Below are 270,242 nucleotides of genomic sequence, written 5' to 3' on the forward strand. Positions count from 1 at the left end.
CATGTTAGTTATTGTCGTGTCCAAGAAGCCGCAATCTATCAACATATAAAAACAGTTATTCCTGGAGGTAAACCCTGTAATGGAAAATAGCGCCCAAATGGGCAAAACAACACTTTTTCACCATTTTGAAACAGCAAAAGATTTAATAAACAGTGATCAAAAAGTGGTACAGTCCCCAAAAAGGTAACAATGTAAACGTCATCATGTCCCACAAAAAAGGATACCTTATAAAGGTCCATAAGCCTAGGTATCATTTGGGGTGCAGAGTGCAAGCCGTATAAAATGTGTCCACAAGAAGATGGCGCAAATGCATTTTTTTCTACAATTTCATTGCATTTAGACTTTTTTCCAGCTCACTAGTGCCCTGCATGGAATATTTAACCCCTTACCGATGGGTGCATGGAGAAGGCTTATGGCCGGTAAGTCCCATGGCCGGTAAGTCTTTGCTGCATATTGCAGCAAAGACTTACCGGTAACACTAGCACCAATCGCGGGTGTTATCCCTGAGATCGCTGCCAGCAAAGTTGATTGATTAAAGTACCCTAGGGAGTTTGAAAAATAGTAAAAATAAAAAAGGAAAAAAAATTATAATAAAAAAACCCTAAAAGTTTAAATCACCCCCCTTTCCCTAGAACAGATATACATATAAATAAACAGTAAAAATCATAAACACATTAGTTATCGCCACATCTGAAAATGCCCTATTTATCAAAATATAATAATGTTTTTTCACTGCGTTTAACCCCGTAACAGAAAATAGCACCAAAAGTCAAAATGGCAAAGTCACTTTTTTGCCATTTTGAAAAGTGTAAAAAATGCAATAAAAAGTGATCAAAAGGTTGTACAGTCCTAAAAATGGTAGCAGTGAAAACATCATGCAAAGTCACACAAAATAACACCACCCACAGCTCTGTACCCCAAAGTATGAAAACATTATTAGCGCCAGAAGGCAAAATTTAAAAAAAAAAATTTTGTACTGGAGGTTTTAATTTTTGTACATGTATGAAAACATTATAAAATATATAGAAATTTGGTATCCCCATGATCATACCGACCCAAAAAATAAAGTAGACATGTCATTAGCCGTAAAATCCAAGCCTATTTTCACTGCATTTGGAATTTTTTCCTGCTTCCCAGTACACAGCATGGAATATTAAATACTGTCACTATGAAGTGCAATTTGTTAAACACAAAAAATAAGCCATAACACAGTTATAGATTTTTGAAGGTGGGGAGTGAAAAACAGAAATGAAAAAACCAAAAAGGGCCAGGACGTTTCATGCTCTTTCTAGGAAGTATAATTTGTTAGACAGAAAACAAGCCCTCTACATAAACAGAAACAGCTCCTTAAACATAAAAATAAGTTATGGATTTTTAAAGATGGTGAGTGAAAACTGCAAATGCAGAAAAACAAAAACAAAAATGGTGTGGTCCTTAAGGGGTTATTCATATGAACATGGCTTTTTCACAATCTGTGTAGTTGCCATATTTCACAAAAATAAACACTGGTTTTGGTATGTGAAAGTGCCACCACACGGTCTATGATTCACAGATGCGCATGTGTGCAGCCCTTTTTAGACATGCCTTGTAAATTTTGTGCAGAATATCAATTTTTGTTTCTGCAAAAATAATCACGATTCCTGGCCTATTTAAACTGAGGTCTGTATTATGAGGCTTTCCAGGTGTTGTGTCGTGTACTGTGATGTTCTGCAGCGGCAGAGTCATGTAGTACTACGAGGCACTAATAATACAATGTATTATCATATTCTGCAACTGATGAGGAGCGTATGATTAGGTTCTGCAGAAGCTCAGTTTTATTAATTAAAGGTTTGCCCTTTGTTTAACAAGTACATTTTTCAGGGGCCCCCATCACCTTTATTGCCCAGGGGCCCCCGACAACCTTAATCCGGCCCTGGTCACTAGAGCTCTATAGGAACTTGCCACTACCTGTATTTGTGAAAAATGTGGTGACAGGTTCCCTATTAAGGCTAAATCTGGAGCATTTGCAACTTTTACCTAATGTGTAGGGTGTTGAAAATCAGCTGTGCCCTTAGAATCTACACCGCCTTTTAGATGATTTTTGGCAATTTTCATAAGTTGGCTTCCATGATAAAGTTAAACATGAAAAATATGTTTGTCAGCACTGTACTGAATGCATGGCAGAGGTTCCACCTTATAGTTTTTACTGATTTGGGTAGAAGCGATGCATAAAGAGTAAATTTAGCAGTGCAGAATTCTGATAAATTGATTTTAATATCACAAATTCTATATAACTGTAGCACCCAGTAACATGCTGCCCCCTGCTGTTATCTTACTATATAACATGTTAGATGGTGGAAGTCTTTCTTGTTGTTTGCTTTCGTGCCTAAAAAGCTATTTAGTGCGGGAATGTGTTATAGCCCTCTATTAAGTCACATTTGTTTGCTTTGGGTAAAAAGTTACAATACCCATAAACGTACATACTGTACTCCCACACACAACTGACTCACACTTCTACCTTTTAACTCCACAACCTTTTACCATGCAAAACTATTTACATTAGTTTCTTTGTATATGACGAACATTAAGACATAAAACATTTTTTTCAAATTTATAAAGAAAAATACATTTTTATTTAACTTTTTATTTTCTATTATATTCCCTTAAGCTGTTTAACCCTGCAATATCCTCTCCTTATTTCCTTCCCACCTTGAAAAAGGCATGACTTTTTTTTTCCATATTCCATATTTCCATTTATTTATTTAAGCCTCCTGATATATTTGCCAATACCAAAGGGGTGATGTGCTAGTGCTTGATAAATCTCACGATACGACTTATAGGTTGTAACATGTTACAATTATATATGAATGCAGAAAAAAAAGATAGATATGTATTTGCTCCACAAAAAAGCATAAATAAAAAAGCTTCTTCAGAAAACAATGGGGCACATTTACTAAGGGTCCGAATCGCGTTTTTCCTACGGGTTTCCCGAATTTTGCCAATTTGCGCCGAATCGCCCTGGGATTTTGGCGCACACAATCGGATTGTGGCGCATAGGCGCCGGCTTTCACGTGACAGAAATGGGGGGGGAGGCTGAGTGGCCGTCGGAAAACCTGACGGATTCGGAAAAACTGCAGAATTTTAAAAGAACATTGTGTCACAAGAGTATCGCTCACATACATCGGAAAAAAACAGGTGAACTCCGGCGGACCTTGGCGCAGCAGCGTCACCTGGTGGACATTGGGCGCACGACCTTAGTGAATCGCCAGAAGACCCGAATCCTCGACAGAGAATGCGCCGCTGGATCGCGACAGGACCGGGTAAGTAAATGTGCCCCAATATCTATCGAGAACTCACAGTTAAAACACACCCTTGGATCCTCCCTTGGACCTGAGCTGTACTGATGTCTGGACACTAATTCTAAACTGAAGCAAGTAAACATGCACGTGCTATATAACAAATTCTTTCATCAATAACAATAACAACACACAGATCAGGGACCACGTGCCAAGTAATAAAGAATAATATCACCAGTAAATAGATGGAGAGGGGATGGTTTTCCCATGCGTATCCCACCAAACCTTGCGACATTCACAGGGGTGACTTGAAGATAGCAGCTTGCAGAACAAAATATACTTACCATGGAGATGAAGCAGGAGCTAGAGTTGAGATAAGAGTTAGAGCCACGAATGGCTGGCTGGGGCTTGGAAAGCGGCAAGTATCTTGTACACCTTCACTCAAAGTATCACAGAAAGTTTTTTTGAAGCTTCTTGTTGAACATGTAACAATTTTTCGTCTGAAACATGTCAGCATGTTTCACTAAACAATTTTTTTTCTATTTTGTACATCATGGAATAAAAGTTTCAAAGTAGTTTATTTGGTCACACTGGTGGACTTGGAATGGACTAGTGCTTTCTCCTGCTACTGCTCATCTGACCCTAACACCTAGGGTCGGGAAGTAAGAGTTCTCTTTACGGAGACTGCCAATTAAGGCCTCCAAGTAGGAGTGTGGAGTATTATAGCCATGGATTCTCCACTAGGGGGATTCTGGAAAAATATGCAAAGTTTTCCAGGATGGGATAAGGAAAACCACGCATATTTTAGTTACCTTGTAACACCCTTATAAGCCTCTCACCCAGCCAAACCAGTTCCTTACGCTGTACTGAGGAGACCCAATCGGGTCGAAACATTGCTGTCTACAGTTGGGAGTCTGTTCCTTCTGGAATAGATATACTGGTTTGGTTTTAATCCCACATAATGTCATAAGGCCTCTTGTAGGTCATGCTTAATGTGAAGGGAGCTGCCTTACAAGGTTGCTAAAAGAGCTGTGGTTTTCCTTATTCCATCCTGGAAAACTTTGCATATTTTTCCAGAATCCACCAGTGGCTATAAGACTCCAAATGCCTACACGGTGGCCTTAATTAGCAGTATTCATAAGGAGAACTCTTACTACCCAACCCTTGTCACAAGCCTCTCACCCAGCCAAACCAGTTCCCTACACTGTACTGAGGAGAACAATCAGGTAGAAACAGTGCTGTCTACAGTTGGGAATCTGTTCCTTCTGGAATAAATATACTGGTTTGGTTTTAATCCTGCATCATGTCATTAGCCCTCTTGTAGGTCATGGTTGAAGTCAAGGGAGCTGCCTTACAAGGTAACTAAAAGAGGTGTGGTTTTCCTTATTCCATCCTGGAAAACTTTGCATATTTTCCCAGAATCCCCCAGTGGCTATAAGACTCCACATGCCTACACGGTGGCCTTAATTGGCAGTATCCATAAGGAGAACTCTTACTTTCTGACCCTAGTCACAAACCTCTCACCCAGCCAAACCAGTTCCCTATGCTGTACTGAGGAGACCCAACCAGGTAGAAACAGTGCTGTCTACAGTTGGGAGTCTGTTCTTTCTGGAATAGATATACTGGTTTGGCTTTAATCTCGCATCATGTCATAAGGCCTCTTGTAAATCATGCTTGATGTCAAGGGAGCTACCTTACAAGGTAGCTAAGATAGGCATGGTTTTCCTTATCCCATCTTGGAAACCTTTGCAGGAAAACCTAGGGGCACATTTATTAATTAACGCCAGCATAAATCCAGACGGCCAGGAGTGCAGCACAGTGATGGTCTGACAAGGCGTATAGGAGGTAGAGGTTGCAAATCCCGGCATTTGCACAGTTTCCAGCCTCTGTTTACAGGCCTATAAGCTGTGATAAATGTGACCCCTGATGTTTATTGCTTGAATGCTTCTGAATCTTTGGTGAGCTGTATACATTTATTGCCTGTGTTTCGCAATCAAGTCATGGATACATTACCTTCTGATTAAGGTATATCTTTATGTAGATTTTGTACCATATTTTGTCTGGTATTTGTCTGAGTATTGATTCTGAACTTTGGTCTATTCTGTCCCTCCTCCTCTGTCTTGTTACATCTTGAACTATCTCCTAGTGACCATTCTAGGTTCTCTATGTGACTGCACTTCATCAACTGCTAGTCTGTCTGAAAATCTGGATGCATCTAATTTGGAGGTTAATTGTGAAATGGGGAGACCTTGCACCCTAGTCATGCCAAAGCCAACACCAGTTGTGACATTGTGACTCAAGAATATAAAATAATTTGACTTTAAAATATGACTTAAAATCATTCAAGTAGTAGTGGCACATCACAGCACATCAAGCTAAACATTAATAATACATTTTGTGTTTCTTATCTGTGGCCTCTCCTGTACAGTAAGACATAAACCATTTATATTACTAGCTGTGAAAGGTAGGGTAAATCCTGACAGATCAGGAAATCTTTACAGAAGGTAAATCCTATAAAGTTTTAAACGCCTACATATTTACTGTGGTTGAAATGTAAGTGAGGTTTATTGCTGGGATATGTTGCCCTTAAGAAAGTTCACCATTTAAATTTACAAGTCATGAAACAAAAGTCACACTTCACTGCATGTATATCAATATTTTCTAAGAACTATTATAAATACTTATGGTAAATAAATAATTTGACATATGATTCACTACAGCATTAGAGTTTATCAAGACAAAATGGCAAGACCTACAGTATTTTCAACAAAATTCATGAGTGGAATGTATTGGTCCATATTACATGAAAGACTTCAATAATTATTTAATGGTTTATCGCTGTTTCGCCAAGCTGTGGTACAGCAAGTTACAAAATGTAGCACATCTACCTTTTTCTTATATATCCATGTGATATTACTGGGAAACTTTCACTTGTATTAATTAACAAATAAATAAATATGGCAAATGGCATTTCAACCTATTGCTTTATATAGGGGACTATAGACACCATAGACGTAGAATGTAGTGGTAACACTTTTATCAGATGAAAAAAACTTCTGTTAGAAATGCTGAAATTTCTTATGCAATATACTTAAGGAAACATAGGGGGACATGTATCTTTATTTATGCTAATTAAATTTTGTTGTTGATGCGGCTTTTCATTGCAACATTTGCTGTTGTTTTTCAAGTCCATCTTTGTCTGCACCTTGTGCAATGGGCCCTATGTTTCTTTATTTTCCAGATGTTCCATGCAACTTTTCACTCATGTATCACTTCTTTTGCTTATATTTGTGCCTTTTTAGCCGCAAATCTGCACCTGGTCGAGGGCGCGTGCAAAGGAAGGATTTTTTTTATGGACCCTGTTTTAACATGCAAATTGGAATTATTTCACATGCACAAAATTTAACATTTTGCACATTAACGTGTTTTTTCATGAATTTTTGCATTTCCATTATTTTTTTTAATTTATTAGTTACTTCGAAGGGTGAGGTCACATGTGGCATTTTGGTCGCATTTTGAAACACAACCTTCCCTCTTCTCCTATAACATCTGCAAAGAGTTTGTATGTTCTCTCCATGCTGAGGAGATGTGATGTAAATGTGATGTTAACACCAAGATAACTCATGAGGTAACAATGCGTTAACATAGCACTTACGATGCATTTTGAAACTCAAATGTTAACAGTAATGTAATTAGGCAAATCACCTTTCTTCGGCTGTTGTAATGTGTTTCAAAATGCAATGAAAATGTAGCCAAAACGTGACATGTGACCACACCCTTAACACCACGTGTGACCGCAGCCTCATATATCGTCATCTCCGTGGGTTGTGACTAGAGTGCTTAAAAATGCAGGACGCGGCTCCAAATCCAAAATTTACAGTAGTGTCCACTCCTGTATGTAACCCCCTCACATGGCTTGTGTCTGTGGGGATTTGAGACATTTGCAACAAAAAGTCATGATCATACATAAGGAGCAAAAAGAGCTGCCAAATGCCTCAATTATACACAAAAGAAAAAAAAAACTATGGTACATGTCCCCCTAATATATCCTTAAAAACTTACCAAAATTGTAACCGTGTTCTGTTGCATTTTAAAATATAATGCATGTAATTTGATACATAAAATGTCTTAGAACAAAACCTAACTTTTAAATAATAAGATATCATTTTATTTCAAATATTTCATCCTGAAGCAAATTCCTTGTATAGTCAGATAAGGTAGCATAACGAAAGTATGTCAGGGATCATTTAGAAATATAGAAAGATGTGACGTGATAATTGTAAATGTGACAAGATTATTATATTAGAACAGTGCTGTTTTTTCACATACATGGTTCCGTGATTTTCGCGGATGCCTTACTAAGCCATCGTTTTCAATGGGTGTTTCCAAACCAATGTTAAAACTTCAATTTTATTTGCATACGCACAGACAAAACGGAGACAAAACACAACGGATGCATAATGGACTTGTAATACAAACGCCAATGTGAAAGAGCCCCTAATCCTAATGGGCATAAGTCATAAGCCAGAACTAGGAAAATTTAACCAAACAAATTAAGTAAGAATTACACTTGAATGTTTGAAAAACTTTAAATTCAGGAGAAAGATGCAGATGCCATCACTCTTTGCTGCCAAGTACCTTATATTAAGTTTTATTATTTATAAGATAATGTGCCATTTGTTGACAATTTGTCTTTATTTGCAGACCATAGCTGCAGTATATTTACCTAGGGCTGTTATTCAATATCCAGACACAGAGCCACCTGTCTTTCTAAGGCTTTTCTATTTGGTTGCCAGACAGGAGGTGGATGTTAGGTGGACAGTACCATGTCCATACTAAATGTCTTTTTCTTTATTGTACCTTATTATATTTTTTAATTCTGCTACTTTATTAGGTTTAGTGTTTATGGCGGCTTTAGTACTTGTACCTTAGCTGTGCAGATTCCGTATTCAAGAGAGTGAGAAAGATTAATAGAAATTGTAGTCTAATAAAGGATAAATTAGAGATGTGGAAATATGGAAAAATCATATATATATATATAAAATCAAATATTCAATGTTTGCTTCAGTTTTATAATTTTCTATGACAGTTTTCCCACCTTATTTAATAGATGCCGACTTTAATGCTCAATATGACCATCAATTTCTTTTTTGTTCAAAAGGTTTTAATTTTTTTAATCTATCAAAGCACAATAAAACTTATAAAATGTTGGTATTCCCTTGATTGTACCGTACCAAAGAATAAAGAGAAAGTTGAAAAAATTAATGGAGTAATATATATCATGGCACCTGAAAGCTAAAATCAAAATCTACCCTACAAAAGCTAAATATCGCTCCTTTCCTTCTGCTCCCGCCATATGCCCAAATAGCAGGTTACATCCACATGTTCTCATTCTCAGAAAAAATGGCTACATTATGAGAAATTGTCTTCACACAGGAACATTTATTTTTAATAACATCCAATTGAAGAAATGTTTATAAATGGCAAATGAATTAAGTTAAATGAAAATGCCTAGATGGGAATACCCCTTTAATTTTGTTTTTTGTTTTAATTTCTGTAAAATATGTCAAAGGTTAACAAGCTTGCTATGTTCTGTTTTAAATAGTTTGATGGGTTAAGTTAATAGAATGGGGTGATTTATGGTTGGTTTCCAATAATACAATTTAAAAACCCCTATAGAATTAAAGAAGTCAATAAAATAATTCATTGTAAAAGTTTCTTGAAAAAATTTCTAGCATCGTAATAAAATAGAGAACGCTTATAAAATGAAGCCAACACAGACATAATAAATGTTAGTAACTAATTTGTGTAGTAAGACCATAAGTTTGAAAAACATTTTGAATTTTGAAAATAGCTAATTTTTTCAAAATTTTTGCCAAATTCACCTTTTTCATAAATAAATACAAAATACATCAACCAGAGTTCTCCATTAACTTGAAGTACAACATTTCTCAATACAAATTAGGTAAATTAAATCGGTATAAAGTTATTACCGGATAAAGTGACATATGGCAGTTTGGAAAAATAGGGTTTAGTCATCAAGGCACAAATGAGCTTGGTCCCTATGGGGTTAAATGCCAGCATTCAAATGCAACTTTAATAGCTGTCCATCTGCGTCATGTCTCCCTTCCTTTACCATGTGCATATACAGATGACATTTAATGTATTGAAAGTTGGGAGACTCCATACACATAACATTCCTGCCCCATAAACATTTAAATGCCAGGAGCACACGGGAATTGCCGTTCAGACTCTACATTGTATATATACTTATGCCTGAGATATAATTATTTGTTTTCTATTCACAATGACCCTGATGCAGTAGAGAATAATAGAAACCAGATGATATTATATTGCTGCACACTTGTGAGCTCGATAAGAGATAAGTGTGCATGTAAAATGACTTGTAAATCTCAGCTAATGATATGAGGGGTTTATTTTTCAGTGATATGAGAGTCATAAACCCCACTTTTACAGCACTACTGATAAGAAAAGTTTCATAACTGCAGAGGTAGAAAACCGCACCTAGCAGGGCGGGGGCTTTGGATAGCACAGATTTTAGAAGTTGACTTGGAACCGGTATAGAAGCTTTAGGTTTGAACACTCACAAATATCACCCACACTTAGTTTTTCTCAATGATCTTTATCAACCTTTGTTGTTGATGTAGTTATGGAGTTATTCTGACCACCATAATAGGGGTCGGGAAGGATTTTTCCCTGCTTTGGGCCAATTGGCATCAGCCTTGAAGGGTTTTTGCCTTTTTCTGGAATATCGTGGTATAATTATTGGTTAGACTGATGTCTTTTTCTAACCTTTTTTGCCATGATACTATGAACCTTCATGAGATGGAGCCAGTTTGTAACTTGCTGTTCATGTCAGCAAATCAAGGGCGGACTCAATGTTAAAAGGCTGAAACATCGGCTATAATAGCAATCCTTGCCCCCGTGTGCATAAAAGAATATTTCCATTCTGACACATGGGAAACATTTTATATGCTTTATGTGATTTTGCTGTTGTGGCAGAGCCGCAGGCTTAGTCTTTTATAGAAACAGCAATGGTTATTCACTTTTATTTCACATGAACACTACAGGCTATGCTAATAAAACACACCTTTTAGAAACTTTTGTTTTCCATAAATCGTGTGCAACAGTAAAGGAATAAATTTAATGATATCATTGTATTGTCTTTATTGTCCAGTTCATATCCTTTAGGCACAGTGCAGCACACCCATATCATGTTAGTGTAGATTTTCGTTTTTCTATGATTTTGCTGTTGTATGATTAGTTGTTTACTTTAATGGGAGGCATATTGGTGGATAACAACAGCAATAGCCAATATTTTGGGGGGAGTTATAAATATTATAATATCTTTCATTTAGAGCTCAAAGCAGTTATGGAAGTATATCTTTTCGTCTTTTATTACTTTTGCCCAATAAAGGAACTGTTTTATTAAGCAAGCAAACTTTATTGATTCATAAAGCATACATATAAGCATAAAATGAGACAACATTCAGGAAATAACATTGTATAGAAAAGGTTCATACATGCAATAAGAAATTCCCTTCAAGTGTGGAAAAAAGTCTTCAGTTATTACCTTCAGTTATTTTGAGCCAAAACCAGGTATGGATAAACACACAGAAGGCTTGAAATTTTTCTGTGTTTGACCACTCCTGGTTTTGGGTCACAATAATTGAAGACATTAATTGACGACCTTTAAGGGGTTGTTCGACTTTGATAAAAACTATAGAGGTGGTTTGGGTGGCTGTTTAAAACAATAAATCTGTAGATCTTTTATTAAAATATATAATATAAAACATAACAAAAACACAAAACATAAAACAAAACATTATGTACAATATATACAAAATATTTACAACAACTCACCTGCTGGTCCAGCCTCATTCACACCTAGCCAACATAAGATATCATTAACATATATGAACATAAACACACCCTCCACCCTCTAATAACAGACCACCCCACACAAATAACACATCCTACACCCAAAAACATTTTTTTACACATTTAAAAATATTTTTTTTACACATTTTAATTTGTTTGCATTAAGAAGTCCAGACCAGTGTCCAATCCAGTGTCAAATATCAATTCCAAAATCCCACCACCATCACCCCCCTCCCAACCTAACACTATATCCCAGACCACACTATATACAATATATAGATACAATATAAACACTATTTACAACATGATGAAAATATAACACAATCATATAAACCAACCACATAAAGCCCAGGTTTGGCACCTGCAAGCCCTACATCACTACATGCTCAGAACACAAAACAAAAATCTACTGTGCAGCATCAGCCCAACAACAGGAGAGGAGATGACAGACTAAGGGACACTAAAGGAGAACCCCCTCCCAAGGAGAGAGGCCCTCCCTGTGCCCGGCCTCTCATACTCCAGAGAGCGCACCTTCACCAGGTCACCCAGAATGTTCCTAACCACCTCATCCACCGGGAGGATTTTACGATGCGTCGAAACTAAGCACTGTGCGTTCCACGTGTGGTACCTGACCACTAGACTGACTAGAAATAACGTGCAGCGGTCCCGGCCACCCAGGCTTTGAATGCTCCATAGGCCCACTCCGCATAGGAGAGACCGGCCAACCCAGGCCAATGGATGGAAGCGCCCACCCGGTTGTACACCTCTGTGTTAAAGGGACAATGAAGCAGAAAGTGGTCCATGCTCTCCAGCAGGCCACCGCACTCCTCCCAAGGACAACCTGTACTGTAAATCTGTACTTTCCTCTGTGCACCACCATTCATTGGAGCCGCGCGCCCGTTTATTTACAGCGGCATGGCACCTACATCTCTGACTGGTTCTGCCCACCTGCCATGCACAGCTGTCCCCTGTCCCAACACCTGCTGGATGGCTGTAAGGGCACCATGAAAGGAAATCCTTTCTTAACTATTTGCAGTGCAGCATTCATTTTCTTGGATTATTATAAGAAATAAAAGCACTTTGATTAGTTTCCAGGAACAATGAAGCAGCTTTTTTTAACAGTATTATAAATCTCCGCTCTTATGCTTCTTTTTCCTAATTGAAATTGTAAAAAATAAAATTTAATTTGTCAAAAAAAACGCTGGCACTAAGTGACCAAGTCATAGCCATAGCAGAAACGCCCCACTGCATGGCCTGGCACAACCCCTCCTGCGCCGGGAAATGCGACCTAATGTTTCCTATTGTGACATACACCTTTGCATATCAAACTATGAATGTATTCCCTGAATTGCCTCTCTGATTAAATACAGTGCATGGACACATGTAGGGGAGCGGTCATTTATATTTTAATTTTTTTTTCTTTTAACCTTTTTTTCATTTGCAGATTTGGCCAAAAGTTGCAACTTTTCCACTCACCAAGCAAAGTTTGCTGTGCCAGAGTTTCCCAGTGTTTTGCCTGATATAAAACCGAATAAAACAAAAAAAGGACACACAAATGTCCCGACTAGAGTTGCATTCACATGCGGTATGCCGCTGTGTGCTGGAGAGGAGGAGGAGGTAGCACCTCCATAAGAAATAGCGGTGCACTGCCACACACCAGGAAAAAAATAGAGCATGTTCTATCGCTTCCTGGTGTGCGGCACCGTACCGCTGATGTGCCGCTATTGCCATCTATGGGGACGTATATGCGGCCGCAGATTTGTGGCTGCATGTACGTCCCCGCAGACGGCCATGTGAATGAACCCTAAGGCCAAATGCATACGACCGTATAAAAACGGCCGTATATACAGCCGGAATAGGGCCCCATGCATTCCAATAGGCAATACGGCCATCCATGTACATGGCCGTATTGTCCACCATACCGTACTGTAAGCAAGCCGTATAAAAATATAGAGCATGTCCTATTTTCCACCATATTTCTGTTCTGTACTCCCCATAGAAGTCAATGGGAAGGTATAAAATAGGGCTGTGCACCGTATGCTGCCGTATATACATGCAGTATCCAGAACCGGTGGGAGGTGCATTCTATCAGCTGGCCAATAGCCAACCATCATTTGCCAGCCCACGTCTTGTATTTATGGACAGAATACAGCCATATATACAGAACAGGAAAGACTATATCGTCATGTGCATGAGGCCTGAAGATAAACTCTTCAAATAGTCATTTTTCAATTAATAAGTGTTAAAACAAAAGGCACAGCAAGCCAAAACTATAATCCTACGAAGTTCATCCAGAGGAATACAATGGAAACCCTGTTTCCACAAATATCATTCTCATTTTCAAACTCCAGTGCACTCCAGTACCAACCCAATTGGTGCAATATTTGCGGAAATATACTGTACATCTTTAAGTGACATCCTGGAATATGAACCTTGAATATATGTGATTACTGTCCAGTATCTCGGCTATGGTTAATAACTGTGTATCAGCAGTGGTGAATGTTCACATTCTTGTTTTATGCATGTGGTTAAACCAGGCGATAAGATTAATAATTTTATTACACAGCCCATCATTTTCTTATCATGCCAAGTTTATCATGTCTTCTATTTCGATGTGCAAGAGGTAAGCATATAATTAAATACTGTTACAACAATTTGTGCCCACTCTTCTCAAAAATTAGAGAATACATATTTAGAAACACAGAAAAGTAGTAAAAATGTCCTCAATCAAGAAACCTCTAATAATCAATAAATGCAGCATATATGGGACAAAAATAGAGGATTAAAGTGCTAAAATGTAACTTTTATTTAGGAAAATCATAAAAATCTAACACTCCGGTGCAAAAGTCAATAAAAAGTACACAAAAAGAGAACCAAAAAGTCTATGAATTGGTTACTTAGCGGAAATGTATGTCTACAGTGACAAGAAGAGCATAGACATCAATCTATGGTCATCTCCTACCATGATTCAGATGTCTTCAGCTCAATAGGGTGAGTTACAGGGGCACCCGGAACTATCCTGTCCCTAAGAGAACCCCTTTGACTCCCGCCCCCACAAGAGCAGTCCACATCTGTCCTTATCACAAAACTGTCGCATGCCCCCTGTTAGCGCCACCTTCCCTGACGCGTTTCGTCACCTGACTCTTCAGAGGGATAAATGCTGATAACTGCCGTCCCATGACCTGGAACTGCGGTCAGCCAGGAACTGAGCGGAGGTGCGCAAACGCGAATAAAGCAGGGATGATCACGTGGACGCGTCTCCATGGAGATGCATGATGCGTCCAGCCCCTAGTGGACGCAATGTACCATTGTGTAATATAGCAGTGTCAGAGCGGCAGGTAATGAGCTAGACAAACAGACATATTATCGTTTAAGGGGAACCGGTAAACGTGTGTCAAAACTTGGGAAAGGGGAAAAAAGAGGAAAAACATGATACTTAAGGCGATATAGGTGTATCAGCCATGGTCAAAAGGACTAAGGTCTGCTAGGCAGCGTGGTAGGGAGCACTAGGGTGAATAAATGAATGACATGGCCAGCGTCATAGCGTTGTGTGGCATATGTATATAAATATAAATATATATTATGTATATTATGCTGCCATTCTGAATATTCATTGTTTGGATTCTTTAGTTTTCTCTGTGTGGTTACCAGTGCGTACTTCCGTCCTGTAGAGGTCATGTCTTATTGGCGTGTGATCAATGGGGTCAGTCATTAATATGTATACAGATGCATTATAGCTAATAGAGGGTGCATAGTATCTATCTATATTTATTACAGGTTGCCCAGTATGAATTAAAAGGGGGAACTGCATGAATTAATTCATTATGAGGGTACTGTATACATATAAATTAGAGGGTTCGGTACATATGTAAAATCATGTGGGATACTGTATATATGCATATAGGGACTGGAAAATGGTCCTGGTGCGTGTTTCTATGCGAAGCTCAGTTCTAGAACTCTGCTTGTTTTGAATTCAATGCTGGTGCTGTATTTATATACAAAGCTTTGTTCTGATGAAGTATATATGTAAATCTCTATTATAATAAATATATATATATATATATATATATATTATAATTCATGACAGACACAGTATTATAATTTGAAAGATACTGTACATTTTAATTAAAGGGGGGCACTGTATATGTTAGAATTAATTTGGGAGGAGAAATGTCTAAGATAACTTAGTGGGATAGCGCTGCATACACTATAGTCCATACATAAATTCATATCTCTCCTATTTTTTATTCGGTGGGGGGGGGGGCTTTTTATTCTAAAATTGGGGTGCATTGTATATATTTTAATGACCCTGGGGGGCATTAAAATGCTCTTTACCTTAGGGGGGCATGTTCTTTACCTTAGTGGGGGGAGGGGGGGTCTGGGCACCTCTTTTCTTATTCTTCTCCACATTCATTTTCTATAGAAATAAAGTGTTTAAAATTATGTAAATGAGCCAGAGGCGCTCCAGCCTATATCACTGAAGCGCCTCTTTGCTCTGGCTGCTCATAAATTACGCATACTACACAATTAAAATTCCCTGTTGGGACCGTCTTCAAGCGCTGCAGACTTCCAGTGACATTGTCCAGCTGTCTGCAATTCTTGCACATGTGCAGTAACCTTCCTTTGCCGTGGACTAAGGTGCTTTGGGATTTTCTTGCGTCGCCGCATTGGTCTCCAGCTCGCTGGGCAAGGAAAGTGCATGTGAAAGACTTGCCTTCAGCACTAGCCGTCGGTCCGAACAGTGGATTTTGATTTAGGAGCATGCTAAATTTATGAACGGCTAGAGCCAGAAGGCGCTCCTGTGATGTAGGTCGGAGCACCTCTGGCTCATATACATATTTTTATAAAGTTAATTCTCTACAAGCTGAAGGTTGAGAAGAATGAGAAAAGAGGTGCCCAAACCACCCTAAGATAACGAGCACTGAGGACAGTCTACCATCAGTAAATCTATATCAAACATATATAAATATATATATACAAATATATAAGGACAAAGATGTATTACTATTATTTTACTTCCTGGTAGCGCTGTCAGGAATATAAGTCACTGCTATGTTACAAAACGTAGTCAGCATTAATAAATAAATGTGCCAGTCTGTGCCCAAAGGTCGTAGTGGTCATTGTATGGGTGGAGACACTGTAATAATCATCGCTGAGAAAGCAGATAAAGTTATGACGCACAAGAAGATCCCAGGGAATACCTTTAGTACAGTTGTATAATGATTAAAGATTATGCATATCATGCAAGCAATAAATGTTACCGGAGTTCATTTAGCGACAAGTTGCTCAATCTGACCGAATAAGTTACTAGAAAATTCTAAAAGTGTAATTTGATACTTTGAGTCATTTTCTTCGGAGACTTGCATCCTTTTAAATTTCCCAGATCTTACTATAGATTTTTCCTGCAGACTTATGTATTTCTTAAAGCTCTAAGATTCACATAATGAACTACATCTACCATAAGGTCCAAGAATTGTAAACCATGCACACCCCCATACTAGTGTGTGCCCCCTCTGTCATTTTCTGCTTTTCTTTTAGCTTCTTAGGACCTTGTATTACAAAGAAAGGTTGTAAAAATGATGCAAATTAACCTGAGGGGCTCTGGCTCCATAGATATCAATGGGGCCCGGAGCCCCTCAGGATCTTTTACATAATGGGGCAGATTTATCAAGCTGCCTAAAATCAGAATATTTCTAGTTGCCCATGCCAACCAATCACAGCTCAACTTTGATTTTACCAGTGCTCATGAATATTTTAAAGGGAAGATGTGATTAGATGGCATGGGCAACTAGAAATATTCTGAATTGATAAATCTGCCCCATTGTTTAAAGCCTTTATTTCTTTAAAACTAGGGCATAAGAAGCTACAAAAAGAGAAGATCCTGCAAGTGGGTGCACACAGCAGCATGTAAGTGTGCTTGGTGTTCAATCCTTCATACTGGCGGTAGATATCCTTTAAAGAAAAACTCAAGTTGAACATTTACAATGTAGCTATGGAAAAGCTGTATTTGCACTATAGTGATCCTTTCTTAGACTATTCAAAACTACTTTTTCTTTCCTTTTATAAATACAACTATGTACAGAAATTAGAATACATAAATAAAATACCTGTCAACTCCGGCGAGCACTAGAGCTAGCTGTGTCATAGCACAAAAATAGTTTTTTGGCAGTCTATGATTTAAAGAGGATCTGTCACACTGAAATAAAGTAAGCAGCTCCTAGTGCTGAAAGATACGCAGCAGTGTTACACTGTTGGCATTATCGGAAACCTCCAATATCACTAACTAACACTGCTGCGCGGTACACTACAAACGCAGGACCGCTCTCAAAGCGGTCTGGTGTATTCATGAGGGGGCGGTCCGAGGCGCTGCCTCTTCCTCGGACCGCCCCACTCACTCCATAGGCCGGCGGTGACTTCCTTGCCTCATGCAGCGGTCACCGCCCCCCCCCGCCCTCAATCCCGCCCCCTCATGAATACGCCATGTTTGTTAGCGTTAATGGAGATTTCCGATAACGCTAACATTATTACACTGCTGCGTTTGTTTTAAGGGTGACAGGTCGTCTTTAAAGAAAAAAAAATATTGTAATAAAACTTCAAATATGTTGATAAGTTTTACAGTTTTTTCTACAGTTTTCCATGCATCAGTTGGTGAATATTTTACAACTTTTAATCCCTACAACCTACAGCAAATCCTTTTTATTACTGTTGGTGAATCACTTCAGATCCATTTTAAACTATCTGTTAACTGAGCAATTTACTAAATCTAATTTGAAATCATGATTTTCTTTGTCACAAAGAAAACTTAAGGTAGAATTATACAGATGAACCATTTATCTTTATAATTGAACACAGATAACAATGAATCCAATGTAAAAATTATAATCTTTATTTATATAGTGCCATCATATTCCGTAACATTGTACAAATCATAAGGGACATATAGAGATATAATATTACATCACAGAGTACAAACAGTCATATAAAAACAGGAGTGAGGGCCCTGCTGTCTATGAGGATGAGGGGGTGACACAGGAGGTATAAAAGCTTGTATAATGGTCCAGTCATTCTTTATAAGGCAATGGAATAATAATAATTTAATTAATAAAAATTCAGCTTGAAGCTACTTGAAGCAGCCATCTGCCTGAGATCTCATCCATGATATAGATAAATAATTTATTTATTTCCAAAGAATGTCAAATCTTAACACAACTTCACCCTGATATTTACACTTGTTATATAACAATAGGAATTTAAAGGTAATCTACTGTTAAAAACAAGGGACGCTTATTCATAGTGTCAGGCTTTGTCATAATAATCTTGATTTGATGGTAATCTTCCTATACTTGTTATCCGTGGTATCCTACCTTCCAAAATCAACTTTAACCCCTTAACGCTCTGCGCTGTAGCTCTACGGCGCAGAGGTGCCCGGGGTGTATGAAGAGGGCTCACGGGCTGAGTGAGCATTTGATAAGCTCTGTGCAGCGCTGCGTAATCTGTGTGCGCTACATAAATAAAGAATTATTATTATTAATAAAATCATGGAGAGCAAGCATCACAAGCAAGAAAGTCACCATCTGTCCCTTAAATAGAAACCAGTTGGTCAAAATAAGAGTGAGATTTTCCATATATCAAGTATCATGTGAACACCATGAGCTATCAAAAATTAGGGGCAACTTACTTGTTAATGTGTGTGAGACCAGGAGCGTTCCACAGGAGGGTTTCTAAGGGGACATCTGTATATGCTGTCACTTTCTATGCCTGTCTCCAAACCATCCTGGTTACCTGGTAGAAGCTGAGGACCAGACCAGGAGGGGGGATCTAATAGGTGTCAAAGAGAGGGTGGACTCTGTTTGTTCTGGGGAGTCACATCATAACCAGGGACAAAGAAATCATAACTGACCTGCAGGTAGAGCCATACCTGCTGATGCCTTAAATATCTGCCCGTGCCCCATATAAATGGAATCACTAGAGAGTCCAATGATGAATAAAAGAATTTGGGTATGAGAGTAAAAATGTGTATCATAATATATAAACATTTAATCTAAATCATTATTTTGATAGGATTTATACCTCCTGCTACTGAGAATGGTAGTTTAACCCAAACTTCAAATTTAGATTTGAGTAAGGAAAGCATATGTACATAATAGATATATATGTCTTTAGTTTTATGAGACACATAATGGACCGAATGCTAGAAGACTACAGACAACAAGCACACAAGACTCAAGTGTAGGGTGAAAATTACAAGAATAATTATACAAAGTAAAGTGCTCACCTTGCTAAAATCTTTAGTTTTGAGCATGTAATAGACTTATTCACTGAAGAGCAGCATGCAGTGGAGGAATACCACGGGCTAGATGTCCATGGGAGACGTCCATAGGTAGAGGATAGTGAGGATCATACAAGAGCACTAAATCCACATGGGCTGCGCATCTTCAGAAACTTCAGCTAATTTATTGATAAGATCAGTAGGTAAAACAATGCGTTTTGGCACAAATAGGTCCAAAGCTAGGACCTACTCTGAATTTGTGAGGCCACATCATGGCCCCAATATGGTTGGGTTCATGAGGCCTAAAGAATAACCAAACATAGAAAAAAACCCATACATATGGTTTCTCCTTAATGGGCTTGATGGGGACGTGAAGGGGGTCACGGGCTGGCATGCGGAGGGCTCGGTCGCCATGGAGTGGGCCGGCGTATGGCATTACTGTCCTCCAACTGCACACTCACTGCAGCCGCTGGATTTTCACATGTGAAATTTCACCGGCTGCGTTTATTTCTATGCCAGGCAGGGCCTGATGTAGAGATAAATGCTGCGCGGGACCCTGGCGGATACGTCAAGGGGCCAAAGCCTCTTGATGTATCGGTCTGCACAAGAGCAGTGGCGGGGCTATCACAATTGCTGGCATATGATAAATAACCCCCTATGTCTTTTTGTTTGCACTTTGACACAGGAAGGGAACATTGACCAGTTTTCACCTACTTTTTATGGGAGGCTTGGCAATTAGGTAGGCACAGGTGGGAAGGGGCTTTTAGCCTTAAGGCTCACTGTCCTTCCAGTCCATCTGGGACGTTCCCTTACTGCAGTATAACAAATATGCAATACTACAGGAGTAAAAGAGTAAACCCTACCTCAGAAGCGGGCATTAAGATAGGTGTGTCTTCAGGGAGTGTTAAAATGAACAATATAGGCTATAGCCCGATGGTAATGAATTCCTGAGCAGGGAGCAGCAAGTGACAAGATGAAACCAAGGAATGAGTAAAGAATAATAAAACTTAGAAACTGATCTGCCTGGGAGACATTGGCATGGCCATAGTGTGGGTCTTGATGTAGATGCCAACTGATGCATTTGATGTTTAGTAGAATTTAAACTAGGATGCCAAAAAACACTGTCAATGTGCGGCTCATATGACACACCCTTCTTTAGGTGATAAGATCATGAAAATACTAAATTTATTTCTTTAAAAAATTAGCACTTAAAAATCACTATATTTTCATACTTTTTTTTTTAAGACAAGCTATGGTTTTAATTTGGATGTTTTCTCCTGATTGAAAGCCATGGCAATCTTATTGAAGCTCTTGGCTGTCTGAATAAGCAATTGGTGCCCCTGATGACATTGAAAGGTGCCAGCACTGTATAAATGAGTATACATGAGAGGTGTCCTCAGTATACTAGTATACTACAGCAGGCAACTGTCCTGTATAAGAACACCTCACTTATAACCACGTTAAAAGGTTAAAGGAACAAATTCCATTCAATACATTGCTCCATGGTAGTAGAATTGTCCCATCTGCATAATTAACTTACCTATTGTATATGAAGTGATAAAATCATCGGAGAATGATCCTTTCCATATAAAAAGCCAGTAAGTATAGAAAATGTATTTAATCCCTACCCTGGATGTGCAACCAATACTTGTTTATTGGTCATTTTAGCGGCAACAGGCTAAAATTCCCCTAGTTTCATGCAAACTTTCAGAATATTTATGTCTCAAAACTCCTTCGAAGTGAATAAAGCACATGTTGCAAATAAGTACATGTTCTCAATAATGTTTCAAAGCCTAGATCAAAAGAATAATAAAAAACACTTTCTTCTTGGTCCTTGGTCACAGGGAAAAGGGAAACATTGCATCCAAAGACCCCCAATTCAGAGCACCTTGGTCAAGGTAAGTAAGGCTTCCTACCAGGAATGTACACTTACATAGGCCTGTGTGATCAGAGTGTGAGATCCGCTCACATGCATATGACTATAGAAAATCACTGCTTGAGTTGCATACTTGAGCAGGATTTGCACCTGCTCTATCCTTTGCGGCTTGGGAAGACGGCGGCCATGGAAATAACAGCCAACTATATGAACCCATCGAAATACAGAAAACAATGGCAAGCACATGTCCCTGTTATACGTTTGTGTGCAGGAGGCCTTAGTTTTATTATTTTATTGTTTTTGGGAACTTTTTGATAAGATGCATAACATATAATATACTGTACTCATAATGGGCAGCATAGTTCTCTATACCAAGGGATAAAAAAAATAAATAAATATATATATATGTATATATTAATATATATATATGCTAATTATATGCTTCCTTGGAGTTTGTATATATATATATATATATATATATATATATATATGGTACATATAAATATTTGTGTGCTGTGCGTTGTAAAACGGCATATTCCTTTTATGGAATTTTGTCATAAAAACAGCTTTTTTCTGCTGCAGTGAGACTAAATTTATTTTTTCATTTGAGGAATGATTTCTAACATTAATAATCCTGTGCTTTAATATTTGACAATGTTATTATACAATAAAATACCTAAACAAAGAAAATGGTTACAGCATTAATTATTGAAGAACACTGTTAGTAGAGAACTGCTGTGTGATCATAATATATGATACTGCACTATATACTATACTATCTGCAATAGTATATAAAATCTGCCTTGAGACAGTTTCCAAATGTAAAATCATTAGGAATGTAGGACAATGTAGGAAGCATTGTCCAAGTTTCATATTGACATCAATATATTACTCTGAACTTCAGGAAAAAATGATTTAGTGGAGCTGCCGTGATTCACTAAGATTGTGCGTCCAATTTCCTGCATGTGTTGCTTCCCTGCTGAGGTCCGCCGGAGATCACCTCCTTCTTCCCCGTGCATGTGAGTGCTGATCTTGCGACACAATTTGTATTTTAACTGGTTCACGACCGCCTGTCGTGTATTCACGGCGGCGGTCGTGTTCCGCTGTATGGAGAGGGCTCACTGGCTGAGCCCTTTCCATAGCCAGTAAGTCTTTGCTGCATATTGCACCAAAGGCTTACCGGTAACTGCTAGCACCGATCGCGGGTGTTATCATTGCGATCGCTGCTGGCACAGCTGCCGGCAGCCTCCTAAAGACGGCGGCGCGTGGGAGCCGCCATCTTGCCTAGGAATCGTCGCTCCCCGTGACGTCATCGGGGAGTGGCCATCCGTCTCCATGATAGCCTCTGGTCTTCCAAGGACCCAAGGCTATTTAGTTTTAACCCCTTCGTTGTGCTGATAGTACATTCTAATGAGTGAGGAGGAAACTCCCCATTTACTGCCATACTGTAGTATGGCAGTATATGATAGGATCGATCAGACAACCTAGGGTTAAAGTACTCTAGGGAGTCTGAAAAATAGTAAAAATAATTTAAAAAAAGTAAAAAAAAGAATTATAATAAAAAAACCTAAAAATTCAAATCCCCCCCCTTTCCCTAGAACTGACATAAATATAAATAAACACTAAAAATCATAAACACATTAGGTATCTACACCTCCGAAAATGCCCAATCTATCAAAATATATGAACGGGTTTTCAATGCGTTTAACCCCGTAACGGAAAATAGCACCCAAAATCGAAAATGGTGCTTTTTTGCCATTTTGAAAAATATAAAAAAAATATATAAAAAGTGATCAAAAGGTCGTACAGCCCTAGAAATGATATCATTGAAAATATTATCAAATGCAGCAAACAATGACCTCACTCAGCTCCATACAACAAGGTATAAAAAAGTTATTAGCGCCAGAAGATGGCAAAATAAAAAAAAAATTTGTACAGGAGGTTTTAATTTTTGTAAATGTATGAAAACATTATAAAACCTATACAAATTTGGTATCCCCGTAATCGTACCAACCCAAAGAATAAAGTAGACATGTCATTTGGGGCACTCAGTGAAAGCCATAATATCCAAGCCCACAAGAAAATGGCGCAAATGCGTTTTTTCACCATTTCACTGCATTTGGAATTTTTTTTCCTGCTTCCGAGTACATGGCATGGAATATTTAATACCATCACTATGAGGTGCAATTTGTTACGCAGAAAACAACCCGTCGCACAGCTCTTTACATGTAAAAATAAAAAAAATATAGATTTTTGAAGGTGGGGAGTAAAAAATCGACATGAAAAAAACAGCCCACCGTGTTTTTGGCAAAAAATTTGGGAAGCCCGACAGAATCGCGGTCCGTGGACCCTTAGTAAATGTGCCCCAATGTGGTCAGAAATGGTGTAAGGTCTCAAGCACATTGCTTAGCATTTGTTAAGGCAGAAGGAAAGAAGTGAATGATGGAAAGAGAATAAAAGCTTTAAATATGTTAAAAGTTTAAAAGGTTCAAGAGTGAAATGTTGTACAAAACATGAAATATCATATTGAGAGAAGTAGTTAAATAAAGAGTTACAAAAATAGATTTTACTAAGAAACTAACAACCAATAAGAGTAAATTGAAAGAATATTTTCAATGGATACAAAGAAATACAGACTAGACCCTATACTCTTTTGTATATGATTAACTTATATAATAGATGCAGAAAAAAAAAGCTGATCGTGGTAGATCCCACTGCTTGTTCCAATGGATCAGTTTGTAAAGCTATTTTAACCATTGGTGGTTTCCAATTATGTTTCTGGGTATCTGTAGTCACCCAGACCTCAAGTCCTTTTAACTGAAGCCAAATTGAGATTAAGGAAACCCTTTATAGAAAAAAGAAACAGAACTTTTGGGGACACTTATGGATTAAGTTTTTTTTAAAATTTTTTTTATTTGGATGAAAAATGAACTTAACATGATTGTTTTCATCACTACGGTATTCATAGCAACGTCAACATTTCTTTACAAACAAGATAAATTTAATTTAATACTAAAGGATACCCCAATGACACAAATGAGAAAAATGATATAAAATACTGTGGGAGAGATACAAAGTGTTAGATCTATCTTTCTAACCGTATGAGGCATATACTTTTAAAAGGTAAGAATAAAATAAAATTTTAAAATTCATATCCATAGGGTCTAAATAATTGGGTAGAAGTTATAAATAGGATATAAGAAGATGGAGAAACCAATATTGCCAATGACTGTTGGTTATAGCTAATGGAAACTACTAGCTGCTAAAAAAATAAGAACATTGAAAATGACTAAATACATTCAGGAAAGAAAGAGAAAGAAAAGACGTACGAATCAAATGTGAACATCCAGACATTCAGGATAAGATTAAGGGTATCACGAGGTGGATCTGAAAATTGATCTCAGACTGCAAAATGTTGTAAAATGTGGCATTGTTCTGTTTAGTACTAACAAGCAAGCTAGAAATGTATCTCCAGCTTACAAATATACATACAAAATAAAATAATGCAAATCCGACAAACTTTTTAAATCTTAGAATTAAATATTGTTTTGAAGAATGAAAAGTTATACAAATTTCCAATACACTTTCTCTATCAATTCCTCACAGTGTCCGAGATCTCTGCTTGCTGTGCTTCTATGAAAAGCTTCTACGTTTATTTACAGTGGACAGAAATCTGACCACGGTCACACAGGTGCACGGCTCGTTATATCACACAGCTCTGATTTATCTATGTGATATAACGATCTGTGTGACCATGGTCAGATTTCTGTCCACTGGAAATAAACAATGAAGCTTTCTATAGCAGGACAGCAAGCAGAGATCTAGAAAACGGTGAGGAATTCATGCAGAAAGTATATTGAAAAATTATATTATCATACAAACAATAACATTAAGTTGCTGAAGTGGGAATACCCCTCTAATATAACTTTACAGGAATAATACATGGTCATACTACCCAACCAGTTTAATCCATGAAAAAGAATAAACTATAATTTCAATGCAAACTGTTTACAAGAAACAGTTGATGAGAAATGACAGATAATGTTAATAATGTTACCTATTCATGCACGTTAGATAAGTGACAATTGCTAAGCTCAGTCCTATAATGATCCCAAGAATGAGCCAGTCCATAGGTCTCTGCTTGTTACTGTCATGGGAAGTACAAAAATCTGAGTGTTTATACACATATTGAGATACTTCTAGGTATCTAGACTGTATGTTGAAGAACGTCTTCCATTACCTAAAATAAGTAACATTGATTTGATTGATGGTATCCACTGATGACTTGTCTACACAAAGATAAATTACAATGGTTCCTAACGAATGAAAGGAAGTGAAAATATTTGATAAATATAATTCATAAAGCAAATAATATCCAAAACACACTATCACCATGAGAACCAGTGCAGTGCAAACAGACGGAGATACATTCCTTGAGATGTTCATGCATTTCCTACATCCATAAATGATTTTATGGCCACCTCCTCCCATTCCATGCACCTTTTAAATCACTGAAGACTTTAGACTTTCTTCTTACCTGCAAGTGTGGACTGGAGGAAGATTCACCATGCTGCTTGAATGACAGTGGAATAATATTAATAATGGGGAACTTCTGGAAGTTCAGACTTTATCTGTTTAATTTATTTATTCTACAAAGTTTAGGGTAAGTATTATTTAAGATAATGATACTACGGTAATATACTAATCAATTACAAAGGCACATAGGGCATTTCTCTATAGCCAGGTGAATACATTCAAGGCTGAGATTCATGCTTAGATCAGATCTTTTTTGTTAAGGCTTTTATTGTTGCATTTGTGATCTGTTTTCATTGATACTTGATTAATTTTAATAGGAGAGCAAAGTAACCATTGCTGTGTATATGGTTAGAGAAACCCATTTTGTGCTGCGTTTTGCAAGCTATATTGTAATGTTAATAGAGGTATAGTTATTAATGAGAGTTGAATGACAGATGATCTATTAATCAATATATGATTCTACTGTAATATCTGTTATATACCATTGGTAACCTCTTAACTGTACCCTGTGGTTTCCTGCAATTTTGACTTTTCTAGCTGTAGCTTTATAGATCTCTTTTCCTAAGTTATTCCACTATCTTTTACAGGTTTTCCTTGTGCCACCTCTGCCACTGAAAGGTGTTGGCTGTCATATTTTAATAGGCAATAAAGTATCTGGCACTGGCGGTATATGACTTTGTGCCATTTGTCTTACCTGTATCCATCTACTATATCCACAAGTTTAAAAAGCAAGACCTGTCTTGAAGACATTAGATATTTTCCAGGCCACCCCTTTTTATTCCGATGACCTTTGTATTTTATATAGTTCCAACACCCAAACCACACACTCATCAGCTTTTTCAGTTGTCTCAGGGCATTAGGATCCATAGATAGGGCCAAAAATAGAAGTTTTCATGCATTTTCTAACATTTACTGGTGGATATTGATCTGCTATGGTTTTGGGCAGAAAATCTGATAAGTCCCCTGATAAACCCCCCACCAATCACATAGGAATGCGATAAAAATAGAGAAAAAACTGCGGCACTCACCCGGAAAACGGTATCTTCTTTATTTCATGTGAAGTAAAATTACATTCGGCAAAAATGGGGTAGAGAGGAAAGCAGGGATACATACAAAGGCGACAGCCGTTTCGCGCTGTCCGGCGCTTTCTCTAGCCTCACCGTTTTCCGGGTGAGTGCCGCTGTTTTTTCTCTATTTTTATCACATTACTGATGTCTCTTTCTACGAACGCTGAGCACCACCCAAATTTGTCTTTCACCAAGTCAACTCTGAATAAGCGGTTATTCCAGGAAGGTACAGATAGTGCCCCTTTTTCTTCATATCTTCGTACTGAATTGAATGACATAGGGATGACTGATCCTAAGGTTAACTTTAATACCTCAAATCACATTAAGTAGCTGTCACTTATTTGCCAAGCGGCTATTTCTCCTGATCCCCATACACATGTATACTTGGAGTGGCCTGGTATCTTTGAGTACTGAATGAGCAGAAGGGAATGCGCCACTGCCAGACACGGCTTAATTGTATAGAAAGAGTATGCTCCGCTCACCCACAGGAGTGCTATGCCAGGGGTAATCCCACAACCATTGCTCATTTGAAGCACAAAAGCATAGGGATCAATCAACACATCTATGATCCATGAGCAATGATTTACTGTTAAATTCCCCATTGTATAAAAGTTGATGTGGTACAAAATTAATCTATATTTGCTGATTATTACCCTTAATAGACTAACAGCTATTACTGTTTTATATTATCTTATTAATGATGAGTCAGTAAAAAAACTTAACCCAGCCTTTTCATATGTATGATGAGGATTATTATTACTTGGGTTTGATTCTCTGTACCCTCATATGATCGGCTGGTGGAATGGACTGCGATTGAGTTTATCCAGACACTGGTTTATAATTCAGAATACCAGAACAGCAAAGCAGCACCATCCATTAATCCAATCCAGTTAGTGAATGTTAGAGATGACCAGCATCAGACTATCACTGATCTAATATTAATGGCATATCATGAGGATTTACTTGGAAAACCCTGCCAATTCTAGCTTTCAGTCCATTCCAATGTGAATGTCAGAGACCAGACATAAATCATATTGACTATAATTATGATTGCAAAATTGAAAATGACTCTTAAATTAAGTAATCCTTGTTTTATTCAGACAGAAAAGTTTATAAAAGTTTATGACAGTTCATCTGTTGCTGTATAAGTCGTTCCAAGCATTGGCTATTTCTTTATTAATGTTCTGTGGCATGTTCATTGTCACGATTTAGTAAGGATCTCTTTAAATGAAGTTTGGATCTTTCATTTATTGATTACCTCTTATCAAATTCTTCCGTTGCTAGAAGTGATAAGAATTTTATAAAATATAATTTGGATTAAGATCCAGGAAATTGGTAAATATGTGGAAATGAAAAGACTGGACTGAAACATGATGTGTCAGATACTACATAGTACAATATCATTTATCATTATCTAATGTTGCAACTAGCTATAATGAAAGGCAAAGTTCACTACAGTTGTCATAAGACATTGACCTCTACCATCCCTCTTGTTCATGACAACCACTTGTAGTCATCCAAACAGATAAACAGTCTTGAGACTAAAGAGATTAGCTAATCTATGTCACACCATATGTGTTATTGCATGTTGCACGTCTGAAGATCAATTGAACAAGTTGTCCTTTTTTATCCAATCTGTATTTTTAATATTTACGTTTTCTCAATATGACTGGTCATTTAAAGAACATCTACCATCAGATAACCTGATGGTAGATATTTAAACTTACCTCCCTGTCCTATCCCGAACAGAAATAACCTTCTTTTTTCATGTTTTAGAATGCCATGGTTTTCTAGAAAAACAGCTCTATTAACTATGCAAATGAGCCTGACGCACTCTGCCTTCCTCTGCTATTTTCACACTATGCACAGTCATAGCAGAATTTAGTGAGTCGATGCTATGATTGCGCATAGTGTGACATCACTGAGCCTCTTAGAATTGCATATAGCTATGCGAAAATTAATTATTGGCGGAGCCATGAGGCTTTGGCAGAGCGCCACAGGCTCATTTGCATAGTTAATAAAGCTAATCAGGTCATTCTAAAACATGAAAAAAAGAAGATTATTGGATGGGATGGAGAGATGAGTATAAATACAGTTTAAGTGCCATACCACACATATCATATGTATGTGGATGGTGTTGTTTCTAAAAGAAAGCTGTCATGATTTTCTAATCCTTTAAAGAAAGTCTACTCCTAAACCATCCACAGGTGAAAACAACACTTTATATATGGCTGACATATTTCCTTGTCTACCTTTGAGATGTAATTTTAGTAAAGATTCCTTCTTTATCTCTATGCAAATGAACTTCTTGATATGACCATGATTACATGTGTATCCATTTACTTTTGCTACTCAGAACTACCAAACACTTTCCCTTTCACAATGATAAACATCCTATGTTTAAATAATGTATATAAGACAAAATAACATTGGAAAGCAACTCTCTACACCTCAATGCATAATGTATTTTCCAAAAGGAAAAGACTCCCAACTGTGGACTGCGCTGTTTTGATTGGGCACATTTACTAAGAAAGACGGAAACTTCACTAAAAGTGCTCTGCTCGTGTATAATGCTGGGTGCGGCAGATTCATTAAGAACATGCACCAGAAATCATGAATCTGTCACTTCCCTACACTGGCCCGACAGAGTTCACCAACTTTCTTGTGATGCACCTTTAATATGATTTGCATGTTAAATACGGTGCTTGATGGACCGAGCGCCGGAACACTCTCTAATTTGTGTTGCATGTAAGCCAGCGCAGCTGCACCACAAGGGGGTCGCGTGCAACACCTACAAACACTTCTTAACCCCTAGGCGCACCACGACGTTATACTACGTCCCCGGGGCTAGATGCTTAGCGCACCGGGACGTAGTATAACGTCCAGCTTCTGGGACCGGCTCACGAACGGAGCCGGTACCAGAAGCAGCGGCTGTCAGCTGTCTATCACAGCTGACACCGCGCTGTAACACCCGCGATCGGATCCGCCTCCGATCGCGGGTGTTAACCCCTTACACGCCGCGGTCAAGCATGACCGCGGCGTGTAAGGGTGTTCCTGCTGTGGATCGGATCCCCCGTGCCGCTTACCGGGGGATCCGATCCACTTCTGGGCAGCTCCGAGGACTGGCATGTGCCCCGGAGCTGCCCGGTCTCCATGGCAATCAGACCCCTTCCGGGTCTGACTGCAAACTGTCTGAGCATGCGCAAGCTTGCTCAGACAGTTTACACTGCTCTACAATAAAATAGTATTGTAGAGCAGTGTATTGGACTTAAACCAGTGATCAGAGCATCACTGGTTTAAGTTCAAGTATGTATAAGTAAAAAAAATTCAAAAACAGTTAACACTACACATTATAATAAATAAAAAATAAATACATAAAATATAAGCCCCTAAAATGTCACTTTCCCATAAAAAACTTAATAAAGTATAAAAAACATAAAAACACAAAACCCCCCCGCATATTTGGTATTGCCGCCTCCGTAACAATCTGTATAATAAAACAGAATCGTTACTGGACCCGCACGGTAAACGCCGGAGGAAAAAAACGCAAAAAACGCTCCGAAAAAAGATAATTTTTAATTAATACCCTATAAAAAATGCTCTAAAAAGTGATTTAAAAAATTTTATGCACTCTAAAATAAGCCCACTAAAAAGAACAACTGTTCTCGCAAAAAATAAGCCCCTAACAAGATTTGTCAGCCAAAAAATAAAAAAGTTATGCATATAAAAAGATGGTGATGCTAAAATGAATAAGATTTTCTCCAAATTAGTTTTTATTCAGTACAATTGAATAAAATACACAAAACCCCCACATATTTGGTATTCTTGCGTTCGTAACAATCTGTATAATAAAACAGAATTGTTATTAGATCCGCAAAGTGAACCCCGTAAAAAACAACCTAAAAAAACTCTCTCTGAAAAAGATGATTTTTTTATTAATGCCCTTTAAAAATGCTCTAAAAAAGTGATTTTAAAAAGTTACGCAATCTAAAATAAGACCACTAAAAAGAGCTATCATTCTTGCAAAAAATAAGCCCTTAAACAGATTTGTTAGGTGAAAAATAAAAAAGTTATACATATGAAAGACGGTGATGCTAAAATTAACAACAATTTTGCCAAATTACTTTTTATTCAGTAAAAATGGTAAAAAATAAAAAATATATATAAATGAAGTATTTTCATAATCGTGGCGACCCATAGAATAAAAATAATATACTATTTTTATGGTATGGTTAACGGCCAAAAAAAAAAACACATAAAAATGTTCCTAAAAATTGATGATTTTCATTTCCTCCACCAACAAAGAGTTAATTAAATCTCACCAATTAGCTGTAGATGCCCCAAAATTACATACCAGAAAAGTGCATCTCATGTGGCAAAAGAAATAAGCCCCTATAGGTCCACATTAAAAAAAAGAAAAAAAATTATAGCCTGTACAATGTGACATAGCAAATCTGATTTGTATGGCGCCTCCTTCTCTTCTATGCCCGGCCGTGCGCCCATACAGCAGGTTACCAGCACATATGGGGTATCCGTGTACTCGGGAGAAATTGGGTATCAAACTTTGTGGAGCCTTTTTTAATTTAATCCATTTTAAATGTTTAATTTTTTACCCAAAATGAGTGTATTGTGAAAAAATATTACAATTTGCAGACTCCACCTCCGTTTTGTTTTAACCCCTATAAAACACGTAAAGGGTTAACAAACTTCTTAAAAGTAGTTTTTCATACGTTGAGGGGTGTAGTTTCCACAATGGGGTAATTTATGAGTCTCGCTATTATTTAGGCCTCTCAGTGTCAATTAGAAGTTGAGCAGGTCCATCTAAGTACGGGTTTTGGCGATTTTACAAAAAATGTGAAAAATGGCACCCAAATTCTGAGCCTCATAACATTCTAGTAAAATATGTGGAATCTTAAAAAACCATGCCAACATAAAGCAGACATTTGGGAAATGTAAGTTATGAATTTATTTGGGTGCTTTGACTTTCTGCATCAAAAGTAGAGAATTTAGAACGTTGAAAATAAAGAATTTTTCTAAATTTTTGCCAAATTTTGTTTTTTTTCATAACTAAATGCAAAAGATTTCATCCAAATTTTTAAACTAATTTGAAGTACAATGTGTCACGAGAAAACAATCTCAAAATCCCCTGGATATCTCATAGCGTTCCCACGCTATAACCACTTATAGTGACACAGGCCAGATTTGAAAAATGGGGCCGCGTCCTTTAGGCCAAAAGATGCTGAGTCCCCTAGGGGTTAAATATCTGTGCAAGCCGTTTTCCCCTACAAGAACATGCAAAGTCAAACAGAAGATCGGGGAAAAGCCCTTAATGAATGTGCCCCAATGTCTTTTCAGCTCATCAGCACAGTATAAGGAACTAGTTTAGTTAGGCAAAGAGCTATAGAAGTAGGTCAGAGGAGAAAATAAACTCTTTGTGCAAATTTTGTCTTTGCTCTTTTGTGGTGAAAGAAAGTGTGCTTTTCAATATAGCTCTGAGGCAAAGTTTTATGCATAAGTATTATAAAATAAGTATATCACAGACTTAACATAAAAAAGATGAAACACTAAGTGCTGATATTATATATATTTACTTTTGGCAGCTTTTTTGCCAAATTATCTTGGAGTGTCTCATTCATATAAGTGGAGCTTACAAAAATCAATTGGGCAGATTTACTTACCTGGTCCTGTCGCGATCCAGCGGCGCGTTCTCTGTGGAGGATTCGGGTCTTCCGGCGATTCACTAAGGTAGTGCGCCCAATGTCCATCAGGTGTCGCTGCTGCGCTGAAGTCCGTCGGAGTTCACTGCAGTTCACGATCCATTGCTGGATGCAGGTAAGCGCTTGTCAAGCGACCCTTTTTTTAAAAAAAATACGGCGGTTTTTCCGAATCCGTCGGGTTCTGCCGGCCACACCCCCCAATTTCCGTTGCGTGCATGCCAGGACTGATGCGCCAGAATCCGATCACGTGCGCCAAAAACCCTTGGCAATTCAGGGAAAATCGGAGCAAAACGGTAATATTCGGGTAACCCAACAGAAAAACGCGAATCGGGCCCTTAGTAAATGACCACCAATGTGTTTGCTTTGAAAATTACATGGAGCTGCAATTCCAAATCTGTTATATTTGTAAGAATAATCTGGTAATAGCTAATCTGGCTAATCTGATAATATGGTAATAGCGAAATTAATAGATAATAAGTAAAGTTACATATATTTTGCATCAGGTTGTATGTTGACATGCTGTATGTAGCTTTTTCGGTCAGATCTTCTCTATAGTCCATGAATATGTACAGTATACTGAAACTGTGGGATTTGCGAAGCTACAGACAACTTTGTCATTTACATTATGTGTGTTCTCTTTTTAGTGCAAATCAAAGGGATGTATCAAATGACTGGGATGCCAATGCAGGTATGTTACATGTAGATTTCACTTCTCACAGTTATATTTCAAAAATTAAAGAGATTGTAATATAAACAGATAATAATCTGATTGGTGGGAGTCCAACTGCTGGGACCTTCATTGATTACAGAAATGGGAAACCTATTCTCACGATGGAAATTGATGGGACCACAGCTCAAGCATGCCTCCTGTCTCTCCTTTCAATATTATAGGAGCAGCTCATAAATAGTGAATAGAATGCCAGAGATACCTGACCAATGTGTTCAGCGATTTCCAAAACTCCCTTAGCATTCAATAGAGTGACAGGATACATGAGCCACTTTATTCTCATAAACAGTGGGGTGCCAGCAGACATATCCACTATTATTCAATTGTTATACCATGTCCTTTGGAAAAATTGTACCTGGTAAGACCCTTTTAAGTATCTGTTATAAGATGAGGCTATTAGATATCAGCTAATATCATTCACTGTTTGAAGTTTGCAGTTTGTGACAGATTTCTAGAACATGACGACATTCTCATTCAATTTCCTCATTGAAACAAGATTTGTATTCACCACATGGCAGTAACTGGTGGACTTCGACTTGTAATCATCTTTGCTTAATTTCAATCAAATTGAAACTTTGCCCTTAGGTAGCAAATATGTAACTATGTTTTCCATAAGCTCTTGTATTTTATTTTTTTTTGTAATAGTAGTTTGACACGACACAGGTTAATTGATAAGTGTGGTATGTGCCGCAATGGGAATTTTTCCTGATAAGAACATTACACTGGATGTTCAAATATGAGAACTAAGTATGCTACAAAAAAAAAACCATTGTATTATAAGCATTCTATTTTATTTCTCAATATTATATTTTTGCATTTTAATAATAACAATCAAGATTATATCAAAATACAAATGAAAAAAGGTAACTTTACTTACACAAGAACATACTTCCATCAGTATGTCAGCCCAAAAAAGAGATGTGTCAAATGACCAATAGATTCACAAAACAAACTATATTAAATGTATAAAAAGTGGGAAAAAAACCCATTAAAAATTCAATGGGGAACCATCTTAAATAAACCAAATCCCCTGTTTTCGTAGCATAATTCTGTTATTGTCTTTGTGGCGCGGCGCACGCATGTTGTTGGATGGGCATTTATATTGTTATGATTTGAATATACGACATGAGTTTCTTGTATAAATAGCATCTATAAACTTTATATACAGCTATGAGTTAAATATTTGTAATAATGGAAATTTCACACTCCTCCTCGGCTAAACATTTTGGCAAAATGTTAGTGTGATATGCATACACCACGTACAAAGCTGAAAAGTATAAACCCTTTTCATGAAAGCAATGAAATGCCCTTACCCAAAAACGATAACAGACTAATGCTACACACCCAGCTCTTTGTGGAGCAGCGGATCCTAGATATAATAGTTATTTAAAGAACTGTAAATAGACAAACGTATGCTCATTGTACTGTGCCCTGGCCACAAAAAAGGTAGAACATGCTGTATTTTCTATGGAGAAGGAAGGGGTGAGCAGCGCTCACCTCTCCTCCTCTCCGACTTGCCCGATGTGTGCCCACCCTGGCCATAGCCATGTGGGCAAACGTTCGTGTAAATGCAGCCTAAATGTCCCTGGTTTATCATGCTCAATTTTGATTTTATTAAAGAATTTTACTGTATAGTTAAAATAGAGTAAATTTCCCTAGATGTCTGTGGCACAAGCCCAGATTTTGACTTTGACTCTACCTCTTCTTTCACTGTTGCTCATATTCCATATGGGGGTGGGGGGGGTTGGTTGGAATAGCTTCTTTTTAGTGATGAGTGGATCCAGTTGGATTTGGGTGCAGCTAGTTTGAACCTAGAACAGAAGATGCTGCTGGCATTTAAATTCTGCGCTGCCATTTTTCCTAGGATTGTTGCTCCTTGTGACATCATTGGGGAGCAACAATCCTAGGAAAAGTGGTGCTGCGCATGTGCCACCGGCATTTAGATGTTGTTGGTGGCTTGTCTACTGCACTTAAAGCGTTAACACCCACAACTGGTACTCAGCAGCCCATGCAGTGGCTGGGTGAGCCAAACCCAAACTTCTGGCTGGAGTCATCATGATTGGGATCCTCTCATCATTACAAGATATCACAGTATTTACTCTGATTTATAGAGTGAAAGTAACCAGTAATTTAACTTACATGTAACCTTATTTATTATAAACAGGTGATAGCTAAAATTTCAAACTTAAAAGGCAATTCTGTTTTTTCATTATTACAGAATACAAAACTACAAAAAAATCCCCATATGGTCATGTCAACAGACAGACAAAAATGTTTTCCTAAATGGGCTAATATGTTTTTTTACTGCATTTCTTAATGTGTCTAATGCTGATTATCTGAATTTTTCTGCAGATTATTTGACATACTGCAATTTTAATGATAATGCAAAACCCTTCTGTGACTGGAAACAAAACTATGGAGATGATGAAGGAGACTGGATCAGAGCCAAATTGAGCACTCCCACAGTGGGCACAGGCCCGGAAGGAGACTTTCCTGATGGATGTAAGATTATATCTATGGTTTACAGATATACAATGGTCATGAACTGTAAACTGGTTTTTGGAAGAAAATTCCATATTTACATTGTATGTTTCTGGAATAATTTTTATGGTGTGAGAATTAGGTTGGTTTTCCATGTAGAGACTATTGTTGAAATATTGCCATGATTCCCACAAACGTACTGTAAAAATTGTCACAAAACCTCAGCAAAACCAATTTATTTCTGCACATTAATTATACCAACGTGTAAAGTACTAGCAAATAATGGGATGGGGAGGCCAAGCTGTGGCTAATGATTATTAATGCATATTCAGTAATATGTAACCTGACCCAAAGCTTAAAGCATTCCCATAGTTCTAACATCTGTCCCTACAATAGTTTTACTTATTTATGTCCCCCGCCAACGAAACTAATTACTTTTTTCCCTTTCAGCTGGGTATTACATCTACCAAGAAGCAACTAACTTAATCCTGGGCGATAAAATCCGTCTTGATAGCAGACTTCTTGCCATTAACAGTGATGTATGTATAGATTTCTGGTATCACATGCTTGGTTCAGAAGATGAGAATCAACTCAACGTCATTGTTCAGGATGACACTGCTGCAAACATTGTCTGGCAAACAAAGGGACAACAAGGTTCCGACTGGTTGTATGGTTCAGTCACTTTTCCAGTATCAAGGGAAACTGATATCCAGGTAAAGCAATTTATTATTGGAAATATCCTGTAAATCCTGTATTGAAAAAAATTGTCTTGTTTGCAAGAGCAGTTTATAAAATTCTGCCATCTAGTGGGTTTTTTGACTAACTGCTAGTTGAGCTGATGCAATAGAGAGATACTGTAGACATGTATACAGTATCAATCTCTCTATCTATATCACTATCTATTTATCTATCTATCATCTATCTATCTATCTATCTATCTATCTATCTATCTATCATGTTATGTTATATTTGATCATATCAATGTTTTGTTATAATTTTTTTTTAAGAACAAATATGCATTTTTATAGCACATACACAGTTTAAAAAGGTTGTAATTTTTCTTGGGCTGTAAAAACTATTAATATGTGAAATGGTAATATGTGTAAATGTTAATATTAATATATGAAATATTAATAATATGAAACTAAATAGCAAAAGTACTCTACATGTACAATGCTGTCAAGATAGCTGTAGCCTAACTCTAAAGTTGATTCTAATATAAACCGGTAGCCTCTATTTTTTCCTGGGTACATGCCAGTTCACTAGTATTACATAATTTAAAGATTGTAAGGACAGCATTGCTGGCATCAGTTAAAGACTTTGGAGAAAAAAAAATCATTAAACCCCAAACCAGATGAAACCTACTGTATATGGCATATGAAGATACTGCAATAGAATGTTTTGTCCTTTCATGTGCAGTCCTAGGATAGTTATTGACTGTGTGACATATTTGGGGTAGCTGCATGAGCTGCATACTTTTTAATACGTCATTTCACAATTACTATGAAACATTTTGACTCACCCTTAGACTCCTATTTTGGCCAATGTTATTCTGCAATTATTCCTCTACAGACAAAGGGGCAGATTTATAAAAAGTGTCCTAAGGTTAGACAGTGCAGAGTTAGACTAGACAGTCTTATTCTGCACCTGATTCATATAAGCATCTAATGCTGGATGATAAATCTGTCCCAGTATAAGACTGTCTAGTCGTACTCTGCCCCTCCTATTAGTTGGCTTACTTTACTCCAGAAAATTAGGACACAATTCAGCAGTTTTATACCATGAGGCCACACTCCTTTTGTCGTGCTAGTCGTAGGAGAGCCAGAAAACTGTCTAAAACCCTTTATAAATGTGGTGCAGACAGTTTTTTAGTGCAAAGTACTACATAATTCTGTCATGGACAGAGTAATAAATCTCCCTCAGAGTGTTTGGAAAAATCCAGAAAAGCTAGAGTTTAAATAAGTTTTTCATATGTATGTTTTTGAACTTTGTTGGTAAAAGAAAGCTACCATTGCTGTTGTTTGTTTATTCTATGACCATAAAAATAAAAGCTGAATGTGAAACTTTTGGATTTTAGGTCACCTTTGAAGCTATTCGAGGTGTGACAGAATTTGGAGACACAGCCATTGATAATATTGGCGTGAAGAGAGGACCATGCGGTAGGTATCATTGTCTAATAAATTCTCATACAACTAGATCATGTATTACAATCTAAATATACTGATGGCAGAAACATACATCCAATGGTCTAATTCAAACTGATAATGTGCTTAGAGTGACTCTGGAAAAATGAGTATTAGGAATTACTGAAAAAAATGAAAATAATAGTCAAGAACTTCTCAACACACCTGGCAACAATCTGAAGTAATGTACAGTAACTAGAGATGAGCGAACATGCTCGTCCGAGCTTGATGCTCGGTCGAGCATTAGGGTACTCGAAACTGCTCGTTACTCGGACGAATACTTCGCCCGCTCGAGAAAATGGCAGCTCCCGCCGTTTTGCTTTTTGGCGGCCAGAAACAGAGCCAATCACAAGCCAGGAGACTCTGCACTCCACCCAGCATGACGTGGTACCCTTACACGTCGATAGCAGTGGTTGGCTGGCCAGATCAGGTGACCCTGGGATAGACTAGCCGCTGGCCGCGCTGCTCGGATCATTCTGTCTCTGGATGCCGCTAGGGAGAGAGCTGCTGCTGCTCAGGGAAAGCGTTAGGGTGTTCTATTAGCTTACTGTTAGGCAGGAGTGATTCTCAAAGAACCCAACAGCCCTTCTTAGGGCTACAATAACGTTCTACTTTTTTTATTTTAATTTGCATCTTTTACCATTTTGTGAGGAATTAGCAGGGGGACTTGCTACCGTTGTGTTTAGCTCTTAGTGGCACACATATCCATAGCAAAGACCGAAGTGGGAAAATTCAGTAGGGGTTGGATTTCTATTAGGCAATAACTCAGTGTCATCTCATCTGGCATAGTAGTGTGCTTCCTTTGATACTTGGCTAGAAAATAGCCATAGGAGAATACAAACAGCTTCTTGAAGCCTACAGTAGCGTTCTATATATTTGATTTCTGGTTGATCTGCTGGTGGCTGTAGTTTCTGCAGTGCATGTACTTGCCAATTCTGAGCAATTTGTAGTGAGACTTGCGACCGCTGTGTTCTGCGCTTAGTGGCGCACATATCCATAGCAAAGGCTGAAGTGGCAAAATTCAGTAGGGGTTGGATTTCTATTAGGCAATAACTCAGTGTCATCTCATCTGGCATAGTACTGTGCTTCCTTTGATACTTGGCTAGAAAATAGCCATAGGAGAATACAAACAGCTTCTTGAAGCCTACAGTAGCGTTCTATATATTTGATTTCTGGTTGATCTGCTGGTGGCTGTAGTTTCTGCAGTGCATGTACTTGCCAATTCTGAGCAATTTGTAGTGAGACTTGCGACCGCTGTGTTCTGCGCTTAGTGGCGCACATATCCATAGCAAAGGCTGAAGTGGCAAAATTAAGTAGGGGTTGGATTTCTATTAGGCAATAACTCAGTGTCATCTCATCTGGCATAGTACTGTGCTTCCTTTGATACTTGGCTAGAAAATAGCCATAGGAGAATACAAACAGCTTCTTGAAGCCTACAGTAGCGTTCTATATATTTGATTTCTGGTTGATCTGCTGGTGGCTGTAGTTTCTGCAGTGCATGTACTTGCCAATTCTGAGCAATTTGTAGTGAGACTTGCGACCGCTGTGTTCTGCGCTTAGTGGCGCACATATCCATAGCAAAGGCCGAAGTGGCAAAATTCAGTAGGGGTTGGATTTCTATTAGGCAATAACTCAGTGTCATCTCATCCGGCATAGTACTGTGCTTCCTTTGATACTTGGCTAGAAAATAGCCATAGGAGAATACAAACAGCTTCTTGATCTTGAAGCCTACAGTAGCGTTCTATATATTTGATTTCTGGTTGATCTGCTGGTGGCTGTAGTTTCTGCAGTGCATGTACTTGCCAATTCTGAGCAATTTGTAGTGGGACTTGCGACCGCTGTGTTCTGCGCTTAGTGGCGCACATATCCATAGCAAAGGCCGAAGTGGCAAAATTCAGTAGGGGTTGGATTTCTATTAGGCAATAACTCAGTGTCATCTCATCTGGCATAGTACTGTGCTTCCTTTGATACTTGGCTAGAAAATAGCCATAGCAATAGGATAGCATTGTTTGGTTTTAAAAACTCAAAAAAAAACAAAAAACACAAAAAAAAAAAAAAAAACACAAAAAAAAACAAAAAAAAGTAAAAAAAAAAATAAAGTTATAACTCTCATTTTAAAAATGTTTAACCCGAGGGCTAGGGGTAGAGGACGAGGGCGGGGACGTGGGCGTCCAACTACTGCAGGGGTCAGAGGCCGTGGTCCTGGGCGGGGTGAGACACCACCTGCTGATGAGGGAGCAGGGGAACGCCGCAGAGCTACACTCCCTAGGTTCATGTCTGAAGTTACTGGGACTCGTGGTAGAGCACTGTTGAGGCCAGAACAGTGCGAACAGGTGATGTCGTGGATTGCTGACAATGCTTCGAGCAATTTGTCCACCACCAGTCAGTCTTCCACGCAGTCCACCCATGTCACCGAAATCGCCACTCCTCCAGCTCCTGCACCTCAGCCTCCTCCCCCCCAGTCTGCCCCCTCCCAGGAAAATTTGGCATTTGAACCGGCATACTCTGAGGAACTGTTTTCTGGACCCTTCCCACAGTCACAAACCACTTGTCCGGTTGCTGCTGAGCAATTTTCCGATGCCCAGGTTTTCCACCAGTCACAGTCTGTGGGTGATGATGACCTTCTTGACGTAGTGGAAGTGTGTAAAGAGGTGTCCGACGATGAGGAGACACGGTTGTCAGACAGTGGGGAAGTTGTTGTCAGGGCAGGAAGTCCGAGGGGGGAGCAGACTGAGGGATCGGAGGATGATGAGGTGACAGACCCAAGCTGGGTTGAGAGGCCGGGTGAACACAGTGCTTCTGAGACGGAGGAGAGTCCTCGACCTGAACAGGTTGGAAGAGGCAGTGGTGGGGCCAGACGGAGAGGCAGGGCCAGAGCTGGTGCATCAGCGCCACTGTCAACTAGTGAAGCTCCCGTGGTGAGGGCTCTTGCGGCGAGGGCTAGATCTTCAGAAGTGTGGAGGTTCTTTAAGGAAACACCGGATGACCGACGGACTGTGGTGTGCAACATTTGCCAAACCAGGCTCAGCAGGGGTTCCACCACTACTAGCTTAACTACCACCAGTATGCGCAGGCATATGAATGCTAAGCACCCCACTCAGTGGCAACAAGCCCGTTCACCTCCGGCCGTGCACACCACTGCTCCTTCCCCTGTGTCAGCTGCTAGTCAGCCCCCTGCCCAGGACCCTGCCACAAAAACCCCATCGTCGCCTCCACGATCCTCCACAGCATCCACCAGCGTTCAGCTCTCCATACCCCAGACGCTGGAGCGGAAACGCAAATATAGTGCAACCCACCCGCACGCCCAAGCCCTTAATGTGCACATCTCCAGATTGCTTAGCCTGGAGATGCTGCCCTATAGGCTAGTAGAGACCGAGGCCTTTCGCAACCTCATGGCGGCGGCCGCCCCTCGGTATTCGGTCCCCAGCCGCCACTACTTTTCCCGATGTGCCGTCCCAGCCCTGCACCAGCACGTGTCAGACAACATCATCCGTGCCCTGACCAACGCCGTTTCTGACAAGGTCCACCTGACCACGGACACGTGGACGAGTGCTGCCGGGCAGGGCCACTATATATCGCTGACGGCACATTGGGTTAACTTGGTGGAGGCTGGGACCGAGTCTGACCCTGGGGCTGCTCATATACTGCCGACGCCGAGGATTGCGGGGCCTACCTCGGTCCAGGTGTTTCAGGCCTACTATGCCTCCTCCTCCTCCCACCCCTCCTCCACCTCCTCCTCCGAACTACCATCCGTGGGCACGGCGCCATCAGTCGGTAGCTCTAGGCACAGCAGCAGTGCCGTCGCTAAGCGACAGCAGGCGGTGCTCAAACTGCTGAGCCTAGGCGACAAAAGGCACACCGCCCAAGAGCTATTACAGGGCATCACGGCGCAGACTGATCTGTGGCTGGCACCGCTGAACCTCAAGCCGGGAATGGTTGTGTGTGACAACGGCCGTAACCTGGTGGCGGCTCTGCAACTCGGCAGACTGACACATGTGCCATGCCTGGCCCATGTGTTAAATCTGATAGTGCAGCGTTTCCTCAAGACATACCCCAATCTGTCTGATTTGCTCACGAAGGTGCGCCGCATCTGTGCGCATTTCAGGAAGTCCAGCCCAGATGCTGCCACTCTCAGGGCAGCGCAGCGCCGCCTCCAACTGCCCGCTCACCGACTGTTGTGCGACGTGCCCACGAGGTGGAATTCAACACTGACCATGTTATCCAGAGTTTACCAGCAGCGCAGAGCGATTGTAGACTGCCAGATGTCAACTTCCACCAGAACTGGTAGTCAGGTCAGTCAGCTTCCTCAAGTCTACAATGAGGAGTGGACGTGGATGTCTGATATCTGTCAGGTGCTGAGTAACTTTGAGGAGTCAACACAGATGGTCAGTGGCGATGCCGCCATCATCAGCCTCACCATCCCGCTGCTTGGCCTGTTGAAAAACTCTCTGGTCAGCATGAAGTCGGAAGCTTTGCGCTCGTCACAAGAGACGGGGGAAGAATATTCCCTTGTTGATAGCCAAAGCACCCTGAGGTCTGTTTCTCAGCGCATATCGGAGGAGGTGGAGGTGGAGGAGGATGAGGAGGAAGAGGAGGAGAATGTTGGCGAGACACAAGAGGGGACCATTGTTGAGTCCTTCACTGTTCAGCGTGTATGGGCAGAAGAAGAGGAGTTGGAGGAGTTGGAGGAGGAGGAAATGGACAGTCAGGCCAGTGAGGGGAGTGAATTCTTACGCGTTGGTACTCTGGCGCATATGGCAGATTTCATGCTAGGCTGCCTATCCCGTGACCCTCGCGTTCAAAGAATTTATTCCAGCACCGATTACTGGGTGTTCACTCTCCTGGACCCACGGTACAAGCAAAATCTTCCCACTCTCATCCCTGGAGAGGAAAGGAGTGTGAGAATGCATGAATACCAGCAGGCCCTGGTGCACAAGCTGAAACAGTATTTCCCTTCTGACAGCGCTAGCGGCAGAGTGCGTAGTTCTGCGGGACAAGTAGCGAGGGAGAGTAGGCGAGCAGGCAGCTTGTCCAGCACTGGCAAGGGTACGCTTTACAAGGCTTTTGCCAGCTTTATGTCACCCCAGCAAGACACTGTCACCTGTCCCCAGTCTCGGCAGAGTAGGGCTGATCTTTACAGAAAGATGGTGAGGGAGTACGTAGCTGACCATACCATCGTCCTAAATGATCACACAGCTCCCTACAACTACTGGGTTTCAAAGCTGGACATGTGGCACGAACTGGCGCTGTACGCCTTGGAGGTTCTTGCCTGCCCTGCCGCTAGCGTCTTGTCCGAGCGGGTTTTCAGTGCAGCTGGTGGCATCATCACCGATAAGCGTACACGCCTGTCGACTGACAGCGCTGACAGGCTGACGCTTATTAAAATGAATAAAGGCTGGATTTCTCAGAATTTCCAATCTCCACCAGGTGAAGGAAGCTCAACCTGAATAATTGATCCACTCCTCCTCCTCCTCCTCATTTTCCTCCTTCTCCTCCTCTTTGTACAGTAAAGCAGAGGAAACTGGCTATTTTTTGACAGGGCCCACTGGCTCTTGCTATAGTACTTCATGCATTTAATTTTTCTGGAGGGCCACCTACCCGGTCCTCTGTTTGAAACAATTTTTGTGAGTGCCACATACAGGCACTCAATCTATTCCATTTTACTGCAGGGCCACCTACCTGCTCCTCTGGTTTGAACAATTTTTGGGACTGCCACATACAGGCACTCAATCTATTCCATTTTACTGGAGGGCCACCTACCTGCTCCTCTGGTTTGAAACATTTTTGGGACTGCCACATACAGGCACTCAATCTATTCCATTTTACTGCAGGGCCACCTACCTGCTCCTCTGGTTTGAACAATTTTTGGGACTGCCACATACAGGCACTCAATCTATTCCATTTTACTGCAGGGCCACCTACCTGCTCCTCTGGTTTGAAACATTTTTGGGACTGCCACATACAGGCACTCAATCTATTCCATTTTACTGCAGGGCCACCTACCTGCTCCTCTGGTTTGAACAATTTTTGGGACTGCCACATACAGGCACTCAATCTATTCCATTTTACTGCAGGGCCACCTACCTGCTCCTCTGGTTTGAACAATTTTTGGGACTGCCACATACAGGCACTCAATCTATTCCATTTTACTGGAGGGCCACCTACCTGCTCCTCTGGTTTGAACAATTTTTGGGACTGCCACATACAGGCACTCAATCTATTCCATTTTACTGGAGGGCCACCTACCTGCTCCTCTGGTTTGAAACATTTTTGGGACTGCCACATACAGGCACTCAATCTATTCCATTTTACTGCAGGGCCACCTACCTGCTCCTCTGGTTTGAACAATTTTTGGGACTGCCACATACAGGCACTCAATCTATTCCATTTTACTGCAGGGCCACCTACCTGCTCCTCTGGTTTGAACAATTTTTGGGACTGCCACATACAGGCACTCAATCTATTCCATTTTACTGGAGGGCCACCTACCTGCTCCTCTGGTTTGAAACATTTTTGGGACTGCCACATACAGGCACTCAATCTATCCCATTTTACTGGAGGGCCACCTACCTGCTCCTCTGGTTTGAAAAATGTTTGGGACTGCCACATACAGGCACTATCCAAATTAAATTGTCTCCATAGCAGCCTCCACACGTTGTCTCCATTGCTACCTCCAAAAGTCGTCCATATAGCTGCCTCCATACATCGTCCCTTTATCAAACGAGGTGTGTCAGGCAGAAATTTGGGTTGTTTTCATGGATTCCACATCAAAGTTGTTAACTTTGTCGCCACCCTGCTGTGTTATCCACAAAATATACTGGCAAACTTTTACCATTTAGGGATATTATTTCAGCGCTTCTTGCGCATCTGTTTACATTCCCCTCACCCGGCATATCCTAAACTTATAAGAACGCTACTACACTTGATCTTATACAAAAGGTTCTTAGAAGTGCTGTTTGGGGAGTAGCCTAGAGACAGGGGCTTGGATTGGCGAAAGCTCGCCTGGCAGCGGAACGCCAGCTCCATGCGCATCATGCGCTTCTTGCGCATCTGTTTACATTCCCCTCACCCGCCATATCCCAAACTTATGAGAACGCTACTACACTTAACTTGGTGCAGGCTGGGACCGAGTCTGACCCTGGGGCTGGTCATATACTGCCGACGCAGAGAATTGCGGGGCCTACCTCGGTCCAGGTCTCAAAGGCCTACTATACCTCCTCCCACCCCTCCTCCACCTCCTCCTCCTCCGAATTACCATCCGTGGGCATGGCGCCATCAGTCGGTAGCTCTAGGCACAGCAGCAGTGCCGTCGCTAAGCGACAGCAGGCGGTGCTGAAACTGCTGAGCCTAGGCGATAAAAGGCACACCGCCCAAGAGCTATTACAGGGCATTCCACATCAAAGTTGTTAACTTTGTCGCCACCCTGCTGTGTAATCCCCAAAATATACTTGCAAACTTTTACCATTTAGGGATATTATTTCAGCGCTTCTTGCGCATCTGTTTACATTCCCCTCACCCGGCATATCCTAAACTTATAAGAACGCTACTACACTTGATCTTATACAAAAGGTTCTTAGAAGTGCTGTTTGGGGAGTAGCCTAGAGACAGGGGCTTGGATTGGCGAAAGCTCGCCTGGCAGCGGAGCGCCAGCTCCATGCCAAGATCCAACTAACATAGTTTTAACTGCAGCACCTTTAATCTACTACTAGTTCACTGCCTCCATACATCGTCCCCTTATCAAACGAGCTGTGTCAGGCAGAATTTTGGGTTGTTTTCATGGCTTCCATGTTAACTTTGTCGCCACCCTGCTGTGTAATTCACAAAATATACTGGCAAACTTTTATCATGTACCGATATTATTTGAGCGCTTCTTGCTCACCTCCTTTGGTTCCTCTCTGCCACCCATTGGTTTGAAGCCTGAGTCCATTTAGGGTATGTCGCCATGACACTCTCTAGCCTGCTGCCGCTGCCTCTGCATGCCGTCCCCTATAGTGTCAGGGTCAATTATTGGATGTTTTAGATGCTATCTAGCTTCATTCTGTCACTCTGTCATGGCCATGCTGTTGCCCATAATTTTGGCATAATGGTGCGATTATGCAGCCTCAGAGGCATCCATGCATGCTGCCCCTGCTGTTTCCTGTCCATTTCCGTGGTGTTTCCATCCTTTTCTGAGGTTCCCAGGTGTTTGGCCAAGCTTCCCTGTGCAGAGCCTTGGTCCCCTTGAAAAATGCTCGAGTCTCCCATTGACTTCAATGGGGTTCGTTATTCGAGACGAGCACTCGAGCATCGGGAAAAGTTCGTCTCGAATAACGAGTACCCGAGCATTTTAGTGTTCGCTCATCTCTAACAGTAACTTATCGGAACAAAGTTCTTTCCCTTCCACTCACTTTGGCTCTTATGACCCCCTGCTAGACCACTTCTCTGCCGCAAAAAATAAATCCTTTTATTTTTGCAAATTTCCTTCTCGTTAGCAAAGTGGACAGAGGCCCGCAGAGGTGTTAGATAACATATAAGAAGAGGGGGCAGTGAGTCTGCTCCCAGACAGTAGAATGTCATTGCTTCAAAGAGTAAAAAAAAAAAAAAAATCACAAACACGGTGGGATTAAATTAGGTATTGAGAAGAAAACAAATGGGGCTTAAAATAATTTATGCAATGTATTTTTTATTTCATTTTCTTTAAAATAGGAACAAAAACTACAGAAGTACCAAAATCAACTATTACAATTAAACCAACTTCTCCCACTACATCAAAACCAACCTTTCCCCCAGAAATATCAGGTATGTGAAGTGTTGCATGGGGTCTATTCACATGTAGATGGCAGAGATTTGAGGTACTTGTTCCAATTATTTCTTTATCTTTCACACTAAAACCATGTACTTATCTGCAGGAGGAACATGTAGCGGGTATGGTGATCCACATTATTTTACATTTGATGGTTATGCTCACACCTTCATGGGAAACTGCACTTACACGCTGACAAAACTTTGTGAAGTTAATAGCAGTTTGCCCTACTTCAATGTAGAAGTTGATCATGAGTATCGAGGAGGTCTCACACATGTGTCCTATGTAAAAGAAGTCACAGTGTATGTTCACACCTACAAAATCAGCCTTGGAAAACAGAAGGTGGTAAAGGTAAGTTGGCTACTACATTACATTTGTCTTTTGAACTCACCAGTAGTTTTGAGTGGACTACTCCACCCTGTTAAAGAGAACCTGTCATGCAAAATAACCCCCCTAAACTAAATATATTTTCAAAACTGCCATTAGAGAGCATTGCCTCTATCCCTTCATTGTCCCTCTACATGCCTGTAAACCTAAGCAATGAGGTCCTAAAGCTGTATGCAAATGACCTGTGAGATGTCCATTGAGTCATTAGCATATTCAAGCTGTCCACCTTATTCATGAATGGGAGGCACAGCCACACCCCCAGTGCTTGACTGACAGCCTGTATAATGGTGTGAGGCTGTGTAATGATGGGCTTCCTGGTGCTGGCGCTCCCTGCAGCCTGTGTGTGTATAGGAGAGATACAACAGCTCCAGGCAGCCCTGTGTAGGGGAAAACATGTCAGGTACTTGTGCAGCTGATGTCTGTGTATTAGGAAGACAGAGCATGTCAGCAGATGCAGCACACACACCAACAATGCTTTACTATACAGTACACGCAGACATGAGCAGGGGGAGGAGAGGGGAGGGGTAACAGGGGTGCCATCACTGCCTCTGACCATGCGACCAGCCTCATTTACATAATAAAGAAAATATTATTTTTGCAATGATTAATGTATGAATGACTAGATAAAGGCTGGGATGGATCCTTGTGAGCTGCTCCAACAGGTAGTAGTGACAGGACAAGTGACACAGACCTGATGACAGGTGTCCTTTAACTATTAAAATACTGCTGGCAAAGTTGCTTCAGCACTAACCTTACACTATCATTGCTCCCCGATGACATCTGTAGCGATGACCCTCCCCAAAATGGCATTCACAAAAATTGGCAGCTGCATTTTAATATTTAACATCCATGATCGTTGACCTTATCTATTGCGGGTGTTACTGGTTGGGAGCCTCTATTTAGGTACCTGAACAGGATTTTAAGATTCAGGTTTGGCCAAATCTGAAAGGGTCCACTCGTAACTACTCACAAGGGATTATATATCTTCTGCTTTTGTAATATAATCCAATCTATTCAGCAATGAACAAATCAGATGAACAGAAAACAAAAGCAGACAGCTCTATTCTTAGTGAACTGGCTGAACCGAGTTGTTGCAGCTTGCCCCTCTCTATTTAATGATTATGAACTACTCTGCAGTAAACTGATCTAACCCTACACCGAGAACGGAGCTGTCGGCTTTCTCTTGCAATCCCTGTTTATCAGCTGCTGAGAAGGGCAGACCAATTGAGGGGATGGATGTTGAACCCCCAATAACCCGATATTGAGGTGATAGCTTCTAATGCCCTATTAATGTGAATGAACATAACATTATGGCTAGGAAAATACATAGTTATTTATAAACTATTTTGTTTGTTCTACATAGGTGAATGGACTGGTCCAGCTGCTCCCTCTGAGTTTATCTCCCGACGTGTACATTGGCTATAGTGGCCAGTATGTTGCTTTATCTGTAGCTTTTGGCCTTAGAGTGAAATATGATGGTGATCACAGAGTTGAAGTAACTTTATCCAGAGCATACCAAAATAAAGTTTGTGGAATTTGTGCCAATTATAATTTAGCAAAAGATGATGACAATCTCAACCCTGATGGAGAAAGTGAGGTCGACTCTGTAAGCTATGGAAACAGCTGGCAAGTTGGCAATGATTCCAGGTAAGTTGTTAGAATATTCTTTAAATAATATTGTGAATAAAAAATTTGGAAAAGATTTCCATTTACTTTAAAAAGAATGAAAGTTAAATTTTAGCCATGAAGCCCTCTGTGTTATATACTGTATATAATTTAAGGCCATTTGCTGTGTGTATATCATATAATTTGTATAAGATTTTATTGTTTTATCTCAACAGTTGTTCACCAGCCATTGATGTTCGACCTTTATGTTCACTCGAGGAAATTGCCATTATTCAGAGCAGTGCCACTTGTGGCATGATACTTCCCTTTGATGGTGTTTTCCAACATTGCTTTGCGTTGGTAGATCCTAGGAAATACTTCGAGAACTGTTTCCATGACATGTGTGAACTTCATCTAGACCCAGAGATTCTCTGTTATCATCTTCAAGCATATACCGATGCCTGTCAAGCTGCTGGAGCAACTGTTCTTCCATGGAGAAACTCAACTTTTTGCCGTAAGTAAGGTTGGGCTACAAACTATTTTTAATTTTTTTCCTTTTATAATGTAGTAATATCAAAAAGATGAATAAAGACTTAGAGAAACAGAATTTGTCACTTACATTTTTTTTGTTAGATATTGTAAAATAACTTCTATTACAAAGATTTGAAGATAAAGTACCTGAATACAATAAAAACACAAAACAGAAAATGAAATATTTAGACTCATGGACTAATTAGTTGAGAGCATTTTGTACATAACAAGCAAATGCAACAATTTTAAATCTTTTCTATTTTACAGCTTTGATGTGCCCTCCAAACAGTCACTTTGAGCAATGCAGCACTGCTTGCCCAGCCACTTGTGTCAACCCAGCAACACCATCCTCCTGCTCCCTTCCCTGTACTGAAGGATGTATTTGTGATGCAGGATACGTCCTTTATCATGATAAGTGTGTTCCAAGAGACCAGTGTGGATGTTGGGAAAATGGAAAACATTACCCTGTAGGCTCTGAATTCTGGACTGATGATTCATGTGCTACAAAATGTACCTGTCCCTCAGCAGGAGGAAAGATAGTCTGTAACTCTGCCTCATGTCCATCTGGAAAATACTGTGGCGTGGAAAATGGACTTCCAGGCTGCTATGATGTCACTTATGGTGAATGCACAATCTATGGGGACCCACATTATAACACCTTTGATAAAGAAGTACACCACTTTATGGGTATATGTACCTATACCCTAGCCAAAACATGCAACTATACTGAATCTCTGCCTTATTTTAATGTTGAAGCTAAAAACGAGCATCGGGGGAACCCAACAGTGTCTTGGATAAAAAGTGTCACAGTAGAGGTTTACAACTATAAAATAACAATGGTGAAAAATGAGCGCAGTAGAGTTTTGGTAAGTCTACAATATGAAGAATTTTAAAATATTTTGGCCAAATTTAAGTCTAAAACTCTCCTCAAATTCCCTTTTTTTTAGGTCAATGGTATCTGGACAAATCTACCTGTAGCACTGATTAATAGTGGGAACTCATCCACAAGTTCAGAGTCTGTGCATGTCTCAAGCAGCGGTAGATATATTGTTATAGAAACTGATTTTTACTTAAGAGTTTCTTATGATACTGATCATACAGTATCTGTGATGGTGCCAACTTACTACTATAATATGACCTGTGGAATGTGTGGAAATTTCAACGGCATCCGTCATGATGACTTCTTGATGCCCAATGGGCAGTTGGCACAGAACTCTAATCAGCTGGGAGAAAGCTGGAAGGCAGAAGATGATGATCCATTATGTAATACAGTTGTCCCTACACCACCACCACTTTGTCAACCCGAAAAAGAGGAACTTTATGGAAGTGAAGATTTCTGTGGCTTGTTAAAAAATAAAGATGGACCATTCCAGGCCTGCATATCAGTAATCAATCCCGACCGCTTTTTTGACAGCTGTGTGTATGATCTGTGTGTACTTGGAGATGAGACTTTATGTTCAGCAATAGAGGCTTATGCTGATGCCTGTCAAAGAGCTGGCGTTGCCATTGTTTGGCGAAACTCTTCTTTCTGTCGTACGTATGGTCATAAAAATCCTTTTTTCCTTGAAATCTTATTCTTAAGGTTGTTTTACATATATGTCACACTTTTTCTAAAGTGCTTTCTATGTCATCCTTTACTAAATTGTTACTTTTGTCAAACATCCATTATTTAAACGTGTTCCTATATTTCATTCATCCTTAGCCATTGAATGTCCTGGAAACAGTCACTATAATCCATGTACCAGTGCTTGTCCAGCCACATGCTTGGATCAGAATGCACCAAACAACTGCAATAAGCCGTGTACTGATGGCTGTGAGTGTGATCCGGGCTTTGTACTGAGTGGAAGCACCTGTGTTCCTGTCAGTGACTGTGGATGCAGCTATGAAGGCAAATACTATCCGGTCAGTATTTTGGTTGTTTCATTTGTCTGCATTGCTACTTATTATAGTAAACTCTTTTATTATATTATGATTATCAGGTATAGAGCACCATACATTCAAATAGGGACTCACTGTTTTTCATTAAGATGAGAACAAATTGAAGTATAGAACACACAAAACGATGTTATTGGGTGCTGCAGAGAATCCTAAACAGACAGGTTTTCAGGTTACCTTTCAAGGCTTAGAAGGGGGGGGGGGGTGTAGGGAGGCCTCCTGAGGACACCAATACAGTAGAATGAAGGAGGGAAAATTTGCATCTTTGTAGCTTCTTTCCAGTGTCATTCTGTACACAGAGAATCATGGGGCCAGCAAGAGGTCCTCCGAAATTAATTGGGCCCTGTCTACACATTCTCCCTCTTCCTACAGTCCCAAGTTGCCAAGTAAATATCACTTTAAAATATCACTGAAAGCAGCAAATTTTAAGTTGCTTGGAACTGCAGGAAAATTGTTTGAGTCCTGTCTGGTGTGCTGGGGCGATAGCCCGGGTGCCCACAGAAAGAGCTTGGAGTACGGCCTCTGGCACCCGTGCCATAGGTTCGCCACCACTGGTTTATATGATCCATCAGGGCATAATATCTGTAAAAGAATGAAATCTCATCTTTAGAAATTATTTCTTATCGTAATGCTGTATCCACCCCTTATTTATCTCCACACACTATTTAACCCCTTAAAGAGGACCTGACACCCAATTTATCGGCACTAGGAACACTCGGAGCTAAAGTAAGCAGCTCCTAGTGCTCAATCAAACGCCCCAGTGTTAGAGTGATATCGTTGCCGGAAACCTCCGGTAACGCTATCTAACACAGTGTAATTGTCGGACAGCTCGCAAAGCTGTCCGACGCATTCATGAGGGGGCGGGGTCGGGGCACGGCTAGGGGCAGTGACTGCCGCCTAGCGGGCGGCAGTCACTGCTGGCCTATGGAGCGAGGGGGGCGGTCCGGGGAAGAGGCAGCACCTCGGACTGCCCCCTCATGAATACATCGGACAGCTTTGCGAGCTGTCCGATGATTACACTGTACTCCACCGCAGTGTTACATAGCGTTACCGGAGGTTTCCGTTAAACGCTATCACTCTAACACTGGGGCGTTTGATCGAGCACTAGGAGCTGCTTACTTTAGTGAGCAGCTCCTAGTGCCGATAAATTGGGTGACAGGTCCTCTTTAAGGACGGAGAGTTTTTTTCTCTTTTCTCAATCAACACCTTCAAAAGTCCATAACTTTTTAAATTTTCTGTATACACATTCTGTAACACATTTTACTTCTTTCTGGTGTTATTTTTTTATTCCATATCGTGTACTGGGAAGCTGGAAAAAAAATTTCAAATGTGGAAACATTTTTAAAAATGCATTTGCGTCACTTTCTTGTGGGCTCAGTTTTTACGACTTTCACTGTGCATTCCAAATAACAACTCTGCTTCATTCTTTGGTTTGGTATGATAACGGTGATGCCAAATTTATATAGCTTTTATTGCATTTTAATACATTTTCAAAAATGAAACAAATGTGTATGATGAATGTTCTGACGCTAATAACTTTTTCATACTTTGCTGTACGGAGTGAGGAGTAATTTTTTGCAAAATGAGCTGATGTTTTCATTGCTATCATTTTGAGGACTGTGCGACATTAGATCAGTTTTTATACATTTTTTATGTGATGTAAAATGGTGTAAAAGTTGCGTTTTGGGCATTTGGGTGCCATTTATGGTTATGTGGTTCCCCATCGGTAATAACCATTTTTTGATTTTGATAGATTGGGCATTTTGGAACATGGCAATACTTATTATGTTTGTAATTTTTACTGTTTATTTTGTTTTACATCAGTTTTAGGGAAAGGGGGTGATTTGAAATTTTTATATTTTATAAATTTTCTACATTTCTTAAACTTTTTTTTTCACTATTTATTAGGCCCTCTAGGGTACTTTTACACTAGATGGCCTGATTGTTCCTACCATATACTGCAATACTACTGTATTGCAGTATATGGTGTTTTTACATAGGATTCATTACAATGAACAAAATTTATTGTTTGGTTATTACTCATTCTTGTTGTTTATTTTTATAAATTTACTATGAATTAATATGTTTAACTAATTATAATAAAATTAAGGAAAACCTACCATCATGGAACTACCTACTGTAATAAGGTAGATCTATTGGATTGCAGCCCAATCCTTTTATTACCCAATACTTTACTGCCCCAGAATTTTGTTAAATGTTTGTCTGATAAATTATCTGAAGAGACAGACTACTGGGGCGTAGAGTAGCTGCGCCAAGGAGCAGGAGCTACAGCTCCTCTTTGTCCCGGTCACCTCTTTGAATTCCACCTCATCCCGGTCACCTCTTTGAATTCCACCTCATCCTGGTCACCTCTTTGAATTCCACCTCATCCTGGTCACCTCTTTGAATTCCACCTCGTCCCGGTCACCTCTTTGAATTCCACCTCGTCCTGGTCACCTCTTAGAATTCCACCTCGTCCTGGTCACCTCTTAGAATTCCACCTTTGAATTCCATCTTTGGTATGTACCTCCTGTCTCCAGCCTCGGCTCTGAAGCAGAGCTGCTGCGCATGTGCACAACTCCGACTTCAGATGTGTGCTGAAGACAGAAGGGAAGGAGGGATTCAAAAAGGCTACTGGGGTGGGGAATAGCCATAGCTCCCGCTCCACAGCACGGCTACTCCATGCCCCAGTAGCCTCTTAAAATAATTTGCATATTTATCTGATAGAAGTTTTACAAAGTTATGGGACACTAAACTATTAGGTAAAAAGAGGATCGGGCTGCACTGGATCCACCTTATTAGGTAGATTGGTTATGATAGGTTTCTTTTTTATTCTACATTGTGCCATGTTTTTCTCTTTTTCAATTTGGTATGTACCTCCCCTTTTTCACTCTTACAAATGTACGGTTTATAGCATGTTGTGTCATTTTTAAGTATTTATCCCAAAATCTCTGCAATCTTTATTTTGGGATTTCTGTCATAAAAAATTTAAGGTGCCCTGTATTATAGAAAAATATATACCATTTTCCCACTTTATTGTGGACTTTGGTTTTACATTTAAGCCCATTTCACATTAATGCAGTTCTAGACTGCATACAATCAAGAGGATTTCTTGTGAAACCCTATATCTTACTTTTGTCAAGCCGTTTATTAACATTTGCTGAATACTCTTCCACACATTATGCTATATTATACTATATTATAATTTATGCTAAATTATATTACTCTTTACAGAAAGATGAAATGTTCTGGGAAGGAGAATGTGAGAGATACTGTCACTGTGTTGGAAACAATCAGGTGACCTGCATTGACCAATCCTGTGGACCTAATGAAATCTGCACAGTTCACAATGGTATCAAGACATGCATGCCAGCAAACACTGATATATGCCATATATATGGAGATCCTCACTACATAACTTTTGATGGCAAACTGTACCATTTCCAAGGATCTTGCAATTATACAGTTGTAGAGACCTGTGGAAACTCATCCTCTGAAAACTTCTCAATCACAACAAGGAATGAACACAGAGGAAGCCTCACCTGGACAGCAATACATTCAGTTGCAGTTAGAATCAATAACATTCATATCATTCTGGGGAAACATAGAGTTGTGGAGGTACAGTACACTTTATTATTATTCCTACTTCCGATTAACCATGCAGATTATTCATGTTAAAACTTTGTTATGCACCATTCTTCCTTTAGATAAATGGAGCCATCGTAACATTGCCTGTGAACTCAATACCTGCCATCTCCATACACCTAAGTGGTCCTTATGTAGTCCTACAAACTGATTTTGGACTTGAAGTTAAATTTAATGGAGATCATGAGCTTTTTGTTAAAGTAAACGAGAACTTTAAAGAACAACTTTGTGGTCTCTGTGGTACATATAACAGCAATAAGCTGGATGATTTTCTAACTCCTGATGGTGTAATAGTACCTGATTCCAATGCATTTGGAAAGAGCTGGCGTGTTCCTGATGATGACTGGGTGTAAGTACAGACATATGATTACATTTATTTTCTGCTTCAGTACCATAGTTACATTATTACATAACTTATATGGTTGAAAAAAGACACTTGTCCATCAAATTCAACCTAGGAAGGAAAGGGATTGGATGATGAAGGGATTTAGGCGAAACAATTCAATATCATTTTATTCCATTATATGATTTAATCAATTTATTTAATCATAAATGAACTACATTACTTTATTAATAGAATTATGGGCTTCCAAGAGTTAGCCTTGTCATCAGGACTTAGGGAGGAGCGGTCCCAAACCACAATGTTCAGTTCTGTGGCAAATATTGTGGACATTGAAAACCCAAGCCTGGGCTTCAGGGGTGTTAACCCGTTAAATTCAGCTGGCAAAGCCAGTTCATGACATGACGGGAAGCAATGATCCTAGGGAAATTGTCAGGTTTGCGCGAAGCATTTTTGGTGCTGGGGTGTTACCGGTCGGATGAGCCTGTTGAGTTCACCTTCTTCTTCCCGGTGCATGTGAACAGAACAGAATTGCGACAGAATTTCATTTTTAAATTCTGCAGTTTGCCCGAATCAGTCGGGTTGTCCGACATCCACACCCCCTGATTTGTGTCGCATGCAAGCCGGCGCCGATGCACCACAATCCGATCGCGTGCACCAAAAACCTGAAGCAATACAGGGCAAAACAGTAAAAAGTTGGGAAACCCGATGAAAATGCGCTGTTCGGACCCTTAGTAAATGTGCCCCAATATCTTTAGACTGCCATTGATAGATGTCTATTAGGCAAAGCCATAAACATGGCCTGATGCCATAGGTAGTCTTTCATTCACCTCAACCCTACCTAAAAAGTGAAGCTCTCAAACAGCTAAATATTAAAAAAAATTGTTGGTGTCATAAAAAGGTGCCTCAATCAATTTTTATTTACACAAAGTTGTTAACACAGAACAGCAAATTGGTTTTTTTACCAATTATTAAAATTCTTTAAAAACATAGAATTTTAAATGGGTAGTTTTCTTTTCACTGTATGTACTTAAAATAGATTCCAACTACATGCATATTTTGTCATGCATGTAACATATTTCACATAGTTGCATTAAGGGAGAAATAAAAAGTGTATGGTTTTTGAAATACAGAGATGGAAAAGCTAATCAACTCTCTGGAGGACATTTATCAGGGTTTGTACACCCTGTATAAACCCTGAAATATTTATAATTCCTAGCAAACCACCTGGAATAGCGATTATTTTCCCCTTTACTTCACAGTGGGTATGGATGGGTGTGAAGGGGGCACACCCAGTGGCAGATCAGGCCAATGTGTGGTGTTTTCTGTCCTGCACCTATGCACTTGCTATATCCTGATATAGCCTGGGAGGGCTCAGGTAATAGAACTCTTCTACGCCAGGCAGAGCCTCATTATTTATCTGCTATGGCGGAGGGGGGATTTCATCATACGCTGGCGCTAGGTGCTAATAAATTCTTCCCTCTACAATTAAAGCATCACATAGTAAAATGTTTGCATTTAAAGAAAATTTGCTATTTTTTGCCCTAAATCACACAGCTGTGTTGTTTTGTAGCTGTGAAGATGATGTTGTTGATCCTCCTCCCTGTGATCCTCAATTAGCAATCAAATATGAAGATGTATGCAGGGTCATCCTGATGGGCAGTGGTCCATTCAAGAGCTGCCATTCCCTCATTCCACCACAGTTATATTTTGAGAACTGTGTGTATGATCTCTGTGCCACTGGAGGAAATCAAGATCAATTCTGCAATGCTTTAGCGGCATATGCTGCGGCCTGTGAGAGTGCAGGGGTGAATGTAGGAGACTGGAGTGAAAACACAGTGTGTAGTAAGTGATATTATCTTTTTCATCGTTTACACACTCGGAACAGCTTACATTTCTCTTGTATATGTTTAGCAGATGTATACCTATTTATCTAATGTACAAATTTGTTTCATATACTGTACCTGTAATTTTTTTAATAGATACAGGACAGTGTTCCTTCTTCCCCTTACTTTGACTATCATCTTATCACCTTCCACTTTAGTCTGCATTTCACTTGAATTTTCTCTTGCTAACAAGATGGACAGAAGTTCAGTAAAGTGTCAAATTACTTAGTTCTAAGCAGAAGGGTGATTGGAGCTAAGGGTGAATTGCGTATTTGCAAACAGAAACAGCAAAGAGTAAGATGTTTTGGATTAGATTAAAAGTCACATATCCAGAATTTTCATGGACACACAATCTACTACTGTTTCGACATTGTTTCATAATAGTGAGGAACACTTTAAAGACACCTTACTGTTTGCTAGTGTTTTAGTCTTTCCTAGGAACATTGGCCCACATTTATCAAACACAGTGCAGTTGCCTGTGAAGTGTACATGATGCGCCAGATTAAGGTATTGTGACTAGTGCCCTCAACACTGCTCGGGAAGTCTGCACCATTTTGTTTTGCCGCACTTTGTTCATGCTGTAGAATTGTGGCGCAGACACAATCGTGGCACACCTCAGACAGAATTGTGATGCACAGTCCCACTAAGCACTAATACACCCCATTAGGTGCACATTTTTATGTCTCAGTTCTGTGATACACAAGTGTCACAGATACTCTATAAATGCATGTGCAAGCAGTTTGCATGTTCTTTGTAGTGTAATATAAGACTAATGTAACTAAAGTTTCAAAACATGTTTAATATTGTGTAGGGAATATCATTAGTAATACTTTGTTAACATGAATGAATTTTGCTTATTTTTATTGAAATCCAGTATTGCCCTGAGTGAGCACTGATGACGAACATCTGTACACAGCCTGTACACACAGTTTACAATGTGCAGATATATATTCTTAGCCAGCCTCTTCTTTTCCATCACTTCTAAAGGACTTATTGTAGAATAACTAGTAGCAATCGATTATATTTTTATACATCTGTAAGCCCTAATACCTATAACGCTGATCCCCTCTGCCTTCTCAGCATCTATTCAATGAACTATTATGTGCCAGAAAGGGAGACGGGTATAGAGCTGTAAAAATCAGTCTGTCAAAGCTAATCACTACAGCTCCAATCTGCTCAGCCTGCCTGCACATAATAGGGCTCTAAGAAGCTTTCAGGAAGGCAGAGGGGATGTAAGTTTTAGAGACTAATGCTTACAGACATAAAAAATTGAAAGGTAGCTTAATTTTTCTAAAATACACGGACTAGCAAAAGGGTATCAATGTTTTCAACAACTTGAATTTCCTGCTATGTTATTTCGCCAGAGAAATAGAGAAATATTTAGAGAAATAATTATAGAAATATTTATTCTGTCAAAGTAGATAAAGACAGACAGGGTAAATGGGCTCCATAAACAGGATTTGAGGTCCACAGGGTTCCAAACAGGTTCAGGGTACACAGCTATCCAGACAGGTTCAGGTTATAAAGGGTTCTGACTCAGGCTAGGGGTACACATGCCTATGGCTCAGGGGGGCACAGCAGGGGGTTTCCAGGGACAGCTGTTTCGCGATGTCTGGCGCTGTCTCAAGCTTTCTCTATGGCTCAGGCTAGGGGTAAACAGGCCACAGTTTACAATGGTTATCAGGGTAACCAGATCGGGTTACAGATTATAAGGGTTTCAGATTTGGTATAGGTAACAGGCAGAAGAACCACAGTTCACAGCAGTACCAGAGTCAGGTATCGGTAATAGGCAGGCTATGAAGTCTAGCAGCCCGAATCCATACAGAGCATCTTGACACTGACGGCTCTAATGAAGATATTAAAGTCAAGGTTTTTTCACCTCTTTTGGCAACCATTTTAGACTAGTGTAATACACATCATATGGACATCTGACATCTCACTATTAAGAACCATGTAAGCCACCTCCAATGCCAAGTTTGTTGTGCCAGAATAGATATTGTTATGAGCCTCCTTGTTGACTCCAATGTCCACCTCTTGGCTTTGGAATAGATGGATGGACTTTATTTCGCAGTCTTCCAACTTTCACAGCACTCACTACATGAGGTATTCCCATCTGGGCATAAACATTTAATTTATCAGCCACATATATACATACATTTCTTTAAAAAATATTGATAAATATTTACCTGTGTGACAATAATTTCCCAAAAATTTAGCCATATGGTCCCGCCAAAGAAACAAATTGTTTTTGCATATGAATGCCCGACATCCTTCCTGTGGTAATGAACACTGAATCCAGGTAGTTGGGTGCCTTAATAGCGCCTTCCTGGTCAGTGCTGGAAGTTCATGGTCGTGATCTCATTTCAAAGGACAACATGACTACATATACGGGAAATTATCTCCACACTTGTATATTTTTAATAACATACAATAAATGTTAATATATGGCAATTGGGATGATTTCTTCAATGTGGTTTTTTATTTTATTTAAACAGATACAAAAACAACAGAAATTCCAAAATCAACCATTAAACCCTCTTCTCCAACCACCTCAAAACCAACCTCTGCTCCAGAAATATCAGGTATGTGTAGAGTTGCATGGGTTTTATTCACTTATTGAAAGTAAATTAAAGGCTTAAAGAGACACTCCAATCAAAACAGATGAATTATACCTTGTGCAAGGTCTGAAGGGAAGAGCATGACTCTAGGCTCTTGCAAGGTTCTAGGAATACAATGAAAATAAGTCATACTCCTGCCTTCAGACAATGCACCATGCGTTATTCAATGCAATAGATTGGACTGGGGAGTAGTCGTTGTATCTTTCATGCTATATCCATGTACATTTCTGCAGGAGGAACATGTAGCGGGTATGGTGATCCACATTATTTTACATTTGATGGTTATGCTCACACCTTCATGGGAAACTGCACTTACACACTGACCAAACTTTGTGAAGTTAATAGCAGTTTGCCCTACTTCAACGTAGAAGTTGATCATGAGTATCGAGGAGGTCTCACACATGTGTCCTATGTCAAAGAAGTCACAGTGTATGTTCACACCTACAAAATCAGCCTTGGAAAACAGAAGGTGGTAAAGGTAAGTTGGCTTCTACATTACATTTGTCTTTTGAACTCACCAGTAGTTTTGAGTGGACTCCTCCACCCTATTCCATGTCCTGTTATTCCCCTATCTGTCTATTGGACCTGAACTGATGTTGAGTGGATCACCCTTTACTGCTTCATTTTGCATAATGGGACTTCTGGAGCTAACTGACAGTTTAAAGGGGTTGTCCACTTTCAGTAAATAATTGATATTGTTTGTGTAAGGAAAGGTTATACAATTTCCAATATACTTTTTGTATCAATTCCTCATGGTTTTCTAGATCTCTGCTTGCTGTCATTCTATAGAAAGCTTCTCTATTTACTTCCAGTGGATAGAATCTGTCCATGCTGATGTGATGGAGGTGCAGGTGCGGGAGCCATTATTATCACACAAATCCTATTACTCGCTGTGCTAATAATGGCTCATGCACCTGCATGTCCATCACATCACCATGGGCAGATTCTATCCATTGGAAGTAAATAGAGAAGCTTTCTATAGAAGCAAAGCAAGCAGAGATCTAGAAAACTGTGATGAATTGATACAGAAAGCATATTGAAACTGTATAGCTTTTCAAGTCAGTAAAAATATCAATTATTTACTGAAAGTGGTCAATCCCTTTAACTTAGATTCTCATCAGCAGCTCAATAGCTAAAATCTCACAACTGTGTTACAATGCCAAAGTCTGTATGTAGACCTGTTATAAATTTTCTGGATTTTGCCATCCTAGCGTAATATACTGTCTTCTTACACAGTCTGGCACTGTGTATCTATGAATCTGCATGTATTTTACAGTATATTTATCTTCAGTAAAGTATTTAACTCAGACAGCTGAATTTTTTTTGTTAATGTTTTTAACCTCTACATAGGTGAATGGACTGGTCCAGCTGCTCCCTCTGAGTTTATCTCCAGATGTGTACATTGGCTATAGTGGCCAGTATGTTGCTATAACTGCAGCTTTTGGCCTTAGAGTAAAATATGATGGTGATCACAGAGTTGAAGTTACTTTATCCAAAGAATACCAAAATAAAGTTTGTGGAATTTGTGCCAATTATAATTTAGCAAAAGATGATGACAATCTCAACCCTAATGGCCAAAAGGAGGTAGACTCTGTAAGCTATGGAAACAGCTGGCAGGTTGGCAGTAATACCAGGTAAGCGGTTAGCATTTTCTTGCATTAATATTGTCAATTAAAATATAGTGTTATGTAGTTTTACCCATTATAAGCAGTTTACATAAAAGAAGGCAAATAATTGTGTATTCAAGTTCCTTAAAAAGTTGAGCACAAACGTTTTAAAAACATGTCAAAATAAAATTCCGCCATTTACATCTTTACATAAAAATGATATGGAAAATATAAACTGCTTGGTATATCCAAATAAAAAAAAGTATATCCTATACAGTGAATGATGTAATAGAACACAAATACCACCCTAAAATGCAGTATTTTCCTCTATCCCCCTAAAAAAATGGAGTAAAAGTTTATCCTTTAATTATATATATATATAGCATTTAAAGATTGTCCCGCAAAAAAATGATTTATTACACAGCTCTATTGACTGATATTTTAAATGTAGGGTTTTAGAGTTTGTTGTGCACAACGTTTTTCTAAAGTTTTTAAATACTGTTTGATGTATTCCTACTGTCCTTCTAAATGAAAGTAACATGTCAAATTAAACACCATAAAATTTAAAGAATAAAGAATTACAGTACAGGTGGTCCCCTCCTTTAAAACACCCAACTTACTGACGACCCCTAGTTCCAAACGGACCTCTGGATGTTGGTTAATTTACTGTACTTTAGTCCAAGGCTACAATAAAAAGCTATAACAATTATCAAAGGTGTCTGCAATGAAGCTTTATTGTTAATCCTGGTTCTGATGACAATCCAACATTTTTAAAATCCAATTGTCACAGAGACAAAAATTTTTTTGCTGGGGTTACAATTATAAAATATACAGTTCTGACTTACAAACAAATTCAACTTAAGACCAAACCTAGAGAACTTATCTTGTATGTAACCCGGGGACTGCCTGTATGTTAGTATTGCTTTTCTGCCATTTCACAAAACTAATATAGACAAACAATCAAAAGATCCCATCACAAAACCTCTCTCCAGAAAAATAAACCTCCATATGGATAGGTTGACAAAAAAGATATAATGTAATGAATAAATAATACATTGGACTCTGTCTATTAAAATAAGCATGTCAACATTTTCTACTGATCTAATATCTTTTATGATAATTTCTAACTAAGGGTCAATTACTAATTGTTTACTCAGTCAATTCAGTAATAGCTGCCTCTTCTGCTTTGGAAGATGGGGTACTTGGAGGATGCACTCTGCCCTCGCTGCTTGGAAAAAAGACAGGATGGGTGGCACATGTTTTGGTCCTGAAGATTTGGAATATTTATGGAAGTAGGCTTAGGACCTGATATACAGCTTGTATAAGATGAGGATCCCTCATGAGCCTAATATATGTTTACTAAGTAGTATTGATGGTTACAGGAGAATCAGAATGAACGCTTTGCGGTGGCTACATTCTTATACCAAGTCCGGAAGAGTATAGCCAGACATTTGCTAGATGAAGATCCGCTGGGGATGGGAGAAGTGGTACTAATAGGACCATCTGGATGGACAGAAAAGTATACCACATAAGAGGGAGCCTTAAAAAATTTGAAAAGCATTGGTCTAAATGGGTGGAATCTCAGGGACTAGCAATGAAAGAACTGCAGAGAGGTTTGTTAGTTCTGAAACCGGTGTTGCGAGAGAGTGTGCTGAGAGTGTGGGGAGTGTAATAGATTTTATTGTTCTTATTGGGGACAGAACTCAAGGGCAATGGAAATGTGGAATGGATATAGGGAACAGCAGGCCAGGGGATGAGGGGGAGGTGTGGTAGGAGTCTGGGGGTAGGGGTGGGTATTGTATTTTTATAAGTTCATAGTGGTGTTGGCAATGATACGTATGCTGTTTTCTTATCTGCATTTATTATGTCAATTAAAATAAATGTTACCTGATTGAAAAAAACTGTTTGCTTTTTATGTTCATAAAGCAGATTTCTTGGCTATGAGGACATCCTAACTAATAATTATAATCTCAATCTATATAGTGCCATTATATTTTGTAGCGCTTTATACATCACATGGGACTTATACATAGTTTAGTGAGTGGAAGACTGATTAGTAGGGAGTTACAGTAGTCGAGTCGAGAGAGGGAATCAGAGCAACGATTAGCATTTTAGAGGTTTCAATTAATATGTGGTGCAATGGAGAGGTCAGCGACCAGAACAAACCCAGGAGCATCTAATATCAATACTGTGCAAAAAAGTTGACATTTAATGTAAAAAAAAAAGTTGCATTTTTTTTTATACTTTTGAATGTTTAAACATGAAGCCCTCTATGTTATATACTGTATATAATTGCTGGGCACAATGTTGTGTATGTCATATCATTTGTAAAAAAATTCATTTTTTATCTCTCCAGTTGTTCACCAGCCATTGATGTTCGACCTTTATGTTCACTTGAGGAAATCGGCATAATACAGAGCAATGCCTCTTGCGGCATGATACTTCCCTTTGATGGTGTTTTCCAACATTGCTTTGCATTGGTAGATCCTAGGAAATACTTTGAGAACTGTTTCCATGACATGTGTGAACTTCATCTAGACCCAGAGATTCTCTGTTATCATCTTCAAGCATATACAGATGCCTGTCAAGCTGCTGGAGCAACTGTTCTTCCATGGAGAAACTCAACTTTTTGCCGTATGTAGAATTGTTTTGTTTGGGCTAGAAACTTTACTTCAATGTCGTTCTGTAATAATAGGAGGGTTGTTCCTGATACCTTTAAATTTAAGTGATTTACATTTCTTTATAACACAAAGGTTAAGAAATATTCTCCTACAAAGTTATGTGATATTAAATAAAGATAAAATAAACATAGCAATAACTCCATATGATCAATATAATCTATACTGCAAACATTTGCTATATAATAAAGCATTACATCTTATTTACAGCTTTGATGTGCCCTCCAAACAGTCACTTTGAGCAATGCAGCACTGCTTGCCCAGCAACTTGTGTCAACCCAGCAACACCATCCTCCTGCTCCCTTCCCTGTACTGAAGGATGTATTTGTGATGCAGGATACGTCCTTTATCATGATAAGTGTGTTCCAAGAGACCAGTGTGGATGTTGGGAAAATGGAAAACATTACCCTGTAGGCTCTGAATTCTGGACTGATGATTCATGTGCTACAAAATGTACCTGTCCCTCAGCAGGAGGAAAGATAGTCTGTAACTCTGCCTCATGTCCATCTGGAAAATACTGTGGCGTGGAAAATGGACTTCCAGGCTGCTATGATGTCACTTATGGTGAATGCACAATCTATGGGGACCCACATTATAACACCTTTGATAAAGAAGTACACCACTTTATGGGTATATGTACCTATACCCTTGCCAAAACATGCAACTATACTGAATCTCTGCCTTATTTTAATGTTGAAGCTAAAAACGAGCATCGGGGGAACCCAACAGTGTCTTGGATAAAAAGTGTCACAGTAGAGGTTTACAACTATAAAATAACAATTGAGAAAAATGAGCGCAGTAGAGTTTTGGTAAGTCTACAATATGAAGAATTTATATTTATATATGAAAATAATTTAGCTGGTTTGATCTAATGATGTCTAATTTTTTTTAGGTCAATGGTATCTGGACAAATCTACCAGTAGTGTTGATAAATAATGGGAACTCATCCACAAGTTCAGAGTCTGTGCATGTCTCAAGCAGCGGTAGATATATTGTGGTAGAAACCGATTTTTACTTGAGAGTCTCTTACGATACTGATCATACAGTATCTGTGATGGTGCCAACTTACTACAAAAATATGACCTGTGGAATGTGTGGAAATTTCAATGGCATCCGTCATGATGACTTTTTGATGCCCAATGGGCAGTTGGCACAGAACTCTAATCAGCTGGGAGAAAGCTGGAAGGCGGAAGATGATGATCCATTATGTCAACCGGATGTTCCTCCACCACCACCACCACCTCCATGTTCACTTGAAAATGAGGAACTTTATGGAAGTAATGCCTTTTGTGGCTTGATAAGAAATAAAGATGGACCATTCAAGGAGTGCCACTCAGTAATTGATCCTGACATCTTCTTTGACAGCTGTGTGTATGATCTGTGTGTACTTGGAGATGAGACCTTATGTTCAGCAATAGAGGCTTATGCTGATGCCTGTCAAAGAGCAGGTGTTCCCATCGTTTGGAGAAACTCTTCTTTCTGTCGTATGTATTCTTTCATCTTTTAAAAAAAGAGAAAGACTTACATTAAACATTTTATCAAACTGAAATGTATAATTTATCTTTCTCAGCTATCCCATGTCCTGGAAACAGTCACTATAATCCATGTACCAGTGCTTGTCCAGCCACATGCGTGGATCAGAATGCACCAAACAACTGCAATAAGCCGTGTACTGATGGCTGTGAGTGTGATCCGGGCTTTGTACTGAGTGGAAGCACTTGTGTTAATGTCAGCGACTGTGGGTGCTATTATGATGGAAAGTACTATCAGGTCAGTAATATACTTTTCAAATCAAAAATAGCCCAAACATCAGAAATGTACAGTGAATGACCATAATTTGCATCCAAATATGTATGTAAAACTAATATAATACTTTTTAGTATGTCAAATATTCATATAATGGCTTGTACAATCCAAAGGGCATTTTTTGAGTAGAAGTATCCATTTATTGAAAGAATTTTTATTTAAAATATTACTGAATTTATTTACTCCAATTTCTTATCCTGCAGAAAAATGAAGTTTTCTGGACAGGGGAATGTGTAAGTCTCTGCACTTGTGAAGGGAACAACCTTGTAAATTGTGTTGCTCAGACTTGTCCCCCTAATGAGGTATGCCAGGTCCTGAATGGAGTGAAGACCTGTGTTCCCAAGATCACTACTACAACTACTACAACCACAACCAAACTGCCACCTACACCAGGTATCTCAGAATTATTTCCTGTTACCTTCTTTTAATTCTAACCTCAAAAAAATCCTTGTGGTGAAGATTGTGATAATACTGGACAGTGGCATCTTTACTTATAATTCTCACGTATTTGCATTTTGCGTCCAGTGCTTACAGAAGTTGTTTTCTTCTCTATTCAGATACCTGTGATTTGGATTGTTCTTTTGATGTTAATCTATGTAACTGGAAGCAATCAGTGAATGATAATATGGACTGGATACGCTGGAGAGGTCCTACTCCATCTTCACTTACGGGACCTTCTTATGACCACACCACTGGAAGTAAGCAAATAATGTTAAGTTAACATTTATCTTGATAATTACTGTTGCAAACATTCTAGGAAATTATATTAAAACTTTTTTTTAGAGAAAATAGAAAAATATATGTAAAAATAAATATAAAAATATATTTATTTATATACTATATATACTTAAGTATAAGCCGGCCCAAATATAAGCCAAGGCTCCTAATTTTTCCACAAAAAACTAAGAAATTCTATTGACTTGAGTAAACCTTGGATGGGAAATGCATTTGTCATAGCCTCCACCCAGTATATAACTATTCAGCCCCCTTCCCCCATGTATGTAGCCAGCCCCAGTATATAGCCAGCAAGCCCCCTGCCCCTCAGTGTATAGCTATTCAGCCCCCTCCCTCAGTATATAATCAGCCAGCCCCCTAATCCCACTATATAGCTAGCCATTCCCTTGTACCCCAGGATAAAGCTATCCAGTTTCCAGCCCCCCAGTATAAAGCCATCCAGCCCATGCCCCCTAGTGCATAGCCAGCTAGCCCCCTGTCCCCGAGTATATAGCCTGCTATCCCCCAGTATATAGCCATGCCCTGCCACAGTATTAGTAGTAGTCATCTAGCCCCCACTATATAGCTAGCCCTCAGTATATAGTCAGGCAGCTCCCAATATATAGCCAGCCTGCCCCCAGTAAATAGTTAGCCAGCCTACCCACAGTATATAGCCAGCCAGCCGCAGTATGCCCAGCACATAAAAAAGAAAGTCAATACTCACCTTTCTAGCACCCCCACAGGTCTTCTCTTCTCACTTCCGGCAGGTCCGTGCAACTTTGCGGCGCACAGTCTTTGATGTCTGCTGCCATCATACTGTGTTTGCTGGCAGCCAGGAGTATCAGAAAGGTGAGTATTGACTTTCTTTTTTTATCTTGCGTTTAAGCCGAGTTTGAGTTTTTCAGCACATTTTTTTCTGCTGAAAAACTTGGCTTATACTCAAGTATATATGGTATATATAAAATAGATCTGATATCTCAGTGAGATACATTGTGTCAGAGATCCAAGCAGATATATATAAATGTGTTATTTGCATGAACATATGATGTTAATTTGATTGCAAACAGCAAAATAATAATAATATATTTTTCAGATGGATACTATGTGTACATTGATGGACGTTTCTCAAATAACGGAAATATTGCACGGTTGGAAAGCCCTGAAAACTGTTTCACTGGAAAGCACTGCTTGCGCTTCTGGTACCACATGTATGGAGTTGCAGATTATATGCAGTTGAGGGTTTCTGTATTAAGACCAGATGGCTTGGAAGTCATGTTTGATGTGATGGGCAATAAAGGAGATGTATGGCGTTTGGAAGAAATTTTCCTGCCAGACAGTGATATCATCAAGGTAATGAGATGTTATTTGAAATAATAAGTTATTATTTCATTTTTTGTATACAAGATTGTCATCATCTTTACGACATTTTGAACTGATAAAATTGTGTTTACAGATTTTTATTGAAGGTTTTAGAGGGGAGGATTTCCGCAGTGATGTGGCTATTGACGACATCTCTCTTGTGCCAGGTTATTGTACAGGTAAATATAGATGTCAGAATACTAATTAAAATTCCTTTCCTAATATTTCTTTAATTTGTGTCATGTATATGCATTTACCACTAACTAAAGTTAAGAGATTTTACATTGTTACAAGTATGGAGGAGATTTATGTAGTAAATATGTATATACTTTATTTTATATTAATCTATTTTTATTTCATAACACGTCAACTTATTCTCCACAGGACCATCAACTACCACCACCACTACCACAACTTCTCCTCCACCAACTACCAGTCAGCCATTAGGTCCACCAGGTAGAGTAAAGAAATGGCATTTAATTTACTTTGTGTCTTTATAAGGACACCCACTTGTAGTTTTCTGTGAATTGCAGTCTGGCAAGGGCTTTACAGGTGAATCACAATATTTTGTTTCATTGGTTTTATAAGAAACTATAGTAAAGTATTGTTTTTCACATAGCGTGAGCTCAGCAAAGCGGTAGATATACATGCACATAGAGGAGGGAGAGCTATTGAAGTGTTTCGGAACTAATCCTTAGTCTTGGCTTGAAACTGGTCAATGGCTCTTCATTCTTCCCATGCACATGGTTTTTAAAGTTTTTCATTAAAAGTTAGATTTTAATTTTGCATTCATTTTATGCATCAACGCTGGAGTCATCCTTTTTCCATATATCCATATAAAAAGATACTGCATTACATCCTGCTACATACATATAGCATATACAAATATACAGTGGCATGGCCGGCGCCAGCACCCGGCTTACCCGGGCAAGTGCCGGGGCCCCAGAGCTTCCAGAGGGGCCCATGGCACACGCTGGCCCGATCACATAACTCAATTACATCGGCTTCCTTGTGCCGCCAATGTAATTGAGAGCCGGAGTGCTGGCGCGGGTGGCGGAGGCGGCGCCGAAAGCGGGACCCTCGGAGGACTCATCAAGTGACAGGCAGAGCGTCTCTGTGCAGGACGCTGGCCGGCGACATCATGACCTCACGCCGCCAGCGTCCCTGCTGCCGCACAGAAGACGCTGCCCTGAGGATCGCGTCCCCTGAAGAGGTGAAGAGGAGAAGAGAAGAGGAGCGCGGGATAGAGCCCTGGACATGCACGAGGTGAGATAAAGTTTATTATTTTTCTACTGCCCACTATATGGTGCCTAACTAATAGAGCCTGGCTGTAACAGGTAAAAAGGAGCTGTATATTACATTGAGGGGCTGTATATTAATCTGAGGAGCTGTATATTACATTGAGGGGCTGTATATTACATTGAGGGGCTGTATATTACATTGAGGGGCTGTACATTAATCTGAGGAGCTGTATATTACATTGAGGGGCTGTATATTACATTGAGGGGCTGTATATTACATTGAGGGGCTGTATATTAATCTGAGGAGCTGTATATTACATTGAGGGGCTGTATATTACATTGAGGGGCTGTATATTACATTGAGGGGCTGTATATTAATCTGAGGAGCTGTATATTACATTGAGGGTCTGTATATTAATCTGAGGAGCTGTATATTACATTGAGGGTCTGTATATTACATTGAGGGTCTGTATATTAATCTGAGGAGCTGTATATTACATTGAGGGGCTGTATATTACATTGAGGGGCTGTATATTAATCTGAGGAGCTGTATATTACATTGAGGGGCTGTATATTACATTGAGGGGCTGTATATTAATCTGAGGAGCTGTATATTACATTGAGGGGCTGTATATTAACCCATTAAGGATGAGGTGTTTTTACATTCATTTTTCGCTTCACATCTTCTAAAATCTTTAAGGTTTTCATTTCCCGTTGTACAGAGCCGTGTGAGAGCTTTATTCTGCATAACAAACTTTACTTCTCAGTGACGCTGTTTATTATTCCTGCCGTGTACTGGGAAGCTGGAAAACATTCCAAATGTGGGGAGATTGGCGAAAAAACACATTTGTTTGACGTTATTGTGGGCTGTTTTTTCCATATAGGTTTTGTTGCATTTTAATACATTTCCGAAAAATGAAAACTTTTTCATACTATGGTGTAAGAGCTGTGTGTGGTATAATTTTTTGTGAGATGAGCTGACGTTTTCATTGCTACCATTTTGAGGACCGCAACTTTTTGATTACTTTTTATAAAATAAATTTATGTGATGTAAAATGGTGTAAAATGGTGAGAAGCTGTGATGCCTGTTAATGTAATTTTTACTGTTTATTTAATTGTCTATCAGTTGTAGGGAAAGAGGGATGAATCTTATTGAATTTAGTTTTTTTAGACCCTCTAGGGTAATTTAACCCTGGATGGCCTGATCGCTCCTGCCATATACTGCAATACTACTATATTGCAGTCTATGCCATTTTTACATAGGATTCGTTACAATGTGTACATGTACGTGTAAAGCGCTAAGAGGTTAATTAATTTAATTCTATATTTTTTCAATGCCGCCACATGAGTTTACTGCTAAGGGGCCCACTGAGGCTCTGTCGCCCAGGGGCCCACTGAATCCTGGAGCCGGCCCTGTACAGTGGCGTAACAACCACCTAAGCAGCCGTAGCGGTTGCTACGGGGCCCGTGAGGTTAAGGGGCCCGGGGATGCAGGGACTCTGTGTGTCCTTGTAGTGTCGGTGCCTGCCGGATTGTGTCCCCGGGCCCCTACCTCTGTGTCCACTCCTAAACCCGCCGCCTCCGTGAGCCGGCCGCCTGCCCCCTGGCACAGATGACCGACCGCCCCCTGGCACAAGTGACCTCCCCCCATCCCCCTGGATGCTGGAGCCGACCGCTGACAGAGCGGACGGATGCCCCTCCTCTCCACTCGTCCAGTCTACAGCGCCCCCCCTTCCCCCCGGCAAAACAATTAACCGTCCAACTCACCAAACAAGAACCCGCCCGCACAATCCCCCGCGTGGCCGAACAAGCTGCCGCCCGTCTCCAATCCCTCCCTCACGCACCCCCCCCCGCGCGGCCGAACAAGCAAATGCCGCCCGCGCGGCAGAATCGGCACCCGCCTGACTCCCATCAAGCCCCCCCCCCACGCCTGCGAGCGAGCGAGCCAGCGAACAAGCACCCGTCAACCCCCCCCCGGCCCGCAGACGAACCTGTCCGATCACCGACCTACCCGCCAGAACACCCACCTGAACACCCGTCTCAAGCCACGGCTGGGTGGCCACCCATACAGCCCCAAAACATCCGAAAAGGTAAGTATATACATGTATTTATCTGTGTGTATATATGCATATACTATGTATATGTATATATACTGTGTATATATGTATATATTGTGTATTATTGTATATATGCATATACTGTGTATATATGTATATCTGTGTATATATGCATATATTGTGTATATGTGTATATCTGTGTATATATGCATATACTGTGTATATATGTATATCTGTGTATATATGTATATACTGTGTATATATGTATATCTGTGTATATATGCATATACTGTGTATATATGTATATCTGTGTATATATGCATATATTGTGTATATGTGTATATCTGTGTATATATGCATATATTGTGTATATGTGTATATATTGTGTATATGTGTATATACTGTGTATTATTGTATATATACATATATTGTGTATTATTGTATATATTGTATATTATTGTATATATGTGTATACTGTGTATAATCACGAAAACAGGCAGCATTCAAAAACGTCCAGCATTAGGTGAAAAAAATGTTCTTTTTTATTCCATATTCAAAAAGTACAACAAAGTACAGCGACTTTTTGGCTCGCTAGGAGCCTTTTTCAAACATGGAATAAAGAAGAACATTTTTTTCACCTAATACTGAACGTCTTGGAGTAGTGCTGCCTGTATTCGTGATTGTATATTGTGTGTGCTGTTTGTATTTTCCTTGAGTATATACTGTGTATATATATGTACATACTGTGTATATGTGTATATATGCATCTACTGTATTTCTACACACACATATTTATATAAACATATATATGTGCACATTTAAATATATGCACATATATGATGTGTGTGTTTTTGTATATGCTGTGTATATGGTATGTATGTATATGCTCTATATACTGAATGTCTGTGTGCATTTCCCGTATGTGTGTATATATGCTGTATGTGTGTATATTCTGTATGTATATGCCACATGTGTGTATATGGCGTATTTATACCGCATGTATGTGTATATATGGTCAGTGTATACGGTGTGTTTCATATATATATATATATATATATATAATGTGTATGCAGTATGTGTGATGTATATATACAGTATGTGTGTATATACTTTATGAGTTTGTATATATAGTGTAACAGTGCATAAATGTGTGTGTATAAGTGTATACTTGTATGTATATAGGGGCGAGTATATGAGTGTAGAAATTTATGTGTGTGTGTATATAAGTATATAAATGTATGTATATATGAGTGTAGAAATGTGTTTAATTGTATAAACATGTCTGTATAAGAGTACATTCACAAGAACGTGTGAGGGTCGTATATCTGGCTGCAAATTTGCTGCCGGATATACTTCCCCCATATGTGTCTATAGCACCTGGGCTCGGTACAGTGAGCACAACGAGTACTCACTGTTTCGAGCTGTGGCCACAAAGGAAAGAGAGCGTATCTATGGCTGTAAGAATGGCTATGTGGCTCTATTCTCTATGGAGAGGGGAGAGGTGAGACGTGATCACCTCTTCTCCTCTCCAGCGCGCCAGATATGTGCCTGCCACGCTATAGCCGGCCGCGCACACGTTTATGTGAATGCAGCCTAAATATGTATATATTTTGGGGGTGGAAGGGGGGCCCAATGTAGAAATCTGCTATGGGGCCCAGCTTCTTCTAGTTACGCCCATGCAAATATACATACAGTAAATAGACATCATACATGCATACAATATACAAACACTATACATCATACACATACAGCATATACAAACATACATTCAGTATATAAAGCATATATACACATATACAGCAAACACACATACCTTTATGTATTATATATAGCATATAAACACTTACAGTGAACAGCATATACACAACATATACATACATACAGCATATACACATACATGCATTTGTACACTCATACACACTCATTGGGGGTCATTTACTAAGGGCCCGATCCGCGTTTTCCCGACGTGTTACCCGAATATTTCCGATTTGCGCCGATTTCCCCTGAATAGCCCCGGGATTTTGGCGCACACGATCAGATTGTGGCGGATCGGCGGTGGCATGCACGCAACGGAAATCGGGGGGCGTGGCCGAACGAAAACCCGACGGATTTGGAAAAGCCGCCAAAAAAGTGTTGCGGAGATCGCACTTACCTTCACTCAGCCCGGCTCGGTGTATTCCAGTGCGTTCCGGGGAACTTCAGTGCAGCAGCGCCACCTGGTGGACGTCGGAGGAACTACCTTAATAAATCCCGGCCGGACCCGAATCCAGCGCAGAGACCGCGCCGCTGGATCGCGAATGGACCGGGTAAGTAAATCTGCCCCAATGTGTTTATAATGGTGCACATGCTCCAATATTTAGTGTGGTAGGTCAGGAGGCCAGGCCCCCTGATACTGTGCTGCAGTTTTCACTTGCACCTAAAAAGTCTCATGCAAGTGGTTTGCGCTTGATGTTCAAAGCCAAACAGAATTGTATTAACACAACAAGTAATAATATGCTGACGGTTCATAATAATAATCTCATTAAGGTTTTAGTCTAGGTGGTTATATAGTTTTATTATATAGTGCTAAAATATTTAGATATGATAATTCTAATTAGGGTACATTCAGATGGCCGTCTGGGGGAATGAATAGGCGGCCGCATATACGTCCCCATAGACGGCAATGGCGGCCTGGCAGTACGCTGCCACACATGTGTGGCACTGTTCTTTGCCGTACACAGGGAAAAAAGATAGAGCATGTTCTATCTTTCCCCGTGTGCGGCCATGTCCGCGCTTTTCTCTACAGAGGGTTCACCCCTATGTTTTTGATTTTGGAATAATTGTAATGTAATATTAATATATGCAGGATAGTATAAAATGTGATGAAGCATAGTAATTGTATTTTACCTTTAAAATTACCTGCAATAAACTAGTAAATGTAATAAAACCTCATATATTTTTTACAGGATCATGTGAGGTGAATGGAGATCCTCATTATTACACCTTTGATAACCAGGTTCATCACTTTATGGGTACATGTACCTACACTTTATCCAAGCTCTGTGAACATGATGGACACCTGGTTGATTTCAATGTGGAAGCAGCTAATGAGTATAGAGGAGGAAATACTAGAGTGTCCTATGTCAAGTATGTGAATATAGATGTCCATGGATACAGGATCACACTGGAGAAAAACAGAGTTGTCATGGTAAGATTCTAGATGTAAACGGTTTGGGGATTACCAAACATCCTAAAAGGTCTTCAGGAATTTATGCAGCCGTGTGCATGATAAAAGTATATAAAGACTGATCACTGGGTGGTGAATAGCTGAGAAGACTGCTAATAAGCAATAAAAAGAATGATAATAAATTCAAATGCCTTCAGATATATCATGCTTTATAGGGAATCAATGTAAAGAAAATTAAAGAAAGTATATACATTACATCGATACAAAGAAAATTAGAGCAGATCTCTTCAGAAAAAACTAAGCCCCATTGACCAAAAACTGTAAAGATCTTGCAGAGGGACTTCAATGTTAATAAAATAAATCTTTTTTTGAGATTATAATATTTAGACTTACATTTTCTTTGCTTATTTAAAACAATACAGGTAGATGGAAACATTGTGAACTTACCAAAAACACTAGAACCGGGTATAAACATATTCCTGAGTGGACATGATGTTCTGGTCACAACAGCATTCGGACTCCATGTGAGATTTGATGGCAACCATAGGGTGGTGGTAACTATTCCACATGAATATGCAGATAAAGTGTGTGGACTCTGTGGTAATTTCAATGGAAATAAAACAGATGACTTCCTAAATCCAGATGGAGAATTGGAGCCAGACTCCAACAGCCTTGGTAACAGTTGGCAAGTTGACAATGACACGAGGTTAGGAATTAATTTTTGTAGTTTTACATGTTTATTTTCTATATTTATTGTTACTTTAAACTTTAGTCTCTGTTGATTAATTGTTTAGGTCTAGATGATGTTGTGGTACTTTTATTGTAGAATTTTATTGCTTATAGTTAAAATAAATTCCTAATGACACAATCTTTTTCTATAAGATGCACAACCGGACCAGAAATAAATCCTAATTGTACAGATGATGAGAAAGATACAATTGCCAGTAACAGCTTCTGTGGAATTATCACGGATAAGAACGGTCCCTTCAAGAATTGTCATGGTGTGGTAGATCCTCTGGTATATTTCAACAATTGTGCATATGACTTGTGTGAATTGAATCTGGATCCCGGGATCCTATGTGACAGCCTTCAGTCTTACGTACAAGCTTGTCAATCACATGGAATCCAGATAAGCCCTTGGAGAAATGAAACTTTCTGTCGTAAGTGCCAATAATGTTTAAATTGATTGATTGATTGATTACATACTCTAAATTTATATTGTTAAGCTTTCTTAAAAGTCACTGTATAAAAAAAGGGAACAAAAATGGTCTTGTAGAGTCATACTAGAATAAAGGCGGTACTGTGTACAGCAATAAATAAGCTTGACTATAGGTGCATCTGTTTGCTTCTTTCTATTCACTATTTACATTTATTCATCACCTATATTTTTTACAGCCCTAAAGTGTCCAGAAAACAGCCACTATGAGCTCTGTGACACTGCCTGTCCATCTACGTGTGTCAATCCAGCTTCGCCATCCAGATGTTCTCTTCCATGCACTGAGGGTTGCTTTTGTGATCCAGGCTATGTCCTCTATGACAAAAGGTGTGTCCCAAGTAGCCAGTGTGGTTGCTGGGAAGATGGGAAACATTACCCTGTAGACTCAGAATTCTGGACAGATGACACATGTACAAAGAAATGCAGATGTCCCTCAGCAGGAGGCAGTTTAATCTGTGAATCTGCTTCATGTCCGGATGGAAAATATTGTGGTATAGAAAATGGAAAACCTGGCTGTCACGATCTTTCCTTTGGTAACTGTGTCGTTTATGGGGATCCACATTACAACACCTTTGATAAAAATGCTCATCACTTCATGGGAATATGTACCTACACCATCTCCAAGCTCTGCAGCAATATTACTTCCCTTCCATATTTCAATATAGAAGGAAAGAATGAACACCGTGGGAATCCAACAGTTTCTTGGATACAGAGAGTCATGGTTGAAGTGTATGACTATAAAATAACAATTGTGAAAAATGAACCCAGTAGAGTATTGGTAAGTGATAAAGAAACCTCTAAATTATCTTGTTATTGCTTACTTACCTTGATTTTATTCTAACAAAACTGAATGTACTTTTCCTTTAAGGTAAATGGCATCTGGACAAATCTGCCTGTAAACCTGGTGAATGGATCCCTAGTGGTTACAAGAAGTGGTAGATATGTTATTTTGGAGACTGATTTCCACCTCACAGTTTCCTATGACACTGATCATACAGTTGATGTGAAAGTACCAACCACTTACTATAATCAGACATGTGGAATGTGTGGAAACCTTAATAATGACCCAAGGGATGACTTCTTTATGCCTAATGGCCAGTTGGCACAGAACTCAAATCAGCTGGGAGAAAGCTGGAAGGTGGAAGATGATGATCCATTATGTCAACCAGATGTTCCTCCACCACCACCGCCACCTCCATGTTCACCTGAAAATGAGGAATTATATGGAAGTGATGCTTTTTGTGGCTTGTTGAAAGATAAAGATGGACCATTCAAGGAGTGCCACTCAGTAATCAATCCTGACCGCTTCCTGGACAGCTGTGTGTATGATCTGTGTGTCCTTGGAGATGGCACCTTATGTAAAGCATTAGAGGCTTATGCTGATGCCTGTCAAAGAGCTGGTGTCATCATTGTTTGGCGAAACTCTTCTTTTTGCCGTATGTATTTATTTTTTAGCTTTCAAAACTAGAATCTGATTGTTTAAACAGTATAATACTTAAATATAAATACAATGATTGATAAAAATATGGTTGGATAGACAGAGAGAGGCTTAAATATAAAAAAAAATATTTTAAATGTAATTTCTTTCAATTTCTCAGCTATCCCATGTCCTGGAAACAGTCACTATAATCCATGTACCAGCGCTTGTCCAGCCACATGCGTGGATCAGAATGCACCAAACAACTGCAATAAGCCGTGTACTGATGGCTGTGAGTGTGATCCGGGCTTTGTACTGAGTGGAAGCACTTGTGTTAATGTCAGCGACTGTGGGTGCTATTATGAGGGAAAGTACTATCAGGTCAGTAATATACTTTTTATGTAAGTTAGAAAACTTGTCCTGCTTACAATTTTGTAGAGTGACTGTTTTATAATATATATCGTTTATTGACACTCCTTCAGAAAAATGAAGTTTTCTGGTCAGGGGAATGTGTAAGTCTCTGCACTTGTGAAGGGAACAACCTTGTGAATTGTGTTGCTCAGACTTGTCCCCCTAATGAGGTATGCCAGGTCCTGAATGGAGTGAAGACCTGTGTTCCCAAGATCACTACTACAACTACTACAACCACAACCAAGCTCCCACCTACACCAGGTAACTTTATCTAAGGGTTATTTCCTGTAGAACTTTATATAATCAAATTCTAACATTCAAAAATATCCCTTGAAATGGTGAGGATTGTCACAAGACATTCTTTACTTATATTTCTCATCTATTTGCATTTTTCATGTTTTATTTCTTTAAGTCTAGTGTTTATTGAATGTTTTTCTTCTCTATTCAGATACCTGTGATTTGGATTGCTCTTTTGATGTTAATCTATGTAACTGGAAGCAATCAGTGAACGATGATATGGATTGGATACGCTGGAGAGGTCCTACTCCATCTTCACTTACGGGACCTTCTTATGACCACACCACTGGAAGTAAGCAGAAATTGTTAAGTTATAAAATTGTTATTATGAAATTATTGCAAATATTCTAGGAAATATATGTTGAAGCTGAAAAAGAAAATTTAGAGGCCTACAATGAAATACTGTATTTTTATAATAAGACATTTCTAGGCATGAGACACATCTAGATTTAATAAAATAGAAAAAAGGGATGTAAAAAAATATAGAAATATTTTAGCTTTATAGAAATATAGATAGGTAGAATCATCTGCCTCTATAAGATATCCCAGTGCTGTGTCATGAAAATACCTTAAATTAGGTAGGGCAGTAGACTTCATTCCTTTGACCTTCAGAGTCGATCACTAAACACCTAGTCCTCATTTTATTTTTTTCAAAACTGAATTCAACAACGAATTTTGTTTGTTATTGAACTTACTTTATACCTATGTGAGTATCTTAGTGTGATACATTAATGACATATTTTTCAGATGGATACTATCTGTACATTGATGGACGTTTCTCAAATAATGGAAATATTGCACGATTGGAGAGCCCTGAAAACTGTTTCACTGGAAAGCACTGCTTGCGCTTCTGGTACCACATGTATGGAGTTGCAGATTATATGCAGTTGAGGGTTTCTGTATTAAGACCAGATGGCTTGGAAGTCATGTTTGATATGATGGGCAATAAAGGAGATGTATGGCATTTGGAAGAAATTTTCATGCCAGACAGTGATATCATCAAGGTAATGACATGTTATTTTATGACAATTTTTAATGTCTTTCCCTCTAAGCTTCTGGGAATAGGAATTAAGATTTTATTTAAAATAATAAGTTATTATTTGATTTTTTGTATACAAGATTCTCATTATCTTTACATAATTTTGAACTGATAAAATTGTGTTTACAGATTTTTATTGAAGGTTTTAGAGGGGAGGATTTCAGCAGTTAAAATGTTATTTTATTAACCCTTTTCTGATGGTGGACATAATAGTATGGCGAAAGACAGGGTAACTTGGGTGTTAACTAGAGATGAGCGAGCACTAAAATGCTCGGGTGCTCGTTATTCGAGACGAACTTTTCCTGATGCTCGAGTGCTCGTCTCGAATAACGAACCCCATTGAAGTCAATGGGAGACTCGAGCATTTTTCAAAGGGACCATGGTTCAGGAATGAAATGTGTTATTTAATTGAAAAAGAATGTCTTCTGATAAGTTAGCAGATGTATGCAAACATCTGCAATCTATTCTTCACTGTTCCGCGCGTATATTATCTCCCGACAAGTTATCAAGTTATGTGAAGAACAGTGAAGAATAGAATAAAAACAGTGAACACAGGATCATTTAAGTGAAAAACGCAGTGAAAAACACAGTGAAGAATAGATTACAGATGTTCGGCACATCTGCTTACTTGTCGGGAGAGGAGATACGCTGTCCCGGGATCCGCTCCTCTTCTTCCACTGAAGTCTCCCCGATGTCTCCCTGCTGCCCGATGTCTCCCTGGTGCCCGATGTCTGCCTGCTGCCCGATGTCTCCCTGGTGCCCGATGTCTCCCTGCTGCGCGCGATGTCTCCCTGCTGCGCGCGATGTCTCCCTGCTGCGCCCGATGTCTCCCTGCTGCGCCCGATGTGTCTCTGCTGCGCCCGATGTGTCTCTGCTGCGCCCGATGTGTCTCTGCTGCGCCAGATGTGTCTCTGCTGCGCCAGATGTCTCCCTGCTGTGCGATGTCTCCCTGCTGCCGTTCCGCGTGTATCTTCCGACAAGTAAGCAGATGTGCCGAACATCTGTAATCTATTCTTCACTGTGTTCTTCACTTAAATGATCCTGTGTTCACTGTTTTTATTCTATTCTTCATTGTTCTTCACTGTGTTTGTTTAATTAAATGCTCGATCTCGAGCAGGGGAAATACTCGTCCGAGCAACGAGCCGTTTCGAGTACCTTAATACTCGAACGAGCATCAAGCTCGGACGAGTATACTCGCTCATCTCTAGTGTTAACCCCTTAAACAGAACAATCATGCCTATGACCACAGCGTGTAAGGGACTTCAGATGTGGATCAGATCTGATGAGTGCCCTGAGACTGTGCAATATCCTCTGGAAGCCATGCCCTGCCTCCAGAAAGGAGCTGGTGGCAAACTAATGAGCATGTACAGCTACAAAATTGAAAGGAAAATTTAGAATTTTGAGAACTGAGATTTTTAAAAATTTGCCAAATATATATATATTTTTTTTTTAAATAATAAATGCAAAACATATCACCCAAATGTTTAAACTAATATGAAGTGCAATGTGTCATGAGGAAACAATCTCAAAATCATCGGGATATGTTAAAGCTTTCCAAGTTAAAACCACATGTGACACATGTCAGATTTGTGACAGTAAATGGGGATTAAGATGTTATTTAAAATAATATGCTTTTTGTCAAGAATTATTTTGCCATAAATGCATTTTTTTGCCATTTTGAAATTCTAAAATTGTGTTTGCAGATCTTTATTGAAGGTTTTAGAGGGGAGGATTTCCGCAGTGATGTGGCTATTGATGACATCTCTCTTGTGTCAGGTTATTGTACAGGTAAATATAGATGTCAGATTATTTATTACAAATAGGGTTCTTTCCTTATATGACTTTTATAGGTATATGCATTTACCCCACTCAAGTTATGAGGTTTTCCAATTGTATTAAAGGAAACCTACCACTTAAAAGTGGTAGTTTTACATACATATACATGGCACCAGCTCAGGGTGAGCTGGTGCCAGAGCATATTTTTGTTAGGAGAACAAAGCCCCTAACGCAGATTTATACGTTATATTAACTTATAACTCGGCGCACCGCACTTGGGCTCGGCGCACCATGCGCACGCCCATGCGTGCGCCGGATTCTGAAGTGCAGGAGAGCCGGTGACGTCACCAAGCAATTTAGCACAGCCTGTTTCCCTGTGCTAAGTTGCGCAGGCGCGCGTGTGCCGGAGAGCTCGGTGACGTCACCTGCTCTCCTGCTTTTCAGAATCCGGCGCACGCACGCATGGTGCGCCGAGCCCAAGTGCGGTGCGCCGAGTTATAAGTTAATATAACTTATAAATCTGCGTTAGGGGCTTTGTTCTCCTAACAAAAATATGCTCAGTGGTAGGTTTCCTTTAACTTATTTTGAATTAACTAGAAATAAATTGTTAAATATTACATAACATAGCAGCAAAGAAACATAGTAGAGATTTATATAGTAAATATGTAGATGCTTTATTTTATTGTTATTTTTTCATTTGCGCTTATTATGTATTTTTCATATTATATAGCAAAAGTCAAACATATGAAAGCTGTGCAGAAGTGATAATATTGCTATATTTCTATTATATAATTGTGTATTCTCCACAGGACCATCAACTACTACCACCACCACTACCACTACCACAACTCCTACAACAACAACTACTACTCCTCCAACTACCAGTCAACCATTAGGGCCTCCAGGTAGGGTTATGAACTTACATTTAATAAGGCGATCCATTTATGGTTTTCTGTGAATTGCAGTCTCTCTGTGTTTTTTAGGACAATCTTGAGAATTTATTGAATTGGTTTAGTAAGAATTTGTAGTCTTCAATGTAGCTTGAGCTTAGGTAAGCGGGAACTCTCCTGTAAATATATAATACATGTATGAAGTTACACATTATGAGGGATTCCTGCAAGGTCAAAATTACAACCAGGTCAAGTTCTTGACACTAGAAATAGGCTACTAGTTGATGTATGACACAACATTTGCTACTTACTAGTTTTCTGCATTGAGATGTAAACAGTTGCATTATTTACTCCCAGAAAGAATAATAATATATCCCCTCAGTCACTCCTCTTCAGTTTTAACACAAGTATTTATTTTTTGCCCATTCATCTGAGCTGATTCCCCTTAATACCAAATTTCAGAAAATTCTACACACTATTTAATGTGCAGATTGTCCATAATATGAATCCTATTAAGATTTTAGTTTACTTGGTTATATACTTTTCTTATTTGGACTTGATAAATGTTTCTAATTAGATACATGCAATGATTTTGTAAGCTATTTGTTTATGATGTTTCAGTGAATACAATGCACGGTAGAATAAAATGGCATGAGCCAGAACATAAAAGTGAAGCAGAAGTCATTTATGAACCATTATAATTACTTGCAATTAACTAGTAAATGTAATAAAACCTCATATATTTTTTACAGGTTCATGTGAGGTGAATGGAGATCCTCATTATTACACCTTTGATGACCAGGTTCATCACTTTATGGGTACATGTACCTACACTTTATCCAAGCTCTGTGAACATGATGGACACCTGGTTGATTTCAATGTGGAAGCAGCTAATGAGTATAGAGGAGGAAATACTAGAGTGTCCTATGTCAAATATGTGAATATAGATGTCCATGGATACAGGATCACACTGGAGAAAAACAGAGTTGTCATGGTAAGATTTTAGATGTAAACTGTTTGGGGATTGCCAAACATCCTAAAAGGTCTTCAGGAATTTATGCAGCTTTAGTGTGGAGTCTGATGACAAAGCAGGGAGACTATGATTAGAGATGAGAAAACCGCGTGACTAGGACATATTGCAGAATTGGCGGCTGAACAGCCAATCCCACAAATGGACGTCCCTTACAACTAGCCATGGCTATGATTTGCCAAGTGAATGTGAATAGAAATTATTTTTTTTTTATATTAGAATATTTAATTTCTCATTGTTTTCATTTCTTTTTTTCTTATTTCAAAATATACAGGTAGATGGAAGCCTTGTAAACTTACCAAAAACATTAGAACCGGGTATAAACATATTCCTGAGTGGACATGATGTTCTGGTCACAACAGCATTCGGACTCCATGTGAGATTTGATGGCAACCATAGAGTGGTGGTAACTATTCCACATGAATATGCAGATAAAGTGTGTGGACTCTGTGGTAATTTCAATGGAAATAAAACGGATGACTTCCTAAATCCAGATGGAGAATTAGAGCCAGACTCCAACAGCCTTGGAAACAGTTGGCAAGTTGACAATGACACGAGGTAACGTTACCTATTTCCATATTTACTTTGAAGTTTAGTCTGTTAACTCAATCATTGTTCAGGTCTAGATGGTGTTGTGGTACTTTAATTGTAGAATTTTATTGCTTATAGTTAAAATAAATTCCTAATGACACAATCTTTTTCTATAAGATGCACAACCGGACCAGAAATAAATCCTAACTGTACAGATGATGAGAAAGCTACAATTGCCAGTAACAGCTTCTGTGGAATTATCACGGATAAGAACGGTCCCTTCAAGAATTGTCATGGTGTGGTAGATCCTCTGGTATATTTCAACAATTGTGCATATGACTTGTGTGAATTGAATCTGGATCCCGGGATCCTCTGTGACAGCCTTCAGTCTTACGTACAAGCTTGTCAATCACATGGAATCCAGATAAGCCCTTGGAGAAATGAAACTTTCTGTCGTAAGTACCCATAATGTTTAAATATAAAGCTAATTACTGATATTTCTTAAAGCTCACTGAATATAAAAATGGAATGAAAGGGGTTTTGTAGGAAGTTCTGTGATAAGCGTTATGCAAATTTGCATCCTATTGTGCTAGGGGCGGGGTTGTGACTACAGGTGCGCCTGTTTGCTTCTTTCTATTCTCTATTTCCATTGACAGTGTCATTTAGTATGTAAAATAGGATTTTGAAACACAATACAACAGCTGAGGAGAGGAAATTTGTCTAATTATATTAATGTTAACATTTGCAAAACGCATTGTAAACGTGATGGTTGCATAGTGTAAACATGTGTGTTTTTTCTATGGTATCGTAATGTAAATGCATTGCATTAATATTAGGGCACATTTACTTACCCGGTCTGCGGAGTTCCCCAAAAGTGCATTGACTGACGATAATGCACTGTGCTGCCATTCACTAAGATTGTGTGCCCAATATCCTGCATGTGTCGCTTCCCCGCTCAGGTCCGCTGGAGTTCACCTTCTTCTTTTTGGTGTACATAAGTGTTTGGGCTTGCGACACAATTTGAAATTAAACCCCGTGCTCAGTCCACATCAATCGGATCGTCCAACTGCTCACCCCCGATTTCTGTTGCATGGAAGCTGGCGCAGATTTGCCAAAAAACGATCCTGTGCCACACATCCGTAGACACCGTTCACAGCCGTGCAAATCCCGAAAACATCGTAAAGTCTGATGAAAATGCGATCCACATCCCTTAGTAAATGATACAAAAAATGTTTTGTAGGCACCAATTTTAAAACAATGGCCCACATTTAGTAAATTCTCTGCACCACTTTTCTGGTGCAGTTTGTACATAAATATATGCACAAACACGATTTATAAAGCATTTGCGCCAGTGTAGTGTCATGGCTGCTTTTTGTCCACCGCAACACAAAACTGTGTTCCTTAAGGGTTGTCCCGTTGCAGATTCCCATCAGCTGCCACATTAATGTTGGAAGTCCTAATATAATTGTGGAGCACCCCCATTAAACTGAGTGCACAAAAAATAACTGGTGCACTCAGTTTATACATAATTGGCGCGTGCAGGGTGCACCAGATTATGGAAGACCATGCGCTGGTCTTTAATAATCTGGTTGCACCGATCACGGCTATTAACACTTTCATTGCCGCCGGCAAAGTCGCCGGCGGCATTTAAAAGACGCCGGCGCATGGGCACCACCATCTTTATTACGATCGTAACGCCCCCAAACGTCATTGGGGGGTAGCGATCGGTTGCCATGGTAGCCTCGGGTTTTCGTTTGACCCGAGGCTATCTGGCTTCTGCAGATTCGTTACAATGAGCCAGTGGCTCATTGTAATGAATCAGCTGCAAAAATGCCATATATTGCCATATATTGCAATATATGGTAGGAACGATCTGACCATCTAGGGTTAATGTACCCTAGATCAGTGATGGCAAACCTTTTAGAGACTGAGTGCCCAAACTACAACAAAGACCCGCTTATTTATCCCAAAGTGCCAACACAGAAATGTAATTTGTGATTTATACTCCCTTCTCTGTCACAGTTTTCATTGATACCAGCACCTGAGGACACCAATAAAGCAGAAAATAGTCACAGGTAGAGCTGTCACTTTAAAATATCTCTGTGCACAGCAAGTCCTGGGCTGTCTGGGACTGCAGGAAGATACCTGGAGTCATCTCTGGTGATGGCCTGAGTGCCCACTGGAAGGGCTCTGAGTGCCACCTCTGGCACTAGTGCCATAGGTTAGCCATCACTGCCCTAGATGGTCTAAGAATTAGTGAAAAAAAAAGAAAAAAAAAAGTTTAAAAAATTAAAAAAATTAATAAAACATTAAAAATTCAATTCACCCCCTAGATTCAATTCATTTCCCTAGAACTGATATAAAACATAATAAAAATCACAGACACATTAGGTATCGCCGCGTCCCAAAATGCCCGATCTATCAAAATATAAAAACGGTTACGGCCGGCGGTGACCTCCGAGATAAGAAAGGACGCCCAAATGTCCGAAATGCGACTCTTACACCTTTTTACATCGCATAAAAAATGATCAAAATGTCGCACAGACCTCAAAATGGTAGCAATGCAAAAGTCGGCTCATTTTGCAAAAAATCGCACCGAACCAAAGAATAAAGCTAAAGTGTTATTTTGAGCGCACAGTCAAAGTCGTAAAAACTGAGCCCACAAGAACATGACGCACATGCGTTTTTTTTCAATTTTTCAACATTTGGAATTTTTTTTCAGCTTAGCAGTACACGGCTTGTTAAAATAAATAAAAGTACGGGAAAGTAAAATTTGTTACGCGTAAAATAAGCCCTCACACAGCTCTGTACACGGAAAAATGAAAAAGTTATGGATTTTTGAAGGTGGAGAGCGAGAAATGAGCGAAAAAACCCTGCGTCCTTAAGGGGGTTAAGCGTTAATGACCTACATCAAGAATAGTTCCCCATTGTTAGGTCCTTGTAAGTCTGGCTTCTGATCCTAATCAGGTATTAGAAATGTAATCAGTATCCCAGGGAGTTCTACTTCACAAGCCTGTGATGGTTACATGGCCTATTTTTAACATAACAGGGAATATTGTTGAGCTGTAATAGCAAAAGTTTGAAGTGGAAATCGTTTATTGGAAATGGAAAAATATATCACTGTTTCAAATACAATTTACTCACCCTTCTCCTCTTAATATTGGAAGCCAACTTACTATAATTCTCAATATTTTCCCTGTTTGGTTAATATTATTGTCTATTTTTGGCGCTAATAATGATTTATCATCTATAATATTTTTTACAGCCCTAAAGTGTCCAGAAAACAGCCACTATGAGCTCTGTGACTCTGCCTGTCCATCTACGTGTGTCAATCCAGCTTCGCCATCCAGATGTTCTCTTCCATGCACTGAGGGTTGTGTTTGTGATCCAGGCTATGTCCTCTATGACAAAAGGTGTGTCCCAAGTAGCCAGTGTGGTTGCTGGGAAGATGGGAAACATTACCCCGTAGACTCAGAATTCTGGACAGATGACACATGTACAAAGAAATGCAGATGTCCCTCAGCAGGAGGCAGTTTAATCTGTGAATCTGCTTCATGTCCGGATGGAAAATATTGTGGTATAGAAAATGGAAAACCTGGCTGTCACGATCTTTCCTTTGGTAACTGTGTCGTTTATGGGGATCCACATTACAACACCTTTGATAAAAATGCTCATCACTTCATGGGAATATGTACCTACACCATCTCCAAGCTCTGCAGCAATATTACTTCCCTTCCATATTTCAATATAGAAGGAAAGAATGAACACCGTGGGAATCCAACAGTTTCTTGGATACAGAGAGTCATGGTTGAAGTGTATGACTATAAAATAACAATTGTGAAAAATGAACCCAGTAGAGTATTGGTAAGTAATGAAGGAATGTCAAAATTATCTTGTTATTGCTTACTTACCTTGGTTTTATTATAACAGAACTGAATGTATTTTTCCTTTAAGGTAAATGGCATCTGGACAAATCTGCCAGTAAACCTGGTGAATGGATCCCTAGTGGTTACAAGAAGTGGTAGATATGTTATTTTGGAGACTGATTTCCACCTCACTGTTTCCTATGACACTGATCATACAGTTGATGTGAAAGTACCAACCACTTACTATAATCAGACATGTGGAATGTGTGGAAACCTTAATAATGACCCAAGGGATGACTTCTTTATGCCTAATGGCCAGTTGGCACAGAACTCAAATCAGCTGGGAGAAAGCTGGAAGGTGGAAGATGATGATCCATTATGTCAACCAGATGTTCCTCCACCACCACCGCCACCTCCATGTTCACCTGAAAATGAGGAATTATATGGAAGTGATGCTTTTTGTGGCTTGTTGAAAGATAAAGATGGACCATTCAAGGAGTGCCACTCAGTAATCAATCCTGACCGCTTCCTGGACAGCTGTGTGTATGATCTGTGTGTCCTTGGAGATGGCACCTTATGTAAAGCATTAGAGGCTTATGCTGATGCCTGTCAAAGAGCTGGTGTCATCATTGTTTGGCGAAACTCTTCTTTTTGTCGTATGTATTTATTTTTTATTTCTCAAAATTAGAACACTAGAAGTCTTGTGGTGCTATTTATATATGAATACAAATAAAAGCTTATTTAAATATATGTAATATAATTGTAATTATATACATTGTTTTTTTCTAGCTATCCCATGTCCTGGAAACAGTCACTATAATCCATGTACTAGTGCTTGTCCAGCCACATGCGTGGATCAGAATGCACCAAACAACTGTAATAAGCCGTGTACTGATGGCTGTGAGTGTGATCAGGGCTTTGTACTGAGTGGAAGCACTTGTGTTAATGTCAGCGACTGTGGGTGCTATTATGATGGAAAGTACTATCAGGTCAGTAATATACTTTTTATGTAAGCTAAGAAACTGTTACAAAATAAATTAGATACTAGTCCTAATACACTTTGCGGTGCACAACCGATAGGGGATATGCTAAATCAGTTACTCCCTGAACACCCCATTTTCACCAGGACCAGTGAAACAAAGATCAGTCAGCAGGTAATTTGCCACCCACTCTCGTTACCTATACCCCATGAGGAGGGGATTGACCAGTTTGCAGGTTTCTTCTGTGCTAGATGTCTAGCATAGATTTCCCCCACAAGACAACAACACCCCACAGGAGTACTATTTTTTAACCTGATGGAAATGCCTGTCATGCCCATGGGAGGGCACTTGGGCTTCTTCCACCTGCGTCAAATCACTGACCGCTCATAACCCAGGATTTTTCAGAACCCCTCAATGGAAGATCATAGAGCAACAACACTGGTGCTATTGGATCTATGTAGCCTATACCTGATTGGTAAACACCATAATTTTACTTTCATAAGAAGTTATGTCTTATGGAATTTTTTTGTTAGCTAGGCCATGTTTCTGAGTAAGACTTTCACTCTGTCCCAGGTGTAAAATTTACCACCCCTCAACTTTTGAACTTCAACCCCCCTCTAGTAATTGTTGTCAGCCAGCTTATGAGTAAGATAACACTTGGGGCGGCTTTTGTCCTGTGTGTTATGGGGTACTAGTGCACATTAATAATTGAAATATGACTCCTTTCCTATATTACTATCTATTTAGTTCATCTAAAATTTCTGAAATAAAACTATTGTGGAATAATTCAACTAAATATATCCTTCTTCAGAATGTTAATTTAGGATGTTATTATTTGATTTTAATGCAATTTTCAATTCTTCAGAAAAATGAAGTTTTCTGGACAGGGGAATGTGTAAGTCTCTGCACTTGTGAAGGAAACAATCTTGTGAACTGTGTCGATCAGACTTGTCCCCCTAATGAAGTATGTCAGGTCCAGAATGGAGTAAAGACATGTGTTCCCAAGGCTACAACAACAAGTACTACTACAACCACAACCAAACTACCACCTACACCAGGTATCATTGTTACTAAGCTTTTTGCTAATGCAATTAATATATGCAATTATTTTTTTCCCTTAAACCTTTCATAGAAAAGAACTTAATTAATGAGCAGGCTTTTTGGTATTAGAAGATATTGGTCTCATTAATGCTTTATGTACACAACCGTTACTCGGACGTGATCTGGCCACAAAATCTGCAAGATCACGACTCCCATAGAAGTCTATGGCGCCCAATTACAGTGTGGTGTGCACTCACAATGACCTGGCCTGACGGCGGCCACGCAAGGTGTAGGAACATGTCATATATATCACAGTTTTGCAGCAGCAGTCGCTCAGCTTTCTTTGGAGAAGGGAAGGCAAGCACTTGTGCATTTGGCCTTAATAGGACATAAGAACTAAATATACAAGTGTCTATGTTACACAACACAGCCAGAGTGCAGCAATATGAATCCATATTCAGATGTGACTTGTGATTGAACTGCAGGAGGCTGCATTACAGGGCCACATGTATGTATACACCTATAGACTTATCAGTGCTAGATTTATCAGTGCTTCTACGCTAGTTTTCTGGAACCTAGAGCGCCAGCGTATGATAAATCTCCCTCTAAAACTCCAAACAGTCCAGTTGTAACTCCAGTCCAGGTGTAAGAATGTATCTGTACACAGATTTAGGAAAGTGCCTCCCCATGGTCTTCATGAAGCACCTTCATCGTACTTTCCACAGATAGTGGGGAACATGGAGCTTTAGCCAGAATGTCTTTTTGCTGTGACAAACATTCACAATGATGACAATATGGTTTGCCAGAGGGTGGCAATCTTTATTGCTTTTTCATAGTTCTACCTCTCTTCTCCAGGTTGATTTGATATTCTGAGTTAATTAAAGGGGTTGTCCAGTTTTCGCAAATAAATGTTATTGTTTGTATACTTTTTGTATCTAATCCTCACATTTTTCTAGATCTATTCTTGCTTTCATTCTACAGAAATTTATATTACCGTATATTCTTGATTACAAGCTGACCCGAGTATAAGCTAAGACCGCTAATTTTAACACAAACAACTGGAAATACCTATTGACTCGAGTAAAAGCCGAGGGTGGGAAATGCATTGGTCATAGCCTCCCTAGTATTTAGCCAGCAAGCCCCCTGTAGTATATAGCCAGCCAGCCCCCAGTAGTATACAGCCAGCCAGCCCCCTGTAGTATACAGCCTGCCAGCTGACAGTAGTATACAGCCTGCCAACCCCCTGTAGTATACAGCCTGCAAGCCCGTTGTTGTATATAGCCTGCCAGCCTCTGTTGTATATAGCCTGCCAGCCCTCTGTAGTATACAGTCAGCCCCCTGTAATATATAGCCTGCCAGCCCTCTGTTGTATATAGCCTGCCAGCCCTCTGTTCTATACAGCCAGCCCCCAGTAGTATAAAGCCTGCCAGCCCGTAAAAAAAATTAACTCAGTACTCACCATTCCCGCGGCCCGGGAAGCTCCGCTTACATCTTCATGTTCGTGGCAGGTCTGCGACAGCTCCGTCTGCAGCACCTCTTCTTTCTTTAGGCCGGCACAGGACCGCGACATCTCTGTGCACACGGCCCGGCCAGCGCACAACTGTGGTGTAAGCCGCTGCTGACATCACTGCTGCTGCTGACATCACAGAGTGTCGCCGGTCGGGCCTGAAGAAAGAAGAGGTGCTGCAGGCGGCCGGGCCATCAGAATGGTCAGTACTGAGTTTTTTTTTTAAATATTGAAGTATAAGCCGAGTGGGGAATTTTCAGCACAAATATTGTGCTGAAAAACTCATCTTAACTCGAGTATATATAGTATTTATTTCAAATGAATTAAAATGTGTTTGTGGTCATGTGATGTCACACAGGTGCACGGCTCGTAAGTATCAGAGTAATCAGAGGTGTGTGTTATAACACGCCGTGCGCCTGTGTGACATTACATGACAAGGAATCGGTGTTTATCCACAGAAAGTAAATCTAAATGCATGTTATGATAAAGCATCTTGTCAAACAACAGCAATAATATTTAAGTAGTTCTATAAACATATTTCAAAAATTATTGCTCTGGAAAGATTTGTATGACAAATTCTTTAATTTTTTTATAGGCATCATCAGTACAACAAGTTCATCACCTGACACTCCACTACCACCAGGTACAGTTCTCCTCACTAGACCGCTGTTATTGATTCCCCCCATTTTATGACAATATATGTATCTAAACTTCACCACAAGATGCTAAAGCTGAAGGTAACATTTCTAGAAGTGAGATTTAATATAACATTCCTTGTATGAGATGTATAAAAGAAGCAAGGTGAAAGTTTACTTGTTCTTATTTATTATTGATATTTTTGAACATGTAATTGCACGCCATCTTTATGTGATTGCATAGAAGAATCATCAACATTTTATTTAAAATGAGTAAATTCAGCTGTTTGAATAATTTACTAAATAATATATTCTGTGAGTTAGATTTTATCAGTGCTTTCACGCCAGTTTTCAGAAGCAGTGAAATAATTGCAAATTTTGTGGTTCATTTTTGACTACGCCAACTCCTTGTCCTGTGGGCATTCATGCTCCATGCCTGTACACTTTTACACAAAACAACGCTAGTTCTGGCCTGCAATATACCTGATGGCATGGCACCTCGATACATACATAAAGAGGCCTAAACCACTTGATGTATCCGATGTGACCTTCTTTAAATGTGAGTTACTTTAGCAGAATTAACCCTAACAACCTATTAATCTTTCATCAGGTTCATGTGAGGTGAATGGAGACCCGCACTATTACACCTTTGATAACCAGGTTCATCATTTCATGGGTACTTGCACCTACACTTTATCCAAACTCTGTGAAGATGATGGACATCTAACACACTTTAACGTAGAAGCAGCAAATGAGAACCGAGGGGGAAATACTAGAGTATCCTATGTCAAGTATGTGAATGTTGATGTGCATGGCTACAGAATCACACTGGAGAAGGACAGAGTTGTCATGGTAAGAGTCAAGTATTGATCCATCTGGTTAACAATATTATGATGCCTGCAGTGACACTACATTAGTATTATCTTCTATTAATTAATGTCAATTTTTTTTTCTTATCTATGTGGATACAGGTCAATGGAAACATTGTCAATTTACCTGTAGCTCTTGTACCAGGCATTAATATATTCCTGAGTGGACATGATGTTCTGGTCATGACCGATTTTGGTTTAAAAGTTAAATTTGATGGCAACCATAGAGTCGTAGTAACTATTCCAAGTGAATATGCAAACAAAGTGTGTGGACTCTGTGGAAACTTCAATGGAAATAAGACAGATGACTTCCTAAACCCAGACGGAGAACTGGAGTCCAATTCCAACAGTCTTGGTAACAGTTGGCAAGTTGACAATGACACTAGGTAAGTCCTTTCAATGTTTTGAGAATAAACATCATTACTACATTGTTTTGATACCAATGCCCTTGTGACTTATGTTGTACTGAACAAACACTTTCTTATAAATGTATTTTATCAAAGAATGCAAATATGTTTAAAAAACATTTTACAGTCCTTTATCTAACTTGTCTCGCTTATGTATTTGATAATTTTCCTGTAAGGTGTACTCCTGGTCCAGATATTCAGCCTGACTGCACAAATGATACGCAAGTCACAATTTCCAGCAACAGCTTCTGTGGAATCATCACTGACAAGAATGGTCCATTCAAAGATTGTCATGATGTTGTAGATCCAATTGTCTACTTTAATAACTGTTTTTATGACTTATGTGAATTGGATCTGGATCCTGGTTCCCTGTGTGATAATCTTCAGTCCTATGTACAGTCCTGTCAATCTAATGGAGCTGTTATACATCCATGGAGAAATGACACTTTCTGCCGTAAGTACAACATAAAACTGTTTCTTGGTCACTTGATGCTTAATCAGTGATACTATGTGGTTCATTTTTATCATGGGGCATTTTGAGATCAATTTACTTGCATTTCCTTGCCCCAAACCACTAATGACCTACTTAATGGATAGATAATTTACAGGCGATTGTCGGGATGCGACATCCAGCATCTCTGACAATCAGTGGCCTAGAAAGCAAACCCTTCCAGAGTTGATTAAGAAAGATGTTGTCTCATGGAAGAGTAGATAATTAATACTTATGAGGATAGAATTTTCATTATAGATGCAGGAAAGTTATATATCTTGTGAGATTAAAAAATGTTTAAAAAATAAAATAAATAGCAACCATTGTGCAAGCATGCCCATAATGTTGCAAATTCACAGGGCTTAATAAATGACCACCTTTTTTCTATCTCTATATTATTTTATTTATTTGATAAGTAAAGAGAATAATTTTTGACAGAGTTCATTGTAAATTTACCCATGGTATGTATAAATAAAATGAATAAAGCAGAAATGTAGCATGGAGTAAGCCTAGATTATAAAGTAATATAAAATAAATGGGCAAACCAAGAGCAATCTTTAACTTAACATTGAACATGTAGCAAACGATGAAAAAACATTGAAAATGTTGTTGGACACATGCCAGAGTAATACATTATTTTTGTCTCATTTTACAGCTCTCAAGTGTCCACCAAACAGTCATTTTGAACAATGTGGTACCGCCTGTCCAGCGACTTGTGTCAACCCAGGATCCCCATCTAATTGCAATCTACCTTGCACAGAGTCATGCATATGTGATCCTGGATATGTTCTATACAACAATAAATGTGTGCCAAGTCTCCAGTGTGGATGTTGGGAAAATGATAAATATTATCCTGTAGGATCTGAATTTTGGAAAGATGATACTTGTTCCACGAAATGCAAATGTCCTTCACCAGGCAGCAGCTTAGTCTGTAAAAGCGATTCATGTCCTGACAACCAGTACTGTTCAGTGACAAACAACAATCCGAACTGTGTTTATTACACATATGGTGCCTGTAGAGTGCACAATGACCCTCATTACGAGACATTTGATAAACAGAACCATCACTTTATGGGTCTGTGCACATACACTCTGACTAAATTATGTTCCAACTCCTCATCACTACCATACTTTAATGTGGAAGCCAAGAATGTACATAGAGGAAATCCATCAGTTTCCTATGTGCAGAGAGTGATTGTTGAAGTTTATGGCTACAGGATACAGATTGTAAACAAGGAAAAATCTCGCATTTTGGTAAGATTTATATATCTATGATTACTGTCACACTTCTTTTCTGCTACATGTCTGGTATGTATTGAATTCATGACTTACTTCATTATCAATGCCATTGCAGGTCAATGATATATGGAACACTCTTCCTGTAATATTGAATGGAGGTGCAGTGAAAGTGGATATAAGTGGTAGATATGTCGTTTTAGAAACTGATTTCAAACTTAAAGTTTCTTATGACACTGATCATTCAGTGGAAGTAAAATTACCCAACATTTTCTCTAATGAAGTCTGTGGTATGTGCGGTAACTTCAACAATCGTAGACCGGATGACTTTCTGATGCCAAATGGACAGCTTGCCCAAAATTCTGATGAATTAGGAAATAGTTGGATAGTCTATGACAAAGATGATCCGTTCTGTATAGATGGACCAACTCGGCCTCCGCCTACAATATGTCCCCCAGAGAAGGAGAACCTATATGAAAGTGATGCATTCTGCGGTTTATTAACAAGCATAGATGGTCTTTTTAGTACATGTCACTCTGTAGTTGACCCTGAGAGCTTCTTTGAAAGCTGTGTGTTCGATCTCTGCGCTTTAGATGGAGGCAAAGATGTTTTGTGCAGTGCTTTGGAAGTATATGCTGATGCCTGTCAGAAGCTAGGAGTAACCATTCCAAACTGGAGAAACACTACTCATTGTGGTATGTATTGCTGGTACAAATTGTGCTGATTTTGGAAATTATTATTTTCCTAAATAAGAAATTTATTTTAATTGTATATATTAAAATATACAGGTCATGACTGTCCAAACAATAGCCAGTATAATGAATGCATGACTGCATGTCCAGCATCCTGCGTGGATCCATATGCTCCAGAAAGATGCAACTCCCCATGTGTGGAAGGATGTGAATGTAAGGACGGTTATATCCTCAGTGGCGGTGTTTGTGTTTCTGAATCACAATGCGGATGTTGGTACAACAACCAATATTATAATGTAAGTATCAAATATAAAGCTTCCTGTTGTCTTGAAAATAATCTTTCATTTCTACAAGTTTTTTGCTATTTTACTTTACAGAAAGGGGATGAGATTGTTGATGGAAACTGTGAATTAAGATGTGAGTGTCAGGAAAACAATGTTATGGCATGTTCACCTATGTCTTGCTCAGAAGATGAAATCTGTAAGGTGCAAGATGGGTTACTGGGCTGCTACAAGCCAAGCACAGCTATCTGCCACATCTATGGAGACCCCCATTATTCTACATTTGATGGCACACTCCATCACTTCCAAGGATCTTGCAACTACACTGTGTCGGAGACCTGTGCCAATACATCACACAGCTTTAGTGTCACCACTCGCAATGAACATAGAGGAAACCCAAGCTGGACCGCTATAAATTCTGTTGCTCTGACTGTGGATGATGTGCACATCTTTATAGAGAAGAACAACATTGTGCATGTAAGTCAACCAAATTCATGAAAAGTCCACCGAGATTGTACTTTGTTAAAGACAACTGATATTGCTCTATTTCAATAGTAATAACATTGGAAAAAAGATATTTTTTTACGTGGTTGAAACGGCATAAAACATCATAATTTTTCAGTTCTAAAACTCAAGTTATTATTATTTACACATAAACTCAATATGATTCTGATAACTTGTCACCATTATCTCTTAAAAAACGTAGTTGTATTGTGTTTGACAGCCGTACAGAGTAAAAAGAATTATGTGTTATCTAGTAATTAAAATTAGTGGTGTAGGAAATATTAGTTCTTTACCAGCCACAATTTTTTCTGGGCACTAGATACCAAGATACTAAACCAAATACTGTAGAACAGACTGATAAGGTGCTTGTTGTAGTCCACACTTTACTGCATTGATGCTTTACATATTTCTATTTGAGATTTGAATATATAATTAGTGACACTGGTATTTAACACGAATAAGGCAATGCTTTTATAATACAGTTATACTTTATAATACATTTATACTATTTCCCTCTATTTATGCTTTGCAGGTTAACAGTGTTATAGTTGCTCTTCCTACAAACGTGTCCGGCATAAGTATTGTAAAAAGTGGACAGTATGTAGTAGTGAATACCAACTTTGGACTCCAGATTAAATTTAATGGTGATCATGAGCTATTTGTTATAGTGGATGAAAAATACAAAGATTTATTGTGTGGCTTATGTGGCACCTACAATGATAATCCCTTTGATGACTTTACAACACCCAATGGTAGCATTGTAACTGATGTCAATGACTTTGGAAACAGCTGGCGAGTTCCAGATGATGAATGGCCGTAAGTATTTTCTATTTAGCTATCTATCTGACCAATTATCTATTTCTCATCTGTTTTATGGTATGCAATATAGCTATAAGTGAAATGTTTTTATATCTATAGATGTGAATCTACTCCACCTCCACCATCAACTTGCCTTCCCAACATACAACAAGAGGCTGAGGCTAAATGTGAAATAATAAAGCTCCTTAATGGTACTTTTGCACAATGTCATGCTATCATACCTCCCTATCAATACTTTGAGAGTTGCGTATATGATCAATGTGCCACAGAAGGGGATGATGATTATTTCTGCAGCTCTCTAGAATCTTATGCTGCAGCATGTGAAGAATTAGGAGTATCTCTTGGTGATTGGAGAAAAGATACTAACTGTGGTAAGTGAAGAAGTAAAATTACTATTCTTTTGCTTTTATCAGACTACTTACTGAATAAATCTTTCTGTGCATCATAATATATTATTATTTTTTTAACAGTCATAACAAGTCCAACTCCCCCCACTACCACCATGCCTGTAACTAGCATCTCCTATACTAGTACTCCTAAAGACACTACAACAGCTTCAACTGTGTCAACTACACCAGGTAATTTTTACGAAAACAGAGATTATATATATATAATGTAGATTCTGATTATTTTTAATATATAACTTACAGTATTATTTTAGCCATAAATAGAATTAAAAATATCAACATTTTTTCTTACAAAAATGTGCAGGGCCTACTGATAACAGTACTTAGCGGTCATTTTAAAAGATTTGCCCAAAACGAATCAGAAAAGATTCAGATTTGATTCAGTGCCTGAAAACCTCAGATCTTTACTGATTCTATGGGGTCATGTATCTTTATTTCTGCTAGTCAAATTGTCTCTATTTTGAGACTTTTCACATGGACTTTTGCTGTAGTTTTTCAAGGACGCCTTGGCTGCAACTTGTGTGTCTTATGTATCTTTGATTTCCAGATGTTCTGTGCGACTTTTCACTTTTGTATCACTTTTTTTGCTCATGTTTGCGACTTTTAGGCGCAAATTTGCATCTGGTCCAGGGCAGGTGCAAAGGAAAAATTTTTTTCCTCTCCTCAGATTTTATAATGTGTTTCAAAACGCAACTTGTGACCGCACCCTTAACACCACGTGTGACCACTGCCTCATATGTCGTCATCTTCCAGGGTTGTGACTAGAGTGCTTAAAAATGCAGGACACAGCCTCAAATCCAAAATTCACAGTAGTGTCCACTCCTGCATATTACTCCCTTACGTGGCTTGTGTCCTCTCCTGTATATAACCCCCTCACGTGGCTTGTGTCCATGTGGATTTGAGACATTTGCAACAAAAAGTCTCAAAAAGAAGCCAAAATGTGCGCCTGCCAGGATAGGAAAAACTGAACATGCATCACAAGAAAAAGACACGATCATACATAAGGCGCAAAAAGAGCTGCCAAATATCTCAAAAATTCACCAAAGGAAAAAAAACTATGATAGATGTCCCCCTATGAAATATCAAGCAGATTTGCTCATCTCTAATTATAACTACTTCTCTATCTATTTACTTGGTTTAGATTTCTATGACAGTTTCTATGTGTTGATGACATGTAGTTAGAGATGAGCGAGCACTAAAATGCTCGGGTGCTCGTTATTCGAGACGAACTTTTCCAGATGCTCGAGTGCTCGTCTCGAATAACGAGCCCCATTGAAGTCAATGGGAGACCCGAGCATTTTTCAAAGGGACCATGGTTCAGGAATAAAATGTGTTATTTAATTGAAAAAGAATGTCTTCTGATAAGTTAGCAGATGTAAGCAAACAACTGCAATCTATTCTTCACTGTTCCGCGCGTATATTATCTCCCGACAAGTTATCAGATGTGAAGAACAGTGAAGAATAGAATAAAAACAGTGAACACAGGATCATTTAAGTGAAAAACGCAGTGAAAAACACAGTGAAGAATAGATTACAGATGTTCGGCACATCTGCTTACTTGTCGGGGTGATACGCTGTCCCGGGATCCGCTCCTCTTCTTCCACTGAAGTTTCCCCGTGCTGCCCGATGTCTCCCCGTGCTGCCCGATGTCTCCCCGTGCTGCCCGATGTCTCCCCCGTGCTGCCCGATGTCTCCCCGTGCTGCCCGATGTCTCCCCCGTGCTGCCCGATGTTTCCCCCTTGCTGCCCGATGTCTCCCCCGTGCTGCCCGATGTCTCCCCCGTGCTGCCCGATGTCTCCCCCGTGCTGCCCGATGTCTCCCCCGTGCTGCCCGATGTCTCCCCCGTGCTGCCCGATGTCTCCCCCGTGCTGCCCGATGTCTCCCCCGTGCTGCCCGATGTCTCCCCCGTGCTGCACGATGTCTCCCCCGTGCTGCCTGGTGTCTCCCCGCTGCCCGATGTCTCCCCCGTGCTGCCCGTTGTCTCCCCGTGCTGCTTGATGTCTCCCTGCTGCTTGATGTCTCCCCGCGCTGCCCGATGTCTCCCCCGTGCTGCTTGATGTCTCCCTGTTGCTTGATGTCTCCCTGCTGCCGTTCCGCGCGTATCTTCCGACAAGTAAGCAGATGTGCCGAACATCTGTAATCTATTCTTCACTGTGTTCTTCACTGTCTTTTTCACTTAAATGATCCTGTGTTCACTGTGTTCACTGTTTTTATTCTATTCTTCATTGTTCTTCACTGTGTTTTTTTAATTAGATGCTCGATCTCGAGCAGGGGAAATACTCGTCCGAGCAACGAGCCGTTTCGAGTACCTTAATACTTGAACGAGCATCAAGCTCGGACGAGTATACTTGCTCATCTCTACATGTAGTAAATAAAGTTAACTGCAAAATTCATATAACTTCCATCAGGTTTTTACAGTAGGAAAAAACATTAAAAGTTAAATGAAAGTTAATTAAGGTTAATAGAACCACTGGATTTATTTTAAAAAGTAAGTTTAATATTTATATCATATGTTATTAAAATAGACAGTAAACGCTTATCATTTTGAGTACACTGTACACATAATTTTTTTTCCTTGTAATAGATTTGTGTAATCTAGACTGTTCTTTTGATACTGGACTCTGCAATTGGAAGCAATCAAAAGCAGATGCGATGGACTGGATTCTGTGGAAAGGTCCAACACCCTCAGCTGCTACTGGCCCTTCATTTGATCACACAACAGGAAGTGAGTCATTTACATTCCAAAATTAGTTTATTCTAAGTAATTCTCACCTGTAGCAAAGAATATAACACTTCTCAGTGAAAATAGTATGAGTGAATGTATCTTTCTATTTTATTAGATGGATACTATCTGTACATTGATAGCCAACAGTCAAAAGAGGGTGACATGGCAAGGTTGGAGAGTCCTGCTGATTGTTTCACTGGATACCACTGCTTGAGATTCTGGTACCACATGTACGGAACTTCAGAATACATGGAAATCAGGGTGTCTGTTTTAAGAAAAGACGGTTTGGAATATGTGACCTACCTTGAGGGAAATTATGGAGATGTGTGGCTTTTAGAAGAAATTTTCTTGCCAGACAGTGACATCAGTCAGGTAAGAAAATGTTGTGTTTTAGTTGTTATTTTATTTAATACATTTCTTAATCCTTTTATTCCATTTCAGTTACAATACAAGCCACATTTTTTAGAAAACAGGCAACATTATAAGGAACACAAAACCTATGAAATCAGAAAAAACGGTCCAAAGTGTACCAAATAGAGACAGTTCCAAAACCACAATTGCAAATGTAACAAATGTAATATCAGCACAATAATGCAATTAACCTCGACCCGTGACTTACATTTTACATATAAGTATGTTACAGATATATACTCAAGCATGATTTTCAGGAAGCCTAATGGCATGGTGCAAGATAATAGCTAAAACAGTATATCTGTTCAAAAAAGAACAGTTTCCCAAGTGTAGACAGCATTGCTTCAATGTGGTTGTATCTCTTCAGTACTGTGCAGGGCACTGGTTTAGCTAAGTTTGAGGCCCTTGACTAGGATCGGAGACTTTGCCAAATAAGACCGCCTTGCACGCATATGAAGACTTACAGCCATTGACGTTCCACTAGGAATTTAAATATACAATTACCACGTCTGTAAATAGACTGCATACATTATAGTACACAATAGTTCTTAAAGCTATAATCAAATTGTTCATATGTTGTGTTTATAGATATTCATTGATGGAATTAGAGGAGAAGATCATCTTAGTGATGTGGCCATAGATGACATCTCTCTTACACCTGGCTATTGTGGTAAGTGATTACTTAATCCATGCCATGGTCTACTTTTAGGGAATGTCAGTAAGTTGTTTTATATATCAAATATAATGGTTCTTTGAGTTGTGTGCAATGTAAATCTGTAGCACAGTATACACTTGGATTTTTCTAATACCATATTTTTCAGACAATAAGGCGCACAAAAAATCCATTGATTTTCTCAGAAATCAAAGGTGCCCCATATAGTCCAGGGCGCCTGTATTTACAGACAACAGCTGCCTTGAACTGTGCACAGGTCTGCCACCACCTGGTCATTCATCCTTATAAGCAGGTGTACCTTAAAATCCTGTGCGCCTTATATATGAACCTAGATGTTTAAGCAGGCATTTATTGATGGTGCACCTTATAATCCTGTGCGCCTTATATATGAACCTAGACGTTTTAGCAGGCATTTATTGATGGTGCGCCTTATAATCCAGTGCGCCTTATAGTCCGAAAAATACGATAGCTTAGTTAGTAATGGGCTATTTTAGAAACAGCTTCCTAAGCATTAGTGTCCAAAAAAGTGCTAACAGATTACATTTAACCTTCTGGAGCCTTATTTAATTCAATAAATAATATACTGTTATGCCAACAATTGATACTCATTATGAAACTTGTATTTTTAGTTAAATCAACATCTACCACCACCACTACCACCACTACCACCGAAAAAACATCAACGCCATCAGGTATTCAGCAATAACATTTTGTTTAAAACACTAACATTGAATTTAAATCCAGATCCTATTACACACTTTTATTACAAAAATAATAAAATGGAAATACAGTAAATCCAATGAAAAAGGAAGGAAACTTTCTGGCAGACCGTTTTAAAAAAATAACGCAGTGCCAAAAAATTCAGTTCACTGCCCTGGCCCTGGCTCTCATGTACATTGGCTAGAGTTTGGCTTATTGGCACCATGTCCTCCTATTTCCCATGGAAAGTGTTCCACTAAGCCATCCCCAAGTAAACAGAGATATTTTTGTGTTCTGAATAAATTAAATGTGTAAACTATGAAAGACAATGTAAATTAAAACATAATTTATGTTCCTGGGTGAAGCAATATTTGAAATGATAAATATTTAAATAAATAATATTTTCTCATAAACAAAATATGTTAGGATGAAGTATTAAATGTGTGGGTTTGACAGAAAAGCTATTTACCTAGTTATAAAATAATAAGATGAAATGTTAGGCTGTGTTTACATGCTTGTTGCTCTTTTAGACACCCTTATCTCTGTTACATGTAATTACACTATATGTGAACTATACATACAGTTTGATATGTAATCTTATACTGAATTGGAGGCTCCATTAGAGCTTGCATGTTGCATGTTGCATTTTTTAAGATTTAAACATTAGACATCATGATGAAGCCCCATGGACCCTATTATAAGCCATTGGGGTCTAGACAGGGGTGATGTATCCATATTTTTTTGTGCATTTGTTGTGGTGCAAACGCTGCTTACCTTTGCGCCAAATGAACATAGGACAATGCAAAGTCGCTTTCACATAGACCCGACTTGCACCAGATTCATTAAATCTGCATAGGCATGTATTCACAATAGGACTGCATTTATGTATGGCGACTTCCCATTCAGGTGCAAGTTTTGGCTCAAATTGACTCCAGAGGCCCCCTCCCACCCACTTTATGAGCATAAGCACACTGCAAACAGATTTATCAAGGGCCAAAGCCACTTTAATAAGTCTGACAGCAGCAGAGCTCCAAAGACAGAGATAGAACTATCGCAAGAAGTTTGCCTAATGATACATTTCACCCATTTCATCAGATATGAACATGGTCCGATATTCTGCATTGTCTTGTTTGCTTTTACTAGTGGTTAGTTTTTTTTATCTTAAGCATGCTTCACTAATTTCAACCGCACATAAGGTAGTTATTATAGCTCTGGATGTGGTTATTGAGTAACTGAAAAAACGATAAGTAATATGACAATATTTTTCTTCTGTTTATTCATAGGATCCACTACATCAACACCTACTATCAGTTTATCTTCTGCTTTAACTTCCACTTCAAATATTACTACTGCTATCCCAACTACTTCTAAAACTACAACACGTATACCACCCACACCAATTGCCTCATCTACAACATCTACTACACCTACATCTACAACCACTAGTCCATCTACTCTTACATCTACATCTACAACAATTGTCTCATCCTCATCTATTACAAGTCCATCTACTCCTTCATATACAACTATTGTCCCATCAACACCTACGCCTACCACCATTAGACAATCAACAACTACACCAGCCACCCCTATTCCATCCACTTCAACATCTACTTCTAGTTCACCAACATCTAGAACTAGCATCCCATTTACATCTATATCTACCACCTTTAGTCAATCAACATCTTCCACTATTTTGCCATCTACTCCAATGTCTTCAACAACTGCTCCGTCTACTTCAAGATTTACGACTACACAATCTACTCCTGAAGTCTCTACGACTGTGTCCACAAATATATCATCAACTGTGTTTACTGTAAATCCACCATCTTCAGGTAAAAAAGTATGCCATTAAAAAAATTATAGATTTTTTCAATTTGTTGAAAAAGGGTAAAATCTAACAACTTGTAATGAGATTGAAATACATATGAAATATTTTATTGTGCGGTACAGTACCTTCTGATATCACGTCGGAATTCAGCGTTTCACTGTTTTCTAATTAAAAACTATACTATTGCTTACATGTGAAACCATACACCTTATCCATAATTGAATTGCCCTCATTTGGATTATTTTTGGACAAAACTACCAATAACTATACAAGTTAATGTTTAACAAACTTAGGAGTCAATCTTCTCTCCATTCTTTTATTAGCTAAATCTACAATCACTGCACAACCAATTGTTTCAGGCCCAACAGGTAAGAATAAATAACTCTTATAAACTATATTTAATGTTCAGTATTGTTTCTAAAATATTATATGAATCAACATATAATCACTAAGCAGTTTTACACCAATTCTTGGCATAAATACTGGCAAAAGGTTGCAATTGATGACATATAAAAAATTTATGCAAATTGTTGCCTTTTTTTGTTACCTGCCAAATTAGAAAAGTGAAAACAGAAGTAGGCAGTGTTACCAAGGATACAGAATTTTTTTGTTAATTTTATAAAGTATACAGAATATTCAGCTATTCCATTCTATTCTTTATTTTCCCAGATTCATTACAAGATTCTTCTAAATTCATAGTTTAGACATTGCTTATCAATTGACATATGTATTTTGTTTGGTGCAGATAAATGTCAAATAAACTGCACTTTCGATGATGGATACTGTGAGTGGACACAATCAAAGGCAGATCAAATGGACTGGATACGCTGGAAAGGTTCTACACCATCTGATCTCACTGGACCTTCCTCTGACCACACAACAGGAGGTAATAGACTTCTACAAATTCTAAACAAGATAATGATGCATTCACTTCTCATCACAATACTTACATTATTTCAGATGGATACTATCTGTACATTGATGGGCGATTTTCAAACGAGGGAGACATGGCAAGGTTGGAGAGTCCTGCTGATTGTTTCACTGGATATCACTGCTTGCGGTTCTGGTACCACATGTATGGAACCTCAGACTACATGGAAATCAGGGTGTCTGTTTTAAGAGAAGACGGTTTGGAATATGTGACCTACCTTGAGGGAAATTATGGAGATGTGTGGCTTTTAGAAGAGATTTTCTTGCCAGACAGTGACATCATTCAGGTAACTAATACTGTGTTTTTAATTAGTTTTAATTAATACAGTAATACAATACCCACCTATCCAAATTCCACCACATGGGAAACAGTAAACATTATTAGAACATAAAACCCTATAAAATCAAAACAACGGCCATCCCAATATGGACCAAGAAGACATAATTGCATTGTCACCCATAAAAAGTGCTGTAAATGTATTAAAAGTTATTGATACATGTAACCTAGATTTATGGGTCATCAGGCTTGTTGTCTTTTAATAGATTTGTTACTGAAATGTAGAATTGCCACCGCTGTAAATACAAAATTCCACCCCCCTTGTGCTGCATAAATTATTAGAACAACACTTCTTAAACCTTTAACTATATCATTAATATGTTGTGTTTCTAGATTTTCATTGAAGGAATAAGAGGAGAAAATCATCTTAGTGATGTGGCCATAGATGACATCTCACTGACACCTGGTTATTGCAGTAAGTAATTGGTTAATCCATGCCATGGTCTTCTTTTAGCAAATACCAGCAAGTTTTTTATATACCAAATAGTATGATTGCTGATTTCAGTATTTTCCAATGTAAATCTATAAAACATAACGGCTTCTTTAAGCAGTGCTGTTACATAGACACGTTGACAATGTGATTTCTCTGCCATAAACATGTTGTTTACGTAGCAATTCGAGTGATTGGTTCCATAAATTTCTTGAGTCTCCAATGGTACTTTAGGAACAGGGACTTTGAATCCTAAATAGCGATATCAGTGGCGTAACTAGGAGAGGCAGGGCCCCATATCAGACTTCTAAATGGGGCACTCCTTACCCCTTAAAAATATGCATATTTATATGCTCACAAATGTGAGTTACAGTTGCAGAGTACATATAAAGAGCATAATCCAGTATATATACACATCATACATTGTGTATACAGTATATACACATCACAGATACAGCATATATACATCCCAGATACAGCTTATATACGTCACATATATGTTATACAGGCAGTCCCCGGGTTACATATGTCTGTATGTTTGTTCTTAAGTTGAATTTGTATGTAAGTCGGAACTGTATATTTTATCATTGTAATCCCAGACAGAACTCTTTTGGTCTCTCTGACAATTGGATTTTAAAAATGTTGGGTTGTCCTAAGAATCAGGAATAACAATAAATCTTCATTACAGACGCCTGTGATACCTGTTATAGCTGTTTATTGTAGCCTAGGAGTAAAGCACAATAAATTACCAATATCCAGAGGTCCGTTTGTAACTAGGGGTCGTATGTAAGTCGAGTGTTCTTAAGTAGAGCACATACATACATATTATGTTGTACAATGTATATGTATATAATGGTGTACATAATGGTGTCCATTCTTTTGTCAGGTTGCATGATGCGGCCCCCTGACACTGTGGGCCCCATAGCAGCTGCTATGGTTGCTACCACTGTAGTTACGCCCCTGAGCAATATATGAACTTATTTTTACCAACTCCTGCTACTCTTTCTACTCGGAGATCTTCACAAAAGCCAGACCTTAGCCACATGCACAGAAATGATGTACTTTTTCAGAGTATAACTCTGCAGTAGCCAGGGCCACCAGAGATCATTTTGAACAAACTCCTTTATAGCCAATTTTATTTTTATGGTTGTTTCCAGAGTTAGTAATGGGATATTTGGGACACTAAGACACAGCTTCTTAAGGATCAGTGTCCAAAAATAGCCCTTGCTGGAGCCTTATTTTCTTTTTTTTTAAATATACTGTTATGTTAACAATCGATGCTCATTATGAAACGTGTTTCTTTTAGTTAAATCACCATCTACCACCACCACCACTACCACCACCACCAAAATAACTTCAACACCATCAGGTATATAGCTATAGTATTTTGTTTATAATTCTGACACTGGCCCAAATTTATCAGAAGTAGTTTAAATGGAACTATGTGCCATTTTCCTCACTAATGTGCACTCTGAACTGCTGAAGAGGTGTACACCAATTTTTTTTGGTGCACATTTAACTTAGGGGGGGGATTTATAAACGCATTTGCGCCACAATTCTGGAGGTTTTGCATTAAAAACTTTGTCTTAAATGCCTTGCACCACAATTATCAAGGCTTTTAAACCTTTTTTGGCACTTTTTCAAATTGTCCAATTAAGGGGGCATGACCGTTGGAACATGGGTGTGGCCTCAGAAAGGGGCTTGGCTTACAGAAAATCGTTCGTATGCCCAAAATTCTTCCGCACAGTCTAGACCAACTAAAAGTAGGTCTAAAGTAGGAACCGACAGTCTTACACTGCACCAGAATTCATCATCATAGTAATAAATCTGGCGCAGTCTGAGACACATTGTTAAATCCCCTCCAGAGAGTGCAACATAATTCTGCCGACTAATAAATGTATAAATCCGACTAATAAATCCAAATCAGCACCGGAACAACCTTGTGTGGCTCAGTGGACACAGCCGCGACACAAGACTAGTGCAGACAATTCATAAATACATGTGAAGCAGTTTACATGTTCTTTTGTGTGCAAAGTCAGACAGAGAACTAGTGCAAACACTTTAATAAATGTGGGCCATTGTATTTTAAATTCACATTATATTGTACACTATTATCATATGCTTTAAAAATAAAATGTACTTATAGTAAAGCCTATAATGAAGAGAGGAAAGTTTCTGTCAGACTAAAAAATATTTATACCAAAAAATGTGGAAAGTGTTCATCCCCAACTCGCCTTAGATATTTTTGTATTCAGAAGTTATTATATTTGCAACACTTTTAATTATAACATACTTTATTATCTTAGGTGAATCATCAACTACAAGCACCACAAAGTCCTCAACATCTGGTAAATAATTCTTCATTAAATAATATTTTTTACAAGCAAAAATTGTAAGTTGAAGTTCAGTTTTCACAGGAAATCTTTATCTGTTTTTTAACTGCGAGAACACATAACTGTGTCCCTAGTCCAGTGTGACCAGTGAGGAGTGGGGCAGACATATATGACATCCTGAAACGGGAAGCGACAGGAGGGAGGAGATATGAATGACATGGGAGATTTGTTTTATTTGAAATCAATGCATGGCAGAGGTGTTTCCCTAGGGTGGGGGAAGGCACAGTTTTTTTCAGAAAAAGACAGTTTTATTTTTTATAAAACACTTTGGCAATGTGTACAATTTGCTCTATGGGGACATGGGGGAGCCAGAAAAGGGGCTCCTGATGACAGGTTCCCTTTAATACTATTGCTGAAGTTCGTAGCTCCATTATATATTAATTTAACATCATATGAAATTTGATCTTATTCTGCACCCGGTTGTGTTAGAGGCCTTTGTTGCATGTAGCGCTATTTTCCCAGTAAAATAATGGAAAAGCCCTACAGACTACATTATAAGCTAAGGGCCACCTTTTCATCTTTGGCTGTATTTACCTGTTTTTGTTTTTTTTAAAGGGTGTACTTTCTTTTTCTCAACACAAAAATTTTAATATTGGGTTGGGATATAATTACATTGCCATTCATGAACTAGATGAAAGGCTAGGCCATAATTATTATCCTAATTATTCAGCACAAACAAATATGAAATATAATTTTTTTGCTGTTTATTTATAGGCTTTATCTCATCAACGCCTATTCATACTTCATCTGCTAGTACTTTAACCCATGTATCCACTTTAAACACTACTAGCACAGTATCTTTTACTAACTCATCTACTCCTACATCTACAACTACTATTTCATCCACACCAAAATCTGCCACTACTAGCCCATCTACTTCCACATCTACAAGTATCATCCCAGCCACACCCACGTCAACTAGCACTGGTCCACCCACTCCTACATCTACAACATTTATCCCATCTTTGTCTTCATCTACCACCACTAGCTCATCCACACATACATCTACTGGTACTAGTCAACCTTCTTCAACTACTAACCCACCCATTGTAACCTCTACAATGACATCTACTACTACTCCATCTACTCCTTTGTCGACAACTATTGGCCCATCTACACCTATATCTACCACCAATCTATCCACTCCTTCATCTACAACAGTTGTGTCATCTACGACCACTAGTCAATCTTCTTCTCCATCTACTATATCTAGTCAAACTCTTTCAACTCCTTCTTCTACAACTATTATTCCATCTACACTTACATCTACCACTACTATCCCACCAACCACTATTCCATCCAATTCAACATCTACTACTACACCATCTACTCCTGCATCTTCCACAAATGCCAGTACTGCAAAACCAACTGACTCTACTTCAAGCCAAGTAACTCCAACAGTGTTCACTGTAAATCCACCAACTTCAGGTAGGGGAATTATAATATAAACACAGAATTATTATTTCCAATGCATTTTTAATATGTCAAAAATATAAATTCATTGATAAACCAGGTCATAGTTTTCAACTTAAGAGGTTTGATACAAATATGGAAACTAATTCTAACAAATTTCAAAAAGTCATAATATTTATATTTTTTCATAAAATTCCTAGTGCGCCATTTATTATTTTGAATGATGTATTAGGAAGCTTATCACTTAGAATGCCGCAGAATTATTTAAAAAAGCTTCTAACACCTGGCTCAGTCATGGTGTGGTAGTTTAGGAATGTGTGATCAGACATTGGGGTGGTTTGGGGGGGTGTGGGCAGACATTGCAGTTGATTGGGGCAGTGTGGACAGACATTATGGTGGGTCAGAGTGGTGTGGGCAGTTATCGGAGTGGTATAGTGTTATAGTGGTATAGGTGGGGGTGCTGTGAAGTTACTGCAACTCTATAACCTTCTTGTAAGCTATAGAAACTAGAGAGCTATCCAGTCCTCCATGTAGCAGAGACTCCATGTTCTCTACTCCCCCATTCAGTTTCTTAGGGTGTTTCAGTAACATCAGCCGGCAGCATCACTATGTGACAGTGCCAACTGCTGGATAAGATGATAAACTGCAGTGAGACAATTTATGCAGTTTATGGAGGAGTGGTAGAAACCCCTACGTTGCGTGCCCTCTTAATAATCCAGCCCTGTCCGGAGTAGTTGCCCCATTTAAAGACCTGACATCCTCCATTTAAGGATTTGTAGTTCTATAAATCCACAATGCAAATAAATGTTTAAAGTTTGATTGATTGTGTACTGTTACATTTGATTAAATTGCCTTAATTTTGATGATTTTGGTAAATAACTGGCAATAACTGCCATTTAATGCAGTTGCAAACCTCCTTGTTAATACTTTTATATTCTTTTTCTAGCTAAATCTACAATTACTGCACAACCAGTTGTTTCAGGAACAATAGGTAAGAAAAACTAAATCTTCAAACTGAATTAAAGGTAAAACTAAACAATTTGTAGTAGAATGACAAAAAATGTGGGAAAATGCATTATATGATTATAGAGAGTGAAAGTCTTATTGCAGTGTTCTGAGAGGTAGAATTATATAACATTTGCTGTGTTTTTATTAGTTATTCCATCAACAACGGGAAGAACCCCGACTACAACAGGTAAAAAAAAAAATTATTTCCTGATCAACTTTAATGTAATTTTTATGGAGGATACTTGTACTCAAAGATTTTGAGTATGTTGTACAATAGTTTAAATGTAGCATTTTGGAGGTGCTAAAAATTAACAGAAAAAATGTATGTTTTTAATAACTACTGTGATTTGTGTACATCATGTGTCCCTTTTGTTTTGTTACATCCATTACTGTAACAATGTAATTCCATTATATATCAGATTTATACATAAAATCTAAAAATATTACATCTATCTATATATATATATATATATATATATATATATATATATATATATACACATATATATATATATATATATATATATACGTATATATATATATATATATATATATATATATATATATATATATACGTATATATATATATATATATATATAGATAGATAGATAGATAGATAGATATGTAGATATATCAAAAATTAAAATTTTTATCACAAAGAAAGTAAAATGAGCATTAATGACAAAACTTATCACTACAAATGTAATCTCTGTTTCACAGGCTTTGCCATTGGCATTGATACTTTTGTTTCGTAATTGTAAAGCTCATTGCTTTATACAGTCATGAGAAGAAGATCATAGACCATCCTTGACTTCAGCGAATAAAAAAAACATTGGGCCTTAGAAAGTAGCAATATTAGAAAAATACAAGCTCAGACACAAACAATTCCACTATAATTTTTTCTGTACTTTATTGTAGTAACTTTATCACTCTCTTACATTATTTAAGAAGTAAATAATGTACATTTGGTGTTGGTCCTGCTTTTGCAAAACAAGCAGAAATCATCACCCCACCCCATTACCCAATGTGGCATGTTTGCCAAACATCTTTACTTTTACAAACTCAAGCCACAATGCCAAAACCAAGTGATTATTTTTCTCATGACTGTTAATATATATATATATATATATATATATATATATATATATATATATATATATATATATATATACATAATCTGTATGTATATTGTTACTTTAGGCTATTTATTTTTATTTATTTGCACTTTGAGTATGCTGTGGAAAAGTGCATTGTAAATGTTTGTTGTTGTTGTTCTTGTGGTTATCTCTATATAAATATATAGTGACTCTATAATAAAACAAAGAAATATCACTGTTACATTACCGATCTATGTTACAAAATCAATTGTGCTGCATCAGAAGATTGCATGTTGTCCACACGTGCGTGTAATGCATGGTAAATATATTTGCCTTTAATTCACAATAAAAGTTATGGTCAAAGTGTTGTTTATGTTTTTGTGTTGTGTGTTCTATGTTTTTCTCTACTGTATGGATAATTTACACTAAGGCAACACAGGTATTTCTCTATTATCAACCTCTCTATTCTCTATTAACAATTCTAAAGCACAATTCTACATCAAAAAAGAATATTTTTTGGACTTACAGAGATTTCCTGTGTAGCCATAGCAAAAACATTCAATGTTTTATGAACTTGTTTTTACACACAAATAATTGGGTAATTATTTATTGCATATTGCTTGTATGACTCAATTTAAAAAATAGAAATGTTGCATTTTTTAAAATATCTTTGTTCTATTTTATAATTCACTTTGTATGTGCCTTGATTTTGTGTGTGCATGTTATAAGAACATGATATGATTAAAAATATATGTATGCTTACATACATATATGTGTAGATAGATATAGATAACCGAATAGCAATAGTTAAGGTAATAGTTCACAGTCCTCTGACCTGCATTTCCTGGGGTATTCATATTAAAATATATAGTTCAGCTAATGACAGGTGTGTAAAAATAATTGCAGTAAATGAATGAATATTTTTGGTACAACAAAATGTTCTTTAGGAATTTCACCTACTTTAACTTCCGAACCGACAGTTGGAGAAACTATTTCTATGAGCACATCTGGATCAACTTTGGAGTCTAAAACTACAACAGCATCAGAAACAACATCCGGAATTACTACTGTAACCATAGCTCCAACTCATACCATATCTGTCGGTTATGAACCTACAAGCACTTTGACATATGGTTCTTCATCAGAGGTTAAACCAACAACATTAGAAAAGGACACTATTGCAACTGGGCCACAGATTTCAAGAACAACATTTTATGCATCCTCTCAAGGAACAACAAAAGAAACAACCATAAGCAGTTCACCAGATATCTCAACTTTTTCATCAGGTCAAACAACTTCAACTGAAACATATTCAACACCTGCAATAACTCCTACTTCGCTAAAAACAGAGACTTCTGAAACAGCTGTCACTGATAAACCAAAAACCATGGAAACAACTACAGTTTCAGAGCCACCAACAGTTTCAACTTCAAAAACCACAATAGCAACATTGACAAAACAAAGCACTTCCACTGCATTGAAAACAGAGTCTACAGAAGCTACCGCTGCTACCACAGAAGGGCCAACACATACAATATCTAGGCCTGCATCAACAATAAGCTCAAGAACAACACAAACAACATTATCTGCATCGCCGACACCCTCCTCAGTAGAAACAATAAAAACCACCTTATCAGAAACAACTTTAACCACAGAACCAATAGTCCAAACTACTTCTACAGCATATACAACTTCAAGAGTAATCATTACCTCAACCAACAAAACAGAGACTTCTACTTTAGCTACAACAGTGTCTACTGGAACTACACATGTTACTACTGAAGAGCCAGCAACCGTTTCTACATCCAGCTCTACATCAACTGTTAGCTCAAATTCACCAACTGCAGTTTCACAACCAACAACAGCTTCAACTTCCGAAACCACAATAGCAACATCAACAAAAACAAGCACTTCCACGTCATTGAAAACAGAGTCTGCAGAAGCAACTGCTGTGTCCACAGAACGGCCAACTTCTAGTTCAACTATAAGCTCAAGAACAACACATACCACAGTTTCTGCATCACCAACAGCCTCCTCTCAAGAAACAACAAAAACCACATCATCAGAAACTACCTTAATCACAAAACCAATAGTCCAACCTACTTCTTCAGAATATTCAACTTCAAGAGTAATCATTACCTCAAACAACAAAACAGAGACTTCTGCTTTAGCTACAACAGAGTCTAGTGGAACCACACATGTTACTACTGAAGAGCCAGCAACCGATTTAACATCCAGATCTACATCAACTGTTAGTTCAACAACTACAGTTTCACAACCAACAACAGGTTCAACTTCAGAAACCACAAAAACAACATCAACAAAAACAAGCACTTCCACATCTTTGAAAACAGAGTCAGCAGAAGCAACTGCTGCTTCAACTGAAGGGCCAACTTCTAGTTCAGCATCAACTCTCAGCTCAAGAACAACACATACCACAGTTTCTGCATCACCAACAGCCTCCTCTCAAGAAACAACAAAAACCACATCATCAGAAACTACCTTAATCACAAAACCAATAGTCCAACCTACTTCTTCAGCATATTCAACTTCAAGAGTAATAATTACCTCAACCAACAAAACAGAGACTTCTACTTTAGCTACAACAGTGTCTAGTGGAACCATACATGTTACTACTGAAGAGCCAGCAACCGATTTTACATCCAGCTCTACATCAACTGTTAGTTCAAGTTCAACAACTACAGTTTCACAACCAACAACAGATTCATCTTCAGAAACCACAACAACATCAACAAAACCAAGCACTTCTACTTCATTGAAAACAGAGTCTACAGAAGCTACCGCTGCTACCACAGAAGGGCCAGCATCTACAATATCTAGGCCTGCATCAACAATAAGCTCAAGAACAACACAAACAACATTATCTGCATTGCCAACACCCTCCTCAGTAGAAACAACAAAAACAACCTTATCAGAAACAACTTTAACCACAGAACCAATTGTCCAAACTACTTCTTCAGCATATTCAACCTCAAGAGTAATCATTACCACAACCAACAAAACAGGGACTTCTACTTTAGCTACAACAGAGTCTAGTGGAAACACACATGTTACTACTGAAGAGCCAGCGACCGATTTAACATCCAGCTCTACATCAACTGTTAGCTCAAATTCACCAACTACAGTTTCACAACCAACAACAGTTTCAACTTCTGAAACCACAAAAACAAGCACTTCCACTGCATTGAAAACAGAGTCTGCAGAAGCAACTGCTGCATCCACAGAAGAGGCAACTTCTAGTTCAGCATCAACTATAAGCTCAAGAACAACACATACCACAGTTTCTGCATCACCAACAGCCTCCTCTCAGGAAACAACAAAAACCACATCATCAGAAACTACCTTAATCACAAAACCAATAGTTCAAGCTACTTCTTCAGCATATTCAACTTCAAAAGTAATCATTACCTCAACCAACAAAACAGAGACTTCTACTTTAGCCACAACAGAGTCTACTGGAACTACACATGTTACTACTGAAGAGCCAGCAACCGATTTTACATCAAGCTCTATATCAACTGTTAGCTCAAGTAAAACAACTTCAGTTTCACAATCAACAGCAGGTTCAACTTCAGAAACCACAACAACATCAACAAAACCAAGCACTTCTACTTCCTTGAAAACAGAGTCTACAGAAGCTACTGCTGCTACCACAGAATGGCCAACACCTACAACATCTAGGTCTGCTTCAACAATAAGCCCAAGAACAACACAAACAACATTATCTGCATTACCAACACCCTCCTCTGTAGAAACAACAAAAACAACCTTATCAGAAACAACTTTAGCCACAGAACCAATAGTCCATACTACTTCTTCAGCATATTCAACCTCAAGAGTAATCATTACCACAACCAACAAAACAGGGACTTCTACTTTAGCAGAGTCTAGTGGAAACACACATGTTACTACAGAAGAGCCAGCGACCGATTTAACATCCAGCTCTACATCAACTGTTAGCTCAAATTCACCAACTACAGTTTCACAACCAACAACAGTTTCAACTTCTGAAACCACAATAGCAACATCGACAAAAACAAGCACTTCCACTTCATTGAAAACAGAATCTGCAGAAGCAACTGCTGCGTCCACAGAAGAGGCAACTTCTAGTTCAGCATCAACTATAAGCTCAAGAACAACACATACCACAGTTTCTGCATCACCAACAGCCTCCTCTCAGGAAACAACAAAAACCACATCATCAGAAACTACCTTAATCACAAAACCAATAGTTACTACACAAGTTACTACTGAAGAGCCAGCAACCATTATTACATCCAGCTCTACATTAAATGCCTCAACCATTCTTACAGGGAGCTCTACTTCAGCTAAAACAGAGTCCACTGAAACGACGCATGTTACTACTGATGAGCCAACAACCATTTTGTCATCCAGATTTACATCAATTATTAGTTCTAGTCCACCAGCTACAGTTTCAGGACCAACAACTGGATCAGTGACAGCTATTGGTTCCACTGCAGAGACCACTGTTTCTACAACACACCCAACTTCAAGAGACACAGACTCTATTGTTACCGTATCTCTCATCACTGAAGGCAGTAGTACAAATTCAACAATATCTACATCTGAAGTACAAAGTACATACATAACAGATAAAACAAGTACTGCAGCCCATTCATCTGTAATATCTGCTGCCCCTGTTATCAGTTTGACACCTGGTAGAACATTTTTTACAACTTCAGATGTAACAGCTGCTTCAACATTGCAGACTTTAACAGATTACACATCTAAAGTAACAAGAACCACTACAGAATCTGAATCTACTTTAACTACTACACCTATTACAATGAGAAGTACAAAAACTACAGGCGCTTCAAGTGATTCTGTGTCAACAACAATCATAACATCTCCAGAGAACACACACTTCACTACCTCAGCATTAACATCTGAATCAACAGCTGCAACAATTTTAGCTTCTACAACTAAAGATCTGATTTCAACAACCTCAAGCTCAGCAACTCCTACGACAGCAGGATTAACATCTATAATTACAACTTCAGGTATGTCTTCACTTTTGGTAAAACATTCATTTTCAGTTAATTATAACTATTTTAGTTAAAGTTTACTTTTGCGGAACTTTACTGAAAAAATTGAGTAGGCAGATTGCTCCAAAAAAGTGATAAGTTATGAATGAAAGTGCTGTTTGTAAATGCTTAATACTTTTTGCCATCTGGGGCTCCCTGCCCCGAGTATATAGCCTGCCAGCCCGGCCCAAGAATATAGCTAGCCCCTTCCCCCGTATAAAGATAGTCAACCAGCCCCTAATATAAAGCCAGCCAGCCCCCAGTATATAGCCAGCCAGCCCCAGTATACAGCCATCCAGCCTGCCCCCATTACATAGCTAGTCTGCCAGCCCCTAATATATAGCTAGCCAGCTCACCTCAGTATATATCCATCCAGCTCATCCCCAGTATATAGCCAGTTTACCCACAGTATATAGTCAGCCCCTTCCCCAGTATTTAGATAGTCAGTCAGCCCCTTGTATAAAGCCAGCTAACCCCCAGTATGTAGCCAGCCAGCCTACATCCAGTATATAGTTAATCAGCCAGCCCCTAGTATATAGCCAGCCAGTCCGCCCCGGTATATAGTGATCCAGTCCACCTCCAGTATATAGCTTGTCAGCCAGCCCCTAATATAAAGCCAGCCAGCCCCCACTATATAACCAGCCAGCCCGCCCCCAGTATATAGCTAGCCAGCCCACCCCCAGTATATAGCCATCAAGCCCGCCCCAGTATCTAAAAAAGTAAACTCAATACTCACCTTTCCAATGTCCCTTGTAGGTCCTCTTCTTTCTTCCTGCGCTTTGGCAGCGGCAGGTCCATATGCACTAGCAGCGCACGCACTACGACGTCAGCTGCTTGTTGACATCATAATGTGTGCACCGGCTGAAACAAGTCCTGCTGTTGCTATGCACTCACTTTGCAGCGGCACATGGCTAATGTGCACGGCTAGCATGCATGGACCTGCCAGGGATGGAAGATAAAAGAGGAACATGGGAGGTGTTGGTAAATTGAGTACAGTTTTTTTTTGTACTTGAATATAAGCCGGGTTTGGGTTTTCCAGCACATTTTGTTGTCTTGAAAAACTCAGCTTATATTCGAGTATATATATCAAAATACACTTTTAACTTTAAATATGAATTAGACTATATTATGCCCCTGAATAAATGATAAAGGATCGCCTGAATAAAATATATACTGTGGTAACTTAAGTAACAAGCATCCAGAATCTCCAGAGCATATCCAGTGCGTGGAGGGCCAACATGCTAGAATGTCAAGATTGACACACAACAAAGACGATTTATCTAAAGGAGCTGTAAAATTTCAGTTTTTCTCTTAATAAAATATATTTTTTATAAGTTGTGTTCAGTGTAAAATTTTTATTTGCATATTATTGATATTTATATGCGATATTGCATTGATTGTATTGATATATACATTTATGTATTATGATGTTGTATTAAAGGGAATCTGTCAGGAGGATGTATTCTCATAAACAGCCATTAACCTATCTGTCTGTCCTATGGTACATTTGTCAATCATAGAGTGGTTAGGCCCGTGTGACTCTTCTCCATCCCCACTCACAATTCTGAGTCTCCCACAATGTAGAAGGACATCAATCTTGACACTGTCCTGCATAACTTTGGTGGCAACTTGTGGGCCTAAATCCTCATGACAGGTTCTGTTTAATGTGTCATTGTCTTTTCTCATACTTGATGTTGGTGTTTGGCCTTTACTGTAATGGAATGTAAATATGCATATTGTATGTAATATTCAGCCTCTTAAATGATTTCCAAAATTATAACTGCAGCATCATAATAGGAAGACAAACCATGGGTAGTTGTTTGGTTTCCTTAGCAGAATACATTTACTGACCTATAAATAAATATGAAGCACCATATTGTAGTATGAAACAACTTAAATGTGCCCAGTGCTATGCTCACCGTACATGTAGGAACAACTGCTAAGTCCTTCAAGTTCCCATGTACCAGTATCCAGGGTCCAGTCCCATGGGTAAACATTAGAGATGAGCGAACATGCTCGTCCGAGCTTGATGCTCGTTCGAGCATTAGCGTACTCGAAACTGCTCGTTGCTCGGACGAATACTTCGCCCGCTCGAGAAAATGGCAGCTCCCGCCGTTTTGCTTTTTGGCGGCCAGAAACAGAGCCAATCACAAGCCAGGAGACTCTGCACTCCACCCAGCATGACGTGGTACCCTTACACGTCGATAGCAGTGGTTGGCTGGCCAGATCAGGTGACCCTGGGATAGACTAGCCGCTGCCCGCGCTGCTCGGATCATTCTGTGTCTGGATGCCGCTAGGGAGAGAGCTGCTGCTGGTCAGGGAAAGCGTTAGGGTGTTCTATTAGCTTACTGTTAGGCAGGAGTGATTCTCCAAGAACCCAACAGCCCTTCTTAGGGCTACAATAACGTTCTACTTTTTTTTTTTTTTATTTGCATCTAGTACCATTTTGTGAGGAATTAGCAGGGGGACTTGCTACCGTTGTGTTTAGCTCTTAGTGGCACACATATCCACCTCAAACACCAAAGTGGGAAAATTTAGTAGGGGTTGGATTTCAATTAGGCACAGTCTGCCATTTTTCCTTTTTTATTTTACGTTTATTTTGTTTAATAACTCAGTGTCATCTCATCTGGCATAGTAGTGTGCTTTCATACTTGGCTAGAAAATAGCCATAGGAGAATCCAAACGGCTTACGCCTACAGTAGCGTTATATATTTGATTTCTGGTTGATCTGCTGGTGGCTGTACTTGCTGCAGTGCATCTACTAGCCAATTGTGAGCAATTTGTAGTGAGACTTGCGACCGCTGTGTTTTGCGCTTAGTGACGCACATATCCATTGCAAAGACCGAAGTGGGAAAATTTAGTAGGGGTTGGATTTCAATTAGGCACAGTCTGCCATTTGTCCTTTTTTATTTTACGTTTATTTTGTTTAATAACTCAGCGTCATCTCATCTGGCATAGTAGTGTGCTTTCATACTTGGCTAGAAAATAGCCATAGGAGAATCCAAACGGCTTACGCCTACAGTAGCGTTATATATTTGATTTCTGGTTGATCTGCTGGTGGCTGTACTTGCTGCAGTGCATCTACTAGCCAATTGTGAGCAATTTGTAGTGAGACTTGCGACCGCTGTGTTTTGCGCTTAGTGACGCACATATCCATTGCAAAGACCGAAGTGGGAAAATTTAGTAGGGGTTGGATTTCAATTAGGCACAGTCTGCCATTTGTCCTTTTTTATTTTACGTTTATTTTGTTTAATAACTCAGCGTCATCTCATCTGGCATAGTAGTGTGCTTTCATACTTGGCTAGAAAATAGCCATAGGAGAATCCAAACGGCTTACGCCTACAGTAGCGTTATATATTTGATTTCTGGTTGATCTGCTGGTGGCTGTACTTGCTGCAGTGCATCTACTAGCCAATTGTCAGCAATTTGTAGTGAGACTTGCGACCGCTGTGTTTTGCGCTTAGTGACGCACATATCCATTGCAAAGACCGAAGTGGGAAAATTTAGTAGGGGTTGGATTTCAATTAGGCACAGTCTGCCATTTGTCCTTTTTTATTTTACGTTTATTTTGTTTAATAACTCGGTGTCATCTCATCTGGCATAGTAGTGTGCTTTCATACTTGGCTAGAAAATAGCCATAGCAATAGGATAGCATTGTTTGGTTTTAAAAACTCAAAAACACAAAAAAAAAAAAAAAAAAACACAAAAAAAAGTTAAAAAAAAATTAAAGCTATAACTCTCATTTTAAAAATGTTTAACCCGAGGGCTAGGGGTAGAGGACGAGGGCGGGGACGTGGGCGTCCAACTACTGCAGGGGTCAGAGGCCGTGGTCCTGGCCGGGGTGAGACACCACCTGCTTATGAGGGAGCAGGGGAACGCCGCAGAGCTACACTCCCTAGGTTCATGTCTGAAGTTACTGGGACTCGTGGTAGAGCACTGTTGAGGCCAGAACAGTGCGAACAGGTGATGTCGTGGATTGCTGACAATGCTTCGAGCAATTTGTCCACCAGTCAGTCTTCCACGCAGTCCACCCATGTCACCGAAATCGCCACTCCTCCAGCTCCTGCACCTCAGCCTCCTCCCCCCCAGTCTGCCCCCTCCCAGGAAAATTTGGCATTTGAACCGGCATACTCTGAGGAACTGTTTTCTGGACCCTTCCCACAGTCACAAACCACTTGTCCGGTTGCTGCTGAGCAATTTTCCGATGCCCAGGTTTTCCACCAGTCACAGTCTGTGGGTGATGATGACCTTCTTGACGTAGTGGAAGTGTGTAAAGAGGTGTCCGACGATGAGGAGACACGGTTGTCAGACAGTGGGGAAGTTGTTGTCAGGGCAGGAAGTCCGAGGGGGGAGCAGACTGAGGGATCGGAGGATGATGAGGTGACAGACCCAAGCTGGGTTGAGAGGCCGGGTGAACACAGTGCTTCTGAGACGGAGGAGAGTCCTCGACCAGAACAGGTTGGAAGAGGCAGTGGTGGGGCCAGACGGAGAGGCAGGGCCAGAGCTGGTGCATCAGCGCCAAATGTGTCAACTAGTGAAGCTCCCGTGGCGAGAGCTCTTGCGGCGAGGGCTAGATCTTCAGAAGTCTGGAGGTTCTTTAAGGAAACACCGGATGACCGACGGACTGTGGTGTGCAACATTTGCCAAACCAGGCTCAGCAGGGGTTCCACCACTACTAGCTTAACTACCACCAGTATGCGCAGGCATATGAATGCTAAACACCCCACTCAGTGGCAACAAGCCCGTTCACCTCCGGCCGTGCACACCACTGCTCCTTCCCCTGTGTCAGCTGATAGTCAGCCCCCTGCCCAGGACCCTGCCACAAAAACCCCATCGTCGCCTCCACGATCCTCCACAGCATCCACCAGCGTTCAGCTCTCCATACCCCAGACGCTGGAGCGGAAACGCAAATATAGTGCAACCCACCCGCACGCCCAAGCCCTTAATGTGCACATCTCCAGATTGCTTAGCCTGGAGATGCTGCCCTATAGGCTAGTAGAGACCGAGGCCTTTCGCAACCTCATGGCGGCGGCCGCCCCTCGGTATTCGGTCCCCAGCCGCCACTACTTTTCCCGATGTGCCGTCCCAGCCCTGCACCAGCACGTGTCAGACAACATCACCCGTGCCCTGACCAACGCCGTTTCTGACAAGGTCCACCTGACCACGGACACGTGGACGAGTGCTGCCGGGCAGGGCCACTATATATCGCTGACGGCACATTGGGTTAACTTGGTGGAGGCTGGGACCGAGTCTGACCCTGCGGCTGGTCATATACTGCCGACGCCGAGGATTGCGGGGCCTACCTCGGTCCAGGTGTTTCAGGCCTACTATGCCTCCTCCTCCTCCCACCCCTCCTCCACCTCCTCCTCCGAACTACCATCCGTGGGCACGGCGCCATCAGTCGGTAGCTCTAGGCACAGCAGCAGTGCCGTTGCTAAGCGACAGCAGGCGGTGCTCAAACTGCTGAGCCTAGGCGATAAAAGGCACACCGCCCAAGAGCTATTACAGGGCATCACGACGCAGACTGATCTGTGGCTGGCACCGCTGAACCTGAAGCCAGGCATGGTTGTGTGTGACAACGGCCGTAACCTGGTGGCGGCTCTGCAACTCGGCAGACTGACACATGTGCCATGCCTGGCCCATGTGTTAAATCTGATAGTTCAGCGTTTCCTCAAGACATACCCCAATCTGTCAGATTTGCTCACGAAGATGCGCCGCATCTGTGCGCATTTCAGGAAGTCCAGCACAGATGCTGCCACTCTCAGGGCAGCGCAGCGCCGCCTCCAACTGCCCGCTCACCGACTGTTGTGCGACGTGCCCACGAGGTGGAATTCAACACTGACCATGTTATCCAGAGTTTACCAGCAGCGCCGAGCCATTGTAGACTGCCAGATGTCAACTTCCACCAGAACTGGTAGTCAGGTCAGTCAGCTTCCTCAAGTCTACAATGAGGAGTGGACGTGGATGTCTGATATCTGTCAGGTGCTGAGTAACTTTGAGGAGTCAACACAGATGGTCAGTGGCGATGCCGCCATCATCAGCCTCACCATCCCGCTGCTTGGCCTGTTGAAAAACTCTCTGATCAGCATGAAGTCGGAAGCTTTGCGCTCGTCACAAGAGACGGGGGAAGAAGATTCCCTTGTTGATAGCCAAAGCACCCTTAGGTCTGTTTTCAGCGCATATCGGAGGAGGTGGAGGTGGAGGAGGATGAGGAGGAAGAGGAGGAGAATGTTGGCGAGACACAAGAGGGGACCATTGTTGAGTCCTTTACTGTTCAGCGTGTATGGGCAGAAGAAGAGGAGTTGGAGGAGTTGGAGGAGGAGGAAATGGACAGTCAGGCCAGTGAGGGGAGTGAATTCTTACGCGTTGGTACTCTGGCGCATATGGCAGATTTCATGCTAGGCTGCCTATCCCGTGACCCTCGCGTTCAAAGAATTTATTCCAGCACCGATTACTGGGTGTTCACTCTCCTGGACCCACGGTACAAGCAAAATCTTTCCACTCTCATCCCTGCAGAGGAAAGGAGTGTGAGAATGCATGAATACCAGCAGGCCCTGGTGCACAAGCTGAAACAGTATTTCCCTTCTGACAGCGCTAGCGGCAGAGTGCGTAGTTCTGCGGGACAAGTAGCGAGGGAGAGTAGGCGAGCAGGCAGCTTGTCCAGCACTGGCAAGGGTACGCTTTACAAGGCTTTTGCCAGCTTTATGTCACCCCAGCAAGACACTGTCACCTGTCCCCAGTCTCGGCAGAGTAGGGCTGATCTTTGCAGAAAGATGGTGAGGGAGTACGTAGCTGACCATACCATCGTCCTAAATGATCACACAGCTCCCTACAACTACTGGGTTTCAAAGCTGGACATGTGGCACGAACTGGCGCTGTACGCCTTGGAGGTTCTTGCCTGCCCTGCCGCTAGCGTCTTGTCCGAGCGGGTTTTCAGTGCAGCTGGTGGCATCATCACCGATAAGCGTACACGCCTGTCGACTGACAGCGCTGACAGGCTGATGCTTATTAAGATGAATAAAGCCTGGATTTCTCATAATTTCCAATCTCCACCAGGTGAAGGAAGCTCAACCTGAATAATTGATCCACTCCTCCTCCTCCTCATTTTCCTCCTTCTCCTCCTCTTTGTACAGTAAAGCAGAGGAAACTGGCTATTTTTTGACAGGGCCCACTGGCTCTTGCTATAGTACTTTATGCATTTAATTTTTCTGGAGGGCCACCGACCCGGTCCTCTGTTTTAAACAATTTTTGGGAGTGCCACATACAGGCACTCAATCTATTCAATTTTTCTGGAGGGCCACCGACCCGTTCCTCTGTTTTAAACAATTTTTGGGAGTGCCACATACAGGCACTCAATCTATTCTATTTTTCTGGAGGGCCACCTACCTGCTCCTCTGGTTTGAAAACTTTTTGGGACTGCCACATACAGGCACTCAATCGATTCCATTTTTCTGGAGGGCCACCTACCTGCTCCTCTGGTTTGAAAACTTTTTGGGACTGCCACATACAGGCACTCAATCTATTCTATTTTTCTGGAGGGCCACCTACCTGCTCCTCTGGTTTGAAAACTTTTTGGGACTGCCACATACAGGCACTCAATCTATTCAATTTTTCTGGAGGGCCACCTACCTGCTCCTCTGGTTTGAAAACTTTTTGGGACTGCCACATACAGGCACTCAATCTATTCAATTTTTCTGGAGGGCCACCTACCTGCTCCTCTGGTTTGAAAACTTTTTGGGACTGCCACATACAGGCACTCAATCTATTCAATTTTTCTGGAGGGCCACCTACCTGCTCCTCTGGTTTGAAAACTTTTTGGGACTGCCACATACAGGCACTCAATCTATTCAATTTTTCTGGAGGGCCACCTACCTGCTCCTCTGGTTTGAAAACTTTTTGGGACTGCCACATACAGGCACTCAATCTATTCTATTTTTCTGGAGGGCCACCTACCTGCTCCTCTGGTTTGAAAAATTTTTGGGACTGCCACATACAGGCACTATCCAAATTAAATTGTCTCCATAGCAGCCTCCACACGTTGTCTCCATTGCTACCTCCAAAAGTCGTCCATGTAGCTGCCTCCATACATCGTCCCTTTATCAAACGAGGTGTGTCAGGCAGAAATTTGGGTTGTTTTCATGGATTCCACATCAAAGTTGTTAACTTTGTCGCCACCCAGCTGTGTTATCCACAAAATATACTAATAAACTTTTATCATTTACCAATATTATTTCAGCGCTTCTTGCGCATCTGTTTACATTCCCCTCACCCGCCATATCCTAAACTTATAAGAACGCTACTACACTTGATCTTATACAAAAGGTTCTTAGAAGTGCTGTTTGGGGAGTAGCCTAGAGACAGGGGCTTGGATTGGCGAAAGCTCGCCTGGCAGCGGAGCGCCAACTCCATGCCAAGATCCAACTAACATAGTTTTAACTGCAGAACCTTTAATCTACTACTAGTTCACTGCCTCCATACATGGTCCCCTTATCAAACGAGCTGTGTCAGGCAGAATTTTGGGTTGTTTTCATGGCTTCCATGTTAACTTTGTCGCCACCCTGCTGTGTAATCCACAAAATATACTGGCAAACTTTTATCATGTACCGATATTATTTGAGCGCTTCTTGCTCACCTCCTTTGGTTCCTCTCTGCCACCCATTGGTTTGAAGCCTGAGTCCATTTAGGGTATGTCGCCATGCCACTCTCTAGCCTGCTGCCGCTGCCTCTGCAGGCCGTCCCCTATAGTGTCAGGGTCAATTATTGCATGTTTTAGATGCTATCTAGCTTCATTCTGTCACTCTGTCATGGCCATGCTGTTGCCCATAATTTTGGCATAATGGTGCGATTAAGCAGCCTCAGAGGCATCCATGCATGCTGCCCCTGCTGTTTCCTGTCCATTTCCGTGGTGTTTCCATCCTTTTCTGAGGTTCCCAGGTGTTTGGCCAAGCTTCCCTGTGCAGAGCCTTGGTCCCCTTGAAAAATGCTCGAGTCTCCCATTGACTTCAATGGGGTTCGTTATTCGAGACGAGCACTCGAGCATCGGGAAAAGTTTGTCTCGAATAACGAGTACCCGAGCATTTTAGTGCTCGCTCATCTCTAGTAAACATGTAAATACATTTTTTGGGGGCGGGGAGGACCAAAATAGTGAGAATTGCATTGAGCCACAAATTAAGAAAACAAAGGTACTTCCATTTCTCACGTCCAATTGTTATAAACACATGTAATAAAAGTCACAAGTCTCTTTAGTAAGGTAGAATAGGATAAATAGATAGCATAAAGGTGAAGTGAATAAATTAAATAATTTAAATGTGAATAGACGATTACCTGGTTGAGAACAAAGGTGATTATTCACTTTAGGACCAGTGACAATGGGCCATGCTGCAGTTTTCTTGCAGACTTTGCAAGTGCCTGCACCCCATCTTGTCTCACGCAACCATTTTGTGGCGCGGCTGCTTTATTCTTCAACCACAAATTTCTGCGTTTTTGTGCTCATTTGAAAGTGTGCCAGATTTATCATGCAAAGTCCAACAGAAATGTGTTGCACGCCCTATGTTAAAGGTACACTCTGTCGGGCAGTGCAGGGAGCACCAGATTCATGGAGAACATGCGACAGAGATCCTAAATCTGGCGCCCGCCGCACTATACACAAATTGCACATAGTGCAGTTTGCACTGATTTAGTAAATGCCCAAATTTTTTGCATGTTTTCTTTTAGTTTTTTGGGGCTAGCAACATGAAACCAGCAAACGGTTGATTGTTGGTTTTCAAGCAAAACTACATCAAGAGGCCTTAGACTCTATATATATCTGGCTGGAGGCAGGGGGGCGCGGTCACTATGATATAACCCATTCCCCTCAAGTTTCACAGGGACCATGAGGTAGATTTATCACAGTTTCTACTTCAGTTTTCTAGTGTAGAAGCTGTGAATGAATTGCAAATTCTTGCACAGTACAATTTAGAATTGTGAATACGCTGCCTCCATGCCATGTAGGTGTGTAGGAGATGTTGAGGAGCGCTGCAGCCCTCCAGTGCTTGGGGGATCTGTGCCCCCCATGGTATCATTGGGAAGTGCTGATCCTCCCTTAGTTTGGTGCAGCAAATTGATTTAATTGCAACCGCTGACTTTGCCAGCAGGGTTTCGGCCAAAGCCAAACAAATCTGTCCGCTCATCACTAGTGATTATCTATTTATTATGTATTTTAATTCTCAGCACCAGGACTTTTCAGGTCTTTAATTTCCTCCTTCCACAAACCTTATTTTTTAGATCTTTCCTTTTACAAAGCTTGTAAAACTTTGTAAAACTTGTCTTTAACCTTTTCCAGGTCTTTATCCCTCTCAGGACCAAGTCTTATCTTTTAGATCTTTCCGCTTACAAAGCTATGTGAAGGCTTGTTATTTGTGGGACAAATTCTACTTTTGACTGACACAATTGTGTATTTTGTGCCATGTACTAGAAAGCTAGTAGAAAAAATGTGGTGGAAACAGCAATTTAAAACAGCTGTGCCATATTTTTATTGGCTTTGCTTTTTTAGGATTTGAACCCATGCAAAGTAATTTAAAGTACCCTTTGTCTTCTTGATTGATGGGTTGACTGGAGGAAGGGAATCCAAATTGCTGAAGTACTGTACGTTGCAATATTAAATACTTCCAATTTTGACAAGCCCTTTGTCTTCCCTAATTTTTGGTGTGACTCAGTCCTGTCCACTTTGGTTTGCTTCCACCCCCAATTTTACAAATAGACATGTAGTGCAAGACTATATTAATGACCATTATAAAAATCATCAAATAATCTTATGGTCATATTTCATGGGTGTAAAACAATTATAAAGATGATGGGGAACTTCCTGATTTATTTTTCTAATTGGATAATTTTATCCCCTTATCTAATGCCTATATTTATTACAAAATAAAAAATACAAGCCCCTGTCATGGTTTGGGAAAGCCATCTACAACTTTAATTGGTTTGTCTTCATTATTACAATCTGTTTTTACCATGAAGACAGAATACCGAAGAGCAGATCACTACAGACTCGGGTTCAGAAAAATCTTCCAAGCAGGAATCGATGTCTGAAGAAGCTTTTTCATACATGAAAGTGGTAAAATGTAATCATCTTCTATTCAATATGTGAATATTCCACCAATACTCCACAATCATCAATATGAGAACGCCAAACTGCTCACGGAAAAACAGCTTTAAGAAATGACAGTTGAGCTTACAACTAAGCTTGTTTCAAGTCAAAACCTCATGAATGTCAATGTTACCTGAGGAACGGTGCTAATCTTTTTCATTTGAATTTTTTGTGAATGTACATCCTAAAGTCATCCTTGTCTTAAACTGAAGAAGTAGGACGATTTACTAACAAAATTAAGGAACCTTTGGAATTATTTTTTTGCCACATATTGCATCTGATACTGATACTGTTTCACTAAACCATGTAAATAGATTTGTTATAGATTTTGACAGCATCACATATGTGAGAAAAATTATTATATAACGTATGTTTATAATATATTATTGTTTCAATAATGTTCTTTGTTTCAAAGGGTTTTCCAACTCCAAAATAACTTGCCATAGATAAGTCCATCAGATTGTAGGGGGATATTCTCAAAATGATTTGTTTATGTTATACCTTACAGGATCTACTCGGACAACAACTTATAAAACACCTTTCATCCCACCAGATTCCGGTACGTATATTATTTTTCCAGTGCATGCATGTTTTACTATTGCTTTCATGATCCTTGGATGTCTTAGTATGGCTATCAGGAGTAACATGACAGCAATGGATTGAATTTGCAGTTGAGACTTAGCATTAACTGCATTGAAATGAATGTCTAAATCATTTAATTGCATTATATCATTGTGTTGAATGATATGAATGATCTAACATACAGAAAAACAGCTTTTCAAGTGCCATAATTTCAGTTTCACCATATATGATAAACATGGGTCATCATCTTTACTTTAGAATATAACTTTTTTAACCCTTTAACAACTTGGCCCAGTTTTTGTTTGTTTGTTTGAGTTGTGTAAAGTGTTTTAACACTTTTTATAGAAAATTTTCTGTGTAGCTAAGTGGCAAAAAAGTGTAATTTCAGAAATTTTGATGCTATTTTTCATTTTGGGGTTCAACACCTAGAATGACAATTTTTGTTAGGGACTAGAATAGGGACTTGTGGTACACGGCAATACCTAACATGTTTATGATTTTATTTGTTTATCTATTGTTATATCAGTTCTAATGAACTGTTGGTGATTTTAACTTTAGGTTTTTACATTTTTTATTCTTTTTTTTACATTTTACCCTCCTTTGGTACTTTAACTCTGGGGAGTCTTATTACTCCTTCCATATGCTGCAATGCTGTAGAATTTGCTATAGATTTGTACAATTGTACAATGTTACAGATCTGCAGCAATAGCAGGTTGTCCTGAAGTCTTATAAAGACTCCATGCTGTTATGGCAACTGATTGTCACTCCTTGATGAAGTCATGGGGAGCCCTGAAAAAAGCCAATACTGGCTCTGCTGGTGGCAGTCAAAGGCTTAATGTTGGTGTTAACGTTGGGTGTTTGCTGCAATAGTCATCAAACACCAAACTTGTATGGAGAAGACTCAACCTGTGAATCCTCTCCATACTCCATTAATAGACTTGTGACAATGCTTATTAGCCAAAGGGCTCCTGAGGATGTTGCCAAACTCCCTGTATGCAGAGGTTTTACTGGCTGTTAGACTGTTTTCCACACTCCCACTTTGCTTTTTCAGCACTTCACCTCTCCCTCTGCCGAGTGTAATCTTACTGTAGCAGAGGAAGTTTCAGCACACAGTTGGAGGGTAAAAGTGCTCCTGCACAGTGTAACAGCCTGTGAGTCATTAGCACAATTAAAAGTTAATTTTAGAAGTAAGGAGGCCATGGATAAAAAAACATAAGAAGATTACCACATTCACAGTAACTTATGAGTAAGTGTCCCTGGTTTATCATGCTTGATTTTGATGGTAGATTTCCTGTAATAAAATTTTAGATGGTTTTATAAAAGACGATTAAATAAAGTAATATTAGATTCCCGGAAGGTCGTTATATGAAATCTAATTTATTGTATTAAAATATTGTTACATGCTTTTCCATGAGCCCCTACATTTACTGTTAAAATGGAAATTTTCCTTCTCCAAAAGGTATCTGTGAAGTCAGTGGGGATCCCCATTACTATACTTATGATAAGCAGGTTCACCATTTTATGGGAACCTGCACATACACACTGTCCAAACTCTGTGGAGATGAAGGAAACCTAACAGACTTCAATGTGGAAGCAGCAAATGAGCACAGAAAAGGCAACACCAAAGTGTCATATGTCAAATATGTAAATGTATATGTCTATGGTTACAAGATTACATTGGAGAAGAACAGAGAAGTCAAGGTCAGTTCTTAACATATTTTCATGTTGAGGTGTCATACAAAATACAAATGGTCAAGTAATCATTTGTGAAATGTTTACATTTTAATAATTATATCTTTGGTTCTTCCCATAGAACCAAAGATAATAATTAACAATTAAATAATAAGACAAATAGACATAAACCTTTCAATTAATACTCATATTTTTCAGCTTAATGGACAGACAGTGACCCTTCCAATTTTCCTCCTGCCTGATGTTGATGTATTCATCAGTGGTTCCAATGTTGTGGTGACAACAGGCTTTGGATTGAAAGTTAAGTTTGATGGAAACCACAAAGTTCAAGTATCCATCCCAGGAAACTACTCTGGTCAAGTTTGTGGACTTTGCGGAAATTTTAATGGCGATGCTGCTGATGATTTCCTTAATCCAGATGGTGTCTTAGAACCAAATTCAAACAGCCTTGGGAACAGCTGGCAGGTTGACAATGACACAAGGTAACACATTACTATCAAATCACCAGCTCCACATGCAGTATGTGTTCTTCCTAAAGAGATATTAATATGTATTGGTTTCTTTGAAGATGTACTGCAGGAACTGAAAATCCACCTAATTGCACTGAAGAAGATAGGAACACCATTATCAGCAATGACTTCTGTGGAATAATCACTGACAAAAATGGTCCATTTAAAAATTGCCATGATGTTATAAACCCTCTAGTCTACTTTGACAACTGTGTATACGATTTGTGTGAAACCGACAAGGATAAGGAACTTTTGTGTGATAGTCTTCAGGCCTATGCTGAATCTTGTCAGTCTAGTGGAGTAACTGTTGGACAGTGGAGAAATGACACCTTCTGTGGTAAGCAAAAATATTTGAATCTTACATTCTGAAAAAAATTCAAAATTTTTTGCAGTGCTAAACATTTGAGAAAGAGCAGTGAGAAAATCAGTTTAACTATAAGACATTACTTGTAGGTAGAGGGCTTTTGTAGAAATAATGTGGAAATTATGTGGTGTAAATTTGCAGCCTAGTCATTAACTTAACAAAATGTAAGAATTCATTATTTAAGGCTACAAACTATTTCCTTCTGTGCTATTCAAGTTACCTATTCCTTTTTTTTTAGAACCAAAATGTCCTCCAAACAGTCACTATGAGCATTGTGGAACAGCCTGTCCTGCAACTTGTGTCAACCCTGGAGCTCCATCCACCTGTACACATCCCTGTACTGAGTCGTGTATTTGTGATGCAGGCTTCATTCTTTATGGCAATAAGTGTGTTCCAGAAGACAAGTGTGGATGCTGGGACGATGATAAGTATTATCCTGTAGGCTCAGAGTTCTGGACAGATGATACTTGTTCCACTAAGTGCAGATGTCCTTCACCTGGAAGTGGTTTAGTATGCAACAGTGATTCCTGCCCCAGCAACCAATACTGTGGCATCACAAATGGTGTACCTGGATGCCACTACTTCACATATGGAGTTTGCCGGGTTCATAACGATCCTCATTATGACACTTTTGATAGACTCAATCACAACTTCATGGGTCTATGCACGTACACTCTTGCAAAGCTGTGCAACAGTTCTTCTTCTCCACAGTATTTCAACATTGAAGCTAAAAATGAACATCGTGGAGATCCCACAGTATCATTTGTGAAACATGTTATTGTCGAAGTTTATGGGCAAACAGTTCAAATGAATAAAAACGAAAATGATCGTGTTTTGGTGAGTATCAATAGTAATAGTGAGTTTTATATTACAGTCACATGTAACGGCATTCAAACACATCCTACAATTCTCACAATTCAGATTCCATGCTTATGTTGTTTGGGGAGCATAAAACATCTTTTCTGAGAAGTCCTAGCTGAAGTAAAAACTAAAATGAGAAGAACAATTTTATTTTCTTGTTTACATTCCTTTCCATTTCTTAACAGGTGAATAAAGTCTGGACCACACTTCCAGTCACATTAGTTGGAGGAGCAGTGACTGTCAGCTGGACTGGGAAATATGTCACCCTCCAGACTGATTTTAGGTTAACTGTCTCATATGATTTAGACACCTCTGTGGATGTGAAACTTCCAAGCAACTTCTCTGGCCTAACCTGCGGAATATGTGGTAACTTTAACAACCGCAGACAGGATGATTACATGATGCCCAATGGACTGCAAGCAGCAAACTCTGAACAGCTAGGCCACAGCTGGATAGTAGAAGATGATGACCCACTGTGTAGTCCAGAGGATCCTGATCCCTCACCACCACCATCCTGTACACCCGAAGCCAGTGAGATGTATAGCACCAATGCATTCTGTGGTCTTTTGATAAGTAAAGATGGTCCTTTCCATATATGTAACTCTGTCATCAACCCTGGAGGATTCTTTGAAAGCTGCATATTTGACATGTGTGCACTTAATGGAGATCCAGATGCTCTCTGCAGTCTATTAGCGGCATATGCTGACGCTTGCCAGAAAGAAGGCATTTCTATGACTTGGAGAAACAGCACATTTTGCCGTAAGTATCTTGACATAACAATTTATAGTCTTTTTATAGATACCGTACATAGTGTTATTTTCTTAACAATGAGCATAGAAATGATGTACAGCATAGTATTTGTCATTAACAAGTGTTTCTCTTTTCAGCTCATCCATGTCCCGTCAACAGTCACTTTACCACTTGTGCATCTGCCTGTCCGCCGACATGTGTAGATCCATACCCCACAGGAAACTGCAGCTTACCATGTTCTGAAGGCTGTGAATGTGATGCTGGATATGTTGTCAGTGGTGGAACTTGTGTCCCTGAGTCCCATTGTGGCTGCTTTTACAATGACATTTACTATAAGGTATGTGGAGAGGTTATATTGTCTTTATAATGAAAATGTGTCAGTTGTTTACTACAATGGGATTTTTTCTTATTACAGGAAGGGGAACAATTCATTAAAGATAACTGTGAGAGTCAATGTACCTGCGAAGGAAACAACACTGTGTCCTGTTTGCCTATGTCTTGTCCAGAAGATGAAATCTGTAAGGTGCAAGACGGGTTACTGGGCTGCTACAAGCCAAGCACAGCTATCTGCCACATCTATGGAGATCCCCATTATTCTACATTTGATGGCACAGTCCATCACTTCCAGGGAGCTTGTACTTACACTGTGACAGAAACGTGTGCTAATACATCACAGAGCTTCAGTGTCACTACACGCAATGAGCACAGAGGTAACCCAAGCTGGACGGCCATTAATTCAGTAACACTGACGGTCAATGGATTAGAGATCTACATTGGAAAGAACAACATTGTAGAAGTAAGTTCGAGCAAAAAAAAAAATAGACAAATTGTAGATAAATACCATATTCTATCTTTTTATTTTTATTCACTAATTGATACTGCATGTTAAAGGAAATCTACCAGCAATATAAAGTAAAATTAAGCTAAACATACTCACCTATCAACCTTTTTACCTCAATCACGGTGCTGGCCTTCTTTAATCTTGACATACCGAAATTTTACATGATTGTTATGGTGTCACAATGGCAAGCTTAACTAGGGTTAACTAAGGTTTCCAGACGTTGTTAAGAGGTATGTTCTAAGCAGCACCTGTCTATATTTCTTTCCACAAGCTGCTGACAAACTGGCAAGTTATTGTCACTTGTGTACAATTAAATGTAAGTTAATTTTGAAGATTATTGAAGAAGCAAAATAAATAAAAAAGTTTTGACTATAACATTTAAAAAACATTTTTCCTTAAATGAGTGGGGTTTTTTTCAATCACCCATTTTTTTTTCCAGGTAAATAATGTAGTCGTCACTCTTCCTACTAATGTGTCTGACATTATCATCACACAAAAAGGCCAGTATGTTACTGTCACTACAAACTTTGGCCTTGAACTTCAGTTTAACGGTGATCATGAATTGTTTGTGAGAGTGAAGGAATACTACAAGGGAGCACTCTGTGGATTATGTGGCACATACAATGATAACCGCCATGATGACTTTATGAAACCTGACGGCAGCATCGCAAATAATGTCAACGATTTTGGAAACAGCTGGAGAGTTCCAGATAATGAATGGCCGTAAGTATTTTGATGATAACTTTTTAACAATAAACATTTTTTGCAAAGTTGAATAGCAACGTATTATATTCAATTACAGTACTACAACGCAATGTTATTGCTCAACATTACAAACTAATATAGGAGTCTGCCGCAAAATGGGGATCACAGTTTTCAACTTATGATGTACAGTTTTTAACGCCTGTAGCAATTGTATAAATATACTGCTTATCAACTTAGGGCATTTTATTTTTCTCTAAAGCAGTGGTAACACCATGTCCTTATTATTTATTGTTCATATTTACTTTTAAACATTTAATGCATTTATATAACACAAACACATTCAACTATTTACGCTTTAGATGTGATTCTACTCCACCGCCTCCTCCAGTCTGTCCTCCTTCCATACAAGAAGAGGCAGAAAAGAAATGTTGGATTATCAGACAAATTAATGGACCTTTCAAACCTTGCCATGCTGTCCTCCCACCCCACAAGTATTATGAGAGCTGCATCTTTGATCAGTGTGTCACTGGTGGAAGTGATGATTTAGTTTGTACCGTTCTTGCTTCATATGCCGCAGCATGTGAAGCTTTAGGTGTTGATTTGGGAGACTGGATAAACAATACTATTTGTGGTAAGAGGCTCATTTTTTAAGGGGGCTTAGGGTAAGATATATCAGTATTGAATTGGATAATTGATTTCTATACCATATTGCAGATCCAAATAAACCATCAACAACTCCATCTTGGACTTCTACTTCACCAACACACACAAGCCCCACCTCCACTTCACCTCCTCTCAAAACATCCACCAAAGTTCCTACAGTTTCAGTTGTTCCAGGTAAAGATGTAGACTGATATAGTATGAAAATATCTGTAGTATGAGAACTACATATGGAGTTTAATCACTTTAGACAATTACATAACAAATGACATTCCTAACCCGACTAAGAGAGGAGTCCATAAAGTCTCCTAATGTAAAAGAAAAAAAATTGGTTACAAAACCTTAAAACGTGAATCCATATTAAAAATGATATATATTAAAGGCAATAATTAATCACAAGGCGTTATTTATATACATATCACAGCACAGTGGAGTGCATGTGTATGTTTTGAAGTATGAACTTTGGCAGCATTTTGAGTCCAATAATATTGAACTGAAACGATCACAAGAAGTCACATTCACAAAAAAATCTACTGAAAATTGTGGATGTGCCATAAATATTATACTGAACTATTTGTTTGTAATATATATTTATATTTTGACTGAAGGATAAGCACTCTGGGAGGAATTAATTAAGCTCACCTGCTAAAATCAGAGCATGTTTCTCCATTGAAGTGCTTAAAATGTCTACGTAAACCCAATGTTTTTTGCAATGTTAACCTATTATAGCTTACAATATAGCACCTGAAAAATCTATGGTATAGCATGAGAACTATATTTTGCACATACCATTCTATCAAAGCTCTTCAAAGAGCAAAGAAATTTCAAACTTCTTTATTTAAGCACATTAGCTTCATTAGACTATAATTTTATTGCCAATTACAATAAACAATGTTGGGACCACAAATACATCAACTAGGAATAGTCATCCCATCCTAAGCAACCATATCCCTTCACCTTTCCTCTTTTGTTGTCAATAGCCAGTACAACTTCAGAAGTCACAGCCTTCTCAACACTCAAGACAACAGTTTCACAATCATCTTCTGGTAAGTATATGACCTGTTTTCAGATATTAGTTATATATGACTTTATACATAAAAAATCAGATGTTTACCAGATGTTTCCCTATTGGATAATCATTTCTGAGAGTAGAAAAATGAAAACATTTTCTCCAGGTTACAGGTTGGCTATGTGTACACTTTACCCATACAGTCCCTTACCCATGACTGTCTGCGGGACTCGTGAGCCAAGCCTATGAGAAAAGCTTTAAATGAATAAATTACAAGTTTTAACATTTAACATTTCTTTTAGTAGGGTCTACATTTTCGACAATTCCTACAACATCTACTACTTTTGTGCCACCAGAATCGGGTATGTTATTTATAACATTCATGATGACTCCAGAATAGTGGCAATCTCATATTTTTATGCATCCTTTAGTTTACTTATAAGGAAATAAGTAGAACAATCATAGACTAAACTTAAGCTTAACTTTAAGATTTTATCAAAGTTAGTTTAATAAATGGAACCATGAGTGGCTTGAAAGCTCCTATAATTAAAATGATATCCGTCTATTTCTAAAAGCCCAATAGGAATGAAATGAGTGGTGGCACATATGGTGCTTCAGTCAAAACAATGTTACCTATCCAGTTAATGAGATAGGACATGATTTCTTTCTTGTTCAAGAAAAGGTGGCTTGTTAGCACCACCCCAAACATCTAGAACCAATTCTTTTCCATGCAGATGTTTATGGAATATATTACACATAGATATTACCACAGCTTTGTAAAATTGTTCCTTTCAAACTTTGACTATTGTACTTGCAATATTATTATTATTGACAGTAATTATAAATTATTTATTTGATATTATTTTTAAATATCAAGTAATTCAACTGTAATTATCTCTATACATTTAGGTAGTTGTGATGTGAGCGGAGACCCCCACTATAAAACATTTGATAAGCAGACACATGACTTTATGGGTACTTGTACCTACACTCTGTCCAAACTCTGTGGAGACGGAGGGCATTTGACAAACTTTAATGTTGAAGCAGCAAATGAGCATAAAGATGGAAATACTAGAGTTTCCTATGTCAAGTATGTCAATGTCGATGTCCATGGCTATAGAATCACGCTGGAGAAGGACCTAGTTGTTAAGGTTAGTACCTATTACTGCATAATCATACAAAATAGAATAAAACTACCCTTAGTTGTTTATAGAGATTTGCAAATGCATGGATGTCTGGGACCAGGATGGGCATGCATGCTTGAATATTTTTATGCTGCAATTAATATGTCCAGGTAATGTCCATGTCTTTTTGGAAAAGGCAACGTATGGTTAGTACTATTTTAGGTTTCTACAAGGATTTTTCTAAAATATTAAATCTGCCCATTTGACCCATATTTGTCATCCAAATTTGCATAGATATTACACGTTTACATTACATTGTTTTTTGTTGTCCTTTATATATTTGTGCTTAGAAATATATAGTTTAGATATTTTTATTTAATTAATTAAATATATACAGCTATCTACAAAAGGAAAAGATTAAGCAGCACAACAATGATGATAAATATGTCTGGGGGAACGCTTACATGGAACTGGGCAAAATGTTCCTCCAAGAAAAAAAACAAAAACAAACAGCCCCCGAACTAGAGGGGAAAAAACTGTTGGCATTGTTTGATTCCATACCCTTTGATGTTTTGGCTTCTCTGTCTTTCACAAGCATAATGTGAACACACCCACAGTATACATAGAATAATCCAATGCATGACATCATCATATCAAATGACAGCGTATAAAGTGCACTTTTACTGCAGTTTCCCACATTCTTATCGAATGTGCCTCTCTATGTTATTTCATAGTACTTAATATGCACATTATATTCATGTAATCCACATATGGATATATTCTATAATAATTATGCCTATGCACTTTATTGTTATTTGCAACTTATATACTATCATTTGATACGGTAATGCCATGTTTATATTTATTCACTTCATGCATTTTTTTTGTATTCAGACTGTCTATATGTATAGTGTGGTTGTGTCCTGACTGAGTCATGTGAATAATTACTACCCCTTATATACTCTCCTGTGTGTTACTCACATTATTCTTGAGAAAGGCAGAGAAGCTGAAATGTTGCAGGCTATGGAATAAAACACTACCATTTTTTTCCTCTATTTTGGAGTTCTGCTTGTTTATTCTTCATATCTATCTATCTATCTATCTATCTATCTATCTCATATCTATCTATCATCTATCTATCTATCTATCTATCTATCTATCTATCTATCTATCTATCTATCTCATATCTATCTATCTATCTATCTATCTATCTATCTATCTATCTATCTATCTATCTATCTATCTATCTATCTATCAACATGTATCTATCCAGTCATCTACATCTATCTATCTTACTATCTATCCAACAATTTTTTTATAGGTGGATGGTAAAATTGTAATAATGCCAGTCTCTCTATTACCTGACATCAATATATTCATAAGTGGATCCAATGTGCAAGTAACAACAGGCTTTGGATTGAAAGTCAAGTTTAATGGAAAGCATAAAGTACAGGTGATACTTCCGGGACACTACTCTGGTAAAGTTTGCGGACTTTGTGGTAATTTCAACGGTGATCCTGCTGATGACTTCCTCAATCCAGATGGTGTCTTAGAACCAGATTCTAACAGCCTTGGAAACAGCTGGCAGGTTGACAATGACACAAGGTAAGGCAGTGTATGGCGGATTTAAGTATTTATGTAAAAATACATTATCATCTTGTGAATGTATTGTAACGTGTGTTGTGTATGGCATACATCAGAAGACTACACAAAAATAAGCAGCCATTCATTTTCCTTACAGATGTACTCCAGGAGTAGACCATCCATCTAATTGTACCGATGATGATAAAGTCACTATAAGCAGCAACAGCTTCTGTGGAATCATTACAGACAAGAATGGACCTTTCAAAGACTGCCATGATGTTATAAACCCTCTAGAATACTTTGATGACTGTGTATACGATTTGTGTGAAACCAACATGGATAAGGAAATGTTGTGTGATAGTCTTCAGGCCTATGCTGAATCTTGTCAGTCAAGTGGAGTAAATATTGGACAATGGAGAAACAACACCTTCTGTGGTAAGCATAGATTATCAAATGTTATGTTCAATAAAACATTTCTACCTATTTCTGTAGTTCTGACAGTACCAAATATTGAGAAAGTAATCAATCAATCAATCAAAACAGTAGCTCGTTATAACCAGTGTACTCTTCGTATGAATCGATATTTCATTGAGTCCTCACAGATGCATTTTTGAATGTGCTACAAGTATCTAAAAATGTCACTCTGTCAAACTGGTATACTAACTGTAATACCAGCAGTCCACAACTTAAGAACAATCGAATGACAGACAACTCCCATTTGAAGACAAACCTCTCTTCCTACTGTGATGATGCACTCTGGATGCTCGTAATTTATTGAACTTTAATTGTAAGCTGCAATGATTAACTGGAAGAGTTATCAATGGTGTCTACAGATATACTGTTCATCTTTGTGTACATGACAACCCAAAATTTTAAAAATTTATTTGCAGAAAAATATTACACTTGCAAAATATCCAAAGAATTTTTTAAATATAAGATCAAGCTTCTACCTCTAAGACTGGAGATTTCAGATTCTTCATAGGGTAAGTATATCCACAGTACATTTTAGTGCCACAAATAAAACAAAAAAAGAGCTTCAAACTGTCTCCTTCGTATCCTTTAAACATCCGCTGGTCCTTGTTCACAACAGATGTGATACTTCCGAACCACGTCTTTTAGATGTGTTCTTTTTCCATAGAGGATATCCTATGGAAGATCTCAATAGTGCAATAACATAGAGATGAAATGGGTTTAAAACTGGTTTATTATACTCTAAATATTGAGTGTCTTAAAAAGTGCTTCATATAAAATCAAACACGCCAGTAGACATATATGCACAACCCTGGGTTTCACCATAAAGCATATCCTTTATGGAAAAAGAAGAAACCTAAAATTAGTGGTTCGGAAGTATCACTGCGTTTCACATATGAGAAGGTGTAAATAAGGACCGACTGATGTGGTGACAGTTTGAAGCTCTTTTATTGTTTTATTTGTTGCACTAAAAAGTACTGTAGATATACTGACCGTATGAAGAATCTGGAATCTCCAGTTTAAGAAGCAGAAGCTTGATCTTATATTTAAAAAATTATTTTTTGTACTATAGTGTACTATTATGCCTATTCTGACTTATATACAAATTCCACTTAAGAACAAACCTACAGAACCTATCTTGTGCATATGGTGGGAATTGTAATTAATTTATTAAAGTAGATATTCTTTCATACAGCAAATGGAAGCCAAGAAGTTGTTTGACTGTATGCATAAAACTCTATGTAAACATATTGTACTAAGCATGTTACCAATAAATGTAATCTGTGTGACTGTAAACATAAAAAATGATTCATTCATATATGCTTTATTTTCAGAACCAAAATGTCCTCCAAACAGTCACTATGAGCATTGTGGAACAGCCTGTCCTGCAACTTGTGTCAACCCTGGAGCTCCATCCACCTGTACACTTCCCTGTACTGAGTCGTGTATTTGTGATTCAGGCTTCATTCTTTATGGCAATAAGTGTGTTCCAGAAGACAAGTGTGGATGCTGGGACGATGATAAGTATTATCCTGTAGGCTCAGAGTTCTGGACAGATGATACTTGTTCCACTAAGTGCAGATGTCCTTCACCTGGAAGTGGTTTAGTATGCAACAGTGATTCCTGCCCCAGCAACCAATACTGTGGCATCACAAATGGTGTACCTGGATGCCACTACTTCACATATGGAGTTTGCCGGGTTCATAACGATCCTCATTATGACACTTTTGATAGACTCAATCACAACTTCATGGGTCTATGCACGTACACTCTTGCAAAGCTGTGCAACAGTTCTTCTTCTCCACAGTATTTCAACATTGAAGCTAAAAATGAACATCGTGGAGATCCCACAGTATCATTTGTGAAACATGTTATTGTCGAAGTTTATGGGCAAACAGTTCAAATGAATAAAAACGAAAATGATCGTGTTTTGGTGAGTATCAATAGTAATAGTGAGTTTTACATTACAGTCACATGTAAGGGCATTCAGGCACATCCTACAATTTCATGGTTATGTTGTTTGGGGGTTGGGGAGCACATAAAGTCATAACTTGTCTTAAAAGTTGTAGCTGAAGTAAAGACTAAAATGTAGGGAAACACTATTTTGTTTTTATATACATTGCCTTTTCATTTTTTAACAGGTGAATAAAATCTGGACCACACTTCCGGTCACTTTAGTTGGAGGAGCAGTGACTGTCAGCTGGACTGGGAAATATGTCACCCTCCAGACTGATTTTAGGTTAACCGTCTCATATGATTTAGACACCTCTGTAGATGTGAAACTTCCAAGTAACTTCTCTGGCCTAACCTGCGGAATATGTGGTAACTTTAACAACCGCAGACAGGACGATTACATGATGCCCAATGGACTGCAAGCAACAAACTCTGAACAGCTAGGCCACAGCTGGATAGTAGAAGATGATGACCCACTATGTAGTCCAGAGGATCCTGATCCCTCACCACCACCATCCTGTACACCTGAAGCCAGTGAGATGTATAGCAGCAATGCATTCTGTGGTCTTTTGATAAGTAAAGATGGTCCTTTCCATATATGTAACTCTGTCATCAACCCTGGAGGATTCTTTGAAAGCTGCATATTTGACATGTGTGCACTTAATGGAGATCCAGATGCTCTCTGCAGTCTATTAGCGGCTTATGCTGACGCTTGCCAGAAAGAAGGCATTTCTATGACTTGGAGAAACAGCACATTCTGTCGTAAGTATCTTCACGTGCCAATTTATAGTCTATGGGGGTTATCTATAATACGCCGGCGCGCTCGGCGCGTGTGAGTGCGCAGTCGTCGGGACAAAAATGCCCCACACTGGCCCACTCCCAGCCGGCTGCGCCCCGGCACACCTGGTTGCGCTCTCCGCACACCTGGTTGCACCCCCCTTCACGCCACACTAGCGTAAAGGTAGCGGATTGGGAAAAATGATCGCAATTGCTAGCAATTTCAGGGCGCCACTTTTGTGTTTTGCGTCTGCATTATTCTTCAATTATTTTCTGCACACTACACAGGCAAACAGCACATAATGCAGTTGCATTGTTTTTAGTAATAGTGTTATTTTCTTAACCATGAGCAGAGAATTGATGAACAACATAGTATTTATCATTAACAAGAATTCCTCTTTTCAGCTCACCCATGTCCCAGCAACAGTCACTTTACCACTTGTGCATCTGCCTGTCCGCCGACATGTGTAGATCCATACCCCACAGGAAACTGCAGCTTACCATGTTCTGAAGGCTGTGAATGTGATGCTGGATATGTTGTCAGTGGTGGAACTTGTGTCCCCGAGTCCCATTGTGGCTGCTTTTACAATGACATTTACTATAAGGTATGTGGAGAGGTTATATTGTCTTTATAATGAATATGTGTCAGTTGTTTACTACAATGGGATTTTTTCTTATTACAGGAAGGGGAACAATTCATTAAAGATAACTGTGAGAGTCGATGTACCTGTGAAGGAAACAACACTGTGTCCTGTTTACCTATGTCTTGTCCAGAAGATGAAATCTGTAAGGTGCAAGACGGGTTACTGGGCTGCTACAAGCCAAGCACAGCTATCTGCCACATCTATGGAGACCCCCATTATTCTACATTTGATGGCACAGTCCATCACTTCCAGGGAGCTTGTACTTACACTGTGACAGAAACGTGTGCTAATACATCACAGAGCTTTAGTGTCACTACACGCAATGAGCACAGAGGTAACCCAAGCTGGACGGCCATTAATTCAGTAACTCTGACTGTCAATGGATTAGAGATCTACATTGGAAAAAACAACATTGTAGAAGTAAGTATGTTTTTTTTTGTAGAGAGATCTGCATATTATCTTAAATAGTAATGGTAATGGTACATATCCCCTCATATGGTCAGAGGAACCACTTAGTCCTTCTAAGGATCAAGAGGCTGTGGGTGACCACAGCTGATGCACCCCCTATGGTTATGCTCCAAACATTATTAATTGTTATGAATTAGGTTATAGCTTTACAATATTAACATTTTTCTGTCTCTATTTTATAGGTAAATAATGTAGTCGTCACCCTTCCTGCTAATGTGTCTGACATTATCATCACACAAAAAGTCCAGTATGTTACTGTCACTACAAACTTTGGCCTTGAACTTCAGTTTAACGGTGATCATGAATTGTTTGTGAGAGTGAAGGAATACTACAAGGGAGCACTCTGTGGATTATGTGGCACATACAATGATAACCGCCATGATGACTTCATGAAACCTGATGGCAGCATTGCAAATAATGTCAATGACTTTGGAAACAGCTGGATAGTCCCAGATAATGGATGGCCGTAAGTATGAGTTTCTTATCAATTCATCACAAGGCAATTATTGTTATCATTAGATTTCTTTGTTGTTACTGTGACTCAACTTCTAATGCGTTCCCTTACTTGTCTATAGAATAGCTTGAATTTTAAAATATACAGTTGAACCTGAGGATAGTACATAAGAGCACACAATATAAGATAAAACTATAAAATCAAAGTTTTATATCTACCCAATGATGAAATGCACATTAAGGTTCCTATATTAGCCTTAACCTATTACATGTCTCATAAAGCACTTGGGATACTGTGGCTATAGTGACTGCTTTTATTAGCTTCTTTAGGTGGTTGTTTTTCTATTCATTGCCCTTTACATCTTGCTTTTTAGATGTGAGGCAACTCCACCGCCTCCACCAGTCTGTCCACCAAATATCCAACAAGAAGCTGAACAGAAATGCTGGATTATAAAGGAAAATAATGGGCCATTCAAACCATGCCATGCTCACATCCGTCCTCACCACTACTTTGAAAGTTGTGTGTTTGACCAGTGTGTTACAGGAGGAAATGATGATCTGATATGCAGTGTCCTACAGTCCTATGCTACAGCTTGTGAGGCACTAGGAGTTTTCTTAGGAGACTGGATAAATAATACAATTTGTGGTAAAATCATTTTCCGGTTTTCTTATGTATTAATGTTTCTTGTACAATTTAATTTTCTCACTAAATTTCATGTACATTTCTCATAGATCCAAACAAACCATCAACAACTCCTGCAACATCTACCTTATTTACACAATCAAAACCAGGTATGTAATAATTAGCTTCATGATTTTTTTCATCCAAGCATATATCCCCATGTCGGTGCACCAGCTATAACCTGTAAACATTCAGGCCTGAATATTTGCATGCTATAGTACAATTCCTCATCAGGCAGGACCTGGCATACAATTATTCACTGGCACAGCCTTGTCACATATATCAGGAGGCCGGAGCTTTCTGATGTAATTGGTGACGCTGGAGAGACGGGGACTTCATCTGACGCCAGAGTAACATTATTTGTTACTGTTTTCATTTTTCTAGTGAAGACTGGAAGTCAAATTAACTATGTTTTATTTGTATATATATTAGAAATGAATTAATTTTGTGTATGTAGAAAAGCTATTCTATCAAGATTGCAAATGATCATTAACAGAAATTTCTTTGCAGTAATTCTTGTATCTAGAAACCTTCTTTTTGAGAACTGGAGTTTTAAATCTTTAAACATCACAATTTGCTTTTTGTTTTAGGTGAAACTACCACTTCAACTCTAATAACTACAACTCCCATTAAAACAACTACTAGAACAACAACAACTCCAATTACTCTTACAACTATAGTAACAACTCCAGCCTCTACAACAACAACCCCTGTAACAACCACCCCAACAGAACCTCCAACAATAACATTTACAACACCACTAACAAGTCCAAGAACTACATCATCTGGATCAGCAACTGCAACAACCTCAACAACAACTCCAACAACTACTCCATCTACAACAACCCAAACAATCCCAGAAACTTCAGCTTCTGCATCAGAATCTACAACAGCTGTTACGACCTCAACAACAACTCAAACAACTACTCCATCTACAACAACCCTAACAATCCCAGGATCTACAGCATCTGGATCATCACCTCCAATAGCTGTTACAACCTCAACAACACTTCCATCTACAACAGCTCCAACAAGCCTAATAACTACAACATCTGCCTCAGCAACTCCAACAGCTGTAACAACCTCAACAACTACTCCAACAGTACTAACAACAACTGTAACAGCAGCTCCAACAACTTCAACAATTGCACCTTCAACTCAGACAACTACACTTACTACAACAACACCTTCAGCATCTACTACTGCTACTACACCTGAGATCATAAGTAAGTACCACAGACTTGAAAATTTTTATTTTAGATTGTGGCAATGAATTTCCTGAAGTCAGTGAAACAATACGTCATAGAAATACTCTAGATTAGTTAAAATTAGAAATTTATAATAAAAATCCCATAGCAATTTAATAAAGAGTTTAATTAATTACAATCAAATATCCAACTTATATAGTCATATATCATTAGAATGCCTTCACATTAAGTAATGGTGGGGTTGATTTGTGTGTAACAGAGGATGTGTTTCAGGAAAAATACAATCTATCTGACCTTTAATGGTCCTTAAAATGAAATGACCAATGTTAAGTGAAAAATTCAGCTTCTTACACAGCTGGATAGCAAAAAAATTATGTGCAGGGAAAAACGCTGAATTTAAGCTTTTACCCCTTTATTCTTAATTGAAGCCCCACGTCAGCCTATGTGGAAGCAGACTATTTTCCACCTATTATAATTTATAGTATGTTGCTGCAGGGAAGATAAGTCCAATCTGTGATGACAGCTGATTTTAACATTATTATCTCTGCAAACATTAATTTATTTGGGAGACGGTACATACAACTGAAGGCTCTACCTCAGTATTTCACTAAAAGAACATGAGAGGGAGGAGAATCAAAGATTCCAACAATCTATATTTTGCTAGGAATAACCTTTGTATTAGAGGAGCAGTTCATTAGTTTTATATTTATGCACATTTTTTCCAGCTACCACTACCTGCAGTGCCTCTGGAGATCCGCATTACAACACATTTGATGGCAGAGTTCATCACTACATGGGAAATTGCAGTTACACACTCACAAAACTTTGCAATTCATCATCCAGTGGATTCCCAGACTTCCACGTCTACACCACCAATGAATACAGAGGATCTAACACTAAAGTGTCATATGTCAATTCAGTTCATGTGGAAGTGTACAACATTACTTTCACATTGCTAAAAAACAAAAAGTTAAATGTAAGTTTCCTATTCAACACATATTTGATATATTGGAATTCTTTATATCTGTTATTGTCAATTTTGTATTTGTGATAAAAAGCTGGAAAGTAACTAAACAAATTAGAATACATTTAATTAGTATTATGCTTAGAAGCATTTTGGGATCGGCCAAACATTAAGCCTCAGCCAATAGCTGCAGAACAGAAAGACATTTTGGAAAAAGGGGCAGAATTTTTTGTGGTTCTCACTAACATGTAACAGCTACCAATGATTATTGGTTACACATAACGTACAGCCTCTTAGATGAACACATAAGAGGTCTTTGATTTTATAAGACAATATATTGAGAATGTTTACCCACTGTCCTTCCAGCAGACAGAGACGGTACAGTCTATACTCTTCTAATGCATCAATGGTAAAATAGAAGACACACTCTGAACTTCTGCAGTCAGTTAAGAGATGCAAATTTTGTAGTTTGTCCTAGAATGTCATTTTAAAGACATAGTCAAGAATTTCTCTGTAGCTCATGTTTCCATTTATACCTTAAACTGTCCATATCAATAGTTATACTGCACATATATATATCCACTATAAGCATGGTTTTAGGTACTATAGATGCCAAAATGTCAGTATCTGAAGTCAACCTCTGCCTGTAACCTCTCAGTGTGAATCATCTTAGAAGCCAAGTGATGACTTTTGAGGTGATTTTCTATTAAGGGTATTTACTACCCTACCAGGGGGATACATTGTTTTATTGTAAATTGCATTTAGATTCCATTACTTCCTTTTTCCAATTATAAAAACTTTACCTAATTTGTTATACTAGGTTGATGGAAAGAGGACAAATGTTCCAACTTCTCCAGACAGTAGATTCAGAGCCATCATCAGTGGCAATTACTTAATTTTGGAGACCAACTTTGGACTAAAAGTCAAGTTTGATGGTAACCATTACACTGATGTATCCCTGCCCTCAACCTTTAAGGATCATGTGTGTGGACTGTGTGGTAAGTCTTAAGTTTTTACCTACTTAAACTTTAGAGTGTTTGAATAAAACTGTCAACCTTTCATTTTATATAACTTCCAATATTACTGCCTTTTAGGCAACTACAATGGTATGCCAGAAGATGACATTCTGAAGCCTGATGGCAATATTGCGTCAAGCACGGTAGAATTCGGAGATAGTTGGCTGGTTGATAAAGATAATAATTTGTAAGTTTTAGAAATGATGCATAGTTCTTTTAAATGTGTAATGTGATTGAAAACATATAGCAAATATTGGCAAATCAATCAATATCACTTTAATATGCAGAGTAAAAGAGCAGGTTGAAATTACATGTATTAAGATGACAATGGTATTAATGATAAGTTCATCTACATATCTCCCCAATGCATAATCTATTTCTATCAATTTTTTTGTAGGTGTGGTAGTCAGGAGAGTGAGAACTGTGATTCCAATCTTGAAGAAGAGTACAAGAAGGATACAGTCTGTGGCATTATAACTGATGTGTCAGGTAATACATTTATAAATTACTACCATTTGGTACATATTCTGGCAGTCAAAACCCATTTATTGTTTCTTTCTAATAATCCTAGAGAAATTTAGACCAACAAAATTTCTCTTTAGTAATCACATAATTTAAAATAATTGTAAAAATCATACATGTATTTGTAGGAATCTTCAAGGACTGTCATGCTGTTGTGGATCCTAATAATTTCTTCAAGAACTGTATACTTGACATGTGTTTCACTGGTGGCGAGTCAAATTCCCTATGCTATGCTGTTCAATCATATGCTCAAAAGTGCTTGGACGCTGGAAAATGCATTGAATGGAGAACAGACACCTTCTGCCGTATGTATTGCCTTGTTATTCTAATAAATGTTTATTATCAGATGCCGATTTTCAGTCTGTGAAGTGCAGACCATATTATGGCTCTATCTACTGGCCCAATGCAGTGCCTGGGCAGTTGAAGGTCGATACCCAGATCACAGCCTAGGAGCCCAGGGTCTATGACAGAGTGCCCCTATATCTGCTGCTTCTTCTAGTTGCTTAGGTAGACTGGCACTCTTCTTCTCCAAGCTCTGGTCCCTAGATGCAGACCTGTTCCTTAACAGCAGACCTGTTTTCTAACTGCAGATACTAAGGACTGGGACTATTCTCCTTATATACTTTCTACCAGGGAGGAAGTATTTACATTTTAGCACAAACACAATGACAAAGCATTTTCCCATAATACTCTAAAGTGTAAACAATTTTCCAGACAGCACCTGTCATTCTAAAGGTCAAGCTGTCTGCTGTCTGTTAAACAAGTCTATTTTCCTTCTGCAAAACAATTTATGCTATTGCTGGAAAATTACTGCCTTCCCTGAGAGATAGAGATACTCAAGATAAAAATATGTCTCAATGTTCATCAACCCATTTCTCTAGTCTATATAAGCACAGTAATAACAAACAGAAAGTACATAACATAAGGGTTCACATAAGGGAAATATTCAAATGTCCACAAATGTCTAAAGTTCAATGCTCATCTGTTAAAAGACACTACACAAACACTTCAGAGCCAATAGGGGAGACTTATCTTATTCCATAGCTCATGCTCCAGCATGTGATCAAAGTCTTGCCTCTCTGGTGCCACCAGATACTTCAGGAGACTTAGGCCTCCTGATGTATTTTGTGGGTGGCTTAGTTTTACGCAAAAACGTTGCGAACATTGAAGGTGAACATTTAAATGGTGGGCCACTCTGTCACCAGCTATGCACCCTCCATGCCCCCTTCACACCTCTCCTTGTGATTTAGCATGGATTAAATTAATCACAATTACTGGTGTTTTGCAAGAAATTGTAATTATTTCAGGGCCCTGATAAATGTCATGTTTGGATGCAACGATTGGGTGTTGTTGACCAAAACACCCACCACTATTGGACTGTGTTGCATGTAGCAACTAATTATATTGGTAATTTCTTTACGATTGGACATACCTTTTCAAAAAGTATGATCTGCAAAAAGTACATGCCACAAATGATATTTATTGCAAGTTTGGGTTACGCTAATAATAAGTGCAAATTTAAACAGTGTGTTGGACACTGATACTTGCTCATAATATAATTTCAGTATGTTTATTTTATTACTATAACTGTATGTTTTATACAGTTTTGAAAACAAAATAAACTTATTGATTATGCTTTTATTTGGTTAACTCATCTCTCAACTTTATATTAAATAACGCGTCCCATCTTTATTTTTTTTTTTAGCAATTTCTTGTCCGACACGAAGCTATTATCAGACTTGTGGAACCTCATGTCCTGCCACTTGCTTCAACTCTACGGCAGTAGCACCATGCAAGGCAGAGTCAGTAGAAGGTTGCTTCTGTAATGACTCTTATGTTCTGAGTGGAGACAAATGTGTTCCTCAGAGCGAGTGTGGCTGTACTGATGCAAATGAAAACTATCATCAGGTGAGGGTTACCTTGTGCTACACATGCATATAACATACTAAAAATAAGGGTAGAAAACTGTAATGCATTACCTCTTCGCTTTATTATAATGTATTTTATATTTTATCTCCAGCTTGGAGAAAGTTGGTTCACCCATGAGAACTGCACACAGCGCTGCACATGCAGTGAAAATAACAGCATTCGTTGTGAGACCTGGCAGTGCGGACAACTGGAAAAATGTCAGCGGCATGACGGAGTGTTGGGATGTCATTCCTCGGGTTTGTATTTTCCTAACAATTTATGTTTCAATACATATCTTTTATTAAAAGTGTCTTAGAAAAAAACTGTTCTAGTTGCTCATGGCGACCAATTAGAAAGCAGCATTAAATTTATAAACTGCTGTGGGAAAATGATAGCTGAGCTCTGATTGGTTGCCAAGGGCAACTAGAATTGTTTGGCACCCAGACACTTTTGATAAATCTCCCCCAGTATCTCTAAATATCATCAAAATCCTGTTCATGGATGCACCATCCCACAACAAACCTATTGGGAAATTCTAAGTATAAACATACGGGATATCATTGTGTTACAAGATGACAGAACAGTACTTCCCTAAAAACCTAAGAGGAATGGTAAGAGGAGGTTCATATGTAGTTAGAGAACAATTAGCCAGGGTTAACATTGGATATGTCCTAGTTTATTTACTTATATGTGGGCGGCTTTACATCCTATTCTGTTTTATAACTGTCATTATTGTCTAGATAGAATTCCTACAATAGTATACCCATAATCACCATGCATCCATGATTTTCATAGAGCTTCATAGTTACACTTATGGCCAAGACAGCAGTGGTATAGAGTAAATCAATACAGTAGATAAGACATGTAGACACAATATATATTTACTACTATGAATGAAGATTCCTAATCACACTGCGTTTATGTGCTTTGCTACAGGTCTTGCAACCTGCCACGTGTTTGCAGATCCTCACTTCTACACGTTTGATAAAATGATGCACAGTTTCATGGGCACATGTACCTACGTTCTGGTGGATGTATGTGATAAGAGCAACGTCATCCCATTTACCATCAAAGGAAAAACAGAGGACCGGGGACAGAAGGCAGCAACATACCTAAAAGAAATTTACATAGATATTTACAATATACGTATCACCTTACAGAAAGACAGGAAAACTCTTGTAAGATTTCTTAGTTTTTTTTTATAATATGTGCTGGTAATTTAGTTTAATGCATTTTATAGAATACTGTCATCTATCTATCTCCTATCTATCGATCTATGTTAATATGAAGTTAATGCATTCGGTCCATTTGACCCAATGTAATAAGCTTATACATACTGTGATGCAACATTTCAGTCCACACTATTAAAGCATTCTGAAGTCCCGTAGTTTAGACTCAACTGTATCAAATGAGTCAATAAATGTATATGAGGATGGAGCAAATCGGGTGATGGTTGACTAATCTTTTTGCTGTGGTCCCGCCTTTTGTTTTATTGGATCTCCCTTGACATGAAAACTTAATCTTACTCTTATCAACAACAGGTGGATAACAACCGCATCCAAACACCATGGACTACTAATCTTAATACAATCTCCATTGGAAATGTTGGTCTCTACACTGTGTTGACCACAGACTTTGGAATGATTGTTAAATTTGATGGAAACCACCACCTGGAGGTTTTGATTCCTGCAGCTTACTTTGAAAAGGTTGGTTATAGTTAATTTAGAATAAAAATGATCAAAATTCCGGAATTTATGTTCACCGCATGTAATTGATCTTTCCTTGCATTGCCATAACAGGTGTGTGGTATGTGTGGAAATTACAACAATGACGTCAGTGATGAGTTACTCATGCCAGATGGTCTTCAAGCAGCCAACGTCATACAATTTGGAAACAGTTGGAAATCAGAGGAAGACAGTGACAAAAAGTATGCACCAAAATTTATGTAATATTCTCGCTTGTGTATTGTTGAGGCAATGTAACATTTCATTTTAATTTACAATTTAGTAATACTATATATTGTCAGTATACTTTATTAGAAAAACTTATGCTGAAAAACTTTATTTTGCAGCTGCAAGGATGATACACGAGTGGATCTAGATCCACCATGTACCAGTTCTACAAGACCAAATATTCAGAACCGATGTGATATTCTTCTGTCAGACACATTCAAAGCATGTCATAATCTTGTCAAACCCGAGCCATTTATCCAGACCTGTGTGTATGACATGTGTAGATACAATGGCATGCAATCTACACTATGTGCTGTTGTTGAAACCTATGTTGATGCCTGTAGGACTCAAGGAGTAAAGATCAAATGGAGAAGTCCATCTTTTTGCCGTATGTATTCAAGTGTTCAAATATTTGCACATTATAGATTTATCTGTTACAACTGTATTATGTTTTTGTGTCTATCATATCTATATAAAACATTTACTCTCTCTGATCATCAAATCATCAAAAGTTTGGGATCTTAAAGGAAATCTACCATCAAAGTCATAATAAACCAGGGTCATTTACCGTACTCATAAATCCAGGCACTGTGACCGTGGTAATCTTATATTTTTATCTTACTTCTAAAATAAACTTTAAAAAGAAGAGTAAGCTAATAAGCCTGAGTGGCTACCATTGCCCCTCTGTGATGTGGTTTTATAGACTGTAACACTCACCCCCTCTGCTCCCTTAGCATTTGTGCATTGAACAGGAAGTGCTCACTGCACTAATGCTGAGAGAGCAGGGGGAGGGAAAACAGTGGGGGGATATATCATTCTGTCTAGGCCACAATACTAGAGAAATTTGGAGCATTTCATCCAAAAAAGGGGCAAGTCCGTAAAAGGAGCATGACCCAGTAGGAAATAGTCTGTGCTCGAGAAAATTCAATATTTTGGCGCAGCAAACTAGACCAACTAATGGGAGGTGCAAAGTAGGACTCACCAGTTTTATACTGCCCCAGATTAATCATCCAGCATCAGATACAATGGGGCTTATTTACTAAGGAGCGCAGGATTTAACTTTCAAATTGTGTCGCAAGACAATACACTTACATGCACCAGGAAGAAAAAGGTGAACTCCGGGGAAGCGACACATGCAGGATATCTGGCGCACAATCTTATTGCATTATTGTTGGACAATGCACTTTTGATGAACTCCAGGGACCGGGTAAGTAAATGTGCCCCAATGATTAATCTGGGCAGCAGAGAACTGTCCAGTTCTGCACTGGTCTACAGACCCAAACTTAAATATATTTCCTACAGTGTAACAGTGTAGCTCTACTTTATTCTGCTTTATTTTGATGGTAGATTTCCTTTAAAAAGTACACTGTTAATTATTAAATAGGCTATAGTACATAGTTTCCACCACAGCCAATGCAGCTACACTTTGGATGACTTTTGAATTACTTTTTGAAATACAATATTTGATTCCGTACTTTTTCATTGCAGCATTGACATGTCCTAAGTACAGTCACTACACAGACTGTGCATCTCTATGTCCACCTACCTGCATCAACATCTATGCTCCAGATGTCTGTGACAAGCCAACAACCTGCATGGAAGGCTGTGTCTGCAATGATGGCTACGTACTTAGCGGTGACCAGTGTGTTCCACTGAAATCTTGTGGCTGCAGGGATTCCAATGATAATTACTACAATGTATGTATATATCTGTGTATATATTGCTACATTTGACCTCCATTATATGCCATCACCATGAAATACAGTAGGTGGAAGGTCTGTTGGATGTTTATTAAAGATAAAAGGTTAGAGAGGACTCATCTAAATAATATTCTTTACTTAAAAAAAGATTTTTGCTGGACTTCCCACCCCTATGCAAAGCTTTACTGAAATTACCTTGTGTCCTCTTTGTGCCTGGGATCCAATGCAATAGAAAACTTCAGGCAAATGTAGTAGGTATTTTATCCTCAGACTACAGGATTCCCAGGCATCAGAATTCCATTTGAATCACTAAAAGGAACAACTCTCATAATAGGTCCCTGTAAACTCTGTAGACATTCAGTTGGGATGAAACTATGTACTGTATGGTTTATTCTAGTGTAACCTTTCCACAGTATACATGGCCATGAAACTTGGATTACATATAAGGTTCTGAAAAAATTTTTTTTCTTGTTTATCGCTATAATCAGGGATAAAAGAAAAAACAATTGGCATATTTGTTGAATTATGGGAGCCCAGAACCCAACTACAGAATGCTGCGTCTGTAGCATTTCTTGGGTAAATTGCACACTTTACCATAATACACTTCATTGTTGTAGTAGTATTTTAATGAGAAGATTTTACATATTAAAATCATCAAATATGATTGTGTCCTAGGATATAATGTGATATAGCAGGAATTCATCCACTGTACACTAGCACACACAGTATAGAAATAATAAAGCCACGTATGAATAGTTTGTAGTGTACCAGTAACATTTACCGTATACTGGATGTAATATATTTTACGCTCTTTTAGATTGACGAGAGCTGGGTTACACCACACTGCACGCAGAAATGTGAATGCAAGAAGGGCAATGAAATCAAATGTAAGGCATTCAGCTGTCCCCATGGAGTCTGCAGTGTGAACAAGAATGGCCATTACAATTGTAAACCCACAGGTAAGCGGGAGACGTTTCATTGTTATACTCAAATTAGACAATAGTCAATTAATAATGTCACTTCAAGCTTCACATAAATGAATAGTACAAGTATCATTTTTATCTTTATCCTTTTTACCCTCCTCTTCTGCTTTTTACAATTTCACCCAAATTTTTTTGGGCATCATATTCACTTTAAATAGCGAAAGGAGAAGCAACCGGATTTGTCTTACACTTTTCCTGGGTGTTATAGTGGATTTCATCCTGTTTTATTGTCTTCACAGATAGATCTTCTATTTATGGAGATTATTAACAGTGAACTAGAATATTTTATAAATAATATATTTTTTTCTTTATGTTCTTCTGTTCCAGGCTTCTCCAAGTGCACTGTTGCTGGAGACCCACATTATCACACATTTGATGGCCTTGCCCATCACTTCCAGGGAAAGCAGACATACATGGTAGTGAGAACATCGTCTTCACTGGCTGATTACATGGAGCCATTCACAATCGAAGGCAAAAATGAACCTATGTTTCTCTATAGCAAGTTCAGTTTACTCAAGGAGCTTCAAATCAAAGTTTACAACCACATTATATCATTCAGACAAAACAAGTTATTATTGGTAAGTTTTGGGAAAATACAAAAAAGTTCAATCAGAACTACACATATTGTATTATTTATACAGAGGCAAATAATGACCTGAGGTGGCACCAGTTGATAACAAGAGTGGTAGCTAGATTGAGAAACTTGTTCATAGCAGTTTATGTACAGATCTATAAAGATTTGTTTTGCATGTGTAATTCCACAGAACCATTTGATATGTGTTGACCTACTTAAGTATTTGTTGACTTATTCCTTGTATGTTATTTTAACTACCAGCTGGATGGTGAGAGAACAGTACCCCCTGTCCGCCCACATGAAGGAATAAATATTTATCAGAGACCAACAAGAATTCACCTGGAGACTGATTTTGGTCTTTCTATCAGCTTTGATGGCAGAGAAAATGCAGGTAAATATTAGACTTACAGTGTTGGAGATAGACAGGCTTTGTACTTGGCTATTTCTTTAATTTCCATAAAATTATGGAGTGGCAGGGTGCATGCTCGTTCTGCTACCCCACCCATTAGTGATACAGGTTCCCCTTTCTCTAGAGTGGTCAGGAGTCCGGGTTGGTTCTCTGTGGGGCAACCACTTTCAATTGTCTATAACATCTATAATACATAAAGCTATTTTGAAGCCATTTATATATAAATAATAATATTATAAATATATAATAAATATACCCAGTAGTGGCACATGGCCATTCTGTTGTTTAGAAATTACCCAGTTGAAAAAGATTTGAAAATACAACTTACAACTTTTTTATTATTAACTTTTGATTTTTTCTGATTTACAACAGAAATCATTGTCCCAAATACATACAAAGAAATGCTTGAAGGACTGTGTGGCAATTTTGATGGAAGAAAAAATAATGATTTTACCAGTCCCGATGGAAGAATTCTGGGTGACGTAGAATCATTCGGTGAAAGTTGGAATATCAGATCACTTAAGCTTGTCTCAAGATTCAGGTAAGCCATTAAAATGTTTGTGTGATTCATTTATGCAGTTATCATCAATTAGATTTCTAGAAGTTGCTTAGGGATAAACATGTGTTGGGTTATATTCACCTCCACATGCAAACAAACCTTTTACGTCATATGTTCCTCAATAAAAAATTAATAAAGTCACTTTTCTTCATAAAAAGTCATCTACTTGTGAATACTTCGCAAATAATCTTTTCTTACTTACTTCACTCAGTTTAACAAGCATGGGTAAACAGAGTAGACATCTCTTGGACATATGATATTAGTATAGAATGTTAAGTACAGGGATGAGAGGCAATTAGAGATGAGCGAGCACTAAAATGCTCGGGTACTCGTTATTCGAGACGAACTTTTCCCGATGCTCGAGTGCTCGTCTCGAGTAACGAGCCCCATTGAAGTCAATGGGAGACTCGAGCATTTTTCAAGGGGACCAAGGCTCTGCACAGAGAAGCTTGGCCAAACACCTGGGAACCTCAGAAAAGGATGGAAACACCACGGAAATGGACAGGAAACAGCAGGGGCAGCATGCATGGATGCCTCTGAGGCTGCTTAATCGCACCATTATGCCAAAATTATGGGCAACAGCATGGCCATGACAGAGTGACAGAATGAAGCTAGATAGCATCTAAAACATCCAATAATTGACCCTGACACTATAGGGGACGGCATGCAGAGGCAGCGGCAGCAGGCTAGAGAGTGTCATGGCGACATACCCTAAATGGACTCAGGCTTCAAACCAATGGGTGGCAGAGAGGAACCAAAGGAGGTGAGCAAGAAGCGCTCAAATAATATCGGTACATGATAAAAGTTTGCCAGTATATTTTGTGGATTACACAGCAGGGTGGCGACAAAGTTAACATGGAAGCCATGAAAACAACCCAAAATTCTGCCTGACACAGCTCGTTTGATAAGGGGACCATGTATGGAGGCAGTGAACTAGTAGTAGATTAAAGGTGCTGCAGTTAAAACTATGTTAGTTGGATCTTGGCATGGAGCTGGCGCTCCGCTGCCAGGCGAGCTTTCGCCAATCCAAGCCCCTGTCTCTAGGCTACTCCCCAAACAGCACTTCTAAGAACCTTTTGTATAAGATCAAGTGTAGTAGCGTTCTTATAAGTTTGGGATATGGCGGGTGAGGGGAATGTAAACAGATGCGCAAGAAGCGCTGAAATAATATCGGTAAATGCTAAAAGTTTGCCAGTATATTTGGGGGATTACACAGCAGGGTGGCGACAAAGTTAACAAGTTTGATGTGGAAGCCATGAAAACAACCCAAAATTCTGCCTGACACAGCTCGTTTGATAAGGGGACCATGTATGGAGGCAGTGAACTAGTAGTAGATTAAAGGTGCTGCAGTTAAAACTATGTTAGTTGAATCTTGGCATGGAGCTGGCGCTCCGCTGCCAGGCGAGCTTTCGCCAATCCAAGCCCCTGTCTCTAGGCTACTCCCCAAACAGCACTTCTAACAACCTTTTGTATAAGATCAAGTGTAGTAGCGTTCTTATAAGTTTGGGATATGGCGGGTGAGGGGAATGTAAACAGATGCGCAAGAAGCGCTGAAATAATATCGGTTAATCATAAAAGTTTGCCAGTATATTTTGTGGATAACACAGCAGGGTGGCGACAAAGTTAACAACTTTGATGTGGAATGCCCTGTAATAGCTCTTGGGCGGTGTGCCTTTTATCGCCTAGGCTCAGCAGTTTGAGCACCGCCTGCTGTCGCTTAGCGACGGAACTGCTGCTGTGCCTAGAGCTACCGACTGATGGCGCCATGCCCACGGATGGTAATTCGGAGGAGGAGGAGGTGGAGGAGGGGTGGGAGGAGGAGGAGGTATAGTAGGCCTTTGAGACCTGGACCGAGGTAGGCCCCGCAATCCTCGGCGTTGGCAGTATGTGACCAGCCCCAGGGTCAGACTCGGTCCCAGCCTCCACCAAGTTAAGTGTAGTAGCGTTCTTATAAGTTTGGGATATGGCGGGTGAGGGGAATGTAAACAGATGCGCAAGAAGCGCTGAAATAATATCGGTTAATCATAAAAGTTTGCCAGTATATTTTGTGGATAACACAGCAGGGTGGCAACAAAGTTAACAACTTTGATGTGGAATCCATGAAAACAACCCAAATTTCTGCCTGACACACCTCGTTTGATAAGGGGACGATGTATGGAGGCAGCTATATGGACGACTTTTGGAGGTAGCAATGGAGACAACGTGTGGAGGCTGCTATGGAGACAATTTAATTTGGATAGTACCTGTATGTGGCAGTCCAAAAAAGTTTTCAAACCAGAGGAGCAGGTAGGTGGCCCTCCAGAAAAATGGAATAGATTGAGTGCCTGTATGTGGCAGTCCAAAAAAGTTTTCAAACCAGAGAAGCAGGTAGGTGGCCCTCCAGAAAAATGGAATAGATTGAGTGCCTGTATGTGGCAGTCCAAAAAAGTTTTCAAACCAGAGGAGCAGGTAGGTGGCCCTCCAGAAAAATGAAATAGATTGAGTGCCTGTATGTGGCAGTCCAAAAAAGTTTTAAAAACAGAGGAGCAGGTAGGTGGCCCTCCAGAAAAATGAAATAGATTGAGTGCCTGTATGTGGCAGTCCAAAAAAGTTTTCAAACCAGAGGAGCAGGTAGGTGGCCCTCCAGAAAAATGAAATAGATTGAGTGCCTGTATGTGGCAGTCCAAAAAAGTTTTCAAACCAGAGGAGCAGGTAGGTGGCCCTCCAGAAAAATTGAATAGATTGAGTGCCTGTATGTGGCACTCCCAAAAATTGTTTAAAACAGAGGACCGGGTAGGTGGCCCTCCAGAAAAATTAAATGCATAAAGTACTATAGCTAGAGCCAGTGGGCCCTGTCAAAAAATAGCCAGTTTCCTCTGCTTTAGTGTACAAAGAGGAGGAGAAGGAGGAAAATGAGGAGGAGGAGGAGTGCATAAATTATTCAGGTTGAGCTTCCTTCACCTGGTGGAGATTGGAAATTATGAGAAATCCAGGCTTTATTCATCTTAATAAGCGTCAGCCTGTCAGCGCTGTCAGTCGACAGGCGTGTACGCTTATCGGTGATGATGCCACCAGCTGCACTGAAAACCCGCTCGGACAAGACGCTAGCGGCAGGGCAGGCAAGAACCTCCAAGGCGTACAGCGCCAGTTCGTGCCACATGTCCAGCTTTGAAACCCAGTAGTTGTAGGGAGCTGTGTGATCATTTAGGACGATGGTATGGTCAGCTACGTACTCCCTCACCATCTTTCTGTAAAGATCAGCCCTACTCTGCCGAGACTGGGGACAGGTGACAGTGTCTTGCTGGAGTGACATGAAGCTGGCAAAAGCCTTGTAAAGCGTACCCTTGCCAGTGCTGGACAAGCTGCCTGCTCGCCTACTCTCCCTTGCTACTTGTCCCGCAGAACTACGCAATCTGCCGCTAGCGCTGTCAGAAGGGAAATACTGTTTCAGCTTGTGCACCAGGGCCTGCTGGTATTCATGCATTCTCACACTCCTTTCCTCTCCAGGGATGAGAGTGGAAAGATTTTGCTTGTACCGTGGGTCCAGGAGAGTGAATACCCAGTAATCGGAGCTGGAATAAATTCTTTGAACGCGAGGGTCACGGGATAGGCAGCCTAGCATGAAATCTGCCATATGCGCCAGAGTCCCAACGCGCAAGAATTCACTCCCCTCACTGGCCTGACTGCCCATTTCCTCCTCCTCCAACTCCTCTTCTTCTGCCCATACACGCTGAACAGTGAAGGTCTGAGCAATGCTCCCCTCTTGTGTCTCGCCAACATTCTCCTCCTCTTCCTCCTCATCCTCCTCCACCTCCTCCGATATGCGCTGAGAAACAGACCTGAGGGTGCTTTGGCTATCAACAAGGGAATCTTCTTCCCCCGTCTCTTGTGACGAGCGCAAAGCTTCCAACTTCATGCTGATCAGAGAGTTTTTCAACAGGCCAAGCAGCGGGATGGTGAGGCTGATGATGGCGGCATCGCCACTGACCATCTGTGTTGACTCCTCAAAGTTACTCAGCACCTGACAGATATCAGACATCCACGTCCACTCCTCATTGTAGACTTGAGGAAGCTGACTGACCTGACTACCAGTTCTGGTGGAAGTTGACATCTGGTAGTCTACAATCGCTCTGCGCTGCTGGTAAACTCTGGATAACATGGTGGCGTTCCCCTGCTCCCTCATCAGCAGGTGGTGTCTCACCCCACCCAGGACCACGGCCTCTGACCCCTGCAGTAGATGGACGCCCACGTCCCCGCCCTCGTCCTCTACCCCTAGCCCTCGGGTTAAACATTTTGAAAATGAAAGTTATAACTTTAATTTTTTTTTTAACTTTTTTTTGTGTTTTTTTGTGTTTTTTAGGTTTTTTTTGTGTTTTTTTAGTTTTTAAAACCAAACAATGCTATCCTATTGCTATGGCTATTTTCTAGTCAGGTATGAAAGCCCACTGATGAGATGACGCTGAGTTATGAAAAAATAAACGTAAAATAAAAAAGAAATGGCAGACTGTGCCTAATTGAAATCCAACCCCTAATAAATTTTCCCACTTCGGTCTTTGCGATGGATATGTGCGTCACTAAGCGCTAAACACAGCGGTCGCAAGTCTCACTCCAAATTCCTCACAATTGGCTAGTATATGCACTGCAGCAAGGACAGCCACCAGCAGATCAACCAGAAATAAAATATATATAACGCTATTGTAGGCGTAAGTAAGCCGTTTGGATTCTCCTTTGGCTATTTTCTAGCCAAGTATGAAAGCACACTGATGAGATGACGCTGAGTTATGAAAAAATAAACGTAAAATAAAAAGGAAATGGCAGACTGTGCCTAATTGAAATCCAACCCCTAATAAATTTTCCCACTTCGGTCTTTGCGATGGATATGTGCGTCACTAAGCGCTAAACACAGCGGTCGCAAGTCTCACTCCAAATTCCTCACAATTGGCTAGTATATGCACTGCAGCAAGGACAGCCACCAGCAGATCAACCAGAAATAAAATATATATAACGCTATTGTAGGCGTAAGTAAGCCGTTTGGATTCTCCTTTGGCTATTTTCTAGCCAAGTATGAAAGCACACTGATGAGATGACGCTGAGTTATGAAAAAATAAACGTAAAATAAAAAGGAAATGACAGACTGTGCCTAATTGAAATCCAACCCCTAATAAATTTTCCCACTTTGGTGTTTGAGGTGGATATGTGTGTCACTAAGAGCTAAACACAACGGTAGCAAGTCCCCCTGCAAATTCCTCACAATATGGTACTAGCTGCACTACTAGTGGCAGCAAGCCCAGCCACAAGCAAACAAAAAAAAAAAAAGTATAACGTTATTGTAGCCCTAAGAAGGGCTGTTGGGTTCTTGTTGAATCACTCCTGCCTAACAGTAATCTACTAGCACCCTAACGCTGTCCCTGACCAGCAGCAGCTCTCTCCCTAGCGGCATCCAGACACAGAATGATCCGAGCAGCGCGGGCAGCGGCTAGTCTATCCCAGGGTCACCTGATCTGGCCAGCCAACCACTGCTATCGACGTGTAAGGGTACCACGTCATGCTGGGTGGAGTGCAGAGTCTCCTGGCTTGTGATTGGCTCTGTTTCTGGCCGCCAAAAAGCAAAACGGCGGGAGCTGCCATTCTCTCGAGCGGGCGAAGTATTCGTCCGAGCAACGAGCAGTTTCGAGTACACTAATGCTCGAACGAGCATCAAGCTCGGACGAGTATGTTCGCTCATCTCTAGAGGCAATGTTTTCTCCATGAACACATTATGTTACACTATTCTATGCTAATTTTACTTGCACCAGTGGTTTCCACTGTTGAATTCTCCTATTTACTCTCTGTTTACAGGGCTATAGGTAATAGGTGTTAACAGTTACTGTGGTACATACATTTGCTATAACATTATAAATACTGGTGAAAAATTAAGTAAAAGAAAAAGTCTTGTATATACACAAATATAAGATGACTTGAGTATAAGCTGAGGTAACTAATTTTACCACAAGTCTACAGTGGGAAATGCATTAGTCACAGACTTCACCCAATATATTGCTAGCCTGCCTCCTAGTATAAAGAGAGACATTCCCCTGGCCCCAGTATATAGCAAGGTAGCCCCCTGCCCCAGCCAACCAGTCCCCAGTATAAAGCCTGCCAGCCCATTCCCCCACTATACAGCCAGCCAGTCCTCAGTATATCACCATCCTATGCCCCCCCAGTATATAGCCAGCCCACTGCACCCCAGCATATCAAAACTTACTTTCTGACTCCAGCAATGGGGCCATGCTTGCTGGCCACGCCCACATTATAATGTCAGCCGCCAGCTGACATCATAGTGTGTGTGCAGGCAGCAACAGGTCCCTGCCTGTCGCTGGAAGCAAGAAGAAGGCCTGTGGATGGCGTTGGACAGTTGAGTATTGAGTTTATTTTTTATAGACTTTTATAGATTTTCAGCAAATTTTTTTTTGCTTATACGCGAGTATATACAGTACATTGAAAAAAGGTTTACAATTTGCTCAATCATTGCTTTAGACTTACTTAATATTATGGGAAAACAAACTGAGTTCTGTAGATTAAAAAAGATAAGTATCACATCCTATTAAATATACTGCAATATAATGTAATGAAATCTAATTTTACATATATATATATATATATATATTATATATTTCTTCCAGACGTGACATTGCATTGCAAGAAGATGATGTAATATTAAACACAGGAGACAATTTTGCCTGCTCTGCTGGTGGCCTCGCATTTGTGAACAGTTCTTCATTTTGCGGAATAATGAGAGAACCCAATGGTCCTTTCAGAAGCTGCATCCCTTACATATCACCAGAAGAATTTATTGTGTAAGTAACATCTTAAGACAAACCTTTCAAAGCCATCTAAATGCCACCATGTCTAAGGTCTAACCTTTTGAGTTCTCTCCTCTGCTAGCTGCTACCTTTAAAGGTATGGTATTTATGTTTGCAGGCTTCAAGTATTGACAATGTGTTTATGCTCTTGGCTACTTTAGTGGCCCCCATAGCCTTGAATAGAGCATGACCGCACATTCACCATAAACTCTACATTCGGCTAAGCTACAGGAAGGGGCTCAGTAGACCCTGTTCTACTGATAGGTTCCGGTGTCATGGTTTGGGATGTATTTACCATGGGTTTAAGTTTTAGTTGTACAATAAAAGGGGCTTGGCATCAGAAAGGGCATTGCTTTGGGGAACATGAGCCAAAAATTATACGAACAGGCCAGAATGAAGCCAAATAATAGGACCTGCAAAGTTAGAGCAGATGGTCTTCTAATACATAAGATTTTTCATCCAGCGTCAATACAGTTTCAGACTGTGTTTTACTTTTCACTGTCTAAGTTAACCCCTTACCACCGATAAACTTTTTTGATGTTATGTTTTTTTTATATAACAGGGGGTGTATTCAAACTGTATTGAATGAATTGAGAAATTGGAGTCCTTAACCAAATTTGAATTAAGGGGGAGATGCCTGTATTTAATTTCTTTATTGTTACTTTATTCTTTCAGTATATTGCCCACGGCTTACTAATTGTTTATCCGATTATGATTTTTAAAGGGACTGTATATTCGACACATGTGCCGAGTTCCAAAGCAGGGAATTACTCTGTAATAATCTTGAACAATATGCACTTGCCTGTCAGCAAAATGAATCTATAGTTGATGGCTGGAGACAGAGTACTGGTTGTGGTGAGTAATTAAATATTACAAAGGTTTGTCTTGTCCAGTAAAGATGATATTGTCCATTTTATTTTCTGTCCCTCTAAAAAACTAAAACCTCTATTTTCTCAATAGCGTTTACTTGCAGTAGCAACAGTAATTATACAAACCGTATGAGCGCCTGTCCAGCATCCTGCAGCAACTTGGCATCTGAGTCTGAATGTGAGGCGCCTTCCTGTGAGGGATGTCAATGTGACCCAGGCTATGTTCTTAGTGGTTATGACTGTGTACCATATCAGGACTGTGGATGCACCTTCCTTAACAAATACTACAAGGTAACAGCATTGATACAATCAAATGTATGACTTGCAGTAATTTTAATCTTTTATGTGTACACAAGTCTGAAACACCTAGTGTTTAGTATTTACATAATTATTTGCATTATATAATAAGTAATTGCTATTGTTTGTGTAATGAAAAGTTATACAATGTATACAATATACTATATATATATATATATATATATATATATATATATATATATATATAATTTCTGTATCAATTATTTTCAGTTTTCTAGATCTCCACTTGCTGTCATTCGATAGCAACCTTCATTATTTACTTTCTGTGGATAGGAATCTATCCATGGTCATGTGATGTCACACAGGTGCACAAGCATTTATATCACACAGATCTGATTATTCTCTGTGATACTAATGAGCCGTGCAATATTACTTTCATATATACCATTGTAAAGAAAGTTTTCTAGGTCTCTGCTTGCTGCCACTCAAGAGCTTCATTGCTAGTTTCCAGGGAATAAAAGTCTGTCCTGGTCATGTGATGACAAGGTCATATGATGATACACAGGCGCATGTTCACCTGTGTGACATCACATGACCATAGAAAAATTTTTATCTACTGATTAGAATAATAACAAGCAGCAATCTATGAATCCATGAGGAATTAATAGAGAACGGATATTGGAAAATTGCATAAGATTACATTATTGGAATTTCATTTGATTTTATTGGTACCTTACATACTCGAGTATAAGCCTAGTTTTTCAGCACAAAAAATGTGCTGAAAAACCCTAACTCGGCTTATACTCGAGTCAAAAATATAAATATATCTAAACTCACCTTTCCGGTGACCCCTGTATATCTTCTGTGCGATCTGTCTGGCAGCGGCTGCAGGCTATATACACTGCGGCAGGGTCTGGCAGGCTATATACACTGGGGCAGGGTCTGGCAGGCTATATACACTGGGGCAGGATCTGGCAGGCTATATACACTGGGGCAGGACCTGGCAGGCTATATACACTGGGGCAGGGGCTGGCTGGCTATATACACTGGGGCAGAGCCTGGCTAGCTATATATTGGGGAGAGTGTGACCAACGCATTTCCCACCCTCGGCTTATACTCAAGTCAATAGGTTTTCCCAGTATTTTGTGGTAAAATTAGGGGCCTCGGCTTATACTCGGGTCGGCTTATACTTGAGTATATACGGTATTTATTTGCTGAAACTGGAAACCCCTTTAAGATTCTGTAAATGAAAAAACATTGGCTCACATTTACTAATAGTATAGTTTGCCTTACTTACTTAACCTGCATAGCGCGCCAGATTAATGAAGACCGGAGCACAGTCTCCATGAATGTTGCGCACTCTGCAGGCACCTAAAGTGCACCAGTTTTTTTCTGGATTATGTGAATGTACACCAGACCGCCCCTTTCTGAGCACAGTCGTAAATATGTATTTATGTGCAATGTACGCCAGAATTCTGGCGCCTACTCCATAATAAATGTGGGCCATTATTTCCCATGCCATCGCTATCTCATACATTTTACACCACTTTTATCTTCCTATAGATAAGGATACTATATTAATCAAGTGAAGATGCATTATAAGATGTTTGTAAATGTTAAGAATTTTCTACTTTGCTATTTGTTTGCAAATGTTCATATTTTGCCTTGATCTAAGGTTTTGATGATTATGTGCAAAAAAGCAGTTTATATAGCAAATTATATTCCTCAAAACATAAAATATATAATATGGCACAATTTGCTTTCTTTCCAGAAAGGGGAATCCTTTATCACAGATGACTGCTCCCAGAACTGCACTTGTACTGATACTTCATCTGTAATTTGTGATGACATGCAATGTAAGCCAGAGGAGGAATGTACAACCGCCAGTCAGATCCGAGGATGTTATATACGTAAGCAGCTTGATAATATTGTCTTAACAACTTAAAGAAGAATGCCATTATGATTAATGTCAATAAATGATTATTTATTAATCTTCATTCAATCTCACAGCAAGCCCTTGTCTAGAGAACCCTTGTGAGAATGGTGGTACCTGTATAGAGGTACCAGAAGCAGGAAATTCCACCTCTGGAATGAGATGTCAGTGTCCTAGCACACACACTGGAATGTACTGTGAGGATGAAAAACTAGGTATGTATACCTGCAGAATGCTAGCATTTATACATGTTTAGTAAGTTATATACACAAATTAGATAACATTTCAGCGTCTTTCATAAAATGCAAATTTTATTTATTCAAAATAGGTTTCCTTTTGGTAATATTTTCTACACTGGATATAGCCTATTGTTAATGGTAGATGCATGAAATATATATCTTGGCACTAGAAAACGCCACAAAAATCCCATATAATACATAATGGGAACATAAGTAAAAGTCATGCAATTTTCTTTATGTCCTTGTTAACACATCAAGACAGTGTTTAATTTATAAGAAATACTCATATTTTATGTGGAAATTGTACAAAAACATAATGACTAAGAATAATGAGAATATGTTACCCCCTACTCTCTTTTCCAGAAGTGACATATGTAATCTACATAGTAATTGGCGTAGTTGTTGGAGTGTTTGTCATCAGTATGGTATTCACCATTGTTGCATATTACTACCTAAGATCAAGGTAAGTTTTCAGAATGCTCTTCATTAACATTTTAAATATAATTAGCCCCCAAATATTTTTTTTATATCCATATACATTGGAACCTTGGATTAAGCGTGACTTGGTCTGCAAGTGTTTTAAAAGACAAGCTTTTATTTTACAAAATTGTAAGTTGGTTTAGAAGCAAAATGTCCCCACCCTCTACTGTATTGTTGCCCCCTCTCTCACAAAATTGTATAACACAATGTTTAAGAAGTTGAAGAAATAAAGGTGCTAAATGTTGTACTACACAGGGCTAAATACTTTTGGGTTTTGGAACAGATAATCTGCATGTCAATGATTTCCTATGGGAAAACTTGCTTTAATATACAAGTGATTTGGTTTACAAGCACAAATTCTGCTTGTAATCCATGGTATTCAGATGATTTTCTATGGGTAAACTTGATATATGAGTGATTTGGATCACAAGCACATTCCCGAAATAAAATTATGCTTTAATCCAAGGTTCCACTAAATTATGTTCCTTTGTTTCAAGCTACCAATTCTGAAAGTTAACATCAACTAGCATAATGTTTGACAATTCTTTACAGAAGACAATTTCAATGCTATTTCACCATCTCTGCACATAGTGACACATGCAGCTATACAGGTGGTCCCCTACTTAAGGACACCTGACTTACAGATGACACGTAGTTAAAGACGGACCTCTCTTCCCCCTGTGATCTCTGGTGAAGCTCTCTGGATGTTTTACTATAGTCCAGGCTGCAATGATCAGCTGTAAGGTGTCTGTAATGAAACTTTATTGATAACTTGGTCCCATTACAGCAAAAAATTTTGAAACTCCAGTTGTCACTGGGGCAAAACATTTTTTTGTCTAGAGCTACAATTATAAAATATACAATTTCGACTTACATACAAATTCAACTTAAGAGCAAACCTATGGAACCTATCTTGTATGTAACCCGGGGACTGCCTATACTATCTTCAGATTATTGTGTAATAATAATGTTCCTACACTAGAAATACGCTGCATGCTATATCTACATAGTACATTTGGTAAACTTTTTCTTTTGAAAACTCTAAATTTGAAGCATCCTAAATGGAAAAGATTCTCAGACACTAGGGGTAATTTTAGCAGGTAACTAATACACTAAAATTATGTATCCTTTTATTCATAATTTCTAGAGTGCCATTTATTATTTATTTATAAGGCAATGGATTAAAGCACATCTTTCTATCAAGTTTTGAGGAGGTTCTCTACTTAAAAATTTAAAAAAAACACTCACTCAACCTTGTACTGTTTAAGACATTTATGATGAATCTGCTCTACTGAGCGAACATTCCCAATAACTAATGCTTCAGCTCCTCCTCTATCGAAGGCTTAGGTGTACTGCGCCTGTATGCTTCTACTGAAAACAGGGATATATATATTCTACTCTGCATTTTTTCAATTCTTATGATTATCTTTAATAGAAAAGGCAAGAAGATACTGGATTCTAACGATTATTCCGAGGAGGGAGACAATTCATCAATCACAACAATAAACATATCTTACACGGAACCAGAGCAACAAATGAATTATGATGCAAACCCGGAGGGTAGTAAAGATCCGGAAATGGGTGCCAAGGACAAAGATACGGTAAATGTGGAGAATGAGGAACCCGGTGCACAACTTAATCTTGGGTTTGAAGGGGATGATGCAGTTACGGGACTGGTGAATGAAACTGATGAGCTGACTATATTCTAAATTCTCAAGGATTATGGTCTGAGACATTTCACATGAAGTGTCCCAAGCCAAGAAGACATCCTAATGAAGTATACACTTACTACAAATCTGAACTATTTATTCTTTTTGATTCAATTTGCTTTAATATAATGTAACACTGTCAGGTTTATACCTAATGAATGTATTTCAATGTTACATATATATTTTGGATTTTTTATCTGTAACTTATAACATATTCCCTGCATTGTAATTATCATCTACTGTATGTAAAAATGTAATATTAAAAATTTCTACAAATAAAGCATATCTATATAAAAAGGGTTTTTTTGTGATTAAATAAAGTAAACATTATATTTGTGGTGGGTTTATCCACAATGACATTAAAGTTACAGAATTGCTCATTCTTTTTGCACAGCTGGGAAATATGCAAATACATTGTCTGATTATTTGGCTTAAACCCTGTATCAGGTCATTAAACTTTCTGATACAAGTCCTGCTTTATGTTAAGGAGTCTGCCTTACAAGGTAGCCAAAAGGCAATGTTTTCCTTAGGCATCCCAGAAAATATATTTGCAGTCTCCTGCCTGCAGCCTTTATTGCCAAAGTCCCCATAAGGAGTCTTCTTACTTTCCTGATCTTGGGCACAGCTGATGCAACCACTAAAATGTTAAAAACACTATTACAAACATCATTTGAAAGTAAGTAAATATATGAATTTATCGTGTCAAAAGGATTTGCCCATCCTCAAAAACAGATTTTAAGAGAATTATTTTAGTATATAAACTAAAAGTAACAGCACTCTGGGCTCCATTGGTGTTAATGGAGCCCGGAGCCCTTCAGGCTCATTTGCATAATTGTTAAGAACATAAGAAGCTGAAGGAAGAGTTGATTCTGCTAGAGGTGGCACACACCTGCATGTCTGTGTGTTTGGTTTACAATCCTTCAAACTTGTGGTAGATGCTTTTTAAGTAAGGCCCATATAGCAGGGAAGGTGGTGCTGCACAGAGGAGTGTGAGATCATACTACTCGCTCCTACTGAATGTGGCCGTGCCAGAGGCAACTCCAAATGTTGTGGGCGCCCCTGAATATACATTGATTCAATCAATCGCATGGGTTTAAGAAAAATGAGGAGAAGAAAAACCAGTGGGAGTGCCTGAAGGTAAGATTTACTTATTTATTTGAACTCGGCATGAATAAAAATGATTGAAACAGGAACATATACAGGGGGCAGTAGGGAGCAGTATTATAGTAGTTATATTCTTATTCACAGGGAGCAGTATTATGGCAGTTATATTGGCGTACATAGGGGGCAGTATTTTGGCAGTTATATTCTTGTACATAGGGGCAGTATTAAAGTAGTTATAGTCTGTATATTGAGGGAAGTATCATAATAGTTATATTGTTGTACATAGGGGGCAGTATGATAGTGATAATATTCTTGTACATAGAGGGCGGTATTATAGTAGTTATATACACTTGTACATGGGGGCAGTATTATAGTAGTTATATCCAGTACCTAGGGGGCAATATTATAGTAGTTATATTCTTATACATAGGGGAAAGTATTATAGTAGTTATATTCTTGTACATAGGGGGCAGTATTATAGTAGTTATATTCCAGTATATAGGGGGCGGTATTATGGTAGTTATATTCTTGTGCATGTGGGCAGTATTATAGTAGTTATATCCTTGTACATAGGGGGAAGTATTATAGTAGTTATATTCTTGTTCATGGGGGCAGTGTTATAGTAGTTATATTCCTGTACATAGAGGGCAGTATTATAGTAGTTATATTCTTGTTCATGGGGGCAGTATTATAGTAGTTATATTCTTGTTCATGGGGGCAGTATTATAGTAATTAAATTCTTGTACATATGGGGCAGTATTATAGTAGTTATGTTCTTGTACACAGGGAAAATACTACAGTAATCTAGAGCTGAGTAATGATGTTCATGTTCTTTATTTACTTCTTTATTTTCAAGGCCAGCCACTGTTATCCAGGGCCAGGCTGGAGTTCCACGAGGAGAGGGGCTGTCAGTGTTGTGGAAGGGGTCTGGTTCCCTTGCAGGTACCAGTGTTTGCAGGTGGGGAACTGAGTGGTTAATCATATGTGGCAACTACCAAAACACATTGTGGTTGAGGGGAAATTGGTGGCCCTATGGGGTATTGGTTTAGGGATTGGAATTGAGGTTGGGGTACTATTAGGTCATTGACAAATGTTCCAGACATGTAGAGATATCTGCAATTACTCAGGTGCTCATGTGCTCCTGTTAAAAATCAGGAGGTGGGGCCTGGATGTTATGTCAAAAATGTGGGCATCAAATGCTGTAAAGGAGACAGTGACATCTCATATTTTGCTATGACATGGCTTGCATCTCATTAATTTCCACACATGTAATGTATAAGGCAATGCTGGGCTCAGGCCCATTTTATTGGTTTGGTGTGGAAATCAAGCGACTCAAGCAGAGTAATATATGGGCCCATGGTTGCTCTGGAAGTGATACAAACATGACATGGCTCGCATCATTTGTATTTCCACATTTAACCAGTATGTACTATGATGTTCTCAGTTCTACAGCAGCAGATGTGAATTTTATAAGGTGCAGCAGCTGATTACTATTATATTCTTAAAGGAGGGGGTCACACATGATGTTTGTGCCCCATTTTTAAACTCATTACAGAAATGCATGTGTTCTACATGCTACCCTGCATTTCGCTGGTTTGAAAGTTTTTTCATTGCTGGAAATGTAGGCAACTGTGAAATTGTTATCACAGCTGCTTACACTTCTAGCAATGAATAAAAACACCTTCAAAGCAGCCAAACGCATGGTAACATATAAAAACACATGTGTTTCTGCAACAAATGCCATGTGTACATGCTAGAAAAGTATTGACATCACCTGCCAGTAAGAGGGGGGGGGGGGAGTTCTGAGATCTGACCTGTTGACCATATGACCTTGAAACTGCCCTGAGCACCATTTTACACTTTACCAGCTAAACAAATTCCATTCTTTTTTTGGCTTGCTGCATTGTTTCTTCCGAATCTTTCCCATTATTTGGTGCAGTGCAATTTTGGAGGTCCTCTACAGAGACACACTGGATGGCATAGTCTGTTCTGTCTTCTGGAGGCCATTCTGGATCTTTCTGAAGTTTTCTTTGCAACTTTCTGTACAGACTCTTTGATTTGTAGCTAAACATAATCTTTATCCAGAGCCAAAGTTTTCTGTTTTCAATAAACCACATCTGGAGATCAAAGAATATAAAAACAAAGAATTCATCTCAATATAAATAAAGTAGTTTGGCACAAAAGTGATATATTGTAATAGAAAAAGGGTCAATCAATTTTTAAATTGAAATTATCAAGAAAATACATTTTCTTGATTACATCCGCTTATGGTCCATTCTGTACTGAATATTTCATTATAAATGGTTTGTTTGACCTGGGCTGTGATAAAAAGTAAAATTTATGCTAGAATTTGAAAAATACACTATTACGGTTGCTTATTTTAAATATTTTAAAGAAACTTCTGAGCCCCAACACTGCAGAACATTACATTTAGATGTATGGGAGATATTTTATGTGTCTGCTCGAAATCTGGCACCTCATAGTCAGCATACACTTCATATCTTGCCTAACACTCATGAATTGTTCATACATTACATGACCTGTGCTAATACTTTAATATATTTAATATATTACCTTTAGTATTGTGACAAATTTTTGTAAAATATCATTGAACATCATCATTGGGCACATTGATATATATGTTGATTGTGGGTGTAGGAAATGGATCACTTTTCTTTAGGTGCTGTGCCTAGTAGGGGGAAAGAGACCACTGTAGTTGAGTGCTGTGGTCTTTTCAATTTACTTCTCTTGTGTACCATTCTGAATAGCATTTCTGAAAATGCCAGTGTGCCAATAGGTTTTTCAGGTGTTGGCATGCACATTATAGCGCAAACCTTTGTGGAGTAAATATGATCAGCCAAATGCCAACATGGATGAGCTATATGGCAACTTTGGTTAGTTCTCAGTTATCTTTTACGCTTATAAAACAACATGTTTCCTATAGATTACACAGCATATTTAAGGCCACAAGTTCACTGATAGCAACTACTTTCAGTTTGAAATTTCATTTTATTTCCATTTCCTATTACAAGTACCTACTTTATATGTTTTACTTCCTTTTATAAGAATATGAAAGAAAGTCAATCCTCTGTATGACTATATTAAAGAGTTGATGACTAACATACATAGGAAACATTTACCTCTGCAATATATGACATAATAAAAAGAACAAGAACCATGACTAAGATGTAGAATCTCCAGTAATATGGGGTACACACCAGCTAAAGGGTACAAGAAAAGACAAAGGCATAAATAACAACAAAATGCAAAAATGATAACCACAAATAAATAACAATAAACTATAATGATAATATGATTACATTTCAAATTCATAGGCCGCTAAGTATGAGTTGTTTTTTACTTTCATACCACTTGAGGAAAATGAAACAAAAAATTTCAATCCCAGTTGATCCTTTTAATTTTATCATGTACAATGAAGATGCATGAAGGAAAAAAAAACATTATAAGAAAAAATGCCCTTTGTCTATATTTCTTCATATAGTCGGGTGTGCCGCGGGGAAAGTTCCCCAAACTATGGTGCCCCCTGTGTTTTGTTTCCCATCGATGCGCAGTCACGGCTTCTTACAATGTAGGAGACATGTACAATAACACATGCGCAAGCTTTGAACCTCACGCCACAAAATGACGTCACCGAGGCCGGCGCATCATCCTGAGAGCTGAGAGACTCTCGCATTTGCCCACCGCCAAGGTAATGCCCACCAATAATGCTGACTATATGAGCTTTTGCATGAGTATATGAACTGTTGGCAGACTACTCCAGCAGTATACTGCATATAACAATGAGAAATGTAAAATGAGAAATACTATAGTCATGAGGCTGGAGTACTACAAGTACCAGCTCATATGCTGAGTATATGAGCTGGCACTTGTACTCTGGCCTCATGGCCATAGTACTTCTCATTGTACCCCTTTATTTTGCAGTATAAGAGCCACATAATAATCAGCACCATATACTAAAAACAGGGAGAAACTGAGAACTGTTGAGGAAGGGCTTCGTGTGTGTCTTTCCACCATTCCTGCCAGGATATCCCTTTTGTGTTCATCGAAACAGGCCCAGGTTTCACACTGAGTGAGTAAAATAAATTTAGAATCTATATTATTAACTATATGTATAATATGACTGTTTTAGTGTCATTTTGTGCTATTTTGGTTGGTGGTGTGCCCCAGGATTTTCTAAGTATAAAAAGTGTGCCGCGGCTCAAAAAAGGTTGAAAATCACTGCTCTATGTGACAAGATTATGTGATTTTACAAAGTCACAAAGTGGTATGACATATGCTTCTTTCAGTGTCCACCTGGTATATGCTGGGTATTGCTGCCTGTCAAAGGATTTGCTTGCCTTTTTCAGAACTGCAAAGAATTAGTCCAACAAAATCTGAGTAAAGGTTGGAACATTTTGCCTTTAACTACAAACATTATATATATAAATAATCAAATAAAATATCAACAGTTTGACATCCAGTTTGAACTTTCACCATTTATATAGACATCGGTAATAAGAAATAATGTTGAAACTATGAATTTGTTTTACAATACGTTACCTCCATAGTAGTATACAAAGTTTCAATATCAGCAAACATGACAAACAAATAAGCTGTAATTTGAATTATGATCATAATTGACAGCAGATCTGAAAATAAATAATATCAAATTATTAAAATATGTTTAAAATAATAAACTATATCGTGCAATCAATGTTGGGTGGATGTCATCATAAATGCGGAGCAAAAATCAATTTGATACCCAGCATAGAAGATTCTGGTGTTTCCCCCTCCATTCCCTTTTAGTAAGTCATTATCGTGGGTGGCTTAAAGAGTAACCTTCATTTCAAAAACTTTTGATATGTTGTAGGGCAGGCAATTTTAAGCCCGTTTGCAATTGGATTAGTTAACTGAATCTTGTTCCTTCCCCCTGATATCAGTGCTCTCTCAGATGGCTGTTGCTAGGCACATTCCGTGTTGACTGAGGAGGTGACTACAGAGGTAGAATGAGACACCCCCCCCCTCTCTCTGCTCTCAGCTGTTTACCTCATGGCTTCTCTCATAGCTCAGTGCTACAGCACTCAGTCATGTGCTGCCAGGAGCCCTAACTAATGTAGTAACAAAACACCTACACTTATCTCTCCCTGAGCTTTCCCTACACTAATATAGACAAATAATTCACACAGACACAAGCTGCAGAGCGAACACAATCCCCCCTCACCCTTCACCTCACACTCCACAACAAGAAATGGCAGGAGAGGAGAGACTCTCCAAATCTTCAAGGTGTCCCCTCATGTGCTGTGCTGAAGTTTTAGATAGATAGATAGATAGAGTAGGAGAAAATAGGCAGCACTCCAAGACATCCGATATGAGTTGTAGCAAGTGGATTCTTTATTCCATGTTTTCAGGTACTGCAAGGTACAGGAACGTTTTGGCTCACTTGGAGCCTTTTTCAAGCCTTTTCAAGGTCTTGGAGTGCTGCCTATTTTCTCCTACTCTATCATTGATGGACCTGAGGCCTGGTCCTATTGTGCCTGCACCCACTGCTACCTCTATTGTTTGTGTTCTGCTTACAATTTCCTTAAGTAGATAGATAGATATTAGATAGATAGATAAATATTAGATAGAAAGATATTAGATACATAGGATATACATAGGTTGAGCTGGTAACCCTGGTTGCTATGGTCCAGAAAAGGTACTAAATGAGGACCGAGAGGAAAAATACTTTGAGGAATGATTCCCAGAGACATCTGGAGCAGAATTGTGTTTTTTATTTTTGCTTAGAATGTCGGTTACACTTTATTTGTTCTCCATCATATCTATGCTCTTAAGTTAAGATTGGTTCTAAATTAGGGGATCCTCATTATACCAAAATGCCCCTCACAAAGCACAGATTCTATTGTTACTTTGTGATATTCTCCATTAATTCCTTGAACTAGGCAGATAAGTGGCAGATAAGTTTTCCTTGTAATTGTGGTTTGGGGTGATTTGCAGTAATGTACTAACTACTCTATAGTACAGTGGTGGCTAACCTATGGCACTGATGCCAGAGGTGGCACTCAGAGCCCATTCTGTGGGCACTCAGGCCATCACCAGAGATGACTCCAGGTATCTTCCTGCAGTCCCAGACAGCCCAAGATTTGTTGTGCACAGAGCTATTTTAAATGGACACTACCTGGGACTACTGGAGGGAGTGGGAAGGTGTGGACAGATCTGGATTATCATTGTAGCTCCTGCCCTGACAATTCTTCCTGTTTATGGGACCCTGGAGGGAAGCTACAATGATCATCCAAATTTCTTCTATTTTCTGCTTTATTGGTGTCCTCAGGTGCAGGTATCAATGAAAGCTGTGACAGAGAAGGGAGTATACATCAATAATTAAATTTTTGTGTTGGCACTTTGCGATAAATAAGTGGGTCTTGGTTGTAGTTCTCTAAAAAATCTCTAAAAGGTTCTCCATCACTGCTATAGTTTATAAACACAAATAGTTATCCAACCTGAACACATTAGCTATGAATTGTTTAGTAAATGACTTGAAAATGCAGGTCGCTGACTTAAGAACACCCAACTTACAGACAACACCTAATTACAGCCCTCTGGATGTTGGTAATTTACTGTACTTTAGTCCAAGGCTATAATAATTAGCTGTAAGAGTTAGCATAGGTGTCTGCAATTAATATTTATTTGTAATCCAGGTTCTTATGACAACCCAAAAATTTTTGTCTGGGGTTAGAATAGTAAAATATACAGTTCTGACTTACATACCAATTCAACTTCAGAATTCATTTCCACTTACAGTTGGTGTATAGAGGTTGGCGGAATGGCCTCCCTTTGGCAAAAACAACTTCTACAACAATTTCATGGAAGCCAGTTATAGGAAACATTGTTGTTGTGAAAAAATTCTCTGCGTATCTATGTTCTCTCACTGTAACATTTGCAGAGCTGTAGTTCAATGGCAGGCATGCACTGTGGGGAAGGAAACAGCAATTGTAATAGTGTTCTGTTGTGGGCTTACTTGTGTTACAAGCAATATATGGCAGGCATGAGTGAGGTCTATTATGATTTGAAATGCATAACACTTTGCTTTCTTTTTCTCATAGCGCAAAACCCATATTTACTTACAAAGGTGCACAGACACTAGTGAAATAATATAAATAATAAAATTCTTAATTTTCAAATAAAATGTTCTGCTTTCCAGGCAGATAGTTAAAATACCCAAAAAGCTAGATAACTAACATTTCCAGAATGTCTGCTTTATGTTGGAATGATATTTTACTTGTCCTCTCCTTTTACTAGGATGTTATGAGGCTTAGAACTTTAGGTGCCATTTTTCTAATTTTCATGAAAATTGCCAAAACTCACATTTTGTCGGACAACTAATCTTTCAAGTGACTTTGAAAGGCCTAAATAAAAGTAAAACCCCATAAATTACCCCACTGTGGAATTTTCACCCCTTTAACATATGTAAATCAACTTCTATAAGTTTTTCTTATCTTTGCTCACATTTACTGAGCAAAACCAATATTGGAGAAAATCAAATTTTTTAGCTTTTGACAACTTTTTTTTATTTTTTACTAAAATAGTTTTTGTTTTCAGTCGTCTTATATTAATGCACCTAACTTTTTTTTATCACTTTTTAAAACATTTTTGTGAGGGTATTTGATTAAAAACGGGAAGTTTTTTTAAATTTTTTTTACAGCATTTACCGAGCAGGTTCGATATTGTTTTAGATTTATTGTACAGATTGATATGGACGTAGTGATACCAAATCTGTACTTTTTTGTGTGTTTTTGTGTTTTATATACTTGGATTTTATATAGTTGGGCTGATTAGGGGACTTTCATTTTATTTAATTATTATGAAATGATTTCTACCTTGGGCTTGGGCTTGAACATTCAGTTACTTACAGCCGGGTCCTGCCAGGAGGTGGAATCTGGCGTGAAGAGGATCTGGAAGTCTTGGGCACAAGCCAAACCCCGAGGCTGCTGCAGGATGGATCGGATCCCCGGTAAGCTCATTGGGGAAATCCGATCCACAGGAGACACAATAACACGTCATGGTCATGCTTGACCGTGGCATGTAAGGGGTTAAACACCCTGGATCAGAGTTTTTGCGATACCAGGTGTTAGTGATAGGTCTGGGTTATGATGTCAAAGCCCAACACGGGCACTTGCAGGACCCGATGTCCTGAAATCTTCTTCTGACGCACCGACGTAGAAAGGTGACACGTCAGAAGAAGTACCCTTTATGACCGCCGTAAAAAATCATTAAGGGGTTAAACAGTAAACAGGGGCATAGTATTAACAGTACATGGGGCACAGTGTTTAAATCTAATATAGGGGGACAGTATGTATCTAATAGAGGAGGGCACAGTATGTATTGTAGAGGGGACACATTTGTATTTCTTTCAGCGACACAGAATAGTAATTATATACTATGTATAATATGCTGCCATTCAGAATATTCATTGTTTGGATTCTTTAGTTCTCTCCCTGTGTTTACAAGCGCAGTGCTCCATCCTGCAGGGGTGATGCAGTGATATACAGCATGTGATCAATGGAGTCAGTTGATATGTATACACATGCATTATCACATACAGTAATATATATTTATATATAAATTTATATATAATAGAGCAGGGCACAGTATATATATAGTATATACAATAAGCGTAGGATGGTATTTAATAATGGGAGCACAGCATTTATCTATATTTATTACAGGGTGCATAGTCTTAATTAAATGGGGGCACTGCATGTATTCATTCATTATTATTGTACTGTATACATATAAATTAGAGAGCTCTGTACATATGTAAAATAATTTGGGACATTGCATATTTCTATATAGGGACTGGGAATTGGTCCTGGTGCAGTGTTTCTGTATGAAGCTTGGTGCTGTATTTATATACTAAGTTTTGTTCTGGTAAGGTATATATAGATCACTATAATAATAATTAATTACAGGGACAATATTATAATTTTAAAGGCACTGTATGTTTTAATTAAAGGGGGGACACTATGTATATGTTAGAATTAGTTTGGGGATCAATGTCTAAACTAACTTACTAGAGTAGTGCTGAATACACTCTAATCCATACATAAATGCATGTCTCTAATATTTAGAATTTTGTTGGGGCTGTTTATGCTAAAATCCGGGCACATCTTATATATTTAAATAACCCTGGGGGCATACCTTGAGTACCTTGTAACTGCCATGTGCTTAAACACTGTAAATCTTTAAAATAAATGCATACTGTATAAATCAGCTTAATTTTGTCCAGCCACACAGACACATTAAAAAAGTGTATGAGTTTATCTTAGTGTTACCAGCAAAAATACTATAATACTAAGATACAAGAAAAGCCGACCCGAGTCTTAGCCGAGACCCCTAATTTTAACACAAAAAACTGGAAAAACCTATTGACTCGAGTATAAGCTGAGGGTAGGAAATGCATTGGTCACAGTCCCGCCAGTATATAGCCTGCCACCCCCTGTAGTATATAGCCAGCCAGACCCTCTAATATATAGCTTTCCAGCCTCTCTGGTATATAGCCTGCCAGCCCCTCTGGCATATAGCCTGACAGCCCCCCATAGTATATAGCCAGCCAGTCCCTCTAGTATATAGCCTGCCAGCTACTGCCCGGCATCGGCACACACACCTTGAATCTTTGAATAAACCAGTCATCATACATTGCAGAATTGGTGACATTACTAGTGACTCAAGAGAACAAATTTACCTGAAGACATCCGCTTCATTGAACCATGGCTGCTGTTGAAGCAGAAAGAAAGCTGTGCTCTGGACAATCACAGTAAAAGTGAGATGCATAAAAATGGAAAGTAATAAAGGAGGAGACAGAAGTTGTCCGGGTGGTCTGTAAGGAGCCAACTTTGAGGCTGGGAAGTTTAAACTCGCTGGAGAAACAAAGAAACAAACGTTTTTTGTAAACTCAAAAACTAAAAATTTGCTACAATTATTTGCTCAAAATTACTTGCATGCATATAGTATAAGAATAGCAACTGTAATTATAGATTATAGAATATTCTTACTAGTCAGAGTAACAGTGATGTTGATAGCCAAGTCATGCATGAGGTATTGATAGTTACCAAGAAGTGTTTGTTTCTATAAAAAATACATACAAACATGTATAATATATTATTTTACATCAAATATTGATGACTTCCTAAAGGTAATAGTCTTTAGTAGTTATAGAGAAATAGTTTTTACATGAATCAGCCCCTACACAAACATCATTAACCAATTTATAAAAAACTCACATAGTCAAAATACATTCACGAAAACTCTGAAATTATGACTCCAGGAGCCGCAAGAAAAGGAATCGCTGAATTCTAGCTGCTTTCTGAACTCTGAAATGCAGTGACTTCCATGCTGTAGTTTACCTTTTCTAAACAACAATACCATTTTAGCACCTTGGTACTACCCTTCCACCTGTTCATCTTAATCGTATGGGCTCCAGAGCTACAAAGATTTTCATGCTGGACAAAGGTTCCAAAAAGTACAATTTCATACCCAAAAAAGAAAGAATATGCAAACAATCCCAATGAACTGAAATGTGGTCAAGAATTTGAAGATGGAAAATGATGTAATAAGAGTATTCCGGCCCTCCCTGCAGGAAAAAAAAACATTTTTGTTATTCATAAAATGCAATTATTGGGACATATTTTAATAATGACACAAAAGATAAAATATTTTTAAACAGCAATCAAACATTTTAAGGTTTTGTGTGGAGTGGTGGAAATTAACAACAATCTTAGAAGTAGCTTGTCGTTTCCTTGCCAGAAATCATATAATTGATGAGACTAAACAGACTGTATATTCATCTTTATTTTAGAAAAAGGAATTAATATTTCATTCTTAATAAGTTGATCAAAACAAAACAGTTAAAAGACTATGTTAATCCCTTTCTGACCGGGCCTTTAAAATGCTTTAAGGGGGTATTCCCACATTAACAAAAATACAACATTTCAGATATATAATTCCAACTTTTATCTATCAGTGTTAGTGTTTAAAATTTAGATTTTGGATTAAAATTTGAGAAATTTCTTTCATGGGCAAACCCCTTTAATGACTGGGGCATTTTGAGTGAATTTTTTATTCCTATAGAGGTAAGGACCATTACTTATTTTTTGTTCAAAACCTTATAATGAAAAAATGTTAATCAATCTTTTTTAATTTTTTAATTTTATTTATTTTATTTTATTTGGTGGTTCACCCCTACCAGATGAAGGACGTAAAAGTACTGCAAGAGCAGAAGTGACTTGCTCCTAAATCTCAAGATGACAACCTCTTCTAACACCTGCGATTGGAGAGTAACCCTTACAGACTGTGGTCAAGAATGACTTCCGCATACTGGGGGGTCAGAACCTCTTACAGCAGCCCTGGGGTCCGACGGGTGCCACAGGGCTGTGCAATCTCCGTACAAGTCAGGCCCTGCCTCCGGGCAGGACCAGACTGCAACTCACTGGGGCACATTTACTAAGAACAAAAGTGCAAAGTTTGCCTATGTGGTGTTCAGAAAGCTCCAGATTCAGGATTTATGGTGCCCGTTCTTCATGATTCTGGTGCTTTATTAACAGCTCCGACAGAATAAACCACTTTTTGTTTGGAACGCCCCCTTCAGTGCAGAAATTTGTGTCCCATGAGCCGTGTGCAGACGTGTGTAGTTTAGCTACCGTGCAGCAGAAAAATGCCTAAGCAAAAGCTGGAAAGAGGGAGTTTGCACAGTTAAAAGAACTGGAAACACAACTTTTTGAACAGAACAAGAGAGAGAAAATATATTTACTGTAGAACCTACTCTACCAGAGGATCCAGAGACATCTGCAGAGGGAGGACACTGGAACACAGAGACACCTCAGCCTCCAGTGGCAAGTGTCCCATGTGTCCCGGCCTGTTCACGTGACTATGGCCCCCCACCAGCATCCAAAACAACATATGTCCGGATGTTAGGACTTAAGTACTACTCCATATCCTTAATCTTGTACTGTTAAAAAAAGTAATAAAAATAAAAGTTATAAAAGTAATTTAATGATGAACTACAATTGTGCTCTTATAACCCATCTGTTTAGAAAAGCTGAATGTTCCCAAACTGCATGATACCCTCCACCCCGACCGCCGTCCAGACCAGATCTTTCAGACAGTGTTGGAGATGTGGATGCTACCACTGGCTGCCTGCCCTCTGTGCATCCTGCATCTGAACTCCCCCTCATACTCTAAATACTCAAGTATAACCTGAGGCTCCTAAATTTATCCCCCACCCAAAAAAACAGGAAAAAGTTATTGACTGGAGGACAACAATGAAATGTCCTTCAGCAGAGCCTGCGTTTACTGAAATGTCCACAGCAGAGCCTACTTCTACTGAAATGTTCACAGTAGAGTCCCCATTTACTGAAATGTCCACTGGCAGGGTCCCCCTTTACTGAAATGTCCACAGCAGAGTCCCCCTTTACTGAAATGTTCACAGTAGAGTCCCCCTTGACTGAAATGTCCACGGTAGAGTCCCCCTTGACTGAAATGTCCACTGGCAGGGTCCCCCTTTAATGAAATGTCTACTCCTGATGCCACCTTTACTGAAATGTCCACTCCAGATGCCCCTCTTTAATGAAATGTCCAACCCAGATGCCCCCTATTAATGAAATGTCCAACCCAGATGCTCCCTCCATCATTATTGTTATGTTCACAGCTGGGCTCTCTTCAAAAAATTTTTTAAAAAGCTATACTCACCTACTGTCTCCTTCTCCATGGCCCCGTCGCTCCCTCTTCTCCGCCTTCCGGCCCAGGCGCGTCACTATGATGCCATAGTGTAAGAGCCTGCATGGCGCATAAACTATGACATCACGCAGCCGCGACAACACCATGTCATACTGATGCGCCTGGGCCGGAAGAACAGAAGACGGAGCCGGGGGCTGAGGAAAAGAAACCGGAAGGTGAGCATAGTTTTTATTTTTTAAGACCGATGGCGGATCTTCATATAGGGCCGGGGTATGGGTGAGCTGTAGAATTGGTGCTTATCTACCTGGGCCTTTTATCCCGTTAACTACATGCCCTCAGAATCCTAAAAGAACTCGCCCCTGCAAGCTGATCGTGGTCTGTTACATAGTGAGTTACACACTGCAATACATTTGTATTGCAGTGTGTTAGCTCAATATGAGCTTGAACAAACAATTAGAAGATCGCTTGTTCAAGCTAACCTGTAAGGTAAAAAAAGATAAATTTTCATACAATAAATGTTTTTTAATCAAAATAAATAATTTAATAAAGTTAAAATTACCTGGTTTTGTCAAAGCATTCCAAAGTTATAACCACTTATAGTGACAAATGTCAGATTGAAAAAATGGGCCATGTCAGGATGGTGTAAAATGGCGTTACAATGACGTTATTTTATTTGTAATGTAGTGTATACATTTTTTTCAGTTTTCAAATACTTAAATACAAACTTAAAATAACCATTACAAATTAATTTCCTGATTTGTGATGGTCGTTTTGATATATACTGTAGTATAAGAAGTCTCGGTTTGTTATCGTATAGAGAGTTTTTTGTAACTTATTGGGAAATAGTAATATTTATAAATATTTAATAATATTTTGTTAGTGTGTGTTTTTTTTTACTTTATATGTCCCCCATCAGGTCATAAAAGAGCCTTGGGGGGCATTTTTACAGTATTCGTTTCATTAATTTTTTTACAAGTTTTCCCCTGTAACTAGGGAATCTGTAAGAAAAAACATTTCTTCTTACAGAATAAGAAATGTTCATGGAAGAGCTGTACTGGTCGGACCAGACCAAGAAGCTCCGCTTAACCATTTCAGACACTGCAATCACATGACCATTGGGTAGTATGGTGCTACTTCAATGCGATACAGTGAAGAAACAAGAAGGCAAAGGCAGTAACAAACTTTGGGGAGGAATGTACTTTTATAGACTAGTGAAATACCTTGTCTTCTTGATAATACTTACTTGATGAGTAATGGAACACATTCAATATTTGGAATTTTGGACGTAAATGGAGATGCCACAGATGCTTCTAATTCAGAAAGTGAAATTCCAGCATGAGCCTTATTAAGTGCCTGTGAGTAATAGTAATAATTAAACTACTACTTTTCCATAATAATCAACAATCACCATTATTTATTCTATATCCTGTTCTGAACTAGTAACATCCTAACTGCCTTGGTATTTTTGTGGTGTTTCCAAATCACACATTTGGAATTTGATATCAAAGTCAATATAGCATGAAAATTTTTGTGCCAATTATTGGGTAATTTAGTTTCAAATGGGCAAACTAGCAAGTAATCTTTGTGTGTATGAGACACATACTACGCAAGCTGGAATACAGATTTTTCTTTTGAGAGACAAAAGCTGTTATTAAGGGGACTCTGCAGCCTTATTTTTTACAAACGAAAGCAGAATTTCTTAGCAAAGTATATCACAATTCTATAAAAATTATCTCATTATATATATATACTTTAATATTAACAATCTGCTGTCATGCATGCAATACCTCTACACAGCAGCGACAATGGCCTAACAGTGAACACAATTGCTTTAGACTTTCATACATTGGTATTCTTCACTGTAAGTTATTTTAAAATACTATATACATTTTTGGCAGGATTTGTGATTGTTTGATCATTAATATTTTTATTTAATTTATTATGTATTCAGAATAATACATTTATTATGCACTGAAATTGTCTCCTAACAATTTTCTAGAAGGGGAGAGTAGGGGAATTTTGGTACAGTTGGAAAGGAAAACCCTGTTTATATATGTGGTGTAGAGATGTGTAGATTTCATGAAAGTCTGTATGTTTTATGTTGATGCTGATGTTTGTTATCCTTTTTGTATTGACAAGTAACTGTCTATTCGTGTTCATGTAATAATGCTTTATTTCACATTTTCGCTGATAATGCTAATTTGTCAGATGAAATATTCTATTTGCTAACATTTCCTTACCCCACAATCATTGGCTCCATCTCCACACATACCAACAAAATAACTAAAAAGAAATAAGACTGAGTAAAAGTGATGGTTGTACATTAAAACTTTTAAGTAACAGTAAGAAGAATACTTATTTTGAACTTACTCTAACTTTTGAAGCTCTTCAATTAGACTTGATTTTTGCTTTGGAGTCATCCTTGCAAAAATGGTTCCATTTAATAGTATCTTTAAAAAATAAACCATATTACACGTAAGGCTTATATACAGCATACTGTATGTGATAATAACTTGTGATGAGCAGATCCATAGATGCTACAATGGTGCAGCAGCTTTTAAATCGCTGCAGATGCAATTTTTGTGAGGGTCGTTGCTCCTGATTAGGCTTTGCCAGCGGCAATTAAAGAGTTAATGCCAGTGATATGTGCCTGTACCAGTGGGAGGATTGATCCTGGACCCAACGTTTGGTATGCACACATAATTTGCTGTTTGTTACAGGGCAACAAAATAATAAAATATGCTTTCTTCTGTAGTAACTGTGGTCCATGTTTGACACTGGTACCAGAGCTTTTTTGATCCTGGGTGTTAATTGCACCGTCCAGTGCTAGCAGCAGGACGCAATCTCTTGCTATCTTTGTCTGATGTGGCTCCATAGAAAGACACTTTGCCTCCAGAAGAAGTCCCTGCAAGACCACCAGAAAACCTCAATACGGCAGCCATTAAGAGGTTCAACTTAAATTCCCGTGATATGCTTTGTGCTAGCAATGCTACAAAAGTTTATTGAGGTGTCAAATTAAACAAAATCTGTATTGGGGGAGGTGATGAGGGCTGCAGAGCTAAGAAGTGCTGGATAAGACTATAAGTCCTATATAGACCATTTAATTAGATTTTAAATAAATATTAAATATTTAAAATAAATATCTAAATATCTAAAACTGAAAATAGTGTCAAGTTGCAGCCCTGGATAGCTTTGTAATTTTACCTTTGTGTGTGTTGTCTGCTACAGGACTGTGAGAAATGAATTACATTTTTTGAATTTTAGCTGGATACGCACTATAGTGCACTGATGTGTGATATTACCTCATTAAACACAGCACCGCCTCTCCCATCTGATTAACTGCTGTAGCATTTAAACAGAAGTCTGCTACAGCAGTCATCATGCGAAGCAGAGGTGAGGAGCTGTGCTATTGTTAGTGATAAGATAATACATAGCAGAGTGCAAGAATGCTTCAAGATCAGCTATGATCCTGGAATAATATACAGTGGATAGGAAAAGTATTCAGACCCCTTTAAATTTTTCACTCTTTGCTTCCTTGCAGCCAAATGGTCATTAATTTATACTCTGCACCCCATCGTGACAGAAAAAAAACAGAATGTAGATATTTTTGCTAATTTATTAATCAATAAAAACTGAAATAAGTATCATAAGTACTGGTCATAAGTATTTATAAGTATATGGTCATAAAAACTGGTCATAAGTATTCAGATTCATTGCTCAATATTGAGTAGAAGCACAGTACAGCCAGGAGTCTTCTTGGGAATTATGCAACAAGTTTCTCACACCTGGATTTGGGGATCCTCTGCCATTCTTCCTTGCAGATCATCTCCAGTTCCCTCAGGTTAAATTGTGAATGCTGGTGGAAAGCAATTTTGAAGTCTCTCCAGAGATGCCCAATTGGAACTGGTTGGGCCAGTCAAGAATGTGCAAATGTCTTGCACTGAGGAGAAACTTCCATCGGCACACTCTGCTATAAAGCCCCGACTGGTGGAGGGCTGCAGTGATAGTTGACTTTGTGAAACTTTCTCTCATCTCCCTACTGCATCTCTGCAGCTCAACCACAGTGATATTGAGGTTCTTCTTTGCCTTTCTCACCAAGGCTCTACTCTCTTTATACAATTTTTATATAAGCGGGTCTATGTTAGGAGAATTTAAGACACCCAAGTTATATCATATTCAAGTTTTAAAGAAAAGACGGATGTCCACTATATTTTTCAAAATGAAAATGACATCTTTATTAGTCACAAAGGAAGTTTTAAAAACATTTAAAAAGCACAACTAAGTGCTACACAGGCCCCACGAACCAAATAATGTATGAGTCCACTAGAGGTATGATAGAAATATAGCAACATAAATTACAAAGAGGTAATCATAGTATAGTCTTTAAGCATAATCATAAATACCTCCGTATCTAAAGTGTCCAGCCAGGGGTTAGAAGGGGCAGGGAGAAGCCTATGCAGGCTTCCTCAAGGCTCTACTCTCATGATTGCTAAGTTTGGCTGGACGGCCAGGTCAAGGAAGAGTTGTGGCCATCCCAAACTTCTTCCATTTAAGAATTATGGAGGCCACTGTGTGCTTAGGAACCTTGAGTTCTGCAGAAATTCTTTTGTAACCTGGGAAAGATCTATGCCTTGCAACAATTTGGCTGTTTAGGCAGATCTGACATACACTGTGAGCTGTGAGGTCTTATATAGACAGGTGTGTGCCTTTCCTATTTAAGTCCAATCAGTTTAATTAAACACAGCTGGACTCCAATTAAGGAGTAGAGCCATCTCATGAAATGGAGACATCATGTGAGTTAAATATCAGTGCCACAACAAAGGGTCTGAATACTTATGGCCATGTGATATTTCAGTTTTTGTTGTATGAATAAATTACCTACATTTCAGTTTTTTTTTGGTCAAGATGGGGTGCAAAGTATACATTAATGATCAAAGAAAAGAACTTTTTTGATCTTACAAATTGGCTGCAATGAAAGAGTTAAAATTTTTAAAGGGGTTTGAACATGTTCCATACCCACTGTAGTTGCCCATTAACTTGAAATATTTTCCAGGAAAAAAAAACATTCCTTTGGCATTCCTCACGGAAATATTAACACCTGGGTATTAGTATTCCTTGATGAATAACAGAAGATTTTTCAATTGATAGCTGAGCATTACAGGCTGTCCCCGACTTACAGGCGACCCTTAGTTATGAACTCTGCATTTTGCTAATTTACTGTACTTCAGCCCTAAACAACAATGATCAGTGGTGCCAGTTATCACAGGTGTTTGCAATTAAGCTTTATAGTTAATCCTGGTTCTTATGACAGCCCAACATTTAAAATCTAATTTTCACAGAAACGAAGATTTGGCTGGGGTTACAATTATACAATTATCCCAACTTACAAATTCAACGTAAGAACAAACCAACAGAACCTATCTTGTATGTAACTGGGGGATTGCCTGCATTGTTTTATGGAGAATACAAGCATTTATCAATATTTTCTTTTCTTTGTTTTGCTGGATATACATTTTTAAGTCATTAAATTAAAAAGTTGAAAATATCTTATAGGAAGCTTATGTTGAGATATGTTGACCTATAATTCTGCACTTACTTTTGGCAGCAAATAGGGAAAATGTTGAGTTAAGACTTGATAAGACTTTCCATTCATTGCAAAGTGATAGTTTCCCAAGGTTGTAGGGTTATTCATCCATGCTTTATCAGTATCAATATGTGTCTTCTGGGAGAAAAAAGTGAAAAAATGGAGCAATAAAAAAGCTATTTTTGTTTATAGAGTATGCATAGAGAAAACAAACAATACATTTTAAAATTTTCCAGGTTACACAACTTGTTTTTTTCTGCAAACCGGATGATCAGCTCATTCTCAAGATGTTTTGCTTAACCACATGGGTGGAGCTTTTAGGAAAAATCAATGCAAATATTGTTTAAAAAGAAAAAACAGAAAACAATTTTACAGGAGAACGCACAGAACTGCTCAGCATTGCGTTGTGTTTTTGTGTGTTAAATGTCTATACATGCGGTCCTCTACTTAAGGACCCCCGACTTACAGAGGACCCCTGTTACAGACGCACCCCTTGCCCCTTGTGACCTCTGGTAAAGCTTTCTGAATGATTTACTTTAGTCCCTGGCTGCAATGACCAGATGTAAGGTGTCTGTAATGAAGCTTTATTGATAATCCTTGGTCCCAATAAAGCCACAAAAATTTTAAACTCCAATTGTCACTGGGGCAAAAATATTTTTTTGTCAGGATCTACAATATCGCAATATACCGGATCTATAGTATCGCAACAAAAATTGACATTCACCAAAACAATCAAAATGAAACATCAAGAGTAAACAATGTCACAAAGAACTTTATAAATATTATAATAAAAAGTCACAGGTCCATCAAGTTCAATCTATAAGATTGAACAAATGTTTGTTTTCCCTATAATATGTGATATCTTTGCTCTCCAGGCCTCTCTTGAACATGTACAAAAAATCTGCCATAACATCCTCCGGCGGGGGAGATGCTCTTACAGTAAAAAATCCCTGTCTATGGTGATGGCAAAACCACCTCTCCTCTAGGCGTAGAGGATGCCCTTTTGTCCTTGTCTCAGGCCAAGGTATAAAAATATCTTTGGAGAGATCCTTGTACTGTCCGTTCAGGTATTTGTACATTGTAATGAGGTCTCCCCTCATTTGTCTTCTTTCTAAACTGAATAACCCCAAGTATGTAATCTGTCATTGTATTCTAGTCCCCCTATTCCCCTTGGTTGCTCTCCTCTGCACCCGTTCCAGTTCTACTATGTCTTTTCTATACACTGGTGCCCAAAACCGTACACAATATTCCATTTGTGTGGTCAGACCAGTGATTTTTATGAGGACAAAACTATGTCTTGCAGAAATGCAGAAATCTCTGTGCTGCCCATTAGGTATTTGTACATAGTAATCAGGTCTCCTCTCAGCCATATTGTAATCTATCATTGTATTCTAGCCCCTCCATTCCCCTAATAATCTTGGTTGCTCTCCTCTGCACCCGTCCTATTTCTACTATGTCCTTTGTACACTCACCGGCCACTTTATTAGGTACACCATGCTAGTAATGGGTTGGACCCCCTTTTGCCTTCAGAACTGCCTCAATTCTTCGTGGCATAGATTCAACAAGGTGCTGGAAGCATTCCTCAGAGATTTTGGTCCATATTGACATAATGGCATCACACAGTTGCCAGAGATTTGTCGGCTGCACATCCATGATGCAAATCTCCCGTTCCAACACATCCCAAAGATGCTCTATTGGATTGAGATCTGGTGACTGTGGAGGCCATTTGAGTACAGTGAACATTATCATGTTCAAGAAACCAGTCTGAGATGATTCCAGCTTTATGCCATGGCACATTATCCTGCTGAAAGTAGCCATCAGATGTTGGGTACATTGTGGTCATAAAGGGATGGACATGGTCAGCAACAATACTCAGGTAGGCTGTGGCATTGCAACGATGCTCAATTGGTACCAAGGGGCCCAAAGAGTGCCAAGAAAATATTCCCCACACCATGACACCACCACCACCAGCCTGAACCGTTGATACAAGGCAGGATGGATCCATGTTTTCATGTTGTTGACGCCAAATTCTGACCCTACCATCCGAATGTCGCAGAAGAAATCGAGACTCATCAGACCAGGCAACATTTTTCCAATCTTCTACTGTCCAATTTCGATGAGCTTGTGCAAATTGTAGCCTTAGTTTCCTGTTCTTAGCTGAAAGGAGTGGCACCCTGTGTGGTCTTCTGCTGCAGTAGCCCATCTGCCTCAAAGTTCGACGTACTGTGCGTTCAGAGATGCTCTTCTGCCTACGTTGGTTGTAATGGGTGGCGATTTGAGTCACTGTTGCCTTTCTATCAGCTCGAACCAGTCTGCCCATTCTCCTCTGGCATCAACAAGGCATTTCCGCCCACAGAACTGCCGCTCACTGGATGTTTTTTCTTTTTCGGACCATTCTCTGTAAACCCTAGAGATGGTTGTGAAAATCCCAGTAGATCAGCAGTTTCTGAAATACTCAGACCAGCCCTTCTGGCACCAACAACCATGCCACGTTCAAAGGCACTCAAATCACCTTTCTTCCCCATACTGATGCTCGGTTTGAACTGCAGGAGATTGTCTTGACCATGTCTACATGCCTAAATGCACTGAGTTGCCGCCATGTGATTGGCTGATTAGAAATTAAGTGTTAACGAGCAGTTGGACAGGTGTACCTAATAAACTGGCCGGTGAGTGTATACACTGGTTCCTAAAACCATACACAAAGGGGCACATTTACTAAAAAATCAGCAAACTGCACTATGTCTAATTTGCCTGTGTAGTGTACAGAGAGTGCCAGATTCATGATAGCTGGCGTCCGTTCTTCATTAATCTGGCGCCCCCTGCAGAGCTCCAACAGTGTCGTACCTTTAACATGGGCAGTGCAACACATTTCTGTCAGACTTTGCTTGCTAAATGTGGTACATGGTCTGACTGAGTACCAAAACGCCCCTTCAGTGCAGAAATTTGTGTCGCATGAAGAATAGTGTAGCCGTGCCACAAAAGGGTTTTGTGTGACAAAAAAGTGTGTGTGGTTAAAGTACCCTAGGGAGTCTGAAAAATATATCCCTAGAAAATATGTGAAAATATATCCCTAGAACTGATATAAATATTAATAAATAGTAAAAATCATAAACACATTAGGTATCGCCGAAAATGCTCACTCTATCAAAATATAATAATGGTTTTTCACTACGTTTAACACCGTAATGAAAAATAGCGCCCAAAGTCAAAAATGGCACTTTTTTGCCATTTTAAAAAATATAAAAAAATTTATAAAAAGTGATGAAAAGGCCGTACCGTTCTAAAAATTATAGCAATGAAAACGCCATCTAAAGTTGCAAAAAATTATACCAATCAAAGCTCCGTACACGAAAGTATGAAAAAGTTATTGGCGCCAGAAGATGACAAAATCCCCCCCCCCCAAAAAAAATTTTGTACAGGAGGTTTTAATTTTTGTAAATGTATGAAAACATTATAAGACCTATACAAATTTGGTATTCCTGTAATCGTACCCACCCAAAGAATAAAGTAGACATGTAATTTGTGGCGCACAATGAAATCCGTAAAATCCAAGCCCACAAGAAAACGTTGCAAATGTGTTTTTTCACCATTTTCACTGCATTTGGAATTTTTTTCCAGCTTCCCAGTACATGGAATGGAATATTAAATACCCTCACTATGAAGTGCAATTTGTTACGCAGAAAATAAGCCATCACAGAGCTCTTTATGTGGAAAAATAAAAAAGTTACAGATTTTTGAAGGTGGTGAGTGAAAAATGGAAGTGAAAAAACTAAAACGGGCAAGGTCGTTAAGGGGTTAAATGCATGTTCAAGCAGTTTGCCTCTGAAAGAACTGGCAAAGTCTGCCAAAAAACTGGTGTAAGTATTCCATGTGTGGTCTGACCAGTAAAAGGGCAAAACTATGTCCTTCTCATGAGAATCTATTCCTCTCTTGATACATCCCAAAATTGTGTTTGCTTTATTAGTAGATGCCTGTAATGTGTTACAAAATTAAGATTTACGATCCAGCAATACCCTCAAGTCTTTTTCAGCTGCAGTTTTAATTTTTTTGTAAAGTGTTAAGTATGTAACTGTTTATAACATGATTCTACTTTTTGTTTCCATGACCCAACTGCATTATTGTACATTTGCTATTTCTCCACCCAATCTTCCAGCTGTCACAAATTTTGCAGTAATATTAAACTCAGCCTCTGTATTAATTAGTTTACAGAGCATGGTATTATCTGCAAATATTGAAACTGTTTATACATTCTATGAGATCATTAATAAAAAAAAGAAGGGGGCCCTATACCAGTTCTATTGAGTATTCTCATGTTGAGTTCAGGGCTGGAGTAGTATGGGATAGTAGAACTGGCATTACATAAGACAGAGAGGGCATATCCACTGTTCCTGTGAAACAACTTGAATTTATTTCTAAACATTGAATAATTGTGAAAGGTTTTCTCTTTGAGAAAGGTAGACCTGGATAAAACTTTGCTACTACTACTAGGCCCCCAATGCATATTGTCTTTAGATTAACTACAGTGTCTTAGTGTGGTAAATGTCAGACCCCCTACCTATGATAAGTATAATGTGATTTTAATAAAAATGCATGAGACTCAAAATAATCTGATTCTGATAATTAAAAAAGATAAAAGTTTATATCATACTTTGGCCATTATAGAGTTTATATTTTCTTCACTGGCAGGCAAAGTTTTCCAAGTAACTGAAGCAGGTACATTTTTCTCAGGTTCACAGGCCTCCAGCATAATAATGTTACTGGTAGAAGGTATCATTCCTGATTTCTTTCCAACTGTTACAGCAGTCTGAAGGTTATCACCTAGAAAATGAATCAGACATGATACACAGTCTAATAAAGGGGATGTTTACAGTGGGTACGGAAAGTATTCAGACCCCTTTAAATTTTTCACTCTTTGTTTCATTGCACCCAATTGGTAAGATCAAAAAATGTATGTACATGAACATACATGTACATGAATGTACACACTCTGCATCCCATCTTGACAGGAAAAAAACAGAAAGGTACAGTGTATACTCGACTATAAGCACACCCGAGTATAAGCTGAGGGCCCTAATTTTACCACCAAAAACTGGGAAAACCTATTGACTCGAGTATAAGCCGAGGGTGGGAAATGCATTGGTCACAGCCTTCAGCCCCTGTAGTATATAGCCAGCCAGCCCCCAGTAATATATAGCCAGCCCCCAGTAGTATGCAGCCAGACCCCTGTAGTATATAGCCAGCCAGCCCCCAGTAGTATATAGCCAGCCCTCACTAGCATATAACCAGCCAGCCCCTAGTAGTATATAGCCAGCCAGCCCCCTTAAGTATACAGCTAGCCAGCCCCCTTAAATAGTTATAATAATAATAAGTTAAGATATTTTTGTCAACTGATGAACAAGGTAAAATCTAAAATCTAAAAAGCCAAATGGCCTTATTGCTGTTTTTTAATTGTTTCCCAAAAAACTTATTGTAAGCATTCCAAACTGTTGCCACTAAAAGTGCCAACTTGTTTAAAAAAAACAGCCTTAACACAGCTACAATAACAATAACGAAAAAATGTTTAATGGTATGTAGCAATGAAGAAATAAATGATGATATGAAATAATGATGAAGTTTACACCATGATAATTCACATACAGCAGTACAGTAATAGTAAAATTCAAATAGAAAGAAAGCAATACCTGTGACCATCACCGTCCTAATATTGGCGTCAGTGAGTTCCTGAAGTACTAAATTTGTTTCTGGTTTGAGTCGATTTTCCAAGATCAATAATCCAAGAAATATAAGGTCACTCTCCACTATTTCCCTTTGAAAAGAAATATTTTCGTTAAAGCAGCACTAAAGATGTGGTCACTGAACAAGTCTTTAAAGGGAAAATGTCTCAACATTTTCTGATTATAGCAGCATTATAAGGGTTATTCCCATTTCAGCAAATACATGTTATTGTTTGTATAATAAAAAGTTATACAATTTTCCAATATACTTTCTGTGTCAATTCCTTACGGTTTTCTAGATCTCTGCTTGCTGTCAATCTCTGTTTCATGCCTACGCCTAACCCTTGCATATATGCCTGAATAAAGTTTTTATTTCATACCATCTCTCCATTATTTAAACCTAGGTTATGGAGTTTCCTAATTGAGGTTCTGTTATTGCGCACACTTATTATTCCCATCTGAAAGTGACCTTCATTATCTAATGAGCGTGGTTTATGGATAAATATTTTTTATGTGAGTACTGTATAAGGGAATGTACCCAACATGTATAATGTATCTGTGTGAAGCTCAGTGACATTTTCTGCAAAAAATGTTTGACGCACCCTGACTTTTACATAAGTAGTCTGGATTTGTATATACTTTAGTGGAAATTTAGAATTTCATGTAAGTTTAGCATTTTAACACAGTTTACTGCAAATTTGCATGAAGGTGGTTTTAAAATTAATTATATAAAGTTATATTTTAATAACATGGTTGGCTGTATTTTCTAAAAAAAATGATCTTGACAGGAGTATGAGGGGGTATATATAAATCTGTTCACTGTGACATATTATTTTTACATATACATTTTTGCATAAACATTTGCTTTGATGTGATTTTATGTAACAATAATTTGTGTTTGTCACAAAGTGACATGAGGTTGGTATGGTCTGTCAACTGTTATTGTAGACAAATATAATCTCTTGATTTAAAAAAATGTATGTGTTAGTTTTAGGGGTGCCTTTACTTTTGTCTTAAAAAGTTTTTGGTTATATCAGTTTTAGTAATTTTCTGATGATTTATTCAAGTGAACACATTACTATTATGTATCTGTTAACTCTATACATGTTCATATCTCAATCATGTCAATTTTTATAAATTTTCTATGATATTTTACAATTTGAATCAAAATTGCATATGTCTAGTAATTTTGAAAATGGGAGAGGTATATGCTTTCAAAAACTGGATGGTTTAATATGTTTTAGTATAATTCTTTATGTTGTAATTGTGTTCTTTATTTGTACACATCTAAATTGTAAAAATTGCTAAGGCTACCAACACGACAAAATTTCCAGAAATACTTGGCAGGGAAAGGGTTAGAGTGTTCTGTAAATGCACGCAGGTACACCCGTGCTCCGCTGCCTGCCAATCCCCGTCCCCCTGCCCTCACTTACCTCACCTGTCTGCGCGCTGGGTAACAACCTGCTGACTGCATGCCTCCTGCCTCCAGGCCACGCGCTCCCGCTCCCAGGGCAAGCACGCTCACTCCCTGAACTTAAAGGGCCAGCGTCCTTCCCATTGGCGCTAGTCACTTCCGGGTTTCCTCCACTCCTGGCCGGATCTTCAAGTCTTCCCACTGAAGTGAATGCCACCTGTGTGTATCCCAATTTCCTGTTCCTGTGTGTATCCCAAGGTCCTGTTTCCTGAGCGTTCCCAGATGCCTCCGTGTCCCTGTGCATTTCCAGAGGCATCCCTGAGTTCCGTATCCTGTGGTCCATATCCTGTGGCCCGTGTCCGGTGGTCCGTATCCTGTGGTCCTTATCCTGTGGTCCGTATCCTGTGGTCCAAGTCCGGTGGTCCGTAGCCTGTGATCTGAGTACAGTGGTCTGTATCCTGTGGTCCGTAGCCTGTGCTTCTGCTGTGCCTTCCAGGGTTCCAGCCTAGCGGTCTCTTCATTCGGTACCAGCATTTCCAGTGCTACTCTGCTGTCATCTCAAGTTGTGACTGTTTACTGCATCCATTGCCTTGGCGCCACTGCGGGTTCCATACAAACCCCCGCAGTGGTCCAGTGGGTCCAGAGACTCCTCCTAAAGAGACTCTCAGACGGTACACCACTCACGCACCGTGACCGTAAGATCCAGCCGTGGGCCCCGCGAAGGCCATGGTCCCTGCCAAGCCCATGAACTCTGACAAAGTCTTGTTTCCTGCTAAAGCAATGGACTTCGCTAAGGACTCACATTTGCTTTTTTTTGGAGTACTTGCCCAGCAGTCCCGGCAGCTCTTTTTTCAGGAAAAACAATTAAGCAGAGTTGCCTCCGTGCTTCTACAGCTGCTTGACTCCCAGCAAATGCAGGCTCCGCTTTCCCTAAAGCATTTCCAGCCTGCCGTCTTGCATCAACAGCTGCCTGACTCCAAGCAGTCTCAAGCCCGGCTTCCATGTCGGCCTCGCTTGGCTCCAGTGTTCCAAAAGCAACGAGAGTATCCGGCTCTCCCAAGAGCCTCTCCAGAGTCTCTGGTTCTCCCAGAAGCCGCTCCAGAGTCTCCGGCACTCCCAGAAGCCGCTCCAGAGTCTCTGGCTTTCCCAGAAGCCGCTCCAGAGTCTCCGGCTTTCCCAGAAGCCGTTCCAGAGTCTCCAGCTTTCCCTAAAACCGCTCCAGAGTCTACAGCTTTCCCAGAAGCTGCTTCAGAGTCTCCAGCTTTCCCAGAAGCTGCTCCAGAATCTCCAGTTTTCCCAGAAGCTGCTCCAGAGTCTCCAGTTTTCCCAGAAGCTGTTCCAGAGTCTCTGGCTTTCCCAGAAGCTGCTCCAGAGTCTCCGGCTTTCCCAGAAACCGCTCCAGAGTCTCTGGCTATCCCAGAAGCCTCTCCAGAGTCTCTGGCTTTCCCAGAAGCCGCTCCAGAGTCTCCGGCTTTCCCAGAAGCCGCTCCAGAAATGCCGGCTCTCCCAGAGGCCGCTCTAGAGTCTCCGGCTTTCCCAGAAGCCGCTCCAGAGTCTCTGGCTTTCCCAGAAGCCGCTCCAGAGTCTCCAGATTTCCCAGAAGGTGCTCCAGAGTCTCCAGATTTCCCAGAAGCCACTCCAGAGTCTCCGGCTTTCTCAGAAGCTGCTCTAGAGTCTCTGGCTTTCCCAGAAGCCGCTCCAGAGTCTACGGATTTCCCAGAAGCTGCTCCAGAGTCTCCAGCTTTCCCAGAAACTGCTTCAGAGTCTACAGCTTTCCCAGAAGCTGCTCCAGAGTCTCCAGCTTTCTCAGAAGCTGCTCCAGAGTCTCTGGCTTTCCCAGAAGCCCCTTTAGAGTCTCCAGCTTTCCCAGAAGCTGTTCCAGAGTCTCTGGCTTTCCCAGAAGCCGCTCCAGAGTCTCCGGCTTTCCCAGACGCCACTCCAGAGTCTCTAGCTTTCCAGAAACTGCTCCAGAGTCTCCAGCTTTCCCAGAAGCTGCTCCAGAGTCTCCAGCTTTCTCAGAAGCTGTTCCAGAGTCTTTGGCTTTCCCAGAAGCTGCTCCAGAGTCTCCGGCTTTTGCCGAAGCCACTCCAGAGTCTCCAGCTTTCCCAGAAGCCACTCCAGAGTCTCCAGCTTTCCAGAAACTGCTCCAGAGTCTACAGCTTTCCCAGAAGCTGCTCCAGAGTCTCCAGCTTTCCCAGAAGCTGCTCCAGAGTCTCCAGCTTTCCCAGAAGCCCCTTTAGTGTCACTGGCTTTCCCAGAAGCTGTTCCAGAGACTCTGGCTCTCCCAGAAGCTTCTCCAGAGTCTCCGGCTTTCCCAGAAGCCGCTCCAGAGTTTCCGGCTTTTGCAGAAGCCGCTCCAGAATCGCCAGCTCTCCCAGAGGCCGCTACAGAGTCTCCAGCTTTCCTAGAAACCACTGCAGAGTCTCTGGCTTTCCCAGAATGTGCTCCAGAGTCTCCGGCTTTCCCAGAAACCACTCCAGAGTCTCCAGCTTTCCCAGAAGTTGCTCCAGAGTATCTTGCTTTCCAAGAAGCCTCTCCAGAATCGCTGGCTCTCCCAGAGGCCACTCCAGAGTCTCCAGCTTTCCAGAAACTGCTCCAGAGTCTCCAGCTTTCCCAGAAGCTGCTCCAGAGTCTCCAGCTTTCTCAGAAGCTGTTCCAGAGTCTCCGGCTTTCCCAGAAGCTGCTCCAGAGTCTCCGGCTTTTGCCGAAGCCACTCCAGGGTCTCCAGCTTTCCCAGAAGCCACTCCAGAGTCTCCAGCTTTCCAGAAACTGCTCCAGAGTCTCCAGCTTTCCAGAAACTGCTCCAGAGTCTACAGCTTTCCCAGAAGCTGCTCCAGAGTCTACAGCTTTCCCAGAAGCTGCTCCAGAGTCTCCAGCTTTCCCAGAAGCCCCTTTAGTGTCACTGGCTTTCCCAGAAGCTGTTCCAGAGTCTCTGGCTCTCCCAGAAGCTTCTCCAGAGTCTCCGGCTTTCCCAGAAGCCGCTCCAGAGTTTCCGGCTTTTGCAGAAGCCGCTCCAGAATCGCCAGCTCTCCCAGAGGCTGCTACAGAGTCTCCAGCTTTCCTAGAAACCACTGCAGAGTCTCTGGCTTTCCCAGAATGTGCTCCAGAGTCTCCGGCTTTCCCAGAAACCACTCCAGAGTCTCCAGCTTTCCCAGAAGTTGCTCCAGAGTATCTTGCTTTCCAAGAAGCCTCTCCAGAATCGCTGGCTCTCCCAGAGGCCGCTCTAGAGTCTCCAGCTTTCCCAGAAGCCGCTCTAGAGTCTCCGGCTCTCCCAGAGCCGCTCCAGTTTCCAGTGTGCCAAGTGCCTCTCTACTCTTTCCAATGTGCCAAGAACTGCTCCTGTCTCCACATCTTCCCAGTGCAGTTCCGGCTTCCCAAGAACCATCCTTGCCTCCGCAGCTTACCAGTGCTGCTCCAATCTTCCAAGAGCCAGTTCAGCCTCCGGCCTTACTGCTTGTTGAGGACTCTTTGCAAGTTATCCATCCATTGGCCAAAAGACTCTCCAGACGTCTCCAGGGTATCCTCAGCTTGTTCCTTGCCCGGTCCAAGCACCTCCTCGAGGTTTGTCCTGTTTCTGCTTTCCTCCTCAAGTGTCCCGTCACCAAGATGAATTGGAGGAGGCGCAAGAAGAGGCTAAAGAAGAAGAGAAGAGAGGCCCTAAGGGGGGATACTGTCATTGGTACTCCCGCGATCCATGTCTCCATGTACATCCGTGCTCTGCTGCCTGCTGGTCCCCATCCCCCTGCCTTCACTTACCTCTCCGGGCTCCTGTGTGTGCTCCGGGTCCCGACGTGCTGTCCGCATGCCTCCAGCCTCCAGGCCGTGCGCTCCCAATCCTAGGGCACGTGCGCGCTCACTTCCCTGAACTTAAAGGGCCAGCATCTTTCCCATTGGCACTGGTCACTTCCAGGTTTCCCATATAACCTGGCAGTTTCCTTCACTCATGGCCAGATCTTCAAGTCTTCTACTGAAGGGAAAGCCTCCTGTGTGTATCCCAAGGTCCTGTTTCCTGAGCGTTCCCAGATGCCTCCATGTTCCTGAGCATTTCCAGATACTTCCGTGTCCCTGTGTGTTTCCAGACGCATCCTGTATCCTGTGGTCCATATCCTTTGGTCCGTTCCGGTGGTCCGTATCCTGTGGTCCGTGTCCTGGGGTCCGTATCCTGTGGTCCGTGTCCGATGGTCCACGTCCTGTGGTCCGTATTCCGTGGCCTGTGTCCGTTGGTCCATATCCTGTGGTCCGTGTCCTGTGGTCCATATCCTTTGGTCCGTAGCCTGTGGTCTGTGTCTGGTGGTCCGGATCCTGTGATCTGTATCCTGTGGTCCATATCCTTTAGTCTGTGTCCAGTGGACCGTGACCGGTGGTCCATATCCTGTGGTCCGTGTCCTGTGGTCCATATCCTTTGGTCCATTGCCTGTGGTCCGTGTGTGGTGGTCCGTAGCCTGTGGTCCGTATCCTGTGGTCTGTATCCCATGGTCCGAGTCCTGTGCTCCATCTTCTGTGGTCCATATCCTGTGGTCCGTTTCCATACGACTGTGCTCCTGCTGTGCCATCCTGGGTTCCAGCCCAGTGGTGACCTCCTGCCTTCCTGTGCTTCTGCCGTGCCTTCCAGGGTTCCAGCCCAGCGGTGTCTTCATTCGGTTTCAGCATTTCCAGTGCTTATTTGCGTTCCTGCTGTCATCTTAAGTTGCGACTGTTTCCTGCATCCACTGCCATCCCATACCAACCCCCACGGTGGTCCAGTGGGTCCACAGACTCTGCCCTCAAAGGATTTTATCACTCATCCTCCCACAAGCATGAGATGTGTCAATAGGTCCATGATTATGTTCCATCAATAATTCTGTCAAAAATTATGAACTTTATGAAGCACTTTTTCTCTGGCATAATAGGGGGGCACCAAAATGAAAAACCCAATAGAACCCATTGTTGTCAAGGTGCATTAGGATCTGTATTTCAGTTTTTCTGTTCCTAAATGTAAACACAACCTTACGGAATTAAACATGATAAAAAAAAATGTACTGCTACTTGGTTGCTTATGCAAGGTTTCACAAGACAATCAAACTTCATTTTTGAATTATAAAAACTAAGTAATGTACTTGTTACATAATTGTTACCTCTCTATATCCAAAGACTTTGGTAGAACTTCTTTTTGTAGTGTCCTATATGCTAGTCCAATGACTCTGAAGCCTTTTACTGTGTAGTAATCCAATTTCTTAGAAAAGCTATTTGGGACTATTAAAAAAATACAGAATTTCTTAAAATTAAAATTATTTGCATTATTTTGCATTTCCATGCAAAGAATAATAAAATAATTCACTAATTCGTTAATACCATTTCCAAAATTTTATATTGCACATTACTGTAAATTCATAAATAGACCATTAAGTCTATTTTTTCACATCACACTATCGTTCAAACCTCTGTTAAAAAAAGGAAAGAATGGAGGTTTAACAGAGGCTTAACGTATCAATTGAAAATCACATTTACATCAGTGAAAATGTTATTTCCTGTGTTATATTATGTTATGTTTAGGCGGGTGTCCATTATCTAAGCGTTTTTTAATGGAAAAAATTACAGTGTCTGCAGCACTTTTCCGCTGTTTGAAAAAAATACATGGATAATTGATACCTGCTTAATTGAACATAATGGATAACATTAAATTTGTGTCAATAGAATTTTCAACGGTCTTTACGGAGGTGAAGATTTGAACAGTAGGGTGAGCCGAGCCTAAAATGTATAACTGTAAAAAAAAATCCTCATTTTAGCTTTTTGCACAAACGTCCTTGAATGATAATTGTTAAAAAGAAAACAGCTCTGCTTCATTACTTTTATGGTTACCTGTTTCTGGTTTACAAAAGTGAACAATCATTTCTGGTGCCCCCTTCATGAACACTTTTAAGTTGCTCTCTCCAATCACCTGGGCGACTACAGACATTCGCTGTAAACTGGAAGAGAATGGGAACTGATGCAGGATTAGGATTCCTTCCACTGGCACCTAATTGATAAAGTTATGAGAGGATGAGAAGCAGAGATGAATGTACATGAATTGTAACATTTCAAAGGTCCAAAAAATTTTTGAGTAGTAACAAAAGATAAATACAATTGACTTGCCTTTGCAGCACCAGGTCCAGGCTTTACCATTGTGCAGTTATTTAATGGTCCATCTTTTTTCACATCCAAATTGTAGTCTTCAAGTTCCTACAGATACATTTCAAGTAAAGGTTCGAAATGAGCATATAACCTTTAAAAGTAGAAAACGATCATGTACACTTTTTATGTCTAAACTAGATGGGTATTGGCTTTAGCAAAATATAAAATCATATGAATTAGTTTTTAGATGTAGTGACTTACCCAGCCTGTTCCATTAAACATCTTTAAGTCCAATGGATCTCCCTGTAGTTTTCCATCCAATGTGATGATTGAGTGACAGCTTGTCATTGCTTGAAGTAATGGGTTCCAGGGTGGATTTGTAGAAGAAGTGAAAAGTATCATATCCTGAAAACTAAAAACATTTTTGCCACATGTGACATATTTGACTACATTTATGTTTTAAATTGAATGTTGGGCTGGAGGATGGGTGTAAAAAAGTTAACTTACTTACCTTCTCCCCCGCCATCTGTCAGAGTCATGCCCTAGTTTTTTTTACAGTGACACACATCCTCAGCTCTGACAACATTTGTCTGGCTCACCCACCCATTCCCTGTTCCAGCTTTTGGATCAGTGTAGTGAAGGGGACCACATCAAGCTGATGTGACAAATGGATCAAGGTTTGAAAACATGCTAACCATGCGCCCAGTAGGTAACCCATACATTTTTAACTTCATCAATAGTTAGATTTTTTTTTAATAGTATTTAAAGTCTTTCCTTAATTATTGCCTAGACTACTCTTTTACATTACTTTATATGTGTCAGTATAGAAAGCATTGTTGTCCTATTTAGAAAGGAAGGCCCATTTTATGCAGAGTAAAAGATCAGATGGCACTCACCGAAGGTAGAAAAGTCTTCTTTATTAATTCAAGGTAAAATACAGGGAGGCACGCAGTGCCGCTATGCCGACGGGCTGTTTCGCGCCGTTCGGCGCTTTCTCCAGGCAATAACAGCGCATGCGCGCCCCTCACCGGAAATAGGGAGAGGAGCGGAAGTCCGCACGCGCTGCCATGGAAACAGCAAAGCAATCTGGTTACAGTTCACGCTCCGCCTGTAACTGCTGTGGGAAAGAAAAAACCCCTTCGTTTCACTAAATAACAGTAGTATTTAAAGGAGATACTATATGAAAGGCGTTCCACAGATATGTGGATGACGTTTTTATCGTGTGGGATGGCGACAGACAGTCCTTTCTAGACTTTGTCACCTACCTTAACCAAAAGAATCAGATGAACATGAAGTTCACGGCAGTATTTGGAGGTATGGAACTTGAATTTTTGGACGTTAAGGTTTCCGTAAAGGAAGGTCAATTGTGCACTACAGCCCACAGAAAACCTACGGCCACGAACTCACTCCTCCACTACACGAGTTACCATCCGCAGCACACTAAGGAGGGTTTACCATATAGCCAGTTCCTGCGACTTAGGAGACTAAATAGCGGGGACACGGGTTTCCATATGCAAGCAGAGCAATTAAAGTCTAGACTGGAAGCGTAACGGCATGACGTAGGCACGTCGCGCTGCACGAGCCGCCCACCGCCCGTCCCCGCTCCCTGCGCTGATCATGCGATGGATGCCGGAGGCTGCTGAACGCTGCTGAACGCCGAGAGCTGACGCCTGGGTGCCCGGGAGGGGAGCATTTCTGACCGGCCGAATCAGCGCCGCATTGGCCCTGCGGTGCCGCGGGGGTCCCGTTGCCTCAGCGCCTAGCGCTTGCCAGATGAGACGGTTTGTCGGCGGCCCAGTCCTGGTCCGGAGGTTTTCCATGAGGATGGAAGTTCGAGCAGTCTAAAGGACGAGTGGGCTCTGCTGCTGCTTGGTACCGGATGCGTCCTGACCCGGAGGAGGCGTTTGGGGGTGGCTGTCGAGGCGGCGTAGCTGGAGCGCTGCTCACGAAGTTGGCATGACCGGCCGCAGAGCTACGGAGAATCCCTGATGCCTGTTCCCTGCCTCTATGTGCCTTGAGAAGACGGAGGTTTGGAGTCGCTCGACCGGATGGGTGATAAGTATCTGGCCCTGTTACCTCCTTTCCCACGTATTAAGCTGCCTACAATTGATATCAACTTTAACTTTCTTCCAATCAATCTAACATGTGCCTCTTGTCAGCTTGCTATTGACCTGATATCTGCTCGCTATTTGCCTGCAACTGTGTCTCCTAAGCTATCCAACTGAATAACAATTACGGGACATTAGCTAAATACTAACTGTGCTTTGAACCTCTCACTAACTCAATGTTGCGCTAGGTGGAGCGGGCGGAATATCGGTTTAACCCGCTATTTGTCATTTTCCATCTATATACGCAGATAACCCGGGTCCTTGCTAACTGTCGGCAATAACTTTGATTTTGGCACTATTATTCACTCTTATGCCTGTTACCCTCCCAATTATGGCTTACTATTGGTCTGTTATCTGACAGCTGCCCGCATCGCTTAATTCATTTAATCTAATATGGTGGACGGTAAAACATTCTGTTGCAAGCTCCGAGATAACAGCTGTGAACTAACCCTACATATTAACTCTTAGTTTGTTGCTTATTGTGCAAATTTTGGGTCTGCGGTTTCTGATTTGTAAGCAAAGTATTTGTGATAAAGGGGTACATATATTGGCTAGTGATCGAAGTCAGCAATGCCTCCTAAAAATGCCTCAAGGAAGTCTCTGGGGGCCTCCTCCCCTAAAGAGAAAGAGAAAGGAGGGGCTAAAGGGGATAATGCTACAAAATTGGATAAATTATGGAAGTCCCCCCCAGTTAAAACACGTACTGGTTTGCTTACGCAGAAAAATTCGGAAAATGAGGGTCAAGACCCTAAGTTACAGGGTTCAAGATCCGCTAGGTTAGAGGGAGAGGAACAGGATGGGGAGGACGCAAATGTCGAGGAGATAACGCTATGTTAAAAGAGATTTTAGACTCCATAAAAAATTGCAACTCAGCAATATTGGGCCTTACAGATCAGGTGGGAGCTTTGAGAGGTGACGTCTCCCTCTTGAGAGAGGAGTTGAATAGAGTAAGAGACAAACAGAACATTACAGAGGATAAAATGGCCAATATTGAGAAGGAGGTAGGCACTCTCAAAAAAATTACTTCTTTGTTGGAGGTAGAGAATAAGGCCCTAAAAGGGAAAATTGCGGATATGGAGGACCGCTCAAGAAGAGCCAATTTAAGATTAATAGGGATACCAGAAAAAGCTGAGGGAGAGAACCCTGTAAGTTTTATCAAAGAGTGGCTCTTAAAGGTAATGGGGAAGGAGCATCTCTCCCCGAATTTTGATATTGAGCGAGCACATAGAATTCCGGCGGGTCCTCATATCCCGGGGAATACTCCCCGTACCCTTATATGTAAAATCCTACTTTCGAGAGATAGGGATACGATATTGAAACGAGCACGTGAGTTAAAGGAACTGTTAATCCAAGGTGCTAAAGTTGCAATATATCCAGATTTTTCTAAGGACACGCTTCAGAAAAGGAAAAGTTTTCTGGAGGTGAAAAAAAGGCTTAGAGATAAGGGTATCATCTATTCATTGATGTTTCCGGCTAAATTAAAAATTATATTCCAGGGTCAGTCCCAGTTTTTTAATACGCCAGAACAGGCTTCAGACTGGTTAGATTTGAAGGGACTATGAACATATACATATATTTCACTTTATTCCTGCACAGGTCAGCGATAGGGGTGGCGGGGTTGGGTGGGGGCGGATAAGTGGCTGAAGTAGGAAGAGTTCTACCATGGTAGGACAGGACGGGGGGTCAGGGGGGGGAGGGATGGTTCGATGCTGGGGATGCGGCCTGGTCTTAGGGTGTTCTCTAGTTTTGCCTGCTGTACTCCTTTTTTTTTTTTCCCTATATATATGGGTACTAGGTTTATATCGTGGAATATAAGAGGGCTAAAAGATCGCCTGAAACGTTGTATTATCTTTGACTATATTGTTAAACAATTACCCGCAATCGTGATATTATTGGAGACACATCTGGATAAAGAGTCCTTGGTTTTTGTAGAGAGGAGGTGGGCTAGCCATGTTTACAATTCAGTTTTTTCCTCTTTCTCTAGAGGTGTCTCTATATTAGTACATAAATCAGTTGACTTCCAAGTCTTGGAATCAAGGTGCGATCCAGACGGGAGATACGTATTCCTGTTAGGTATACTAGAGGGTATCAAATGTGTCGTGGCAGGAGTCTATATACCTCCCCCTTTCAGATACGATGTCTTGATAAGCTTATTGCGTTTTTTGGAGAAGGTGGGCGACTGCCCCGTTCTGGTTCTTGGCGACTTCAATGCCGTAATGTCAGACAAGAAAGATCGAACAGGGAAAAGAAACCTGGCAGGTATAGAGGGGGTAGATACACCCTTTGCTAGGTTCTGCCAGGAGGTGGGTTGGAGAGATGTGTGGAGATCTATAAACGGGGAACGTCAGGTATTCTCATGCTATAATCGCTCCCATAATACCCTTTCCCGGATCGACTTAGCCCTGGCCAATGATCTAGCTATTGATCGGGTGAGGAAAATTCGATATGACAATCGCTCTATTTCTGACCATTCCCCAATGGTCCTCGAGCTTTCCGGTCCTGGGAAATCGGTCCGCAGGTTCTGGAAACTAAATGCGCATTGGTTGATTCTGGTGACAGATGAGGATAAAATTAAGGGAGAGATTTGTAGATTTATTTCGGCCAATAGATCCACGGAGGACCTGGGGCTTATGTGGGATTCAATGAAATCTTTTCTTAGAGGGATACTAAATTCAGAAATTATATACCTGCGTAAGCAATGGGCCAGACAGGAGAGGACACTTAAAAAGGAGGTGCAAGAAAAAGAAAGGGCTTTTCTGGAGAACGGTTCGAAAGAGCGGCACGATAGTTTTAATAAGGCACAAGAGGAATACAATAGATTAATTGCAAATAAGGCGATGCAGAAATTATTTTTCTTGGATCAGAAGGCACATTGTGAGAGTGGAGCACCTTCAAGGGGACTTCTTCAGAAAGTTAAAAAACAACAAGAGGTAAATAGAATTGCAGCTATTAAAAATGATTTTGGGGGGGTAACGGTTAACATTCAGGAGATCAGAGAAATCTTTTTAAAATTTTTTCAAGGCATCTACTCCTCAGATTTGGCGGTGTCACTAGGGGAGATAAGGCAATTTTTAGATCATATTCAATTCCCATCTCTTTCGGCGGGGAGAGCAGATAGGTTATCGCGTCCGGTAACTAGTATGGAGCTTGAGGAGGCTCTTGTATCCTCCAGACGAAATTCTTCCCCGGGACTGGACGGGTTGCCGCTGGAAATATATAATAGATTTGGGACCATTCTCCTACCTCTTTTGGTGGAGATTTGGGAATTTGCTCTAAGAAAGGGTAGGCTGCCTGATTCGTGGTACGAGGCAAGTATAGTCTTGATACATAAAAAAAATAAAGACCCTTTGGAAGCAGAATCCTATCGACCGATATCGCTTATCAACGCGGATGCTAAATTGGTGGCAAAATTAATGTCAAATAGATTAAAGGAGTACGCGCCATTACTTATACATGAAGATCAATGTGGTTTTGTTACTGGTCGCCAGAGTAAAACCAATATTAGACGGTTGTTTGCGGGCCTGCAGATGGGCCGGGGGGGGTCCCGCTCCATCCTGTCGTTGGACGCTTCTAAAGCCTTTGACAGGGTGGAGTGGGACTTCCTCTGGGAGGCGCTGTACAGATTTGGGCTCGGTGGCACGTTTGTAGATTGGCTTAGACTATTTTATAGGGCCCCTAGGGTCTGTATTAGGGTGAACGGTGATTATTCAGATTTTTTTACATTGTCTAGGGGTACTAGGCAGGGATGTCCCCTGTCTCCGTTGCTATTTGCGTTGTTTATCGAACCTTTGGCAATTAAGCTTAGGGCAGATAGGGAGATAGAGGGGGGAGGACTTGCTGGGCCTATGGATAAGATTATGTTATACGCTGATGATGTCCTCCTCTGCCTAAAGGACTCTGATATATCTGTGCCGAAAGCCTTGAAGGCTATCCAGGAATTTGGCAGATTTTCAGGTTTTCAAATAAACACCCATAAGTCTATTCTGGTCCCTCTAGACACCGACGCACACCTCAATTATCTGCAGTTTGATCTGAAGGTCTCAACCTCATGTGATTATTTGGGCTTAAAGATCACGCCCAAGGTCGACGACTATGTTACCTTAAATCTTGCCCCCTTGCTAACAAAAATTAAAAACAAGGTCAATACATGGAATACGCTCCCATTAAATCGTGCAGAGAGAGTTGTCCTCACAAAGAGTGTATTGTTACCTCAAATATTGTATATATTATGTAATTCCCCGTGTTGGATAGGCAAGAAATGGTTTGGGTTTATTCGTGCGATTATAAATAAATTACTCTGGGGGAGGAAAAAGGTGCGTATTAAACAAGAAACTTTAATGTTAGATAGGGAAGGGGGCGGTCTTTCGCTCCCTTCCTTCTACCATTACTTTTTGGCGGCACAGGCACAGTTTATTCTGGAAAACAGACAGACTTCTATATTTCATGCGATCACCTCGTGGTTGGGGCGAAGATTTGAGTCTTTGCCTGCACTTTTGGAGTCTGGTCAATTGAAGAGTCTCAATGAAAAAAAATTCCCTCTGACGAGGCTATTGGACTATACATGGAGAGACCTCAGGAGGCTATTCGGTATTAAGGGGGGTTTTAAATTTACGCCTTTGTGGGGAAATCTCAACTTTGTAGAATTATGTAAAATGGAAGATATCGAGTTTTGGGAAAAAAAGGGGATTAAGTCTCTGGAGCAGTTGGGGGAATATGGTTCACTCCCTTCCTTCCAGTTTTGGTGCGATAGGGGTATTCTGGAGGAAAGGGATCTTTTTAGGTATTATCAAATTGCACATGCATTTAGAAAAGAAGCACATCACGATAGGTTTACGTTACACGTAGGGGGTAGTTTCACAGATCTATTAGATCTAGAATTGTCACGACTCAACTTATCTAATATTTATCACCGACTAAGGTCCATCATTGATCAGAATTGTAGTCACGTAAGCCAAGAGAAATGGACAAAACAGGTCGGCTTTATCACAGCGGCACAATGGCGAGACATTTATAGGAATGTGGTCAGATCAACGATAAATTTAAATCATAGATGTACACAACTTAATATATTATATAGAATTTATTTTTCACCGTATTTAATGTTTAAAGCCGGCTTAAGCGAAAATGCTAACTGTAAGAGGTGCAAGAATCCCCAAGCCGATATTTTACATGTTCTTTGGGACTGTCCGAAGATCAACTCCTATTGGGAGGCGATATTCACGAATTTGGAGGATCAGCTTCAATGTGCGTTTCCCCGTGTCGCCACGTTTGGGATTTTGGGCTTGCTCCCGATCTCTTTAGACGATAGATTAAAAAGTGACTTGGCCTTAAAGATTATCTTCCTTGCAAGACTAGTATTAGTCAAACATTGGCTAGATAACAAGTCCCCAACAGTAAATGAATGGAGTAATTTAGTGCATCATATAAAATCGTACGAATGCGCCTACGAGAAACGATATAGGAAAGGCAGCAGACTTAATAAAATCTGGAACCAGTGGAGGCTTTAGAGGTTTATCCTCTACCCCACTGCTTCCTTATTATGACTGTGCAGACATCCCCAGCATCGATAGAGGGTGGAGAGGGAGGGGGAGGGAGAGGGGGAACATATAAATTGATATCCTTTGTAATAAATTGATGGCTTGTATTGTCTGGAAGTTAAGGATATGCTGTTAGCTGCAAGATGCTATGTAATGATGCATTGTAATATTGACTTAGGCTGAATGTGAAAAGATGCCATGTATTATATTATTGGAAAAATTAAAAAAATTAATTAATAAAAAAAAAAAAAAAAAAAAAAAAAAAAAAAAAGTCTAGACTGGCCGAACGTGGGTACCCAAAACCCCTCCTAGATAGGGCATTACAAAAGGCCGCAAAAGTACCACGGGAAGGATTGCTAAAAAGAAAAAAAGCGCAACACAAAAATAGGAATATTGACAAAGATAGACGCTTTGTATTCACCTTCGATTATGGTCCGTGCGATATAGCCATAAGAACAGCCATCAATAGACATTGGCATATCCTAAAACAAGATTCTCAGTTGAACCAATTTACCATACAGAGACCCATTGTAGCCTTCAGGAGAAGTGTGACCCTGCGGGATAAGTTGGTTCAGAGCAGGTACTCTTCCCCTCGAGGCACCTGGCTCTCCAAGGGTATCCCCAAAGGGAACTTTAAATGTGGTACCTGTCGCCATTGCGACTTTAATAGTCAAGCAAAATATATTACCTTTGGAGGGGTCACTCAAGAAGTCAAGGCTTTCATTTCATGCAAAACGACCTTTGTCGTTTATGTTATATTTTGCCCATGTCAGAGATATTATATTGGGAAAACGATTAGAAGTATGTTCACCCGATTTAGATAAAAGATCTATTACCACCGGTGTCGGCTCTCCACGTCTTATTGAACACATTAGATCGCAACACAATGGGAACGCTGATGTCCTCAAGTTTGCTGGTATTGAGAGGGTAGAGTGCACTCCTGAAGGTGGGGATCGTGCCTTAAATTTATTACGTCGAGAAAGCAGGTGTATCATGAAGTTTAATGCTATGGGTGCCTTGGGCCTCAATGATCGCAATGAGATGAAGGTTTTCTTGTAGCCAGTTTTGTATAGCATGTGTTAGACTTAGCCCATTACGATACGGATGTGTCTCTCCAAATGTGTTTTTAAGTTGTATGTACTGCGTAATGCGTTTTTTTAATCTCACATTTTGCCAGCACGTCCCGCCTGCCTGCCCAGGGAATCTATTACCCCGTAGACATTTTGACTACTTCACCACTTTCATATAGTATCTCCTTTAAATACTACTGTTATTTAGTGAAACGAAGGGGTTTTTTCTTTCCCACAGCAGTTACAGGCGGAGCGTGAACTGTAACCAGATTGCTTTGCTGTTTCCATGGCAGCGCGTGCGGACTTCCGCTCCTCTCCCTATTTCCGGTGAGGGGCGCGCATGCGCTGTTATTGCCTGGAGAAAGCGCCGAACGGCGCGAAACGGCCCGTCGGCATAGCGGCACTGCGTGCCTCCCTGTATTTTACCTTGAATTAATAAAGAAGACTTTTCTACCTTCGGTGAGTGCCATCCGTTCTTTTACTCTGAATCAAATTGGACTGTTATATTTCTTTGGATAGAGCACCACTCCAGTGGAGTCATATGCCTTCATACCCCCTGTCCACTTCATCGTGCTGCCTTGTTTTGTATCAGGTGTCGGCTGTGCCCACACACTTCCTCTACTACTGTTCTATTAGAAGGCCCATTTTATAGTCTCGGAGAATACTTGTTGGTAAACTTGTTTTCTAATCATTGGGGTACATTTGCTTACCTGTCCCTGCGCTATCCCCGAGCTGCGATCCCCGACGAGAATGCAAAGCTGGCGCGATTTACTTACAGCATGCCCCCGATATTCTGCATGTGTTGCTTCCCCGATCAGGTCCGCTGGAGTTGTGTAGCGCGAGAGCCGTCGCAATTGGAACACAATCCGATCGTGTGCCACAAAAACCCCTGTTAAATGCAGCGCAAAACAGAAATCATCTGGAAACCCAACAGAAATGTGGTCCGCGAAACCCTTAGTAAATGTTCCTCATTTTCTTAGCCACCAATAGAGATGATCTTTAACAGCTCACAGACACAGCTATTGTAATGACTGAAACTTACCAGCTCTTCTCAACAGGAAGAACTCCATACAAATCCAAGACATCTTCTGTCAAAGTTCCAGTCTATGAAGAAACATATTGCTACAGTTTTATGTAGTTTAATGTGGCTTTAGGCTGCGTAAGCCACTTTCTTAGCTTTCCAGATATAAGATGAATGTTTCCTTTATTTCTAGAGAAACAATGTTTTTCTGTTTGTGTAAAAGAACTTGGTGCACTGGCTATGCCTACTGTTGGACCCTTCTTCCTTCAATGCAGTCCATCACTACCCAGCTCTACCTCTTAACACAATGGGGCAGATTTACTTACCCGGTCCAGTCGCGATCCAGCAGCGCGTTCTCCGATGCTGATTCGGGTTCTGCCGGGATTCACTAAGGTCGTGCGACCGATGTCCACTAGGTGTCGCTGCTGCGCTGAAGTCTGCTGGAATTCATCTCCTCCCGTTCATCCACGCCCTCCACTCAGCCAGCCCATTGTCTAGAATTTTTTGGATTGTCTTTGGGATTAGGGGCTATGAAAGATCTAATATGCCGAAACACTGCAGCTGTAAATGTTTTGCCCTAAAGGTTACATATCTTACAATATAATAGCTAATTTCATTGGTATAGTAATTATTATCACCAACGATTGGCTATTTTCACTCTTTCCTCAAGTTTTAGGACTATAATCTTGTTAAAAATGCCTGTGTCTTATATTCTGAAGGTCAGGAGGATCTTGATTTCAGGATCAGCCTGCCAGGGGATCGGGCCATGACATTCAGAGAAGGCGTTGCAGCTGGGACTGTGTATAAAGAAGAGGCGTGTGTGTAGTTGTGTGTGTGGTTGTATGTATATTATGTGTGTATGTATATGTATGTGTCAGTGCTTCTTGTGTTCATTTGAGTAAAGGAATTTAGAAGACCTGAATGAATGTAGCAATAGGTGTTTGAGTGTATAGAAGTATCAGACCGGTGTGCTTTGCTTGTGTGTGACCAACATAGGATGTTAAATTGGTGTCAATTGTATAGTAATTATTATTTCTCTTTTTAACTTGATTAATATGCACTATTTATCAAAGAGCCAGCAAAAAATTAGGCATAAATACAGTACAAAAAAGTACAATACAAAATAAAACTTACTTTATCAAAACATACAAGATTGAGCTGCCCAGCTACATTGATCCTTTGAGGACTGATGCAGAAAATGTTCTTTTTCTTTAATCTTGTCTGGCCATACAGAAGACAAAGTGTAAGAGATGCCGGAATAGTTTTGTTTACCCCAGCTGTCAGCATCAGAAGTGACATAAGCACAATGTCGTGAACACTAGCCTGAGTAAGAAGGGGGAAAAAAATTATATATATATATAATTTATTTGTGTTAAACTTTTGATCACATTTTATTGAATTTTTTTGAAGCCGCCGGCAAAGCTTTGGTCGGGAAACACCACGGATCGATCACGGGTTTTACCGGTAAGTCCTTGCTTTTACTATTTACTTTACTATAACGGCGCACGTCGGGAAGGGGTTAAATGAATGTATTTTCCCCCCAAAATTCTAAGGTTCCTATGTCATACTTCCATTTTGTTTTAACCCCTGTGGAACACTCAAGGTGTTAATAGACTTCATAAATGTTGTTTTACATACATTGCGAGTTGTCCTTTTTTTGTAGAAGGGTAATTTGGGGTTACTCTTATTCAGACATCTCAAATATCGATGTATCACAAACTACAACCATCTGTGATGAGTTGAGTTCCTGTCTCTTATTAATCACTTTTCTTTAGGCACAATTTAGGTGCAATTCAGGTGCAATATAGGTGCAATTTTAGATTTGGGCACTTAAATGTGATCTTGCTACGAGCTCCTCTGCTTTACTCTCACATCCCCGAATGAGAATGACCCTCATAGCAAAGCCCAGGTGAGTGACAAGCTGCACCCAGTGACCTCCTCAGCAGTGGCTTCTCCTGGAGGGGATCCCCCAGTGCTGATCTTCTGCTGCCCCCCTGTTTTTCTGGCCAGCATCCTCCTTAGACACCAGTGTGGTCATCCTTCTAAACGGGGACACTTCTCTGCACTATCTGCAAAATCCTACACAATTCTCTTCTCTCCTGCTCTGAGCTACTGCTTTTGCAGATTGTTTTGTAAAAAGAAGGTCATGATCTGTAAACAGAGGCTGCAGGTAGTGTCTGTACTAGTGTCTGCTGAGCTCCTCTGCTGGGGCTAAGCTGCTCTGAACAAGAGTTCAGTGCTTATATCACAGTTTCTGCCACCTTCAGGCTGGAGTGTTTTTGCACCTTAAATGCACCTAAATGAAGTTGCTAATGATGAATGATTATTAAGCACAGCAAAACATCTGGATTGGTAGGATAAATGAGGGAAACATGGTTATTTTTGCTGCTAGTTTGAGGTTTAGCTGCAAAACAGTCACAAAAACAGTGTGACAGTATGAAAAGGCACAAAAACAACAGAAAAAAACATGTGATACATCTGGCCCATAAAGTATGAAAAAAAATATCTCAAAATCACCTGGATATACAAAAGCATTTGGTTATAACCAAATATCATGACACATGTCAAATTCTACAAATAGAGTATTGTCATTAAGATGGAAACAAGTGTCAGTGATTAGGGGTTAATTACAGGCAGTCCCCGGGTTACACAGAACATAGGTTGTTTAGGTTTGTTCTTAAGTTTAATTTGTATGTGGGATTTATGAAGATTCATGAAGACTGGGTGCCAGAAATCCTGAATCTGGCGCCCTCTGCACACTACAATGGCAAACTGCACATAATGCTGTTTGCAGTGTTTTTAGTAAATAGTGAAGCAGTGCACAGGACCTGTTAAGATGGGGGAATAGTCATGTTCTGGTTTATACAGGGTTTTATACACAGCTCTTTCATTACTATTATACATATCTGTACTGATGTGTAGCAATCAGCACAGCCCCATAAAAAGTCTCCTATGCTTCCAAAATGTGTTCTGCGTTTAAAAGAACTTGAAGACATTAACCTCTCCCCAATGATGACATCATCAAAGGTCCTTTATCATGTAAAATGATATGTATTCTGTAGTCTGCATTGGGTAATAGTGTTATAAATACAAAAATTCTAATCTATATTATTTATTATTTCCCAAAATTAGATTTGTACATGCTGAAAGTATATGCCATGCAATGTGATCTTTGCCGTGGGTTTCAAAACAATATGAAAACAGCTATTGTAAAGCCGGTGTTTATGACGGTCCAAATTTTTAAACTATGGAAGACATTTAGTGATATTTTTAGGTGTAAGAACACCCATTTCAGGTGGGGTTTGAAGTTGAAGTATAGGCTGGCATTCATTCTCTAAATGGTGCTTGATGCAGCACAAGGAAGCAGAAACCTAAAAACAAGATGGATTCATTTTAAGCAAAAATTGATACAAGATATGCAGATTGTGAGAAATAATGGATGCAGGGATGGAAATTTCTGTATGGAGTGCTTCTTTTAAAAGAAATCTACTACAGGCAGTCCCCGGGTTACATACAAGATAGGGTCTGTAAGTTTGGTCTTAAGTTGAATTTGTATGCAAGTCGGAACTGTATATTTTATCATTGTAATCCCAGCCAGAACAATTGGATTTTAAAAATGTTGGGTTGTCATAAGAATCAGGATTAACAGTAAAGCTTTATTACAGACACCTGTGATAACTTTTACAGCTGGTTATTGTAGCCTAGGACTAAAGTACAATAAATTACCAATATCCAGTGGTCCGTTTGTAACTAGGGGTCGTATGTAAGTCAAGTGTTCTTAAGTAGGGGACTGCCTGTATTTGAAAATGCTCATTCTGACCCAAACATACTTTTACATAGCGGTAGGTAAGTTGATGCTGGAGGTTGTCTTGTTTAGGGACAGAAGTCAGCAGTTTCATAAAAAAATTGATTTCTAAAATATACAAATGACCCTTTGGTGCTCCTGTGCTCCTCACACATGGTGCTCGGCACTTGGTCATTAGAATGACTATGCACGCACCTAGAGTGCTTCAAAGTCCTCACCCCACCCTCCTTGTCTCAATTCCGAGAGCCGGTGCTCTGGGGAGCACTGGTGCATGCGCATTGTATCTTCATTATGCGCATAGAGGAAGTCTTCGGAGATTACAAACTTCCGGGTTTGTTCACACTGCCGCACTGTAAAGCAGGCGGCTGCACATAATGGAGATACAGTGCGTATGCACCAGTGCCCCCTGAGAGCTTGGTGGCCTCACTGGGTCTTGGGAGCGAGACAGGGAGGATGTGGGGAGAACTTTGAACTACACTAGGCGCCTGCATAGTTGTTTTACTGACCAAGTACCTAGTGCCCTGTGTGAGGAGTGCCAAAGGGTCATTTGAATATTTTATAAATCGATTTTTGGATGAAACTGCTGATTTCTGTGCCTAAACAAGACAACCTCCACCATCAGCTAACCTACCCCTATGCAAAGGTATGTTTGGGTCAGAATGACCATCAAATGGTAGATTTCCTTTAATTAACAACATTTTCAAAATAGAATTAGAAAATATATATTTTTGACAACAAAAACATATTTTTAAAACTCAAACATCTTATCAATTTTGAAAAGCTTTGTGAAAAATGTAGTCTTGATAACAATCTTTTGTTTTACAATTATAGAACCTTTTTGTGTAACAGAAATAATCCAAAGTATTCCAAGATGCCTAGAGAAATTTCTCCAATAGTCTGTTGAAACCACATGTGCCACAGCAAGTACTATAATCTTTTATCATATTAATATAATAGTGATAGAAGTAATAATATTTTTTTTAGGTTTTACTTACACAGCTCAGCAAAATACATACCCCATTCTTCACGTGCACAGCTGCAGTGTAGGTTACTCCAAATATAGCGGATGCCACAAGTACAATGAGAAACCTAATAGCCTCTCTATGTAGTTTAACATTCATTGGTTTGTTATATAGAATGGCTCTTACTAAATCCCCCTTTGCAGTATTGAATCCTAATAAAACACAAACAGAAAAATATTGTAATAAATGTAAGCATATCATTATGAAGTTAAGAATTTTCTTAAATTTAAACTATGTGATGTCTTAAATTGTCTTCCCAAATTGTCTCTAGCATGTTCTTAGAGGCTGTCTCTTCTTTGAAAAGAATGGTTCAGTAAGGCATCAGTGAAAAATCAATGAAGCCAGGTAGAGAAAACTAATCTGTATGTGTAACATCCATGCTATAGTCTTCCTCTTGCGGCATTAATATTTGTCTTTGCGTTTCATTTGTCAGTCATCTGTGTGAACACACATTAACTTTCTGCCTGATTTGTGGTTGTTTACATCACACCCTTATCCTTCTGTCCAGCAACAGTTAATGTTTTGATTGACAGACTTTAGTTCCAATTGCCCGGAGCAGTCTCTATAAGTGTTTGGCTCACATTCAGTCCAGTGCTGGTTTTAATTTTGCTTGACCTACTTATTTCCTGGTATATTACTCTGTTTACTTATATTGTTATATTTTGATTTTCCAGTTTTGGCTTTCGTATTTTGACTATCCTTTTGGACTCTGATTTTGTACCTTATGTGCCATCTCGTTTGTGTTTTCTGTTTGCATGTCTTGTTTTATGTGTGACCTAGGGATGGAACGGCTCCTAGTTGTCTTGAATCATCTTAGGATATGCAGAGGTAAGCAGGCAGGTGTCCATTTTGGGAACTCAGTTTAGGGATCACTGTCCAGTCTGTCCTTTCCTGGTCCAGAGCACTCACTATAGTATGTATCCATAAGCCAAAATGGCTTCAATGAAAAATCAGTGATGTGAAAAAAAAAAACACGTCAGCACGGGAACATGGTTGCCCTTAGTTTGTGATTTACTTCATCAATATTAAAGTCTCTATTTTAAAGAATGTTGCTACAAGTGTTGCTACAATATACACAGTATATAACTCACTGCTATTATGCCTTAACTGGCTTGTCCATTCATTACATGGAAAGCACATTGAAAATTGTGTAAACTGAAACTGCTTCCAATCTTGTGATTAATATATGTTTAATATACCATTCCAACAACACAAGATTGTTTAAAGTTAAACCCCCTTTTTGAAAAGCTTGTATACTATATACATACAATATACCCACCAGTTTGCAGAACTACGGCTTTCACAAGCTCATTACTACTTCTTTTAGTCTGGATGATCTCAGTGCCACAGTACAGGACATGTTTTTTGTAGTCTTCCCCACATTGTACCATCCATGGAATGCAGTTATTGACATTTGGAAGTGGTGTCTTTGTCACTGGAGTACTTTCACCTTGTAATTTACAAATGGAATTTACAAATTTACAAACTTACATTTTATATAAAAAATCAATATATGAGTATCCCTAGCCCTAGTACACACAATTACAGAAAGCTGGCACAAATGGGGGGAGCTTCTTTCTGGTCCTTCACCAAGAGGTCCAAATTAGTGTAGTCATGTTGTTATATTTGCTTTACAAGTTTCCTTATCGTAATAGAAAGCCTTGGAAGTCAGCCAGATCGACCTTTGGGTTTTTGGTTTCATCTTCAGTGCAGTTGACTTAAATAAGTGGGCTGCTAGCTCTTTTAAGAGTCCTAGTTCCATTTGACATCCATTTAGGAATAAGTTAGGGTTCAGTAGGCCCCTGGGCGACAGCACCTCAGTGGGGCCCTTTGCAGTGAACCTACGTGGCAACATTAAAAATTCAGAAACTAAAACAGTCTCCTGTTTCCTAAAATATTCCAGCCCCCATGGATTTCTTATGTATCGCCTTAGATGGGCCCACAGCAGCTCTGGGCTATTCGCCCAGGTATGCCCAGGAATTAGCTGAATTTTTTTTGTACCCTTCTGTATGCCTAAACATAATCCCACCTTTGAGCTCAACATGAATTTTTTTTCTACTCATGCCTTGGTTTTTGCTCTGATGTACATTGTCATCTTATATAGAAAGGCATGTATTTTTTTTCCAACAAGCTGTATTTACCACAATGGGGATGCTGTTAGGACAGAGAATCTGCTCAAAGAGCCCAGAACTAAATTCTGACAAGGTCTGAATACTTATGTCCATAACAAATTTTCTTTTCTTTTTTTCTTTTTAATATATTTGCAGATTGATTGGGATTTTTTTTATTGATTTTATCACAAGGCTTTAACATTACATAATGTAAAACATTTTTAAATGTTCTTAAGAATTTCTGAATGCATTGTAATTGCATTCCCCATAAAATATCTGGATCATCATTTCCAAATATATCATAGATTAAAAAAAGATATTCAGAAGTATACAGTTATATTTATCTACACATGTCAGGGGAGGTGAGGCTTTAAACAGTAATGGCTAAAACAAAAACTCCAAAGTATAAGATAATGATGAAAAATAGACATTAATGATATCCACATTACCGGTTAACATTGCTTCATTTACAGTGCAACCTCCGCTGATTAAAATAGCATCACATGGTAAGTAAAGTTTGTTTCCACCCAGAACAATGACGTCACCAGGAACCAGGGACTGAGACTGAACTTCTTCAGATTCTTTAAACAAGGAAAGAGAAATAAATGTAAATCTTTTTTAGGTGAAAGAAAGAAATGCATCACCCTCACATACCAATATTATATATAGATAGTATATATTACTATTACAATGTTACTATACCTACTTCTATGACAAATTTACAGTTATTTTCAATTCCAAAAATTAATTTTTTTGTCATTCGGTCTATTGGAGAAATAAGCGGGGGATCACTTATTGATTGATGCTATGCAGTTATACAGTATCTATTTTTTAGCCATCTGTTTGGGATCTTCTGCTTTCTAAATAAAGATTGTGCTTATCATTCAAAAGCATATTGGACATAGGTTAACATGTAAACCGTCGTAAACACAAAAACAGTAACCATAACAACTGTGACCTGAGAAAACTCAAAATTTACTCTTGGTGGTAAGGGCTTGCTATCCATAAGTCCCAATATTTTTTAAATTTGCGGTATCTGTTTTCTTGCAGATGTATGTATTTTTCATAAACGCAGTTAGTGTTCATTTGGTTCACTACTTCACATATGTTGGGGCAGGTTACCTCTTTCCAATGTCTAGTTACGACAAGCTTAGTGTCCATAAGGGTGTGCTAAAAGTTGCTCTTTAACATGGTATAATGTAAATCTTGCCAGTACATCTGGGAAATTGTTGAGCTTAGGAACCAAATGTGCCCGCTCGATGTAAAGCTCAAATTGAGCAAAAGCTGTAAGTTAGGACTTAGAGTGAAGATAATCAGCTGATACTATCCAGGTCCTCTGAGTCTACATATTTAGCTTGAATCTCAGACATTGGGGCACATTTACTAAGGGTTCGAACGCCTCATTTCCGTCGGGTTTCGCAATTTTTTTCCATTGTGTCCTCAATTGCCCTGGGTTTTTGGCGCACGCAATCGGATTGTGTTTTTTCGCTTATTTTTGCGACTTTTTAGGCACAAATCTGCACCTAGTCCAGGGCTGGTGCAAAGGAAGGATTTATTTCATGGATCCTATTTTACCATGTAAATTGAAATTATTTCACATGCTATAAATGTTTGTATTTACATTTTATTTTAAATTTATTGGTTACTTCTAAGGGTGAGGTCACATGTGGTATTAAGGTTGTGGTCACACGTTGCGTTTTTAATTGCATTTTGAAACACATTACAACAGCTGAGTATAGGGGATTTACAAAACGCAATGTAATTGTGATGTTAACTCATATGTTTACATCGCATTTACTATGTGTTTTGTAAATGCAAATGTTAACAGTAATGTAATTAGGCAAATCACCTCTACTCAGCTGTTGTAATATGTTTCAAAATGTAATTAAAACGCTATTAAAATGCAATTAAAACACTATTAAAACGCAATATGTGAGCGCTCCCTTAACACTACATGTGACCGCAGCCTCATATGTTGTCATCTTCTTGGGGTGTGACAACAGTGCTTAAAAATGCAGGACACAGCCTCAAATCTAAAATTAACAGTAGTGTTCACTCCTGCATATAACCCCCTCACATGGCTTGTGTCCACTCCTGTATATAACCCCCTCACATGGCTTGTGTCCACTCCTGTATATAAACCCCTCACGTGGCTTGTGTCCTCTCCTGTATATAACCCCCTCACATGGCTTGTGTCCACTCCTGCATATAACCCCTCACATGGTGTGTATCCTCTCCTGTATATAACCCCTCACATGGCTTGTGTCTAGAGATGAGCGAGCACTAAAATGCTCGGGTACTCGTTATTCGAGACGAACTTTTCCCGATGCTCGAGTGCTCGTTTCGAGTAACGAGCCCCATTGAAGTCAATGGGAGACTCGAGCATTTTTCAAGGGGACCAAGGCTCTGCACAGGGAAGCTTGGCCAAACACCTGGGAACCTCAGAAAAGGATGGAAACACCACGGAAATGGACAGGAAACAGCAGGGGCAGCATGCATGGATGCCTCTGAGGCTGCTTAATCGCACCATTATGCCAAAATTATGGGCAACAGCATGGCCATGACAGAGTGACCAAATGAGGCTAGATAGCATCTAAAACATCCAATAATTGACCCTGACACTATTGGGGACGGCATGCAGAGGCAGCGGCAGCAGCGGCAGGCTAGAGAGTGGCATGGCAACATACCCTAAATGGACTCAGGCTTCAAACCAATGGGTGGCAGAGAGGAACCAAAGGAGGTGAGCAAGAAGCGCTCAAATAATATCGGTACATGATAAAAGTTTGCCAGTATATTTTGTGGATTACACAGCAGGGTGGCGACAAAGTTAACATGGAAGCCATGAAAACAATCCAAAATTCTGCCTGACACAGCTCGTTTGATAAGGGGACCATGTATGGAGGCAGTGAACTAGTAGTAGATTAAAGGTGCTGCAGTTAAAACTATGTTAGTTGGATCTTGGCATGGAGCTGGCGCTCCGCTGCCAGGCGAGCTTTTGCCAATCCAAGCCCCTGTCTCTAGGCTACTCCCCAAACAGCACTTCTAAGAACCTTTTGTATAAGATCAAGTGTAGTAGCGTTCTTATAAGTTTGGGATATGGCGGGTGAGGGGAATGTAAACATCTGCGCAAGAAGCGCTGAAATAATATCCGTAAATGAAAAAAGTTTTCCAGTATATTTTGTGGCTTACACAGCACGGTGGCGACAAAGTTAACAAGTTTGATGCGGAATGCCCTGTAATAGCTCTTGGGCGGTGTGCCTTTTATCACCTAGGCTCAGCAGTTTGAGCACCGCCTGCTGTCGCTTAGCGACGGCACTGCTGCTGTGCCTAGAGCTACCGACTGATGGCGCCATGCCCACGGATGGTAATTCGGAGGAGGAGGAGGAGGTGGAGGAGGGGTGGGAGGAGGAGGAGGCATAGTAGGCCTGAAACACCTGGACCGAGGTAGGCCCCGCAATCCAATGCGTCGGCAGTATATGACCAGCCCCAGGGTCAGACTCTGTCCCAGCCTGCACCAAGTTAAGTGTAGTAGCGTTCTTATAAGTTTGGAATATGGTGGGTGAGGGGAATGTAAACAGATGCGCAAGAAGCGCTGAAATAATATCCGTAAATGGTAAAAGTTTGCCAGTATATTTTGAGGATTACACAGCAGGGTGGTGACAAAGTTAACAAGTTTGTTGTGGAAGCCATGAAAACAACCCAAAATTCTGCCTGACACAGCACGTTTGATAAGGCGGCCATGTATGGAGGCAGTGAACTAGTAGTAGATTAAAGGTGCTGCAGTTAAAACTATGTTAGTTGGTTCTTGGCATGGAGCTGGCGCTCCGCTGCCAGGCGAGCTTTCGCCAATCCAAGCCCCTGTCTCTAGGCTACTCCCCAAACAGCACTTCTAAGAACCTTTTGTATAAGATCAAGTGTAGTAGCGTTCTTATAAGTTTAGGATATGGCGGGTGAGGGGAATGTAAACAGATGCGCAAGAAGCGCTGAAATAATATCCGTAAATGGTAAAAGTTTGCCAGTGTATTTTGTGGATAACACAGCAGGGTGGCGACAAAGTTAACAACTTTGATGTGGAATCCATGAAAACAACCCAAATTTCGGCCTGACACACCTCGTTTGATAAAGGGACGATGTATGGAGGCAGCTATATGGACGACTTTTGGAGGTAGCAATGGAGACAACGTGTGGAGGCTGCTATGGAGACAATTCAATTTGGATAGTGCCTGTATGTGGCAGTCCAAAAAAGTTTTCAAACCAGAGGAGCAGGTAGGTGGCCCTCCATAAAAATGGAATAGATTGAGTGCCTGTATGTGGCAGTCCAAAAAAGTTTTCAAACCAGAGGAGCAGGTAGGTGGCCCTCCATAAAAATGGAATAGATTGAGTGCCTGTATGTGGCAGTCCAAAAAAGTTTTCAAACCAGAGGAGCAGGTAGGTGGCCCTCCATAAAAATGGAATAGATTGAGTGCCTGTATGTGGCAGTCCAAAAAAGTTTTCAAACCAGAGGAGCAGGTAGGTGGCCCTCCATAAAAATGGAATAGATTGAGTGCCTGTATGTGGCAGTCCAAAAAAGTTTTCAAACCAGAGGAGCAGGTAGGTGGCCCTCCAGAAAAATTGAATAGATTGAGTGCCTGTATGTGGCAGTCCAAAAAAGTTTTCAAACCAGAGGAGCAGGTAGGTGGCCCTCCAGAAAAATTGAATAGATTGAGTGCCTGTATGTGGCACTCCCAAAAATTGTTTAAAACAGAGGACCGGGTCGGTGGCCCTCCATAAAAATTAAATGCATAAAGTACTATAGCTAGAGCCAGTGGGCCCTGTAAAAAAATAGCCAGTTTCCTCTGCTTTACTGTACAAAGAGGAGGAGAAGGAGGAAAATGAGGAGGAGGAGGAGGAGGAGTGGATAAATTATTCAGGTTGAGCTTCCTTCACCTGGTGGAGATTGGAAATTAGGAGAAATCCAGGCTTTATTCATCTTGATAAGCGTCAGCCTGTCAGCGCTGTCAGTCGACAGGCGTGTACGCTTATCGGTGATGATGCCACCAGCTGCACTGAAAACCCGCTCGGACAAGACGCTAGCGGCAGGGCAGGCAAGAACCTCCAAGGCGTACAGCGCCAGTTCGTGCCACATGTCCAGCTTTGAAACCCAGTAGTTGTAGGGAGCTGTGTGATCATTTAGGACGATGGTATGGTCAGCTACGTACTCCCTCACCATCTTTCTGTAAAGATCAGCCCTACTCTGCCGAGACTGGGGACAGGTGACAGTGTCTTGCTGGGGTGACATAAAGCTGGCAAAAGCCTTGTAAAGCGTACCCTTGCCAGTGCTGGACAAGCTGCCTGCTCGCCTACTCTCCCTCGCTACTTGTCCCGCAGAACTACGCACTCTGCCGCTAGCGCTGTCAGAAGGGAAATACTGTTTCAGCTTGTGCACCAGGGCCTGCTGGTATTCATGCATTCTCACACTCCTTTCCTCTCCAGGGATGAGAGTGGAAAGATTTTGCTTGTACCGTGGGTCCAGGAGAGTGAACACCCAGTAATCGGTGCTGGAATAAATTCTTTGAACGCGAGGGTCACGGGATAGGCAGCCTAGCATGAAATCTGCCATATGCGCCAGAGTACCAACGCGTAAGAATTCACTCCCCTCACTGGCCTGACTGTCCATTTCCTCCTCCTCCAACTCCTCCAACTCCTCTTCTTCTGCCCATACACGCTCAACAGTGAAGGACTCAACAATGGTCCCCTCTTGTGTCTCGCCAACATTCTCCTCCTCTTCCTCCTCATCCTCCTCCACCTCCTCCGATATGCGCTGAGAAACAGACCTAAGGGTGCTTTGGCTATCAACAAGGGAATCTTCTTCCCCCGTCTCTTGTGAGGAGCGCAAAGCTTCCGACTTCATGCTGACCAGAGAGTTTTTCAACAGGCCAAGCAGCGGGATGGTAAGGCTGATGATGGCGGCATCGCCACTGACCATCTGTGTTGACTCCTCAAAGTTAATCAGCACCTGACAGATATCAGACATCCACGTCCACTCCTCATTGTAGACTTGAGGAAGCTGACTGACCTGACTACCAGTTCTGGTGGAAGTTGACATCTGGCAGTCTACAATCGCTCGGCTCTGCTGGTAAACTCTGGATAACATGGTCAGTGTTGAATTCCACCTCGTGGGCACGTCGCACAACAGTCGGTGAGCGGGCAGTTGGAGGCGGCGCTGCGCTGCCCTGAGAGTGGCAGCATCTGTGCTGGACTTCCTGAAATGCGCACAGATGCGGCGCACCTTCGTGAGCAAATCAGACAGATTGGGGTATGTCTTGAGGAAACGCTGAACTATCAGATTTAACACATGGGCCAGGCATGGCACATGTGTCAGTCTGCCGAGTTGCAGAGCCGCCACCAGGTTACGGCCGTTGTCACACACAACCATGCCTGGCTTCAGGTTCAGCGGTGCCAGCCACAGATCAGTCTGCGCCGTGATGCCCTGTAATAGTTCTTGGGCAGTGTGCCTTTTATCGCCTAGGCTCAGCAGTTTTAGCACCGCCTGCTGTCGCTTAGCGACTGCACTGCTGCTGTGCCTAGAGCTACCGACTGATGGCGCCATGCCCACGGATGGTCGTTCGGAGGAGGAGGTGGAGGAGGGGTGGGAGGAGGAGGAGGCATAGTAGGCCTGAAACACCTGGACCGAGGTAGGCCCCGCAATCCTCGGCGTCGGCAGTATATGACCAGCCGCAGGGTCAGACTCGGTCCCAGCCTCCACCAAGTTAACCCAATGTGCCGTCAGCGATATATAGTGGCCCTGCCCGGCAGCACTCGTCCACGTGTCCGTGGTCAGGTGGACCTTGTCAGAAACGGCGTTGGTCAGGGCACGGATTATGTTGTCTGACACGTGCTGGTGCAGGGCTGGGACGGCACATCGGGAAAAGTAGTGGCGGCTGGGGACCGAATACCGAGGGGCGGCCGCCGCCATGAGGCTGCGAAAGGCCTCGGTCTCTACTAGCCTATAGGGCAGCATCTCCAGGCTTAGCAATCTGGAGATGTGCACATTAAGGGCTTGGGCGTGCGGGTGGGTTGCACTATATATGCGTTTCCGCTCCAGCGTCTGGGGTATGGAGAGCTGAACGCTGGTGGATGCTGTGGAGGATCGTGGAGGCGACGATGGGGTTTTTGTGGCAGGGTCCTGGGCAGGGGGCTGACTATCAGCTGACACAGGGGAAGGAGCAGTGGTGTGCACGGCCGGAGGTGAACGCGCTTGTTGCCACTGAGTGGGGTGTTTAGCATTCATATGCCTGCGCATACTGGTGGTAGTTAAGCTAGTAGTGGTGGAACCCCTGCTGATCCTGGTTTGGCAAATGTGGCACACCACAGTCCGTCGGTCATCCGGTGTTTCCTTAAAGAACCTCCAGACTTCTGAAAATCTAGCCCTCGCCGCAGGAGCCCTCGCCACGGGAGCTTCACTAGTTGACACATTTGGCGCTGATGCACCAGCTCTGGCCCTGCCTCTCCATCTGGCCCCACCACTGCCTCTTCCAACCTGTTCTGGTCGAGGACTCTCCTCCGTCTCAGAAGCACTGTGTTCACCCGGCCTCTCAACCCAGCTTGGGTCTGTCACCTCATCATCCTCCGATCCCTCAGTCTGCTCCCCCCTCGGACTTCCTGCCCTGACAACAACTTCCCCACTGTCTGACAACCGTGTCTCCTCATCGTTGGACACCTCTTTACACACTTCTTCCACTACGTCAAGAAGGTCATCATCACCCACAGACTGCGACTGGTGGAAAACCTGGGCATCGGAAAATTGCTCATCAGCAACCGGACAAGTGGTTTGTGACTGTGGGAAGGGTCCAGAAAACAGTTCCTCAGAGTATGCCGGTTCAAATGGCAAATTTTGCTGGGAGGGGGCAGACTGGGGGGGAGGAGGCTGAGGTGCAGGAGCTGGAGGAGTGCCGATTTCGGTGACATGGGTGGACTGCGTGGAAGACTGACTGGTGGACAAATTGCTCGAAGCATTGTCGGCAATCCACGACATCACCTGTTCGCACTGTTCTGGCCTCAACAGTGCTCTACCACGAGTCCCAGTAACTTCAGACATGAACCTAGGGAGTGTAGCTCTGCGGCGTTCCCCTGCTCCCTCATAAGCAGGTGGTGTCTCACCCCGCCCAGGACCACGGCCTCTGACCCCTGCAGTAGTTGGACGCCCACATCCCCGCCCTCGTCCTCTACCCCTAGTCCTCGCGTTAAACATTTTGAAAATGAGAGTTATAACTTTAATTTTTTTTTTAACTTTTTTTTGTGTTTTTTTTTTTTTGTGTGTTTTTTAGTTTTTAAAACCAAACGATGCTATCCTATTGCTATGGCTATTTTCTAGCCAAGTATGAAAGCACACTGCTATGCCAGATGAGATGACACTGAGTTATGAAAAAAATAAATGTAAACGTAATAAAAAAGGAAATGGCAGACTGTGCCTAATTGAAATCCAACCCCGGGCCCTAATAAATTTTCCCACTTCGGTCTTTGCGATGGATATGTGCGTCACTAAGCGCAAAACACAGTGGTCGCAAGTCTCACTCCAAATTGCTCACAATTTGCTAGTAGATGCACTGCAACAACTACAGCCACCAGCAGATCAACCAGAAATCAAATATATATAACGCTACTGTAGGCGTAAGTAAGCCGTTTGGATTCTCTTATGGCTATTTTCTAGCCAAGTATTAAAGCACACTACTACGCCAGATGAGATGACGCTGAGTTATGAAAAAAATAAACGTAAAATAAAAAAGGAAATGGCAGACTGTGCCTAATTGAAATCCAACCCCGGGCCCTAATAAATTTTCCCACTTCGGTCTTTGCGATGGATATGTGCGTCACTAAGCGCAAAACACAGTGGTCGCAAGTCTCACTCCAAATTGCTCACAATTTGCTAGTAGATGCATTGCAACAACTACAGCCACCAGCAGATCAACCAGAAATCAAATATATATAACGCTACTGTAGGCGTAAGTAAGCCGTTTGGATTCTCCTATGGCTATTTTCTAGCCAAGTATTAAAGCACACTACTATGCCAGATGAGATGACGCTGAGTTATGAAAAAAATAAACGTAAAATAAAAAGAAACTGGTAGACTGTGCCTAATTGAAATCAAACCCCTAATAAATTTTCCCACTTTGGTGTTTGAGGTGGATATGTGTGTCACTAAGAGCTAAACACAACGGTAGCAAGTCCCCCTGCTAATTCCTCACAATATGGTACTACTACCACACTACTAGTGCCAGCAAGCCCAGCCACAAGCAAATAAAAAAAAAAAGGATAACATTATTGTAGCCCTAAGAAGGGCTGTTGTTGAATCACTCCTGCCTAACAGTAAGCTAATAGAACACCCTAACGCTTTCCCTGACCAGCAGCAGCTCTCTCCCTAGCGGCATCCAGACAGAGAATGATCCGAGCAGCGCGGGCAGCGGCTAGTCTATCCCAGGGTCACCTGATCTGGCCAGCCAACCACTGCTATCGACGTGTAAGGGTACCACGTCATGCTGGGTGGAGTGCAGAGTCTCCTGGCTTGTGATTGGCTCTGTTTCTGGCCGCCAAAAAGCAAAACGGCGGGAGCTGCCATTTTCTCGAGCGGGCAAAATACTCGTCCGAGCAACGAGCAGTTACGAGTACGCTAATGCTCGATCGAGCATCAAGCTCGGACGAGTATGTTCGCTCATCTCTACTTGTGTCCTCTCCTGTATATAAACCCATCACGTGGCTTGTGTCCTCTCCTGTATATAACCCCCTCACATGGCTTGTGTCCACTCCTGCATATAACCCCTCACATGGTGTGTATCCTCACCTTTATATACCCCCTCACATGGCTTGTGTCCTCTCCTGTATATAACGCCCTCACATGGTTTGTATTCTCTCCTGTATATAACCCCTCACATGGCTTGTATCCACTCCTGCTTATAACCCCCTCACATGGCTTGTGTCCACTCCTGTATATAACCCCCTCACATGGCTTGTCTCCTCTCCTGTATATAACCCCTCACATGGCTTGTCTCCTCTCCTGTATATAACCCCTCACATGGCTTGTATCCTCTCCTGTATATAACTCCTCACATGGCTTGTGTCCCCTCCTGTATATAAACCCCTCACGTGGTTTGTGTCCTCTCCTGTATATAACCCCCTCACATGGCTTGTATCCTCTCCTGTATATAACCCCCTCACATGGCTTGTGTCCACTCCTGTATATAACTCCCTCACATGGCTTGTATCCTCTCCTGTATATAACCCCATCACATGGCTTGTGTCCTCTCCTATATATAACCCCCTCACATGGCTTGTATCCTCCCCTGTATATAACCCCCTCACATGGCTTGTGTCCACTCCTGTATATAACCCCCTCACATGGCTTGTGTCCACTACTGCATATAACCCCCTCACATGGCTTGTGTCCACTCATGTATATAACCCCCTCACATGGCTTGTTTCCTCTCCTGTATATAACTCCCTCACATGGCTTGTGTCCACTCCTGTATATAACCCCCTCACATGGCTTGTTTCCACTCCTGTATATAACCCCTCACATGGCTTGTGTCCACTCATGTATATAACCCCCTCACATGGCTTGTGTCCTCTCCTGTATATAACCCCCTCACATGGCTTGTGTACACTCCTGTATATAACCCCCTCACAAGGCTTGTGGATTTGAGACATTTGCAACAAAAAGTCTCAAAAAGAAGCCAAAATTTGCGCCTGCCAGGATAGGAAAAACTGAACATGTATCACAAGTAAAAAGAAATGATCATACATAAGGTGCAAGAAAGAGCTGCCAAATGTCTCAAAAATTCACCACAGAAAGAATAAACTATGATACATGTCCCCCCCTTTATCCTATTTCATAAATGGAGGCTTGAAGAGGTCTTATTATAGATTGCATGTTTTTCTGGGAAGATCGTAATGCCTCTGAGCATATTTTCAGAAAAGCCAAAGAAGTCTGCCTCATTGGGATGTTGTGAAGTATGAGGTACACAATCCCCCACCTCAGTGCTCGTAGAGCCATTTTCTCCTTTGGCTTTTTGTTTCAGTGGGCTGCTGGTAGGTGTTCTGGAGCCTTCAGATGTGTCAGAGGCATGAGATCCTGAAGCTTCCAAGCTGCTTTGTATGAAATAAGAGTGGTGGCATGCTCCACTCGTCTTCAGTGTGTGCAGGGGAAGGTAAGGCTGGGAACTGGTAAGAGCCAGTGCTCTATCTGCTAGAAATGTCAAATCCTAAAGATGCTCCTTTGGGAGCAGAGCTCTGTCTGCCAGCCTTGAATGTGAGATGATCCAATGCAGACAAGCTTAATTAAGTTGCACATGCACTGTTGGCAGCACCATCATTGTTGATATATACTTCTGTGCCCCTCTTTCTTTTGTGCAGTGTCCCAATGTTGCCAGGCAGTTTGGTATAAATAGCTGTGTTGGGGGTCCAGTAGTGGAGCTCAAACTTACATGGCCAGCTTTTCACACAGCCAAACTACACCCCCATCAAATATTTTTTTGTATTACACAAAATAAAAAAAACTATTACACAATAAAAGACCAGGTAAGAAAACATCTAGAGATAAGTGAATCAAATGAAGTAGAAATCTACATGAACTATAATTTCCTGGAATTATATGGTACTGTAGTTCTTAGAACAGGAATTTGTGGTAGCTGTGACCAACCTCCTGGAGCACTTTTAGGCAGTTGGAGGAAGCCATGACTGGGGATTAATATCCTCCCGGGGGCAAACCGGAGCTGCAGTTGGCTGTAAACATCTCTTCCTGGGAGTCTGGGTAAACCTTGTGTCCCAAAGGCCCTAGTAGGGCTTATACTTTTTGGGAAACTCCCTGGCTTATAGGTGGCTGGCTATGCCACAAAGGGCTGCATTATGTCAGATAAAGCTTTAATTATCCTTTCCTTCAATCATCTTTCAATCTCGCCATGGAGCTTTGTTATTGTTGCATTTCTCTAAGGATCCTTGAGCATGAATTAGGATAGTGAATGGTGACAATTGTTGGACCTTCTGTGGAGGACCACTCCCATATGTTGAATCAGGGTTCTAGACAGAATTTCTGCCAAGACCTGGACAAAGCACCAGACCATCAGACAATTGTCTCTACGAGGTCAATCATGGCTTTCAAAACCTCCTGGTTCAGAACAGTTTGATTTTTTATTTGAATAAATGTTGGCTAATTTTTCTGTAATTTTTTGCAAATCTAGCCTACCTAACATACACAGTGCTAGATTTCAGATACTATACAATCATAACTCCTTATCTCACTATTTACCTCCATTTTTATGAAGAACCGAAACCAAAATGCTGTTATAGGATGTTGACATTCTGTGCAATTTAACTGATTGCTAAAAAGGAGAAAAAATTGTGTATATACATTAAGTGAAAATAAATAAAATGCTGCCATTTTAAGAAGACACATATTTACATACCTTTCGTAAGTTATATACAGTCGCAGAAATAGACATGATGGTCATAAGTGAAATAACCAAGCTATATTCCAGGTATGATGTTGCATACCATATAATAAGTGAGAAGGCTTGGAAAAAATAGAATGGGTTAAAAATCTGTGAGGTAGAAAAAAAAATTGAATAGGAAAAATTACATATTGCTTGCTTATAATTTCACATGTTACTGGTCCAACAGATTATCCTCCTGAAGGTAAAGACTATGGTACAGTTGAATACCCTAAAACTAACTAGCAAACCAATATGCTGCAGGTTTTGTAACTTATCACTTAAAGGGAACCTGTCACTACATTTTCACAAATACAGCTAGTGACAGGTTCCCATAGAGCCCTATTAAATAACTGACACCTTTTTTAAGTTAAAATTGTTTCCCATACATCCCGATTTATCTTTATGTAATATTCCCTTTAATAGAGGGGGTATGTGCTGCTCAACCAGCCCCTTCTATCTACTCATCCCCAAGCATGACCGCGGTATGTAAGTATGTCTCCCGTGGATTGGACCTCACCTTGTGCTTACCGGGAGATCCAATCCATCCTGCCGCAGCCCCGGGGTTTGGCGTGTTCCCCGAGGCTGCCAGTTCCTCTTCACACCAGGTTCCCTCTCCTGGCAGGACTTGCATATAACTAACTGAGCATGTGTCAGCAATACAGGTGTAAAAGTGTGGAAAAATTTTTAAAATGTAAAAAAACTGTAAAAATCATTTTATAATAATAATTAAACAAATAAAATTTTTCAACAGAAAAATACAGAAGTTAAGCCCCTGAAAAGTTGTCGAGTAAAAACAATGTGATTTTCTCCAATATTGGTTTTGCTCAGTAAAATAAGAAAAACTGTATAAATGAGGTATCACTGTAATGGTAGTGATCGAGAGAATACTGATAAAATGTTATTTTTACATTACAATGAGCTGGGGGGGGGGGTTGGAAGTTGAGTGCTGAAAGTCCAAAATAAAAATTGATGATTTGGTTTTTGTCTCCCTTGAAATAGTTAATAAAGTCTCATGAATAAGCAATAGACCCCCAAAATGAATTGTCTATACATTGTATCTCACCCTGCAAATAATAAGCCTCATATGTTTGCATTCCCAAAACATTTTAACCCCTTCCCGCCGCGGCCCTTTTTCAATTATGCATTTTCATTTTTCACTCCCCACATAAAAATCTGTAACTTTTTTAGTTTTCCATGTACAGAGCTGTGTGATGGCTTATTTTCTGCGTAACAAATTACACTTCAAAATGGTGGTATTTAATATTCCATGCCGTGTACCGGGAAGCGGGAAAAAAATTCTAAATGCAGTGAAATTGTTAAAAAACGCATTTGTGCCGTATTTTTGTGGGCTTGGATTTTACGGATTTAACTGTGCACCCCAAATGACATGTCTACTTTATTCTTTGGGTTGGTGCAATTACGAGGATACCAAATTTGTATAGGTTTTATAATGTTTTCATACATTAAAAAAAATTAAAACCTCCTGTACAAAATTTTTTGGGGGGATTTTGCCATCTTCTGGGGCTAATAACTTTTTCATACTTTGGTGTATGGAGCTGTGGGTGGTGTCATTTTTTGCTGATTTTGATGATGTTTACAATGTTATTTTTAGGACTGTACGACCTTTTGATCACTTTTAATAGAATTTAAATTTTTTTTCAAATGGCAAAAAAGTGCCATTTTTTTACTTTGGGAGCGATTTTCCGTTGCGGGGTTAAATGCAGTGAAAAACCATTATCATATTTTGATAGATCGGGCATTTTCGGACGCGGCAATACCTAATGTGTTTATGATTTTTACTGTTTATTTATATTTATATCAATTCTAGGGAAAGGGGGGTGATTTGAATGTTTAGGTTTTTTTATTATAATTTTTTTATTTTAACTTTTTATTTTTTTTTTATTTTTACTATTTTTCAGACTCCCTAGGGTACTTTAACCCTGGGGTGTCTGTACGATCCAATCATATACTGCCATATACTGCCATACTACAGGATTTTACTACTCATACATTACCATGTGCTGACAGCACATGGTAATGAATGGGTTAACCCGAAGTAGCTTCGGGTCTTCGTGAGACCCGAAGCTACCATGGCGACAGATCGCCGCTCCACGATGACGTCACGGGGAGCGACGATCCACGAAAAGATGGTGGCGCCCGCGCCCCTGTCTTTTTGAGGCCGTCGGCACCTTTGCCGGCGGCGATCAGCGGTAAAACACCCGTGATCGGTGCCGGCATGAAAAGAATGAAAAGCAAAACTTATCACTTAAATTTTACAACTAACATGAAGTACAATGTGTCACGAGAAAACATTCTCAAAATCACCTGGATATGTTAAAGCGTTCCAAAGGTATAACCAATTATTGCGACACATGTCAGATTCTAAAAATCGAGTTTGCTGTTTTGGAGATTGTGCTTTTGTAGTAGTAGTAGTGGTAAAACAGTACAAAGCATTGTTCTATAGTAATATGTCTCGTAAATTTAGCTTTAGAGGCCCAGAAAACATTTTTGCATATTTCCTGTACATCTCAAAAGAAGCAAACATAAACATTAGATAAATATTGTTTTATTTTTGGACTTTACTCTGTAAAATTCTATAGTTTAAATGCTTAAACACACAAACAGGAAATTTTTTATTCATTCTAAGACTATTTTGTAGAAAAAACTCACAATGGTGCTGATAGATTCTATATGCTGAGTGCTTATTGTGTGATATGCCATAAAAATATTGTAGACGTATTTTTAAGAAATGTTATATCTCACCTCTTTTGACAGCAGTTTCCATACAGGAATGATCTTTACTGTAATTGTGTTCAGTCCACAGATCTGTTTTCTGCCCAAATATTATATAAATCAAAATAATATAACTCTTGGATACATGAATTTTTGTTTTTATGTAAATAAAGTATAACCAAGTAAAATTAAACAGTCAAGAAGCTTTTTAATATATTTATACATGCAATTGCTTTCAATTTGTCCCTGCTAATGTAGACCAAGTATATTTTTATGGAAACGCAGAATTAAGCATTAATGAATTCTCCCCAATATGTAACAAACCAGACTATTGGTTATAGAAGAAACCATAGATCAGAAAATAAATAATAAAATAGATCTCAGAAAGATAAAACTCAGATCAAACTGAATAAATATACCAACAGGAAAGCAGAAATCCGAAAGGAGTCAGGTTGAAAACAGTTCTTTATGTTGTTAATTTGTGCAGACCCCATACCAACCAATAGGCTATTATATAGATTCCAGAACATTTTAGTACTATTACTAAAGACCCCAAACTCAAAAATAATTTATAAACCAAATTTAGAACAGATATTAAATAATAATACAGTAACCAGAACACACATTGTAGAATATTTACCTATGCCCCTCTTCTACTCCAGATGCCATGCTGTAGCGATGAAGTGTACTCATGCTAGTAATGGCTACAGTAAACTCTTGCTCATAATAGACTTCAGGACCCACTGCAAACCAGAGCAAGAGACCTTGGAGTACCTGCATGATGTACTTACCACTACCTGAAGCACCTGTTCCAATGAGCACTTCCATCACTATAATTTTTGACTTTTGTTTTAGACAAATGAAGGGCAAAATCTATTAGATAATTGTCCCTCATTATGTTTCTATTTCATCCAACAAAAGATCTGCATAACGGATTTATTCATTTATTATGAAAGCAATGCCCCTTCAGCATTGCCACATACATCAGCTTGAATGGATGCAGGCCATAGCCCACTGTCCTGGCAGCAGCCCCTCTCTTCTCATGTGGAGGCATAAAGGGGAGTAATCACAATGTCTTCCGTTTTCAGGGTTTGTACACCAAAAAACTGGGGTACAAGCCCTGATATATGTCCCCAAATCAGAGCTCTCCTCTAAAATCCATTATATAAACTGGAAATTCCCTTGAATGTTAATCTACAAATGAAATACCAAATGTGGCATTGATAAGGTGCACATACCTGACTTTTTGTTCTTGTTTGGTTAGGCCAAAACCATATTTTGAGTGTATATCCGAGCAGGAAAGGCTTTCTTCCAAAACACTAATGAACAAAAAGTGGGATTTCAGAGGATAGTATTTAATATATATTTAGAATCTTTTGTAGACCTGATATACTCACCCAGTTTTAATAAACTTGATCTCAGAGGGGTTCCAGACATAACGTATTCTTTGCACTTGTATATATCTCACCTATTAGATAAATGAGTAAAATCCATAAAAGAGATATATATATATATATATATATATATATATATATATATAAGTCTTCAGCTGCACCACTAGATCATTAACAGAAACATTAAAAGGAGTGGCCCCAATACTGACCCCTGTGGCACTCCACCGGGGCGTCACTAAGACAATTACTAAGCCAAATATATAGATTTCCCCTAGTCCCAGCAGTCTCATTTTATGTACCAACCTTTTATGCAGCACTGTGTTAAATGCCTTTGAAAAGTCCAGATATACAACATCCAAAGCCTCCCCCAGTCTGGAACGCCTCATTGCTACCTTCATGTTTTAACACATTAAATGCGTTTTTATTGTTCTCCTTACAAGACTAGATTACCACATTGGCTTTTTCTTGTTCCTCTTATGCTTTTTCCAGAATGTTACGTGCTTCTCACAGTCCTTTTTTAGAATATTTGTAAAAAAAAAAATAATCACATTTTGAAGGGGGGGGGGGCTTTTTGTCTTTGAGAACATTGTCCCTGTTTATGCCTATAATGTCTTCCCTTAGTTTCTGAAAATTTGCCCTGCTGAAGTTTAGTGTCCGTTGCCCCTCCACTAACGCTCTTGATATTATGATCACTATTTCCCAGGTTCCCCTCAACCTGTAATTTTGATACCCTATCAAGTTGGTTAGGATAAGGTCCAGCAGTGCCCCCCTGCTACTTTTGAAGGACCTGCAGGTTTCTGCCCCCAGGTAATTTTTGGGTAGTTGAGGTCCGCCATGATAAGTACTTCACCATGCTTTGAAGCTGCATCCATTTCACTTATCATCATTTCCTCTGCTGCCTTCATTATATTTGGAGCCTTATAACAAACCCCTAGTAATATTTTATTATTCTTTTTCCCTCCCCTTATCTCCACCTATAGGGACTCCACATTTGCATTTGCGTCACCAATGTCATCTCACAGGACAAGCTTGAGGCCAGATTTCACATATAAACAAACCTCTCCCCCTTTTTTATTTATAAGATCATTTCTAAAAAGACTATAACCATCTATAGTAGCAGCCCAGTCATAGCTACAGTCCAGCCATGTCTCCCTGATACCCACTATATCATATTTGCGCTCCAACATTAAGAGTTCCAGTTCCTCCACTTTGTTTGTGAGGCTTCTGGCATTGGTGTGCTTGCACTTTATATGGTTTTCCCTATCCCTATTCCTTTGGTTCTTATTCCCCAATATTATTCCAGCCCCCCTTACTCCCCCATGGACTATGACTCTTCCCAATACTTTTGAGGTCCCCGGAAGAAGCCTTGCTGGCGAACCCTGGGTCAGGTGGATAGGAAAGCTAGCGTCCCGTTATGTGAATTTGTGATATGGGCATTTTTAATGGCCTCTTGTGAGTATGATGAACTGAAATAAATTTTAACTTTGTTGGAATGTACCACACCATCTGCCTGCATATTTTCTTCCAGCTACAAAATAATTAAAGGAGGATAATGAGAGTGCGATGGTGCTAGTCTGAATGGTGACATACTTTCAGCAGGAGAAACTGAGGATTGGTGCTGTTCATCTGTGTTTTAAGATGGAATAACGAGAGAGAAGAAGAATATTGGGAGCTCCGGTCATAGTGAAATTATTTTCTCTATTTCTGTGGACTATATACACTCACCGGCCACTTTATTAGGTACACTATGCTAGTAACGGGTTGGACCCCCTTTTGCCTTCAGAACTGCCTCAATTCTTCATGGCATAGATTCAACAAGGTGAGATGATTCCAGCTTTATGACATGGCGCATTATCCTGCTGAAAGAAGCCATCAGATGTTGGGTACATTGTGGTCATAAAGGGATGGACATGGTCAGCAACAATACTCAGGTAGGCTGTGGCGTTGCAACGATGCTCAATTGGTACCAAGGGGCCCAAAGAGAGCCAAGAAAATATTCCCCACACCATGACACCACCACCACCAGCCTGAACCGTTGATACAAGGCAGGATAAATCCATGCTTTCATGTTGTTGACGCCAAATTCTGACCCTACCATCCGAATGTCGCAGCAGAAATCGAGACTCATCAGACCAGGCAACATTTTTCCAATCTTCTACTGTCCAATTTCGAAGAGCTTGTGCAAATTGTAGCCTCAGTTTCATGTACTTGGCTGAAAGGAGTGGCACCCGGTGTGGTCTTCTGCTGATGTAGCCCATCTGCCTCAAAGTTCGACGTACTGTGCGTTCAGAGATGCTCTTCTGCCTACGTTGGTTGTAATGGGTGGCGATTTGAGTCACTGTTGCCTTTCTATCAGCTCGAACCAGTCTGACCGTTCTCCTCTGATCTCTGGCATCAACAAGGCATTTCCGCCCACAGAACTGCCGCTCACTGGATGTTTTTCTTTTTCGGACCATTCTCTGTAAACCCTAGAGATGGTTGTGCGTGAAAATCCCAGTAGATCAGCAGTTTCTGAAATACTCAGACCAGCCCTTCTGGCACCAACAACCATGCTACGTTCAAAGGCACTCAAATCACCTTTCTTCCCCATACTAATGCTCGGTTTGAACTGCAGGAGATTGTCTTGACCATGTCTACATGCCTAAATGCACTGAGTTGCTGCCATGTGATTGGCTGATTAGAAATTAAGTGTTAACGAGCAGTTGGACAGGTGTACCTAATAAAGTGGCCGGTGAGTGTACATGACTCTGTTTATAACTTGTGTTACTATACAAACAAAAACATTATATGAATGTTCAGCCTAAAGGTTCAACAACAATCATATCATTTTTTATGAACATTGTGATTCTAAATAGATACAGTTACCTTGCCTTCTGGTTCCATTATAGAATTATGTACAATCGAATTTTCATCACTAATAACTGGATTCCCAGGTTTTGCTGTTCTATCAAGATTGATCTCAATCACCAAATTCTTCATGTAGTCTTTAAGTTCTCCCTGGATAATGAATAAAAAGCACACATAGAAATAAAAAGGGAGGGGATAAAATATTGTTATTGGTCCAGGTTAGAAATCAGTTGACCTAACTAATGGTAACCTTGAGCAATAATTTACAACCTCACAGACGTCTACAGATGTGGTCTTTGCCAGAAATCTGAAACATATCACAGAGTGGTGTGGTTTCTCAGGGCTAAAACCAAGCCAAAACGTAAGTTTTAGTAAATTGCTTTTACAGGGTGAACAAATAACTTCATAAAAAATCAAAAGTTTTGGCAAAAAGTGTGATACTTGTTAATAGCTATTACTCTCATGTACTAGTGTCAGTAAATACACAGAGGATAGATCACTCATACATTCTTCCCAGGATAATTAGGACAGGGATGATACTTGTTATTTCCCACCTTCCTACATTAATTGAAGTGACTGCCTGCAAAGTTGCATAAACTAAAACTGGCATCTAATGTTCAGGAGCAGTCAGTGAGCTATGTATAAATCACTTGCTGATAATGCAACACATAATACATACTGCATACTACAAACGTGTGTTGTCTGTCCAAGGTAGCTGCAGGTGGTCACTTCTATGAATGTAGAAAGGTGGGGAAAAATAGGTATTATCCTTGTCCTAATGAGCCTGACAAGAATGTGCAACACCCCTGCCAATACATTACAGTACCCTCTCCAGGTTAGGAGCTGACAGAGGGAGTCGCGAACCCTCCAGTAAGGTTCCAGACCTGGACATCAGGTGTTAGCAGAGGTGGACCCTGCCTGTACAGCAAGGGTTAAAGTTATCTGAACTATTATCCAAATGTATTCCTTTATGCAAACTGGAGTGCGATAAACCCTTTAATAAACCCTTGGACAGGGAGGGGTTCTGGAGTTCCAGAAACCTCTTAAAGCACAAGGTCTTGGAATCTAGCTCTCTTATGGAGCACAACACCTTACCATGTTCTCTCCCTAGAGAGCATAGGTCTATCATTAGAGACAGAGTGACCAGAGACAGCATCTGTGCACCTCCAGTACAGACACTTAACCAACCCAGGACAAAACTGCAGCTTCCAGAATTGGACACATCCTGGCCTGTATCTACTACCAGGCTGGTGAATCTATTCCTGAGGATCACTCTCCATGACCACTCCAGTAATCTGGAATATCCAACAATCCAGCATCAGTAACAAGACTGTTTGGCCCGTTGCCTGCAGTTGTTCTAATGAAGAAGTTATTTTGCACCACGTTTCCTCCATCTTTTTCCTGGTCACCACCACGGGCTCCCCATCCATTACCCAGGGACATATATTACGGACACTAAGGGGTTGACCCAAGTATAACCAGTACATCAGCCTCTCCCTCTAAATTTCTTGCACACACCACCTGATGGAGACCTGCCAGGCTGTAGGACAGCCCACCTGGTTCACATACCAAGCACTGTGACATCAGCCTCAACCACCAGCCACTCTGGTGTTCAGGGCCCCAGCTCCCTCCAGGCCCCAAGAAAAGGCTAGGCCCCGATGGGGGATGGGGGTATGAGTGATCTATCCTCTATGTAGTTACTGACACTAGTACAATATTAAGAAGTATCACACTCTTTGCCAAAACTACTCTATTTTTTTATGACATTATCTGTTCACCTATGCCAGTGATGGCGAACCTTTTAGAGCCTGAGTTCCCAAACTTCAACCAAAAGCCACTTATTTATAGCAAAGTGCCAGTGCAGCAATTTAAGCAGTAATTTATTTCTCCTTGTTCTTTGACAACTTTCAATCGTTCAGCCTCCTAAAGACACCAACACAGTTGAATGGAGGATTGAAATTTGACCATCATTGTAGGAGGATTCTATAGGAAGATTCTTTGAGTCCAACAGAGAGGGCTCCGAGTGCCACCTCTGGCACCAGTGCCATAGGTTCGCCACCACTGACCTATACAATCAATTTATTAAAAGTTACATTTTAATTTTAGTCCTGTGAAATCATGCCACTCTGTGATATACAATGATTTGCACCAACAACAAAAAACTGGCCCTTTTTAAATCAACATATTAGGAAGATTTTACTAATTTGATAAATTAATATATATATATACTGTACTTACAGTGGATCGTAGCAAGACTGTATCAGCATCTGCTAAATTACATGGAACACAGTGACACCAAACATCCAGCTCTGGCTTCCAATAACAGAACAACTTAAGGAGTCCTAAAGAAAATATGTAACCCAGGAAACATAAAACTCTCCTCCATCTCTCTGATTTGTATCCAAATATCTCCTGAAAATAAAAATAATAAAATGATATAAAACCCATTTTTTATAAACTGTATATTAAATCTCATGTCAAACATTTATATATGGCAGCTCTGAAATAAATTCAGAAATGTTTCCAAAGAATTCCCATTGTTTACCTATCTTTTATAGCTCATATAGAATCCTGTCTTTGACCAAATGATTTTGATCCCTATTAAAAAAATAGTCCAGTTTATATTGAATCTTTATTCCAGAAGTAGTCCACAGTCAAAGAATCTTTGAAAGATGGCGCCACCTTCTCATCATTATGTCCACCCATTTCAGAAAATGTGAATGTTTTGTCTCCACAACAGGCATTAGCATCCAATAACTCCTTACAACACTATGAAGGTAAAAATGAATATGTTTCCACATGCTTAGTTCTATTCTGACCTCAAGATTCCACTGTGGAAATGCCTTTTATTTTTTAAACGACTACCTTAAGGCAATATTCACATTACAGTCAATATTCACATTAAACAACTACCTTAAGGCAATATTCACATTACAGTCAACTGTCCGACCAGTCTGGCCATCCCTAAAGCGATCGCTGCCTATCCCAGCACATTCTCCGGTTATAAACAGTATCTTCCCCTGCAGTAAGGGAATTATAGGTATTAGTCACCAGCACCAGCATAGTGCACACAGCACCTGATCCTGTTGCTGGAATGGCATAGAGATACTTTGTTTGTTCTGGATTGCTGCCAGCTGGTCCTCAAAACTCTGAGGGAATATACCATCTGGGAAAGCCAGAGAAACTATGAGGATGAGGAAATGGACTGATCCTCTCCTTCACAGGAGGTGAATTACACAATGCCATTTACCTTTTTCCTCTCCTATTTGCCACTGCTGACTGAAGACAATATTTGCAGGGGAATCTTTTTTTCCCATCAGACTTTGACTCCACTCATATTATTGCAGCATCTGGGATTTCTTTTTATCTATTTATTCCATTCTTTAAAAGACTGTGCTAAATCTTTACCCCATCTTTTATGGTGAAATAACATTCAAATGGGCCAAAAACAACTTAACTTCTTCACTCCTTCACTCCTCCTGTTTAAATAACAAAACATTCCCAGAATCCAAAATCACACATCTAAAGACACAAAACATAATCCAGGACTTATGATCTTCTACTTTACAGGATTCCATTCTGAAAACATCTCTTCAAATTTGAAATCTGAAGACTTTAAAATAAAGGTAAATGGACATAAGGGCACAACCACACATTCAGTTTTTCACATGCAGTTTTTGATGCCCAAACCTGGAATGGAGTAAAAGTAGGAGGAGAAGCAGCAGCTTTTGTCTCAACCCATTATCAGCCACACCTGCTTTTGGCTTCAAAAACTGCATCTGAAAAACTGAACATGTGGATCCACCCTAACAGTAAAAAAGCAATCTTCAAAAAGGAGCAGTTCCTGAACACAATTTTCAATTGCATGACAGTTTTCCCTCGGGCAATTATCTACCCTCTCCTTTTCAAAAATTCACATGTAGGCAGAACCTCATGCAAGCCTTACCCTTACGCAGTATAATGCACTAAGATATAAGGGGAATGGTGGGCATGGCCGCTTCCATGTCCCTGTAAACAAACAGGGGCACGGCCAGTAGACACAGCAGTGCTGGACTCTGGGAAGGACCCTGGAGGTATATGAATGTTTATTTTTTTAGTTTTTTTTTAGGTCTCAGACAACCCTTTTAAGGTTATTTCACCATTCTTCATAGACTCTGAAGTCTCATCTTCAACTAAAAAGACCCTTACTACAACAACCAATTGGTCTTTTAAAAAGGGCCAGCATTATTTATAGAACTCGGCTGGCAGTCCATCACTCCTAGGCGTTTTGCCATTTGTCATTTCACTTAGGAAACAAAAAACCCTCACCCTCAGAAATTTCCTACCATAAAGTCTCAGCATCTTCAAAAGTCAGCGTCTTATCAATTACAGAAGAATACTCTTAGTGGCGGCTCTGTCAACCCCCAACAGATCAGCATAAATCTTCATAATTTCAGAAATCATAGGATCCCCTCTAACCACCACATTCTTGCCAAGGGTAGAATAGATAACATCTTTTACTTTATAGAACCTTTTAAAGAAATATTGTGAACATTGCTTTTCCTGTTCAAATGCTTTACCTTTGCAGCAAAATTAATCCTCTTCCCCTCTTTCTCTACCAAAGATGAATTAATGTTGTTCTTAACTTTTTGGATCTCACTTCCTACATCCACTTCCAACATCCACTCCACTCCAGGAGAAGTAATCACTCCACTCCAGGAGAAATAATCAATCCAATCCCCGTGGCTCCCACAAACCTGAACACTGAACGCAAAAGAAAGAGGAGCATTACAGCTCCTACCCTCAATCTGGAAACTACCGCATCCTCCCCAAAAACATCCCTTCCGATGAGATTCTGACCCTGAGGAATGCAATCATCCAAGTCAATTACAAAATCTATGAAATCCCCCAGACTAGTAACCCCAACATCCCCTTCCTCCTGATCAGAGATCTCAACAAACACATCCGTCTCCATATCAGGTACATCTAGGATGAACTCATGCGACAGAGCCAACATAATGTTCATGCTAAAAGGCCTCTCTCCACCACTATTATGAGGGGTTCAGCAACTGCACTGACCGCCAGAAAAAACTTTTAGACAGTTGGGGGTACTTGCAGACCACCAGAATTTGCTGAGGTACCCCCAGACTTTCTGCCTATTTTTTGCAGAGTACGCTTAGCCTCAGCATAAGAAAATACCCTACCAAGATCAGGATATTTATGAATATTTATGATATGAATCCTTAAACCACAGAGATAACCACATCCTCTACTACATCCAATACTGTCCAGAATATTCTTCTGAATGAGCAGACACCCCTTTCTCCTTCAATGGAAAAGTTAGCTGGGGGGAAATGGAATCCTCCATAACTTCTCTGTCCCTTTTGAAAAAACAAAATAGCGTCTCTTACCAGTGAAGATCCCATACTTTTTTCTGATCTTATCTCCTCCCTTCACTGTCTCACAGATCCTTTCCAAATAAGTTGTAATAATTTGTGTATTTACTTATCTATTGGGTCCATATCTACCGTCCTCAAAATGGGATCAAAGACGGACTACAACTCCTCCCAGACATTGAACAAAGTATTAGTGTAAAAAAGTTCCACAACAAAAAAGAGGTTGTATCAGAAGTTGTATCTCCACTGGTTCACTGTGTGCTGGAGAGGAGGCAGAGGCGACCCTTCCCCCCTCCACAGAGAAAAGAGGCACATGGCCCGCACACACGGGGAAAGATAGAGTATGCTCTATCTATGGTGTGACAATGTACCGCTGCCAGGCCGCCATTGCGGTCTGTGGGAACGTATATGAGGCCACAAATTTGCAGCCGTCTAAATGTACCCTAAACCAGAATATCTCCGGATCAATGACATCAAGAAAAAGCAATTTTAGATTCATTTGAAAGAAGAGATACTCCCCTTTGCCTACCACTTTACCACTTTGCCTACCCATAACGCCTGCTTTGCTGACAACATACACGTATTACCCAAACTGTATATCAAAGCTGGCTATTGTAAAAAACGTGCACTCCAATACTTTTCTAGAGATCACAAGTAACAGTCATCATTAGACTGAAAAGAATAAATTGAGAATACCAACAGTCTCAGTGTCAAACATATATAACCTTAACAGAAAACTTTTAGACAAAACCAAAGTAATCAAGTTATTTTTACGTGATGTGACTATGTCTCGAAAAAAGTAGAACATTTTGCATCTCAAAATATGAGAAATTTTCTGAATTTTTTTTCTAAATATCCATTTTTTCATAAATAAATGCAAAAGGAAAACAAGATTTTGATGGACAAGATTTGTTGGCATCCCCAAATCAGTCCCACCACAAGCACTAATGGAGGTTATAAAATCAAAAGTCCCTGAGGCCTCACGGTTGGAAACTAAAATAACAGTGGAAAGAATACATTGGGTAGGTTAACAATAGGACAAAGGATACTGATAACTGTCCTGGAACAGTAAAAATTCTTAAAAATATATTAGGATTAAGGATGTGAAAAAGGGAAATTCAAGATGACAGAAGAAATTAAAAAATGGCCAGTAGGAAGGTGTGGGGGGAATTTATTACAACACCTCATACTCTTTGTGGGGCATTTATAAGTGCTTTAACACCAGTTTTCTGGCATAGAAGCGCTTTCTTGCACAACTATTATCATGACTATGCCACTCCACGTCATGTGGGGGTGAATGATGCATGAATGGAAGTAGCCACCAGTGGAGTGGGACAGCATAAGGTGGTGTGCACATTCCTCATGCCTGTGCACATTCTAAAAACCTGCAAACATTCATCACTGGCATATTTTAGTCTGTGGCTGGCAGATACATCATGAGGTGGGGCATTATCATACGATGATGCATAGAGATTACTACTAATTTACCGTAAATAGATCAATGTCATGTCTTGAATATTTATTATTATCCGCAGTAATAATAGGGAATTGAAAAAAGTAAACACCCACAATGTGATGATATTTACCATTGATTTAGGAATAAGTAAAACCAAATGATATCATGGTACATGGAAATTTCCCACCCAATTAAAAGAAACATCTTGGATATCTTGGGGCACATTTACATAACCGCTCCCTGCGCCATCCTCGATACGGAGTGTCCGACGAGGATGAACTCTGTCGCGATTCACGTAGATCGTGCGCCCAATATCCTGCAACTGTCGCTTCCCCACTCAGGTTCACCGGAGTTCATCTTCGTAATCGAAGGAATATCCAACATTTGTGTGGTCCACAGACCCTTAGTAAATGTGCCCCCTTGTCTCTGCTTTCCAGCCTGCTAATGTTTTTTCAAATAGTTGATCACGGCATGTCAAGTTTAACGGGATCAGGAGGAAAGGGAGTGGGGGAAAGTATTTGTAGGTGTTTTTTAATTTTTAAATGGTTCATTTCCTTTAAGCCTAAAAGAACAGGTGAAAAGAAAGACGAGGAAGTTAAAACTGTGAAAGACCTCCAATTAATACAATCTAGTTTTGTTTTCATATTATCAAAAAATGCCCTCCCCATCAGTAGTAGATCTAAGGGAAAGCTTATTTGAACTAACCTAACTAACTATCAGGTTTGAAGACATTAGACATTAGACTTTGAAATATTGAACTCCCCAATCACGGTAGTTGATGTTAGGATAGTAAGTGCAATCACTATTAATGGTAAGAATTCGGATCCTGACCAGTTTTCTACTGATTTCTGTAAAATGACAGATGACTGTAGAGACATCTCTACAAATATTTACTGTACAACCATATGTTATCCAATAATAATTTACTATACCTAAAAACCTTCCTAAAGCAAGATAAGAATCCATAGACAGTAACCTCATATATGCCCACATCATTAATGAACCTTGATTTAAAATATGTAACTAAAATATTGGCAGATAGGCCAAAATTAATGCTAAAGTAAATATAAAACCAAACCAAATTTGAATCATTAAACGGAAGTAAAGGCACCACAAATATAAAAAGATTGCTGACATTTATAGATTGGGCTTAAATTTCCCAGGAAGCCAATTGGGGGTATTTATGAGGACTTCTACACCACTAAAGTTGGATAAAAGCCCAGAAATCATTTTCTGGGTACTATGTGTAGGAGTGGGCACAAGTGGGTTATACCCTTACATTCTTGTAATTGTATTCTGCATGGTGGTGTTCATGCATACAGGCAATGCAAACTCCATGTGGACACCAAGGCAATGCAAATACACTGTAAACACTTAGGGAGGTCATTATTGCAATTTGCATCTGCTTTTCTTGTAAGCTATTCTGCTCTTTCTACTCTTTTTTTTTACCAAATCTGTGCAAATTCTGAACTTTTAGCAATTTTTGGAACTGCCTATACAAAACACATACATATAGTTTCCTATGCCTGGAGTGTATTTGCACATTTCTTTGTGACTTTAGTTTTTTTACATCATGCATCAACATCTGCCACCAGGCACAATTCAAAGATGAAGGCAATAATAAAAAAAAATTGCATAAAAACCTTCCAAAAAACAGATAGATCTACACTCATAGTGTGAATGTGGGTGCTTTATCACATTCGATGAATATTGAATAATTAAATTAAGAGATAGTTTCATATTTTATCTGCTTCGTTAATACAAATATCACTGTAATTTCAAAGGATAATTGTTAAGTGTATATAAAACAAAAAAAACAGACAAAAGGACGGCCCCTTGGGTGATACATGAGGGGGGCCCACAGCGGAGCTGCTCTTCCTTTTGCCACTTGGGTATAGGCAAAATATCCCGCACTGGGGATTCAGTCGTACACTACAAGTTCCTGGCGTTCAGGTTTTAACGTCTTGGCTCTAATTGTACTAGGGTCACTGCCTCTGGTATAAAGATAAAGGCCGGAACCCCCAAAATACCACGGTGGTCCGGTGGAATGAACAAACAGAAGAGAAAAATATATCTATATAACCAGAATGGGTGGCGCTGACTCTAAGTACTATCTTTTACTGGAGTGTCTAAATCAATGATACATCAATCGACTCTTCTCCAAAGAAATTATAAAATTGCTTTATTCATAAAAGGTAATAACATTTCCAAAATGATAAAATGAAATAACTTACAATTGAGTGAAATTAGTCATGTGAATGCAGTATGGGTGTAGTAACATGGCCCCTTGATGTGTTGTGGAGGCAGAAGTGTTACTCTTATGTAGTTACTGCGCATGCGTTAGGGGTACACGCATGCGTGGTAGCAAAGGAGCTGAACAGCGAAGTGTTCGACTGGCCCATGCATACAAGAAACCTTGGGAGGAGATGCGGCATCTATGTACATAGAAACTATGGTAACCAGGGACGCCGAGTCTAAGGCAGGATAGGACTCGGCAGGATAGACACAGAAAAGAACGCGATCGGCAGAATATGTGAGTGGCAGATGACCATGTAAAACGACCTAAATAGTGGAATGAAATGTAATCCCTAGTATGTATTACAAAAATTGGGGCGAACAATGTAAATATGATCATTTTGTAGTAGTTGCAGTCATTTTGTAGTTTTCTAGCGCCTATAGGTTAAATGTGGCTTCGCAGGAATGATCTTTTTGAGGTAAAAGATCATTCCTGCAAAGCCACATTTAACCTATTGGCGCTAGAAAACTTTGAAAAATATCCTAGCCCCAAGCCATTTGAAACCATCTAATGGCTCTATAAAACCTTCTATATCCTTCTTTCCATTGGCTCATTCAAATGCAGCCATACATGCTGCAAATATTGCGAGTCAATCACTCACAGACGTACAAATTTCAGTTCAAACATCACAGGTGAATAATTTCCCATTAAAGACTTTCTGAATTGAAGTAGTAATTATGTCATTTATCTCCTGGTATGTACGTGTAAAGTACAATATATTGGACGGACCATTCAACCACTGAGGGAGAGACTTAATAAACATCGGAGTTATATTGACAAAGGTTTTGCGAAACACAGTGGCGGTCATTTACTAATGGGCCGAATTGCATTTTTACGCCGATTTTCCCTGAATTGCCCCAGATTGATCGGATTGTGGCGCATCGTTGCCGGCATGCACGCGACGAAATTCAAGGAGCGTGGCTGTACGAAAACCCGACGGATTCGGAAAAACCGCCGTATTTTTTTTTTAAAAAGTGTCGCTGGACACGCACTTACCTGCACTCGGCCCGGCTTGGTGAAGTTCAGTGTATTCCGAGGAACTTCAGTGCAGCAGCGACACCTGGTGGACGTCGGAGGAACTACTTTAGTGGATTGCCGAAAGACCGGGTAAGTAAATGTGCCCCAGTGTCTCCAAACACGCGGAAGAATGTCACGATTGTGACTATAAGAAATTAACCATCAAACCCATTGAAATGGTTAAAAGCGATGTACCACATCGGTTTAAGACATTGAAACATCGCAAAATGTTCTGGATATATAAACTTAACACGCTTATTCCATCTGGTCTAAATGAGAGTTTAGAAAGTGTATTCTAATAAGTTATATCCTGAATAACTCTGTGGCTTTACTGTATTCCCACTTTAGACCTATAGTGTATATATAATCTTACTGTATTCATTTAGAAAATGATCATATTTACATTATTCGCCCAAGTTTTTGTAATATATACTAGGGATTACATTTCATTCCACTATTTAGGTCGTTCTACAGGGCCATCTACCACTTACATATTCTGCCGATCGCGTTCTTATCTGTGTCTATCCTGCCGATCGCATCCCTTAGACTCAGCGTCCCTGGTTACCAAGGTTTCTATCTACATAGATTGCAATCGCGTCTCCTCCCAAGCTTGCTTGTACGCATGCGCCAACACTGCACTGTTCAGCTCCTTCACTACCACGCATGCGTGTACCCCTAACGCATGCGCAGTAACTACATAAGAGTACTATGTTACTACACCCATACAGCGTTCACTATCCCACAAATATTGCACAGGTAATTTGCAATGTGATACAATTTTGTTCTGCTAGTGTCTGAGAATGTTTGTTATATACTAATTGTACTTGTTTAAAAAAAAATAAAAATCAGGTGATCTGATCTGCATCTGGGTACCTTTATATATGCCTGTTCGTATCCCATACACCAGTCCATTTGGTTTTGAGAAAGGGGCAGGACCCCGAAACGCGACACAAGGACATGACTAATTTCACTCAATTGTAAGTTACCTAATTTTATCATTTTGGAAATTTTATTACCTTTTATGAATAAAGCAATTGTATAATTTCTTTGGAGAAGAGTCAATTGATGCATCATTGATGTAGACACTCCAGTATAAGATAGTACTTAGAGTCAGAGCCACCCATTCTGGTTATATAGGTATATTTTTCTGTTCCAATTGTCAAGTGTAAAAGGGACATAGTGGGGGCGTAGTATTGCTTAGTACCTAGGGCAGAGTGAACTGAAAAAACAGCTCTGGATGGAAGATGAAGGAAAAGAGGATGAGAAAAAGATAAATATACATTAGGGTGAAATTGCAAATACAAAGATTGAATACCCTTCCAGGCACATTTTAGTGCCATTTCAGCTTGAATGAGGGATATGAGGGAGGGGAGGAAATTAAAATGTGAAATTATATGCTTATTACTGCTTTAAGTCTCCCTTTTGATATACATACAAAGAAAGCTGTTACAGATCAGGATCACTAGAGAGGTAAACAATAGTCAGTTTTCTTCTCCTAGTACATTACAACAGTAAGTACAATTAAGTAAGTGCAATAACTAAACATTTGTAAAGTGATGAGACCTGCCCATGAGCACTCACCATTTCATTCTCCTCTCCTTGGTTAAGAACAGCCTGATTTTCTGCCATCCCTGCATGTGCCAGGGCCACAGTGTGCAGCTCAGGAAGAATATGTGGCAAGACTTAATCCCCGCTGCCCTGCAGACTAGTAACTGATATACTTTTTATCCTCTGAGATCAGCCCCTTCATTAGCCTAAGGACCCTTATTGGACCTTGTTGTTACAAAGGAGTTTTATGTTCTATTTAAAGCAAATCAGTACATCTGAGAAAAGACTTTAAATTGTGTATTTTCAGCTTTTGACCACTACCCTTATTGGCCTCTCATTACGGATTGCCCACTTAACAACACCACCAACACTTTACATTACCCATCTTTGTGCCCCCAAGATTTAAAAGTGTATACTCTTGTAAAGTATTTATGATACTATTAGGTTCTGTTTTAAGCACTCCCTGAGACATAAATAGAGAACAGCCATGCATGTGTGGCAGTTGACCATCAGCCTTCTCTAAGATATTTATGTGTTAGGCATCCCACACCTTCAAGTATTGATGACATATCATACGGCTATATTATGAATACTATACAGAAGAATACACCTCACTATGACCCTCACAATAAATGAACTCCCCTAAATCTACCACCTCATTGTATAATTTTAAAAAATTATATTAATACTCACCTCTAATCCATCTGTGCAGAATAAGGCAGAATAACATCACTAAATCACGTCTTGTGCTCTAAACCACTGTAAATACTATAGTATTCGACTCTTTCTGCCTTTCCAGGGACATACAGGGCCAAAATATCTTGGGCGTGTTAGCTGCAGAACTATGAAAAATGTATTTATATTTCAAGATTGTATATGGACATGAAGCCTTTGGTGATCTCCTTTCCTCTTCCATGTACTGCCACAAAGACCCCCAAGCTAAGAGTCATTGCTGTTGCAGCCTTCTATTTGAATACTACAGCAGTAAATCAGTGTTAGTATGTCTGTGCTATATACTATACTGTACAAAAACAATATTGTAATACTAATTATTTTCTGAAAGAAGACAACCCCTTTAGTCACATATTCAGGAATACTACTAAGAGGTCTTGGCAGGGCAATCGCTCATGGATAGTCAGAGATCACATCACCCTCTATCTGTGGACATTTATTGGTCAGTAATGGCAGCTGATGAGGTAAAAGATATAAGTAGTAATGAGCAGATCTATCGAAATTTGAGTTCATCAAGTTAAGAAGAACTACTTGGAAAAGTTTTTGTTCCCCGAACCTGGTGCCAAACCTGAACTCCACTGAATTGAATAAGGACCTGAAGTTTAACACCCAAAACAGTCTGTAAGTAAGGGGTAGAGCGCTGTGAAAGGATGGGATGAATAGCGCAGTTGCTGTGTTGAAAATCTGCTAGGGAAAGATAAAAAATAACATAAGAGAAAAAAATCTAAGAAATAATTTAAAAAAGTACAAAAATAAATACATGAAGTGCTGTTAATGTCCCTGTGTTAGAAAACGGTATAGGTATCCAGGCACTTGGTGTTTCTGCTGCATTGGTGAATTCTTCCTCCATGTGCTATCATTCAGCTCTCAATGTTGGATGGAAACTCTGCAAATTTGTGCTTGTACAACCTCATTTTTCTATCACAATATCCTTGTAGCAGGGCACCAACTTGGTGGTAGATGCAAGGACTCACAGGACTATTTCCACCTCTTCATTAATCTGGCGTAAACATAGAATTACAGCAAGTGCAATGCTGTAAAACACATCGCAAAGCCATATTCATGACTTGGGACTTTGGCAAAAAGTTCCATAAAAAGTCTTATAGTTACTCCAGTCCTGTGCTGGTATGTGTGCTTTTTAGGTATTTTGAGACTTTTGGAAAAAAAATCCCAGACAGAAAGACCATAGAACATTTATTAAAGGGCCAAAGCCACTATAGGAAACCAGAAATATCAGAAGCATATCAATAACAGTAAACTGAGTAATCTCACAGGAAATAAGCAGGTTAGGCAAAATAAAAACTGGCACTGGACTGAATGGGAACCAAAGATTTATGGGAAACTTCTCCAGGTGATGGGAGCTGAAATGTGTCAATCAAAACTGTTATTAACTGATGCTGGAGAGAGCAGACTGCAGGAGGATAAAGTTGTGCTGTGTTCTGCTCTCTTCATATATCTTCTGGATGGTAAAAAAATACACATAGCATAGTGTGATACTATTATGCCTTCTCCACTTATTACTACTTAACCCTCCTATTTCCCCTTTACATTATTCCACACTTTGCTATCTCTTTAATACACATATTCTCCACTGTGCCTCATACTATTAGACTGTTTCTAGTACCATACATATTCAGCAACACAATTTTAGCTATATCCTTTATAACATGCGCCCAATGTGTCTTTTGCGCCCAATCTCGCTCGGCTGAGTTTCATACGCCGAAAGTAGCCGATCTCCATAGCAACTGGTTTACATATACCAGGACATGCATAGATCGACAGTGTGACGTAATTCCGGTCTTGCGCAACACACCCAGCAAAATGCGCAGTCACAGTATAAAACAGACACAGTCCAAGCCAGCAACACAGCCTCACAAAACCTTTTACCACACAACTTGCAGTAAGTACTTCTGTTCCTCACAAGCACTCTGCTCCTTACATACAGGAGTAAACCAAGCATGTCTGCTGCCTGAGGCGAGCCATAGAGAGACGCCCCCCCCCCCCATATAAGTAATATATCAGGGAGTGTTAGGACCAGATCCATCATATTGGTTTGGTGTAAAAATAAAGCAATGCAAAATGCATACAGCGTGCCGCCATGTAGTATAAAATGCATACAGTGTATCACCATGTAGTATAAAATGCATACAGCATACCGCCATGCAGTATAAAATGCATCCAGCGTGCAGCCATACAGTATAAAATGCATACAGCGTGCCACCAAGTAGTATAAAATAGATACAGCGTACCACCAAGTATTATAAAATACATGCAGCTTGCCGCCATGAAGTATAAAATTCATACAGCCTGACGCCATGTAGTATAAAATGCATACAGCGTACCGCCATGCAGTCTAAAATGCATACAGCGTGCCGCCATGAAGTGTAAAATGAATACAGAGTACAGCCATGTAGTATAAGATGCATACAGAGTACCGCCATGTAGTACAACATGTATACAGTGTACCGACATGTAGTATAAAATGCATACAGCATGCCGCCATATAGTATAAAATGCATTCAGCGTACCACCATGTAGTATAACATGCATACAGTGTACCACCATGTAGTAAAAAATGCATACAGTGTGCCGCCATGTAGTATAAAATGCATACAGCGTACCGCCATGAAGTATAAAATAGAAGACCTTATAAATATCACAAATACCGCATATACATACATATACAAACAGTAGATACAACATATACACACACATATATACATATTGACACATATACACACACAAACACATATACATATATACACATATACACACTCACATATACACACCCACATATAAACACACACACATATACATATATACACATATACACACACATATACATATATACACATATACACACATATACATATATACACATATACAGACACACATATATCCACATGTCCACATGTAGTATAAAAGGCATTCAGCGTACCACCATGGTAGTACAAAATAGAAGCCCTGATAAATATCACAAATACTGCATATACATACAGCATATATACACATATACAAACAGTAGATACAGCACATACACACACACACATATATACACATATACACACACTCACATATACACACACACACACACATATATACACATATACACACACATATACATATATACAGATATACACACACACATATATCCACATATACACACACACATATTACATATACATATATATATGCAAAGATAAAGTAACCTTACCGTTCGGCCTTGTCATGCAATGGCGGTGGCACGGTGGGGGAGCTGGAGCTTAGGGGGGCTTAGCCAGGAGTGGGGGGGGGTTGGGCAAGGGGGGCAGGAGCGTGAAGGGAGCCTGGAGTTTGAGCGGGGGCAGGAGGAGCAGGGAGCCGAGAGCCTGGAGAGGGGGGGGGAGGAGTCGAGAGTGGAGGGGGAGCCGGGAGCGGAGGTATGCAGGGAGTGGGGGCGAGGGCGGAGGTATGCGGGGAGTGGGGGTGGGAGCACAGTGTCGGCTGGCAGCACGGTGCCAGACAAAGCACTGGAATGTGATGCTGCCTGGCAGGGGGGCGGAAGCTCTGTGCTGGCGGCGGTGGGGGTGGGCGCAAGGTCCGGCAGGATGGAGGGCTTCAACACGGGCCTGTCCCGCATGCAGGAGCTCAGCACCAGCCTGTGGGAAGTGGAAGCATGGTCCGCCCCCCCCCCCCGTTGATCAGGAGGCGCGCTGAAGCGGGATGCTCAACTTGCCTCATGGCAGGTGCACCGCTGCTTACATAGTGCCTGTTCTCCTCAACTTAGACCTCTGATTATCCCATATCATCTCAAAACTGTCAGGTTTGCTGGGGAGAATGCTGGGACTTCTGGTTCTTCTGGTGGTGCTAGCAGGGTTCTCCGATTTCTGGCGCAAACTCCACCTCTCCTCCGCTACCAGCGGTCTCTGGCATGCGCCCCGGGCAGCGGCTTCTAAGACTTTGCGCTGTCTAGGAGTTGTGTTGAACTGCTGAGACTTGTGGTACCTCTGCATGGTGCCTGCTATTGTGCTTGGTTATTCTGCACCAGGAGGGGTTAATTCCCAGAAGTTGTCCAGCTCCTATCAGGTTCTGGAGGTGGGGTTCTGGCTGCATAAATTGCAGCCTCACTAGTCACCTGTGCCAATGTTTGAAATCCCTTTCCTCACTTGCTCTCTGCTGTTAGTTTGACTTGCTCTTGTTCTGTATTGTTGTGACCTCGGCTAGTTTTTGACAATGACCCTTTTGCTTACTGATTTTGCTCTTGACGTACCCTCTCGCTGTGACTCCGGCTAGTTTACTACTCTTTTGTGTTTTATGTTTGTCAGTCTGTTTGTGTTTCCCTTCCCACACTTATCCAGTGTATTTTGAGTTTTCAAGTAGTCGCCCCGTGTTTTAGCGTGGGGGATCTATAGGAAGGGACAGAGGTTGGGGCAAGCTCAGGGCACACTATCCCCTTTCTTCTGTGTTACCCAACCCTAACAAAAACTACCTGCATTCTACCTTTACTCCTTTACATACAATTTGTACATACCATTTACCTGTCTACAACTCTCCTGTATATACTTACTTAGACCTCCTCCTTTTATCTCCTATACATGTGTCACAATACCATGGAATGTCTACCCAGCTTTCTATAATCTGATTGTTTCTTTGCCATTATTACGCCATGATATTGCTTATTTTGCGTCAATTCAATGTCATATGATTTATCTTATGTAATAGCCATGTTAGTCTCACATTGTTTCTATCCTTCCTAGTCCAGATCTAACAGGATGACTGAAACGTCATAATTTTGATCTGTTTCTTTTGGAAACTTGTTATAAAATAAAAAAGAGAAATAAGAATAAAGAACGTTTGTGCCATGTTTTCTGATTGGATTGGGAATCCCACCTTGAGCACCACCACTAGAAAAGAGTGTGCTGTTTCCATTGTATTGGATATGCAGGAGGATAAAGGTGTGGTGCAAACAACTCCAAATCATCCAGTAATTTCCAGCAAGTGAGTGTTCACATAAGAAACTGACAAGTGAAGCACAAAGACAAATATCAATGCCAAATATCAAAGCATCAGATGGAGCCCTCCACAATAGAGTCCTATTCTTAGTATTATTTGCATCATACATATCTATGTTCCAGTTCCAGTCTTAGTACTATTACATCATATGTTTTATCTTACAGTGTGTGCTTTAACATAGTACTGTATAATGCTGTAAATGCATTATGTAAATAGTACTAGGGTTGGTACTTTAATATAGTATATATACTATCATGTAATATATGATGAAAAAAGTAAATGTAACAAAGTGCAACATCCCCTTTTCTTGGTGGCCTGGAGGCAGCTGGGGCTCAGATTACCGGAGTGGCTGCCTTGTGTGGCTTTGGGCTGACATACAGCCTGGCAGGTCTCCAGCAGGTGGTGCATGCAAGAGATATGGAGGGAGAGGCTGATGCAATGGTTTCTCCCTGGGGCAAGCCCTGAAGTGTCTTTAGGATGAATCCCTGGGTGATGGATGGGGAAGCCCGTGGTGGTAAGCAGCCTGGATATAGGGATCAGACAGAGGCAACTTTGTTGAAATTAATTTACAGGCAGCCTGGTAGTAGCTTCAGGGTAAGCTGGTAGAAATGGAGTCCTGGTGATGGATCTCAGCTGTGGCATTAAGTCTCCGGACTTGCCCTGGATGCTAGGCAGAGGTCTGAGGCACTTAAAGTTCCTGGAATTAGGACACTGGTTGTGGCAGACAGACCATAAGGCAATTCCTCTGTCTCAGAGGAATATGACTTCCTCCCAGGAGGGGTAGAACTCCTCCAATCATCTTTCAGCTTGTTTTACAAGAACTTCATTGGACAGTAACATCTCACAGTGTTAACTATTGCCTTACCAGGCAGTGGCTAGAGCGGCAATAACTAAGTTCTCCGTTGGGTAGATTCTGGATGAGTTGGGCAGGCTCAACATATAGATCCTGACCAGGAGAGGATGCTATTCGCAACACCCACCTTTAAAATGTCTGCCTGTCTATTAGTACAGCAGCTTACTTTTTTTCAGATTACTAATTAAATTTGTGTGTGTGTGGGGGGGGGGGGGAGGGGGTCTGTGGTTAGAAGATGTATTTTTTGGTGCCATAATTTAAGAATAAAATTCACAAAGTGCACATTATTTTGCATCACATGAGAAGCATAAGACATTATACAACTACTACTCTGTAGGTCAGCCCCATTTGAAATGGAACCAAGAATGGGCATCTTTCTCATATAAGTAAAACAACATTGTTCAGTAAACTGATCCCTAAAGCAAGTTATTTTGTTAAAAATAATTCCAGTACATCCAGACACGCCAACTTTATGAATGTAAGGGCACACTGTCCCAAGCCCAAATGGAAATTTGAAGGAATTTCATATGATCAGTCATCTAAATCTTAACACATTGAGGGGGATTTATTACAACTGTGGTGTTTACAACTTGCTGTTGGCTTTTTCACAGTTTTAGATTTGTACAGCCCACAGATGTAACTTATGTAATTATTTTTTGCACAACAATATATTAAGTGATAGGTCCAAATTGTTAGTATTTAAATGAGAGTCGCATCGCTAAGCTATATTAAATTTCCTACAATATGGCAATATTTTTGAGTGAACCCATTGTAAAGTTTTGATCGATGGTATTCGGCTCTCCTACACTACAATCACTGGATTGTACTCCCCCACAATACTATAAGCTGAACTAGTGTTTAACTATTACAAGTTATCCTTGTGCTTCTGAACATAGTAGTAATCTAGAAAAGGCATCCGTGATACTCTTGTGTTTTATTAAAGCACTATTTTGGACAGTATATTATTATTAAAGGGGTATTACCATCTGGGCATTCATATTTAATTTAATTGCCATATTTAAACATTTCTTCATTTGGATGTTATTAAAAAAAATTGTTCCTGTTTGAAGATAATTTCTCATAAATGTATCCATGTTGTCCCTTAGAAATGAAATAGCTTCCTTGGATACGACCACCTCACATTTTGGCAGCAGTGACCAGATATGCGCTATGGAGTCCTGCCTCACCACCTGTGTTCTGTGATAATTTCCACAAGACGGTTGCCGGACATGCAGTAACTCCTGGACATTTAACATACAAAAACTTTTTGTTTCTTTGTGCAATCACTCCAGCAGAGGTGGCCGTATCCAAGAACACAGTCTTGTTTTTAAGGGACCATATGACTACATTTATGAGAAATTATCTTCACACAGGTAAAAAAAAATTAATTACATCTAATTGAAGAAATGTATATACATGGAAGATTAATGAAACTGAATGTGAATGCACACATGAGAATACCCCTTTAATGTATATGCATTATGATTTGAACTGAACCATTATTTGCTGGCATGTTGTTATAATGTATTGGATAAGTTGAGAAACTGCCTTAACAAAGTTTCAACCAAGTTAAATGGGATAAATGCCTGTATATCTTTTCTATATTGTTACCTTATTGTTACACTATTTGTCACTGGGTTTACTTTTTGTTCATCTGTTTACTATATTTGACACATGTGACACTTTCCGAAACAGGGAATTTGGAATAATTGTCAGCATTGGCTGAATTACTCTGTGGTGTTCTGAAAGGGATCAAGTTTCAGGATTATGTGCTTGTAGCCACACTCAGGTCTGCACCTTGGCTGAACTGGGTATGTCTTCCTCTGGAAAGCTGGGTGGTGTCATCTGAACTGCTGTGACTTTAGTGATCAATGGCTGAACCATGGGGGTAGCATTGAGCTATTCCTTATATATCTGCCCAGTTATGATAGCAGGTTGCTGGTTATTGCAGCCCTTTTACATTTTGTATCTATTGTTATTGTTATTGCTTTGCTATCCTGTGTATCCAACGTCTGCTGTGTTTATTTGACCATTCTCCTCCTGTTTGATTCTGTATTTTGCTGTCAGACCCGATTCTGCCTGGTGCAACCCTGCTTTCACTGACTTGTTTCTATTTATTTCCTTAATGTATTTCTGTAGCCTTGGGTGGAAACAGGTCTGTCTCTAACGTCCCTTTATGTGTCCAATTCAGCATCCTGGGAAATATGCAAATACGTTTTCCAAGGTGGGAAGTGAAAAAAACAATGCCTCCTTTTGCTACCTTGAAAGGCAGACCCTTAACATCAAAAGGAGCAAAAGGAGGCATTGTTTTCCATTTCCCACCTTGAAAAACGTATTTGCCTATTTCCCAGAATTACTTACTGGAGCATCAATGGCTGTAAGTCCCCACATGCCTATAAGGTGACCTTAATTGGCAAACACTCTATAACAGGGGTCTCAAACTCAATTTACCTGGGGGCCGCTGGAGGTAGATTCTGGGTAAGGCTGGGCCGCATCAAGTTTTCCACACAAAATGCGCTTAAAAAATATCATTATTCAGATTCAAATGTCACGGCGTCTCCCAGTGCAAGGAAAGCCCCAAGCTGGGAGACGTGTTTTCTCTATGAACGCGTCCTGTGCACCGAGGGGTCCCAAGCTCCTACCGCACTGAGCCCAGTCAGGGGCTCAGTGCGAAATTTGATAATATGTTCAATGATATCATTTTTAGGACTGTACGACCTTTTGATTACTTTTTATAGATTTTTTTATATTTTTCAAAATGGCAAAAAAGTGCCATTTTCGACTTTGGGCGCTATTTTCCGTAACGGGGTAAAACGCATTGTAAAAAACGTTATTATATTTTGATAGATCGGGCATTTTCGGACGCGTCGATACCTAATGTGTTTATGATTTTTACTGTTTATTTATATTTATGTCAGTTCTAGGGAAAGGGGGGTGATTTGAAATTTAATTTTTTTTTATTCTAATTTTTTTTTAAAAAACTTTTTTTTATTTTTATTTATACTTTTTTTCAGACTCCCTAGGGTTCTTTAACCCTAGGTTGTCTGATCGATCCTACCATATACTGCCATACTACAGTATGGCAGTATAAGGGGATTTTCCTCCTCATTCATTACAATGTGCTATCAGCACATTGTAATGAAGGGGTTAAAACGAAATAGCCTCGGGTCTTCCGAAGACCCGAGGCTACCATGGAGACGGATCGCCGCCCCCAATGGCGTCACGGGGAGCGGCGATCCCGGGTAAGATGGCGGCGCCCATGCGCCGCTATCTTTTTGAGGCTGCCGGCAGCTTTGCCGGCAGCCATCGCTGTGAAAGCACCTGCAATATGCAGCAAAGACTTACCGGCTATGGAGAGGGCTCAGCCCGTGAGCCCTCTCCATGCAGCGCGACCCGACCGCCGCCGTGAATACACGGCGGGCGGTGCTTTTCCAGGTGGGGGCCGCAAAATGTTGTCCCGCGGGCCGCAGTTGGCCCGCGGGCCGCGAGTTTGAGACCCCTGCTCTATAACAAGAATTCTTACCTCTTCAGCATCCAGCAGCTGTCCCTAAAACAAAATTAAAAAATGTAATCGTGATAAGCCAGGAACTCACATGATCTGAGGTCCATTTTTTCCTACAGTCTTTACTTACTATGACCAACATATTCTATATGTACTGCGCCTGTCCAGCATCCTGCAGCATCTTGCCATCTGAGTCTGAATGTGAGGGATGTCATGTGACCCAGGCTACGTACTTAGTAGTTATGACTGTGTACCCTATCAGGAATGTGGATGCACCTTCCTTAACAAATACTACAAGGTATCAACATTGATACAATTAAATGTATGACTTGTAGTATTTTCATTCTTGTGTCTTTACACAAGTTTGGAACCCAAACCCACACAGCTTGGTATTATCCTTGGTCCGCTAAATATTAGTTACAAAACTTTCTCTGATAAAATGAGCCGTACACCTGTGTGACATCATATGACCAGGGACAGATTTCTATCCAATAGAAGTAAATAGTAAAGTTTCACATAGAATGACAGCAAGCAGAGATGTAAGGCTTCACTACACAAGCAATATCAATTATTATCTTATTATAATAATATATGATAATAAAGCAATACTACACTGCTCAAAACATAACATATCATATGGCATAGTTTGCTTTCTTTCCAGAAAGGGGAATCCTTTATCACAGATGACTGCTCCCAGAACTGCACTTGTACTGATACTTCATCTGTAATTTGTGACAACATACAATGTAAGCCAGAGAAGGAATGTACAACCGCCAGTCAGATCTGAGGATCCTATATACGTAAGTCATACCTCCCAACTTTTGGCCGAGAGAAAGAGGGACGAAAGCCCCTCCCCCTTTTTCTAAACCACACCCATCACCCCACCCACAAGCATAGTATAATATAGACCTTGTTGGTGCCCAATTTTTTGGCCACCCCCTTCCCCATTAACCTGTACAGTTGCACCTAATGCAACTATGCAACATATAAAACATATAAAACCCCTCTTTAATTTTATCCTCGCTTTAATCCTTCCCATATCCCTTCTCACATGGTGGGGTCCCTGGTCTCTATCCTCCTCATTCTGTGGCCACCTGTCCTTCATCCTCCTTCTGTATCCCTTAATCTCCGTCCTCCTACTATAGCTCATGTCCTCCATCCTCCTCCTGTGGCCTCCTGCCTTCCATCCCCCTCCTGTGGCCTCCTGTCCTCCATCCTCCTCCTGTGGCCTCCTGTCCTCCATCCTCCTCCTGTGGCAACTGTCCTCAGGCCTCCTCTTCCTATCCCCCAGCATCCTCCAGCCTCCTCCTCCTGTCCTCCAGCCTCTATACTCCTCCTGTCCCCCAGCCTGCTCCAGCCTCCTCCTCTCCTGCAGCCTCCATCTCCTCCAGCCTCCTCCTCCTGTCCTCCAGCCCCCCTGTGCTCTATCCTCTTCCTGTGTCCTCCAGAATCCTCTTTCTGTCCTCGATCCTCCTCCTGTGTCCTCCTAAATCCTACTCCTGTCCTCTATCCTCCACCTGTGTCCTCGAGCTCACCTCCCTCTTCCCTCTATCCTCCTGTGTCCTCCAGCCTTCTATTCCTGTCCTCCGCCCTCCTGATGTTCTCCAGCCTCCTCTTCCTGTCCTCTATCCTCCTCCTGTGTCCTCTAGCCTCCTATTCCTGTACACAGCTCACCCTGTCTTCTAGCCTCCTCCTGTGTCCTCCAGCAGCCTCCTCCCATGTCCTCAAGCAGCCTCCTGCTGTGTCCTCCAGCAGTCACCTCCTGTGTCCTGCAGCAGCCTCCTCCTGTCCCCCAGCAGCCTAGTCCTGTCCTCCAGCAGCCTCCTCCTGTGTCCTCCAGCAGCCTGCTCTTGTCTCCTCCAGCTGTCTCCTCCTGTGTCCTGCAGCAGCCTCCTCCTGTCCTCCTGCAGCCTCCTCTTGTCCCCTCCAGCAACTTCCTCCTGTGTCCTTCAGCAGCCTCCTACAGCAGCCTCCTCCTGTGTCCTCCAGCAGCCTCCTGTCCCCCAGCTGCCAACACCTGTGTCCTCCAGCAGCCTCCTCCTGTGTCCTCAAGCCTGCTTTTCCTGTTCCCAGCTTCCCCTGTCCTCTAGCCTCCTCCTGTGTCCTCCAGCAGCCTCCTGCTGTGTCCTCCAGCAGCCTCCTCCTCTCCCCCAGCAGCCTAGTCCTGTCCTTCAGCAGTCTCCTCCTGTGTCCTCCAGCAGCCTCCTCCTGTGTGCTCCAGCAGCCTCCTCCTGTGTCCTACATTAGCCTCCTCCAGCAGCCTCCTCCTGTGTCCTCCAGCAGCCTCCTCCTGTCCCCCAGCAGCCTCCTCCTGTCCCCCAGCAGCCTATATCTGTCCCTTCCAGCAGTCTCCTCCTGTGTCCTCCAGCAGCCTCCATCTGTGTCCTCCAGCAGCCTCCCCCTGGGTCCTCCAGCAGCCTCCCCCTGGGTCCTCCAGCAGCCTCCCCCTGGGTCCTCCAGCAGCCTCCTCCTGTGTCCGCCAGCAGCCTCCTCCTGTGTCCGCCAGCAGCCTCCTCCTGTGTCCGCCAGCAGCCTCCTCCTGTGTCCGCCAGCAGCCTCCTCCTGTGTCCCCCAGCAGCCTCCTCCTGTGTCCCCCAGCAGCCTCCTCCTGTGTCCTCCAGCAGCCTCCTCCTGTGTCCTCCAGCAGTTTCCACCTGTGTCCTCCAGCAGTCTCCTCCTATATCCTCCAGAAGTTTTCTCCTGTGTCCTCCAGCAGTCTCTTCCTGTGTCCTCCAGTAGTCTCCTCCTGTGTCCTCCAGCAGCCTCCTCCTGTGTCCTCCAGCAACCTACTCCTGTGTCCTACAGCAGCCTCCTCCTGTATCCTACAGCAGCCTCCTCCTGTGTCCTCCAGCAGCCTCCTCCTGTGTCCTCCAGCAGCCTCCTCCTGTGTCCTCCAGCAGCCTCCTCCTGTGTCCTCCAGCAGTTTCCACCTGTGTCCTCCAGCAGTCTCCTCCTATATCCTCCAGAAGTTTTCTCCTGTGTCCTCCAGCAGTCTCTTCCTGTGTCCTCCAGTAGTCTCCTCCTGTGTCCTCCAGCAGCCTCCTCCTGTGTCCTCCAGCAGCCTCCTCCTGTATCCTCCAGCAGCCTCCTCCTGTATCCTACAGCAGCCTCCTCCTGTATCCTACAGCAGCCTCCTCCTGTGTCCTCCAGCAGCCTCCTCCTGTGTCCTGCAGCAGCCTCCTCCTGTCCCCCAGCAGCCTAGTCCTGTCCTCCAGCAGCCTCCTCCTGTGTCCTCCAGCAGCCTGCTCTTGTCTCCTCCAGCAGTCTCCTCCTGTGTCCTCCAGTAGTCTCCTCCTGTGTCCTCCAGCAGCCTCCTCCTGTGTCCTCCAGCAACCTACTCCTGTGTCCTCCAGCAGCCTCCTCCTGTATCCTACAGCAGCCTCCTCCTGTGTCCTCCAGCAGCCTCCTCCTGTGTCCTCCAGCAGCCTCCTCCTGTGTCCTGCAGCAGCCTCCTCCTGTCCCCCAGCAGCCTAGTCCTGTCCTCCAGCAGCCTCCTCCTGTGTCCTCCAGCAGCCTGCTCTTGTCTCCTCCAGCAGTCTCCTCCTATGTCCTCCAGAAGTTTTCTCCTGTGTCCTCCAGCAGTCTCTTCCTGTGTCCTCCAGTAGTCTCCTCCTGTGTCCTCCAGCAGCCTCCTCCTGTGTCCTCCAGCAACCTACTCCTGTGTCCTCCAGCAGCCTCCTCCTGTATCCTACAGCAGCCTCCTCCTGTGTCCTCCAGCAGCCTCCTCCTGTGTCCTCCAGCAGCCTCCAGTCTCCCAGCAGCCTTCTCCTGTGTCCTCCAGAAGCCTCCTCCTGTGTCCTCCAGCAACCTGCTCCTGTGTCCTCCAGCAGCCTCCTCCTGTCGCCCAGCAGCCTACTCCTTTCCTCCAACAGCCTCCTCCTGTCCTCATGCAGCAAACATCATGTGAGGAGGTAGCAGGGGCTGATGCTGCCTCCTCCTATCTCTGTTGCTTTGGATGCCCCTCAGCTCTTATCTACGGGACCAGGAGGAGGTGGGGCAAACCAGGGGAGAGGGGGAGAATCCATGACATTTCTTCCAGCTACCCGTGATGATGGAATAGGGCCCAAAAACCGGGACTGTCACGTCCAACCTTGAGCGGTTGGGAGGTATGGGTAAGTAACTTGATTACATTGCATCAACTTAAAGAAGAGAGAATGTCATTATGTAGTAGGATTGTTTATTAATCTTCTTTCAATCTCACAGAAACCCTCAGTCTACAGAAGTTGCCAGGAGTAGGAAATTCTACCTCGGGAATGAGATGTCAGTGTCCTAGCACCCACACTGGAATTTATTGTACACCTGAAATGCCAAGCAGTCTCCTCTCATAGGATCACTCATTATATAAAAGAAATAAACCCAATATTTACCTGCAGCTCTGCCGTGGACACACTATGATGTAATCAGTAGGCGACACAGCAGCACCATAGTTTGTGTATGGACAGAGCGCATGGACCTGTCTCTACACATGAGAAGAGGAGCTGCAAGGAACACAGTAGTTTGTTTATTTATTTATTTTCATTTACTCGAGTATAAGCCAAGTGGGACTTTTTCAACAAATTGTATAAAATAACTCAGCTTTTGCTCTAATATATATGGTATACTGTATATGCATACTTATAAGGAACCTGGCACCAGAGACCTCATTTTCACTAAACCTGGCTCATATTACACTAATGAACCGGCATCACGTGACCACTGATCCAGGAAACATAAAAATGGGAAAATTAATAACAAACATTTTCATTCATAAATTACCAATAAAAGACCCAATGTATCTGACACAATGAAAAAGAGAGATGTAAACACAACTCAAAAGTCAGTGTAAACTAATATAAATAGATGACATCTTGTTGTTTGTTCAGACCTAGGGGAGTGCGTGTTTTGAGGAGGAAAATCCAAAAGTAGTTGGGTGTATAACTCAGAAGTGTTTCGACATGAATCTAAAATTTACTTTTACAAAACAAAAGCATCCATTTTTAGACATTTCTTGTAATAAAACATATATATATATATATATATATATATATATATATATATATATATAGTGGGAATTTGGCCCAGTAGAGACCGTGGTAGCGGGGTGCTGTGATGCAGTTCAAGACAGTGACACCAAGGTACAGTCCAAAACAGGTCTAGCCTGCGTTTATTGTAGCAGCAAAATAAAACAGCCTTTACATTCAGGCATTAAACAAACAAAAATCCTACCCGTCAGGGTGCTAACTATACAAGTATTCCACTAACTCACCACTATACAAAAATCACTTGGCTGCTCCAGGCACAGAGGTCAGGGCTGTGTGCTCTCCAGCCTCCTTCCAGAGAGAGACAACACTTCCAGCTCTGCTGAGCGGTTTTAAAAAAAACTGATTGGGCTGCTCCCATCACCTGTGTCCAAGGTGCTGGACACCCAACCTCAGCACTAAGGCCTTGCATAATAGCAAAACCTAGGGGAAACATACCGCTCATCCACAGTTAACCCCTTCAGTGTCTCACATACCCTCCCCCTCTGTTTGACCCTGTGGGGGCGAACACTTTTGGCCATCAGACAGTGGGTACAAGATAGGGCATCGGCATTCCCATGCAGCTTTCCTGCTCGATGTTCTACCGTGAATTTGAAATTCTGCAACATTAGGAACCACCTTGTGACCCTGGCGTTCCTCTCTTTAGCCTGACTCATCCAGGTGAGGGGAGAGTGATCGGTCACTAGTGTAAACTGTCGCCCTATCAAGTAATACCTCAGGGATTCCAGAGCCCATTTTATCGCCAAGCACTCCCTCTCAACTATACTATAGTTCTTCTCAGGGGGTGTGAGCTTGCGGCTCAGGAATGTCACGGGATGTTCCTCACCCTCAACTACTTGGGACAGGACAGCCCCTAAGCCCACGTCAGAAGCGTCAGTCTGCACAATAAAGGTCTTGGTGAAGTCAGGGGTGATCAGTACCGGTCCCTCGCACAAAACCGTCTTAAGTCGCTGAAACGCCCCCTCAGCCTCTTCACTCCACTTTACCATCACCGCCCTGCTACCCTTGGTCAGGTCAGTCAGGGGTGCCGCTATGGTAGCAAAATCGGGGATAAATCGGCGATAATAGACTTGCTCATAGGTCGTGGCCACTGCTGGATCGCCTCCACTTTATTTACTTGGGGTTTGATGACACCTCGCCCAATACGGTACCCCAGGTAACGGGCCTCTTCCAGACCCAGTGCACATTTTTGGGGGTTCGCTGTCAACCCTGCTGCCCTCAGGGAGTCTACCACTGCTTGCACCTTGGCCAGGTGACTCTCCCAATCGTTACTATAAACTATGATGTCATCCAGGTAGGCCGAGGCATATCTCCGGTGAGGTTTTAGGACGAGATCCATTAACCTCTGGAATGTGGCGGGAGCCCCATGTAGCCCAAAGGGGAGTACCACGTACTGAAAAAGCCCATCAGGAGTAACAAAAGCGGTCTTCTCTTTGGCCCTGTCAGTAAGGGGTACCTGCCAATACCCTTTCGTCAGGTCAAGGGTGGAGAAGAATCTAGCCTGTCCAAGTCGTTCTATCAACTCGTCAACCCTGGGCATGGGATAAGAATCAAATTTGGACACCTCGTTCAACTTCCTAAAGTCATTGCAGAACCGTAGGGAACCATCAGGTTTGGGAATCAACACAATAGGACTCGACCAGTCACTTTTAGACTCCTCGATAACCCCCAGGTCTAACATCTGCCTGACTTCTTCGGATATGGCAAGCCGGCGCGCTGCAGGGACCCGGTAGGGTTTTTGGTGTACCCGGATGTGGGGTTCGGTTATGATATCATGCTTGATGACTGAAGTACGTCCCGGTAACTTAGAGAACACATCCACATTTCGGAGCACAAACTCCTTCGCTTCCTGAATCTGGGCCCTGGAGAGGGACTCCGGGATCCGTACTTCAGGCACCTTGGCATCGGGTACACCTACCTCCGGTGTCCCCTTCTTGGGGACAGACACTTTTTCTACTCCCACGGCCATCAGGGACTCTCTTTCCCTCCATGGCTTTAGGAGGTTCACGTGGTATATCTGTTCGGGTTTCCTCCTCCCCGGCTGAGATACCTTGTAGGTTACCTCCCCTACTTTCTCCATGACCTCATATGGTCCTTGCCATTTTGCCAAGAACTTGCTCTCAACGGTGGGCACCAGAACTAGCACTCTGTCGCCTGGGTTAAAGGTCCTGAGTCTGGCTGACCTATTGTAGACCCTAGACTGGGCTTCTTGTGCCCTTGTCATGTGCTCCTTTACAAGGGGCATTACCGCCGCTATGCGGTCCTGCATAAGGGAGACGTGTTCTATCACACTACGGTGGGGGGTCCTCTCCTGTTCCCAGGTCTCCTTGGCTATATCCAAAAGCCCACGTGGGGAACGGCCATATAACAGCTCAAAGGGTGAGAAACCCGTGGAGGACTGGGGAACTTCACGTATGGCAAACATCAAATAGAGCAACAAACAATCCCAGTCCTTCCCATCCTTGCTGACCACCCTCTTTAGCATCCCCTTCAAGGTCTTGTTAAACCTCTCGACTAGGCCATCTGTCTGAGGATGATACACAGAGGTGCGGAGCTGTTTAACCTGCAGTAACTTACACATCTCCTTCATTACCCTAGACATGAATGGGGTACCCTGGTCAGTCAAGATTTCCTTGGGGAGGCCTGTGCGTGAGAATACCTGGAACAGCTCCCTAGCAATATTTTTGGAGGAGGTGTTCCTTAATGGAATCGCCTCGGGATACCGCGTAGCGTATTCCAGGATAACCAGGATGTATTGGTGCCCCCTTGAGGATTTGACTATGGGGCCAACCAGATCCATTGCAATCCGTTCAAATGGCACCTCTATGATTGGTAGCGGGACCAAAGGACTCCTGAAGTGGGACACCGGGGCAGTAAGTTGACACTCAGGGCAGGAGCTACAATACCGGTTTACCTCCTCCCACACCCCGGGCCAGAAAAATCTCTGCAGGATCCTCTCCCGGGTCTTCTCAGCACCTAAGTGCCCTCCCAGCACATGTTTGTGTGCCAACTCTAGCACCAGCCTACGGTGAGATTGGGGTACTACAAGTTGCTCAACCTCCTCACCCCGTATCTGGTCGACCCTGTACAACAGCTCCCCAACAATCACCATTCGGGGGTATATTTTGTCAGCCCCTGGTATTTGGAGTACCCCATTTATCACCTTAACATTTTCCCGTGCTTTAAACAAGGTAGGGTCCTGTAGCTGTGCAGCCCCAAAATTCTCACGGGAAAACTCAGGTTCGGCATGTCGGCCACCTCCTCGTGGCCCTCGACCTCACCAGCTAGGACCTCTAGGGGAGAGAATTCATCACCTGGGGTCACCCCTACTGCTGGTGTGGGTACATCGGCCTCAAAGGGTTCAGGGGCCAAGGCCGGACATACCTGACGTCCATTATCTGCAACAGCACCTGAGGTGGGTCTTCGTCTCCAGAGGTCCCAAAACACCGGCAAGTCTCTGCCGATAATAACCTCATGAAACAGGGTCCCCACCACCCCCACTTCATGGGTAACAGTACCACAAGGGGTATGTAGGTTGATGACAGCAGTGGGATATTCGCGAGTGTCCCCATGTATACATAACACTCCCACTTTACGCCCACTGTACAGTCCAGGATCAACCAAAGTTCCCCGCACCAGGGTAACCAGACTCCCTGAGTCTAGCAAGGCTTCCACCGTGTGACCCCCGATTGTGACCATACACACTTGGGGTTCTGCATCCGTGACTGACTCGGCAGCCAGAACCGGCCGGGCAAACAGTGACATTCGCCGGGTCTGGTTGCAGTCCATTGGCTCCACTGACAGGGGACAGTTGGCAGCAATATGGCCCATTTCATGGCATCGCCAGCACTGGATACGGCCATGACCTCTGTCACGAGCCTCACTGGGTTTCTGTGTATCCAAGCCCCCCAGTGTACCCCCTCCCAACCTGACCTGTTTCCCTTTTTCTGCAGTAGCAGTCTTACCAGATGGTTTAATGGCCTTGTCACTGGCACTGCTTCGTGTGGGAGGGATAAGTAGAAGATCCTCCGTAGCCCGATATCTCTCTACTAGGGACACGAGTTCCTCAGCATTTGTGGGAGCGGCCTGTCCAACCCACCGCTGGAGCCGAGAGGGCAGAGAACGGGTGAACTTGTCAAGAACCACTCTCTCAACCATCTGTGCTGGGGTGCAGTCCTCGGGTTGTAGCCACTTCCGGACAAGATGGATCAGGTCATGCATTTGGGAGCGCGGGGGTAGTTTTTCAGAGTATGCCCACTGGTGGACCCGGCTGGAACGAACCTGAATGGTGACCCCAAGACGAGCCAGAATCTCCGCCTTTAACTGGGGGTACTCACGGGCCTCCGTTTCACTCAGGTCGTAGTATGCCTTCTGCGATTCGCCTGTCAGGAACGGCGCCAGGACATCTGCCCACTGCTCAGCTGGTAACTCCTCTCGCTCAGCTACTCGCTTGAACACAGTGAGATACGCCTCCACGTCGTCGGTCGCCGTCATCTTTTGTAAAGCCTTTTGTACTGCAGCCCGTGCGGAATGCTGGACAACCGGGTACCCTTGCAAACCAGTATGGGACCCCTCAGTAGTCGTCGCTTGCGGTGCTGCCATAACGCCAGAAAACTTTTCCATCATCAGCTGGAACATGGCTCGGGACTCTTCCTGCTGTTGCTGGAGCATGGCTTGCTGCAGCTGCCGATCAGCCCGGGACTCTTCCTGCTGTTGCTGGAGCATGGCTTGCTGCTGTCGGGACCTCTCCTCCTGCTGCTGGAGCATGGCTTGCTGCAGCTGTCGATTAGCCTGGTACTCTTCCTGCTGCTGGCGGGACCTCTCCTCCTGCTGCTGGAGCATGGCCTGCTGCTGCTGCCGATTAGCTCTGGCCTCCTCTTGCAGGTATTTAATAAAGTCCTCCATCTTGGCTTTATCCTGCAATTTGCCTGCTGCTTTCACCCAGGCCATGCAATGTTGCAGGATGTAGCGAGCCTTTCAGGTGTGTGTCTTTTGAACTGCCCGCAATCCGAAGCACCATATGTGGGAATTTGGCCCAGTAGAGACCGTGGTAGCGGGGTGCTGTGATGCAGTTCAAGACAGTGACACCAAGGTACAGTCCAAAACAGGTCTAGCCTGCGTTTATTGTAGCAGCAAAATAAAACAGCCTTTACATTCAGGCATTAAACAAACAAAAATCCTACCCGTCAGGGTGCTAACTATACAAGTGTTCACTAACTCACCACTATACAAAATCACTTGGCTGCTCCAGGCACAGAGGTCAGGGCTGTGTGCTCTCCAGTCTCCTTCCAGAGAGAGACAACACTTCCAGCTCTGCTGAGCGGTTTTAAAAAAAACTGATTGGGCTGCTCCCATCACCTGTGTCCAAGGTGCTGGACACCCAACCTCAGCACTAAGGCCTTGCATAATAGCAAAACCTAGGGGAAACATACCGCTCATCCACAGTTAACCCCTTCAGTGTCTCACAATATATATATACAGTATATACAGTATATACATATATGCGATGAGATACTTTGCGCAGATTCGTGACATCTGAGACATGTTTAAGAAAATATTCCAATAGGTGAACTTATTTGGATAAAAAGAAATTGCACTGACCCCAAAGTCTTTGAACTTCAAAAAGAAAAAATATGTATAAATCTCACACAAAGACAATATCCAAAGTGGATGCTGGAACGCTCTAATTCTGTATCTAAAATTCATAGATCAGAGTTATTGGAAGTGACTACTAAATAAATTACATAAAAATACACATATTAACTGCCATTTGACTTTCTCCACTACCTTTATGTACAATACCAGAATATCATCAATATCATAAAGAAACATATCCTTTATTGCAAACAGATAAAATGCTTTATCCGATCTTAAAGAGAACCCGTCATGCAAAATAACCCCCCTAAACTAAATATATTTTCATAAACTGCCATTAGAGAGCATTGCCTATATCCCTTCATTGTCCCTCTATATGCCTGTAAACCTAAGCAATGAGGTCCTAAAGCTGTATGCAAATGACCTGTGAAATGTCCAATGAAGCATTAGCATATTCAAGGTGTCCACTCTATTCATGAGTGGGAGGCACAGCCACACCCCCAGTGCATGACTGACAGCCTGTATAATGATGTGAGGCTGTATAATGATGTGCTTCCTGGTACTGGTGGCCACGCCCCCTGCAGCCTGTGTGTGCATGTGTGTGTGTATAGGAGAGATACAGCAGCTCCAGGCAGCCATGTTACAGCAGAACATGTCAGATTCATGTGTAGCTGATGTCTGTGTCTCTCACCTGTATATTAGGAGGATGCAGCATGTCAGCAGATAAAGCACAGACACTAGCCATGCTTTACTATACATTACACACAGACATGAGCAGGGGGAGGAGAGGGGAGGGGTAACAGGGGTGACATCACTGCCTCTGACCATGTGACTAGCCTCATTTATATGATAAAGAATAGATGATTTTATTATGATTAATGTATGAAATAACTAGATAAAGGCTGGGATGGGATCCTTGAGAGCTGCTCCAACAGGTAGTAGTGACAGGACAAGTGACACAGACCTGATGACAGGTGTCCTTTAAAGCAAGGAGTGTTATTTACTGCTAATAAAGCACCAACTTTAGGAATGCAATTATCCCCATGCTTGTTCTCCAGGACACCAAAGGCTAACAACAAATAAAAACTGGCATATAACTACAGGCTGTTATAAATGTCGCCATTATGTATATCCAACCTGTACTGACATAATACCATCATAAAAGTTTTCCTCTACCGTCACAGGAGAACAATACAAAATCAAGAGTAAATCAATTGTAACACGACATTCTTTATATATTTAATTACCTGCTGTCAGGACTTGGGGTCAGTAAACCCCCTGGACCACCATGGGAGATGACCCTAGCTGACACCTGACCAGCTGGCGACTAGCCCACGATGGCAGCCAAGGTCGAGGTACAAATTCAGCGGGCAGTATCAGAGTCAAGCACAGGCAGGGAGTCAGGGCAGGTGGCAGAGATGCAAAGTCAAAGGTCAGGTCTGAGGTCACAACTGGAGATGAAGTCAGGACAGGAATGGAGCTACGCCAGCAGACACAGAGTCCAGGGAATTATGGGAGAACTAAGCCCATGGTATCAGATTAGCCCAGTTATCTTGACAAGCTGAGGCAAATTGGCGGAGGTAACAGCCCAAAGTCTGTTTCACCCTTTCTACTTGACCATTCAACTGAGGGTGGTAAGCAGAAGAAAAGTCTGGATTTACTTGCAGCTGGTTACACAAAGAACACCAGATTTAGGACACAAACTGTATTCCACGGTTGGACATGATTTGTTGTTGAAGTCCATGCAGCCGGAATACGCTAGAAAAACAGACTAGCAAGATGTGTAACAGTCCAGCCGTTTTGAGGCAAGAGGCTTTGTTACGGGGACAGTAGGAGCAGGATCCCAAGAAATTTCAAACATCTTTGACCAGATCTGGCCACCAGTAGTAGCGGGAGATGAGGGCAACAGAATGTTGTTCCCCTGGTTGCCCAGCCAAGCGCAAAGAATTTCCCCAAGACAGAACCCTCTTTCAGAGTGCACCAGGCACTGTGTAATAAAACCCCTGCA

At 40.4% G+C, this 270,242-nt stretch overlaps 2 protein-coding genes and 1 long non-coding RNA gene across 7 annotated transcripts; 1 reads left to right on the forward strand and 2 right to left on the reverse strand.

Annotated features, from left to right (window-relative positions):
- Positions 1 to 25,872: 25,872 nt before the first annotated feature.
- On the forward strand, positions 25,873 to 167,372 carry LOC140122114 (uncharacterized). 5 transcript variants are annotated; one of them, XM_072142595.1, is made up of 118 exons: positions 25,873 to 25,985; positions 33,287 to 33,330; positions 35,722 to 35,871; positions 36,301 to 36,563; positions 37,928 to 38,009; positions 46,719 to 46,811; positions 46,922 to 47,166; positions 48,566 to 48,849; positions 49,044 to 49,321; positions 49,606 to 50,204; positions 50,286 to 50,871; positions 51,041 to 51,240; positions 54,508 to 54,891; positions 54,981 to 55,267; positions 56,832 to 57,103; positions 59,640 to 59,726; positions 59,996 to 60,240; positions 61,113 to 61,396; positions 63,726 to 64,003; positions 64,258 to 64,856; positions 64,940 to 65,531; positions 65,618 to 65,817; positions 66,057 to 66,246; positions 66,411 to 66,551; positions 67,661 to 67,917; positions 68,021 to 68,105; positions 68,311 to 68,382; positions 74,170 to 74,411; positions 74,813 to 75,096; positions 75,273 to 75,550; positions 75,786 to 76,384; positions 76,475 to 77,042; positions 77,205 to 77,404; positions 77,506 to 77,695; positions 77,883 to 78,023; positions 78,479 to 78,735; positions 80,474 to 80,558; positions 81,356 to 81,451; positions 82,189 to 82,430; positions 82,741 to 83,024; positions 83,175 to 83,452; positions 86,263 to 86,861; positions 86,952 to 87,519; positions 87,653 to 87,852; positions 88,709 to 88,901; positions 90,987 to 91,034; positions 91,637 to 91,878; positions 91,998 to 92,281; positions 92,479 to 92,756; positions 93,448 to 94,046; positions 94,147 to 94,723; positions 94,817 to 95,016; positions 95,098 to 95,478; positions 96,038 to 96,321; positions 96,424 to 96,695; positions 96,795 to 96,902; positions 99,316 to 99,456; positions 99,572 to 99,828; positions 100,456 to 100,537; positions 101,170 to 101,232; positions 102,523 to 103,074; positions 103,394 to 103,438; positions 103,816 to 103,956; positions 104,031 to 104,287; positions 104,671 to 104,752; positions 106,074 to 106,136; positions 107,074 to 107,115; positions 107,875 to 108,588; positions 109,520 to 109,564; positions 109,730 to 109,768; positions 111,627 to 115,721; positions 127,382 to 127,432; positions 128,915 to 129,156; positions 129,346 to 129,629; positions 129,716 to 129,993; positions 130,259 to 130,857; positions 131,067 to 131,640; positions 131,769 to 131,968; positions 132,047 to 132,427; positions 132,912 to 133,195; positions 133,537 to 133,808; positions 133,892 to 134,014; positions 134,818 to 134,883; positions 135,149 to 135,208; positions 135,756 to 135,997; positions 137,292 to 137,575; positions 137,712 to 137,989; positions 139,360 to 139,958; positions 140,167 to 140,740; positions 141,161 to 141,360; positions 141,439 to 141,819; positions 142,050 to 142,333; positions 142,695 to 142,966; positions 143,053 to 143,112; positions 143,593 to 144,228; positions 144,936 to 145,186; positions 145,995 to 146,172; positions 146,269 to 146,377; positions 146,588 to 146,679; positions 146,841 to 147,017; positions 148,418 to 148,620; positions 148,733 to 148,877; positions 149,557 to 149,798; positions 150,162 to 150,326; positions 150,420 to 150,547; positions 150,692 to 150,960; positions 152,061 to 152,269; positions 153,090 to 153,231; positions 153,583 to 153,833; positions 154,091 to 154,220; positions 154,611 to 154,779; positions 161,439 to 161,612; positions 162,343 to 162,473; positions 162,579 to 162,778; positions 164,517 to 164,655; positions 164,756 to 164,893; positions 165,281 to 165,380; positions 166,833 to 167,372. In XM_072142595.1, exons 1-118 carry the CDS (start codon positions 25,924 to 25,926, stop codon positions 167,104 to 167,106), a joined length of 33,294 nt encoding a protein of 11,097 aa, XP_071998696.1. In that variant the 5' UTR covers positions 25,873 to 25,923; the 3' UTR covers positions 167,107 to 167,372. The 5 variants fall into 5 exon arrangements, with proteins under 5 accessions (XP_071998696.1, XP_071998697.1, XP_071998698.1 ...); XM_072142596.1 differs by having other exon boundaries at positions 135,152 to 135,208; XM_072142597.1 differs by having other exon boundaries at positions 111,660 to 115,721.
- LOC140122115 (uncharacterized) lies at positions 77,817 to 104,176 on the reverse strand. The gene is made up of 3 exons (XR_011854253.1): positions 104,021 to 104,176; positions 81,470 to 81,613; positions 77,817 to 78,017 (listed from the first exon to the last, which is right to left on the reverse strand). It is a non-coding gene; the product is annotated as an uncharacterized lncRNA (long non-coding RNA).
- Positions 167,373 to 170,004: 2,632 nt separating the features above from the next.
- On the reverse strand, positions 170,005 to 247,680 carry LOC140122116 (probable cation-transporting ATPase 13A5). Its single transcript, XM_072142601.1, has 30 exons — positions 247,576 to 247,680; positions 238,089 to 238,262; positions 235,869 to 236,000; positions 233,007 to 233,077; positions 232,848 to 232,928; positions 231,640 to 231,709; positions 228,850 to 228,984; positions 228,693 to 228,765; positions 216,865 to 216,996; positions 215,584 to 215,754; positions 214,299 to 214,456; positions 210,612 to 210,800; positions 209,499 to 209,560; positions 200,003 to 200,153; positions 199,763 to 199,849; positions 199,490 to 199,646; positions 198,766 to 198,883; positions 192,205 to 192,329; positions 191,172 to 191,341; positions 186,536 to 186,661; positions 183,310 to 183,389; positions 183,180 to 183,222; positions 182,183 to 182,292; positions 178,741 to 178,837; positions 178,260 to 178,332; positions 177,950 to 178,124; positions 175,007 to 175,176; positions 172,771 to 172,859; positions 171,351 to 171,431; positions 170,005 to 170,327 (listed from the first exon to the last, which is right to left on the reverse strand). Exons 1-30 carry the CDS (start codon positions 247,621 to 247,623, stop codon positions 170,079 to 170,081), a joined length of 3,597 nt encoding a protein of 1,198 aa, XP_071998702.1. The 5' UTR covers positions 247,624 to 247,680; the 3' UTR covers positions 170,005 to 170,078.
- Between the last annotated feature and the right edge of the window lie 22,562 nt (positions 247,681 to 270,242).

The sequence above is a fragment of the Engystomops pustulosus genome, chromosome 3 (genome assembly GCF_040894005.1).
Source record: "Engystomops pustulosus chromosome 3, aEngPut4.maternal, whole genome shotgun sequence".
Taxonomy (NCBI): Eukaryota; Metazoa; Chordata; class Amphibia; order Anura; family Leptodactylidae; genus Engystomops; species Engystomops pustulosus.

Excerpts from the sequence above, each read along its gene's own strand:
- LOC140122114 (XM_072142595.1), top strand. The coding sequence starts at position 25,924 with ATGGGGAACTTCTGGAAGTTCAGACTTTATCTGTTTAATTTATTTATT. Across the intron at positions 75,097-75,272 it reads CAAGTTGACAATGACACGAG|ATGCACAACCGGACCAGAAA; the intron begins GTTAGGAATTAA and ends TTTTTCTATAAG. Across the intron at positions 154,221-154,610 it reads TGATGGCAGAGAAAATGCAG|AAATCATTGTCCCAAATACA; the intron begins GTAAATATTAGA and ends GATTTACAACAG.
- LOC140122116 (XM_072142601.1), bottom strand. The coding sequence starts at position 247,623 with ATGGCAGAAAATCAGGCTGTTCTTAACCAAGGAGAGGAGAATGAAATG. Across the intron at positions 216,997-228,692 it reads GGTTCTTCATAAAAATGGAG|AATCTGAAGAAGTTCAGTCT; the intron begins GTAAATAGTGAG and ends CCTTGTTTAAAG. Across the intron at positions 200,154-209,498 it reads CTTCCTGTTGAGAAGAGCTG|TTTTCAGGATATGATACTTT; the intron begins GTAAGTTTCAGT and ends AAATGTTTTTAG.